Raw genomic sequence first — 243,793 nt, 5'->3', positions numbered from 1 at the left:
GTTATTCGACGGGATTGTCTTGATTCTGTTCTATGATGATGTATTTTTGGAACAAGTCAGTCCTCCAACCAAACAAGGTTTGTAATAACTAACAGTCAAATGAAAATAAATACTGTATTGCATCATGCCTATGATAATTACATTACTAATTACCATACATATTTCAGTGCTTATTTGTGACCTCAATATGGAGTCACATTAGTCATGGACCAGCGGTCACAGCTCATCGAGTTGTCTCCACCTGCAACCCAGCTCACTGCTTCATGCCATTAGTTCAGCTTGGCAGCCACAGCCCTAGCTCACCTCACCAGTCTCCATCTTGGCTCTCTGTGCCTCTGCGTTGTCTCTGTTCACCCATAGAATGTCTTGCTGTAATAGTATTTGTGTGTTTTCCTGCCTTATATGTACCATGATTTTGATATTGATAATGATGACAATATTAGTATTACAAAAGGCAACTACTTTACTACTACTACAAAAGCCAGCTACTTTGATAAACTTGTATTTATATTGGGATTTTCATTATCCAGTCTATGTATTCATTTGATAAATGAATCTTCCATCTCTGTTAAAAATTAACCATTATAATTGGTATCAAAATTATTTTTCATTAATTTAACATGGTGCAATTAATTAAAGCCTCCCTAGTTAAATTAATTGGTAGTGTGCAACTCTGTCCAAATCCCTGGAAATTCTCCTGAAGCTATGAAAGAGACTACATTCAGGATGGTTAAACAGTTGCAGAAATGCTCCAGGATGTTTTCAAGATGTACCCGCCATAGGAAAACGCAAGTCATTCTTCTTGTCATTATTTTTCTCACAGAATGTTTCAGTCTCCCTGCTTTGGTTATCTACTAATTGGAAAGTGACATTCCTGTGGACAATAACAGTGTCTGGAAAAGTTGTGCTTTTTCACTCAGCCCCACGCTCCACTGGGATTACTGATGGTTGCATTCCCATGACAACCAGCACTCAGTCAAACGCTATTATCTCCAACACTTCAACAGGGTGTCCAACAGATCTCTGGCTAGCTGAGGGTGTGAGGAATGTGTCAGGGTTTGTGTGTGTGTGTTTACAGTATGTGTGTATGTGTGTGTGTGCTTGCCTGCGCCCAGAAGTGCATGCAATGATTTCCCAGTTTCCCACATAAACACTTAAAAATAACAGCCAAGCTGTAACCAAGCTGATGAACAACCAATTAAACAGTTCTCCAAGATAGAGGAGAAGAGAAAGACAGAACCCTGTCAGCAATCGTTCAGTTTGAGACAAGGGGCCATGTCTTACCGAGCTGCCTTGTACAATGCCATATAAATCAGATGTACAATCCTCTGTCTGGGTCTATACTACCCAAGTTAAACAATAGTATAGTAGTATAGTATTCAACAGTATGAGTTATTAAGTAAGTACTGTAGTGTTTTATAGTATACTGTAGTATGTTTTCATGTGGGTGTATATGAAAACATACAACCTCTAGTTCAAAAGGGATGAAAATATATTTCACAAGGAAATAGTGAGTTTGATGTTGGATTGCTGGATTGCGTAGGCATTTCTGTCTTGGTGTTTTTCCACTATTGCACATAAGGCAAGGACTCATACAGATGTAGGATCTTAATTTGATCACCCTGTTGCAAGAGAACTTTCCTGCAATGTCTGGCCTTCCTGTGTGTCTCAGGTCGACTTTGTGTCCTCCTGTTGGACGTGGCTAACAGGCTTCTCCATCTTCTTGTTAAGCCTCTACAGAGGCCCCAGACTTTACAAAGCCTATACAGATGTAGGATCTTAATTTGATCACCCTGTTGCAGGAGAACTTTCTAAACATCAAAGTGTATTTGAGGTTTAAAAAGGCTTGATTTTCCCTTACGAAAAATGTATCAACCTCTACAAAAATGTTAATTAAATATAATCCACATAATTCACATTTCCTGTTGGTGCAGAATAATTTTTCTGCTGTAGCAAACTGGCTCAAATTAAGATCCTACATATGTATTTCCCCCTGTGCCAGACATAACCGGTAGATCATGTATTATCCTCTCAGTACAGTGCCAGCGGGAGCTGATGGAAGCATGCAAACCTTGCAGAGTAAAAACAAGGTTGATTCTTAAGCAGTGCATTAGGAGACGGTAAGCTATTTTTTGTGCCTTACTTTACAAATGTAGGATCTTAATTTGAGGATCTTAATTAAGATACCGCATTTGTAGATTGATTTGGATTCTTTCAGCTATCTTGCTTCTCCTTTGTCCTTTCATGAGTGTGTCAAATGAATAACTGGAAGGATGTTATTGATGCAACCTGCTCTCCAACAGACCATCACAAGCCCTCTAGCAAGTATGTGAATGTTCAGTATAGATGTATCAATAGTGTGTATCAAAACGCTTATAATCTCTATACAATTTTAGCATTATTTTGCCTGTCAGTCTAAGGTTATTGGCTGTGTGTCTGTCCCATCTGACTCTCAGTCCCTCTCTGCTCCAGAGACAGGGATGTGGCCTGGAATGCCCGTTAGGATCCAGCTGCTTCCAACTCATTGGTATTTGGGAGACAGAGCGTTCCCGAGCGTCTGTTGCACGTGCAAATGAGGGGCTTGGCTGGGCTAGAGATGCTCTTCTCTCTCTCTCTCTCTCTCGCTCTCTCTCTCTCTCTCTCTCTCTCTCTCTCTCTCTCTCTCTCTCTCTCTCTCTCTCTCTCTCTCTCTTATGTTATCAGGACCTAAAAATAGAAGCCATCCCCCCTCTCCCTCCACTCCCAAATGCATCTGTGTTTTCCTTCACAACCTCCCTCCTTCTCCTTCCTTGTCTTTTTTGTCCACAGATGAGACTCTTCACATGTTGAGGACTTGGGACTATAAGGTTCTATCTGCATTCATGTAAAAAATGAGTTATTGACCAAGCCTTGTTCTGTTCAATGTTCTCTACCGATATACCCCAATTCATGTTGTTAAGTTCAAAAGAATACAAGATAAAAATTGCTGACACCATTCAAATCAATGAGGGTTCAGAACGTTAAAGCCAATTATCTCAGAATCATCTTTTTGCAGATAGAACCTTATAGTCCCAAGCTCTAGATGTGTACCCAGACTATTTACACTGTAGTTACGTACAGTACTTGCCCCAATTTGGGTGGAGCCATACTTATTAAAACTTACTGCTGTGGTACATTTCCTTGTTTCACATGATCAGTAACTGTTAAAATGCATCCATCTCTGAATCTTTAAACTGGGTTGACTCCCCCCGCTGTGTCATAGCTAATCAGCAGATGCTAACCCCCAGGATGCACTGTGGTTGGTGTATATGGACGCTGCTACATCACATCATTATAAAACTGGATTTGATTAATAGATTGCGCGCTCATAGAATACAAGATAGATGAAAGCATACAGTAGTAACAATAATAGAAAATACATTTACAGACCAGGGTTAACTGTATGTATTTGTTTTGTGAATACCCTCATAAACATGGTCATGGTCATGTCATGTAGTTTTAGTCTCTGATTTCTTTATCATCAGTATCTCCTGTGGCTGAATTGTCAACAGTGCAGCTCAGCCAGCTCAGTTAGACACTGCAGAAAATGATTATGCATCTTTTATTTTTTACTTTATTTATTAATTTTCAGCAGGCTGTTTGAGTGATGAAACCACAGTAGGTGGGCAGCGTTATACGCTCTCAGTGGAATTTGTTCCAGCACACGACCAACCTTGGCTTAGTCATTTCGCCCACCGTCCGCCCACTGAGAGACACAGCGAGAGAGAGAGGCCTTGCCCCAGGATCTCTATCCCACTATCAGCCAGAGAGACAGCCGTCCAAACAGCAGAAACAACAACAGAGAGCCTAGACTCAGCATTAGAAACCATAGACCCATCAACAGACACCTTAGAGACAGCAAAGGAATAGAAACAGAAAGAACAACCGGGAACATACAGATACAACAGAGACAGCATTGGACATACCGGCAGTGGTTGTAAAGGCAGACTTAGCAATAGAAACAGTTACAATGGATCAATGGCTGCAAAGCCAGCATTATAAACATCAAAATGGATTATTGGGAGAGTAACTGAAACAGCAGTATCAGGGTCGTTCCACCAAATGAGGGCCTTTTGTGTCCCTTTGATATTTTAAGTAGAAATTAAGAGTTTATTTCCAAAACGCTATATATCCATTTTCAGAAATGTTGGTAAATTAGCTTTTATTGTTTAAAGAATGTATGAAAGAGATTGGTGTGTTTTTTCAGTATCTAACAATGGCAGCGGGTGGTTCAGTGACAGACATGTATTTGTTTGAAATCTATCACTTGATGGTTTAATTTCAGAGACAAATAATCATAATTGTTTGCAAAATGCTATATATCCGCTAAATAACTACATTTTTCATAAAGAACTGTTCAAATTATAAATTTGTGACATTAATATTTAAAAACATGTTTTAAAAAAATGAATCAATAGAGTAATATGAGATCTGTACTGTATGTAAAACATTTACATTTGACATTTTAGTAATTTGCAGTTAGTGCATTGATCTTAAGATAGCTAGGACAGACAACCACATATCACAGTCAAATATACAGGATACGAACATTTCATTCCAGCTAAACAATGGATATATCTCCTGAGTGGTGCAGTGGTCTAATGCACTGCTTCGCAGTGCTAGCTGTGCCACTAGTGAACCTGGTTCGAGTCCAGACTCTGTCGCAGCCGGCCGCGACCGGGAGACCCATGGGGCGGCGCACAATTGGCCCAGCGTCGTCCGAGTTAGGGCAGGTTTTGGCCGGCAGGGACGTTCCTGTCCCATCGCGCACTAGCGACTCCTGTGGCAAGCCGGGCGCGATGCACGCTGACTCTATCGCCAGGTGTATGGTGCTTCCTCCGACACATTGGTGCAGCTGGCTTCCGGGTTAAGCGGGCGTTGTGTCAAGAAGCAGTGCTGGGTTGGGTTTCAGTGGACGCACGGCTCTCGACCTTCGCCTCTCCCGAGTCCATACGGGAGTTGCAGCGATGGGACAGGACTGTAACACATCAAATACATTTTTATTGGTCACATACACATGATTAGCAATGTTAATGTGAGTGTAGCGAAATGCTTGTGCTTCCAGTCCAGCAATGCAGTAATATCTAACAAGTAATCTTAAAATTCACAACGACTAACGTATACACACAATGTAAGGGGATGGAATAAGAATATGTACATATAAATATATGGATGCGCGATGGCCGTGCGGCATAGGCAAGATGCAATAGATGGTATAAAATACAGTATATACATATGAGATGAGTAATGTAGGATATGTAAACATTATTAAAGTGGCATTATTTATAGTGACTAGTGATACCATTATTTAATTCATTTATTAAAGTGGCCAGTGATTTGAGTCTGTATGTTGGCAGCAGCCTCTCTATGTTAGTGATGGCTGTATAACAGTCTGATGGCCTTGAGATAGAAGCTGTTTTTAAGTCTCTCGGTCCCAGCTTTGATGCACCTGTACTGACCTCGCCTTCTGGATGATAGTGGGGTGAATAGGCAGTGGCTCAGGTGGTTGTTGTCCTTGATGATCTTTTTGGCCTTCCTGTGGCATCGGGTGCTGTAGGTGTCCTGGAGGGCAGGTAGTTTGCCCCCAATGATGCGTTGTGCAGACCGCACCACCCTCTAGAGAGCCTTGCAGTTGAGGGCGGTGCAGTTGCCGTACCAGGCGGTGATACAGCCCGACAAGATACTCTTGATTTTGCATCTGTAGAAGTTTTTGAGGACCTTCTTCCCCACGCTGTCTGTGTGGGTGGACCATTTCAGTTTGTCCTTGATGTGTACGCTGAGGAACTTAGAACTTTCCATCTTCTCCACTACTGTCCCGTCGATGTGGATAGGGGGGTGTTCCCTCTGCTGTTTCCTGAAGTCCACGATTATCTCCTTTGTTTTGCTGACGTTGAGTGAGAGGTTATTTTCCTGACACCACACTCCGAGGGCCCTCACCTCCTCCCTGTAGGCCGTCTCGTCGTTGTTAGTAATCAAGCCTACCACTGTAGTGTCGTCTGCAAACTTGATGATTGAGTTGGAGGCGTGCATGGCCACGCAGTCGTGGGTGAACAGGGAGTACAGGAGAGGGCTGAGAATGCATCCTCAGTGTTGAGGATCAGCAAATTGAGGATACCACGAAATTGGGGAGAAAAAGGGGTATAATCAAAAAAAAAATATATATATACAAAACAAATTAAGTAAAAACAATAAATAAAAATGACAAATAATTAAAAAAATCTATGGAAATATAGTTTTGTAAAAAAAAACACCTTTTTATACACAACTAAAATAGATTAATAAAAAATCTGAAAACAGTAATATTCTACACACACACATGAAGGTACCCACCCATAAGCAATCATTTCTGGTGAAAAAACACAAATATGAAAAATTGGTGGATGTAGCGTTTTGGAAATTAACTCTTCAAATTATGCACCAATTAGCCTGTTATATTCAATGAAGTGCCCTTTAATGGAAATATTCACCCATTTTGAATGTTGTATTGTATTTGTGCATCTCTGAGCGATGTTCTGTCGAATCCCGGGGTCATTTCATGTTTTCATGTCTATCTGAGATAGAAATACAGGGAGGTGTATTATAATGGTGGGGGGTAAAGAAACCAGCAAAGAAATGAGAAAGCGACCTGGCATAAAACTCCTGCCAGGAATATCTCGCCTGTTAATCAGACAAAATGTCAAACGAGGATAAATGCTGCCGTTTTTCCAGGCAGCAGGCCTACCTCACATCCATGATTCACAGCTCAGCTTCCAATACAGGGATAGGGAATGGCAGGATTCTCCCTGGGGAGGGGTGAGGGGGGAGAGAGAATTCAACATTCCCCTGTAGGTATCCTGACATTTGGCTTATTCCCTCTGGACTCCAGCTTCGATCAACCACATCCTGTGAGCCTGGTACAGTAGCCCCAGGGAGTCACAATCCTCTCTCTCTCTCTCTCTCTCTCTCTCTCTCTCTCTCTCTCTCTCTCTCTCTCTCTCTCTCCCTGAAAACTCACACGTAGGAGAAATGGGGGCAGCATGTTCCAAACGCTTGCCTTTGATGAAAATTCACTGGTTTGAAAATTCAAAGCGATGGGTGATTGACTGTAGAAGAGTACAGGCCTTGGTATATTTTTTTATTTGTATTTATTAGGATCCCTATTAGCTGCTGCCAAGGCACTCTTCCTGGGGTACAAACAGGATTAAAACAATTATATCACAACAAAAACACAATAGCCCACATCATCAATAAAACAATACATCATACACTACTTCATTACATTATTACTCTCTTATTACAAACGTACGATATCAAATGCATAATACTACAATACAACAACATTACAATGTGTGCGTGTGCAAAATCTGATTTTACTGCTCGCTTGAGTTCCATGTAGTCATGGCTCTATGTAGTACTGTGCAATTCCCAGAGTCTGTTCTAGACTTGGGGACTGTGAAGAAACCCATGGTGGCATGGCTTGTGGGGTATGTATGAGCATCTGAGCTGTGTGTAAAGCTGCCAAAATAATTCTTCGAAGCAGAATAGGAACGTTGGTGTCTCCGTCGGCAACCATCTGGAACACAATCTAAATTGAATACAGAGTGAGAACGCTATCGTCAAAACCCTCTTAGAAATCACACCTGTATATTATTAACTGTGAACTGGGGTAGAACGTTCAGACATGTCGCTCTTTCGCTCATTTTCTGTCCACTTCAGGATGTTGTGTAAGTTCATGTTGTCAATTCAAATAGCACTTTTTAGGGGCCAGAGGGGAAACGCTGTGTCGAATGAGGGAGAGTTACAAAAAGAGACAAAAGAAGAAAAGAAGATTTGAATTGCTGTGCCCACTGGGTTAGATGAATTGCTGTGCCCACTGGGTTAGATGAATTGCTGTGCCCACTGGGTTAGAATGTACTATTCATTTTATGGTCCATTACAGTGTCTTCAAAGGGAAAATACAATGACAATGACGTTATGATAATGATATCGTTTACTGATGTGGGCGAATGTTGCTTGTTCTTCCTCATGTCTGTTGTGGCATAACTCTTCTACAAATGGATAGTTCCCTGAATTGGTGTGACAAAACAGAAGCCTCTGGAAGTGAGCCTCTCATTTGCATGGCTGAGCGTCTCTTATCCGGGCACCATTTGTACTCAGGCATCTGCTCTTCATGTTCTCTAGCCCCGTCATGCTGTGAGCCAGAATGCAGCCTCTTCAGCATGACTGTGCTCCAGGTTTACTAGTACCTACGAAAGGGAGGAAGAGAGAGAACCAAATACTGCCAGTCATGTGTTTACAGTTCCAGTTACAAAACCAAACTCCCTTCTCCTCACAGTTTTCCTGGTACAGGGGCTCTCCTTCACAGGACCTAAGTATCCTCCCACTCCCTCCGTCTCCTGTTAACAACTGGCAAACTGTGATGTCGTTGCAGTACTACGTCTTCCGATGTTGCCTTAGTAACAAAGAGACATAGACAGAGAGTGGTACTTAAAATTCACGTCATTCTTGCACTAACCTTGGCTCTAGGAGGTCAATAACTTCTCCCTCCTGTCCTGAAGGTAATGGCCATTTGAATGTCTGTCTGCCATGTGTTAATATTCCACTGTGCCAGTTTATGGGGGAGGGGGATTGGGGGGTGGGTGGGGGAGGTTTTCTTGGAGAGGCAGTAGTGTATTTTTGAAACTTGGCATCATTGCTTTTTTATCTTTATTAGCTGCAGAGGCAGAGCAATATCAATATCTGTGTAACCAGATACTTCACTCAGAATACCCAGGTTAGATGATGAAACAGTAGGCTATGGGCCATGCAGAGTGAATATAACGGACATTTTATGATGACAGCTTCATGTGTAAAATGTAATTGATATTAAATCTGAAGATGTCCGTTATAGCATTGGGACGTTATGACATGTCATATATTTCTATTCACTTCATATTTTGAAAAATTGGACACTGAGTGGCATTATGGAATATGCTGAAAGAAGCTCATCGGTCGATTGATAGACATACAGAATATTATTGTGACACATGCAGGGTATGCAAATATGATGATCAAAGTAGTTGATTGGTTTTCTATTTTTCAATAATTTATCATTTGGGGTTTTTGATGATGCTTCTCTCTCAAACAGTAAGCTCATATCACTATGTTTGACGCTTCTCTGTGAGAAGGATGAGTTTTAAGCCTGATATGTTTGCAAGTTAATTATCCTGTTGAAATGAGATGAAAATGGTTACTAAAACGTGGGGAATTGAATCTAGAAAGGTATCTTATGAATAAAGACCATTTTAATATCTTAGGTCAGCACACATTGGCTAGTAAATTAATAATTTATTTTGCCATATAATTTACACTATATGAGCTTGAATGGAAATTTTTTTATTAACAAGGGACCAGTCTTGGATGGATTTAGCTGATAAAGCCACCAAGTCAGAGATTTGATCTATTCATATTTGACTCTATTCTCTAGATCTGTTCATATATGGCATGTACATTTGAATGAGGATCTCAAACAAGCCTATGTTCCGTTTTTGCCTAAGGCACGATGAGAACATTGTGTTTTTGGAATGAGTCCATATTATGCAAACGCATCACACTGTTCAACACTGTGTTTCTTATTTGCTTGTCGACATAACTGTGTTTTAACTCAAAACGTCACAAATCATGCCCGAGGACTGTGAGCAATTCTCTGTTTCTAAGTGTAGTGGATGATTTCAAAATGGAATGGAAAGAGGAAGTGTCCATGACCAACTCTCAGTCAAATCTGCATTAAATCTGCCTGTATGCTCCATAATGTGTGGTGTATTTATTGTACTATATGTGTGACATGCAACAGTGTTGCCTTTCTAGAACACTGTGATAGAAGTGTGTAGGGTAACTATAACTGTGTAAAAATCTACACTTGTGTCCTCCTCAGATAACACTAGCTGGATAATTCCATTCCCCTCAGGATAAGCAGTTCTTAAAGCCCCATAATACACAGAATCCTAATGCACAGCTTTCATTCAAAATCTGCAATCATGGTGCTACAGTATAAAACGCAAATGTTTACTAGATAACACAAACCTGCCACAATAGGCAATTGTCGTTAAACGGGCAATTCATGAAGCTTCTGTAAAGCCCTACAGGAGCAGCAGGCCCACAGTAAGGAAATGAAAAGCTCCTCCATTATTCTCCTCCGTGATGGATGATTGTCCCACTTCCATGCTGGTGATGCTGTAAAAGAAACCTACTCTTTCCTTTTTCTCTCTTTTCCTGGTAGCGAGCAGTTCAAGTGAGTAGATGTATGAAGCAGAGTAAAAAGTCTAGTGCTTCATTAAAAAGTGAATGTTTGTTCTTTTGTCTCAAATGCTCATTGGCGCTCCCTGAAAATTCTGAGACACATTATACACTACAGATGTAGGATCTTCATTTGAGCCAGTTTGCTACAACAGGGAAATGATACTGTAACAACAGGAAATGTAAATTATTATGTGGATTATAACTAAGGGGCATTTTTGTAGGGGTTGATATATTTTTCATTAGGGCAAATCAAGTCTGAAATTTCAAAGTGGAAATTACAAACTTTAGAAGCCTTTTTAAAACTCAAATACAACAAGTTTTCATTTCTAAGCAACAAAAGAGTGATCAAATTAATATTTTACATCTGTAGTTGGAATAGCAAAATGGTAGCCTTTATTATATTTGAAGCTTTTGTTAGTCATTTCATATTTACATACTTGTGTTCAGAAAACAGGCAATTCGCTGTAGAAAGGCAGCAAGATGTAGTTCTAGGCATTCAGTACAAGAGAGAAACACTCTTCTTCTTCATGATATGTACTCAGGAAAACATTTTCAGTGGGAGGGAGAGACAGTGTGAAGTATCGATCATCACTCTGTTATACTGCCGATTAGCTCAGTGAATCATGTAACTAAGTTCTAAAAAGGTGTCAGGAAGTTTCATTTCTCAATGTGCCTGCTGTCATTTAGCTACTGTATGGATAATCTATTGGCATTGCGAATACTGGTAGCAGCTGTCTTTTACCTAAGGATCTCTGTTGTCATAGTGACAGTGCTTTGTTAGAGACTTGCTCAGAATGATCTGATGAGAGCTGTTCAGCACGGCGTTCGATCCTCTGTCTGTCTGGCAGCAGTTGCATCCGTTGAGGAGGGAGGACATACACGGTAGATAGGCATCTCTGTAACCCCATACTCTTTATACTCTATACCTGTGTTCTTTCAGTCTATTACAAGCCAATTACTCAATAGGTTTTGGCTTCAGGGTACTTGAAATAAGGCAAGCTATTTTTGTAAGATTCTCCATTTTCTCAAAATAGTTGTGACGTGCATGTCTTGGTTGCCCTGGTGAATTGATTTTAATAAGGCCTTGTGTGTTTACACATCTATATTTGATGCAGTTGTATTTGCTATTATTGATTACAGAGGAGTCTGCTCTACTCTGTTCCATATTCTATTTCAGTTGAGACGTTGGTACATCCTAGGTTGCTGTGCTACTGTGTCCAGCAATTGCAATTATGTGTTATTGTCATCAAATACTTAGGACAACAAAACAGTCCATTGTGACTTAAAATGAAATCATCGCCTTCAGTGGAGGCTCCTCAGAGGAGGAAGGGTAGGACAATCTTCCTCAGTGAATTTCATACAAATTAAAATGGTAAAACATTTAAAAAGTGCAGCTAGCTAGTTTATCCTACTGTAACACCCTGCTCAAACAGAGGGGATGCTGTTAGCTAGCTGGCTATGACTATCCAACACAACACTGGAACTCTTCCAAGTCAAGGTAAGCTTTTGGTTTGACTAATTTATTGCCACCGGGGCCCGCTGGTGTAACTGCTTACTGACTGTACACTAACGCTACTGTATGATTGTAGCGGTTTTACTAACGCGTTAGTTCTATTAGCTCTGCTGACTATGACGTTACTTTAGCTAATATGGTGACAACAATGTAGGCTGTGTAGAGGTTTGGCTTGTACAGGTTTTTTCACCTGATCACATACAGCTGAGGTGTTGTGCATTGAAGTCCACAAGCGAAGGGAAGAGAAGGAATACAACGTGGCTGTTATGAGAGTGAACTCTGTCTATGTATGAGCAGGGGTGTATTCATTCCGCCGATTCTGTTGATAAATGTATCTAAACGGAAGCAAATGGAACAAAACGGGTATACATTTGTCCAGTAGAAACTCTTGTTTGCAACTGTTGGACTCATGATTACACCCTATATCAGCTAGATGCAGGCAAAAGTGTGCAAGGCGGTATTGAATGTCACTGTCTGTCACCTCAAATTTGTCTCTCGACCTGTGTGCACCTGCGTTGTAAACTTTCATTCATAGGCTAGGTTGTAGCAACCTCATGATGGGTATAGGGAAAATTAAAGTATCATGTAGTAGTCTAAACCTATCGCTGTTACATTGAACTGGGTGAATGGAATATGAATGAGAGTCATCCAATAAGCTGTAATAGAAATAAGGCCGTCCTCCCTCATCTTAAACTGCACTGACCGCCATTGGACATATCTGATGATTGAACACCATTTCTCAGTAAGTACCTCTATTTTAGACTATTGTACAAAGATCCAATGCTTAGGTAATGGTAACTGAGACATGGCAGTTTCAGGTACTCAGCCACAGCATTTTTGCAAATGACCACTGTAAGAATAACATTATGGTAATGTTGCTGTGAAGGGAGGCCTTCAGGGGGTGCCTGCCATCTATATCTAGAAGGGGGGCTGAATATGACAGAGTGGAGGTATGAATATTTATTGTTATGTATTTACCCTTTATTCTATTGGTCAGTAGATAAATCAGTATCATAATCCATATTTCATAAATGTACAGTTATATGTATCAGGAATCAAGGTAAGACCCAGGTGCAGACCGTGTTGAAGTAACAATGTTTATTATAGCAACAGGGTCAAAGGTACAGGAAGGCAGGTAGACTCAGGGTCAGGTCAGGCAGAGGTCAGTAATCCAGAGTTGGGGCAAAGGTACAGGACGGCAGGCAGGCAGGCTCAGGGGCAGGGGCAGGCAGAGTGGTCAGGCGGGCGGGTACAGGGTCAGGACAGGCAGGGGTCAAAAACCAGGAGGACGAGAAAAGAGAGACTGGGGAAAAGCAGGAGCTGAATACAAAAACGCTGGTTGACTTCACAAACAAGACGAACTGGCAACAGACAAACAGAGAACACAGGTATAAATACACAGGGGATAATGGGGAAGATGGGCGACACCTGGAGGGGGGTGGAGACAATCACAAAGACAGGTGAAACAGATCAGGTTGTGACATATATGCATACTTTCATCATTACACCTTGATCCATTATTCTTCAGTATGTGAATGAATAGGAGATGTCATGTTATTATGTTGTGCTATCATTTGTTCTGTCTTTGTTCCCTCTCTCTCCTCCCTCTATCCCTCATCACAGGTGACGAGCTGTACCTGTGACCAGTGGGAATGGTTTATAGTAGAGTGCTATAGAGTGGGGCTGCAGGTCTCCTGGGTTCTGGGCCTGGGAGAACATGAGTGAAGGTGTCTCCGCAAGGAGGCCTTCTTATTGTGTTTGTTATTTTCAGTCTGAGGCCCATGTATTTGTAAGAAATATCCCTCAACTTTTGCATCAGACAATGTGGTCCTGCGGTTCCTTTCACAGATACAGTCTATGAAAATCCCTTCCAGAGGACAGCTGCCAGAAGAAAATATTTACGGAGTGTAGTTGTCAAGATACTGTACAGACTGAGGGGGAGAGTTGATGAGGCACAGGGCAGCCAGTCAAATTAACTAAATGCAATCAACGAGGCTTGAAAATTTGCTTTTGTAACCAACACTAACCAACAAACCTTAATGGTTACCAATTATTTATCCAATATGATACAGTATATGGGACGTACATTGAAGTCTATAGAGTAGAAATAGAACAGCAGGCATTGCATTGTGTCTGTGTGTATGTGTGTTTATGTGTGTGTATATGTGTGTGTGTGTGTGTCACATTCTTACATTGTATTTATTTATGCCAGAGGGCTACTTTGGGATATCTTTTGGCATCCATCCGTGAAGGCTGACGAATCCGGGCCACGCTTCACTTCACTCTGTCCTGTCTGTTTCTGGAAATAGGGCCTTCCGCCAGGGCAGCTGAGCCATAGCGCAGAGCAATGCTCCAATCCTGGAGAGTTGCGATGCAGATCTGCCTTTCTGTGGCATGTCTGTTTTTACCCAGGTTGTCATGTCACATTTCTTTTAGTTTTTAGCTTGAAGGTGTGATTCAGTCATCACAATGTCCTTTTATATTTCTCTGATGTCTTTTTTGTGACATCTTGTTTTGTCCAGTTTTTTTAAGACGCATAGGATGGGGAAATATTAGGCAGACACTTAGCTATTAGGGTTGATAAACTAAGTTATCACTAATCCAATAACATGAACTGACATTGATATGAGAAGTGTCTTCCCACTGGGCACACACGGGTTGAATCAACGTTGTTTCCATGTCATTTCAACGAAGTGACGTTTAACCAACGTGGAATAGACCTTGAATTGCCGTCTGTGCCCAGTGGGTCTGCTGCAAATATACGTCCCAGAGCTGTGTCACAGAGGCCATTCACAACAGCAGCCTTTTCCGGACACTTTCCCCAGTCTCCTGACTATATTTCCACTGATCATTTCTAACATTATGTCTTCTCTCTTTTCTTCCAGATGGAGGACGTAATAGCCCGCATGCAGGATGAGAAGAATGGAATTCCTATCCGCACTGTGAAAAGTTTTTTATCCAAGATTCCAAGTGTTTTTTCAGGTAAACATCTTACCTAAAGCTTGTGTTGTAATATATTGGAAACGGTGAAATGGTAATGATAGCTAATAAAGTCTTCTGGCTTCTGACTGACTTGGAGAGCTGTCCGTGGTTGTGAAACCCGTACACCTAAACCAGAGATGAAACAGAATACCAAAATGAATCATAATGTTGCAGGGAGCTGTGCAGAGTTCTGAAAAGAGAACCTAAGGTTGAGAAACAACACTCAAAACTGAACACAATGGAAACTTGAAGGCAAGATAGCAATGTAAATGTGTTTTGTTCTCTTTAATACCTTATGCAAAAGTGAAGCATGCGTATTCCTTTTGCAGGATAACAACAGATATGGGTTGTCATTATTCGTCTGAGTTGCCATTATTCAGGAAGTCACTATCGACCTTCCCTAGAATACGTATACAAGCAGAACAGTTGATGTAATGTGAGTGGTGATCCTGGAACAGTAAAGTACTCTGGGGCCAAGATGAAGTCCATAGAAAGACTAAATGAACAGCACAGCCACAGGATGAATGGAGGAGCTGTTCTGTTCAGTCTTATTCAGTGCTGCTCAGCATTCAGTAAAAATTAAATGCCCCCTGTTTAGTAGTAGCTGCAGTATAATAGTGTGTTAATTGAGACACGTATACACTCCCCTCCATATTTATTTGGACAGTGAAGCTATAGCTCTACACTCAAGCGTTCGGGATGTAAGATAAAATGTTAGTATGAAGCGACAATACAGAATGTCACCTTTTATTTAGGGTATTTTCATACATACATACATACATACATACATACATACATACATACATACATACATACATACATACATACATACATACATACATACATACATACATACATACATACACATCATACATACATACATACATACATACATACATACATACATATGCATCATACATACAGTGCATTCGGAAAGTATTCAGACCCCTTGACTTTTCCCACATTTTGTTACGCTACAGCCTTATTCTAAAATTGATCAATATGTATATTTTCTCATCAATCTACATGTAACAGTATAAACAGTATAACTTTAAACCGTCCCCTCGCCCCGACACGGGCGCGAACCAGGGACCCTCTGCACACATCAACAACTGACACCCACGAAGCGTCGTTACCCATCGCTCCACAAAAGCCGCGGCCCTTGCAGAGCAAGGGGCAACATTACTTCTAGGTTTCAGAGCAAGTGACGTAACTGATTGAAACGCTAGTAGCGCGTACCCGCTAACTAGCTAGCCATTTCACATCCGTTACACTCACCCCCCTTTCAACCTCCTCCTTTTCCGCAGCAACCAGTGATCCGGGTCAACAGCATCAATGTAACAGTATAACTTTAAACCGTCCCCTCGCCCCGACACGGGCGCGAACCAGGGACCCTCTGCACACATCAACAACTGACACCCACGAAACGTCGTTACCCATCGCTCCACAAAAGCCGCGGCCCTTGCAGAGCAAGGGGCAACACTACTTCTAGGTTTCAGAGCAAGTGACTTAACTGATTGAAACGCTACTAGCGCGTACCCGCTAACTAGCTAGCCATTTCACATCCGTTACATACACACAACACCCCATAATGACAAAGCGAAAACAAGTTTTTAGAAATTTGGGCAAATATATTAAAAACAGAAAACAGAAATACCTTATTTACATAAGTATTCAGACCCTTTGCTATAAGACTTGCAATTGAGCTAAGGTGCATCCTGTTTCCATTGATCATCCTTGAGATGCTTCTAAAACTTGATTGGAGTCCACTTGTGGTGAATTCAATTGAATGGACATGATTTGGAAAGGCACCCACCTGTCTATATAAGGTCCCAGTGTTGACAGTGCATGTCAGAGCAAAAACCAAGCCATGAGGTCGAAGAAATTGCCCGTAGAGCTCTGAGACAGGATTGTGTCGAGGCACAGATCTGGGGAAGGGTACCCAAAAATGTCTGCAGCATTGAAGGTCCCAAAGAACACAGTGGCCTGCATCATTCTTAAATGGAAGAAGTTTGGAACCACCAGTACTCTTCCTAGAGCTTGGAAGCTGAGCAATTGGGGGAGAAGGGCTTTGGTCAGGTAGGTGACCAATGGGGATGGTTACTCTGAAAGAGCTCCTCTGTGGAGATGGGAGAAACTTCCAGAAGGACAACCATCTCTGCAGCACTCCACCAATCAGGCCTTTATGGTAGTGGCCAGACGGAAGCTACTCCACAGAAAAAGCAAATGCCAGCCCGCTTGGAGTTTGCCAAAAGGCCCATAAAGTCTCTCAGACCATGAGAAACAAGATTCTCTGACTGATAACACCAAGATTGAACTCTTTGGCCTGAATGCCAAGCGTCACGTCTGGAGGAAACCTGGCACCATCCCTACGGTGAAGCATGGTGGTGGCAGCAGCATGCTGTGGGGATGTTTTTCAGCCGCAGGGACTGGGAGACTAGTCAGGATCAATGGAAAGATGAACAGAGCAAAGTACAGAGACATCCTTTATGAAAACCTGCTCCAGAGCGCTCAGGACCTCAGACTAGGGCCAAGGTTCACCTTCCAACAGAATAACGACCCTAAGCACACAGCCAAGACAACGCAGGAATGACTTCGGGAAAAGTCTCTGAATGTCTTTGGCCCAGCCAGAGCCCGGACATGAACCAGATTGAACATTTCTGGAGAGACCTGAAAAAAGCTGTGCAGTGACATTCCCCATCCAACCTGACAGAGCTTGAGAGGATCTGCAGAGAAGAATGGGAAACCCCCCCCCCCCCAAATACAGGTGTGCCAAGCTTGTAGCACCAAGAAGACTCAAGGCTGTAATCGCTGCCAAAGGTGCTTCAACAAAGTACTGAGTAAAGGGTCTGAATACTTATGTAAATGTGATATTTATTTTATGATTACATTTTTTTTTTTGCAAAAATGTATAAAAACCTGTTTTTGTTTTGTCATTATGGGTCATTGTGTGTATATTGACGAGGATAAAAAACTATTTAATCAATTTTAGAATAAGGCTGTAACCTAACAAAATGTGGTAAAAGTCAATGGGTCTAAATACTTTCCCGATGGCATACATGCTGTCATAATATTACACTATTTTCAGAATAGCCTTGCAGTGGATTACCTCACACATCTCACTATTTTAACCTCCTAGAAAGTGAGTCATTGCTGAAGGTGTGAATCTTACTGGGTGTATTAATGATGGTAATCCATGATCAATCTTATCTGGATATGCTAATGCTAATTGGCTGTTATCTTACAGTTTTTCTCAATAGGGTACACACATTTTTTTTTAAATGCCATCAATTTTCAAAACAGTGTACTCAAGACACCGAACTTTGTGGCCTTTTGCAAAACAGTAAATGCATTTGATAAACACATTCATCAAAAGAACACAACAGATGCTCTTTTGATGAAAAAAAGATTAACACAAACATTTCTCTTGAGTCTAACCTGACAAAACAGAAAGTAACCCTGTCTTAAAATAAATCCCAGTTGATCAATACATTTTATTTGCAGTCGATGATCACAATTGGACATACAACAATTAAAATGTGCAGAATTATGGGCAAATACTCTAATTTTATGCATAATTCACCAAACAATTTCATACACATCAAATCAAATATCATTCATGTTCAAAAAAGAAAATGGAAAGTAAGCACATAGTGTACAGGATCCAATTCTCATCACAATACATGTTCATGTATTCAATACATAGGCTGGTCTACTCATAGGTTTTTTGACTTTCCATCAGCAAGCAGAAACACAGCGTTAATTCAAACAGTGCTTCCCAAACTGTGGGTCGTGACAGGGTTAGGTGGCAGGGTTAAACGTTTTGTGCATAACAACACAAAAAATGTACATATACACACTTTCAATGTAAACATAAACAACAAAAAAACAAATATAAAGTATGTAGAAAAGATACTGGAGCTATATATCTTTAAATAATAAGAGAATTGCTGAAATAGTAGTGGGCCGGAGTCAAACCCATGCTGCAGCATTATATGTGGTCTAGTGGCAGCAGCTAAGACTACAAGACCAACATAGGTCACAATATTTTCTCTTCTGATGAAAACAACGTGTTGATATTCTTTGAACAAACACTTTACAGGGAATTCTGTATTCATTGATGACAATTGTATTTCAAGTTTTGCAAAAGTGGTTCTAAGAAATGCAATCCAGGTACAACGCCAAGAAAAGGATCAGACTTTCTGAAGATGTATTTAAGCGTTTGATCATTACTGTTCTGCTTTGCGTTAGTTTAACCACAGTTTTAAAACAAATGCTTGTACGTGATTGAGACTGCAATCCACCTATTTTTCTGAAGTTGTGGTAAGACGTGGCGAGTCCTCAGGAGCTCATCTCAGAGACAGTGGAAGAAAGAGACAGGTGTGGAGAGTCACTCCATCTCTTGGTGACCCCGCTGATCCATTTTCTTCACATAACACCTTCTGTCCATCTCTTACACCACACCTAGAGAGGAGAGATGGAGAGAGAGACACAGTGATAATAACTTTCCTATCTAAGCCATGTGAAAACCAGTGGTTGAGCTGGGGTGTGAAGATGGCTTGAGGCCAGATGTTGCACTCAATATTGTGGGCTGTTGAGATTATTTACTTGTAAGATAATTTTTATTTACGTGCACTAATGATGGCTTTAAATCCATTCTAAATATATGGCTCTGATATGTTGTCCTTAGCATTAGTTAGACAGGTTCTGCCATGACTGTTCCAGCCACTATCAGTCGTGTAATTTGTATGAATGAGAACAGAGGTAGGTGGTTTCTAATGGTAATAAAAGCATAGTGTGTTGGACTGCCAATTACCCACCCACATGCTAGGAATTTGCATGTAATTAATGGGCCGACTCTGGTGTATTAAAGGGGCAATCTGGAGTTCAAACAGTAACAAAACAAACATAACACCAATGTTTTGCAAACAAATGAGGGAAGGGGCTGGAGAAATGTAACCACTCTTAAATCCATAGATACAGCTTCGGATGCAAGGACTGACCGTCAATACTATCCAAATTATAGTTTTAACTATGTGGTGAGAGTATGCAATGTTTATTTAAAATAACATTGTTTACAAACAATGGAGCAAAACAAGCTTATATTTTGGGTTGTGATGGGGTATGACAGTTGAACTAAGCTTATGAGGCATTTATACGTTGTATTCTTCAAGAATTAGTGGGTGCATATCATTGATCTATAAGTCCACAAATGGATGTAGCAATCCCATTTTGCTTCTTTAATAATGTCTATAGTTTACATCACTGGGCTAAAAGGTGCTTTAATAATGTCTATAGTTTACATCACTGGGCTAAAAGGTGCTTTAATAATGTCTATAGTTTACATCACTGGGCTAAAAGGTGCTGTACAGTATGCTTTTGGTGTATTTATGTATGTGGTTTTCCATTCCAGGTTCTGACATTGTACAGTGGATGATCAAAAACCTGAATATTGAAGATCAAGGTAATGCATGCTTATTAGTGTCCTATTATGTCTCCTGTTATGTGACACTAGATATGTGAAACAGTGAATCATTCACAGTTACACTACCGTTCAAAAGTTTGGGGTCACTTAGAAATGTCCTTGTTTTTGAAAGAAAAGCAAATTTTTTTGTCTGTCAAATTGATCAGAAATACAGTGTAGACATTGTTAATGTTGTAAATGACTATTGTAGCTGTAAACGGCAGATTTTTAATAGAATATCTACATAAGAGTACAGAGGCCCATTATCAGCAACCATCACTCCTGTGTTCCAATGGCAACGTTGTGTTAGCTAATCCAAGTTGATCATTTTAAAAGGCTAATTGATCATTAGAAAATCCTTTTGAAATTATGTTAGCACAGCTTTAAAACTGTTGTCCTGATTAAAGAAGCAATAAAACTGTCATTCTTTAGACTAGTTGAGTATTTTGAGCATCAGCATTTGTGGGTTCGATTACAGGCTCGAAATGGCCAAGAGGACAAGCAAGAGCAAGAGGACAAGTAGATTAGAGAGTCTAGTTTGAGAAACAGACGCCTCACAAGTCCTCAACTGGCAGCTTCATTAAATAGTACCCGCAAAACACCAGTCTCCACGTCAACAGGGAAGAGGCGACTCCGGGATGCTGGCCTTCTAGGCAGAGTTGCAAAGAAAAAGCCGTATCTCAGACTGGCCAATATATATTTTTTATTAAGATGGGCAAAATAACACAGACACTGGACAGAGGAACTCTGCCTAGAAGGCCAGCATCCCGGAGTCGCCTCTTCACTGTTGACGTTGAGACTGGTGTTTTGCGGGTACTATTTAATGAAGCTGCCAGTTGAAGACTTGTGAGGCATCTGTTTCTCAAACTAGACTCTCTAATCTACTTGTCCTCTTGCTCGGTTGTGCACCGGGGCATCCCACTCCTCTTTCTATTCTGGCTAGAGCCAGCTTGCGCTGTTCTGTGAAGGGAGTAGTACACAGTGTTGTACGAGATCTTCAGTTTCTTGGCAATTTCTCGCATGGACTAGCTTTCATTTCTCAGAACAAGAATAGACTGACGAGTTTCAGAAGAAAGTACTTTGTTTCTGGCCATTTTGAGTCTGTAATCGAACCCACAAATATGCTCCAGATACTCAACTAGTCTAAAGAAGGCCAGTTTTATTGCTTCTTTAATCAGAATAACAGTTTTCAGCTGTGCTAACATAATTTCAAAAGGGTTTTCTAATGATAAATTAGCCTTTTAAAATGATAAACTTGGATTAGCTAACACAACATTGCCATTGGAACACAGGAGTGATGGTTGTTGATAATGGGCCTCTGTAGGCCTATGTAGATATTCCATAAATAAACAGCCGTTTCCAGCTACAATAGTCATTTACAACATTAACAATGTCTACACTGTATTTCTGATCAATTTGATATTATTTTAATGGACAGAAAATGTGCTTTTCTTTCAAAAACAAGGACATTTCTAAGTGACCCCAAACTTTTGAACTGTAGTGTATGTGACATATCGAAGACCTTGGGACTATAAGGTTCTATATGTTTAAATCATAGTCCTGAGATACTGAAAATCAAAGTTTTCACATCCCAGATCTCAGAATTGTTCTGTAGGGAATTCTTCTCTCATAACCCATTAAAGTCCTCAAATTGAAGATTTCTGACAGTGTTGTTTTTTTGCTTAAGTGCCGTTATTGCTGGCTAGACTAGCCTACACCATACTTAGAGGGAGATGGCAAAGACGTGTTCTGATTGGTCCGTCTATATTTGTTCAGGCTTGTGATTGGATTGCAGATAGATAGAACCTTATAGCACCAAGTTAAAAATAAAATCACTTCAAATGTACTTCATAGACATATGAAGAACCATTGAAAGATCAATTATATGTGACTAACATATTTTTGACAAAACATTATAGTCCCAAGGTCTCTATACCACCCTTATTCTGGAGAAGTTCCTTTCATGTTGTATTAATTTAACAGGTCAATGACTAATTAGAATCATTGTAACATAGTGGAGAACTTTGTTTCTCTAAAACCTCAGTGTACAGTAGCAGGCTTTTCTAAAGCAATAGATTTTTAAGACATGTATATACTGTAGACAAGTAGACGCCGCCACTTTAGGTCAGGTCACTCAGAGGGAAGCTTTTCAATGGCGGACAAAGGGAGGCAATAGGCATAACCCCTATCACTGATTTAGAGGAGAGCTCGTGTGTGTGTACATTCTGGTGCATGCGTTGGTATGGATGGGTCGATTCCCCCGCATTAGTGACACATTTATCACTTTCTAACACAAAGCTGACTCAATAGTACTTCATAAACCACGCATGGACTCTGGAGCACTGGAGAACTCTCAAAAGGACTGTAGCCAGGGTGAAATACCTGCTCCTATGCCTCAGCAGGAAACAGGTTCAGACTGAAAAGGGTAGAGCTCTGAGTGAAACCTTTTGATTGCTTGACTTCAAGGGGTTTGATTGAGGAATCTCACTTTACTGTGTCGTCACTGACAAGGTCTCACAAGAGCAGGAAATTGCACTGAAACACAGTTTCAGCTTGAGAGAATCTTGTTGGAGGCCCCAATGGTCCTGTGAGAAAAGTTTACATTTGGTTACAAATGTTATAGAACACAAATGGACGGTACCAATACACCCATAGCCACATACTAGTACAGAAATGACCTCAAATTAATTATAATCTCCAGTCTGCAGGGTATTTAGGAGGAAGTGTACATTTTAATGTCTCAGCCATTTTAAAGACGATTACAGGGCATACGAGTAGAGTCGGGGGTCATAAAGTCAGACAGCTGTACTTTAGCTAGGGAATAACAATTTGAGGATACTCTTCCCAAGCCAGACACTAATTTCTATTCCAGTTTAAGAAATAATATTTTTTATTTTCCTGTTTCATCCTTTTCCCTCTTGAGTTTAGGATATGAATCCGATTAGCCTACGGAGCAGCTGTATACTTCTGGGTATACCACAATTTGTGGTAATAAATGCATGATTTAGGGCTATGTGCTAACACTCCATAAAGTTGTTAAAAGTAAAGAAATATTAACATTGAGTAGACTAAAGTTATTTTGGGTGGGTGAGTGGATTGGTCTTTAAGCCTGTTTGATATCCACTGTGTGTGAAGCTCTAACCAGACATTCATTTAGATGAATGTGCAAATCCACTCTCAGAATGCTTGAATATATGCAATCTGTGTGTAGCTTCCCTACAGAAGACTATCTGGCTCTTTCTGTAATTACTATATCTCTACAGTGTGTTGCTGTTTCGCTTCAAAACATTGCATCTAACATGCAGACTAACAATCTCACACAAGCACAACATGCAAAAACACACACATCCACATGCAAATACACTTGAAGGGCACTCACATTTATCAGTAAACATGTCTTTAAACATGAATGAGTGATAATTTATTGATGCATAGCTGAGTCTTACATACGTTCTAGATACAGAGAAATAGTGATAAAAATAGAATGTGTTTAATTTTACATTAGGAGAGGTGACAAGTGTATGGCATATGAGGTAAACATCCCCATCGGTACTATACTGACCTCATTTACCATACCCCGGTGAAGGGGGGAAGTGAGGTGTGTCAAAGGGGACAGTGGGAATATTAGGTGTGTTGTGGTGGGAAATTATAGGATTTTATTTGTGTTGTCCAGTGGAGGCCCTTCACCTGGGGACCCTGATGGCTGCCCACGGCTACTTCTTCCCCATATCAGACCATGTACTCACACTGAAAGACGATGGCACTTTCTACAGGTTTCAGGTACAGTGAATTCATAGGCTGCATAGCTCTTATGTGTACTATAATGTACTCCTACTGTCTACCATATCTGATCCAATCCATATCAGACCACACATGGAGGACTAGGATTCATATGTCTTTATTGAGCGCTTATCCACAGGGACTTATGGGCTTTATATTTTACACCTAATCCAGTTATATTGCTGGATGTTTTACTGAGGCAACTAAAGTGCCTCGCTCTAGAGAAATAACAGGGATTTTAAGTCAGGTGTCTCTGTTCTTAGATCAGTTATTAGATCAAGGTGTCTCAGTTCTTAGATCAATTAGATCAAGGTGCCTCAGTTCTTAGATCAGTTATTAGATCCAGGTGTCTCAGTTATTTGATCAGTTCTTAGCTCAAGGTGTCTCAGTTCTCATATCAGTTCTTAGATCAAGGTGTATCAGTTCTTAGATCAGTTCTTAGATCAAGGTGTCTCAGTTCTTAGATCAGTTATTAGATCAAGGTGTCTCAGTTCTTAGGTCAATTAGATCAAGGTGTCTCAGTTCTTAGATCAGTTATTAGATCCAGTTTTCTCAGTTCTTAGATCAGTTATTAGTTCCAGGTGTCTCAGTTCTTAGATCAGTTATTAGATCACGGTGTCTCAGTTCTTAGATCAGTTATTAGATCAAGGTGTCTCAGTTCTTAGATCAGTTATTAGATCAAGGTGTCTCAGTTCTTAGATCAGTTATTAGATCCAGGTGTCTCAGTTCTTAGATCAGTTATTAGATCAAGGTGTCTCAGTTCTTAGATCAGTTATTAGATCAAGGTGTCTCAGTTCTTAGATCAGTTATTAGATCCAGGTGTCTCAGTTCTTAGATCAGTTATTAGATCAAGGTGTCTCAGTTCTTAGTTCAGTTCTTAGATCAAGGTGTCTCAGTTCTTAGATCAGTTCTTAGATCAAGGTGTCTCAGTTCTTTAGCTGCCTTGTCCCTCACTATTTCCTCCTCACAATCGTTGTCCCCAGACCCCCTACTTCTGGCCATCAAACTGCTGGGAACCAGAGAATACAGACTATGGTAAGTGTGTCTTAGCAGTAGTGAATAGTTTTACACGATGGAAGGCTGTACAGAGCATTGAATGTAACCATCAACATGATAATATCAAAATGTATTTTATTTGTGTAGCATCTGACATGCAGTACATTGTGGCCCAAATGGCTTTGCAGAAGCAATTGTTCAATTCAATGTGTGAATATATGTATTTGTTTGTAAGTTGCGACAACCCCTCCAGCCATATAGATAGCCGTTTGCATCCTCAAAGCAGCGATGGATGTTGTTAAGACCATTTTACATGCCACATGGTACTCTGGTTATGGAATGACATCAATGTTGTGGCCTAGACTGCAGCTGATGCAGAAAGGGTTTGGCAAAGTAAAAATATTATCTGTAAAACAGCATCTGGTCAACAGTAGTTTTCTCTGTTTTCTGATTGATTTGTTCTTCCTCTGTGTTCTGTGCCCCAGCCGTTTACCTCTGCAAAAGAACAATGCAAAACAAAGCTCGTCTGGAGCTGGCAGACTACGAGGCGGTAGGTCTTCTCTCTTCATTGTCATTGTCTCTGTAGTGTGTTAGCACTAGCATCCTTAACATTGATATCAGCCTGTATATTCATCTCTTTAGTGTGTTAGCACTAGCATCTTTAACATTGATATCAGCCTGTATCTTCATCTCTTTAGTATGTTAGCACTAGCATCTTTAACTTGCCTAGTTTAGTGTTAAGGATGCTAGTGCTATTAGACTAAAGAGATGAAGATACAGGATGATATCAATATTTAGTATTTTTTTATTTAACTTTTATTTAACTAGGCAAGTAAATATGTTAGCACTAGCATCCTTAGCATTGATATCAGCCTGTATCTTCATATCTTTAGTATGTTAGCACTAGCATCCTTAACACTGATATCAGCCTGTATCTTCAAAGTGAAAACCTTTTGTTCTGTTGCTATTATTGTGATATTATATCATGTCATGAGATAAGACAAATCATTATTTGGCTGGATTTACTGTTTGGATTATTTTTGGTTATTGTTGTTTCAGGAGAGCTTAGCGAGGCTACAGAGAGCATTTGCCAGAAAATGGGAGTTCATATTTATGCAAGCAGAAGCACAAGCAAAGTAAGTTTCCAAATGAAACAAATCTACTATGTGTTGATGAGTGTTAAGTTGATCACCACACTCCTACTCATTATAGCGGATGTGCCATCATCTCTTAACTACCATTTCTCAGCAGTTTCCTAATAACACCATATTTTAGGCAGGGGAAGTGTCAAAGAAAAAACATGAATATTACACCAAATATGGTTTTGTGAAAAGACCTAAAAAGTAATTGCTTGTACTGTGTATCCTTTGTCCTCAGAGTTGACAAGAAAAGAGATAAGATTGAGAGGAAAATTCTCGATAGTCAAGAAAGAGCGTTTTGGGATGTGCACAGACCAGTGGTGAGTTTATTGAGCTTTTAAAATCTCATGCTACAAGAGTTACACTATCTCCATAACATAAAACCTAGCTACAAGGTTTGGCCAAATTTTCCTCTGGAGAATACAGCTAACTGGAGCCTAACATGCTGACCAAACCGGACGCGTGCGTGCGTCCGTGTCACGGATCCCTCCGGAACTTTCATTAGGCACACCTGTCCCCTGTTCCCACTGATTATGTCACGCCCTGACCTTAGAGAGCCTTTTTATTTCTCTATTTGGTCAGGTCAGGGTGTGATTAGGGTGGGCATTCTAGTTTTTCGTTTTCTATGTTGGCCTGGTATGGTTCCCAATCAGAGGCAGCTGTCTATCGTTGTCTCTGATTGGGGATCACATTTAGGCAGCCTTTTACCACCTGTTGTTTGTGGGATCTTGTTTTGTGTAGTGCCTGTTAGCCCTGCATTTGCTTCACGTTTCGTTTCTATCTGTATTTTGTTTTGGTGATTTTCATTTATTAAAATATTATGTGGAACTCTACGCACGCTGCGCCTTGGTCCAATCATTCAAACGATCGTGGCAGATTAGTACTTGTATAAGTGTGCCCTTTGGATTCCATTGGGCTGTTGATTATTGTTACAATGTCCGTTGGTGCATGTGAGTACCTGTGCTGTGTATTTTGGCTTTCGTGCCATTGTGGATTGTGCAGATGATTACGGGTCTCGTCCCGTGTGTTAATCATTGTGCGCATGTGTTATTTATTCGAGGTACTCCTCGCTCTTTTATTTTGGGTTTCTACCCTGTGTTTTGTGTTTGTTTGGTCTTCGTCCCTGTACCTTTACACGGCACGTGTAATTTGGGGCTTAATAAAAACCCATATTACGCATTCCTGCGTCTGTCTCCCGATCCTTCATGCCAACGTGACAGTCTGCCATCGCGTGCACGTTGATTTTGTTCACCCACACCAGAAGCGATCAGGACATCAAAACAAACTCGAAACCAATTATATTAATTTGGGGACAGGTCAAAAAGCATGAACCATTTATGGCAATTTAGCTAGCTAGCTTGCCGTTGCTAGCTAATTTGTCCTGGGATATAAACATTGGGTATTTTAACTGAAATGCACAAGTTCCACTACTCCCGACAATTAATCCACACATAAAACAGTAAACCGAATTCATTTCTCCTCATCTCTCCTCCTTCCTTCAGGCTTCTTTTTCTTCTTTGGACTTTATATGACGGTTGGCAACCAATTTTATGGTGCATTACTACAACCGACTGGAGTGTGGACCTCAGTTAATCTTTCAATCACCCACGTGGGTATATGCTCCTAAAAACCAATGAGGAGATTGGAGAGGCCGAACTTGCAGCGCGTTGATCGTCACAAATAGAACCAATTTCTATTTTAGCACCTGGCCATGCAGACGCTCGCTGACGCGACGTGAGCGGTGTGGTCAGCATGTAAGGGATTGATTCAATCTGTATCACTTAACTGCAACGCAATAGCGCGATTGAAATGTTAAGTTCATTTCCGATTGAGTGGAGATATGTAGCATTTACCGTGATTGCAGTCTCCACCATCGCAGAACATTGCCTTTAAATTTCAATCGCTCTATAGCGCTTAACTTCCGCAATACGGATTGAATCGAGCCCCTAACTTAGTATTTCTGTTTGTGGATATTGTTGTGTATTGTCATGCATACCATGCTCAGAAATATCCATTGTCAAAAACCTACGTTGATCTTAACTTAGAAATTCAAAATACATGGCATGGATTTTTTTTTATTAGATGATTTTTGTAAATGTTAAAGAACTTAACCTGTGCTTTCTTCAGACTACAAAGCAATTTATTTCTCTATTCAATGTGAATAATGTTCAATGTGAATAATGTTTAATATGAATAACGTGAGGGGTTTGGATAATCGTACAACTTTTTGCTTGGTAAAGGCAGAGCTTTTTGTCTTTCTTCTTTGCCTGCCGTATTATCAAAATGTTATTATTGTACCGTCAATTCCTAAAAAATTATGTATTCACCTGCAGCTCTCCAGTGGTCTTTATGACCTCATCATCCATTCAGACACACTTCCTTCTTAGTAATATCTTCCACTAGGGAATGGAGCCGCTTCCCTGGAAAAATCCAGCTCCATGAGCTTAATTGGAAAATAATAGGATCAATTCATGCATGCTTGGAACATTATAATCAGGTTCCTTTCTGATTTCACAGCAGCCTCGTCAAACCAATTAGCCACCGTGGTCCTGGAGGATACCTTAATTGTGCCCCTTGTTTGATCATGCAGGACGCACAGACAATATGTTTTACATTAATATTTTACTAGATCATGTTTGACTGAGTGTGTAGCAAAGTGCAATAGAAGAAGCTGGTTTTCTGGGTTCCCTAAACAGTCCTACCCGAGTTGCTCGGGAATCAATAGGAAGAAGCAGAGAATGCTCCCTGAAGGGCTTGTTTTTCTTCTGTTCATTTCTGTTGCTCTCCAGCCCGGATGTGTAAACACAACAGAAGTTGACATAAAGAAGTCCTCCAGAATGAAAAATCCCCAAAAGACAAGAAAGGTGACTTTTTCTATAAATCCATGAATTCTGAATAACAGGTCAACTGAAACACTGAGTTTGGGTGGGTTCTGATTGTCTCTCTGTCTCAGTCAGTATATGGGCCTCAGAATGATGTGCGAACCCACAGCCCCACCCACACCCCTGCCCCAGAGGCCAAGCCAGCCACAGAGGAGCAGCTACAGGACCAGGTAATGTAGAAGCTGCTGGACTTCCAGGGTAGTTTCTCTTGCATTGCAAAATGTATGTTTGGAAGGAAACTGTTCTTTCCAAATGTACATTTAAGATGGCAACACTGTTACTGTCTTGTCAGTTCGACCAGTTTCCAGAAATTCACAAAATATTGTTTCCCCATGTTGTTCCAGATCAATTATTGGGGAGGGCAATTAGACAGACATCGACTGAAAATGTCCAAAGTGGCTGAGAGGTGAGCGAAGTTCTCCGTCTCTTCATTCTTCCCCCCATTAATCCCTTCATGAACTCTCTAAAACTTAATGTAGCCAGCAATTAAGAGCTTAGACAACCTTGAAAAGTGTTTAGCCCAAACAATACCTGCTGTGTATCATCAGCACTAAGGCTAATTGTCATTTCTTGTGCTGTTATGTAACACTGAACAGAGATTCCCATTCTCAGCTGCCTGGGTTACTCACTATTGTGTTAAAGCAACGATACTGCATCACTTCCTGCTATCTTCGAAGATCAAATACTGTGTAGCATTGATGTTAGTCATATCCTGAGTTCCCCAGGCCGCACGATACATTGTCACGTTTTCTGTAGACTCTACCTGCCTAAACTGAAGAGTAAGGTGTCTTTCTTCACAGTTTGTTGGCCTATACAGAGCAGTATGTGGAATATGACCCCTTCATCACGTCGACCGACCCCTCCAACCCCTGGATCTCAGATGACACCGCAGTATGGGAGCTGGAGGCTAGGTGTGTCTTTTTCAAGTTTATTATTAAATCTCTGTGGTTATTCTGTGTTGATTTACACTGGTACAAGTAGTAAGTGGTACCAGTAAATGATTTGTGAGTTGCTCTGGATCAGACCATCTCCTGAGGGATGTCAGGTAGTAATAAAAGTATTTGTAGCTGTGTAATGTGGACTGTGTACTGTTAACTGTTCACTGAGGTTTTCCCTCTGTACACTGTGATGTCTGACTGCGTGTGTCTCTCCCTAGTAAGGAGCCAGGTCAGCAGAGGGTGAAGAGGTGGGCGTTCGGCATCAACGAGGTTCTCAAGGATCAGGTGGGGAGGGAGCAGTTCCTCAAGTTCCTGGAGTCTGAGTTCAGCTCAGAGAACCTGAGGTAGGGGATACAGTGCATACACACACACACACACACACACACACACACACACACACACACACACACACACACACACACACACACACACACACACACACACACACACACACACACACACACACACACACATTTAACGCACGTACACCCCCACATGCACACACTCTCACTTCTTTTCTCTCACACACAATCATAACCTATCCTTGCACTTCATTCACGCTTCCTGTACTTCCTCTTCTGGTACTTGTCTGAACTGTTTTGCCCAGAGCTAATCTTCAGGTCAATCTGGTAATGTAACTAAGTGAGTGTTGTTATTATCTAACAAAGTCAGAGGTGGAATTTAACACCCAATTGGTCACATTAATTACCCTAAAATTAGATGTGATGTTATCACCATTAGAGGACATAACTGAGCACTGAATTTATATTTCAGACAAATATTTTCAGACAAAACCTTTGCAGTACATATCCAGAAATTCCTATAAGAAACCATGTTGGGAAATGGCTTATCCTGGACAAGACATGCACAAGCATTCACACGTACAATATGTTGCTTGTCCTATATTAGCCTAAAGAGTGATAGAGAAAGACAAACATAGAGGGGTTCAAGTGATCATGTTTATAGTTAAAGAGAAAATCCACTCAAAATTATATTTTGGTATTTTTTAATTAGTTCACTGTTGATACAGTCCCAAAATGTTTTGCATGTCTATCAAGGCACAAGGCGAGACCCAGATACAGACACAGGAGGCAGATGGTTGGAGTCTTACAATGCTTATTAATCCAAAAAGGGGTAGGCAAGAGAATGGTTGTGGACAGGCAAAAGGTCAAAACCAGTTCAGAGTCCAATAGGTACTGAAGGGCAGGCAGATTCAAGGTCAGGGCAGGCAGGATGATCAGGCAGGCGGGAAAGTAGTCCAGAGTCAGGCAGTGGTCAAAACCAGGAAGACTAGCAAAAGAGAATAGAAAAGGAGTACGGGGAAAAACACGCTGGTTGACTTGACTAAACATACAAGACGAACTGGCACAGAGAGACAGGAAACACAGGGATAAATACACTGGGGAAAATAAGCGACACCTGGAGGGGGTGGAGACAATCACAGAACAGGTGAAACAGATCAGTGCGTGACAATGTCAGCAGTCAAGTTTTCAAGATACTGGACTTTCAAGAAGCAAAGTGTCACCGGCCACATGATGATGATGATGATGATGATGCCAAATACAACTGTGTTATTCCCTGCCCCCATATTGTGTCCTGCAGGTTCTGGCTAGCGGTCCAGGAGGTAAAGAAGAGGCCCATCCGGGAGGTCCCGACCCGGGTTCAGGAGATCTGGCAGGAGTTCCTGGCCTCTGGAGCTCCCAGTGCCATCAACGTTGACTCAAAGAGCTATGACAAGACCACCCAGAACGTCAAGGACCCTGGACGCTATGCCTTTGAGGACGCACAGGTAACACTGTCGTAATATGTTAGTGAACTGTAGGGTAATTATAGGCAGGTTACTGACTTATGCCTGTAGTGTGTTTGGGATATCAGCTGGATAAGCTACTGTACTGTTGAGTACATTTGTGTCCACAGACAGTTACAACGTGACCATCACTGTGGTTGAACCATTTCCTTGTGGTTGACAGGATCACATCTTCAAGCTGATGAAGAGTGACTCCTACAGCCGCTTCATCCGTTCCAGTGCCTACCAGGAGCTGCTACAGGCCAAGAAAAAGGTAAGGTCTTCAAAGAATAAACATGGCTGTGTACACTGCTGTTCTCTGACCTGCCCTGCCTAGGACCTGGAACAATGACATTGGTGCCTCCAGCAGTGAAGGAATAACTACTGTAGCAGCATTTTCACATGCAAAGAAAATGCCTCATAAGGTGTCTGAACTGTAACGATGGTTGTGATAATGGGGTAATTAAGCAATAAGGCCTGAGGGAGTGTGGTATATGGCCAATATACCACGGCTAAGGGCTGTTCTTAAGCACGATACAAAGCGGAGTGCCTGGATACACTCCTTTGTTGTGGTATATTGGCCATATACCACAAACCCTCGAGGTGCCTTATTGCTATTATAAACTGGTTCCCAACGTAATTAGAGCAGTTAAAGTAAATGTTTTGTCTTACCCTTGGTATACGGTCTGATATACCAGGGCTATCAGCCAATCAGCATTCAGGGCTCGAACCAGCCAGTTTATAATTAACATGATAGTTCATTCATGATTTTCTATGATTTGGCTTATGTTTTGTGTTATGTCACGTATCACTGTATAATTCTCATCATAATCACATCAGCATATCCTTATCTTCGCTATTATTTTTCAAAGGGCCTCTCCTCACAGTTTAGTTTGTTTCCCATTAGTTCACTTTTTGGTTTCAGCTCTGTCCTTCTTTTCTGGCTTTCCCTTTCTTTTTCGTCTTTTTTTTGTTAAGTATGGAGGCATTCAGGACCGCAGAACTTCATTTGAGAAATTCACTCGAAATGTGGTAAGAGGACATGGGTTTTTCTGGTCGACCAACGGGCCTGTTCAGATAAAGCGTATCCACTGCTTTATCACTCTCTCCTTCCCTCCCTCACCTCCCCTGGACACGGGCATGGTGACGTTTCATGACCATCTTTTTCAGGGCCTTGTCAACATGTACTGTGCCTCACCTTTCCTTCCCTTTTGACTTTTATGTTGCAGTTATAGCACCAAGTAAGCTTTTCTAAGACTTTGTTAAAGGAATTATTGTGTTTCATTTGAGAAATTAGCCTATACAGTGTCTTCAGAAAGTATTCATACCCCTTGATTTATTCCACATTTCGTTGTGTTACAGCCTGAATTGTTGCAAACAGGATGCATGTTTTGGAATATTTTTATTCTGTTCTGTCAATTAGGTAAGTATTGTAGATAACTACAATATTGTTGATCCATCCTCAGTTTTCTCCTATCGCAGCCATTAAACTCTAACTGTTTTAACGTCACCATTGGTGAAATCCCTGAGTGGTTTCCTTTCTCTCCGGCAACTGAGTTAGGAAGGACGCCTGTATCTTTACAGTGACTGGGTGTCTTGAGACACCATTAATAACTTCACCACGCTCAAAGGGATATTCAATGTCTGCTTTTTTTTTTTTTTTTTACCCATCTACCAATAGGTGCCCTTTTCCGAGAGGCATTGAAAAACCTCCCTGGTCTTTGTGGTTGAATCTGTGTTTGAATTTCACTGCTCGACTGAGGGAGCTTACAGATAATTGTATGTGTGGGGAACAGAGATGAGGTAGTCATTCAAAAAATCATGTTAAACTCTATTATTGCACACAGAGTGAGTCAATGCAACTTATTATGTGACTTGTTAAGGACATTTTTACTCCAGAATTTATTTAGGCTTGCCATAGCAAAGGGGTTGACTACTTATTGACTCAAGACATTTCAGTTTTTTGTTTAATTCATTTGTAAACATTTCTAAAAACATAATTCCACTTTGACATTATGGGGTATTGTGTAGTCCAGTGACAAAAAATCTCAATCTAATCCATTTTAAATGCAGGCTGTAACACAACAAAATGTGGAAAGAAATCAATGGGTGTGAATACTTTCTGAAAGGCACTGTATATTTCATGATTAACTGATTAATCAGATGTTAATTAATAAACAAATATTTATTCAACAATGGTAGTTAGACATTCATCATTCCATTTCAAGACTTAGATGCAATAGGAGCACAAGTATATCTGGATATAACCTACACATATTGGTTTATTATTCTTGTGAAATCATGTTTTTGTGTAGTTTGATACACAATGTTGCATTTGTTAACTCCTCTGAAATTTAAGGCTGGATTTAATCCGTATCGCAGAAGATCCGCGTTAAAATGTAAAGGTAATTTCCTTGAGCCCACATACAGTTGAAGTCGGAAGTTTACATACACCTCAGCCAAATACAGTTAAACTCAGTTTTTCACAATTCCTGACATTTAATCCTAGTACAAATTCCCTGTTTTAGGTCAGTTAGGCTCACTACTTTATTTTAAGAATGTGAAATGTCAGAATAATAGCAGAGAGAATTATTTATTTCAGCTTTTATTTCTTTCATCACATTCCCTGTGGGTCAGAAGTTTACATCCACTTGGTAGCATTGCCTTAAAATTGTTTAACTTGGGTCAAACGTTTTGGGTAGCCTTCCACAAGCTTCGCACAATAAGTTGGGTGAACTGAGTCAGGTTTGTAGGCCTCTTTGCTCATTCTGCCCACACATTTTCTATAGGATTGAGGTCAGGGCTTTGTGATGGCCACTCTAATACCTTGACTTTGTTGTCCTTAAGCCATTTTGCCACAACTTTGGAAGTATGCTTGGGGTTATTGTCCATTTGGAAGACCCATTTGCGACCAAGATTTAACTTCCTGACTGAGGTCTTGAGATGTTGCTTCAATATATCCACATACTTTTCCCGTCCTCACGAAGCCATCTATTTTGTGATGTGCACCAGTCCGTCCTGCAGCAAAGCACCCCCACAACATAATGCTGCCACCCCCGTGCTTCACGGTTGGGATAGTGTTCCTCGGCTTGCAAGCCTCCCCCTTTTTCCTGCAAACATAACGATGGTCATTATGGCCAAACAGTTCTATTTTGTTTCATCAGACCAGAGGACATTTCTCCAAAAAGTAAGATCTTTGTCCCCATGTGCAGTTGCAAACCTGGCTTTGGCTTTTTTATGGCGGTTTTGGAGCAGTGGCTTCTTCCTTGCTGAGCGGCCTTACATGTTATGTCAATATAGGACTCGTTTTACTGTGAATATAGATACTTTTGTACCTGTTTCCTCCACATCTTCACAAGGTCCTTTGTTGTTATTCGGGGATTGATTTGCACTTTTCGCACCAAAGTACGCTCATCTCTAGGAGACAGAACGCATCTCCTTCCTAAGCGGTATGACGGCTGCATGGGCTCATGGTGTTTATACTTGCCTACTATTGTTTGTACAGATGAACGTGGTACCTTCAGGCATTTGGAAATTGTTCCCAAGGATGAACCAGACTTGTGGAGGTCTGCAATTTTTTTTCTGAAGTCTTGGCTGATTTCTTTTGATTTTCCATGATGTCAAGCAAAGAGGCACTGAGTTTGAAGGTAGGCCTTGAAATACATCCACAGGTACAGGTCTCCAATTGACTCAAATGATGTCAATTAGCCTAACAGAAGCTTCTAAAGCCATAACATAATTTTCTAGAATTTTCCAAGCTGTTTAAAGGCACAGTCAACTTAGTATGTAAACTTCTGACCCACTGGAATTGTGATACAGTGAATTATAAGTGAAATAATCTGTCTGTAAATAATTGTTGGAAAAATTACTTGTGTCATGTACAAAGTAGATGTCCTAACCGATTTGCCAAAACTATAGTTTGTTAACAAGACATTTGTGGAGTGGTTGAAAAACGAGTTTTAATGACTCCAACCTAAGTGTATGTTAACTTCCGACTTCATCTGTATGCAGCGTTTACTGTGAATGCAGTCTCCGCGAACGTGGGAACATTGCCTTTAAATTTCAATTAAGTTCTAAAGTGGATCTTCCGTGATGCTTCTGCAATGCAGATTGAATCCAGCTTTTAGAGGAGTCAGCTGAGCTGTTAGAGGACAGAGGCATGTGACCTCTCCTGCATGTCTCACACTTTGGTCCCTGAAACCAACCTGCCAAAATGTCCTCCCTCATTCTGTGTTCTCTCCTTGTCCCCACAGAAAAGTAAGAACTTGTTTTGAAGGATTTTACATCCAGGTAATAATTTCAAAACTCAGTGCAGAGTGTTACAGTATATTGCATGTGGTTGCTCATCTCACTGACTTTCATCCTCTCTGTGTTCTCCCTCACATTTTTGCATGGAGAGAGCTCTTTTGACAGCTCTTGATGTAAACTGTATTCAATGAGTGAACTTTACTCAGATGAAGGAACCTACAGCATGTCTGACATACAGTATAACACAATAACACAGTATGATGCAAAATCATGTTGTACACTTGATGCCCATAGGATGTCAGTATAATCCAGACATTACGCACTTTCATATTCCGACCAGGTAGAACTCTCACTCTGCACAGACATTTCCACACGCTAGATTACAGGAAGATATTAGAGTGGATCTTAGATTACAGTAGACAATTGATCTTATTCTCCTTCTTTCTCTTTCTCCATCCCTCTTCTTCTCCCAGGGGAAATCCCTTACATCAAAGAGGCTGACCAACCTTGTGCCATCATGCTAAAATACAGCCACTCTGCAATATAGAGGAGGACCATTTCTACGTCATTTCTACGTCATTTCTACGTCATCGCCATCTGCTTTCCACTCAGACGATGAGCTGGGCAGTACATCAGATGTTGCATGTCCAAGGAGAAGGCTTGTTATTTCTTTTACCTGATCTATATCTACTATTGGCGAGGACATTCATTTTGGGACAGGTAGGCATTTTAGGACAGACATTGAGACTGGATAATGCCTTTACAGAAAGTCAGTGTCCAGTTACTTCCACCATATCTGATGGACACGCGTGTTCCTCTCCAGCTGAGCTAATGATGTCAGAAAGAAACGACAGCTTAACAGTAAAATCGAATCACAATATTATTATTATACATACAGTTCACGATCTGTAATCACACCTACTTTTGTCACGCTAAGGGAAGTGTTGTGCAGTATGCATATATATAAATTATTATGTTTATTTTGCATTGCTTTTATTGCACTACAGTAATTAGCACAGTTTTCATTACATGTGTAAAGTCTCATTCAAGCTGCTGTCTTTTGTCTTCTGTAGAACGCACTTCTTTGTTACTCTCTCCTGCATTTATTTTTATACCATATTTAAAGACACTTAAAAATGTATTAAAGTTGTCCCTTTATCTGTTTTTACTGTCCTGGTAATGAATCAATACATGTTGTAATGACTAGCAAGGAGTAGATGAACATACTGATCTGGAGTCATTGTTATAGCTCATGATTATTCTCACTGATCTGTCTGCTCAGGGCACAGACTGTCATCTGCAGTTTAGGTGTTGCCACTAGATGGTGGTAGATTTAACAGAGCATAACATACTGTAGTTTTGGGTATCCGTTAGATAAGAACTGGTCTTCGCTTATTTTACTATAATTTAAGGGAATAAGTTGTACATTTGCGAAAAATAATGCTTTGTTTGTTGATTTTGTTCAAATGTGTTATTTGTTAGCAATTTAGACATTTATTATACTGTACAAAATATGCTACCACAAAAAGTAAGGGCTCTATTCAATCCGTATCGAGGAAGTTCAGCGTTAGTGTGATTAAAATTTAAAGGCAATTTCCCCGTTTTAGCGGAGACTGCATTCCCGGTAAACGCTGCGTATGTCTGCTCAATCAGAAATTACCTTTACATTTCTAGAGCGCTAAGGGCTCGATTCAATCAGTAGCGCTGAAGATCTGCTTTATAGCGCGATTGAAATTGAAAGGTCATTTCCGATTGAGCCGACATATGCAGCATTTACCGTGAATGCAATTTCCACGAAAGGCAGGAACATTGCCTATGTCGCACTATATCGCATCAGAGCGTGGGTGTTCTGCCCTACGAAGTGAATTGAGCCCTAAGGCTTAATGGCGAATATCACTAACAGAGTTTTACAAAACATAACCTTGTCAGTTCAGGCCAGTCAGTATATTTAAGCCATGAGAAACCATGACTTAAGATATTAGTCATAGTATGGACAAAGACTGAGGCTTGAATTCAGCTGCTATAGTTTCCTGCTATTCTCTACTGGTAGGATCAAATGGTAATTGTTTAGACAGTGAAGTTTTTTTTGCGGATGTTTCAGATCTTTGACGGTGAATGACAGCCAGTGTTTGTTGTCTCAGTTCCAGTTCCCAGAACATCATTGTCTTTCTTCTTTATACCTAAACCAAAATAATGGGAATGGCAATTTCAAAGGGTCCTGTTGACATGTGAGTAGGCAGGAGTAAGAATGATTTATGGATTATGTGATTTCACACACCCATGTTTGGGAAAAAGGAACAATGTGTTGTGGTCTTATGAGAGTCTCAGAGAGAGCTGAGATGGATGTGTCAGATAAAAGTTTCCTTGAACTGGTCTTTGTTTCTTTGGTGGTGTGTGTTGAAGGCTTTCAGTGGTACTGGAACACCTAATCATTGAACCCACCTCGTGGCCAAGGGAGAAGAAAGGTGGATAGGTGGAGAGAGAGAGAGAGAGAGAGATTAGTATGAAAGTGAGGGAGAGGCAGGGAAAGTGAGGGAGGAAATTGCGTGAAGGGGGCGATAGTGGGAGAGCAAGAGGGATTTGGGGTTTCAGAGTACGAGAGGGAGTGATAGAGTGAAGAAGGGAAGAGGGAGTGAGCAAGACTGACAGGGGATTCCAAGAGTGGAGAGTCAGCAGTGAGTATGTTTGTGGAAAGAGGAGGGAGGATAAGTATGCAGAGAAACAGAGAGGGTATGGGTGAGAGGTGAGGCTTGGTTTGATTCATGTTGTGATCAGAGCCAATAGAAAGCCCCCATCTATGTCTAGGGGGAAGCAGAAGTGAGACTCCAAACCCAGCTGGAAACACACAGAGACACCGAACTAGAATACTGAGACACAGAAACCCAATGGCATAGAAAGACAGATTACAAAGAGAGGAGAAAGAGATATGTACATATTTTGAGATAAATATGGATTATTAATAAACTCAAAGATACAGACTCAGTGGAGAGAAACAGGACCACAGACCTTGGGACACTCAGCTGAAAGTCCACCTCAGGAACCCCTGCTGTTCCAATGGAAACCAACACCAGGATTCCCTCTACAGGACCAGTAAGGGTGGACAGCTACCCCTAACTGAGACAGGGTCACCCCACTGTCCTGGGACACGGTGGCAAGAGGTACAGTCACTGTCTTCCTCCTTCTGTTCATACAGTAGTCTTGGTGGCTGGTCAGTTATTCAGGCTGGAGAGCAACAGGTATAGAGGGTGAGATTCAATCACAGGAAGCATTTTCCTGAATGTTTATGGAAGTGAGTGCTTTCAGTGAGTTAATGGATGTGTGGGTGATTGTTGATTTGGCTAATGAATGAAAGACTGTATTAGTGATAAATGATTTGGCGTGTGTAGATGTGGGGGAAGCTATAGCATTAAGGTAAGAATGTAACTTTGTGTCACAGTGTAAATCCATCAGTGTGTAAGAGAGACTGTAGCCTTGTTTATACCTGGTGCTAACATGGGTCCTTGGCCTGATCTTGTCTAAATTCTGATTGTGCCCACATTTCCAGAAATGTGTCTACAAATGGTATTAAAATGTGTCTGTTATCCATCCACTGTGTCTGCATTGTGACCAGATTTCCTGGTCCCTTCCTTTACGCACATTTCACAGATATTCTTTCAAAATAATATGTATTTATTCATTGTAAGATACATAGTGATGTAGTCAGTCAATAGTGCCACCTGTCAATGCTTTCAGAGAGCGGAATAATAATGATTTAAATGGTTTCTCTGTCCAGATCTGTCTACACTTGTAAGATATCCAGACACCATGCATGTCTGACTTCCTCTAGAGGTGGACAGGATGATCTGATCACAATCAGATCACGATGTGTCTTTTGATTGTCTACACCTGTCTAAAAATGTGGGCACAATCAGAATGTGGAAAATATCAGGAATAATTATGCAAGTTAGAAGCAGGTATTAACGGGACTTGTGAATATGTGAGAGACAGATTAATTACATGTGTGGGTGAGAGTTTACGTGTGTAAGCGTTGTGTGAGTAGTGAGCTTGGCTTCTGATCCGAATCACCGCTCTGGTGACGGCTCCACCTTGGACTGATAGCTCTGATTCCAAAGAGGATTTAGGCAGGACACATCTTTGTCCTAATATAAACCCTTTGATATAAACGCTTCCCCACACTCTATTTCCAGTTTAATCCAAAGAGCTCTTTGTTAATTAATATTAGATTTAAATTTCCGAACACTGTGTGTTTGTAATATTGGAACAATGCATTTAGCATGCTATTCACCTGCTATTCGTTCAGGGTGGAAATCTAAGAAATGAAGGTGTGTCTACAGATGAACCATATTTTGATATAATTCCTTCATAATTCCACCGCCTTTACAAGCAAATGAAACCATGAATAACGTCGAGCGAACCTGCCGGTTCCAAGTGGAAAAAGCCTTTACTTTGCGATTGAAATAACATTCTCGTTGCACTGCAATTTATACGTGTTTAAGAGCTATTGTTAAGAGCTAAATGAGTATGAGTACACCCAAGCTGTAGGTTTCTTTTAGACCTGAATCTGCCGAGTTGATTTTTTGAATTTCTCATTTTTATTTTACAATTTGTATCATACTAAATATTAGCCATTATTGGGAGCCACCATCAGTAATACCCACATACATTTATAACTGTCACTTTAGTGTTCGTTTTCTTCAATTTGTAGTTTACATTTTGCATCATTCCATTCCGTTGACCTTTCTTTTCTCTGTCATGTCCAAGTTGTTCCTGAGGGTCGCTATTAGTGCATCATATTAGGATGACGTTGTGCAGTAATTTGGAACATGTAGCCTATTTGAATCATTATGGAACTCAGACCACACCTACTGTAGCAGGTTCAACCTGGAGCCTGACGCACAGTTCACAACGACTGGACGGTTGATATACAGTTCCATGATTAGTGAGGATTAGGGTAGATTTATAGGATGATTATTATTGTTCAACCCCTACTGGGGGGTCAGGTGCTTTCGGAAGATGGGCAGGGATTCTGCTGTCCTAGCTTAACCGGGAAGCTAGTTCCACCATTGAGGTACCAGGACAGAGAAGAGCTTGGACTGGGCTGAGCGGGAGCTGCCATCCCGTAGGGTTGGGAGGGCCAAGAGGCCAGAGGTGGCAGAAATACTGTGTACCTAATTAAAGATACACAGTATTTAAAGGGACGGCTTACGATAAATGTACTGAAAACCCTATTGAATGAAAACTCCTAGAGAAAATGTGTTGGCAAACGATTGGGAGTGTTTTCAGCAGTTGAATTACATTTATCCAGCGTGCGCAAGGGAACAACGCCTGCAAAGCCCGTTACTCAACTTCATAAGGTAATACCAACTGGTGAGAAGTGGGTAGGAAAGGCGTGCGTGAGAAAGGCGTAATTTCCTAAATTAGAATCGGGCCCTATATGAGCCACGTTACAATTCCCACCATGTGGGTTAACCCTATTGGTGCGATGTGTAGGGTGTTAGACTTTCAGGCCAGCAAGCCGGGTTTACTTCCCTGCCCGGTCATTCTCTACAATATGTTGCTCTCACTCTGTGTGTGTACTGTTAAGTGCGTGGTAAATATCTCTACTAATAACGAGGGGGATGGAGAGCAAAGTGCCTCTCCTAACTGCTGGAGACTTGGAGACCAGTAGAGCATCTCTCAGCTGGCAGTAATTATGAAAATGGATTGTGGTGACAAATGGCTGTCCAAACAGCTCAGGGGCATGTTGGCGTTGGACACATTCAACCCAAGCTCCTCAAAATGGACATTTTCACAGTTAATGAGCCAGAGGAGGACAGTTTGGGGAAATGCAAGCCACAAATGGAGATAATGACTTCTAATATAATTGCCTTCATGTAAAAACACAGCGTTTTGTTTTCTGTGTGTGAGCTTTTGCCTGTTGAATTGAATACAATAATTGACGTCAGTTATCCTGTTCTTGTCATTGCTAACACTTTATCTCAGGGCCCATGTGGAAGGTACGGCTTTGAGCTTATTGACTGAATAATTAGCAGATTGCATTATTGAAGAACCCTTGGCCTAACATGGTTGATCTGCTACGATAGAGACGCTGGTACTTTGGTGCAGACGGAAAGTTCATCCAAGTGTAGCCGCCCACTGCGGTCAGTAAAGCTCAAGTTGCCATTGGCAATTCTTACTCTGGGAGATGGCTATCCCAGTTTTGTTTTTGGAGTCCATTATTTGTAGACCTGAGGTCTGAGACGGTTCATTCAAGCGTATAGAGCCTGGTATTTGTGGTTGTGATACAACATGCAGTGGCCCTGTAAGTGGACAGATAGCATGGTCCAGTTCAGCTCTGTCTCACCGATAATACAAAAACCACAGTCTCCCTCCGGCTCAGACTCTATGATGATTGGTGAGAGAGAGAGTCAGGGGGGTGGATGAGGGGGGCCGCAAGCAGTAAAGTCAGGGCTAAAGAGTTTGTTTTGTTTTCTAACAGTCTCTCTGTACACTATCATTATCCCCCCACTTCCCCCCCAACCTCCAAACCGCAATTTGTCTTGCTGGGAGATTGATGACGATAGCTGGCAGGGTCGTCTGTATCATACTTAGGCAAAGTTTGGAAGTGGAGAAGGACTGAAGCACTGACTGTATAACATATCTGTCATCTGCTGTGTACACAGTCAGGATATCCCTCCAACCCCTAGGGCCTTTAAACTCACCAGACCTGGGCTAGTCTTCTTAACTAATGAAGGGGAAATAGAGAGGGAAAACTTTGCAGGAAGCCCACTGTGTTGGATTGAGTTCATCCATTCTGATCAGTAGTCACTGGACGTTTTTAGGGACAAATGCATTTGTTTAACTGGTGAGTAGATCATTGAATGATGGAGGAGGGTCATGACATTGAGATGCAGTGGGGACAGAAGGAAACATCATCATTACGTTTGACACTGTGTGGTCAAGTGTGTGTGTGTGTAAGAGATGTGTCCTTATGATAGAGTTGAGCCAGACTTAGTCGTGCGTAACTTGAACTTTCACAGAAATCTCCTACTGACATCAATGCATGAATTATGTAAACATTCTTATCACACATCAGTTGCTCTGGAAGACACTGAAGAGGTGAAGTTTAAATCCCCCTTGTCCTTCTCATGACCACCATCATCCATCATCCATTCAGTCCTCTTCTCTAAACCCTTCACCATCCTCATAGTTCCTGGGTATACCAGTACCTAGCCCCCCACCATCCTCATGGTTCCTCAGTACCTAGCCCTCCACCATCCTCATGGTTCCTGGCTCGGCTGTTCTATAATTCATTACTTTCTGATCATAGACACAGCTGCCCAATAGATTACTGTGAACATTGGGACAGTTTCATTGAGACAGAGAGGTTAACAGGGCAGAGCGCCATGACCCAGGGTCAAGAGCAGAAACTAAACAGAGACAGAAATCCAAAGTGGATCATGATAAAGTCATTGTCCTACGTCCAATTGTGTTGTCCCACTTCCAGGAAATGGAGAAGGGATGCACAATTTGCACAGCAAAGAAGTCTTTCAGGGAATTGGAGCAGCCAATGGCTTTGGAGGGCTTTTGGTCCGCATTCAGAATTCTTACTTTATACTGTATATGCAATTCAAGAACAACATCTGTTGCAAAGATTTGAGTGATTGACAAATTGTACTGGCATTAATACATATACATACCAGTAATTTTCTTTCCCAACAAAGGTATTCAACTTAAAGCATACTTCCTTTTCCCAGTAGAAATCAGAAAGACAAATTCTAAAAAACTTTTTTTTGGATTACATTGTGAATTGTATGTGTGTGTGAGCGTTTATGCATGTGTTTATGTGTGTGTTTATGGAGAGTTTCATCTCGGTCTCACATCTGCCAGTCGGCAGTGTGGAGAGAGACACAGACAGAGCAGTTTATAGTGCTCATAGGGTTTAGGGCTTAGGGCTTGGTCACAGAGTGGGAATGGAGACCCACAGGGTACTCTTCTCCTCCCCTAATAACATTCAGATGGGCCTGCTAATGCATGTTTACATATCTGCGGCATAGTTCATGACTAGAGTAAGCAAAGCCCTAATTATTTTACCCGGCGACGAGACCAATAAAATCAACTTCCTTTTCTCGTTATGGGTGTTTAAGGGTTTCCTTTGATGGCAAGACATGTTTATTTTTGGAAGAGTTCTGTAGCTGAGAAGAAAGCAAATATAAGTATTGACACAGACGTTGACAAGATGATCGATTGATTAACTCAATGATGCCTTAAAGGGCAGAGTGAAGAAGAGGGGGAAGTTCAATATGACATGTGAACATTCACACACATACATAGGCTAAACACCAAAGCATACACACACAGACGGAGTGCTGTTACACTGGAATAGCTTCAGGATTGAGACATACCCAGTAGACTCAACCTCGCTACATTCTTAAACCAATACATTCTAGTCACAGTATAGTCACTGTTTATGTACAAGGCTCAATCTTAGTTTTGAAACTAACCTTTCTGTCTAATTTTTCCCAGAATGTTTTGGAGAATCACTCTGCCGGTCCTACTGGCAGTGGTGCTCTGCGTTGCCACAGACACCAGGAAGCCCCGCCCCCAGGGCTCCATCCCCTCACTTTTCAAGACCAAAGGCAACCTGTCGGAGCGTCAGCGCCTGTTGCCGCGGAAACCCGAAGTCCTTTCGTCAAGTCGGGAGGCCCTGGTGGTCACGGAGCGCCGGTACCTCCGACGTGACTGGTGCAAGACACAACCCCTCCGCCAGACGGTGAGCGAGGAGGGCTGTCGGAGTCGTACGGTGGTCAACCGCTTCTGCTATGGCCAGTGTAACTCCTTCTACATCCCCCGCCACATGAGCCCTAGCTCAAATCAAGGCCCGGGGTCCGGCCGGAAGAACCACAACAAGGCCCAAGAGCCCTTCCAGTCCTGTTCCTTCTGCAGGCCGCACCGCATCACCCAGCTCACTGTGCAGCTGGACTGTCCGGGGCTGCAACCAGCCTTTCGCCATCGCAAGGTGCAGCGTGTCAAACAGTGTCGCTGTATGTCGGTGGATGTGAGTGGTAACGGAAAACTGTGAGGAATTCTTTGGAACCAGACCATGACAGTCACCATGGACACTAATGTGACTGTGAAAGTGAACGTTAACATGAACATGAATAGCGCAGACATGACAGGGGACAAGCTAGTAGTACCTCTCCCCTATATTGGACTATTCTGCATTATCACTTTGTACACAGGTCTACTGGTCACACAAAATGAACCCTACAGGTACTGGTAGTACAGAGTGGACGATCTATTAGCCCTTTGACTATATGGACAGCTATGGTGAAAACTACAAATTGCAGACATAAATGGATGCATTGCACAACACCAACTGAAGCACAGACATGTTTCAGTTCAACACAGTCAGTCATATAAAACAACTGGGTCCTTTGACTCTATACAAACTTGTAATATTACCTTACCTATGGCCATGGACTGATGGCCCCTTCCAGCTGGCCTTTGGGACAGTTGGGACATATAAAACCATAAACACAGCACCAAGTTCTAGACTGAAAGTGGAGCTCTTAAGCTGTCTATGGCATGCTGTGGACTGGGCTTACCTGGGGGAACTGTCCAGCCAATAGGGCTTCAGACTGAGAAAAAATAACCTAGTCTGTCTAAGTATCTGCCTGTGGATTTAAGAGCCACCTGTGAAATAATTCACACAAATATCAAGCTAGCCAGTAAAGAAATTATATTATTATTTTCATGTATAACTGTTGTACTATAAATATATATGTATATGTCAATGGATAAGTATATATATAAAATCTATTTCATGTGAAACATCTGTGTGGTCTGAATGCAAACAATGTCGTGGCATTAAAGGATATGGTTGACTAATGATGGTTGAGAAGAATAGGCTCAACAACTATTCAGAAAAAGACTTTCAGGATGATTCATCTTCAATAAATAGTATTTTATCAGGAACAAAGGCGTTATTGCAAATGGGTACACAGTCACCAAAAGCTCTACAAGGCTCATACAGAACATAGAACAGGAAAACAATTCAAACATACAAATCATACAGGATATGTCACATACAGATTGCATATCATTTTACATGTAATGTGGATAAGGTTATTTTTTAAAGTTGTATTTTACATCAGTATTACTCACTGAATAATATTATTTCAATATGTAGCTATGGTTCCATAATAAAAAACAATAGAGGATGATGTGAAACCCTCATGACCTACTAAATACCTTGGTACTAAATACCTTGGTACTAAATACCTTAGTAAGCTAAACTCAAGTCATGGTTAAGTTCATGATTTATTGCATAAACTACAACTGTACATCACGTATCATCCTTCTATGAAACTACAGTGTATGATAAACTGATGATTGTCACAATGCAAGTTTTCACTAAGCAGGTATGGTTTCCATACAGGTTGTATTGTAATGTAGATTAATTGAATTGGCTCATTTGTCATTAACTAGCTCAGTGTGCTATAAAGGCACTTGACTTGCTGTCTGGTAAGCAAATATATATACAAGCTCACTCTTGTACTCCTTTTTATACTGGAAGGCAGTGCAGGGATGGATAGAAATGGCTTATTGAAACATGATTGTATTAACTGGTGTCTTCTATCAAATGCTACAGGGGATAGGCTGGATACCACAACATGTGTGTCGCACTGTAAAACGATGCATTTCTCATTAAAATGGCATCTGTCCAAAAATAATTAACTGTTTGATTAATTCTACAATACTTACTTTGGACAGCACAATACTTTCTTTGGACTTGGGAGAAATCTCTCATTGACAGATTGCGCCAAAGCATGGTACCGTGTTTATATCAAACTTTCCAACAAGGTAACAACCTGTTGGGCATACTTACATGTATAACCAGTTGGATGACAGAAATAAACTATTAAAAAAAGAAAAGAACATAACATATTTTTAAATACAATAGCTAAAAAGACATATCAGATTGTGTTGATCTCACTTGTGCAAACTTTTCCTGGGTAAGACTTCTCCAGTCCATTGGCTCAGATCTTCTGACCGAGTTTGGCTTTCTGTGGAATAAAAACAGATGGAAGTGAGTTTCAGACATTACAATGGGGCACATAAATGAATTCACCCCCGCATTTTGACACTAAAATAAAGTGGTGACGGGGGTGGAGGGGGGATTTCTACAGAGATTTTAAAAACGAGGAGTGAGAAGGGGGAAAATACAGATGTAGGATCTTAATTTGATCACTCCTTTGTTGTTGAGAATTTCCCATGCAGATGAGCTTCGTGATTTACATAAATTGACTATTCATTAAAATCCTATTGCTGCAGGATTATTTTCTATGACAGTAAAGGTCAAATTAAGTTCCTACATCTGTATTTTATGAGGAATAAGGAGTCAGAAGATATACAGAAAGCGGTTAGGAGAAAAGGGTTTAGGAAAGAGGAAAAAGAGACTTAAAGAGAACTCACTATTCCAGAGGACTGTTTGGGTTTGACGCTGTACGAGACCTTCTCTCTGGCTTGTTTGAAAACCTCCTCTGCCGTTTTCAGTCTGAAAAGACACCACTAGTTTCAGCCATGCATTTGTAATATACACACGCTTGCATTTGAAATGTACCTTCTCCTAGAAATGGAGATAAGGTATGTTTGCAGTAGTAAAAGGTCAGGCAACTCAGCAGTGAGGTTTTCCAGGCATGGTTTGGGTCTCTGCTGTTTATACAGGAGAAAGTTATGGGTGACCAGTTCCAATGTTTTAAGAAGCCCCTTTCTGATCCACTGTGATGATAGCGACAGGTTTAAACCATTCAGTGGCCTGACTCTCAACACTGCACACTGTAAAAAAATACATTCTAGACCAGTAAATTCACGTGTGTGCGTGTTTGTCCAAATTTGGTATGCCTTTGTAGTAAGTCAGGTTGGGGGGGCTCTACATTTCCCAATTGTCTAGATGGTGGTAGGCCAAATAGGTAATGTTTACAACTTTGTTTTAATCATTTCCCGCAAATTAACAAAACACAAGACATTACTTTTTATTTTTACAAATACATATCACAATGTAATCTACATCCAGCAGAACGAAACAATTAGCATTTGTTGACTTTTCAAATGTTATCTCCAAAACCATCAAACCACTGGAAGCTAACAGAATCGCTCATGTGTTCTTTTCATTATTGGGGTTATGAAACCGATCTGGGTCGTTTCAACCCTTCTCTTTCTTATCTTGTCTATGAATTTGAATGACTCTGATAGGATCTAATAGTGAACATGTGATGCATGCTATTGAAAACTCATGTTTGGGGATCATTCATTCCAACACTGAAGATTCAACACTCATCTATGGCAACTCCTGACTTTCTGCTTGATATTGACCTCACAGGGTAGGTTCAATAGAAATATGAGTATATCTATATGAATCAAAATGTAAGTTTGTCTGATCCATTTCCCTTCTACGAGATTATTACATAAAACATGTACTGCATTCTGGGATTAATGGTGATCGGTTGCTTCAGCATCCTTGGTTGTTACAACACACAGCATTCTCTATTGTTTCAAGGGGAGTCGAAGAGCTCAAGGTGCACTACATTTGACCTCAGTCAAGGTGCTTTATTCTTCACATTAAGCTGACAGATGACTTCACATGGCTTGTCAAGGTAATGTGCTTGGTGTGCTTGAAGGTGAATGTGAAACAGTAGGTTCATTGTGTTCCAGGGAGATATACAGTGCCTTCGGGAAAAGTATTCAGACCTTATTCTAAAATTGATTAAATCGTTTTTTGTCATTAATCTACACACAATACCCCATAATGTCAAAGCAAAAATAGGTTTTTAGAAATGTTTGCTAATTTATTAAAAGTGAAAAAGTGAAATATGACATTTACATAAGTTTTCAGACCCTTTACTCAGTACTTTGTTGAAGCACCTTTGGCAGCGATTACAGAATCGAGTCTTCTTGGGTATGATGCTACAAGCTTGGCACACCTGTATTTGGGGAGTTTCTCCAATTATTCTCTGCAGATCCTCTCAAGCTCTGTCAGGCGTTGCTTCAAAGCTATTGTCAGGTATCTCCACAGATGTTCGATCGGGTTCAAGCCCATGCTCTGGTTGGGCCACTCAAGGACATTCAGAAATTGTCGAGAAGTCACTCCTGCATTGTCTTGTCTGTGTGCTTAGGGTCATTGTCCTTTTGGAATGTGAACCTTCGCCCCAGTCTGATGTCCTGAGAGCTCTGGAGCAGGTTTTCATCAAGGATCCCTCTGTACTTTTCTCCGTTCATATTTCTCTCGTTCTTGACTAGTCTCCCTGTCCCTGCCGCTGAAAAACATCCCCACAGCATTATGCTGCCACCACCACGCTTCACCGTAGGGATGGTGCCAGGTTTCCTCGAGATGTGATGCTTGGCATTCAGGCCAAAGAGTTCAATCTTGGTTTCATCAGACCAGAGAATCTTGTCATCTCATGGTCTGAGAGTCTTTAGGGCTGTTATGTGCCTTTTACTGAGGAGTGGCTTCCATCTGGCCACTCTACCATAAAGGCCTGATTGGTGGAGTGCTGCAGAGATGGTTGTCCTTCTGGAAGGTTCTCCCATCTCCACAGAGGAACTCTAGAGCTCTGTCAGAGTGTCCTTTGGGTTCTTGATCATCTCCCTGACCAAGGCCCTTCTCCCCGATTTATGAGTTTGACCGGGCGGCCAGCTCTAGGAAGAGCCTTGGTGGTTCCAAACTTCTTACATTTAAGAATGATGGAGGCCGCTGTGTTCTTGGTGACCTTCAATGCTGCAGACATGCCCCCATCCAACCTGACAGAGCTTGAGAGGATCTGCAGAGAATAATGGAAGAAACTCCTGAAATATAGATGTGCCAAGCTTGTAGCATCCATAATAAATACAATACAAACACACAATCCTGTCTCGGACCTCTACGGACAATTCCTTTGACCTCATGGCTTGGTTTTTGCTCTGACATACACTGTCAACTGTGGGACCTTATATAGACAGGTCGGTCTCTTTCCAAATCATGTCCAATCAGTTGAATTTACCACAGATGGACTCCAATCAAGTTGTAGAAACATCTCAAGGATGATCAATGGAAACAGGATGCACCTGAGCTCAATTTCGAGTCTAATAGCAAAGGGTTTATTTTTAATAAATGTGCAAACATTTCTAAAAACCTGTTTTTGCTTTGTCATGATGGTGTATTGTGTGTAGATTGCTCTTTTTTTCTAATCCATTTTAGAATAAGGCTGTAACGTAATAAAATGTGGAAAAAGTCAAAGCTCTGAATACTTTCCGAAGGCACTATAGTAGTAAAAGTAGACATGTAGATTTGACATGTACCGTACAGTCGATCTGTGGTAGGTCTGTAGAAGTTCAGAACATATATTGTACAACCCTCCCCAAAGTAAGACCCAGCAAAGAGTGGCTTTCATTGAATAGGATGGACTCAACACACATAAAATAACTGCAAAACACCGCTTGCACCAATCCTTACCGCTCCTGTAACCTCAGTTTGTTTTCCTTCTTCCAAAGATCTTTGAAATCAGTGGAGAACTCATGCCACACAGAAAACAGCGTGTTGGGAGAGACTTCCTTCTCGCCCGCCTTGGCCTTGACTGAAAAGAACACGCTCAGCTCCAAAAAACTGAGGATAGAGAGAACAAAAACATTACATCAAACCCAAAATACCCAAATTACAATAGTAGATTACAGAAACACTAAGTTATTGTGAAACCTGTAGGCTTATAATAAATATGTGAAATGTGAAAGTTAATCTTAGAAAAATAAGAGCATTTCAGAAAAACACTTGATATGGAAGTATGCTAAGTAAAGTTGACTGGGCATTTCAGAACACAAAGAAATACTAGAATGTATTAGCTGGCACAATCACATTCCTTCCTAACTCAATAACATAAAGTGATATTCTCCCTCCACACATAACATTCCAGATGAAAAGGTTATAAACCCTTTAAAGGGAATGAATCTCACTGTGCTCAAGTCTCAGAGACAAACACATAAAGGGAGAGAGAGACAAACACATAAATAAAAGGAGAGCGAGAGAGAGAGACAAACACATAAAGAAAGGAAGAGAGAGAGCAAGAGAGAGAGACAAACACATAACGTGAGAGAGTGAGAGACAAACACAAAGAAAAGGAGAGAGACAGAGAGACAACACATAAAGAAAGGGAGAGAGAGAGACAAACACATAAAGGGAGAGAGAGAGCGAGAGAGAGAGACAAACACATAACGTGAGAGAGAGAGAGACAAACACAAAGAAAAGGAGAGAGACAGAGAGACAACACATAAAGAAAGGGAGAGAGAGAGACAAACACATAAAGAAAGGGAGAGAGAGGGACAAACACATAAAGAAAGGGAGAGAGAGAGAGCGAGAGAGAGAGACAAACACATAACGTGAGAGAGAGAGAGAGACAAACACAAAGAAAAGGAGAGAGACAGAGAGACAACGCATAAAGAAAGGGAGAGAGAGAGACAAACACATAAAGAAAGGGAGAGAGAGAGACAAACACATAAAGAAAGGGAGAGAGAGAGCGAGAGAGAGAGACAAATACATAAAGAATTTGAGAGTGAGAGAGAGACAAACAGGAGAGAAAGATACATAGAGGAAGAGAGAGCACACGTGAAAGTGACAAATGCCCTGGTTTTGTGCTTGATCAATACCCGGGTGTTTGGAGGGAACACATTCCTGCCTAGTGTTAACAGAAGCTTGGAGCCAACGCTGTCTACTCTGTCTCTGCTTGGATAAACAATCCAGACACTGGACTCCTTCAATCTATCACAGGACCCGCAGTAAAGGCCATCTATAGGTAGAGGTACATGTTCCATGTAGCCTGGGGATCTAAACATTGATGAAGCGCAGTAAAGAGAGACCTTAGCTGATCATTTTGTAAGCTGTTCTTACAAAATGATCATTGTCACAATGTTATCATACTGAAGCTCTAACAGCTGAAAAAATATAATCAGGTGTATTCTTACATCTTATGAGTGTTCTCTAGTTGTGTTTCTTGTGCCTCCAGATCAGTTTTTGCTGTGAGAGAAAAAATTGTCAGAATATAGGCATAACAAGCCACTCAACAGGACAACATCATACAGTAGGCAAAGTTCAGCAGTAATGGATCATTATAGATACATGTGGCACTCCATCCCATGAGCTACTGTAGTTACCAGTTCAGTTACTATGGATAACATGAAGATACAATGCGGTGTTGATAACAATGTGGCCGGTTACACATAAGCCATAAACAAGGTTTAATTATTTGTATTGATAAATACGCTACAAAAGAATGTGGACACCCCTTTAAATTAGTGGATTCTGCTATTTCAGTCACACCCATTGCTGACAGGTGTATAAAATTGAGCACACAGCCATGCAATCTCCATAGACAAACATTGGCAGTAGAATGACCTGTACTGAAGAGCTCAGTGACTTTCAACGTGGCAACGTCATAGGATGCCACCTTTCCAATAAGTCAGATTGTCAAATTTCTGCCCTACTAGAACTGCCGGTCAACTGTAAGTGCTGTTATTGTGAAGTGGAAATGTCTAGGAGCAACAACGGCTCAGCCGCGAAGTGGTAGGCCACACAAGCTCACAGAACGGAATCGCCAAATGCTGAACCGTGTAGTGCATAAACATCGTCTGTCCTCAGTTGCAACACTCACTACCGAGTTCTAAACTGCATCACCACAAGAACCGTTCATTGGAAGCTTCATGAAATGGGTTTCCATGGCCAAGCAGCCGCACACAAGCCTAAGATCACCATGCGCAACGCAAAGCGTCGGCTGGAGTGGTGTAAAGCTCGCCGCCATTGGACTCTGGAGCAGTGGAAGCAGTTCTCTGGAGTGATGAATTACGCTTCACCATCTGGCAGTCCGATGGATGAATCTGAGTTTGGCGGAAGCCAGGAGAACGCTACCTACCCCAATGGATAGTACCAACTGTAAAATTTGGTGAAGGAATAATGGTCTGGGGCTGTTTTTCATGGTTTGGGCTAGGCCCCTTAGTTCCAGTGAAGGGAAGTCTTAACGCTACAACATACAATGACTTTCTAGATGATTCTGTGCTTCCAACTTTGTGGCAACAGTTTGGGATAAGCCCTTTCCTGTTTCAGCAGGAAAGAAGCTTCCCACCATTAGCTCTGACAAATTGAAAACCCTAGTCATTGGCGACTCCATTACCCGCAGTATTAGACTTAAAACGAATCATCCAGCGATCATACACTGTTTACCAGGGGGCAGGGCTACCGACGTTAAGGCTAATCTGAAGATGGTGCTAGCTAAAGCTAAAACTGGCGAGTGTAGAGAGTATAGAGATATTGTTATCCATGTCGGCACCAACGATGTTAGGATGAAACAGTCAGAGGTCACCAAGCGCAACATAGCTTCAGCGTGTAAATCAGCTAGAAAGATGTGTCGGCATCGAGTATTTGTCTCTGGCCCCCTCCCAGTTAGGGGGAGTGATGAGCTCTACAGCAGAGTCTCACAACTCAATCGCTGGTTGAAGACTGTTTTCTGCCCCTCCCAAAAGATAGAATTTGTAGATAATTGGCCCTCTTTCTGGGACTCACCCACAAACAGGACCAAGCCTGGCCTGCTGAGGAGTGACGGACTCCATCCTAGCTGGAGGGGTGCTCTCATCTTATCTACCAACATAGACAGGGCTCTAACTCCTCTAGCTCCACAATGAAATAGGGTGCAGGCCAGGCAGCAGGCTGTTAGCCAGCCTGCCAGCTTAGTGGAGTCTGCCACTAGAATAGTCAGTGTAGTCAGCTCAGCTATCCCCATTGAGACTGTGTCTGTGCCTCGACCTAGGTTGGGCAAAACTAAACATGGCGGTGTTCGCCTTAGCAATCTCAGTAGGATAAAGACCTCCTCCATTCCTGCCATTATTGAAAGAGATCGTGATACCTCACATCTCAAAATAGGGCTACTTAATGTTAGATCCCTCACTTCAAAGGCAGTTATAGTCAATGAACTAATCACTGATCATAATCTTGATGTGATTGGCCTGACTGAAACATGGCTTAAGCCTGATGAATTTACTGTTATAAATGAGGCCTCACCTCCTGGTTACACTAGTGACCATATCCCCCGTGCATCCCGCTAAGGCGGAGGTGTTGCTAACATTTACAATAGCAAATTTCAATTTACAAAAAAAAAAATGACGTTTTCGTCTTTTGAGCTTCTAGTCATGAAATCTATGCAGCCTACTCAATCCCTTTTTATAGCTACTGTTTACAGGCCTCCTGGGCCATATACAGCGTTCCTCAATGAGTTCCCTGAATTCCTATCGGACCTTGTAGTCATAGCAGATAATATTCTAATTTTTGGTGATTTTAATATTCACAACATGTCTCTGGACCTACTCACTGCCACAGTCATACTCTGGACCTAGTTTTGTCCCATGGAATAAATGTTGTAGATCTTAATGTTTTTCCTCATAATCCTGGACTATCGGACCACCATTTTATTACGTTTGCAATCGCAACAAATAATCTGCTCAGACCCCAACCAAGGAGCATCAAAAGTTGTGCTATAAATTCTCAGACAACACAAAGATTCCTTGATGCCCTTCCAGACTCCTTCTGCCTACCCAAGGACGTCAGAGGACAAAAATCAGTCAAAAATCAGTTAACCACCTAACTGAGGAACTCAATTTAACCTTGCGCAATACCCTAGATGCAGTTGCACCCCTAAAAACTAAAAACATTTGTCATAAGAAACTAGCTCCCTGGTATACAGAAAATACCCGAGCTCTGAAGCAAGCTTCCAGAAAACTGGAACGGAAATGGCGCCACACCAAACTGGAAGTCTTCCGACTAGCTTGGAAAGACAGTACCGTGCAGTATCGAAGAGCCCTCACTGCTGCTCGATCATCCTATTTTTCCAACTTAATTGAGGAAAATAAGAACAATCCAAAATTTATTTTTGATACTGTCGCAAAGCTAACTAAAAAGCAGCATTCCCCAAGTGAGGATGGCTTTCACTTCAGCAGTAATAAATTCATGAACTTCTTTGAGGAAAAGATCATGATCATTAGAAAGCAAATTACGGACTCCTCTTTAAATCTGCGTATTCCTCCAAAGCTCAGCTGTCCTGAGTCTGCACAACTCTGCCAGGACCTAGGATCAAGAGAGACACTTAAGTGTTATAGTACTATATCTCTTGACACAATGATGAAAATAATCATGGCCTCTAAACCTTCAAGCTGCATACTGGACCCTATTCCATCTAAACTACTTAAAGAGCTGCTTCATGTGCTTGGCCTTCCTATGTTGAACATAATAAACGGCTCTCTATCCACTGGATGTGTACCAAACTCACTAAAAGTGGCAGTAATAAAGCCTCTCTTGAAAAAGCCAAATTTTGACCCAGAAAATATAAAAAACTATCGGCCTATATCGAATCTTCCATTCCTCTCAAAGATTTTAGAAAAAGCTGTTGCGCAGCAACTCACTGCCTTCCTGAAGACAAACAATGTATACGACATGCTTCAGTCTGGTTTTAGACCCCATCATAGCACTGAGACTGCACTTGTGAAGGTGGTAACTTACCTTTTAATGGCGTCAGACCGAGGCTCTGCATCTGTCCTCGTGCTACTAGACCTTAGTGCTGCCTTTGATACCATCGATCACCACATTCTTTTGGAGAGATTGGAAACCCAAATTGGTCTACACGGACAAGTTCTCGCCTGGTTAAGATCTTATCTGTCGGAAAGATATCAGTTTGTCTCTGTGAATGATTTGTCCTGTGACAAATCAACTGTACATTTCGGTGTTCCTCAAGGTTCCGTTTTAGGACCACTATTGTTTTCACTATATATTTTACCTCTTGGGGATGTCATTCAAAAACATAATGTTAACTTTCACTGCTATGTGGATGACACACAGCTGTACATTTCAATGAAACATGGTGAAGCCCCAAAATTGCCCTCGCTAGAAGCCTGTGTTTCAGACGTAAGGAAGTGGATGGCTGAAAGCGTTCTACTTTTAAACTCGGACAAAACAGAGATGCTTGTTCTAGGTCCCAAGAAACAAAGAGATCTTCTGTTAAATCTGACAATTAATCTTGATGGTTGTAAAGTCGTCTCAAATAAAACTGTGAAGGACCTCGGCGTTACTCTGGACCCTGATCTCTCTTTTGACGAACATATCAAGACTGTTTCAAGGACAGCTTTTTTCCATCTACGTAACATTGCAAAAATCAGAAATTTTCTGTCCAAAAATGATGCAGAAAAATGTATCCATGCTTTTGTTACTTCTAGGTTAGACTACTGCAATGCTATACTTTCCGGCTACCCGGATAAAGCACTAAATAAACTTCAGTTAGTGCTAAATACGGCTGCTAGAATCCTGACTAGAACCCAAAAATTTGATCATATTACTCCAGTGCTAGCCTCCCTACACTGGCTTCCTGTTAAGGCAAGGGCTGATTTCAAGGTTTTACTGTTAACCTACAAAGCGTTACTTGGGCTTGCTCCTACCTATCTTTCCGAGTTGGTCCTGCCGTACGTACCTACACGTAAGCTACGGTCACAAGACGCAGGCCTCCTAATTGTCCCTAGAATTTCTAAGCAAACAGCTGGAGGCAGGGCTTTCTCCTATAGATCTCCATTTTTATGGAATGGTCTGCCTACCCATGTGAGAGACGCAGACTCGGTCTCAACCTTTAAGTCTTTATTGAAGACTCATCTCTTCAGTAGGTCCTATGATTGAGTGTAGTCTGGCCCAGGAGTGTGAAGGTGAACGGAAAGGCTCTGGAGCAACGAACCACCCTTGCTGTCTCTGCCTGTCCGGTCCCCCTCTCTCCACTGGGATTCTCTGCCTCTAACCCTATTACAGGGGCTGAGTGGTGCTCTTTCATAATCTTCCTGTCTGGGTTGGCGCCCCCCCTTGGGTTGTGCTGTGGCGGAGATCTTTGTGGGCTATACTCGGCCTTGTCTCAGGATGGTAAGTTGGTGGTTGAAGATATCCCTCTAGTGGTGTGGGGGCTGTGCCTTGGCAAAGAGGGTGTGGTTATATCCTTCCTGTTTGGCCCTGTTCGGGGGTATCATCGGATGGGGCCACAGTGTCTCCTGACCCCTCCTGTCTCAGCCTCCAGTATTTATGCTGCATTAGTTTATGTGTCGGGGGGCTAGGGTCAGTTTGTTATATCTGGAGTACTTCTGTCTTATCCGGTGTCCTGTGTGAATTTAAGTATGCTCTCTCTAATTCTCTCTTTCTCTCTTTCTTTCTCTCTCTCGGAGGACCTGAGCCCTAGGACCATGCCTCAGGACGACCTGACACGATGACTCCTTGCTGTCCCCAGTCCACCTGGCCGTGCTGCTGCTCCAGTTTCAACTGTTCTGCCTGCGGCTATGGAACCCTGACCTGTTCACCGGACGTGCTACCTGTCCCAGACCTGCTGTTTTCAACTCTCTAGAGACCGCAGGAGCGGTAGTGATAGTCTTAATGATCGGCTATGAAAAGCCAACTGACATTTACTCCTGAGGTGCTGCACCCTCGACAACTACTGTGATTATTATTATTTGACCATGCTGGTCATTTATGAACATTTGAACATCTTGGCCATGTTCTGTTATAATCTCCACCCGGCACAGCCAGAAGAGGACTGGCCACCCCTCATAGCCTGGTTCCTCTCTAGGTTTCTTCCTAGGTTTTGGCCTTTCTAGGGAGTTTTTCCTAGCCACCGTGCTTCTACACCTGCATTGCTTGCTGTTTGGGGTTTTAGGCTGGGTTTCTGTACAGCACTTTGAGATATCAGCTGATGTACGAAGGGCTATATAAATACATTTGATTTGATTTGATTTGAATGCCCCCGTGCACGAAGCGAGGTCCATACAGAAATGTTTTGTCGGTGTAGAAGAACTTGACTGGCCTGCACAGAGCTCTGACCTCAACCCCATCGAACACCTTGGGGATGAATTGGAACACCAACTGCGAGCTAGGCCTAATTTCCCAACTTCAGTGCCCGACCTCACTAATGCTCTTGTGGCTGAATGGAAGCAATGTTCCAGCATCTAGTGGAAATCCTTCCCAGAAGAGTGGAGGTTGTTATAGCAGTTATAGCAACTCCATATTAATGCCCATGATTTTGGAAAGAGATGTTCGACGTCCACATACTTTTGTCTATGTAGTGTAGCTTATACAATTTCTCATATAGGCAGAATGACTGGGTTTCCCCTGTATAGACAGTTTACACAGGATTTCACACATCAACATTAATAACACTTGCTGTCATTTTCAGGGTTAGTTCATGTAATTGAGTGTTGAACTGACTGCGGTGGCACCACTGACAAATGAACACCATGGTTTTCAAGGCAAGTGTTCTTTGTGTACATTTAGTATTAATGAGTTCAGGGAATTATTGTGAAATATCCTCAAACTCAGAGGAATTCCAGAAGATATCCTTAGCCTTAGGAGGATTTTTTCATAATTCTCTCTCCTTCCACCCTGTATAAACAAAGATGTTGATTCGACGTACAATTGTAAGGCAACCAGCTGCAATAGGATAGTGAGTTGCAAAAAAATTATGTGTTGAGCAAACTCACAACAAAAAGTTTGTGTATGAAGACTCACAATCCTATTGCAGCTGGTTGCCTTACAAATGTACAATGAATCAACATCTTATAATTTTTTTTTGATGTACAGTGCAGCTCATTTTCATTGAGATATTGAGGAAGTCTGTGATACTGTAACCAAGGTGTTCTGGTGAACCAGTCTTTGTCTGAGACCTGACTTGCATTAGCTCCCTGAGAAAATGCCTATAGGCCAACGTTTTAGTTGAGTGGGCTAACACAGTCTTGTAGTATGCAGACGAGGATGTCAAAGCGAAGGTGAACTGTACCTTAGGTGGTTTGGTGAACCACGCTTGCTCTTGGACTGACAACAGTCGTGTGGCATGCATGCGACCCAGGTTCAAACCCAGCCAATCTCATCTGCGTGTTTCACCAGCTATATTGCTTTCACACACAATCCTATACGGTAGATAGATACCATATAAGACATGTTGTTAGTAGCCTTCAAGGGCAGCTTCCAAATCCATAGCAACCTAAAACCTATAGCCTCTTCATAGCCTTCCAAGACATCCACTAAAGTAGACGGGTAGGAATCTTTCTTGGCATGGATCTTCGGCCTGTCTTTATCCAGGGAACATCAAATCGCTGCGTGTAATTGAAGCCAGAGCGACATCTAAGAAACCTTGACATGTCCAATGGGACGATCACTTTTGTCCACGGCTCCCTGTACTAAATCATTCTAATACTGATCCTCTCTTCTACATCTGCTTCCTATTGCTCATCAATAACCAATCAGAAATCTGAACAGGATGGACATCATCAGATTAATGCAACAGCATAACAATCAGCAAAGAAGTATGGAATCCATTTTGAATCCATCCAAAATGTCATACAACATGGACTGTATGTGGTGAGTTAATACCGGCCTTCTATAAGCTGCCAGTTGAGGACTTGTGAGGTGTCTGTTTCTCAAACTAGACTCTCTAATCTACTTGTCCTCTTGCTCAGTTGTGCACCGGGGCATCCCTCTCCTCTTTCTATTCTGGTTAGAGCCAGTTTGCGCTGTTCTGAGAAAGGAGTAGTACACAGCGTTGAACGAGATCTTCAGTTTCTTGGCAATTTCTCGCATGGAATAGCTTTCATTTCTCAGAACAAGAATAGACTGACGACTTTCAGAAGAAAGTTATTTGTTTCTGGACATTTTGAGCCTGTAATCGAACCCACAAATATGCTCCAGATTTTTTTTTACCTTCATTTTACCAGGCAAGTCAGTTAAGAACAAATACTTATTTTCAATGATGGCCTAGGAACAGTGGGTTAACTGCCTTGTTCAGGGGCAGAACAACAGATTCGATCTTGCAACCTTTCGGTTACTAGTCCAACGCTCTAACCACTAGGCTACCCTGCCGCCCCCGGCTCCAGATACTCAACTAGTCTAAAGAAGGCCAGTTTTATTGTTTCTTTAATCAGGACAACAGTGTCAGGACAAATGTTAGCTGTGCTAACATAATTTCAAAAGGGTTTTCTAATGATAAATTAGCCTTTTAAAATGATAAACTTGGATTCGCTAACACAACGTGCCATTGGAACACAAGAGTGATGTTTGCTGATAATGGGCCTCTGTACGCCTATGTAGATATTCCATTAAAAATCTGCCGTTTCCAGCTACAATAGTCATTTACAACATTAACAACGTTTACACTGTATTTCTGATCAATTTGATGTTATTTTAATGGACAAAAAATGAGCTTTTCTTTCAAAAACAAGGACATTTCTAAGTAACCCGAAACTTTTGATCGGTAGTGTATGTACAATACCTGTCTAGAGGTTTAAAAATAAATTCTGGAAAACACCGAATACATCTTATCTGACATGGTATGAGTAGGCAACCCTTGTAGCCAAGGCAGTAGTCAGTCCCCTAAAGAGAGCATGCAGACAATATTACTAATCTTAATATTTCCATCAGAAACAGATAATCACATGGCCAATGTTCTGTTCGGAGGCACAGAGACTCCATCAAAGGCATCGCATGCATGAGAATCTGTGAAACAAGCGGGGAAAATCGAGCTAGACCAAACAGTGCCGTTCCTACGAGTCCCCTTTCACTGTTATTCTGTGGTTAGTTTCATGGTCAGAAAATAAACAAGAGTGGTGGAAACTGTGGAGCCAGAAACTGTTTAACTCCAGGGTCAGAAATTATAGAAATAACACAAATAAGACATTGCTGTTGTTGCTTTTTTTTGCCGCAGTGGAGGCACCCAGCGAATTTAGTCTGGAGCCTTCCAAGTCACATGTCAGTGTTACGCCGAACATTCCTCTCTCTCTGAGGACAACCTCGTCATTTGCATCAAAGGGAAAACCCAATATTTATTTCAGAGAGACGCTTTCATCCAGGCTTCCTTTAAAGTTGGACTCAAGGACAGTGAGCAACATAGCAGAAGAGCATGTGTTATAGATTACCAACTCTCATTTGAATACAACATCACTTGAGAAGGGGCCAGTGAGCTCAGAATTACAAGAAGAATGGGAACAGTTAGCTAGAAATAGCCTGCTATGTAAAACTGCCTAGAATGATATCCTACATGTTTTAATAGACATGAAAACCAAACCTTATTTTGTCTGTTATGATGAGCATAGTTCCATTCTTTTAAACAGATTTTCTATGCTTTACCTCAGCGTTAAGTAAGTTAAAAGGACTGAGATGCAGGGGTGAAGGTACTCTTTTACAGGATGATGTTGAAAGGGTCTGGGAGGGAGGGTGATAACAAACACACCGTGGTCAAATGAAAACAAACATGGTCGATCACAAAGGGAAGGCGCTAGGTGGATTCATCATCAGCACTCGTTCCACTGCTAACTCATCATCCCTGTTTTAACTGTTCCCAGGGTAAACAGCTTCCTCCAAGTGTTTATTTGATTTCCTGATATGACAGAGGGAGGAATGGAGAGAATGAGAGAGTAAACGAGTGAGGTTGAGAGAGGAGGCTCTCCCAGAGGCCATAAAGTAAAAAGAGAAAGAAAAGAGGTGAAGAATGAACAGGAGGAGGAAGACAAGGACAAACCAGATTGCTATTACAGTTACACTATCTACCCTGTCAGGGTCCAATCCTGCCTATAGCCCTCATTATGTGTTCATGTTTGGCCTGGATGTACATCTGCTCTTGAAATGTCTTTCAGACAGAGGTCAAAGGCTCAGCTAACAGGTGCTGCTGCAGCTCATCATAACAGGGACAAAGCTGAAACAATAGCCTTGAGTTATTCAATGCAGTCTGGTGTAAGTAGAGGTCTCCATGGAAACTGCATTGATTCAAATAAAAATCTAATCAAACTGTATTCGTCACGTACACAGTTTATAGCAGGTGTAACATGTGCAGTGAAATGCTAGCTCCCTCAACATTGCAGTACAATAATAAAATAAGTTATAAGAAGAAGGTAATATGCATTGCAATAACCTGATATGTATACAATATACAGCATAGATTATGAGTGTGCTATGTCAATTATGACTGTATTTACAATATAAAGTGGGTAGTGACTTGGTTGTTCAGTTGAATAAATAGTATATAATAGAACAGCAGCATTGACTGTGTGTGCGTGTGTGTGTGTGTGTGTGTGTGTGTGTGCGTGTGCTTGTGTGTGTCTGTGTGTGTGTGCTTGTGTGTGTGTCTGTGTGTGTGTGCATGTGTGTGGGTCTATGTCTATGTCTATGTGCTTGTGTGTGTCTGTGTGTGTGTGCATGTGCTTGTGTGTGTGTGCGTGCTTGTGTGCTTGTGTGTAAGGGTTTGATGTGCGGAGAGTCAGTGCAAATAGTCACAAGGTGCAGGTCTGAGCAGGTAGAATGATGGTCTCTGCACATCTTTCTTCTAAACACTGTACATTAACCAGAAGAGCAACTGAGACATCAGTCTTGGCAGGACAGATGCAGTGCAGTCTAACCAAAGGTTAGCATGATGATCAACTGCCCATCTCTACACTCTATTCTCTAACACAGATCCAAGATGGCTTCCTCATGTCAGGTATTCTGACACTGAACATAACCCAGTGGGATATCTGAGGCATTAGTCATTGGCCTTCATCTTTGGGGCAGTTACACTTTAGTTGCACCAAGGATAAGGGGTATCAATGACCCGTCTCGAAGCTTGACTCTCACTACTTGAAGAACCAAAATGGCTTCCTTTGTCATTGATCAATGGTCCATTTGTCTCAGCCACAACCCAAAATGGCCTCAGTGATGGTTGAGTAATTTGTCAAGTAACCACAACTGGGGCACCTTCACCTCTTGCCTGTCTGTAGTCTGTGTTCGCAAACTCACCTTGGCTCAGAAACCCCTCCATCTTCTCTTTAAAGGGTTGCAGGTGCTCTTCAGAAGAGACCTGACAGACCTTCTCTGTCTCGGCCAGGCAAGCTGGAGTGGAGGAGGACAAAGAAGGAAGAAAAAGAATGAGACAGCTTGTAAAGACTATTTTTGACATTGCAGTATTACACTCTACCTTTTTGTGTAATTGGGGCTAATTACTGAACATAATGTGTATAACTGATGTGGATTGGGAAAAGGCAAACTAACCAGTAATGATGCATTCCCATTCACCCTAATACTTTTCTCCAAACAATGAGTGATACCCTTGGAACCTGCAGACCCCTTAAGCGTCCCTTGGCGCACCCCAGAGTCACGGTCCATCAGCGCCCATGATGAATCCAAAACTTGCCTGCCAGAGTTCTCAGAGTTAATTGGTTGACCATATGGCCCCCTCTGTGGAGCTAGCTGTTGTCCTGAGGGCCATCCAAGCCCACTGCTGTGGGATGCCTACTAATTAACCTAATCCCCAGGCAACTGTCATCGAAGCCCACATCTGTTACAACACTCAGCTGTTCCCTCTAAAGTAAAGAGAACCTACAGTATGTGATGAAGCATTTATGTACACCATCATGGTACTCTGCCATTGGGAATGAGTACGTGAGTCAGTCTCCCAGTGGACCTTGGAAACCTGATAATCGGAAGCTTCACAAGATTGATTGCAGTTCAGTAAAAAAAAATAGGAGCCTTGGTTTAACAGTAAGATACATAAAACATGATAGAGAAGAGAGGAGATTTGGGTGATTATTCTTGATTGACACATAAAATAGATGCACTCTGTTAGCGTTAATGTTTCCCCACCTGTAGACCCCTATAACGTGCTGTAAGTGTTGAATGAGTCAGGACTGACTAATGAATATAATAAGTATTTCCCCATTCAGTCATTCATTCGGTCGCACAGGGATTTTGTTTTCAACCAATGAGCTTGGCTTTAAGTGTGTAATCTGATTTCCACACTTCATCAGGGCTTTTTGTTGGGAAAAGACTTGACAGACTTCAGCCTTAGTCAGTAATTCCCTGTAAACCTCTAAAACATTTTTGTAAGTGCTACCTGGACTTGTATTTTATGTGAAGTGACCTAGTATTTAGGTTGAACTATTATGAAAAGGATACACAGACTATATTCTGTTCTTGCTCAACTGGATGGCTGTCAAACAGTATTGCTACCAACCCAGTACACTGATAGTTTTGAAGGTTTTAATTATGGGACCTTCAGATCTTATGGTTTGTAATGTGAGTATGCAGGGGGTAGCATAAATAAGGCGGCCTCTCCAGGTCCTTGACCCACTCTGAGGGGCCTGAGCTGGGGCACACAGGTAGGAGAAGCCCCTTGAACCTGGCTTGTTTGGCTCTCTGTGTTGTGATTCTACAGGAGTCTGGTCCTGACTCTCCATCTGGTTTGGTGGTCTGTACGACAAACAGATGCTATCTGTTGGCCCTGTTCTGTGATCAAAACATCACTATGGCTGGGCACACTTGGAAGAATTTCCCATGATCGAGATACAGGGATGCATTTCACCTGAGTTATACTTTCATAAATCCTACACAATGGGTCATAAATATGATGTGACACCTGTCATAATCAACATTGATTCAGATTTACTACCTGGTGTTGGTGACAAGGTTTGTCAGTGGAGCTCCAAATGGAGCTAATATACACTGCTCAAAAAAATAAAGGGAACACTAAAATAACACATCCTAGATCTGAATGAATGAAATATTCTTATTAAATACTTTTTTCTTTACATAGTTGAATGTGCTGACAACAAAATCACACAACAATTATCAATGGAAATCAAATTTATCAACCCATGGAGGTCTGGATTTGGAGTCACACTCAAAATTAAAGTGGAAAACCACACTACAGGCTGATCCGACTTTGATGTAATGTCCTTAAAACAAGTCAAAATGAGGCTCAGTAGTGTGTGTGGCCTCCACGTGCCTGTATGACCTCCCTACAACGCCTGGGCATGCTCCTGATGAGGTGGCGGATGGTCTCCTGAGGGATCTCCTCCCAGACCTGGACTAAAGCATCTGCCAACTCCTGGACAGTCTGTGGTGCAACGTGGCATTGGTGGATGGAGCGAGACATGATGTCCCAGATGTGCTCAATTGGATTCAGGTCTGGGGAACGGGCGGGCCAGTCCATAGCATCAATGCCTTCTTCTTGCAGGAACTGCTGACACACTCCAGCCACATGAGGTCTAGCATTGTCTTGCATTAGGAGGAACCCAGGGCCAACCGCACCAGCATATGGTCTCACAAGGGGTCTGAGGATCTCATCTCGGTACCTAATGGCAGTCAGGCTACCTCTGGCGAGCACATGGAGGGCTGTGCGGCCCCCCAAAGAAATGCCACCCCACACCATGACTGACCCACCGCCAAACCGGTCATGCTGGAGGATGTTGCAGGCAGCAGAACGTTCTCCACGGCGTCTCCAGACTCTGTCACGTCTGTCACGTGCTCAGTGTGAACCTGCTTTCATCTGTGAAGAGCACAGGGCGCCAGTGGCGAATTTGCCAATCTTGGTGTTCTCTGGCAAATGCCAAACGTCCTGCACGGTGTTGGGCTGTAAGCACAACCCCCACCTGTGGATGTCGGGCCATCATACCACCCTCATGGAGTCTGTTTCTGACCGTTTGAGCAGACACATGCACATTTGTGGCCTGCTGGAGGTCATTTTGCAGGGCTCTGGCAGTGCTCCTCCTGCTCCTCCTTGCACAAAGGCGGAGGTAGCGGTCCTGCTGCTGGGTTGTTGCCCTCCTACGGCCTCCTCCACGTCTCCTGATGTACTGGCCTGTCTCCTGGTAGCGCCTCCATGCTCTGGACACTACGTTGACAGACACAGCAAACCTTCTTGCCACAGCTCGCATTGATGTGCCATCCTGGATGAGCTGCACTACCTGAGCCACTTGTGTGTGTTGTAGACTCCGTCTCATGCTACCACTAGAGTGAAAGCACCGCCAGCATTCAAAAGTGACCAAAACATCAGCCAGGAAGCATAGGAACTGAGAAGTGGTCTGTGGTCACCACCTGCAGAACCACTCCTTTATTGGGGGTGTCTTGCTAATTGCCTATAATTTCCACCTGTTGTCTATTCCATTTGCACAACAGCATGTGACATTTATTTTCAATCAGTGTTGCTTCCTAAGTGGACAGTTTGATTTCACAGAAGTGTGATTGACTTGGAGTTACATTGTGTTGTTTAAGTGTTCCCTTTATTTTTTTGAGCAGTGTATTTGTGGGAGCCAGTCTCACCTTTGAGGTCTTTCCTTAGCTTGCGTAGATCTCTCTGAAAGTCCTCAAACTTCATCTGAGAGGCCTGGAAGAGATCCTGGGGTTCGGGGAGAGGGTAGACACAGGTCTCTCTACCTGCGTCCTGACAACATACAGACACACAGTCAAAGTCAATCATCATCAACCCTCTCCAGCATACATCTCAGTTAACATTGGGCTGGATGTCTCGACCATTCTTATCAGTAGTCCAAACATTCCCAGTAAGATAAGGTTGCATGGTGGTAGTGGTTATAGTCGTCAGCTAGAGAGGAGCCATTGTAATCAAAGAATACGTTTATCCTGTCAATCAGTGTTACCAGGGAGCCATTAGGAGCCCAGAACAGTGTCGTGTAGGTTGATTTTGGCAACATACTCTCGGCTGAGTTCATCTCATCTGGCTAACCTAATTATTTACAATAGGCCCCCTTTGGATCCTGTGCCAGCTAACGTGCTACAGGTCGAGCTGAACTGAGAAAAGGAAAGGAAAATAAATAATTTGATTAAAAAAATAAGCCACGCTATCCTCTGGCGAGAGAGAAGATGAAAAGGGTTCTGGAAAGATATCCCAGCAAATCAGAGTAAATCAGAAAGTGATTCAAATAAACAGGAACTAGAACATACCTCATCAAAGTGCCTTAGATAGTAAGCAACGATGAATGACAAAAGACTCTGAGAGTTATCCTGAAAGAGAGACAGTTGAAAAGATCCAAATAAATAAACCGTAAATCCTTTTTGTCATTAATCTAATCATTTTAGAGCAGAATGTTCTAATTTGTATGGAGAAAACATCTAAAGAGGACTTAGAAGCAATGCATCAAACACAAGTGAAACATCTGCTGGGGAGAGTGTCATAACTTAATGCTGGTAACTTGTCTTATATTCTTTATGGGCACCTCTCTGGGATTCCAATACTGAAAACACTGACCACTATGTTCTTACAGGACAACACTGGTGGTACACCAAAAATCTAACAAGCAGTCAGTCACTCACTCATTTGGGGACAAAGACATTCCCTAAGCACCGTAATAAGGCAGTTATGGTCAGAGCTCAACATACACTCACACTGCTCTTGACGTCCTTGAGTTTGGGCAGGATGTCCAGAGTGAAGCCGTCAGCCTGCCCGCGCGATCGGTTCCCTCCGTTCATGAAGTTCCCAAAAGCTAAGACGAGACCTAGCACCTGCATCACACACTGACCTCTCTGCAGAGTCTGATACACAGCATGGGGAAAGACAGAGACAAGGAGTTGAGGAAGGGGTGGAATGACGGAGAGAGGGACGAGAAGGAGAAAGGGAAATATATAAGAGAGAGGTAGAGAAGCCGGAAGCAAAGTGACAAGAAGAATAACAAAGAAAAGAGGATAGAGAAAGAGAAGATCGAGGGGGGAAATAGACAAACTGAAGAAGAGCAAGAGATAGTTCAGTTCGGTGCATCTGGTATCTAGGAGGCATACTGTATATTGTCCCTCGCCAGAGATCCTGGCTTTCATTCCTTATGTACTGAACACTCTCGATGCATGGCTGTACATTACATTGTCCGCTAACAGTACAGGCTGTTTTCAGACAGATGTAGAGGAGACTCACCGTACACACTCTCTGAAGGATTTCAACTTTCCGGAGGATGGAGGAGATACATTCATCAAAGGTTGATTGGAAGAGGATGCAAAACACCCTTCCTGAGAAATTTGGGATTTGGGACAGCTGGAAGAGAAACCTTAGGGAAGAGGAAAGTACAAGAACAAGATAATAGTGATAAAAGGCAGACACCATTTTGAAATTGTGATTTTCTTGGCCTACATTTGCTCTCACTGTTCAGGCTTGTCCAATGGCTTCGAGTCGTCTTTATCTTTGGATGACTTGATGTGCTTCTCAATCTTCTCCATCTCATCTTGCTGGGCTCTCTGAAATAGGTAAAGAGTGTGATATTGGGTAACAGTAAGTGAAACAAAGATATACCGTACATGCACACATACCCTGTTCTTGCACATAGAAGGGACCTGAATGTGGTCAAATACAGCCTTTGTAGATACTTTATAAACACTATAGTATGGTTTCGATTTATAAGATATTTTCACATTCCCTGACACAAAACCACAGTTTAGTACAAGGTGATCGAAGAAAAATAAACCAGGCCAGAGATGGCGTATCATTTAACAAAAGCAAGAAGACAATAGAGGTTGACAGGCCTGATGCAGAATGGCAAAACCATAAAACGGCCGACACAGAGAAATGTAAACTCTTTAAGTCTCATGACTTCAGGCTTGTCTGAGGAAGCAGGTTAGGGGAGCTGACGTTGACTCCAGAGTCTGGCCCAGGAATAACTCAGCAGCAGCAGATCAAACACAGTTCAAATTAGTATTCAACACACTCTGCTTTGGGTCTGCTTTCGGTAAGCTCTGGTTCTGGTTAACGATATGTTTTAAAGTGTAAATACATTTAACATGAAACAGGTCCTTTTTTAACTTCTGGGTGTACCAACGTGAGGAGTAATTTGTGGACAAGACGATATGATGGTGAGATCTATGAATTGGTACATTTCTCTTTGGCTGTGATAGTATGAGAGAAAGTTTCATGCAACATTCCAGAGAAAGGCCACTGCTATGTGACCAATCCTTTATTTCTGGTCAACTGTGTTTTTCTAAACCTCCCATGTATGGCACTAAACTTCAAGTCAAGATTGTTTTCTGATGACCGAGAACGTAGCCTGAGGTGCTATTATTGTATTGACCCATGTCACTGTCACCAATCCTTTGTTTTTCATACAAGGTGACAGTGTTGTTATAATGTTCCTCAACCCTGGCAGTCTCAGCCTCTGAGTAGATATCATGAGCGCAAGTGTTGGGGTTTGTCATGCTGATGCTTATCACGTGCACAGTAATGTGGTGTTGGGAGGGGTTCCCTGAACTTCTAAGAGTCGTGTCAGATGATTATGACTCCTGATATTTGTGGGGAGGGGTACCTCACAGTGACCTCTTCCTTCCTGTGGGTTCGTGTTGTGAGAGCAGTAATGGTTATATTTTCAGAGCCCACAGACAGGGTGACTCCACGTCTTACTGTGAAGTGAGGAGTGACCTTCTCCATGGCTCTGTGTTTGTGAGTGTGTTCTAGAACTGTGAGGGTGTAACCATTAGAACCCCTTATTCCGAAGTTAGGGAGGCTACACTGCCAACTGTGGTTAGGGGTTGGAGACTGGGAGACAGGAGGGAGTCGCAATACAAAAGAGAAACAATTTGGCTCCTCAACTCAATAACACAGCCTCAGGCAAGACAGAAGAGGGAGAGAGATGAGGGTGGGTTGAGCAGACCCTCTGTTATTAAGGTCGATGTCCACGCCCCCGTGGAAATCTAATTAGCGTAATAAAAAAATACCCATAAAAATCAGCCAGTTTAAGCTACAGATATTGAGACACATCCAATATTGCATTGGATGTGTCTCAATCCACCACATCTGCCGATGTAACACTTCCGCATCTGCGGTAAGAGGTGACAGAGCTAGAGCGGTGTTTGTCAGACCATGAGACATCCCGAAAATCGGTCTTCTCACAGAATCGTATGTAGCGTCTGAACGGTTTGGCCTACAAACTATTAAGACCCCTCTGTGGAAAGATGAGACTCTCAAGAACACAATGGTGTTCTCCAACCCCCACAAGCGTCTTGGGACTCGTCTGAAATCGGTACAGCTGATCTGTCAACTTCTGTCTGTAGCATCTGAACAGTTTGGGCTACACACTAATAAGATCAGTCTGTGTAAAGGTGAGACTCTCACGAACAAGTACATGTTGGTTGTTTCGCCCACACTAAATGCGTTTGTATGGGCTAATAGCAAAAAGGCCAATTAAAAATGTTCATCAAATCATTTTAGAATATATTTTTTTGATTCTTCAAGGGGTCTTAAAATTCAAAATCAAATAGCAAAATGATCCTTGGTATGACCTTCTTAAAACAATTCCATATAGCTTAGTAGTACTTCCCCCCCAACTCCGGTTTAGACAGAACCTAGACTCTTATGGGTTATGACACATTTCCTCAAAACTACACCATGTCTGAAGCCACAGTCATTTTCAATATTATTAATGTGGCTCTAGAAGTCAAAGGACGGGCCTCTTGTGTTGCCCAGCCAAAAGCTTCTCAGGAATGTCATAGTATCTTAAACCTGTATCAAGGTTGAAATTGAAAAAACATGTTCCTTTTCATGCTCCTCTCTTTGTTGACATAACGATCCAAATGTTCAGCTAAAAGAGACAGGTTAAACCACAGGAGGTTGGTGGAACTTTAATTGGGGAGGACGAGCTCATGGTAATCAGTGGAACGGTATCAAATACATCAAATACATGGTTTCCATGTGTTTGATGCCATTCCATTGGCTCCGTTCCGGCCATTATTATGAGCAGTCCTCCCTTCAGCAGCCTCCACTGGCCGGTTAACGTCTTGCAGGGCCAATGATGTAGTTGTAATTAAATATTGTATTCTATTGTAATTAAATAACAACACACTTTATTACATTATCCCATTGTACTTTAATAAAACAGTGCCTATTATACCAGTGTAGAGAAATACATTCAAATCCAATAGAGATAATATGTATGATTGTATGATAATGCATGTCTTACAAGAGAGGATCCAACTTCTTTAAACGACAATAGATGTTTACTAGAGAAAAGTCTATCCCCTTCCAGCATACATACAGTACACAGGGCTGACTCTGTGGCCAAACACCACACATACCAATAGGGATTGTGGCTTCCATGTTTGTTTTGGTATTTAAAGTACATTTCCTTTAGTTTGCCTTTCAAGTGGACCAGATGGAACATGAACTCTAGATACAGAGGCATGTTCAGAGCAGACGCTGTGGAACTGACATCCACAACAAAATCATTCAACTATTCTGGAAACACTATAAAGACTTAGGTAATGACTAAAGATTCAAAGACTGTTTATGAAAAGCCCGCCTTCCCACATGTTCCAAGGAAGGTGCACTTAATTGATGGGAATTGTACTTTTAGTTTAGTAGTCCAAATAAAACAAAATTAATAACTGTTGACTGATTTACAACTAGTCGCTAATACTGTGGCTTGACTACATTATATAATATAATCAAATGATAGCTTTCTGTAACTATATGACATGAAAATTAAACAATGATGGTTTCGTTGTAAACCACTACATTTGGAGTCCAAAAGCTCCAAATCTAGTTGATATTGTTGAGCAATAACCTTTACATGGAACTGGTGTGAGTTGGTGTATCTTACATGACTTGTGGTAATGTAGACACGTTTGCCTGTCCATTGATGAACCTTTCATATTCCACATGCGCTCTGTTTCTCAACATTTTTGATACCAGGGACCGGCAAGCCATGGTCCCTCCTCTGTCAGGGACCGGCAAGTTACGTTTTTTCACTGTAGTGCTGACTAAATTAGTGTCAGTTAACCAGCTCAGGGACCAGCGGACCGCCACAGGTCCACGGACCGGAGGTTGAGAAACACTGCCCAAAACATGGCTTTTTTTTCATCAGTGACAGTTCGTGTCATCAAACGTTTACCAATGAAAAAGCGTAGTGTATAATCATTAATATATTTCAAACAACTTACATTGTCATACAGGGATTGCAAGGTCTCAAGGTCCACCACAGTGTTGTCCATGTTCAGAATGGCTTGAAAGGAAGGGAAAGAATAGGTAGCGTTTAATGCTAATATCTATTTTGGTCCCATCTTACAAAGAAATCTTAACCAGTCATGACACGAATAACAACAGCATGTGTTCAGCCTTGGCAGATCTGCCAATACACTCATACAGTACATTTAGCCCCCTGACTGAGTTATCATTCATTTTGGACTAAAAGATAACTAATGTCAAGATATCTAGACTGATTACAGTCCCATTTCCCTACTAAATTATTTTGATCCATGACAAATATGAGAAACAGATTTTGGCCTGTTGCTGGTAAGCGCACAGTGACTTCAATACATGAATAATCTACAGTACAAAACACATATCTACATTACACTTGCTTTCTAGGTTGTTGGTACAAGGGCTGTTCTTGCTGGCCATCTGATGAGCTGGTGACACATCTCACACACTGCAGTACAGACTGCTTTCTCACACCACAGGTACTATTGGAATTGAGTATCACACTGGAAGTCATAAACTAAAACATAAATGTGGGTTCTTGAAAAATCTGTCTAGGTAAATAGCGCTGTGTTTGAATTTCAGTGTATGATGTCACCTTTTTGTCTCAACGCAAGGACCTCGCACCTGTGAGTGTAGTCCTTTGAAAGTAAATGTTAAAGATAAACAGAGCCTGGGGGTCTAGCTTGTTTAACCTGACGTGTTGAGGTATGCATTGAGCACAGAGAGACCACATACGTATATCATCTCATCTATGTTGAAGTACTGTCACAAAGCTCATCTAAAAAGGAACAGGATATAATAAACATGACATATTCAGGCTCTCCTGCAGTACTTCTGATTACGAAAGGTTAATGAACTTGCATGACACATGCATTCCTAGCTGAAACTTTTGCACACAATCTCCTATGTAATAGAAGCAGAATGTAACACTCCCTGGAATATATGTGTAGATAAATCAGTTGAATGAGTGTTCTATGAAAGCCTTTGTAGTTACTGTTCACCACCTAACCACTGACCTAACACATACATCTATGTGTAAACAATTGGTATTTTTGCCGACCTGTCTATCAGTGAACTAGTGTTTCGTAACTTTTTTGTTGTTGTTGTACTTTTTACCCCTTTTTCTCCACAATTTCATGACATCCAATTGATAGTTGCGGTCTTGTCCCATCGCTGTAACATCCGTATGGACTCGGTAAAGGCGAAAGTCGAGAGCCATGCGTCCTCCGAAACACGACCCCGCCAAGCCGCACTGCTTCTTGACACACTGGTCGCTTAACCCGGAAGCCAGCTGCACCAATGTGTCAGAGGAAACACAGTACAGCTGGCGACCAAAAGTCAGCGTGCATGCGCCCAGCCCGCCACAAGGAGTCGCAAGAGCTCGATGGGACAAGGACATCCCAGTCGGCCAAAACCTCCCCTAACGACGCTGGGCCAATTGTGCGCCGCCTCATGGGTCTCCCGGTCGCGTCCGGCTGCGACACAGCCTGGGATCGCACCAGGTTCTGTAGTGACGCCTCTAGCACTGCGATGCAGTGACCACTGCGCCACTCGGGAGGCCCAGTGTTTCATTACTTGTCATGTTTTGTGTTTTTTGTGGACCCCAGAAAGAATAGCTGCTGCCTTTGCAATAGCTAATGGGGATCTGAAAACAAGTAAACACAGCATCAACCCAGTTGTGATCCTCTTCCAATCATTCATATGGCTGGCCTTGAGCTGTAGGAAATCACTGGGGATTTGGAAATTGCTTTGTAAAGGCCTTTTGGTGTTTCTGTACTGTGGTCAATCTGGCCAAACAGGCAAAACTGTCAGATCTTTATTTTATTTCGTTTTTCCATGTCTGTCAACAGGAAATTGCTGTGAGAGAAAATTAACAATCCTCAAACAACTTTCTTCTTCTATAAATATGAATCCCTCTATCTCTTCTTCAACCCCCAAATGACTCCATCACATACTCCATTTCGATCTCTCTCACACCCTACCCTCTGTCTGCCAGTTTCTCTCTCTCTCTCTTTATTTAGCTTTCACCCTAAACCCTTTCACACTCTCTTTCCCTCCACAGTCACCACAGGGCCAGCCTCTCCCTTCCTCTCCGCGCCTGCTCTCTCTCTCTCTCTCTGCCTGCTCTCCCTCTCTCTGCCTGCTCTCTCACTCTAACTCATTTGGTTTTAGTTACTGACTCAAACAGGGTTGAGAATCTGACAGAGAGGAAAAGCCTGTATCATCTCTCCCATTCATGACCAAACCCTGCAGCAACTTCCAGCATCCTCCATACCGCACTGAGCCAGGTTCCAACCCTGGCACCTAGCACGATGACCAGCCCTCTAAAAGCCTACAGGAAGCCCACATCGCAAAGAGGTGTCTTATGAAAGTGTCAGCCAAATAGAAGACTAATTATAAACTGGGTGGTTCGAGCCCTTAATGCTGATTGGCTGACAGCCGTTGTATATCAGATCGTATACCCCAGGTATAACAAAACATGTATTTTTACTGCTCTAATTATGTTGGTAACTAGTTTATAATAGCAATAAGGCACCTGGGGGGTTTGTGGTATACGGCCAATACACCATGGCTAAGGGCTGTATCCAGGCACTCCGCGATGCTTCGTGGCTAAGAACAGCCCTTAGCCGTGGTATATTGGCCATATACCACACCCACTCGTGCCTTATTGCTTAAATAACCACCAATGGAGAGCTAACATGACTCTCTATAGAACAATACCACAGTCATAAAAAAGAAGAGCAAAACTATGATTCATAAAATGTCTCTTTCTCCCTTGTCTCTTTAGATGTGGGGTTTAGAGAACATATTACAATCCCAAACAGTGTAACATTATGTGGATGGTTCCCAGATCATTCTGAACATGTGAAGCACTGTATTTCTCTTTCCCTATCTCATCACCCCATGATATACTGTACCCTCTAATCAACACTAATGCTGTATGCTGAAAGAAAGTCCTAACACTGGCGACTGATGAGTATGGCCCACCTCCTCCCGTTGAGATAAGCCTATGAAGAGAACTTATAGGATAGACAGACCCTCCCCAGCGTACATCTTATAAGGAGTGTTTAGACACACGGATGAGGGATGAATGGCGAGGCAATCAGAGGACTATAACAGGAGGAGATTCCATTCTCAGTTAAGTCTGGAGTAGTTCCCTTTAAAAAGGCAATTTAGACTAGGACACAGACTGACAATAGATCAGAGAAAGAGAGAAAGCAGAATAAAATAGAATATAGTAAACCAAATGAAAGATGGAAACACACAGAGAGAAAGAGAATACCACATCCTTCATACTTGAAAGTCTAGTGATAACTCAATAATGAGGCCTCTCACTTGAGACAATAACACACATGAATTATGACTAGATCCATCAGAAGTCTAGCGAGGTCAATGCTTTGTCCAACGAACTTGAATTTAGGTAACTACAGAGCGGGCGTAACTGGTTGCAATGAACTCATTATGCTGTGTTGATGTGGAACATCACCACTCACCATTCTGAATGTCCTTCATGTCCAAGTGGATGCTGGACATGAGGATCCCCACATTCTGAGATCGCTTGGTGTTCAAAAGCTTCACCACCTGAGAGAGAGAGAGCGAGAGTGAGACAGAGAGAGAGAGAGAGAGAGAGAGAGAGAGAGAGAGAGAGAGAGAGAGAGAGAGAGAGAGAGAGAGAGAAAACAGAGAACTTTTGAATTTAGTTTTTAGTATTTAGTATTTATTACTCATCCTGGGGTCCAAACAGAAATACATTAATACATCATAGTAAAACAACAGACTACATCATAAATACAACAATACATCAAGACATTGTGCATTAAAAGTAACAATGCTCAGATATTACACATTTACAATATAAAATGTACAATATTACAATGTGTGGGTGTGTGTAGTGTGTGTGTTAGAGTGTGTGTTGTTCCATGAGGTATTGTTTTATCTGGTTGTTTTTTAATCTGATTTTACTGCTAGCTTCAGTTGCGGTGGAAGAGAGTTCCCTGTAGTTGTGGGTCTATATAAAATAAGTCCAAAACAGGCCAGAACTGAGCCTCAATGTACCGTTATCATTTCCTTTTATGGGAAGAGCACTGTTGCCAATTCACCCACAAACATTATGCAAATAATAAACCTGTTCAGTCGGATTAAAGTGATTGAACATTTCCCCTTTGTCACGTTCCTGACCTGTTTTCTGTTGTTTTTGTATGTGTTTAGTTGGTCAGGGCGTGAGTTGGGGTGGGCATTCTATGTTATGTGTTTCTATGTTTAGGTTCATTGGTAATTAGCCTTATATGGTTCTCAATCAGGGACAGGTGTTTGACGTTTCCTCTGATTGAGAACCATATAAAGGTAGGCTGTTCACACTGTTTGTTTGTGGGTGATTGTCTTCCATGTCTGTATGTATGTTCGTACCACACGGGACTGTAGCGGTTGTTTGTAGTCTGTACCTGGTCGTGCGTTCTTCGTGTATTTGTAAGTTCTCATGTTTTAGGTCAGTCTACGTCGTTTTGTTGTTTTGAGTTTATTCAAGTGTTCATCGTGTTTCGTCTTGTTATAATAAATCATTATGGATTCAACCTACGCTGCATTTTGGTCCGACCCTTACTCCTCCTCCTCGTCCGAGGAGGAGGCATTAGACGAGCGTTACAGAATCACCCACCAAACAAGGACCAAGCAGCGTGAAAAGCAACAACAGCGATCGCAGGATTTCTGGACATGGGAGGAAATACTGGACGGTAAAGGTCCATGGGCTCAACCTGGAGAATATCGCCGCCCTCGTGAAGAGCTGGAGACAGCTAAAGCCGAGAGGCGGCGGTATGAGGGGGCAGCACGGAAGCAGGAGAAGGATCTGGGCTACACTACGTGGGAGGAGATCGACAGGTGGGCGATCGACCCAAGGAGAGTGCCGGAGCCCGCCTGGGATTCTCTGGCACAGTGTGAGGAGGGATACCGGCGAATGGAGGCAGCACGACGACGCGGTAGGAAGCCTGTTAGTCAAGCCCAAAAATTTCTTGGGGAGGGGGCTAAAGGGTAGTGTGGCGAAGTCAGGTAGGAGACCTGCGCCAACTTCCCGATCTTACCGTGGAGAGCGAGAGTACGGGCAGACACCGTGTTATGCGGTAGAGCGCAAGGTGTCTCCTGTACGTGTGCTTAGCCCGGTGCGGGTTATTCCACCTCCCCGCACTGGCAGGGCTAGATTGAGTATTGAGCCGGATGTCATGAAGCCGGCCCAACGCATCTGGCCACCAGTGCGTCTCCTCGGGCCGGCATACATGGCACCAGCCTTACGCATGGTGTCCCCGGTTCGCCTACATAGCCCAGTGCGGGTTATTCCACCTCCCCGCACTGGTCGGGCTACGGGGAGCATACAACCAGGTAAGGTTGGGCAGGCTCAGTGCTCAAGGGAGCCAGTACGCCTGCATGGTCCGGTATATCCGGCGCCACCTCCCCGCCCCAGCCCAGTACCACCAGTGCCTACACCACGCACCAGGCTTCCAGTGCGTCTCCAGAGCCCTGTTCCTCCTCCACGCACTAGCCCTGTGGTGCGTGTCTCCAGCCCATTACCACCAGTACCGGCACCACGCACCAAGCCTCCTGTGCGTCTCCAGAGCCCTGTTCCTCTTCCACGCACTAGCCCTATGGTGCGTGTCTCCAGTCCATTACCACCAGTGCCTACACCACGCACCAAGCCTCCTGTGCGCCTCCAGAGTCCTGTGCGTCCTGTTGCTGCTCCCCGCACTAGCCTGAAGGTGCGTGTCCTTAGCGCGGTACCTCCAGTTCCGGCACCACGCACCAGGCCTACAGTGCGTCTCAGCCGGCCAGAGTCTGCCGTCTGCCCAGCGGCGCCTGAACTGCCCGTCTGCCCAGCGGCGCCTGAACTGCCCGTCTGCCCAACGGCGCCTGAACTGCCCGTCTGCCCAACGCCGTCTGAACTATCCGTCTGCCAAGCGCCGCATGAACTGCCCGTCTGTACTGAGCCTTCAAAGCCGCCCGTCTGTACTGAGCCTTCAAAGCCGCCCGTCTGTACTGAGCCTGCAAAGCCGCCCGTCTGCCATGAGCCTTCAGAGCCGTCCGCCAGACAGGAGCCGCTAGAGCCTTCCGCCAGACAGGAGCCGCTAGAGCCTTCCGCCAGACAGGAGCCGCTAGAGCCTTCCGCCAGAAAGGAGCAGCTAGAGCCTTCCGCCAGAAAGGAGCAGCCAGAGCCTTCCGCCAGAGAGGAGCAGCCAGAGCCTTCCGCCAGAGAGGAGCAGCCAGAGCCTTCCGCCAGACAGGAGCAGCCAGAGCCTTCCGCCAGACAGGAGCAGCCAGAGCCTTCCGCCAGACAGGAGCAGCCAGAGCCTTCCGCCAGACAGGAGCAGCCAGAGCCTTCCGCCAGACAGGATCAGCCAGAGCCGTCCGCCAGCCATGACCAGCCAGAGCCGTCCGCCAGCCATGACCAGCCAGAGCCGTCCGCCAGCCATGACCAGCCAGAGCCGTCCGCCAGCCATGACCAGCCAGAGCCGTCCGCCAGCCATGACCAGCCAGAGCCGTCCGCCAGCCATGACCAGCCAGAGCCGTCAGCCCACCATGACCAGCCAGAGCCGTCAGCCAGCCATGACCAGCCAGAGCCGTCAGCCAGCCATGACCAGCCAGAGCTGCCCCTCAGTCCGGAGCTGCCCCTCAGTCCGGAGCTGCCCCTCAGTCCGGAGCTGCCCCTCAGTCCGGAGCTGCCCCTCAGTCCGGTGTTGCCCCTCATTCCGGTGTTGCCCCTTAATCCAGTGGGGTTAATTTGGAGGGTGGTCATTAGGAGGAGGTTACGAAAGCGGGGATTGACTATGGTGGGGTGGAGACCACGTCCTGAGCCAGAGCCGCCACCGTGGACAGATGCCCACCCAGACCCTCCCCTAGACTTTAGGTGGTGCGCCCGGAGTTCGCACCTTGAGGGGGGGGGGGGGGGGGGTTCTGTCACGTTCCTGACCTGTTTTCTGTTGTTTTTGTATGTGTTTAGTTGGTCAGGGTGTGAGTTGGGGTGGGCATTCTATGTTATGTGTTTCTATGTTTAGGTTCATTGGTAATTAGCCTTATATGGTTCTCAATCAGGGACAGGTGTTTGACGTTTCCTCTGATTGAGAACCATATAAAGGTAGGCTGTTCACACTGTTTGTTTGTGGGTGATTGTCTTCCGTGTCTGTATGTATGTTCGTACCACACGGGACTGTAGCGGTTGTTTGTAGTCTGTACCTGGTCGTGCGTTCTTCGTGTATTTGTAAGTTCTCATGTTTTAGGTCAGTCTACGTCGTTTTGTTGTTTTGAGTTTATTCAAGTGTTCATCGTGCTTCGTCTTGTTATAATAAATCATTATGGATTCAACCTACGCTGCATTTTGGTCCGACCCTTACTCCTCCTCCTCGTCCGAGGAGGAGGCATTAGACGAGCGTTACACCCTTCTACTTCAGTTCTCCACATCCATCATATTTTCAATGGGAGGATCCAGAATGTGTAGATCTTAGATACATCTCGACTTATCACTTCAACCCGTTACAGTGATAATGCAGTTCATATGGAGATCAGTAGGGAAGGCCCACTAAGTGTACAGTAGTGTACGTCCACTGTGTTCTTTTCTCTGTTTGTTTATCAAATGAAGTTTTTCACAAACCACAAAATGCATTAAAGGCCTGTGCTTATCAATGGCGAGACTTCACTATTTAAAAGTAAAATGTCACAACAACAATGTGAGAATAGATTGGCACATCACAAATACAGTACCAGTCAAAGGTTTGGACACACCTACTCATTCAAGGGTTTTTCTTTATTTTTTACTATTTTCTACATTGTAGAATAATAGTGAAGACATCAAAACTATGAAATAACACATAGGGAATAACGTAGTAACCAAAAAAGTGTTAAACAAATCAAAATATAATTTAGATTTGAGATTCTTTAAATAGCCACCATTTGATGTATTCACAATTATTATACATTGTAGAAAATAGTAAAAATAAAGAGAAACCCTTGAATGGGTACTGTAGGTGTGTCTAAACTTTTGACTGGTACTGAATATTAAAGATTTTTTATGTCAATATCAAATCATTTCTGGGTAACAATTAAGGGTCACACTTTATTTGGATAGTCCGGAAAGTTGGTCTGTAGATGGTCTAAAGATGGTCATACTATCAACAACTATTGATCTTTATATAAGCAACTGCATGCTAAGGTTACAGTTAGGGTTAGAATAAGGGTTAGGGTAAGGGTTACGTTTATGGTTAGGATAAGGGTTAAGGTTAGGGCTAGGGTTAGTAGATAGTTCGTTTAAATATTACTGATAGTCTGTACAGAGTCTGTAGAGCATCTACAGATGGACTATCCAATTAAAGTGTTACCCAATGAAGTACCTTACTGTGATTGTTTACAGTTAAAATGGTCAAAAATGAACAAAAATAGCTTCTTATCAAAGAACAATTTCTCAAGGAAGAATTTTGCTGGGACTGTCTGTGAGTGGTCTGAGTGGGGAGGGAAAAACGGAAAACTAGCTGTAATCGGCAGAGAGGTTTGGACCTCTCTTTCTTATTCAGGCAGTCTTTTCAAACAGCTTATCACCCATTTCTAAATTTCACACTAGGCTGTTATGGAAATATATTTATATATAACACAGGAAATCCCCCTGCACTGGGCCTTTAAATTAGCTGCTTTAGATTGTGGAGTCTCTCTATTGTTTCTTGGACAGATGAAACATCGTAATTTGAGCAAGTTTGCTAAAGCAGGAAAATAATCCTGCAGCAACAGGACATTTTAATTATTATGTCGATTATAATTAATGGAAATGTCTCTAGGGGTTGATATCAAGTGTGAAATTTCAAAGTGTAAATGACAAATTCAGAAGCCTTTTTAAACCTCAAATACACTACAGGTTTCACATTTTCTGCATTGGAAGAAAGTTCTCCTGCAACAAGGCCATCAAATTAAGATCCTACATTTGTACAAGAAATATCCATCATCATCACTATCTTTTACTATATGCCACTATATTGCACTATATAAGTAAATCATACCTACATTTACAACTGCTGATCAAGTTGAAATAAAGTGCCTTGCAAAAGTATTCACCCCCTTGGTGTTTTTCCTATTTCGTTGCATTACAACCTGTAATTTAAATGGATTTTTATTTGGATATCATGTAATGGACATACACAACTTAGTCCAAATTGGTGAAGTGAAATTTAAAAAAGAACTTGTTTCAACATTTATTTATTTTTTAACTCAGGAAAAGTGGTGCGTACATATGTATTCACCCCATTTGCTATCAAGCCCCAAAATAAGATCTGGGGCAACCAATTACCGTCAGAAGTCACATAATTAGTTAAATAAAGTCCACCTGTGTGCAATCTATGTGTCACATGATCTGTCACATGATCTCAGTATATATACACCTGTTCTGAAAGACCCCAGCATCTGCAACACCACTAAGCAAGGGGCACCACCAAGCAAGCGGCACTATGAAGACCAAGGAGCTCTCCAAACAGGTCAGGGACAAAGTTGTGGAGAAATACAGCTCAGGGTTGGGTGATAAAAAAATATCCCATGGAGCACCATTAAATCCATTATTAAAACATGGAAAGAATATGGCACCACAACAAACCTGCCAAGACAGGGCCGCCCACCAAAACTCACGGACCAGGCAAGGAGGGCATTAATCAGAGGGGCAACAAAGAGACAAAAGATAACCCTGAAGGAGCTGCAAAGCTCCATAGCGGAGATTGGAGTATCTGTCCATAGTACCACTTTAATCCGTACACTCCACAGAGCTGGGCTTTAAGGAAGAGTGGCCAGAAAAAAAGCCATTGCTTAAAGAAAAAAACAAGTAAGCACATTTGGTGTTCGCCAAAAGGCATGTGGTAGACTCCCCAAACATATGGAAGAAGGTACTCTGGTCAGATGAGACTAAAATTGAGCTTTTTGGCCATCAAGGAAAACGCTATGTCTGGCACAAACACAACACCTCTCATCACCCCGAGAACACCATCACCACAGTGAAGCATGGTGGTGGCAACATCATGCTGTGGGGATGTTTTTAATAAGCAAGGACTGGGAAACTGGTCAGAATTGAAGGAATGATGGATGGCGCTAAATACAGGGAAATTCTTGAGGGAAACCTGTTTCAGTCTTTCAGAGATTTGAGACTGGGATGGAGGTTCACCTTCCAGCAGGACAATGACCCTAAGCAAAACATTTAAATGTCTTGGCCCAGTCAAACCCCAGACCTCAATCCAATTGAGAATCTGTGGTATGACTTAAAGATTGCTGTACACCAGCGGAACCCATCCAACTTGAAGAACCTGGAGCAGTTTTGCCTTGAAGAATGGGCAAGAATCCCAGTGGCTAGATGTGCCAAGCTTATAGAGACATACCCCAAGAGACTTGCAGCTGTAAGTGCTGCAAAAGGTGGCTCTACAAAGTATTGACTTTGGGGGTTGAATAGTTATTCACGTTCAAGTTTTCAGTTTTTTTCTCTTATTTCCTGTTTGTTTCACAATAAAACATATTTTGCATCTTCAAAGTGGTAGGCATGTTGTGTAAATCAAATGATACAAACCCCCCAAAAATCTATTTTAATTCCAGGTTGTAAGGCAACAAAATAGGAAATATGCCAAGGGGGGTGAATACTTTCGCAAGCCACTGTATATGGATAAACCAACAGCCAACAGCCTTGGTGAAACCATGGACAGCATCATGTACGGTTCACAGTAGAGTAGACCAGTGGAGGCTGCTGAAGGGAGGACGGCTCATAATAATGGCCAGAACGGAGAAAATGGAATGGCATCAAATCATGTGTTTGATGTATTTGATACCATTCCACTGATTCTGCTCCAGCCATTACCACAAGCCTGTCCTTCCCAATTAAGGTGCCACTAACCTCCTGTGGAGTAGCCACTCCAGTTGACCACAGTCAGACTGAGAAAGCAGAGTGGCTGCTGGGTAATAAAGTGGTGTGGGGAGGGTAGCTAGTAAACCCCAGACTCAAACAGACCAATTTCATGTGCTCCAGATCAAACAAACCACAACAACATAGAACATGGACACAGTTACATCACTGCCCTCCTGCCTCCAACACACTGTAGACGTCATAGAATGTCATTTTCAATGATAAAAAAGCGTTTCAAGAGTAATATATCAGTTGGCCAAGCTCCTATTGCAGGTGCATAATGGTGGTATTACACTGCAGTATAATATTGTCTGATGTGTTCATAGTGAAGATCATTCTACCACATTGGATATCCTTTTGACAGGATCTACAGAATAACTATTCTCCTGCAGTATATCATAACTAGTTCATCATAAACTGTTTATTAATGTACAGTTCATTATCCATTCAAAAACTTTTTCCTGATGGGAATATGGTTTCAATGAAAATATTACATACAAACCATGTGCAGAAATTGAATCCTAGGTTTTAAAAGATCTTTAATTCCCGTCAATCACCGTTTGATGTTTTATTTGTGTCTCCTCCCTGTCATGAGTCAATCATTCCAGTAATACTGTGTTTTCAATGTTGGCCTACACATATTTCTACGAAACCCACAAAGCCCTGCATCACATGCCAGAAATAAACCCTGAGGGAAAATTTGTTCTTCATTAGACCATAAAAGAGAATAAATTATCACAAAACAACATTTGTTGATGTGGAAAAAGTACTCAGAGGCAGAAGAGAAACGGAGACGTCTGTTAATGTAACTAAAACTAAAGGCCTGAGTACAGTATTCTTTCTCTACAGTTTCACATTTAACATTGAACATAACAAAGTGGGCTAGTATAGTGTGAAGTCGCCAGTCCACTCTGATATGAAGACACATATCCAGTCACACCAAAGACAGAAGGTGTGAGAGGGAAGAAAGATGATAACAAGGTATATCCAAATATCTAACACTTTCAACATAATGCATAAAAAATGCTTTGCAAACGCTATTCCATTATTACTTTAAAAAAGGTAAATTTCATATCCAAGTGATGAATGAATGTATGGTCGGTTGGTTGATTGAATCCAGACATAATGAGGTCTGACTGAGAGTGAGTATAAAAAGTGACTCAGCCTAGCTTTCTGCTCTTCATCAATCATCAAGTCTGTCTGTACTGAATACACAGAGGAAGTCCCTCTCACACAAGAGAGAAGAGCACACGAAGTCTCTGTCCCAATACTCTACTAAACCCTATTTTTTATCCTAATTTCCCCTGTGAACACTTAGAGCGGAAGTGCTTGGCTAGCTAGTTCTCCACCATGGTACTTACATCTATCAAATGCTGTTAGATCAGTGGCTGTGACAGAAAAGTACAGCAAAAAGTTTGAAAGGGAAGCTATGCTAGACTATTGGATCTGAGCCACAGAGCAGCGGTCTCAGGGGAGGAATCACAGGACAGACGAGGCTGCCACAGTGTCTCCCAGTCATCAGTGTGGGTTTGCTAACCACACGCCACACACTGGCTCCGAGATTCGCTGGGCCTGGGATCCAGGGGCAGCCAGACCTCACACCACATAATCAGTCTCTGGCTACATCACTTCCTCATGTCATTTACAGGCAGGGGATTAATGTGACGGAGAGAAGTGCAGGAAGAGACAGAAATGGAACCAAAGAGAGTCAAGGGCAGGAAGAGACAGCGACGGGACCAAAGAGGGTCAAGGGGAGGAAGAGACAGGGATGGGACCAAAGAGCGTCAAGGGGAGGAAGAGACAGGGACGGGACCAAAGAGCGTCAAGGGGAGGAAGAGACAGGGATGGGACCAAAGAGCGTCAAGGGGAGGAAGAGACAGGGATGGCACCAAAGAGAGTCAAGGGCAGACAGGCAGACACACGCTCATACAATGTACAGTACCTGTTTGGCCTTGGACTTGGTGATGGTGTCTGATATTGGCTTTTTTTTCTCCTTCACAGCACTTTTGGAAAACAACTTGACAAACTCATCAAAATCCACTGACGGTTCCTCGATCTTCTCCCAAACCAGAGAACCACTCGCATCCCTCAGGTAGAAGAGAGAAAGATCTGCATTACATCGCTTTCATTTAATCTTTATCCTGGTGATGTATACATCAAACTTACAACTGAAAATGTATGGCATGTTATGCTTTACCGAGCCCCAGAATGCAGGGAGACCAGCACTATAGCACCTCTTCAGACAACAACTGTACAGTACATTACATTTCCAATAACTATAAATAAAAACACCACTATGTATCATGCCCACTGATTATCATAAGATGGACTTATTTACACTTCACAGTACAATTAGAAGGCTATTATAAGACAAATTTATGTGTGTGGAGTCGGACCAAGTGCATCAGTACCAAACCGCCAGTGTTAGGGAGTAGTGAACATACATGTCATTTAACTAGAAATGTATCTTCATTTTGCAGTAGCTTGGTGGTAGTTGAACTATATTCAAATCTAGGTAGTGTTTTCAGTAGTTAATAACGTTTTGGCCATGTAGGGGTGTAGTTAACTACTGAAACTACACACTACTTTTATTGCAAAATTAAAATAAAATATTTGTGAAGTAGGGAAGAATTTCCTTTGTTTTTCGGTATCAGACCTGCGTAAATCATAGTTGAAACATAGTTTTTGTGTTTAATAGGCTAAATGACACATTCTGTTAACACCTGACCCCAGAGTGATCTGTTCTTGCAATTTGTAGTTTATGACATTTCAGATTTAGATTTGATAATTTTTCCCGAAGTAGCTTGGATTTAATGAACTTTTTTTTCAAATTAGCTTTAGTTCAGTAAACTGTATTTTTCTTAAGGTAGCTTTAGTGTAGCTTAACTTCTTCCAGTGTTGGTAGTTTGGGAAACTATGATTTCAGAGAAGCTTCCCCAACACTGCAAAGCACATCTCAACATCTGTTTCAACTCAAACAACATCTCACCAGACTCTTTCCCCACATCTTTCTCAGATTTTAGACTGGGTTACCATCTGTGTAGCATTGGTTTACAAGGCTGATCTTTATCTTCAGTAGAAAACCCATTCTATAGACTCCATGAATGTCAATGATCTATCTCTATCTTTTGCATACGTTCTCATTCATGCGTTATGTTTATGGATATCTCATATACTGTAGTTAAACAGGAAGCTTTGGATAAACATACTGTATATGTATGAACAGTCATTGGACTAAAGTGGACTAGTAATTACTTTTTAGCATGCAGCTGGATCCTGGTCCAGTAGAGAGGCTTCATGGGCTTGGGGGGCTCAATGGGTGCCTTCTGAGGGCCAGCCTCCTGGGCCATGGTGGCCATGAATCCACCAGGAGGGGGAGGAGGGCCAAAGCCTGGGGGAGGTGGAGGTCCACCGCCGGGGGGTGGGGGCGGAGGAGGGGGGCCAATACCTGGTGGTGGGGGTGGAGGTGGAGGTCCAAAGCCTGGCAGGGGAGGGGGTGGAGGTGGAGGTCCAAAGCCTGGCAGGGGAGGGGGTGGAGGTGGAGGTCCAAAGCCTGGCAGGGGAGGGGGTGGAGGTGGGGGACAGGATCCGCCCATACCTGGTAAAGGAGGAGGAGGGGGTGGAGGAGGAGGACCAGCCACACCAGGGAGAAGGGGTGGGGGTGGAGGTGGTGGGGGCCCTCCAGAGAGCTGAGGTAGAGGAGGAGGGGGAGGAGGAGGAGGGGGTATACCTGGGGTGGGAGGAGGTGGGGGCTGGGTACCACTCTGCTGCTGCTGTTGGCAGGTACAGACAAACTCAGGTTTGGGGAGGGAGGAGGAGGAGATCGCTGGGACAGAGGCTGAGGAGGGGATTGACCCTCCCCTGAAAGGCACTTCAAATCTAAAGGCCTCCTCCAAAGGGGATGTCTGTACGGAAACCTCGATCCTCTTCTTTCCTGTGAGGCTGATACCCCCCAAGGCCACAGTATTGTCCCCATCCCCATTCTTCTTAGAGTCGATCTCCATCTCCAGAGATGCATGCTGGATTTCCAGTGCTGCAATCTTTATCCTCAAGTCATTAATGGTCTGCTCCAGCCCTGTAATATCACTGCCATTGTCCTCTTGTGACAGATTCCCGGACTTTGACGAAATCTGTCACGAAAAAAGGATTTCAGACCACTTTTCAAGCAGAAGCAATAAAATACAGAACGTTGTACATTTTAATATTACATAAAGGGATGTTTGAAGCCCTTTTTGATGGATGTAAACAGTCAAGCCATTAACACTTTTCAAGGAATGTGCTTTTTAAGTTTACTATTTATTATACCTTTATTTTATCAGGGAGTCATACTGAGACCATTACCCACATCCAAATTCAAATACAACATGCAAGCAGAAAGAAAAAAAATGTCATAGAAAACTAACACATTCATCAACTATCTGATTTGCCATAGAGGTACCAGAACATCACATTTTAGAACATTTTGAAGACTGTTGCACAAATAAAGTGCAACAAAACTAAAAGCTGATTTACCTAACGCAGTAGAGACCAAAGGAATTTCCAGAGTTAGCCGTCCCTGAGACCACGTGTGGTAAAGTTCAGTAATGATGTTACGGATAGTGGGACTTTTTGTAAAAGTGCTTAATAAATGAAAATATAGCAATGTATCAACCTACAGTATGCGACATCAAAGAGGACCAACCAACTCTCTGGTAGGTAATGCAGTGATGAGTACTAAAACTGTCGCCCTTAATAAAGCACAGTGCGCTATGATAAACTGCATCTAACTGCTTTAATAAAGTGGCAACTGCGCTCATATAGATGATGTCATCATAGTCTAGGACCGATAGGAACGTCGACTGAATAATCTGCTTTCTACTATTTAGTGAGATGCAGGACCTATTTCTATAGAAGAAGACCATTTGACCAAAAAATACATGCTTACAAAAAAGCAATATTTTGAACAATTCCTCAGACTTCAAACCTAGTAGATGCCACAACCTGAGTGAATAAGGGTAAACAAACACTGTTTGGTTTCAGGGCTATAGGTCAGGGTAAAGTGAGGGTCAGGGTCATGGTCAGGGTCAGGTCAGGGAAGACCACATGTCTAGACTCCAGGCTTCCAGCACCTGGGTAGTTAGAACATTGATGGGGAGACTTCAAAGACTTGACCCACGAGATGATCAAAGTCTCCATGATCTTCAAAGAGGCCATGCGTAGAGTGCAGAGCACAGAGTTAGATGCACATCACAACACCCATGTCTATGCATACTACAGTTCGTGTTGACTTTACAGTCCGAGTCTTTCTGAGTGACGTCCAGGAGACCATTACAAGGTTAGGAGCTTGACAGGATATGAAGTTAACCTGCTTCTGACAATGACCTATGAAAGTTATCGTAGGACTTCAAGCCAAGCCTGACCTCTGTTGGAAGAACAGGAGTAATATCCTCATGCGCTGTCATTATACAAAATATACAAAATATAACCACAAGAGGACAGTATTGTAACAAAACATGTCTGGGCATTCATTCACTTCCAGTTGTAATAGCAAACAGAAGAGTACAAAGATCTGTTGTCCTCCTGAGGCACACGGTAATTTTCCATTCGGTTGAAGTTGACGCAACATTTTCAATGTCACACTACTTGAATAAATGTTCTCCTCTGGAGCTCATCTGCTTGGTGTGGTACACTACATAAAACACACTGAAAACATACCTGAGCTGGTTGTGGAGGGGGCCACAGTGCCTGGATGCGGCCTGGGGTACGACCTTCATGGGGTTCCCAGAGGTGGGAGGGCAGGCCGAAGGTGGCCCACGTATACAGCTGGTCCTCCTGGGGGAGGGAAAACAAACAATGATCATGTTAGTATGTATTTTTACAGAATTTTATTCACATGATATATTACCACCATATAATAACCAGGCGAATATAACTGGGACATTAGACCTACATCATTTTCAGTTTATTTTTTATTTTTTGCACTGTCCTGTTTTGGCATTTACTTACACACACAAATAAAGGCAAAAACAGGGCAGTGCAAAAAAAAGGCAGACAGCTATTTAACGTACAGACAGAGAAAAAGGAACTCCCTTCATATTTAATCACATTTTACTCCAAGGAATAAATCAATAAAGCAACCTATGTAAAGCCCTCTGTTGATTCAGAGGACATCAACCAACAACGGCTAAACCACCGAGAGGGCTTTCACTGTACTAATCCAACCAATAAAAACATCCACTTTTCCTAAGTGAGCTAAGGTACAGTGTTTGCTTAGCACAAGACTCCCTACTGTACAGTGGAACATGTAGAACATTGCGAGAAGCTAAAAGAAAGCCAATCTCATTAATCTGAGATATGAAAACTCAGCTTGTTACTGTGTATATTCCATTAGTTCAGCTTAATGCATGAGAGCTTATTACTTATCAACTGAGCACATTTTTTTCCTGGGAAATGGCTGTGAATGATTCCATTGCAGCAAGCAGTTTCAGCACGGCATGGCACGGTAATATGATATTAAATACATGCAATTGGGCAATTCTAAGGGCCCAATTTAGTCTGAATCTAAATATATTGTAAATCAATCGGATAATTTACAGACCTCTACATAATAGCTATCCATTTATGTAAGAATATCAAGCCATTCCAACACTGTGCATGTCAAGTGTGTGTGTTTGTGTGTACTGTATGCGTGTGTATGAGTGGGTGTCTACACTTTACATAGCACATATTCATTCTGTTCCAGTCTGTGAGCTCGCCTGAGGCGTTGTTTTCTCTGTGAAGTCAATGCCAGAACAAAACCTTAACCAGAACTCCAGTTTGAACTGGAGACAGAATCACAACTACAGTACAGACAGAGACAAAAACATGGTCAGAACCTGTCATAGCACCCTACTCTATCACATCAACAATATTCTCCCCATAGAGACAATGCTGATTCATTATAGTGGCACTATAGCGAGTGATTAGATCTCAGGGAGTCAAAAAAGAGGACAGAGAAAGAGAGGGAGGGAGGAAGGAAGAGAGAGAGACAGGAATGAGAGAGAGAGTGAAGATGAAAGAGAGAAAGAGAGAGAGAGGAAGTAGAGAGAGAGAGAAAGAGAGAAAGAGAGATAGGAAGTAGAGAGATAGAGAAAGAGAGAAAGAGAGAGAGAGATAGGAATGAGAGCGAAGATGAAAAGAGAGAAAGAGTGAAAGAGAGAGATAGGAATGAGAGTGGATATGAGAGAGAGAGAGAGAGGAAGTAGAGAGAGAGAGAAAGAGAGAGATAGGAAGTAGAGAGAGAGAGATAGGAATGAGAGTGAAGATGAAAGAGAGAAAGAGAGAGAGAGGAAGTAGAGAGAGAGAGAAAGAGAGAAAGAGAGAAAGAGAGATAGGAATGAGAATGAAGATGAAAGAGAGAGACAGAGAGAGAGAGAGCGATAGGAATGAGAGTGAAGATGAAAGAGTGAAAGAGAGAGATAGGAATGAGAGTGAAGATGAAATAGAGAGACAGAGTGAGAGAGAGAGATAGGAATAAGAGTGAAAATGAAAGAGAGAGAGAGAGAGAGAGATAGGAATGAGAGTGAAGATGAGAGAGAGAGAGAGAGAGAGAGAGAGAGAGAGAGAGAGAGAGAGAGAGAGAGAGAGAGAGAGAGAGAGAGAGAGAGAGAGAGAGAGAGAGAGAGAGAGAGATAGATAGATAGATAGATAGATAGATAGATAGATAGATAGATAGATAGATAGATAGATAGATAGATAGATAGATAGATAGATAGATAGATAGATAGATAGATAGATAGATAGATAGATAGGAATGAGAATGAAGATGAAAGAGTAGCATTACGAAAATGGAAGAGAGGAAAATAAAACAGGGCAAGAGATTGAGTGAGTGAGAGAAAGAAGGGTGAGGGAGGACAGCAGGTGAGGGAGGACAGCGGGTGAGGGAGGAGAGCAGGTGAGGGAGGAGAGCAGCGTTGTCAATCGACACGGTTAGAAGTTGACTCTGGTCAAGCTGAATAATGCAGGGTTGCGGGTCCAACCCCAGGTAGAGACAGTGAAAGGAGATGACATGCGCGAACCCACCCAGCCACAGTGAGGCTTTTCAAGAGCAGCCTGAGCCCTGGGCACGTGGGGCTCTTATGCAATGCAGTCAGCAGATGGTCTACGCAAGCAGATGTGTGTGTCACAGAGTGACTGTTTGTAAGGCATGCGTGTGTGTGTGTGTGTGTGTGTGCATACTGTATTTCTATGTGATTTTGTGTGCATGTTATGACTGAGTGTTTGTGACTGAGTGTTTGTGTGTGTGAGTGTATCTAAGGGGGGAGGTGCACAGTGTAGCCAGAGACAAACGCTCATCTGTTCAGACACAAATCTGCTTTGGTGGCTGAGCAAAAGAAAAGCAGCTCTGATCACATGGCACATCCAGAAAGGAAACATGACAACCCATTGCCTCACGACACAATGTTCAGTCCCTATGGAGATACAGCAACAGGAAGCCCCCCCCCCCCCCCCCCCCCCCCACAAACACACACACACACACACACACACACACACACACACATACACACGATTGCATGTACACACGCAATATTATTATTTTCTAGTTATGAAAAATGACTAAGCCGTGAAATCTATATTTAAATCCTCAGACTAAGAACCTTACAGCCGAGTGGATTCAGCTGCAAGGGGCATGTGATAAAAATGGCACTGACAGCGCGCTCAACGAACTTTGGAAAATTATAACCACACAAACATGAGATTACGTCCGAGTGAAGCGTTACTGGGAAGAGGATTTAAACATTTATGAAATCAGTTTCGTATGGTTAGGCTGACCGTGAGAACTGTTGTCAACATGAGGAAACGCTCAAATATAAAAACATCCAGATATGGAGATGGAGTATCAGGAGGGAGATGGTGGATATTTGATACAAATCCAGAATACATTTGTTTGAATACATTTGTTCATAATAAACTATCATCCAGTGCGTGATACTAGCCAGTTCAGACGATCAGCCTTTGATCAGTGGGATATTTGTTGAAACGGCAGCAGTGAAACAATGTAAGTAAGTAAAGGGTTGGTTCTCACATTAAAGGTGACTGTGGCTGGAGTGACAATGTCTTCATGCTGCTCTCTGAAACAGTCACTGAGGGGCTGCAGGAGCCCCAGGCCCAACATACGACAACACAACCTCTCCGCCTCCTCCTCTGTCACTCCCTTCCCCTGCTGCTGCAGACATAGACGCTCCAAAAGGGTGTGTCCTAAGGAAGAGAAAGAGAGAGAGAGAGAGACAGAGAGGAAGAGGGAGAGAGAGCGAGAGAGAGAGAGAGAGACAGCAACAGAGACAGAGAAACAAAGTGACAGAGAGAGAAAGAAAGAAAGAAAGAAAAAAGAAAGAAAGAAAGAAAGAGAGAGACAGAAAGAAAGAAAGAAAGAAAGAAAGAAAGAAAGAAAAAAGAGAGAGAGAGAAAGAAAGAAAGAAAGAAAGAAAGAAAGAAAGAAAGAAAGAAAGAAAGAAAGAAAGAAAGAAAGAAAGAAAGAAAGAAAGAAAGAAAGAAAGAAAGAAAGAAAGAAAGAAAGAGAGAGACATTCATAAAATAGATCTTGGGAAGACACACCGTTATGAAGAAACAGATTCTGCAGAGGATATTGATGAGACAGCAGAGGGATTTTTGGAATTGATTGAGATACACATAGATGTAAAATGAAGAGAGAAACATTTACCGTTCAAAGATCTACAGATAGAGAGTGAGATGGTAGATCACAGATTCAGACAAGATAATTAACACCTACATCTACATGTGCAAGCAGCTTCAATAATTGGCACCTACTTGTGCAAGCAGTTTCGAACTTCTAATCTACATCATTATAGAAAATGTTGGCGCAAAAATGTATATGGCTAGTATTAGCTATCACTAAGTAGCTAACGTATCACTGTATAATGTTTGTTTTTATAAACTGGGTGGTTCGAGCCCTAAATGCATCTTGGGGGCTTGTTGTATATGGCCAACACACCACGGCTATGGGCTGTATCCAGGCATTCTGCGCTGCGTTGTGGCTAAGAATAGCCCTTAACCATGGTATATTGGCCATATATCCCACCCACTTATTTTGCAAACATAATTAGAACAGTAAAAATACATGTTTTGTCATACCCGTGGTATATGGTCTCATATGCCACAGCTTTCAGCCAATCAGCATTCAGGGCTCGAACCACCCAGTTTTAAAAAACAAACATTATACATTGATACGTTAGCTAGATGTAGTACTGCATAACAGTATTGTGTTACTACTATTATTTTATAAATACTGTGTTTTCAACTTCTCTGTGCAACATCTATTGGTCCTGAGGTGGCCAAAAGAGGGCACCTTCTTAGAAATCACATGATGGAAGGTGCTTTCTGCAAATGCCATGGCTTAACCTTCACATTAACAGCTGGCATTTAAACAGTACTCTAGGCTACCATCAAAAGAACAATATTTATCAGAACCATCCTGGTCATTGAGTCATAGGAGGCGGGGAGGAATAATCCTACCACATTGCTCAGCTGTGTATGTTACGAAAGGGATGGTCTAGACAGAGCAAGGGAAGGCCTGGTTTTCTAATCCAGAGATGTCACAAGTCATGGCAATGTGACCAGAGGAGCTTTGGTGGGGAGACGTAGGCCTACTCCTCTACTGATCCATGTTCTACTGGCAGGATATTCAATTAAAACAGTCAAACTAATCATCTATAATGCTATTATATGCGTGTTATGACTTGAATTAGCTAGAACACGTGAGCCAACTGCAAATAACGCCAAAGCTCAATTACTGAAGAAATCTAAATTAACGCTGCACGACGCTGCAAAGTAGGTTTTTTCAACGTTGTGTTTACGATTGTCTCTTGTTTGCGAGGTAGCAAAAGAACATTTAGCGATACAAAACTTCTTCTTGTCCTTGCAATGGATGTTTTTTAGATTATGATCAGGTAAGGATAGTTCAAAGCTATTTTAAGCTTATCTAAGCAGTCTGATTAAAGAACATGAAGAAATCAAAATGATTGTTAAAATGCGACGTTGCTCTCTGTTCAATAGCCAACACTCTTTTAGATACACATACAGTATGATGATGAACAACCTTATCCAAAGAAACTGTATTTTTGTTGCCTTTAAAGTGTGACAAGGATGAACACAAACAACAACAGCACCAGCAAAGAATCTCCTTCCCCTCAGTGTATAGGCTAGTGACCCCTGTCCCTATTGATATTCTCTAAAACAGATCCATGTCACATGACTGAGTGCGCCAATAGCTGAGGCAAACCAGGGCCAGACTGGATAACAAGATAGTCTGGTTGATAAAATGATAAACTGATAATCAAGTTTGACAGCTCAATCCTGGGCAAGACAGCAACATACCACTGTATCAAGGAATGATCTGAATATCTAGCTACAGTTCAGCTGTGCAAATGTGAAGAGGTTCAATCAAATTTGATTTATCACAGACTTTACTGTGAAATGCTTACTTATGAGCCCTTTCCCAACAATGCAGAGATAAAAAGTGTGGGTGTGTGTAGCCCTCTCAGACAGTTGGGCAAAGAACGGCATTGCCATGGGTGAGTGATCAATTTCACAATCAGCACTGCTGCAGGAGCAGAGAGCTGAAACAGCTGAGCCCCAGACCATCAGCCTTCTGTAGTCTACTAATACTGAGGAGGATATCCATGTCAACATATTGTTCGATAAGGTACAGCACAGTATGTTCTTACAGGGGTTGATATTCAAATTCAGTATACGGTATCATTACATTACATAATGTGATGTTTAATAGAAATAAATTTATATCTATTGGTCCTATATTTATAAATACACAATGGTTATTGTAATTTTACATGATGATAATTATCATTACACACTCACATTACACACATTATCATTACACACTCACATAATCCCTGTTTGGCAAAAAGGCTCAAAGCCCCATTTATGCCAATGTTACCCTGTAACTCATTTAGCACCTCTATGCTCAGTCACTTACCAGAGAAGACATCTTGATATGGCCCTGTGGTGGTGTTCTGGACACCTGAGAGGCGTCGTCTGGTGCCAAGAGTCAGAGTAGCCCCTGAGATGCCTCTCTCTGACCCCCCATGCTCCTGGAGGTCAGCGGCATCCTCATGCCTAGCTCTGAGGCCTTCCAGATCCTTGGTCCAGTCTGCAGAATGACTGAGAGGCCCGGCGATACTGCAGGACCTTTGCCTGGTGGTCCTCCACACCTGGGCCTTGTGGCCCCCATACCCTGCCCCAGAGCCTGGCCCCATCCTACGGGGGATAAGGGGGCTCTGGCTGGGGGAGCCTATGGGGGATGTCAACTGCCTGGTGGTGGTCTTCACGTAGGAAGGGTGGATGGGAGGATAGGGCTTGACAGTGGAGGTAGTGGAGGACGTCCTTCTGGAAAGGGCTCTTTTGGAACTGTCAGCCGTCAGCAGAGAGACAGAATAGCTACTCTTCCTCCTGCTCATAGACCAGAAGTCTTTCCCCCTGTCCCCCTCCTCCCTCTCCACAGTCAGGTCCATGTTACTGACACTTCTGGGTGACCCTGAGGTCGTTCCCAACCTGATGCACTTGACCCCCTCGATGGTGCTACCCCCCTCATCAAAGCTCTGGCTCTGAGTCAGCTGGGAGGTCACCACCGGACTCTCCAGGTCGTCCTGGGGCTCCTCGGCGCTCTCATAGGATGTGGTGGTGGCGGTGGTGTCTGGGAAGCTGTAGGTGCTGGTGGTTTTGGGCAGGGGGCTTCCACTGCTCCTCTCGGTGTCGAAGGCAGCCGAGGAGGGGCCACTGTCACTTGGTGAACCTAAATCTGACTCATCCCCAGATGCCACACCTCCCTCTGCCTCTGACTGTCCAAGCTCAGCACTTTGGTCTGGTCCTACAGTATCAGTAACAACAGGTGTCTCATCCACCTGTCCCTTGTCCAGGTCTGGCCCATGAGTGGAGCCTACCTCCTGTGGGTCAGTGGGGTCAGCGGCTAGGGGTTTAACATCACCACCGGAGGTGGGGGAGGTGACCCTCTCAGCCAAAGGGACAGTGACTCTATCCAGGACCCCGTCAGAGGTCCCATGCTGCTCCCTAATAGCCTGCTGGATGTCCGACAGCAGGTCTTCATGATCAGCCGCAGCAGAGTGGAAGCTGTAGAGGTCCCCGTCTGATCCTGAACTAATCCTCTGGCCCTCGTCCTCAGGCCCCGATGTTGTCAAGTGGCCTTGCTCTGGCTCACCATCCGACATCATTCCCAGCTCGTCTGCTGAGAGGCTGCTGTTGACCCCACCAGTCTCCTCCAGCTGGGACCCCTTGCTGTCCAGGATATCCTCCTTGGACAACCCCTTTGCCTTCGACAGACTCTTCCTGAGCCGCATACTGGAAAACACAGAGCTTTTGGATTCCGATTTGGATTTCTTCTTGCCGGCATCTCCCTCTTTGGATTTCTTGCCTTTATTGGAGCACTCCAGTTCCCTGTCCTCGGCTCCCCCATCACAGGGGGCGTCTCCCCCTACCACCTTCCTCTGCTTGGCCTCCTGGTTCCCCATGTTCCTAAACAGGCGGACCCCCTTGGCGATCAGGCCATGCTGCTGGGGCTGTTTCTCATGGGTTGCTGAACTGGTTCTCCGGGAGCTCAGCACTAATCCCTGCCTGCTCGTCGGTGTCAGGAGCAGCTGTGAGGATGCTGCTGCTGAGAGGAGGCTGACAGACTCACTGTCTCCCTCCCCCTCCCTGCTCCTATCTGCTTGCTCTGCTTTGTTGCATAACGGGCTGCTGGATGAGCGACCCAGTCGCGCATGCTCAATGCGAGGCTCCTCCCCGTCCAGAGAAGGCGGAAGCGGCTGGTGAGTATGATGTTGTTGTTGTTGCTGTCTGCGGAGCAGGTTAGTCACACTACTCTTCCTCCTGTCTTTAAACGCTGTGATGAAGAAGCTCTCCTTCAGGAAAGGAACCTGGGTCTCTACAGTCTGAATGGTCTGCATCCTGACTGCAGGAGGGTACAAGCTGGACAGTCTAAATTAACAACAGAGAGAGTGGAAGCATTCATTTATTCAGTTTATATTGAAACATAATTATTTACAGTAAGATCAGAGGCACTTTGTTTTCAATGGAGCCTATAGGGAAGACTGAAAAGAAAATCCAGGCAAAATTCCTATTCAAATCACGTTTTGTCATGTAATATAGTTAGACCTTAATCTATGCTTTCAAAGTGTCTGCTAATGCCATTATCATTAATCCATCATCTGGAGGAAAAATATAATATAATAATAGCTCTCTGGTTTGTGCTACAACAGCATTATAAACATTTCATATCCATTGTGGTGTTTACCCGTTAAAAACCTAGTATTTAACACTGCCTTGTTTTTTCCCATGTTTTATTCTCCTGGGTATTCCCTGTACTGTTACAAATATGTCAGCAGTTGTTTGCGTCATGTCTATAGTCCCAGTGGGAATATGATTCAAGTAATCAGTTCCAATCTCTACAGCCTACATATCTATGAATAGCTGTGTGTTTAGTCTGTGTTTTAGTACACTGAACAAAAATATAAACACAATATGTAAAGTGTTGGTCCCATGTTTCATGAGCTGAAAAGAAAAATCCCAGAAATGTTCCATAGGCACAAAAAGCTTATTTCCTTCAAAGTTTGTAAACAAATTTCCCTGTTAGTGAGTATTTCTCCTTTGCCAAGATAATCCATCTACCTGACAGGTGTGGTATATCAAGAAGTGATTAAACAGCATGATCATTACACAGGTGTACCTTGTGCTGGGGATAAAAGGCCACTCTAAAATGTGCAGTTTTGTCACACAACACAATGCCACAAATGTCTCTCATGTTTTGAGGGCCGTGCAGGAATGTCGTTGACTGCAGGAATGTCTACCAGAGCTGTAGCCAGATAATTGAATGCTAATTTCTCGACCATAAGCTGCCTCCAACGCAGTTTTAGAGAATTTGGCAGAATGTCCAACTGGCCTCACAACTGCAGACCACGTGTAACCACACCAGCCCAAGATCTTCACATCCGGCTTCTTCACCTGTGGGATCGTCTGGGGGGGGGGGGGGGGGTAAAAAATAATAAAGCCTTTTTGTGGGGGGAAACTCATTCTGATTGGCTGGGCCTGGCTCCCCAGCAGGTGGGCCTGGCTGCAAAGTGGCTGCGCTTCTGCCCAGTCATGTGAAATCCATAGATCAGGGCCTAATGAATTCATTTCAATTGACAGCTTTTCTTATATGAACTATAATTCAGTATAATCTTTGAAATTGTTGCATGTTGCATTTATACCCTGAACTAACACATCTTCCACAGTGACATCTCCAGTACTGTACAGTAGGTCTATGTAGCTAAATATTTATTCCAGGGTATTCTGTTGATTCTTATCATTTAGACACTGTAATCAATACATCTAATTCAAACAGTGATTACTAGTTGAACATTGGGTGTGGCTCATTGGTAGATCATTTCTGGAGAATGCTTGGCAAGAAAATGGCCACCACGGTACATCTATCAATGATCAGCATTTGACCTCAGATGTTCAATGCGTATATGTTTACCTGAGAATAATACTTCTCAACTTTAATTATTTAAAAAAATGTATGCAACTTCACTACTTTAAGATTCACATTCTTGATTATTAATATTAATTATTCTCTGCATAGTAATAGAACAGAACGACTAGATTAGGCCTACCGTACACTGTGATACAGTACAGTCCAACCAATGAAATACTTGCCCAGTAAACTGTTTAAGCAATTTATCACCAACAACTGTCTGCACAAAGACGGAAGGCTACTGTTTATCTTCCAACATAGAACAAAATACATTATCACATTGGGCCAAAAGGAAAATCTGCGGAAAGGAAAAAACAGTTTACATGAATAAGATACAAGTTATACATACCTTCAGTTCAATATATATAATAGCAGTCACTCTACACCCACAGGAGAGAAGAGAAAGTCCTTTCCTGAGCGTTTTTTCTCCAGTATTGAGTGGAACACAATCAAGTGTTTGTAATCTCCACTGGGCTGCTCCTCTTCCTCGGTCACATGAAGAAGTGGTACTTATCATCACATGTCCTGATCCTGGTCATACTCACCCTCGCTCTGCTCCTCCTTCACAACACACAACAACATCCTGCTGTTACTAGGAACACAGCCTGCTGACAGGCAAACTATTTCATTATGATATGATTAGCACTAATGCTAATGCCTAACACATTTTCCAATACAAACCATGTGGTCGTACTACAGATATGCACTGTATGTATACATATAATTGTACTATAAAGGGCCCCCCCTTTAAAAATGAAATGCAGCGGACATACAGTCAGTCAGCCGGTATCATATGTTGGTATAGTTTAGATGACTCTGTATCCAATATCTCTTGAGGTTTTAATTGGGGTGAAACGTGTAATATACATGTACTTATGTGTCATATAATTGCAAGGTGAGGTCAGAAAGCTGGAGCCTTTTAATCTGTACATTGCAAGTATTTCAGAGTGTTTTCTCTCTGGAACGTAATAAATAAAAACTTTTAACTTGTACAGAGAATATGTTCTTTAACATAATATAGATAATAATAACATATGCCATTTAGCAGCTGCTTTTATCCAAAGCGACTTACAGTCATGCATTTCATGTATGGGTCGTCCTGGGAATCGAAACCACTCTTCTGGCATTACAAGCAGCATGCTCTACTAACTAAGCTACAGAGGACCACTTTCATGAGTGATGAGATCTCTTGTTTATAATTATACAATTACTAATTGATGGATAATTTGCAATCTTCATTGTTCAGGTCATTTTGGATGTTTTGCTCAACCCTATATAGTTCAACTCCAGTATACTCAGTTAGTTGAGAGGTGTGATTTAGTTTCAAGCTCTGGGTATTGTACTGTGTCATGGTGTAATAAATCCACAGAGTCACCAAGGAGACTAGTGTGGCCACACATGTTTAATGTTGGCTCTGAATATCCCCATGAAAAAAACATCTTCTTTTTATTAAACAAACAAAATGAGATTGTCTTGTTTATTCAGCTCCAGCTGCTATAGCCTGTGACAAGAGAAAATAAGGGATCAACATCATCCTTTTCATCCATCATCCACACATGAACACTTGAAAGAATACAATGGATGTGATAAGGTACTCCTTTGTAAGCCTCTGTGCTCAGCTTTGCTTTAGATTTTGTTTATAAATTTAGTAGGAGTTGTCTTATATTCTTTAACATTAGAAACTGCATCAATATTCTCTAAGTATAGGTTTCTCAGAGACCTCTAAGTCATTATGCTCCAATAAAGTTATTAGGTCAATATCGACCTGTATACACTGAACCATCAAGTGGTGAGGATGATGAGATATTTGGACATGTGTGTTGGGTCTGCGTCTGAAATAGCACCGCATGCTTTATGGGTCCTGGTCAAAGGGAGTGCACTATACAGGGTATAGGGTGCCATTTCCGATGCAGCCTAGGTGTAACAGCAGATCTGTAATTTGTTTGTGTCCGGCATAGCGGCCCTTGGCCATGAGCTTGTTGACCTGGGTCTCATTAATGTCACAACGCTCCTCTGCCTCATCCAGCTTATGCTGCACCTTCCTGAACTTAGACATGTGGGAGTTGGATGGTTCCTCCTTGGAGGGGGAGAAAGTGAGAGGGAGAGAGGAAGAGGATACAAGAAGAGGTAAGGAGGGAGAAAACCAGATAATAACAATGTAATGATTCTCCTTATACAGTGATTATTTGACTGCAAGTCTACTGTGACTCACTGCTTCCTCAGCCTGCCTACTGTAGGTCTTAACTTTCAACTGCAGCTTGTCCACCAGGTCCTGCAGTCTGCTGACGATTTTCTTATCTTTCTCAGTCTGCGTGAGAGAATAGTCAAAGCCCACAAGTCATGTGTGTGTGTGTGTTTGTGTGAGTGTGTATGTGAGTGAGAGTGTGTGCAGGTGTTTCTCTTACCTTGTAGGTGAGCTCCTTGACTCTGCGCTCATACTTGCGGACGCTCTTGACAGCATCCACACCTCCTCTCTGCTCGGTCTCCACCTCAGTCTCAAGCTCACCCACCTGTAGCACAGGGGACATGGACACAATGTTTGAGAAGATGTAATCTATACTCAATCAAATTATATGTACTGGCTTTTATACTTGGCATCATAACCATCATAATCACCAATATATTATTTGGTATCTGTACCGGCCAGAGAAATGCTATATTCTTCGATATAATGTGCTACAATTGAACATAAAACTCTGAATGCCAGAATCACTGCTAAATCCCCCTGCTCTCCAGTTTCTGGGGCTGCTTCTTGCTACCCTTCCCGGCCAGGTTCTCAGCCTTATCCAGACAGTGCTGCAGGTCCTTGACTGTGACCTCCAGGTTCTTCATTCTCTCCAGGTGAGAGCTGATGTCATGCTCCTTCTTAAGCTCCTCAGCCATCATAGCCGCCTGGAACAATAGATAGCATGCAGGTCAGAATAAAAAATATGAATTTCTAATGCAAATTGGACAATCAGATTGTATTGTGTATCATCATACATACATTCTCTAGAAGGGAGTCCTCTCAGATGTTTGCCTGGGGTTGTAGACTACCATACAAGCCACGTTATGAGGATTCACATCAGTGATATGCTTCTTGATCTTCTCCTCTGCGTTTCTGGCCTCCTGGATGATGTCGTCCACCTCTCCTTGCACTGTCACCAGGTCAGTCTCCAATTTCTTCTTGGTGTTCAGAAGTCTGGTGTACTGGAGGAGGAATACTTTATTAATGATGAGTTGAACCTCAAGAGAATCTCAAGAGAACATAATGTACAAGTCACATGATGGGAACTGGAAATGGCTTTTGACTCTTGTTAGCTGGGAGTGCAGAGGTCCCACACGCTTGTTGGCGTCTACCAGCTTGTGCTCGCCCACTTTGCGGCCTCTCTCTGTCTGCTCCAGAACAACTGTTAGCTCCTCAATGTCAGCCACCATCAGAGAGTTCCTGCGGTCAACCATGGCGGCCTGCTCCTTCATGTCTTCAGCGGCATGCTGGGACAACGACATATATTCATGCATTCTAGAAAACTCACAGAACTCAAGGAAGACCCTCGAGCAACTGGCCAAACCATAATTTGTGGACTTACACTGTATGCTACTCGCAGAATAAAATTATTTAAGTCAAGAAAGTCATTATTTGCTACTGATCAAGACAATTCCCTCACTATTTTTTTTTTTTTTTTAACCTGATGTCATGGCTTTTGTACCTTGAGCTGTCAATAGATGTTCTTTAGCTGTTTCTGGGCCTTGGTGGTCTTCCTGTTGGAGTGGCTCAGCTGGATATCTATCTTGTTCAGGTCTCCCTCCATCTTCTTCTTCACTCTCATGGCGTCATTTCTGCTGTGGACCTCAGAGCCCAGAGTGCTCTGCATGGACTCTGCCAACCTCTGGCTATTTCGCTTTATCTGCTCCATCTCCTCGTCCTTCTCCGCCAGCTTCCTGTGCACCTCTCTTTTGATGTGGTTCAGCTCCAGCTGCAGGATATTGGACTCCTCATACACTAGTTTACCCTGAATGGACAAAGCAAAGTAGTCGTTTAAATGTGTTCATACAGCATTTTCAACCTGTAACAGTTTAATGTTTTATACTTATGGAACAGCAGTGTGCTCTACCTCAGCCTCTTCCAGAGCGGTCTGGATCTCAGACTTCTCAGTCTCCACAGTCTTCTTGGGCTTCTCCTCTGCGTTCCTGGCCTCCTCGATGATGCCGTCCACCTCTCCCTGCACTGCCACCAGGTCAGTCTGGAGTCCTGAAGGACTTATGGAACAGCAGTGGGCTCTACCTCAGCCTCCTCCAGAGCGGTCTGGATCTCACTTCTCTGTCTACACAGTCTTCTTTGCTTTCTCCGGCTCATGGATGCTCTTGCCAGTCTCTCCGATCTGTTCAGTCAAGTCAGCGATCTCCTCTGCACACACAAACACAACATTGGTTTATAATAAGGAGATTTTCAGGGGACATACATGGTTGATACACAGTATTGTTGTAGTTTGCTCATGTTGCAGATTGTTTTTGTTCTCCCTTTTCAGGGTCTCCAGCTGATCCTCCTCATAGGAGTTCTTCATCTTGAAGAGCTCAGTGTTGAGAGAGCAATAATCCTTCTGAGCTCATTCCAGCTCAGCTTGGCACTCCTCAAACTTTTGCTTTCACTCTGCCAGGATCTTATCAAAGTTCCTCTGCTTCTTGTCGAGGTTGGCGGCCTAGGCGTTGGCCGTCTGCACATCAATCATGAGGTTCTCCACCTCTCCCTGCAGCCTCTGCTTGGTCTTCCCCAGAGAGGCCCACTTTGAGTTCACTGCCTCAACGGTCTCCTCAGCCTCCTGCAGACGATTATGGTGGTTGAGTGCGCCGCGGAGGAAGCGTTCACGAAAGATTTGCGCTACGGAGGAGCATGCATGGTTCCCATGAAGACCAATGAAGAATTTCAACATAACAAAATGCAATGCAAGGATGTTCAGAAGAAAATCACATTATGCATACTTATTAAACTACATCTAAGTGTTTGTTGAGTGTTAGGCCTACGGAAAGTGTTACATTTTGACAACGTGGAAAGTGTTCCTGTCTGAAAGTGAATATGTTAGGTAGCTGCTTCTCCCACTAACTTGTGCTGATGCATATTGTTACTGGAGATACTATTGATGACAATCTACAGTGTATCAACTGGTATGCTCCTACTAATCTGCTAAGACATTATCATCTGTTCAAAGTGGTCCTTATACTGTAAATTGTACAGTAGGCCTACGGTACTGCACTGCATCGGCGTCTTCTTCATCATTGTGTGATTGCAAATATCACTTAGACACTGGAGGAATACAATGACTTCATAAACATTTAAATTAAAATGTTTTTGAGCTGTAAATATGATACAGACCATATCTGTCAATAAAAATATTTTTTGTTTATTCACTTAAAACATGGGTACGATTAGCATACTTGAAATGTAACAAAAAACAATAAAAGTTATAGTTTGCTATTAATTTGATCTTACTTCAGGTACTGTAGTTCACATCCCAAACAAACACCTCACTTTATCAGGAGTATAGTAACACTGTATCACATGGCATTGAAAGTAGAAGAGAAATTCGTTGGCAGTTCAGACACTGAACCATTTCTCTCATTTTTCATCTTTATCTGGCTTACATACCCCACTGGGTAACACTTTATAATAATGTTCCTGTCTGAACATTATTATAAAGTGTTACCCCACACGGTAGCATTCTGCCATTCTTCTCAATATCACATAGTCATCACTCAACATGCCTGTGGTACATGTATGTTATTTGCTTTTACTATCCATTTACAAACCTAAGTGTAATACATACACTTAAACAGCAAAATCCATACACAAAAAAAGCCGGGTTGTTCATATTTTCTTTTTAGAACGGTATTCATCCGGTTCAGGCCTGAAGCATGGTGCATCACATATTTTGACAATACATTTTAAAATGGAGCTATTCCATTGTTTTAGCACTGGGTATTATTAAAAACATGTAGACAAATCACCTTAAATCACACTGTTTGCACGGTCAAATAACTTGTTGTACAATTGACGGAAATGTTCAATTTTGGAAATCACTGGCTTTGTGACGTAAGATGAAAAGAGCACCACTTTTCAGCTCCATATGCCATATGTAGCAGGGCTAAGCTAGTCTAACCATCCATATGCCATTTGTAGCAGGCCTAAGCTAGTCTGACCATCCATATGCTATATGTAGCAGGGCTAAGCTAGTCTAACCATCCATATGCCATTTGTAGCAGGCCTAAGCTAGTCTAACCATCCATATGCTATATGTAGCAGGGCTAAGCTAGTCTAACCATCCATATGCCATATGTAGCAGGGCTAAGCTAGTCTAACCATCCATATGCCATTTGTAGCAGGCCTAAGCTAGTCTGACCATCCATATGCTATATGTAGCAGGGCTAAGCTAGTCTAACCATCCATATGCCATATGTAGCAGGGCTAAGCTAGTCTAACCATCCATATGCCATTTGTAGCAGGCCTAAGCTAGTCTGACCATCCATATGCTATATGTAGCAGGGCTAAGCTAGTCTAAACATTTTCTTTTAAGTTTCATAACTATTCTCAGCTTTGGGATTCTATGGGAGAATCTCCGTTGGATTTCCTAGATTCCTCTCTTCCGTCCTCTCCTCACTTCCTTTAGAAAAAGCTCATAGAGAATTGAGGCGAGGAGGCAAGAAGAGAATGTGGAAACATGACACTTATATGAAATGAGACTATCCTCTCTCTAACGCATCATCATGCAAATTATGTTTACAGCGGTGGAATCCCAAAATACCAGTGTAAAGTGTTAAACATGTAGCGAGTTGAACTAGACATTTTATAGATAAAAGGATAAGTAACACATCCTTTTTTAAATGTGTGCATGCTTTTCTCCTCTGAGAAAACAACTGCTGTTTCAAAGGGGGTGTGGCAGATTTCAAAACTCTTCCATGTAAGGATGCAGCTGAGCATCCTCTGAATTGAAACTCTTTTCGGTTTCCGTGTCACCGAGGAGAGGAGGACGGAGGAGTGGAGGACAGACTTTGATCCAAAACTGAATCTCCCACTGTCTTATGGACCCACAACAGCATTTCCCTTATGGAAGTAAGCTGGAAGTTACTAGAGTGTAGAATTCTATTCATCCAGCAGATGCTGCTGTGGCACTGCCAAATCCTCTAGGAGCTAGAGACTTCATCTAGAGACCACAGACCAATCTTTTACTTAGGGAATTACATTTGGACAGCCAGTGAGAAGAAATGGAGAAACCTTTTCAAATATTATCCAATAATCAAAACCTTACAATTCATAATGACCGATCTCTTTAGCGTACAATTAATCATTAGGTATCAAGTTAGAAATATCATATTACCATTATTCAAAAACCTCTGGTACATTAACAACAATTGAATGAATTGATGCACTTACTGTCTCCAGCATGTAAACCACAACACACATTGAACACAATACCAGCTCACTGAGGTACTCAGAAACATTTTCAGACTGGCTCACAATCTATAGACGAAAATCTATAGACCAAATTATTACACAAAAATAACCATCAACTTTGAAACACCGGTTGTCACAAATTGGACACCGTTTTGTTTTAAATTCTCTTTTATAAGACACAAGAAAGCTATAACCAAGTTGAAGGCAATGTACAGAAGTCAGAGTAAAAAATAACAAAAAAATCTAGCTCAGTTAGCCAAAAGGGAGCTCAAAATCAATATGATGCAGTCTATTGACGCACAATGTTTTGGCCTTGGCTTTCAATGCGATATAACAGATGTACAGTTTACTTAGAAAACCCCAACTGCTCTGTACGATACAGCTCTACCACTGAGAAGGAAATGGTAAGAAATGGAAAACCCCAAATCCATAACACATATTATATCATATTATCTCCCTAGGTATCAATTGCACTTTGAATTGTCCCCTCATTGCATTTTAAGCCCTTGTTCTATTTGTTTTCACTGTCAGTCCTTTCAGCTGCACTTCTCTGAAATACTGAGAACTGGAACAATCTAGAGGAAGCTTTCACCACGGGAGCTCTCTTGAAGAAACAGAGGAATATGTCACTGTGGAGGTCGTGGCTCCACAGAGAACATCAGACACCATGCCTGGCCGCCTCCCTGGGAATCTCTGTGCAGTTAAAAACCACAGACAGAACCTTTAGGATGCCTCATCCATCCACTGTCCTGTCAGATCCCAGACTCATCATCATTAACATCATCATCATCATCACCAGATTCCCACTGGGTCTATATCCCGCTACGTTGAGTCTTTAGGAATTCTCCTGTGGAACACTACGGACTGCCGTTCCTGGAACTGCTGCTTCCTCCGCCGCTTGCGCTGGTCCCAGCGACAGAGCAGTATCATCTTGAAGGTGGTGCGGAAGGTCTTGTTGCACAGAGCGTAGCACATGGGGTTGACGGTGCTGTTGACGTAGCACAGCCAGTAGCCCAGCGCCCACAGAGCCTCGGGGATGCAGCCATTACAGAAGGTGTTGACTAGCACCATGATGTTGTAGGGTGTCCATGTGATGATGAAGGCAAACAGGATGGCGCTGAGGGTCTGTGCCGCCTTCTTCTCCTTCACCAGAGACATGCGCTTGCGCTTGGTGATCTGCGTCCGTGCCCTGGAGGCGAATCTCTTGGCTAGAGCTGCGTCTTTGAAGGAGATGGGCGCCGAGGTGCTGGTGGCAGAGGAGCCAGAGAGCGGCCCCACTCTGGTGGCCTGGAGGGCAGGCATGGACTGGACTTTGGATATCCGGGAGGGGAAGCGTTGGTGGTAGCTGCTGTTGTCTGTGTTGGCCCCATCAGGGGTGGTAGTAGTGGTGGTGGTAGAGAGGCCGTCCCGGCTGTCCTCCTCCCCCTTCAGGGGGTCCTCTTCTGAGGCTAGGTCCAGGTCCTCGCAGGAGGTGAGGTGAGAGTTGACGGCTGCCTTCATCCCCGGCAGGTTGAGGACTATGGAGAAGATAGCGTGGTCCTGAGGCATCATCCCTCTACTGTTTCCCTCCTCGTCCTCAGACGAGCCTGAGTGGTCCACTGACAGCCTGGCATTGTTGTTGTTCCAGCTGTCGCTGCTGCTGTGGTCAGCGTCCCCTTCCCCGGGCCGGGTGCTGCCAGGCCTCCAGGAGCGCATCATGGGCCAGCAGTGGAAGCGTGCGGCCAGCGCCCGGCCGGGGCTCTTTCTCTGGGAGGACTGGGTCAGCTCGTAGCTGCTGCAGCTCCTGGCACTACCAGCCTGGTGGTGGACGAAGTGAGCCCTCTCCCCTCCCCTGCCTCGGCTCCCTGAGCCCTGCAGGCCAGCCAGCTCCTGCGCGCGGTTCTGTGTCTCCCTATAGATACGCCAGTAGAGCACACTCATAATAGTGACAGGCAGGTAGAAGGCAGCCATGGCCGTGCAGAATGTAATGATGGGCTCTGAGAGGAACTGGATGTAGCACTTATCAGGGGGCACTGTGCGCTCCCCCACAAAGTACTGCCAGAACAGGATGGCTGGGGCCCAAAGGACCAGGGACACGAACCAGGCCAGGCCAATCATCAGGACAGCCCGCCGTGTGGTCCGCTTGGCACGGTAGGTGAGGGGCCGGGTGATGGAGAAGTAACGGTCAAAGCTGATGACCAGCAGGTTCATGACGGATGCATTACTGGCCACATAGTCAATAGCCAGCCACAGGTCACAGGCCCAGTTGCCCAGGGCCCACTGGCCCATGATGATGTAGGTGGTGTAAAGGTTCATGGAGATGACCCCGATGATGAGGTCAGCCACGGCCAAGCTGAGCAGGAAGTAGTTGTTGACAGTCTTGAGCTGGCGGTTGACCTTGAAGGATACCACCACCAGGATGTTGCCAATGATGGTGACCAGGGACAGGAGGCCAGTGAGGAAGACAATAAGGACCACCTGCCACACTGTGTGACCCCCCAGAGGGTCGTAGGTCAGAGAGGTCACCGTCTCATTGAGCGAGCCTGTGAGGTTGAAGAGGCCACTGAGGAAGGAGTCCTTGTAATCCGGGCTGGTTAGCTCTGGCCAGGGGTCCCTGTGGAGAGTGTTGGTGTCTGGGTAGATGATGCCCATTCCTGGGGAGCTGATGGTCAGGTAGAGGCCAGGGTCTGTGCTGTTGGAGCTCATCATGAAGTCCTGGCATATTCTGGGGAGAACACAGAGAGAGATAGATTACTACAATATACTGAGAACAGTACAATATACAGCAGGTGAGGCTAACAGAACAGTTTTTCACATTTACTGTAGGTGGACTGGCTGTTAAAGAGATTACTCACTTTTCTAGTCAAACGATATTGTTTGTAAACAATTTCTAGTCATACGTTTTGTGTTTAACCTTTGCAATTTTTTACCCAGTCAACGCTACACAAGCAATTTAGCTTTTGAAGATTAAAGTCACCGTGAAGGTTTTGTAGGAGTGTCCATTACAAAAACATAGTCCTCTGATCTTGCAAATTGCCAGATTGCCAAATTGCGCAGCACAACATGCCATCGTGTGATACATCCACAGCCTCAATCTGATTGCAAGCAGCATCTTTAAAAGCAACAATTACAGTAACGCTGTAAACAACACCAAGGCTTGGACACATCTCCTGTCAGACTGCTGGTGTGACTTAGCATACAGGTGGTAGCCTTTATTTCAATTCAGCTCCTGTGTCTCAGTAAAATACAGTACATCACAGTCCTTTCCGACCACCATTCATGGCCTGTCTGTTAACCTCACTGATAGGATAGAGAACAGAACATTACAGGCTCTCTCGCCCAAGGACAGCCATGGCCAGTGAGTGTTAGAAGAGATACCTCCCCTGCCCAGACAGAATAACACAAACATGTGCACACACATACACACACCAACGCGAACGCATAATACAGATAAACACTACAGAATTATAGAGGGAAATATTGAAACTCTATTTCAAGAGATATGAAAAGATGATTCTAATTTGACCTTTACAGGGATAATGAAAAAAACAACATAATTTTAAGTCAACTCAAATTTTATTTGTCACATGCAGCGAACACAACAGGTGTAGACATTACAGTGAAATGCTTACTTACAAGCCCTTAACAAACAATGCAGTTTTAAGAAAAATACCTAAAAAAATAAGAAATAAAGTAACAAATAATTAAAGAGCAGCAGGAAAATAACAATTGCAAGGCTATATACAGGGGGTACCTGTACAGAGTCAATGTGCTGGGGCACCATTTAGTCGAGGTAATTGAGGTAATATATACATGTAGGAAGAGTTATTAAAGTGACTTATGCGTAGATAATAACAGAGAGTAGCAGCAGGGTAAAAGAGGGCAATGCAAGTAGTCTGGGTAGCCATTTGATTAGATGTTCAGTAGTCTTATGGATTGGGGGTAGAAGCTGTTTAGAAGCCTCTTGGACTTAGACTTGGCGCTCCGGTACCACTTGCCGTGCGGTAGCAGAGAGAACAGTCTATGACTAGGGTGGCTGGAGTCTTTGACCATTTTTAGGGCCTTCCTCTGACACCGCCTGGTATAGAGGTCCTGGATAGCAGGAAGCTTGGCCCCAGTGACGTACTGGGTCGTTCGCACTACCCGCTGTAGTGCCTTACGGTCGGAGGCCGAGCAGTTGCCATACCAGGCAGTGATGCAACCAGTCAGGATGTTCTCGATGGTGCAGCTATAGAACCTTTTGAGGATCTGAGGACAAAATCTTGAAACAAATCTTTTCACTCTCCTGAGGGGGAATAGGTTTAGTCGTGACCTCTTCACGACTGTCTTGGTGTGCTTGGACCATGTTAGTTTGTTGGTGATGTGGACACCAAGGAACTTGAGGCTCTCAACCTGCTCCACTACAGCCTCGTCAATGAGAATGGAGGCATGATCGGTCCTCCTTTTCCTGTAGTCCACAATCATATCCTTAGTCTTGATCACGTTGAGGGAGAGGTTGTTGTCCTGGCACCACACGGCCAGGTCTCTGACCTCCTCCCTATAGGCTGTCTCGTCGTTGTTGGTGATCAGGCCTACCACTGCTGTGTCATCGGCAAACTTAATAATGGTGTTGGAGTCGTGCCTGGCTGTGCAGTCATGAGTGAACAGGGAGTACAGTAGGGGACTGAGCACACACCACTAAGGAGCCTCCGTGTTGAGGATCAGCGTTGCGGATGTATTGTTACCTACCCTAACCACCTGAGGGCGGCCCGTCAGGAAGTCCAGGATCCAGATGCAGAGGGAAATGTTGAGTCCCAGGATCCTTAGCTTATTGATGAGCTTTGAGTGCACTATGGTGTTAAACGCTGAGCTGTAGTCAATGAATAGCGTTCTCACATAGGTGTTGCTTTTGTCCAGGTGTGAAAGGGCAGTGTGATGTGCAATAGAGATTGCATCATCTGTGGATCTGTTGGGGCGGTATGCAAATTGGAGTGGGTCTTGGGTTTCTGGGATAATGGTGTTGATGTGAGCCATGACCAGCCTTTCAAAGCACTTCATGTCTACAGATGTGAGTGCTACGGGTCAGTAGTAATTTAGGCAGGTTACCTTAGTGTTCTTGGGCACAGGGTCTATGGTGGTATGCTTGAAACATGTTGGCATTACAGACTCAGACAGGGAGAGGTTGAAAATGTCCGTGAAGACACTTGCCAGTTGGTCAGCGCATGCTCAGAGTACACGCAGTATACGTCCTGGTAATCCATCTGGCCTAGTGGCCTTGTGAATGTTGACCTGTTTAAAGGTCTTACTCACATCGGCTGCGGAGAGCATGATCACACAGTCTTCCGGAACAGCTGGTGCTCTCATGCATGTTTCAATGTTATTTGCCTCGAAGCGAGCATAGAAGTAAATGAGTTCGTCTGGTAGGCTCGTGTCACTGGGCAGCTCTCGGCTGTGCTTCCCTTTGTAGTCTTTAATAGTTTGCAAGCCCTGCCACATCTGACGAGCGTCAGAGCTAGTGTAGTACATTTCGATCTTAGTCCTGTATTGACGCTTTGCATGTTTGATGGTTCGTCGGAGGGCATAGCGGGATTTCTTCTAAGCTTGCGGGTTAGAGTCCCACTCCCTGAAAGTGGCAGCTCTACCCTTTAGCTCCGTGAGGATGTTGCCTGTAATCCATGGCTTCTGGTTGGGGTATGTACGTACAGTCACTGTGGGGACAACATCATCGATGCACGTATTGATAAAGCCAGTGACTGATGTGGTTTTCTTCTCAATGCCATCGGAAGAATCCCGGAACATATTCCAGTCTGTGCTAGCAAAATAGTCCTGCAGTTTAGCATCTGCTTCATCTGACCACTTTTTTATTGACCGAGTCACTGGTGCTTCATGCTTTAATTGTTGCTTGTAAGCAGGAATCAGGAGGATAGACTTATGGTCAGATTTACCATATGGAGGGCGAGGGAGAGCTCTGTGTGTGGAGTGAAGGTGGTCTAGAGTTCCCCCCCCCTTTTTTCCCATTTAACATGCTGATAGAGATGATGTAAAACGGATTTAAGTTTCCCTGCATTAAAGTTCCCGGCCACTAGGAGCACCGCCTGGATGAGCGTTTGCTTATGGCCATATACAGCTAATTAGTGTAGTCTTAGTGCCAGCATCGGTCTGTGGTGGTATGTACGCAGCTACGAAAAATACAGATGAAAACTCTCTAGGTAGATAGTGTGGTCTATAGCTTATCATGAGATACTCTACCTCAGGCGAGCAAAACCTTGAGACTTCCTTAGATATCGTGCACCAGCTGTTGTTTACAAATATACATAGATCGCCACCCCTTGTTTTACCAGAGGCTTCTGTTCTATCCTGCCGATACAGTGTGTAACCCGCCAGCTGTATGTTATTCATGTCGTCGTTCAGCCACAACTCTATGAAATATTACAGTTTTTAATGTCCCGTTGGTAGGATATACATGCTTTTAGCTCGTCCAATTCATTTTCCAGTGATTGTACGTTGGCCAGTAGTTTGGATGGCAAGGGCAGATTAACCACTCAACGGATCCTCACAAGGCACCCCGATCTCTTTCCACGATATCTTTTCCGTCTCTTTCTCCTGCGAACGATAGAGATGAGGGCATGTTCGGGTGTCTGGAGTAAATCCCTCTCGTCCGACTCATTAAAGAGAAATTCTTCGTCCAGTTCAAGGTGAGTAATCACTGTTCTGATTTCCAGAAGCTCTTTTCGGTCATTGGAGACGGTAGCAGCAACATTATTTACAAAATATGTTACAAAAAATGCAAAAAAACGAACAGAACAGCATGGTAGGTTAAGAGCCCATGAAACGGCAGCCATTCTCTCCGGCGCCATCTTACTGTATTTAGAGTCAAAGAAAGCCTCCAGCCTCCAAACTGAAGTTGACTACAACAAACGTTTTGCCTGCTGTAATTTTTGGAAAGAAAGTGAGCTGAGACAAGGGGGCTAGAGGGGAGGGAGGAGAGCAGAGAAGAGGCTAACAACGTCACAGAACACAATGCCAAGGACTGAATCCAAAGTGAGAATGAAGTTATAAGCTAGCTAGAGCACTCTGCACTCCATCACATTATGTGCTCACACTCACACAACAATGTCTACATCTGGATCTCTTGGGCAAACCAAGTACGGGCTTGAAGAGGGGAAAACGGATGGATGGAGCATTCCCACTCCCAGTTCTTTGGCTCTGAATCTCCCCGTCTCGCTGTCTGAAAGCTCAGAGAGCGGTTTATTTTCCCCAGGATGTTTGCTAATTAGTTATTGGATTCTGCTGCTGTGATGGCCCACTGGATATGAAACCATTGAGGAGAGTTCTTCCTTTGGCAGGCAGACAACCTGATGAATGCAATTTCATTAAGAAATCGTCCAATTATATTTTCTGGGAGAGTGATGGAAATAGTTCACATGTTTAAATATTAACTATTTTCATGCCATACTAAAATGGTACCCATTACATTTCTAAATCTCAGTTTGAGTTTGTTGAATTCTGTATATAACTTTATCTATGTCTCTGTTGAAGGCTTTGTATGTTGGCCTCAGCTGCTACCCTGGGCCAGACTAGGTGAGGAACACCAGAGTAGACCTGGCACCAGTGGGCACACCTGGCACCCTCAGCCACATCCCCCTAGAGCACCTCCTTTGATGCCTCACACCTGTGCCCTGACAGTACCCCCACCGTCCCACAATGCACTGCTGCTTTACCCCATGTGCCCCAAGCTGCACTCAGCCATCTGTGGCAAGGGAAAGAAGAGTGACACGCTCAGAAACACACACACACACAAATGTAGGCACCCACTGGGCTCACACTGGTTGAATCAACATTGTTTCTACGTCATTTCAAAAAAATGACGTTGAACCAACGTAGAATAGATGTTTGTGCCCAGTGGGCCTACATTGAAACAGGTTTTAAAAGAAACCATACCTGCCCACTCACTTTAACACCCACACACTCACATCACATACACTCTCTCATTCACACACACACCAAGTTCCTCCGCTTTATGATAAAAAACAAAGAAAGTCTTCACAACGCAAATAATTATTTACGAATTAAATTCCACTGAATGTAAAGGTGTCACTAATGAGGGCTAAACATCTTTAAATTCCACTGAATGTAAAGGTGTCACTAATGATGGCTAAACATCTTTAAATTCCACTGAATGTAAAGGTGTCACTAATGATGGCTAAACATCTTTAAATTCCACTGAATGTAAAGGTGTCACTAATGATGGCTAAACATCTTTAAATTCCACTGAATGTAAAGGTGTCACTAATGATGGCTAAACATCTTTAAATTCCACTGAATGTAAAGGTGTCACTAATGATGGCTAAACATCTTTAAATTCCACTGAATGTAAAGGTGTCACTAATGAGGGCTAAACATCTTTAAATTCCACTGAATGTAAAGGTGTCACTAATGAGGGCTAAACATCTTTAAATTCCACTGAATGTAAAGGTGTCACTAATGAGGGCTAAACATCTTTAAATTCCACTGAATGTAAAGGTGTCACTAATGATGGCTAAACATCTTTAAATTCCACTGAATGTAAAGGTGTCACTAATGAGGGCTAAACATCTTTAAATTCCACTGAATGTAAAGGTGTCACTAATGAGGGCTAAACATCTTTAAATTGGCAAAATACCTGAGAGAGGAAATGCGTCTCTGTAAGGATTACTGATTGAACATAAGGACAAGTTCATCTTCAACTTCTCATTAAAGAGAGAGAGAGAGAGAGGATTATGACTCCCTGGGGCTACTGTACCAGGCCCACAGGATGTGGTTGATCTAAGTCCAGAGGGAATAAGCCAAAATGCCAGAATACCAGGTTACTCCTACTTTAACCTGACACGTGACAACCACCACACCAAAGAATTACCCCATGGGGTCAGAGATACAGGACCTCAAATTCCAAAATTTGAATAAAGTGCGATTCGACACAGGGACACTGTAACGGTCGTCGTAATCCTCCTCCTCGGATGAGGAGGAGAGGCGAGAAGGATCAGACCAATATGCAGAGTGGTTAGTGTCCATGATTATTTAATGAATACAGACTGAACACTTAACATACAAAAACAACAAACGTGACAAACCGCAAACAGTCCCGTGTGGTGCTAACACAGACACGCGATACAACCACCCACAACCACACACGTGAACCCCGGCTGCCTAAGTATGATTCTCAATCAGGGACAACGATCTACAGCTGCCTCTGATTGAGAATCATACCAGGCCGAACACAAAACAACCCGACATAGAAAAACACACATAGACAACCCACCCCAACTCACGCCCTGACCAACTAAATAAATAAAAGAAAAAGGAACAATAGGTCAGGAACGTGACAGACACTCAATAACAGTGATGAGAAACACTGTTGTCTTTCTGTCACACAACAAATCTTTACTCAACTAAATGGCTGGGAAGAGGAGAATACAGTATTTTCCACTGAAATGTACTTTATCAAGCATTTGGCAGACAAGCACTAGAGGCAAACGATTACCTTGTTTTCTGTCATGGTCAGTTAGAATTCTGCTCAGCTTTGGTGAAGTGCTCAAGAAGGATGGCTATTTTTACTCCTTAAAGACTCATTAAAGGGCCAATATGCAGTTCTGGACACCCCACCACTGTTTTTGGTGAATAGCTGAGGGATAGGACTGGAGAAATGTAACCACTGTCCAATTCATAGACAGAGCTATGGATACAAGATCTGACCATCCATGAGATCAAAATGATAGTTTTACAATTTTTTGACGGAATACAGTGTGGAGTAAAACAAGCTTATGTTTTGGGGTTCTGTTGTAGAACAACAGTTGAACTAAGCTCATGAGGCATTTGTAAGTTATATTTAAGCAATAAGGCCCGAGGAGGTGTGGTATATGGCCAATATACTACGGCTAAGGGCTGTTCTTAGGTACGACGTAACGCTGAGTGCCTGGACACAGCCCTTAGCCGTGGTATATTGGCCATATACCAGAAACCCCCGAGGTGCCTTATTGCTATTATAAACTGGTTACCAACGTAATTAGAGCAGTTCAAATAAATGTTTTGTCATATCCGTGGTATACGGTCTGATATACCATGGCTGTCAACCAATCAGCAATCAGGGCTCAAACCACCCAGTTTATAACCTCCAATAATCAATGGGTATTATTTAAAAGCCCAAAATTGATGTACCAATTGGAGATTGCCCCTTTAAATACATAGGCCTAGCTTCGGCTATCGAGCTGCTTTATAAAAACTGTCTCCAGGTATTTTTGGAGACATAGGTGATCAATACTCGTTTTCCCCATCCTTACACGATCTGTTCTTTGACATTTTGAAGCATTTGTCACTGCATGGTGAGACACATCAATCCCATATGTCAAAAGCCAGGAATCCATTTTGACGGCCGAAATGGACAAATCTGGACCATTTCATCAACACAGTAAAAGAAACACGCAGAAATATGAAAAAAATAAAAGAGATATGGTAATGACTAAAGCACTTTGGGGGAATTCACCTTGCACCACCAATGCATAACACCTGCGTGTATGGGTGATTAACAGCAGCCCTTTTGCTAGCTGTTCCCATACTTCCAGTCAGTGGCCAACGACTATCCATTTAAAAGCGCATCTCGGCAGAAATGCAAATATATAATAAAAATTCATCATATTTTTTGCTAAATGAAGATAGGGGAAACACTGTTACAGTGTGCTGCAGAGAGAAATTATGGCACCATTTCAAACCATGAACCGGACACGACATACAATTACACTAAAGTACATAGCAGTTTATTTAATAAACCTTGATTGAAATTGCCTTGAATTTCAACCATGACTATACCATGCCCATATATGCACATACAATACCAAATACTGGATGGTCTAGACAGTGTGAGCCGTGATAATGCAAAGCTGAGTGGGCAGTGTGGGCAGAGTGAATCCTGCCAGTGTGAATAAGCACTGATGGTGATCTGGGAAAATGTGCACTGTATTATGCTTATAAAATCCCTTCAGTCCCAATGAATGAACTACCAATGAATTCTGGAGCACGTAATAGATATTTACCAGCATGGCAGTGATTATGGGAGCTTGGCTTTACACAGAACCAATGGCCAGACTGATACACACCCAAACTGGAGCATGTAGAATTACAAGACAAACGTAATTGTTTTGTCCTGCCAAAATGAATAGTAAATTCAGTCAGTGGGATATATTCGAGGGTGAAACGAGATCTTGTGAGCAGATTGTGGTCACTGTGTCTGTCTGCTGTGGAGTCATCGAACCTGTTTTATTGAACAATAAGTCTGATCCTGTCTAACAAACACAATACCAGGGAATGACCCACATTTCTTATAAATTGGATGTTTCAATCCTTCTGAGGCAATGCTTTGACTTCAATGACTGAATAGACAGTATTTATCTTTATATACAATACTGTCTAGTATACTGAAGTTGTGATTTGTGCAAAGAACATATTCGTTCTTGGAACAGTCAACACATTCACTGAGATTAGCTGTTAAATTTGCTGATTAACAATATATTCAAAACATACTGTATACAAAGGTATTTGAGTTCGTAAGGCTAAACACACTTTTTCCCAAAATACGATAGGATGACTTTATCTGTGCTGTTTCTTGTGATAAACCCAAGCAGAATAGGTTTATTTTAGGAGAATCCAGAAGTCTACAGTTCCAGTTTAGCATCAGGGCAGGTCTTATAGGAAACACCAACATAAAGTGTTTTAATAGGGCGTTGAGCCACAACGAGAAGACAGAACAGCTTCAATGCACCTTGGCATAGATTCTACAAATGTCTGTAACTGGAGAAATTCCATAATTGGGTGTTATGTTCATGATGGTGGAAAACGCTGTCTCAGGCCCCGCCTCGGAATCTCCCATAAGTGTTCAGTTGGGTTGAGATCTGGTGACTGAGACACACACACACACACACACACACACACACACACACACACACACACACACACACACACACACCCACACACACACACACACACACACACACACACACACACACACACACACACACACACACACACACACACACACACACACACACACACACACACCTTTTAAACTCCCTATGCTCATTTGAGACCCCTCTTTCAAAGTCACTGAGATCTCTTCTTCTAGCCATAGGAGCCAACATTTCATACATGACCCTAAACATGGGATGCTAATTGCTTAAATAGCTCAGGAACCACACCTGTGTGGAAGTACCTGCTTTCAATATACTTTGTATCCCTCATTCACTTAAATGTTCCCATTATTTTGGCAGTTACCTGTACCCTTGCAGGTCCTTGATACCAAGAAACAGTCCACTATAAAGTCTGGCTAACTTTGTTTGTGCTCTTTTATTATGATAGGCAGTAAGGAAAGTACTTTTTATTGTGGCATCTTTAGTAGAGACTCAAAGTACTACAACAATGTCTCCCTCTGGAATGCTTACATTGGAATCATTACTTATAAACAGGAACATTTGAGTCGACTAGAGCTCAATGAGATGAAAAAACGAAAAGGATGTTGTCCCATTTCTAGCAGCTGCCAAAGGATCATGGGATTTTCACAGTTCCTGACAGCCTCCCTAAAGAGTCTGGTGGAATCCACAAAGCCTCCCGCGCCAGGCTCAGTCAGGGATCTATCAAACACAAGGCTAGGACCTTCACTCTGACAGTACAGCACACACAGTCTTCTAGACCAGACCTTAAAGGGATGATCATTTATCTACTACTACAGAGTCAGATGAACTAGTGGATACCATTTTTATGTCCCTGTGTCCAAAATGAAGGAAGTTAGAGGTAGTTTTGCGAGCCATAGGTCTATGGGTATCTGATAGGTCTATGGGTCTGTAGCATGTTAGCAGATACCCATATACTTCCAGTCATTGCGCTAAAGATAGTTAGCAATTGCGCTAGTGCTAGTTAGCAACTTCCTTCAAACTGCACACAGAGACAAAAATTGTAACCACGAGTTATTCTGACTTGGGGAAGATAAAGGTCCTCATTGTCAAAATCCCGAAGTATCCCTTTAAGCTTGCTATCTACGTATGGAGGGGAGGAAAAAACAACTATTAATTATATCAATCAATATTATGTCCCTATAAGAAAACCCTTTGAAGAACCCTTGATGGTTCCAGGTAGAACCTTTTGGTTCCAAGTTGAACCATTTTGGGTTCCATGTAGAACCCTTTCCACAGGAGGTTCTACATGGAACCCAAACATGTTCTATCTGGAACCAAAAAGGGTTTTACCTGGAACCAAAAAGGGTTCTCCTACGGGGACAACCGAATAACCCTTTTGAGTGTAGAGTAAAGTATAGTATGGTCTAGCTAGATTATAGCCTACCTCTTGATGCGTGTTCTAACTCATTTCTGAAATGCTCTCTGTGCACTATCAATTACTAAAGATAATCATTTGTTAAGATATTATCTCAAAGTGTACAGTCATACCCCTCTCACAATAAAGCATGAGATTCTATACACGTTTTCATTCCAACGATACACTATCACGATCCATCCTTAAAAGGCAGTGTGGCCAGTCGTCTATTGAAGAGGGACTCGAAGGAGGGAAAAAACACACTCCCTCCAATGTAAACACCCCTTAGCACAGGGAAAGGTTTCTTTAAATGTGAGCTTGGAATTTGCTCGAGAAACTCACGAGTGATCACCTCCTTGTACAGAGAGTGTAACTCATCTCAACAACACCTTGTTGTGTTTATGTGCAAAGAGAGGTACGGATCCCTCTTTAGGGGCTAGGACAGCCACCCCTTTTCTCTGTGACGGGATGGACACCATGTCTACAAGTGCTTTACTGTATACTTTATCTCTCTCCCCCATCTCTCCCTCTACACGCACCATTGTTCACCCTCGCTCAAACACAGCAGAGGACACAGAGAGAGTCCTGGCAAAAATAATCCATCTATCATAGCTCGATTGACCAGAGGGAGTTGTCCATGGCAACTTGGCTGGAATACAATACAACTATTTCTAAAGGTTTTAAGTAAGGCTCATACAGAATGTTAAGAGATGGCTATTGGACTACACTAGTTGTTGTTTTTAGGACTTACTGTATGGGGATCTATTTTAGGCTGACGCTAAAGGTAGACTCAGCGAGATGACGTTGCAACAAACATCACGTAGATATTTAGATGAGTGCGACGCAACACTTTTCCCTCACACAGTCACACGGAGTATCTGCGCTTCACGCTGCCACAATGTGGTAGATAAGGGATCAAAACAGCAGAGAAGTTTGCCTCGTCTTCAAGGTGGGTGGGAAGGCAGTTGGTTATGACATACATTTTGCCGGAGGAGGTGCACAGTAGCCTAAGTAATCAGTATCCTATCACCAATGTTTTATAAAAAAAATATATCACCTTTGGGAGCAGCAAAACTCTTTACATATATTTTCTCCAGATTCTGTGAAAAGTTTGGACTCATTATGTGCGATTCCCATGAAAATAAAGATGCCAGTGACCGTAGGAAGCCAGTTTAGAAACATCATGTTGTTATATAAGACTGATTATTGTTTTTAGTTGACCACTTTCCTCTGTCGGCCGTGGAGCTAAATCCGCCTGTTTGTTTGTTTACGTTTACAATTATTCACAAAATAGGACAAATATAGCAACCCCCAAATATTAATAAATATGATTATTATTATTAATACTATTATATGTGGCAAAGTCCCCATACAGGCCATATCAGCAGCTAAACGGTAGGCTAATCTTATTTGGTAGACAATGTCCATGGCTTGGACATGCAATGCAATTTGAAATGCGAATTCAATGTGTAGGATAATATTTCCATGTTGAAGCCAATTTTTATTTTTTGACATAAAAAAAATGGATAAAGGTTTTTTATAACTTGGGCTATTATAGGGTTACTGTATAGTATTTAATAAACTATCTTCAACGGAATGGACAAACCAGATTTTGTGGGTTTTGACACTCTTATGTAGGTGTCATACCGAGGCAATAAAATATCACAATATGTCACAACGTGTCTAAATAAGTGCCATAACAGTGTTATGACAATGTTATGACAGGTTATGATGAGTTATGTCAGCTGTTATGACAGGGTTATGCTTAAAATAAAGTGTTAACCTAAACTTTAAAGTTGTAAAATGTAACTAAGATACATTTTCTCATCTACACACACACGGCTGCAGTTGGCCAGGGTGTGTCATGTTGTATCATCTCCATCACTGCTTCCTCCTGAACAGCCAAATATAGCCCTATATGATTACCTTCTGTAAAGGTGCCTGCTGGTCACATCTGTCTACCCATGAATCAATCTCTTATTTTCAGTTGACCTTTTCATAATGAGCATGGCCCCAATTTTGTCACCATGCCACACAAAAAGTATGCTTCTAGTAGTGATGGGGGAAAAAAAATCTATATCGTATTGTATCGTTTTGACAATATCGCAATATTATTTTTGCGCTAGTTGGCTGTACCTGCACCAAAACTCCAGTATTTTTCCTTCATAGCTTGTTCTCCATCTTCTTTTTAAATAGGGAGCAAATTTGTTTCGACACTTTTATTTCCATGACTGATCAAAACTAATTTTCTCATGGCTCTCTCTTGTCCCTCTGCAGCAGAAATATGGTGAGCAATATGTTTGGAACATCGAATCACAATAAAATCACAGTATCGAATCGAAATACATATAGAATTGTGATAATCGCAATTCATATCGCATCGGCCTCTAAGTATCGTGATAGTATCGTATCGTGAGGTCCCTGGCAATTCCCAGCTTATAATAGCTTATACCCTCCCTCCCCCTGCACACACACAAGCACGCATGCAGTGTACCAGACGGTCTGTCGCATTCCAATCCTATTCACACATGCCAAGTATCCAAAGGAACCACTTGGGACCACTTGGGAAGAGTACTGAGGTACAATTCTGTCCAGACTATGTATTGGACACTCAGTAAGGCCTCATAGTAGAAAAAAACAGGTGAAAGTCATCTCTGTATTGGCAGAGACTTGGCTTGCAGGATCCCTGCAGTTTACTGTGAATCACAGAGCGAGACAGCTTAGTGTCCTTGAATTACTTGTTTCTCTCTTACTTTGAGTACATAGTCAACACTGCTGCTTTCACTTTTGTTTGTTTGTTTGTTTACCTCTTACAATATTAATATGTGCTCTTTAGATGTTTTGAAACGGGTGTGATCTTATTTATAGTAGCTGTTCTTTAATTTAATGTTCAAAACAAATAAAGTATGAATGCATGCAGTGATAACATGAACTCACACAGAAGTCACAGATTGAAGGAAACAGCATAAGAGGCTATACATTACAAAATCACTAAAAGCAAAGGATTAAGAGCCAAATAGAAAGGTTTGTGGGTGAGAGAGAACATTTCTTATAGATAGACCACCCAGAGTAAAGACTTATTTCAAAATTCAATTTCATGCCTTTCTCCAAACCTACAGTTGAAACCCGAACAAAAGCGTTAACATTTATACACATCCAATTGCCTAGCAGTCCTGCAGCACAGCAAGTTGTTTTATCACTTACAACTGTATGTTTCATTGGGTGCTCACAAGTTAATGGGCCTTGAATGCCATTGGGGACAGGCGAGTGATAGATTAACCATGCTTACCGATTGCTACCCTGCCAGAACTGCCAGACACAGTGTTGCGTGTTCTGTCTGTCACTGTTCCCGACAGCGATAGGGGAATAGCCAGTAGAGAGTCTCTTGTTAGTTAGCATCAGGAACAAGGCCTGAGCTCATTTTCCATTTAGCAACTCTCATTACTAGCGTACAGAACAATAAGGGTTGGTTGGTGCCTTGGCGTGCTGGGAGTATAAGTGGAGGAATAGAGACCGTACGGTCCTGCTATGAAGACATTACGCTTGGCGTGCTGGGAGTATAAGTGGAGGAATAGAGACCGTAAGGTCCTGCTATGAAGACATTACGAGGATGGCGCCATGATGAGAGGGAAAGGTCTTCATCTCTACTGGGTCAGTGGTACTGCTAATATACAATATGAGCAGTAGCCTAATACATAGCCACATAGTGTGAGGAGAACCACACAGCAGACCAAAACCCAGAGACATGTTCTGTAAGAGTAAAATCTATGTATTTTCATCTCAGTGCTTATAGTAACGTAGTGTCTGGTCAGAGGTAATGTACGTAAAATGAGGCGGCTCTCACACCGTCTATAAAAACATACAGTTTAGCCAGGAAGCCCGCAGGTTGAGCTTGTAGTCATAACTTTTTAACACCCTTTATTTATTTAACACTGTCATATACGTTACACTCACCTCTGTGACAATTTTCTAATGGTTAAATACCATTTCAGAATTGCTGTAGGCTACAACACCACAACCACATAGTCAGTGGCCCGCCAGACCCCTCATACTGTACCCAATGTGTTTTTTTCCCTTCACGGTAGTTGATCCAAAAGCGTAAACGTTGGTCTCCAACCCTAGTAAAATAAATGACTTGTATGCCCCCAGCAGTCTGGCACAGGTTGAAGGTTCTCTGGAAGTCTGCCCTAAACCGCTTCCCTCTTTATCAACAGCACCGTTTTCTCCTTAAGAGCCCCTCTTGAGTCAATGTTTTCAGACGTCACAACCGATCAAGGTGGCCCTTAAACTTATTTAAACAGCCTTCAGAGTGAGTGTATTACTCAATGACGAGATCAGTAGGTAGACATGGTAGACTGTAAATGCTCAGGCTGTTTGGCAATCCCTGCAGCACCAAAGAGTCGAGAGCAGTAGCCATTTTGTACCGCCTCCCAAAATCAAAATAAAAGTCTGATTATGACTTATCTTTTACTTCTCCATGTTTTATCTCTGTCTCATGCATTATGTACTGATGAGTGTCTGGAGAGTGTGGGAGAAACGCTAAATCCCCTGGCGGGAAGACCAAAGCCATTATACGGTTATTCTCTGCTTCCCCACCCATGTCCCAGAGTGACCTCCGCCTGGAATGAAAGTTCCTTGCACCAATTCGTCATCCATGACCACACTGATATGATCTCCCAGTGAACACGCAAACTGTGAAATATGAGTGTTTAAGATGAGCTCTACTCCACAGTATTTGTAGTGGGTTCATTTATTCCAAATGCTTGTTTTGTGAAGTGTTTGTACAGATATTGGATACGCCCAAGAACCAACACTATGATGTACTGAGAGCAACAACAGTCCTTTGTATATCTTCTAATCTAGCTCCAATGTCAACAGGGGCGTGGAAAGCTCCAAGATTTTAGTGAATCAAGTGTGACAAATAATTTCTCACACAAACAGGAGGACATGAAGCATGATGATGGCATATCAAGTCTTGCATGGAGGTCGTAATTGGTATAAACACAGCAACTTAAAATAAGCAACAAACAATAACATTTTGGTAATGAGGCCGACAATTACTCAACAGAGTCCCTATAATTAGACTTTAGCTTTGATGAAAATCGGCATACCAAATCAAAGACAGAAGTGTTTCAACACAACAATCGTCAAGATAAGAGTTCAATTGGTGTTGTGGCAAATTGATTCAACCTCCAGCCTCCAACCTTTGATCAGATGACCAAGGCAGCAGATTGCTTCCAGTTATTTGGGATATCTTCAGAGAAAATAAGGTTACCTAGGAAAATAACACTATTATGCTGCTTGAATAACATCAATCAATAAACATAAGATTTAATTGTGATCATTTTGTAGACACATTTTTTTATTTTTAAATTGCACACTTCATATGTTTTGGATTTTCTTTATCTATCATAATTCCTCTAATTCATCACTACCCACACACACTGTTTCTTTAAGTCCTTTCTAAAGTCACTGATAATAAGTTATACTTCTCTCCTCAGGTCTATCCTAAAGGCACATGAAAACATCTGAGTCAAAACAAGTCAATTCGTTTCCCCTGCTTTGGACCAAACTGCTGGGGTGGGCAAACCCTTTTTGCAGAGAGAATCAATACCACCAAGAAATGCTAGTAACCAATCTGAATCAAGGAGCACAAAGCAAGGGCGAGCGGTCTCTCAGAGAAACCAAATACACAGGAAAACGTCATTCCTTTCTTCCTGAACTCTTGAGTACGCAGCTCACTTCAAAGTTCCTTCTAGGTATTTGTTTAAATGGGCAAACTTTTTCATGAGATTGCTTTAGTAATCAGGTCCTACATTTTCTACAATTCAGCAATTATTGCAGTTTAAAAAAAATAACAATGATGCCTTTTTACCTGAGGGCATTTAAATTACTAGAAAATACTGGAATTTCTATGTAGCACATTATCATAACTAGGTTAAATGACATCAGTGCTTTCAAATAATGTCCCCATTCACCTTCATGAATACTGCCCTTGTACCTTCTGTTTCTTACCCAACTGACATCAAAGTGCTAAAGCTAAACATCCGGGCGGACAGAGGTAGAAGTCACATTTAATCCAGCATCACCAACGAGTCCGGGAAACACACTTGACAAATAAAATCTGTATTACCATGGAACTGACATATATCAATGAGCAGCCAGCATATGTTTTTCTTGATGTGTGCACAGCGGCGACAGTGCTAGCGCGATTACATAATTCTAAACAGAGCTCAAGGTATTTAGTTAATCAGTAACCCCTTTACAGTGGCCATTGAAACACTCAGCTGATCGAAGAAGAGACATGGCTATTCACTTGACCTTAGGTGTTTTATGTACTTAGAATTGATTTTAAACCCACATCCGGGATCTGTCAGAAACGTACATAAATGTCCCCTCCCCTGTTTGCATAGTTTATGTGATATATTTCAATGATTTGTTGTGACTGCCACTCTGAATGAGGTAAATGTTAATTAGCTGTGAGTTGTTTAGCTAGAAATATGACCAGGCCAATGGTGACAATGGTGTGGTAGCAAGTTCCACAATGCATATCACAATCATCATCTAGCTGAGTTTAGAAAAGGAACATTTATGAAAAACCTCGTCAACTCGTCACAACAATCTCTCTTCAATTTTGAGCATTATAGTAAAAAAAGCAGGGGAGATGCTTGTTTTTGTCCTCTCTTCTCTGGAGTTAAAATTAGACAAGAGATGTCTGACTTTTCAGACTTAAGAGCTTGCAGAGCTTTCTGAGTTTTGAAGTTCTGAGTTTTGAAGTTCCTTCACCTTATGTCAAATCAACCTTTACATTTCAGAGAGAATCTGATGCACTTCCATTGCACCTGTCCCAGAACTAACTGGGAGGAACCTGTGTTTCCTCTCAAGTCCGTTGTGGATGAGGAGCAGGTTCATCGGAAAGGTCCTGTCAATCATGACAGGGTCCTCTGTAAAAACCACCAATCTGTATCGATCTGTCAAGTAAACAATCCAGTGCTGAAACTAGTGAGTGAACACCGAGCAAACATCGGACATTACTTCCCTGAGTTTTTTCTCCGTCTTTCTCTTTTCATTTCCTGGGAGGGACTAGATGCAATACCCAATGAAACCCAGGAGAGATAAAACTATAAATACTTCAGTCATTGTGTTTTTTATGTAATGTCCACAATGTACTGTAATCGACACCATTTCCAAGGGTCCGCAAGGGCCACCGTAATGGCTCATGGAAGGAAATGTTACATTCAAGTGGTTTCCATTTCAAAGTTACCAGTCATATTCCACACGTTTCAGATTCCCATCTCCAATACCCAACTGCCCTATTCTATCAGGGCTGTCCAATAACCACTCTAAATGATGGAAATGACTATGTAAAACAAGCTGTTTTAGATTCATGGCATCATGAGCATTCTTGATCTTTGTCCCCTTGAGAAATATGATTCTCGTTTGGACTGCTCGGAGACATCACTTCCTGCTGACACAGGATCTGCTAGGTGATCATGAAAAATGTCTAAGGTCATAACTAGGACTGCATAATTTGCACCTCCCGTTTTTGAAATACTGAAAGCACAACATAGATGTATCAAGCTTCACACAATTCACTACAACAGCTGCTCAAAATCAACAGCATAGGGTAAATCAAGTCAAATTAAGAATGCATATATTTTATCACCATATCTCCTAGCTAGGCAGATCATTACTGGTGTGTCTGCTGAGGCCAGCGTTATGAAGGTGACCTTACCCTCCATGTTCTTTACACCTAATAGCTTTCAGACTCATTGCTCATCCCTCAGACGGAACCTGATATTTATAACGGCCAGACAGTCAGGAAGAGTGACAGCGTGACACCAAGGTTGTCCTCTGTACTATAAAAAGCCCAGACAAACAGCAGTTGGGGAATGTAAACTAAACACCCTCCCCAAATGATAAACCCTGCTACGTCCAGATACATTGTATATACAAAGCTGTGAGAGAACACTACTATCCCTCTTTATCGGTCTTGTCCTGACGGGTTGTTTAAGGAGCGAGGTAAGGAGGACAGTCATAATATTGGAGTACTGAGGAGCCAATGGACAACGAATAAAGAATGTAGTACAGTGAGGGGACAGATTGAACTGGGCATAACCTACAGCTGTGGTACAGTGAGGGGACAGATTGAACTGGGCATAACCTACAGCTGTGGTACAGTGAGGGGACAGATTGAACTGGGCATAACCTACAGCTGTGGTACAGAGAGGGGACAGATTGAACTGGGCATAACCTACAGCTGTGGTACAGTGAGGGGACAGATTGAACTGGGCATAACCTACAGCTGTGGTACAGTGAGGGGACAGATTGAACTGGGCATAACCTACAGCTGTGGTACAGTGAGGGGACAGATTGAACTGGGCATAACCTACAGCTGTGGTACAGAGAGGGGACAGATTGAACTGGGCATAACCTACAGCTGTGGTACAGAGAGGGGACAGATTGAACTGGGCATAACCTACAGCTGTGGTACAGTGAGGGGACAGATTGAACTGGGCATAACCTACAGCTGTGGTACAGTGAGGGGACAGATTGAACTGGGCATAACCTACAGCTGTGGTACAGAGAGGAGACAGATTGAACTGGGCATAACCTACAGCTGTGGTACAGTGAGGGGACAGATTGAACTGGGCATAACCTACAGCTGTGGTACAGTGAGGGGACAGATTGAACTGGGCATAACCTACAGCTGTGGTACAGTGAGGGGACAGATTGAACTGGGCATAACCTACAGCTGTGGTACAGTGAGGGGACAGATTGAACTGGGCATAACCTACAGCTGTGGTACAGTGAGGGGACAGATTGAACCGGGCATAACCTACAGCTGGATCAGAGGCCTGATTAAAGCAATCACTGGTCAGTCACATCTAATCAATGCTACTTTACACAGCCAGCCCTTCTTTCCTCCAACAGACAGCATGCGACCCGAATCAATCTCCACAGTAATATCAGAGAGGTTTGAAACCTATATTCAGTCTCTTTGTTTAATATCAAAGGAAAAGGGAAACTTATAAAGAGAGAAACAGAGAGAGATTCTAAGGGAGCAAGGGACAGAATGAGACAGTGAGAGAGGGTGAGACAGAGAGAGATAGCGAGAAGACCACTTAGGAAGTTAAGATAGTTTGCTGCTGTCTTTTTCAATGGCAGTGTTCTTGTCTATTCATAGCATCAAATGAATAATTCAGCCTTAACTTCCTTTATAAATGTACCCTAAGCAGCGACAACTAGAATAGGATGGGGAAGAAACTCATGAGGAAAAATAGGGCAAAAATGTCTTTAGAAAGGTTGCTCACGCCCTTGACATGGCTTCCCTGCTACTGTACACTGTAATCATTGGGGGTTACAGTGAGTCATTTGAAAGGAATTAAAACCTTTCAAATTATAATTCCATCCTAAAACAAGATTGCATAGAGTACAGCACTATTCCATCCTGCTTTTTGATGGTCAGTAAACACAACTTTCATCTCGGCTCATCAACTCACTGAATTTTTACTGCAACACTCACTGTGCCAGACAACATACTGATCAGCTGAGTTTTTGCAATGGCAGCAAAAATAAATATACACCATGGGAAAACAACCCAAAACAGAAAGTTAGCATTAAATGAATCCCACTGGGAAAATCAACCCTCACTCAGTCCAAAACATTACATTCCACTAGAGGAATGCAATATAGATGCAGCGAGTGCTGCGCTTGATACATTCTAATTGAAGTTAATCAGCATCATCCTCGTCCAGCTCAGTAAAGCACAGCAGATAAATCAGATGCTCATTCATTCTTCTTCTATTCTTCTACAGCTTCCAATACCTATTGATGAGTCAGGCTCACCTATGGGCTATAAGTTACTATACTTTAAAAAAACGTTTTATTCATTTAACTTCTAGGCAAGTCAGTTAAGAACAAATTCTTATTGACAATGACGGCATACCTCGGCCAAACCTGGACGATGCCGGAGCCAATTGTGTGCCGCCCTACGGGACTCCCAATCACAGCCAGATGTGATGCAGCCTGGATTTGAACCAGGGACTACAGTGACGCCTCTTGCACTGAGATGCAGTGCCTTAGACTGCTGCGCCACTCGGGAGCACAAAATGTCTTAAATGGCCTCTGTGTATCATAAACTGTAATCATCAAGAGGTTCTGGCCGTGTTGGGGGTCTTCCCCCCTTGTGAGGTCACAGTTATCTCTCAGGTGTAAATCTTAAGGCCAAGGTAACGGTAATGTGAAATGCCCCTGCTATGCTTGGCACAGCACTGCACACACAGATTGGGCTTCAGTGAACACTACTTGATGGACGAGCCTTCAGGCTTTGGGGACTTGCGGGATCATTTTGTTACCCCACACTATTTTGCGCCAATCACAGCATAAGCTATATGAAAAATGTACACAGTCAACTCTTCATGCAGCCAGGACCTGGCTAACATAGGAGATGATAACATGCAGAGATGCAGTTTGTCTGAAAATAAAAATACAATGTCAGGGTCTACTTATAGGTTCCCCACTACTTGCTTTGTATTGTTTTTAATAGGTGAATGTGGCTTAAACAGCCCAAGGGAGAATCTCTTGAGTCACTGACAACTGTACCTGTATCACTTAGACACACATACAACTGGAATCTAACGTTAGATTACTCATCAAACAAAATCTAATGTCACTCATCAAGCATTCAGCAGTGTCAATAATCACTTCAATAGGTCCAAGTGTTGTAATTGTGTTACTTGGGCTTGTTCAAAAACATATTGTTCCTTGTTTCTCACAAATGGTACTGTGAAGTGCCAGAGTGGCATTTTGTCCTGCTTTCAAAAAGACTCATAACTCTGTAATAATAGATGCAATTTGTCCTTTTATCCATTCAAAATCGTTTCAGAAAAAGAGAGAGCATGAAGCACCAGTTAAAAGAGATTTTCTCTTTCATTGATCTTACTTAACTGTCCTCCTGTGAACTGTCCTTCACTTGCAATAAAAGCTATTTACTGAGCTGACAAGTTTTCTTATAATTTACCCTTTCACCTTTATTGTCATTCATGCAATTACAGCCTTGGACATTCTAAAACACCCATTAGTCTGTCTATGTTCACTTGCAATCAATTTCAAATTATGACCCTGTCAGAGAAGCAATATTGTGACATGAAGTTTATATGTTATGCTCCAATCATGTTAGTATCCAGAGAGAAAGAGAGGAGAGGAAACTCAACCACCAGGCAGTCCATTAAAATGACTTTTATAAAACAATCAATATCAACAAGTCAGTATGGTTGAACACTTGGTTGAAATAATGCAGAACAATCCACACCAGCTTCATATCTAAAGCTCCAGCGCAATCTGAAATTGAACCATAAACATCCCGAAGGAGTTGGATCTCAATTCTACTCAATTCTGGATCCAATGTATAGCTGCCCTCTCAATGCTCACTCGAAATGACCTCATTATATTGTGAAATTTACTTCTTCTATTTGCAATCCAATAAGTCACCCTCCTGCATGTCTCTCGTTGGTGAGGTTCTGACTGCTTTTAGGTCTGTGAAAAATAGTGCTCATGCTGTTTGCTTAGATTTCACATGGACTTTGAACTTGGCTGGGGCCCACATATCTGGACATTTCTGCATGACCTTCTGTTTTTTAATTATCATGATGACTGGTCAAAAGATTCTCTAAACTGATCAGAAGCAAAATTATGCTTTCATAAGGGGAAGGGGGATACGTAGTCTATTGTACAACTGAATGCATTCAACTGAAATGTGTCTTCCGAATTTAACACAACCCATCTGAATCAGAGAGGTGCAGAAGGCTGCCTTAATCAACATCCACGGCACCCGGAGGAACAGTGGGTTAACTGCCTTGCTCGGGGGCAGAATAACAGATTTTTACCTTGTCAGCTCAGTGATTGGATCCAGCAACCTTTCGGTTTCTGGCCCAACGCTCCTACCCGCCAAGCTACCTGCATATGATACAACATTGATGCAATATCCTGAAGAGGGCACATTAGACCAAAAATAACAACTGGGAAAAAGATTAAATTAGCCAAATTGCATGTTACACAGGCCTCATTACAGTTAACCACTGGGCACAGACATCAGATCAATGTCTACTTTTGATATACATTTGGTTGAGTTGTCAACTAACCTGAATTCAACATGAAATCTACAAAACACGTCACCATGTCATTGGATTTAGGTAAAGAAGAAATGCCTATATGTTGATTACTTTTCCAAAATCCATTGAGTTTTCCACGTTGATTCATCATCACATAGATTTTTTGTTGTTGAAATGACGTGGAAACAATATAACAATGGAGCCAGAGAAGAAGGCTGACGTTTTACGTGTCCCCAACCGATTGTGTTTTTTTGATTGTTTATTTGCGTTGTTTGAACTTATTTTTTAACTTCTTTTGTACATAATGTTGCCGCTACCATGTCTTATGACCGGAAATAACTTCTAGATATCAGGACTGCGATTACTCACCACGGACTGGCAGAATCCATTTTTTCCTTTAATGAGTTTGACGAGCGCGAAGCGAATGATATACTGCTTTCTCGGGAACAGGCCCAGATCCCCGTGATTTGCATGAAGAGGAGGTGGAGAAAAAGGGGCCAGAGGGTCGGGCTGCCTTCTGAGAATTCATAAGCGATCGAATAAACCCCCACTTCCCTCCATTCTGCTAGCAAACACGCAATCTTTGGAGAATGAAATTGATGAACGACGCGGAAGATTAAACTACCAATGGGACATTCAAAACTGTAATATCGTATGTTTCACGGAGTCGTGCCTGAACGACGACACTATCAACATACAGCTGGTTGGTTATATGCTGCACCGGCAGGTTACCTCAGCGGCGTCTGGTAAGACAAGGTGCGGCGGACTATGTATTTTTGTAAATAACAGCTGGTGCACTATATCTAAGGAAGTCTCAAGCTATTACTCGCCTGAGGTAGAGTATCTCATGATAAGCTGTAGACCACACTATCTACCTAAAGTTTTCATCTGTATTTTTCGTAGCTGTTTACATACCACCACAGACTGGAACTAACATTGCATTGAATGAGCTCTATTCCGCCATTAGCAAACAAGAAAACGCTCAACCAGAGGCGGCGCTCCTAGTAGCCGGGGACATTAATGCAGGGAAACTTAAATCCGTTTTACCAAATTTGTATCAGCATGTTAAATGTTCAACCAGAGGGAAAACAAATCTGGACCACCTTTACTCCACACACAGAGACGCATACAAAGCTCTCCCTCGCACTCCATTTGGCAAATCTGACCATAATTCTATCCTCCTGATTCCAGCTTACAAGCAAAAATGTAAGCAGGAAGCAGCAGTGACTCGGTCAATAAAAAAAGTGGTCAGATGAAGCAGATTGTCACGCTGGTATAAAGGATTTGGAGACAGGCGCAGGAATACATCATCTGGGTTTTTAATACACCCAAAACAAACACGTATACAAAACATTGGGATGTGCTCAAACAGAAAAGCGAGGGTAAACCTTGTTGAACGACACGGGACGAGACCGTAATAGACAATGCAAAAAACACGCAGCACAGGCTGAGACAACGCATAGGTACTCACACGACCAATGGACATGGGAACATTAATCGACAGCCCAATGGGGCGGCAGGTAGCCTAGCGGTTAGAGCATTGGACTAGCAACCAAAACGGTTGCATGATCAAATCCCTGAGATGACAAGGTAAAAATCTGGCATTCTGCCCCTGAACAAGGCAGTTAACCTACTGTTCATAGGCCATCATTGAAAATAAGAATTTGTTCTTAACTTGCCTAGTTAAATAAAGGTAAATATTTTTTTATAATAATGGGGAAACAAAGGGCACATTTATACAAACACAATCAGTGAGGAATTGGAACCAGGTGCGCGTAACGACATCGTTCAGTGCAGCCTAGAGTGCCGGTGACGTTGACCTTCAGAACTGGTGAACAGAATGAGCAGCAGTACGTGACACAGATGCCGTGACACAATTGCTAAGCTACAGAACTGTTTTGCTAGCACAGACTGGAATATGTTCCCGGACTCCTCCGATGGCATTGAGGAGTACACCACATCAGTCATTGGCTTCATCACATGCAATAAAAGCAATTTACTGAGCTGACAAGTTTTCTTATAATTTACCCTTTAACCTTTATTGTCATTCATGCTATTACAGCCTTGGACATTCTAAAACACCCATTAGTCTGTCTATGTTCACTTGCAATCAATTTCAAATTATGACCCTGTCAGAGAAGCAATATTGTGACATGACATTTATATGTTATGCTCCAATCATGTAAGTATGGCACTGAGGAGTACACCACATCAGTCATTGGCTTCATCAATAAGTGCATCGATGACGTCGTACCCACAGTGACTGTACGTACATACCCAAACCAGAAGCCATGGATTACAGGCAACATCCGCACTGAGCTAAAGGCTAGTGCTGCCGCTTTCAAGGAGCGGGACTCTAACCCGCAAGCTTAGAAGAAATCCCGCTATGCCCTCCGACGAACCATCAAACAGGCAAAGCGTCAATACAGTACTAAGATCAAATCGTACTACACCGGCTCTGATACTCGTCGGATGTTGGGGGATTGCAAACCATTACAGATTACAAAGTGAAGCACAGCCGAGAGCTGCCCAGTGACACGAGCATACCGGATGAGCTAAACTACTTCTATGCTCGCTTCGAGGCAAATAACACTGAAATATGCATGTGAGCATCTGTTCCGGAAGACTGTGTGATCACGCTCTCTGCAACCGATGTGAGTAAGACCTTTAAACAGGTCAACATTCACAAGGCCACTAGGCCAGATGGATTACCAGGACGTATACTGCGAGAATGCACTGACCAACTGGCAAGTGTCTTCACTGACATTTTCAACCTCTCCCTGACCGAGTCTGTAATACCAACATGTTTTAAACAGACCACCATAGTGCCTGTGCCCAAGAACACTAAGGTAACCTGCCTAAATTACTACTGACCTGTAGCACTCACGTCTGTAGCCATGAAGTACTTTGAAAGGCTGGTCATGGCTCACATCACACCATTATCCCAGTAACCCTAGACCCACTCCAATTTGCATACCACCCCAACAGATCCACAGATGATGCAATCTCTATTGCACTCCACACTGCCCGTTCCCACCTGGACAAAAGGAACACCTATGTGAGAATGCTATTCATTGACTACAGCTCAGCGTTCAACACAATAGTGTCCTCAAAGCTCATCAATAAGCTAAGGACCCTGGGACTCAACATTTCCCTCTGCATCTGGATCCTGGACTTCCTGACGGGCCGCTCCCAGGTGGTAAGGGTAGGTAACAACACATCTGCCACGCTGATCCTCAACCTAGGGGACCCTCAGGGGTGTGTGCTCAGTCCCCTCCTGTACTCCCTGTTCACTCATGACTGCACAGCCAGGCACGACTCCAACGCCATTATTAAGTTTGCCGATGACACAACAGTGGTAGTCCTGATCACCTACAATGATGAGACAGCCTATAGGGAGGAGGTCAGAGACCTGGCCATGTGGTGCCAGGACAACAACCTCTCCCTCAACGTGATCAAGACAAAGGATATGATTGTGGACTACGGGAAAAGGAGGACCGAGCACACCCCCATTCTCATTGACGGGGCTGCAGTGGAGCAGGTTGAGAGCTTCAAGTTCCTTGGTGTCCACATCACCAACAAACTAACATTGTCATGTTTTGTCTTTTGATTATCATGTCTTGTCCCTGTGCTTCCCTTCCATTTGTCTCCCTCTGCTGGTCTTAGTAGGTTCTTTCCCTCTCTCTTCCCCTCCCTCTCTTCCTCTCTCGCTCTCTCTCTATCGTTCCGTTCCTGCTCCCAGCTGTTCCTCATTCTCCTAACTACCTCATTTAATCTTTCACACCTGTCCCCTATTTTGCCCTCTGATTAGAGTTCCTATTTCTCCCTCTGTTTTCCGCTTCTGTCCTTGTCGGATCTTTGTTTGATGTTTGCTGTTCCGTGTCCTGGTTCCGCCCTGTCGTGTTTTTGCCTTCATCAGATGCTGCGTGTGAGCAGGTGTCATCTAAGATATATCCAGGAGTACCGTTTTGTTTAAGTTTGGAATAAAGACTCTGTTTTTGTTAAGTCGCTTTTGGGTCCTCATTCATCTGCATAACAGAAAGATCCGACCAGTATGGACCCAGCGACTACGGATTCTCGCAACACTGCCATCGAAATCCAGGGAGCAATGCTCGGCAGACACGAGCAGGAATTGTCTGCTGCTCGTCATGCCGTTGAGACCCTGGCCGCTCAGGTTTCCAACCTCTCAGGACAGTTTCAGAGTCTTCGTCTCGTGCCACCTGTTACTTCCTGGTCTTCCGAGTCTTCGGAACCTAGGGTTAATAACCCACCATGTTACTCTGGGCAACCCACTGAGTGCCGCTCCTTTCTGACCCAGTGTGATATTGTGTTTTCTCTCCAGCCCAACACATACTCACGAGAGAGAGCTCGGATCGCCTACGTCATATCACTCCTTACTGGTCGGGCTCGGGAGTGGGGCACAGCTATCTGGGAGGCAAGGGCTGAGTGTACTAACGATTATCAGAGCTTTAAAGAGGAGATGATACGGGTTTTTGATCGTTCAGTTTTTGGGAAGGAGGCTTCCAGGGTCCTGGCTTCCCTATGTCAAGGTGATCGATCCATAACGGATTACTCTATAGAGTTTCGCACTCTTGCTGCATCCAGTGACTGGAACGAGCCGGCGTTGCTCGCTCGTTTTCTGGAGGGACTTCACGCTGAGGTTAAGGATGAGATTCTCTCCCGGGAGGTTCCTTCCAGCGTGGACTCTTTGATTGCACTCGCCATCCGCATAGAACGACGGGTAGATCTTCGTCACCGAGCTCGTGGAAGAGAGCTCGCGTTAACGGTGTTTCCCCTCTCCGCATCTCAACCATCTTCTCCCATCAGCTCAGAGACTGAGCCCATGCAGCTGGGAGGTATTCGCATCTCGACTAAGGAGAGGGAACGGAGAATCACCAACCGCCTTTGTCTCTATTGCGGTTCTGCTGGACATTTTGTCATGTCATGTCCAGTAAAAGGCCAGAGCTCATCAGTAAGCGGAGGGCTACTGGTGAGCGCTACTACTCAGGTCTCTCCATCAAGATCCTGTACTACCTTGTCGGTCCATCTACGCTGGACCGGTTCGGCTGCTTCCTGCAGTGCCTTGATAGACTCTGGGGCTGAGGGTTGTTTTATGGACGAAGCATGGGCTCGGAAACATGACATTCCTCTCAGACAGTTAGGGAAGCCCACGCCCATGTTCGCCTTAGATGGTAGTCTTCTCCCCAGTATCAGATGTGAGACACTACCTTTAACCCTCACAGTATCTGGTAACCACAGTGAGACCATTTCCTTTTTGATTTTTCGTTCACCTTTTACACCTGTTGTTTTGGGTCATCCCTGGCTAGTATGTCATAATCCTTCTATTAATTGGTCTAGTAATTCTATCCTATCCTGGAACGTTTCTTGTCATGTGAAGTGTTTAATGTCTGCTATCCCTCCTGTGTCTTCTGTCCCCTCTACTCAGGAGGAACCTGGTGACTTGACAGGAGTGCCGGAGGAATATCATGATCTGCGCACGGTCTTCAGTCGGTCCAGAGCCAGCTCCCTTCCTCCTCACCGGTCGTATGATTGTTGTATTGATCTCCTTCCGGGGACCACTCCCCCTCGGGGTAGACTTTACTCTCTGTCGGCTCCCGAACGTAAGGCTCTCGAGGATTATCTGTCTGTTTCTCTCAACGCCGGTACCGTGGTGCCTTCTTCCTCTCCCGCCGGAGCGGGGTTTTTCTTTGTTAAGAAGAAGGACGGTACTCTGCGCCCCTGTGTGGATTATCGAGGGCTGAATGACATAACGGTTAAGAATCGTTATCCGCTTCCCCTTATGTCGTCAGCCTTCGAGATGCTGCAGGGAGCCAGGTTCTTTACTAAGTTGGACCTTCGTAACGCTTACCATCTCGTACGCATCAGAGAGGGGGACGAGTGGAAAACGGCGTTTAACACTCCGTTAGGGCATTTTGAATACCGGGTTCTGCCGTTCGGTCTCTCTAATGCTCCAGCGGTCTTTCAGGCATTAGTCAATGATGTACTGAGAGACATGCTGAACATCTTTGTTTTCGTTTACCTTGACGATATCCTGATTTTTTCACCGTCACTCGAGATTCATGTTCAGCACGTTCGACGTGTACTCCAGCGCCTTTTAGAGAATTGTCTCTACGTGAAGGCTGAGAAGTGCGCCTTTCATGTCTCCTCTGTCACTTTTCTTGGTTCTGTTATTTCCGCTGAAGGCATTCAGATGGATCCCGCTAAGGTCCAGGCTGTCAGCGATTGGCCCGTCCCTAAGTCACGTGTCGAGTTGCAGCGCTTTCTCGGTTTCGCTAATTTCTATCGGCGTTTCATTCGTAATTTCGGTCAAGTGGCTGCCCCTCTCACAGCTCTGACTTCTGTCAAGACTTGCTTTAAGTGGTCCGGTTCCGCCCAGGGAGCTTTTGATCTCCTCAAGAAGCGTTTTACATCCGCTCCTATCCTTGTTACTCCTGACGTCACTAAACAATTTATTGTCGAGGTTGACGCTTCAGAGGTGGGCGTGGGAGCCATTCTGTCCCAGCGCTTCCAGTCTGACGATAAGGTTCATCCTTGCGCTTACTTTTCTCATCGCCTGTCGCCATCGGAACGCAACTATGATGTGGGTAACCGCGAACTGCTCGCTATCCGCTTAGCCATAGGCGAATGGCGACAGTGGTTGGAGGGGGCGACCGTTCCTTTTGTCGTTTGGACTGACCATAAGAACCTTGAGTACATCCGTTCTGCCAAACGACTTAATGCACGTCAAGCTCGTTGGGCGTTGTTTTTCGCTCGTTTCGAGTTCGTGATTTCCTATCGCCCGGGGAATAAGAACACCAAGCCTGATGCCTTATCCCGTCTCTTTAGTTCTTCTGTGGTTTCTACCGACCCCGAGGGGATTCTCCCTGAAGGGCGTGTTGTCGGGTTGACTGTCTGGGGTATTGAGAGACAGGTAAAGCAAGCGCTCACTCACACTGCGTCGCCGCGCGCTTGTCCTAGTAACCTTCTGTTTGTTCCTGTCCCTACTCGTCTGGCTGTTCTTCAGTGGGCTCATTCTGCCAAGTTAGCTGGCCACCCCGGTGTTCGGGGTACGCTTGCTTCTATTCGCCAGCGGTTTTGGTGGCCTACTCAGGAGCGGGACACGCGCCGTTTCGTGGCTGCTTGTTCGGACTGCGCGCAGACTAAGTCAGGTAACTCTCCTCCTGCCGGTCGTCTCAGACCGCTTCCCATTCCTTCTCGACCATGGTCTCACATCGCCTTAGACTTTATTACCGGTCTGCCTTCGTCTGCGGGGAAGACTGTGATTCTTACGGTTATCGATAGGTTCTCTAAGGCGGCACATTTCATTCCCCTCGCTAAGCTTCCTTCCGCTAAGGAGACGGCACAAATCATCATTGAGAATGTGTTCAGAATTCATGGCCTCCCGTTAGACGCCGTTTCAGACAGAGGTCCGCAATTCACGTCACAGTTTTGGAGGGAGTTCTGTCGTTTGATCGGTGCTTCCGTCAGTCTCTCTTCCGGGTTTCATCCCCAGTCTAACGGTCAAGCAGAAAGGGCCAATCAGTCGATTGGTCGCATTTTACGCAGCCTTTCGTTTCGAAACCCTGCGTCTTGGGCAGAACAGCTCCCCTGGGCTGAGTACGCTCACAACTCGCTTCCTTCGTCTGCTACAGGGCTATCTCCGTTTCAGAGTAGTCTTGGTTACCAGCCTCCTCTGTTCTCGTCCCAGCTCGCCGAGTCCAGCGTTCCCTCCGCTCAGGCTTTTGTCCAACGTTGTGAGCGCACTTGGAGGAGGGTCAGGTCTGCACTTTGCCGTTACAGGGCGCAGACTGTGAGAGCCGCCAATAAACGTAGGATTAAGAGTCCTAGGTATTGTCGCGGTCAGAGAGTGTGGCTTTCCACTCGTAACCTTCCCCTTACGACAGCTTCTCGCAAGTTGACTCCGCGGTTCATTGGTCCGTTCCGTGTCTCTCAGGTCGTCAATCCTGTCGCTGTGCGACTGCTTCTTCCGCGACATCTTCGTCGCGTCCACCCTGTCTTCCATGTCTCTTGTGTCAAGCCTTTTCTTCGCGCTCCCGTTCGTCTTCCCTCCCCCCCTCCCGTCCTTGTCGAGGGCGCACCTATTTACAAGGTACGGAAGATCATGGACATGCGTTCTCGGGGACGTGGTCACCAGTACTTAGTGGATTGGGAGGGTTACGGTCCTGAGGAGAGGAGTTGGGTTCCATCTCGGGACGTGCTGGACCGTTCGTTGATTAATGATTTCCTCCGTTGCCGCCAGGGTTCCTCCTCGAGTGCGCCAGGAGGCGCTCGGTGAGTGGGGGGGTACTGTCATGTTTTGTCTTTTGATTATCATGTCTTGTCCCTGTGCTTCCCTTCCATTTGTCTCCCTCTGCTGGTCTTAGTAGGTTCTTTCCCTCTCTCTTCCCCTCCCTCTCTTCCTCTCTCGCTCTCTCTCTATCGTTCCGTTCCTGCTCCCAGCTGTTCCTCATTCTCCTAACTACCTCATTTAATCTTTCACACCTGTCCCCTATTTTGCCCTCTGATTAGAGTTCCTATTTCTCCCTCTGTTTTCCGCTTCTGTCCTTGTCGGATCTTTGTTTGATGTTTGCTGTTCCGTGTCCTGGTTCCGCCCTGTCGTGTTTTTGCCTTCATCAGATGCTGCGTGTGAGCAGGTGTCATCTAAGATATATCCAGGAGTACCGTTTTGTTTAAGTTTGGAATAAAGACTCTGTTTTTGTTAAGTCGCTTTTGGGTCCTCATTCATCTGCATAACAAACATGGTCCAAGCACACCAAGACAGTCATGAAGAGGGCACGGCAAAACCTGTTCCCCCTCAGGAGACTGAAAAGATTTGGCATGGGTCCTCAAATCCTCAAAAGGTTCTATAGCTGCACCATCGGGAACATCCTGACTGGTTGCATCACTGCTAGGTATGGCAACTGCTCGGCCTCCGACCGTAAGGCACTACAGCGGGTAGTGCGAACGACCCAGTACGTCACTGGGGCCAAGCTTCCTGCTATCCAGGACCTCTATACCAGGCGGTGTCAGAGGAAGGCCCTAAAAATTGTCAAAGACTCCAGCCACCCTAGCCATTGACTGTTCTCTCTGCTACCGCACGGCAAGCGGTACCGGAGCGCTAAGTCTAGGTCCAAGAGGCTTCTAAACAGCTTCTACCCCCAAGCCATAAGACTCCTGAACATCTAATCAAATGGCTACCCAGACTATTTACTATACTAAACAATACTACTTTGCATTGTTTGGAGCTGTGCTTTGGGTCATTGTCCTGTTGTAGGAGGAAATTGGCTCCAATTAAGCACCATCCACAGGGTATGGCATGGTGTTGCAAAATTGAGTGATAGCCTTCCTTCTTCAAGATCCCTTTAACCCTGTACAAATCTCTCACTTTACCACCACCAAAGCACCCCCATCACATTGCCTCCACCATTTTTGACAGATGGCGTCAAGCACTCCTCCAGCATATTTTAATTTTTTCTGTGTCTCACGAATGTTCTTTTTTTTGTGATACGAACACCTAAAACTTAGATTTGTCTGCCCATAACACTTTTTTCCAATCTTCCTTTGTCCAGTGTCTGTTCTTTTGCCCATCTTAATCTTTTATTTTTATTGGCCAGTCTGAGATATGGCTTTTTCTTTGCAACTCTGCCTAGAAGGCCAGCATCCCGGAGTCGCATCTTCACTGTTGACGTTGAAACTGGTGTTTTGCGGGTACTATTTAGTGAAGCTGCCAGTTGAGGACTTGTGAGGCGTCTGTTTCTCAAACTAGACTCTCTAATCTACTTGTCCTCTTGCTCAGTTGTGCACTGGGGCCTCCCACTCCTCGTTCTATTCTGGTTAGAGCCAGTTTGCGCTGTTCTGAGAAAGGAGTAGTACACAGCGTTGAACGAGATCTTCAGTTTCTTGGCAATTTCTCGCATGGAATAGCCTTCATTTCTCAAAACAAGAATAGACTGACGACTTTCAGAAGAAAGTTATTTGTTTCTGGCCATTTTGAGCCTGTAATCGAACCCACAAATGCTGATACTCCAGATACTCAATTAGTCTAAAGAAGGCCAGTAGTATTGCTCCTTTAATCAGCACAACAGTTTTCAGCAGTGCTAAGATAAATGCAAAACGGTTTTCTGATGATCAATTAGCCTTTTAGAATTATAAACTTGGATTAGCTAACACAACGTGCCATTGGAACAGTGATGGTTGCTGATAATGGGTCACTGTTCGCCTATGTAGATATTCCATTAAAAATCAACCGTTTCCAGCTACAATAGTCATTTACAACATTAACACTGTCTACCCTGTATTTCTGATCAATTTGATGTTATTTTAATGGACAAAAAATGTGCTTTTCTTTAAAAAACAAGGACATTTCTAAGTGACCCCAAACTGTTGAACGGTAGTGTACATGTATGTGCCCAAAAGAGTGGAGGCTGTTATAGCAGGCTGTTATAGCAGCAAAGGGGGGCCCAACTCCATATTAATGGCCATTATTTTGTAATGAGATGTTCGACGAGCAGATGTCCACATACTTTTGATCATGTAGTGTAAATTCTAGAGTGATAATAAATACATTTTTTTTTTTTATTATTATTTTTTTTTTATTAAAAATTTTACCCCCTTTTCTCCCCAATTTTCGTGGTATCCAATCGCTAGTAATTACTATCTTGTCTCATCGCTACAACTCCCGTACGGGCTCGGGAGAGACGAAGGTCGAAAGTCATGCGTCCTCCGAAGCACAACCCAACCAAGCCGCACTGCTTCTTAACACAGCGCGCCTCCAACCCGGAAGCCAGCCGCACCAATGTGTCGGAGGAAACACCGTGCACCCGCCCCCCTTGGTTAGCGCGCACTGCGCCCGGCCCGCCACAGGAGTCGCTGGAGCGCGATGAGACAAGGATATCCCTACCGGCCAAACCCTCCCTAACCCGGACGACGCTAGGCCAATTGTGCGTCGCCCCACGGACCCCCCGGTCGCGGCCGGCTGCGACAGAGCCTGGGCGCGAACCCAGAGACTCTGGTGGCACAACTGGCGCTGCGATGCAGTGCCCTAGACCAAATAAATCATTTCTACCTTGGAGCTTGTGTGATGGATAGCGAGACTGTTTCTGGAGAAATGCAATACTGTACTGCAGTTAAATGCTTAAGGCCTCTTTGCACTTAAGGAGCTAAAGTTGATCATCATGCATCACATAAATGATGACATAGATGGAACATTACTGTGACACAAAACCATAGAAGAAATGTCCTAGGATATCTTCAACAGCTTGGCATTGCACTTTTGTTGTGCTGCTACTTAGAATGGTCCTACACACAGCCAACCTACATTAGTGATGAGTCCGTGCTGTGAATCTCAATGGGTTAAACAGAAGTGTCTGTCATTGAAAAGATGTGGAAGCATAACAAACTCATGCCATACGACAGTTACACAGCCCAGAGCATCACTTTCACTCAGTCATGTGTTCTCTAAACCTCCCAGAGGACGAAAGTTACATTTTCCCCGAACAAACTTTTCAAAAGGAATTTGAAGGCACAGGGCAACATTGTACTGAAGTCTGATACTAATTTAGCAATAGGCATACAGTAGAAAAAAGGCTAGATAGAACGTGACTTGCCTTGTGTTATATAAGTCGATAGGTGAGGTTGGTAATAGGGAATGAGTCCTAACACAGATCAAGTAAAGCATGTGAGAGAGAGAGAGAGAGAGAGAGAGAGAGAGAGAGAGAGAGAGAGAGAGAGAGAGAGAGAGAGAGAGAGAGAGAGAGAGAGAGAGAGATAGAGAGAGAGAGAGAGAGAGAGAGAGAGAGAGCGAGAAAGACAGAGCGAGAGAGAAAAAGAGAGAGAGAGCGAGAGAGAGAAAGAAAGACAGAGCGAGAGAGAAAATGAGAGAGAGAGAGAGCGAGAGAAAGAAAGACAGAGCGAGAGAGAAAAAGAGAGAGAGAGCGAGAGAGAGAAAGAAAGACAGAGCGAGAGAGAAAATGAGAGAGAGAGAGAGCGAGAATGAGAGTGAGTAGAAAATAGAGTCAATAGTTTGAGGCAAGTCGTGTTAGAAAAAGAGAGAGATAAGAGGTAAAAGGGGAATAACACTACACAGTCAAAGTGTAGAAATGAAAAGTACAGAATAGAGAGCAGGTGAGTGGTGTAGGATAGAGAGGGGGAGAAACCCGGGGAATGCAGCCTGGGTGCTGGTTAAATCCTGGTTAAATTGGCTGTGACTGCCTGGCATCCTGCTGTGCTTTACCATCATTTCTCTCAATTATCTCATTACAGGTAGTTCCAGCTGACTGAATGCACTGTCCTCCTCAGTCGAAAATGATGCTAACATATGACTCCAGTGAGCAATATAAATGATAAGCCCATTCGACTTAGAGGTGCTATTTCCTTTCTCCATTGTAAGTGACTTTACAGTAAGGAATGACTGGTATGTTTTAAGGGCAGTGTACTGTATGAGGTGGTGTGTATAAAGATGTGGACTGTACTGCCTCTGCGACTTCTAGAGTTCATGGGAAGTTTGCAAAGGAAGTAACCGGTGTGTGTGTTTGTGTGAGAGAGATTGTGCATGTGTGTGCGTGTGCGTGTGGGGGTAGGATGATGTGGGGGTCATTTGCTGGAGACACTGTCAGTGATTTATTTTGAATTTGAATTCAAGGCACACTTAACCAGCATGGCTACCACAGCATTCTGCAGAAATACGCCATCCCATCTGGTTTGCGCTTAGTGGGACTATCATTTGTTATTCAACAGGACAAAAACCCAACACACATTCAGGCTGTGCAAGGGCTATTTAACCAAAAGGAGAGCGATGGAGTGCTGCATCAAGTGACCTGGCTTCCACAATCACCCGACCTCAACCCAATTGAGATGGTTTGGGATGACTTGGACCGCAGAGTGAAGGAAAAGCAGCCAACAAGTGCTCAGCATATGCGGGAACTCCTTCAAGACTGTTGGAAAAGCATTCCAGGTGAAGCTGGTTGAGAGAATGCCAAGAGCATGCAAAGCTGTCATCAAGGTAAAGGGTGGCTACTTTGAAGAATCTCAAATATAAAATATATTTTGATTTGCTTAACACTTTTTTGGTTACTACATGGTTACTACATGTGTTATTTCATAGTTTTGATGTCTTCACTATAAAATAGTAAAAATAAAGAAAGACCTTTGAATGAGTAGGTGTGTCCAAACTTTTAACTGGTAGACATAGGTAGAGATAGGTAGACATATGAGACATAGGTAGACATAGGTAGAAATACGTAGACATAGGTAGGCATAAGTAGACATAAGCAGACATAGGTAAACATAGGTAGACATAAGTAGACATAAGCAGACATAGGTAAACATAGGTAGGTAGACCTTCACTGTTCTTTGACATTCCTCAAAACAAGAGGACACAGTCCAGCACTCATCGGTGTAAATAATAGCCAAACATTGTGTAAAAGTTATCCATTTAGCTCATTGTTTTGGACTTTTATCCAAATAATGCAAGAAAGCAAAAGACAAAAACAGCCAGCCAAACTAAGAGTGTGTTCTTAATACCATGATATTAATCATCAGATTATTATCAGAGGTTACAAATAAGATAAATAAAGACCTACTTAAAAGAAAATCTGTTGGGGCAGGTAATAGGATATAAATGCAGGGTGACATCAGCGGGACCGAAGCCTTTCAGTTGTAATAACTACAGCAATCTACCAGAAGATTCACGCCAATAACAATGACAACAACACTACTGTTCTAGTCATGCTGGGGTTGCACAGGGCTTCCATATGATTAAGCAGTGTGACTGTCTTAGAATAACTAAGGAACAACCATTGCGAGCAGCAGTCACACCTCCTTGACACTGTGACACTATTAATCTCTCTGGACAGACGTACGTAACATAAATGGTCGTAGCATCTGTCAACGGACTGTGGAATGTGATGACTAACAAGGAACTTAGCTCTGGTATGCAGATTTTCTTTTCATTGATCATTTGGACAAATCACAATTTCACAGGTGCTCGAATCTTTTGAATTTTGGAAGGAGAGGGGACATTTGGCGCATAGACTTTCCTGTAACTTGCAGAAAGTTTCAGTTTAGGAGGTGGCGGTCAGGGTGTTTAAGATGAGGGAGGATAATGTTTTTTTCATGAGCATGGCCTTATTTCTATTACAGTATATTGGATGAATCTCATTCATATTCCATGCACCCAGTTCAATATAACATTGATAGGTTTAGGCTACTACATGATACAAACATTTACCATATAACCATCATGAGGTTGCTACAACCTAGCCTATGAATGAAAGTTTACAAAGTTGTTGTACACAGGCCAAGAGACATTTGAGTAATCAAGGTGACAGACATTGAAACATTCAATCTTTTCTAACAACATGAGTAAAGCCAGTATGCAGATGACTCAACACAATACATGTCAGCTACTACAGCGACTGAAATGACTGCAACACTTTTTATTTTACTAGGCAAGTCAGTTAAGAACCAATTGTTATTTACAATGACGGCCCACCGGGGAACAGTGGGTTAACTGCCTTGTTCAGGAGCAGAACAGACCTTATCAGCTCGTTGATTCGAGCCAGCAACCTTTCGGTTACTGGCCCAATGCTCTAACCACTAGGCTACCTGCCACTTAACAAAGAGATGCAGTTAGTTTCATAGTGGGTGGCAAGGAATAAGTTAGTCCTAAATATTTATAAAACTAAAAGCATAGCATTTGGGACAAATCACTCACTAAACCCTGAACCTCAACTAAATCTTGTAATAAATAATGAGGAAATTGAGCAAGTTGAGGTGACTAAACTGCTTGGAGTAACCCTGGATTATAAACTGTCATGGTCAAAACATATTGACACAAGAGTAGCTAGATGGGGAGAAGTATGTCCATAATATAGTGCTGAGCTAACAAAGCATCCCTCTCTGTTTGAGCCGGGTGTTTGAGTAGGCTAAACTAGCTAGATACATTCACTCTCTCTCTCTCTCTCTCTCTCTCTCTCTCTCTCTCTCTCTCTCTCTCTCTCTCTCTTGCTTTTACTTAATTTTTGAAGATAACTATTTGTTCAAAACTGTTAAACTATTGTCTTTCTCTGTCTTTGAGTCAACTACTCACCACAAAAAGCTTATTTCTCTCAAATTTTGTGCACAAATTTCATTACAGCCCTGTCAGTGAGCATGTATCCTTTGCCAAGACAATCCATCTACCTGACAGGTGTGGCATATCAAGAAGCTGATTAAACAGCATGATCATTACACCTTTTGCTGGGGAGAATTAAAGGCCACTGTAAAATGTGCAGTTTTGTCACACAACACAATGCCACAGATGTCTCAAGTTTTGAGGGAGCGTGCAATTGGAATGCTGAATGCAGGAATGTCCTCCAGAGCTGTTGCCAGAGAATATAATGTTAATTTCTCTACCATAAGCCACCTCCAACATAGTTTAAGAGAATTTGGCAGTACGTCCAACCGGCCTCACAACCGCAGACCACATGTAACCATGCCAGCCTAGGACCTCCACATCTTGCTTCTTCACCTGCAGGATCGTCTGAGACCTGCCACCCGGACAACTGATGGAACTCAGAAGTATTTCTGTCAGTAATAAAGCCCCTTTGTGGGTAAAAACACATTCTGATTGGTAGATCCTGGCTCCCAGTGGGTGGGCCTATGCCCTCCCAGGCCCCTGCCCAGTCATGTGAAATCCATAGATTAGGGCCTATTGAATTTATTTAAATTGACTGATTTTAACTTTGACAGTATAGATTCATTCTCTGATCCTTTGATTGGGTGGACATGTAAGTTCATGCTGCAAGAGTTTTGATAGGTAGGAGGATGTCCTCTTGAAGTTGTCATAATTACTGTGTACATTTATGGAGGGGGGTAAGAACCACAAGCCTCCTAGGTTTAGTTTAGAAGTCTATGTACTCAGAGGAGTACGGAAAATAGCTGTCCTCCAGCTACACCATGGTGCTACCCTGTAGAGTGCTGTTGAGCCTACTGTCGACCTTCATTGCAAAATAATGTGTTTTAATCAATTATTTAGAGACGTCATTATATTTAGTATGGTTTTTTCAAAAAATTATAACTTTTTAAATGTTTCACTATTTGTATTTTTTTTTTATTCACTGAGGAGGATCGTCCTCCCCTTCCTCCTCTGAGGAGCCTCCACTGGTGGAGACTTTGCAAGTCGCGTTAGTATCTTTCTCTTTACATCTTGCCTGTGAACTTAATCTAGCATCTAATGCAATTACGCATCATTTTTGTTCTGGGTTTCCGAGAAACTACGTTTCTCTGAAACATTGTGAATGATCCCAAGTTCAGTGGCTATCATTGTGACTCTGTGACAGTTTCAACACACATAATATTCTAAAAATGTGAGACCATTACAAAGAATGTAGATAAAATAGACTCAATAGTCTCATTTAAATTACAGACAACACACCATTTCTGGGGACCAGACTTAAAAAATTATATTACCTTTGAAAGACATTTTATTAAAGCGAAAATCTATAAAGGTAGCTAATACTCTCAAAAGAGATCATCCTAATCTCTAAAACAGCAAATGAGAAATGTATGAAAAAAACTGTGATATCACAGTGCCAAATACGTCTGATTTTCTCCATTGTTCAGAGATGGAAACAACAACAATGGATTTACTGTGATATCACAGTGCCAAATACGTCTGATTTTCTCCATTGTTCAGAGATGGAAACAACAACAATGGATTTACTGTGTTATTGGTTACCATGGCCCTTCTCCATGTTGTTTCATGAATAAATCAGGGTGAACTGAACATGGATTTAAGCTGTTGATGAGAGCCTCAGATAGTGTTTCATGTAAGGGTGAAATACGTCTCAAACTGTGGGAGGTGAGGCAACAGTAAGCAATTTATCACCGCTCTCCTCGCCTATTGAAATAGGGCCGTGTTCGACATTTACTGTTGTGGACCTTAAATTACCCATGCATCCCTAGGGAAGTCAGATTCCTGACCTGGAGATGCTTTCTAAGGACACATTTTACAGCTGTTCAGCTGCTCCACTTTTCCACATCCTCAACGTGAATTTAATGATTAGGCCTATTGCACGTGACACGTGTGGTTTGGGAACGAACAAATGATTGGCTATTTTTGGCCCAGGCTGGTATTATGGCTTTGTTAGCACGTCATGTACTATATGGGATCAAATTCTGTACAAGCAGCACCTATAACTAATATGGGGTGTAGGCCTGGCTACCCGCTGTGCTACAGGACCCTACAACTATGCATATTGATCAGTCTGCTTCCAAACCAGGAAGTCTGACAAACAGCATCTACGCTTCCTTTGCCTCTCTGCTCCATCCTGCATGGCGTAAAAAAACAGCACGTTGTTGTTTGTTCTTCAGAGATGCTGACACAGGAGTTTTTCAGTCTCCTCATTCACCCAGAGAGAGAGCGCGAGAGAGAGGTTCTGTCCTTGAGCTGTTCTTGTCTATTAAGGTTCTGTATTATGTCATGTTTCATGTTGTGTGCGTACCCCAGGAAGAGTAGCTACTGCTATCGCAACAGCTAATAGGGATCCTAATAAAATACCAAATACCAACGAGAAAGAGAGAGAGCGAGGGTGAGAGGAGAGAGAGTGGCAGGGATACTGGGTAAGTATTTAATTTAAAGGGTTGTTTTATTCATTATGATTAGCAAACCAGTTACACTATCAGTGTAGCGGCCACATCTCTTCACTTGGCACTGTCTAACTTTATCAACACCAACACGCTCTTTTGGTGTAGCCAGTAGTGTGTTGGGGTTCAGCATGTGCAAAGCCCCTGCATGATTTGACTGTTCCCCATGACTAACCCCATGATTTGCTACAGTAATGTACTAGGTATTGCATATGGTAATGCACATGTTAATTTCACACTTACAGCAACATGATTTTGCATTTAGTAATAATTTACTGCATGGGCTGAGTCTGGTTGGAGGAAAAACATTTCAGAAGTTGTTCCAACCATTAGATTGAGGACCAACTGTGAATATTGGATTTCTCTCATGCTGAGCATTTGATTAGGTCAGCTGGAGACTAATGTGTATAACGACTATGTTCATATGCATCGATTTAATGTGATAAATGTATCATTCATATCACCTTTTGTATCTTCACAGGGACAAGCACACCACCATGTGCTGTAGATCAACTTGGGTACAATGTTAGGCAATTGAACTCATTAACATCACAACAGTGTTCATTCCTTTCAACATGCAATGCTGTAATCAGATCAAAGTACAGTGCCTTCGGAAAGTAATCAGACCCCTTAATTTTCCCCTCATTTTGTTACGTTACAGCCTTATAAAAAAGAAAATCCTGATCAATCTACACACAATATCCCATAATGACGAAGCAAAAACAGAAATATCATATTTACATAAGTATTCAGACCTTTGCTGTGAGACTTGAAATTGAGCTCAGGTGCATCCTGTTTCCGTTGATCATCCTTGAGATGTTTCTACAACTTGATTGGAGTCCACCTGTGGTATATTTAATTGATTGGACATGAGTTGGAAAGGCACACACCTGTCTATATAAGGTCCCACAGTTGACAGTGAATGTCAAAGCAAAAACCAAGCCATGAGGTCGAGGGAATTGTCCGTAGAGCTCCGAGACAGGATTGTGACCGGGAGTCCCATAAGGTGGTGCACAATTGACCCAGCGTAGTCCCGGTTAGGGGAGGGCTTGGCCGGGGTTGGCTTTACTTGGCTCATCGTGCTCTAGCGACTCCTTGTGGTGGGCCAGGCGCCTGCAGGCTGACTTCGATTGTCAGTTGAACAGTGTTTCCTCCGACACATTGGTGCAGCTGGCTTCCGGATTAAGCGGGCGGGTGTTAAGAAGCGCGCCTTGGAGGGTCATGTTTCGGAGGACGCATGACTTGACCTTTGCCTCTCCCAAGCCTGTTGGGGAGTTGCAGTGAAGAGACAAGATCATAATCACGAAATTGGGGAAAAAAGGGAGTGTAAAAAAAATTACAAATAAACAGATATATTATATGTTATGATGAACTTCACAAGGTGGTGGAAGTGCATGGTGATGAGCTTGATGCTCCTTTCCGATAAATATCAAGGGTCTTATTCTGGTGACATAATCATCGATGCTTGGCTGCCAAATAAAATCTCGCTTTTTTGTCCATAATAATCTCATCATGTAGACTATACCCACACTGTATCTGTGAGCTGTTGGCTAGAGCGCATGTGCCAATACCAAACTGGGCACACTCGCTATATAACGCTTTTATTGTGCCGGAAACCATCAGTAGAGTTGAAAATGCTACAGAAACCCATATAACTTGTATTTTTTATTTGGTACGAATTTAACTGTAAAAGGTAATTTCATGTGCACTACCTCATCACGCACAGCCTTTCATCCCCAACAAGTCAATTTGATGGAAACACATCTCTGGTGGGAAAATGCTCAGATTTTTTTTATGTAGATTTTAGAGTATTCACATGAAAGTCTGTTGCCAATTGGATGGAAACGTAGCTAGTGAAGGAAATATTTTGAAGATAAAAAATAAACAGACCAATACTAGAAGTCTGGAGAAGATCAATTATTTTTAGCCGCGGGGTCGTTTCATTGACGGGAAGTTGGGATAATGACTATGTGCACGGAGCAGCATTTGCTGTTGTGTGTGATTAAGTTAATTCATTATTTTCTATTATTCATACAGAAACACATTTCCAAGTGGAATCTTGCTTTCATGTGAAAATAATTCAAGAAATAACGAGTTCAAATTAGTGGTTTGCAGGGATGATACAGTACAATGTCATAGGCCTAGATACCAATAATACACAGTCTCACATTCCAATTGTAAAAGCATTTCCCCAGGATAACTAAGGAAAAGGTGACCAAGGTCTATTTTGAATTTCAGGGATACATTTCTCTCCTTACATTACAGTAACCTTGTCCCCATAGCCAACCTGCATAAGTCACAAACCACCATCTCTAACCTCTCTTATTACACATTCCCAATACACATGATTGCCTTTACACACCCATAGCCTTGACCAATGACATACAGTGGGACACTAGACTCAACCGGATTTTATGCTGACCAACAGCAAATACACCTCCACCATAATGCTGATGGTACGCTGCCAACTGTGTGTAGGGGTTATTCTTGCCCCTATAAAACATACCATGACAGAGGACACAGAGAGAGAGAGACTGGAGAGAGAGAGAGAGAGAGAAAGAGGGAGAGGGTGAAGGACAGGGATAGGTGTGTGATAATGATCCTTCCTTTTTTTAACGGCCCTGTCATTCCTCAAGGTAATGGAGAGAAGAGAAAAAGCACAACTCGCCATAGATGCACCATAAAAGATAACTGAAAGACAGGGTTTTTAGCCACTCTCATGAAATCCAATGTGACAAGAAATAATCCCAACAATCTGAGTAGCATTTTCTAAATATGTGCATTCATTGACTCTGTGTGAACTGAAATTCAAGGGTAAAAAGGATGGTTATCTTTAGTCCCAATGACATTACTTAGGATGGATAAATATTCAGGTCTGCCTGTATAATCTCTTCTATCTATCATTGAGATAGCTTTGTCTGTAGTTAGTATAAAAATAAATGTTAAATAGATGCAAAATAGGAGCCATGTTTGATGATGCACATAATCCCTGTTTAGCACATCATTGACTGCAGCAAGAGGGCCAGCACAGGCATCAGTCTGCAGAATATATCTAAAGAAATTGTGTTTTCACTGGGGAGCTGGTCTTGACTACTGTCTGGGTCTGGGAGATGTAGCTGGGTCTTTGCATTTTGCTAAGTGCTCAGAGACAAAAGTGAAAGTAAAAAGTGTGCAGTAGAAAGGATCCCATGGGGAATAAAACATATTTCTGAATACCTCGTTTTATCCAAATAAAAAAGAGCCAAATCAATGGACTGTCATGAATTGCAGAACAGGGAAGTTCTTGGCTTCAATAATTCACAGAGAAAATGGATGTTAGTGTTATTGCACCTCACAAATCACGCCAATAGTTACCTGACGGACACGAGGCAACAAAGTCTGAATTTGCTGAGAAATGAACAGGAAAACACCCTGTAATGTTAGGACTCATTCAAATCAGATTGGTCTACTTGGCTGGATATTCTGCTCCAAGAATGTACTCCTGCACGCACGCACTCACACACGTACACACACGCACAAGCGCGCGTGCACACACACGTGCACACACACACACACACACACACACACACACACACACACACACACACACACACACACACACACACACACACACACACACACACACACACACACACACACACACGAAAACCAATGGCGTGAGATATTGAACCTCACCTGCCTGGTTAGAGGCATCGTTACAGTATCCTCCAGCAAAAAAATGCAACAGAAATAACTTCAAAAGACAAGTATTTTCCAACAGCGTTTAACAGCAAAGCATACAAGACTTGCATTACAATTACACACATAGCGTACGCAGTAAGGGTTAAACAAAAATTCTGTCTTTAGTAACTGATATTCTGCGTTTATTTTTCTTGACACGCTAACAAATGAGTGAGACTCCAAATGAGCTCTCATGGCCTGTGGTCAGTCTTGAATTCGTCCAAATGAAATGCGAAAACCTACATTCGTTCGTTTATTTATTCTGCTTCTGGCAATGATGCAAAACAGGGAAATTCAAACCCTGTGCTTATCAGTGCATGGTGAGAGAGAGCTACACACCTCCTTATAAAGCATGACCACACAGCAGAGCAGCCATATCACTTTCCCCATACTGTAATCAGTAATTGAGCTAAATGAGAGAAGTCTGGTGCTCTGGGATATAACAATGTGATAAGGTGACCTTAGGACGCCTTGCTTGACTCAGCTCCCTCCGCCATAGCTATGAGATTTGTTATGTTGGTTAGCAACATGCATCCGAGTGCACTTTCCTCAAGGTTAAATTAGGTCACAAAGGTTGGCGGAATTTGGATAGGGCACAGATACAGTATTACAAAGTGCCAAACATAAAAAGACTTGCCGAAGTAAGAAAGAATACTTACAATGGCATGTCATAAACACATGCAGAGGTAACATAAACAATGGACAGCAGGAGGAAAAAGTTAACATAATTTGATTTCAGTTCCTACTCCCCAAGACAAGCTAATGTAATTAACTGACATAATTGGACATAAAATTCATTGACGGGGTGATTGAGTAGAGACAAGATCAAGACAGAGCAAAGCCTCAGTGGAGAGAGATAATTGAGAGGGTTAACTTTATTAGGACAAAGCTGATGTACGGGGAGCGCAGTAATGGAATCAATAGCCTTCTGTAGAGCAAAGCTCCCCCTCTAACAGACCGTATTAAGCATTTGAACACAGTTGAAGAAGATGAATGTCATATTATACAGGCAAGTTAATTATGGTCAGCTGCAAAGGCAGAAACATTCATCAACAAATAATACTAAACTCAGCAAAAAAAGAAATGTCCCTTTTTCAGAACCCTGTCTTTCAAAGATAATTCGTAAAATCCAAATAACTTCACAGATCTTCATTGTAAAGGGTTTAAACACTGTTTCCCATGCTTGTTCAATGAACCATAAACAATTAATGAACATGCACCTGTGGAATGGTCATTAAGACACTAACAGCTTACAGACGGTAGGCAATTAAGGTCACAGTTATGAAAACTTAGGACACTAAAGAGGCCTTTCTACGGACTCTGAAAAACACCAAAAGAAAGATGCCTAGGGTCCCTGCTCATCTGCATGAACGTGCCTTAGGCATGCTGCAAGGAGGCATGAGGACTGCAGATCTGGCCAGGGCAATACATTTCAATGTCCGTACTGTGAGACGCCTAAGACAGCGCTACAGGGAGACAGGACGGACAGCTGATTGTCCTCGCAGTGGCAGACCATGTGTAACAACACCTGCACAGGATCGGTACATCCGAACATCACACCTGCGGGACAGGTACAGGATGACAAGGGCTTGTAGGCCTGTTGTAAGGCAGGTCCTTACCAGACATCACCGGCAACAACGTCGCGCCTATGGGCACAAACCCACCGTCGCTGGACCAGACAGGACTGGCAAAAAGTGCTCTTCACTGACGAGTCGCGGTTTTGTCTCCCCAGGGGTTGTGATCGGATTCGCGTTCATTGTCGAAGGAATGAGAGTTACACCGAGGCCTGTACTCTGGAGCGGGATCGATTTGGAGGTGGAGGGTCCGTCATGGTCTGGGGCGGTGTGTCAAAGCATCATCGGACTGAGCTTGTTGTCATTGCAGGCAATCTCAACGCTGTGCGTTACAGGGAAGACATCCTCCTCCCTCATGTGGTACCCTTCCTGCAGGCTCATCCTGACATGACCCTCCAGCATGACAATGCCACCAGCCATACTGCTCGTTCTGTGCGTGATTTCCTGCAAGGCAGGAATGTCAGTGTTCTGCCATGGCCAGCAAAGAGCCCGGATCTCAATCCCATTGAGCACGTCTGGGACCTGTTGGATCGGAGGCTGAGGGCTAGGGCCATTCCCCCCAGAAATTTCTGGGAACTTGCAGGTGCCTTGGTGGAAGAGTGGGGTACCATCTCACAGCAAGAACTGGCAAATCTGGTGCAGTCCATGAAGAGGAGATGCACTGCAGTACTTAATGCAGCTGGCGGCCACACCAGATACTGACTGTTACTTTTGATTTAGACCCCCAAATTGTTCAGGGACACATTATTCAATTTCTGTTAGTCACATGTCTGTGGAACTTGTTCAGTTTCTGTCTCAGTTGTTAAATATTGTTATGTTCATACAAATATTTACACATGTTAAGTTTGCTGAAAATAAACGCAGTTGACAGTGAGAGGACGTTTCTTTTTTTGCTGAGTTTATAAACGCTATATCAAAGTTGTGTGTATTATCACACTGATATTTCCCTCTATATACTACACTAGATTAGAATAGAAAAACACCAGAACTAATAACCTCAAAGGTAATGAATGTGCACTATCATTATATTATTTCACTAGCAGTAGCGATTATGTAACTATCTCCCTTCCCTTCTGCATGGGATAAACATACAGCCTAAGGCACCATACAGGTCCTTTGATATCCCTTGCCTACGCCAGAGAGATAAGAGGGTGGGAGGAGGTTGAGAGGTTCGAGCCAAACGCCTGCAGAGTCAGACACCTCTGCTGTTTACTCCCCTGCCACTTAAGGGCCAAGCCAGAGAGCCAGTCCCCGGGTGACTGAATACACTGTGCCTCATGAATACAGCTGAGAGGCTCCAGTCTGCAACACTACAGGAGCTTTAAAGGTTGAAGTTCAGGATTATCAGAGAACCCGCATTGCATGGACAGTATCATGCATGGATATACTGTAGCAACAGCAACACAGACTGACCAAAACAAAACTTGGCTAGAGTTTAAAAAAGGATACTGTCAAAGAGTTCAACAAACAGTATGCATCAATATCAACACATCATTGACATGATGAAGGGAATCGCCATTAGCACGAGCTGATACAGTACAAATGGCGTTGTCTTGCAGATAATATTATAAGACAACAGGGAACACAGGATCCTGTACAGCAATATATCTCCAAACACAGCACATGAGAAACTGCTGTGAATACCTCTAGAATAGAATGTAGCATGTTGATCACACCATGTTCTGTGCTCAGCACCCTGAATGGTTTTAATTATACACCGTAAGGAAAACACTATATCATGAGTTGTGCTCACTATTTCACCCCTCAAGGTCAGAGGACTTTAAAGGAGATAACGACTTTGTTAAAGGGGATGCATACTGTTAAATTACCTGTCCAAAGGATCCACACCGCTCTGTGACCTCTGGGTTAATCGAGAATGCACTATAGTGGGGAGCAGAGTAGGCTGGTGGGTGCAGCTATCGGAGGACGGCTCATTGTAATGGCTGGAATAGAATTAATGGAACGGTATCAAACACATCAAACATATGGAAAACACATGTTTGACTCCCTCCCATTTACAACATTCCAGCCATTACTGTATCTCTACTTGCACATTCATCTTCTGCACATCAATCACTCTAGTGTCTAATTGATATATTGCAATTACTTTGCCACCATGGCCTATTTATTTCCTTACCTCCCTTTTCTTACCTCATTTGCACACACTGTATATAGATTTTCTTCAACTGTATTATTGACTGTATGTTTTGTTTATTCCATGTGTAACTCTGTGTTGTTGTATGTGTCGAACTGCTTTGCTTTATTCTTGGCCAGGTCGCAGTTGTAAATGAGAACTTGTTCTCAACTTGCCTACCTGGCTAAATAAAGGTGAAATATATATATTTTTTAATGAGCTCATCCTCCTATAGCTCCTCCCACCAGCCTCCACTAGTGGGGAGTCTAGATTTAGTCATCAATACTTTTAATTGTCGCCCTCACAGAGACAGAAGCGGATCGAGAAAGCTAGGGGAGAAAATTAGTCCTGCCATAACTGGTAACGGGTAGATAGTGATGAGGATACCGAAATTTACACTGACCATGTAGTTGATGCCAAAGCAGCCCCCCACAGTAGCCACATGTTTGTCCTGAATGACACACTGATAGTTGCACACATAACATGGTGCTATCTGTAACAAATCAATAACGATACAATCAGTGGTGTAGTGGATAGGAGTTTACCCACCTATCAGTGATGTAATGGATAGGCGTTTACCCACCTATCAGTGGTGTAGTGGATAGGCGTTTACCCACCTATCAGTGGTGTAGTGGATAGGAGTTTACCCACCTATCAGTGGTGTAATGGATAGGCGTTTACCCACCTATCAGTGGTGTAGTGGATAGGCGTTTACCCACCTATCAGTGGTGTAGTGGATAGGAGTTTACCCACCTATCAGTGGTGTAATGGATAGGCGTTTACCCACCTATCAGTGGTGTAGTGGATAGGCGTTTACCCACCTATCAGTGGTGTAGTGGATAGGCGTTTACCCACCTATCAGTGGTGTAGTGGATAGGCGTTTACCCACCTATCAGTGGTGTAGTGGATAGGCGTTTACCCACCTATCAGTGATGTAATGGATAGGCGTTTACCCACCTATCAGTGGTGTAGTGGATAGGCGTTTACCCACCTATCAGTGGTGTAGTGGATAGGAGTTTACCCACCTATCAGTGGTGTAATGGATAGGCGTTTACCCACCTATCAGTGGTGTAGTGGATAGGCGTTTACCCACCTATCAGTGGTGTAGTGGATAGGCGTTTACCCACCTATCAGTGGTGTAGTGGATAGGCGTTTACCCACCTATCAGTGGTGTAGTGGATAGGCGTTTACCCACCTATCAGTGGTGTAGTGGATAGGCGTTTACCCACCTATCAGTGATGTAATGGATAGGCGTTTACCCACCTATCACAGAAAAAATGTATAGAAAATATAGGCAGTTTACCCACCGATTTTTAAGTGATATCTTTACCTTACAAAACCAAAAGCAGAGGTTAGCAGGTGGACTTTATCTATCTAGTCATTCGTATTTGAGCATTTAGCCATAAAAAAAACAGAATTTACTAAATGAAAACATTGCAGGCACATCGTAAAGAGTCTGGTGAATTTGTCCATCCCAAAGCATTGCTGGTTCTGGCCCAGATTAGCATAGCCTGTAAAGAATTATTGAGATCACTAAAACAGGCTATACTAATTAAAGCCAGAATCATCAATTCAAGATCTTCAGATTTCAGCCCCCAAATGGAAAAACATCCACTTGGACAGAGACACTGCAAAATGAGAAATGTTGTGTCAGTTAGCATCATAGGATGGTTGGATGGCAATGGATGACAGATGTTAACCTCTCCTCTGATCTTGTAGTTTATATGCTGATAGTCTAGTAAGTCTACAAATGTATCTACAGTATGATATAGTTGGAAAGAATAACATTCATATTCACCACGGAACGTGTTACTTCCTGTGTCTTGCTTTAGTATCTTTATCATTATTTTCTCTGTAGCAATTACTGAGACATACCGTTCAGCTGAGTACAGAACAGTACAAACTCAGTAGTCAGGATGAGAAATGTCCTGTTCTGTTTCTGTCCTCTCCTCAAACAATCTTTATCTCACCGCCACGCGTCAATTCAGTGAATTATACCACACACATACCAGCTGCAACCTATGTCTTCTAAATGACATACCACACAAAATTAATGAGAGAGAGGGAGAGGGAATGCGAAAGAGAGAGTGAGTGAGAGAGACACAGAGAGAGAGAGAGACAGAGAGAGAGAGATGACCAAAGAGATGAACGGTGTCAGGAGAGGAGATGTACAATTTACCAGAATGCTGCCCATCTGAAGCCAAGAGTAGAAACATGAAGTTCCCTGTATTAATCACACTGCCAAACACTCAACAGGACCAGAACCAGACAGTATTAATTACCAAAGAGTTAGGACTCAACATTTGCAAAGTGCTTCAAAGTATTTGGGCATCTCTGTCTGGGTGGCTTTTGGAATAAAACATGCTTTAACGGAATCAAGCGCTACAAAGTTTATGGCACTCAAGAAAACCCTTTTGATTTGATAAAAATCCCTTTACAGTCAATTGGCTTGTACATGTAATGTATCATCATTCATCACTTTAAGATCCAGCATTTATTGGCAGGTTTTCCCATGGATACTCTATTGGGATGAAGAAAATGACCCTCTAAAATGACTCAGTCAAGAGATGACACAGAGAAGATGGTATCGGAAGCCAATCTTCTGAAATAGATTCAACCCTTTCAAACAACTCTTTAAAGAACACTGGGGATTATTTATGTTTGAGGGCCAAACAAGATTTCCATTGTGTGTGTAAACTATGACAGCTCTTTTGTTTCCTTTGAGACAGTAAATTGATGGCCTGTCACAGACACTGAAGCCCTCTCTCAATGTTCCAATTGTCATTTTCTTCAAAGTAAAAGACAACGAGCAAGTAGGCCTACATTTGTGACAGGTGATAATAGATACACCCCATTTTTAGGTCAAAGTGACGTCTGTTAATCCTCTGGTAATGACCTTGCCATGTCATTCATGGTATTGTCTCAGATCAGCCACCTTACATTTACATTTTAGTCATTTAGCAGACGCTCTTATCCAGAGCGACTTACAGTAGAGTGCATACACTTGATTACATTTTTTTTTTACATACTGAGACAAGGATATCCCTACCGGCCAAACCCTCCCTAACCACGCTATGCCAATTGTGCGTCGCCCCACGGACCTCCCGGTTGCGGCCGGCTGCGACAGAGCCTGGGCGCGAACCCAGCCCAGCCTGGGCGCGAACCCAGAGACTCTGGCGGCGCAGCTAGCACTACGATGCAGTGCCCTAGACCACTGCGCCACCCGGGAGGCCAACCTTGAAGTTGCATAATGCATGTACTATGAATAGTAGATCACAGGAGACTTTACGATAAACCTCATGAGCGTACGCATACGTACATGTAAATTGGGAAAATATAAGATTACATATTTTAACATTCTGGTCAATAAATGCCTCCCGGGTGGCGCAGTGGTGGAGGGCACTGCATCGCAGTGCTAGCTGCGCCACCAGAGTCTCTGGGTTCGCGCCCAGGCTGGGCTGGGTTCGCGCCCAGGCTCTGTCGCAGCCGGCCGCAACCGGGAGGTCCGTGGGGCGACGCACAATTGGCATAGCGTCGTCCGGGTTAGGGAGGGTTTGGCCGGTAGGGATATCCTTGTCTCAGTATGTAAAATGTAATGAAAAAATTTAAAAAATATATAAAAAAATGTAATAAAATGTATGCACTCTACTGTAAGTCGCTCTGGATAAGAGCGTCTGCTAAATGACGTAAATGTAAATGTAAATGTAAATAAAAGCGTGATGTCAGAAAAGGTGAATGTAGGCTACATATTAACATTCTAAGAACATTTAGAAAAGCTTTCATATTTCAGTAATGAAGTGGTTTCACAGGGAGGAATTTCTTGGTGCTACTTTTGCTGGAAGGTTAAAGGGATTTATGAATTTAAAGAAACCCCCCCCAAAAATCCACTACTAGAGACACAGATTACTTGGACACGGTCTTAAGCAGGAAGGGAACTGTGCGTTCTTGCATATGCAGTATAAGAAAATAAAAAAGATAATGGAACTACTGAAATAGAGCACAGGAAACAAAACCTGGTTGCCCTGAAATAAAAAAAGTTCAAATTCAATCTTGTACTGAAGACTGGGTAGAACAAATAGGTGGAGAGAGGGGTAAGTTGAGCCAAAGGGGTAAATTGAGCTACCCTTGTTTCTATATAACTATACACAAAACAAATAATTTGACCAAATATTTAGGACGAGATCATCATTTCAGGGAGTCTGTGAAAGATGAAACCACATGGAAAAAGTGTTAAGCAAGTTAGGTCCAAAAAACAGACTTTCACCAGTGGTTTCATGATGCTTGTAACTAAACCAAAGTAGATTGTGAGCTAATATAGTCAAAATGTTTGCTTTGGGGTAAGTTGAGCCAATGGCCATGGGGTAAATCAAGCCAATGGCAAGTTGAGCAAATTTAAGTGTTTTCTTTCCAGGCGTAATGCAAGGCGTTATTGCTGGGATATGAGGTAACAACAGGGCCTATGTTGAAAGTGTTTTTCAAAAATACAATGTTTGTTAGGTGTTAAGCCTGTGTTAAAATATGCTTAGAATTATTAAAAGACAAATAAGAGATTGGGTTTGTGTTGAATTGTGTTTGGGAAATGAAGATTGACATGGTTTTAAAAAGGTAGTGGAAATATTTCATTCAACTGTCGTGTCTTTGGCTATGCCGGATAAGTGATATGACATGCTATTCTATAAGATTCTTTCTCTGTAATTAATATTACCTGATTGAGCTAATCATGTAAATGTAATTAACTAGAAATTCGGGGCACCATGAAAGAGTGTTTATAGAGCTGTTATCTTCCGAATAAACTCTGAAAGACCTAGTAATATTTTACATCAATAGCAGTCAATATTAATCGTCACCTTTTTTCAGTCTCATCTGAAAGTTGTAAATTCTTGGTTATCTTCACGAACCCTGGCTAACAATTTGAATCAGCAATACAAAATTGGGTTTAATTATTTATTTACTATATATCTAACTAATCACACAGAATTACATATACACAGAATTAATCATACCTTGATTACAAATTATGTCATAAAGGAAAACGTCCCTAGCGGACGGAACAGATATGACAGCTGGTTACACAAAGAAAAGGGGGCTGGGTTTGAGTGAAAGAGCGGGAAGACTGAAGAACAAAGGGAGAAGCGATGTCTCTATCGGGCCGTAGGCAGCTACTCTCGTAAATACAGAATCTTATGCATTCTAAATTACCGCCCATTTGGAAAAGGAAAATGCAATAAATATTTACTCTGAGCTGCGCTTCAATAGGTTGGTGGTAGATGGAAGGCCGTGTTTCCCAACAGAGTACTTTGTCCTTTGAAGAGTGTCTCTGGTGGTGAACGGGATACGCTGTAGTGTCGTCGTTGTGTGGTATATGGGATACTTTGTCCGTCCTTTCCTAGCCCACGTTTACAGCGGCCGCTGCTAACTCAACGGCTAGGAGGTATCACTTCTGTAGCGAATAAGAGTTCAAAGTTCATACCATTCGCAACCAAAGCTCACGCTGAGGTTGGCTTCGTTCTGTAGTTATTATCTGAATCCTTCTGACATCGGACCGTCATCCTAATGTACCCGGAACAGAAGGTTACATTTTCGCCAAGGGCTATATATAGTGGAGGGAGAGAAGGGTGTGTTTCATAGTTTATAACCCATGTCTCTTCACAGGGGCGGGCCACTGATTGAGCAGAGCTCTAATCTTATGAAAACCCAATTCTCTCATTTGGAAGCTAAAATTACATTTAATCTTTTCACAAATAGTTTCATTTAAATTGCACAACAATTCCATGTGAATCTGATAACTATAATGTGTAGACTTTCCCAGATACAGTTTATGTCGTCCTGTCATCAGTCATAATGTCTCAGATGACAACCGAACTGACATCATATTCATTAAGTACCAACGCATATTTTCAACTGGTTCTATTACCGAAATATGGTTCCTTTCCCTCCACTTGTTTGATGTTCCTAGACTCTCTATGTTTAGCAAAGGCTATTCAAGAGTCCCTCAGTAGAGTCAGAGAGAGAGGGAAGGGAGAAAGGTATTTATGGGGGGGTCATAAACCTTACCCACAGGCCAATGTCATGACATAACATAGACATTTGTAGACGGCTGTCACGTTCCTGACCTGTTTTCTGTTGTTTTGTATGTGTTTAGTTGGTCAGGGCATGAGTTGGGGTGGGTAGTCTATGCTATGTGTTTTCTATGTTGGGTTAATGTGTTGCCTGGTATGGTTCTCAATTAGAGGCAGGTGTTTGACGTTTCCTCTGATTGAGAACCATATTAAGGTAGGTTGTTCTCACTGTTTGTTGGTGGGTGATTCTGTTAAGTTCGTCTTGTGGTGAATGAACGGACCAAGGCGCAGCGGGTGATGAATACATACTGATTTATTAAATGAAAGACGAAAACACTAATGAACACTAGAACAAACTACAAAACAATAAACGAAGGCAACAGACCTGAAACAAACGAACTTACATATAGACAAAAAACGCACGAACAGGAACAGACTACCTAAACGAACGAACAAACGAAACAGTCCCATGTGGTATACACAGACACAGGAACAATCACCCACAAACAAACAGTGAGAACAACCTACCTTGGTATGGTTCTCAATTGGAGGCAGGTGTTTGACGTTTAGGTAGGTTGTTCTCACTGTTTGTTTGTGGGTGATTGTTCCTGTGTCTGTGTATACCACATGGGACTGTTTCGTTTGTTCGTTCGTTTAGGTAGTCTGTTCCTGTTCGTGCGTTTTTTGTCTATATGTAAGTTCGTTTGTTTCAGGTCTGTTGCCTTCGTTTATTGTTTTGTAGTTTGTTCTAGTGTTCATTAGTGTTTTCGTCTTTCATTTAATAAATCAGTATGTATTCATCACCCGCTGCGCCTTGGTCCGTTCATTCACCACAAGACGAACGTTACAGAATCACCCACCCACAAAGGATCAAGCAGCGGTGTAACGGGAGAGAGCAACAGCGCACGAAGGAGGAATGGACATGGGAGGATGTTTTGGACGGCAAGGGTTGCTACACATGGGAGGAGATCCTGGCTGGAAAGGATCGCCTCCCATGGGAACAGCTGGAGGGAGCTCGGAGAGCAGAGGCAACCGGAGAGAGGAACCGGCGTTATGAGGGGACGCGACTAGCACGGAAGCCTGTGAGTCAAGCCCAAAAATTTCTTGGGGGGGAGGCTAAAGGGGAGTGTGGCGAAGTCAGGTAGGAGACCTGCGCCAACTTCCCGGGCTTACCGTGGAGAGCGAGAGTACGGGCAGACACCGTGTTACGCAGTAGAGCGCATGGTGTCTCCTGTACGTGTTCATAGCCCGGTGCGGGTTATTCCACCTCCCCGCACTAGCCGGGCTAGATTGAGCATTGAGCCAAGTGCCATGAAGCCGGCTCTACATATCTGGCCTCCAGTACGTCTCCTCGGGCCGGTGTACATGGCACCAGCCTTACGCATGGTGTCCCCGGTTCGCCAACACAGCCCAGTGCGGGTTATTCCACCTCCCCGCACTGGACGGGCTCGGGGAGCATTCAACCAGGTAAGGTTGGGCAGGCTCAGTGCTCAAGGGAGCCAGTACGCCTGCACGGTCCGGTATATCCGGCGCCACCTTCCCGCCCCAGCCCAGTACCTCCAGTTCCGGCACCACGCACCAAGCTTCCTGTGCGTCTCCAGAGCCCTGTTCCTCCTCCACGCACTAGCCCTATGGTGCGTGTCTCCAGCCCGGTACCACCAGTTCCGGCACCACGCATCAAGCCTCCTGTGCGTCTCCAGAGCCCTGTACGCACTGTTCCTTCTCCCCGTACTCGCCCTAAGGTGCGTGCCCTCAGCCCGGTACCACCAGTGCCGGTACCACGCACCAGGCCTATAGTGCGCATCGAGAGTCCAGTGTGCCCTGTTCCTGCTCCCCGCACTAGCCTTGAGGTGCGTGTCTCCAGTCCGGTACCACCTGTTCCGGCACCACGCACCAGGCCTACTGTGCGCCTCAGCAGGTCAGAGTCGGCCGTCTGTCCAACGCCGCCTGCACTGCTCGTCTGCCCAGCGCCGTCTGAGCCATCCGTCTGCCCAGCGCCGTCTGAGTCATCCGTCTGTCCAGCGCCGTCTGAGTCATCCGTCTGTCCAGCGCCGTCTGAGCCATCCGTCTGTCCAGCGCCGTCTGAGCCATCCGTCTGCCCAGCGCCGTCTGAGCCATCCGTCTGCCCAGCGCCGTCTGAGCCATCCGTCTGCCCAGCGCCTTCTGAGCCATCCGTCTGCCACGAGCCATTAGAGCCGCCCGTCTGTCCCGAGCCATTAGAGCCGTCCGTCAGTCAGGAGCCGCTAGAGCCGTCCGTCAGTCAGGAGCTGCCAGAGCCGCCAGCCAGTCAGGAGCTGCCAGAGCCGCCAGCCAGTCAGGAGCTGCCAGAGCCGCCAGCCAGTCAGGAGCTGCCAGAGCCGCCTTCCAGTCATGAGCTGCCCTCCAGTCATGAGCTGCCTTCCAGTCATGAGCTGCCCTACAGTCATGAGCTGCCCTACAGTCATGAGCTGCCCTACAGTCATGAGCTGCCCCACAGTCATGAGCTGTCCTCCAGTCATGAGCTGCCCTCCAGTCATGAGCTGCCCTCCAGTCATGAGCTGCCCTCCAGTCATGAGCTGCCCTCCAGTCATGAGCTGCCCTTCAGTCATGAGCTGCCCTCCAGTCATGAGCTGCCCTCCAGTCATGAGCTGCCCTCCAGTCATGAGCTGCCCTCCAGTCATGAGCTGCCTTCCAGTCATGAGCTGCCCTCCAGTCATGAGCTGCCTTCCAGTCATGAGCTGCCTTCCAGTCATGAGCTGCCTTCCAGTCATGAGCTGCCCTACAGTCCGGAGCTGCCCTACAGTCCGGAGCTGCCCTACAGTCCGGAGCTGCCACTCAGTCCGGAGCTGCCACTCAGTCCGGAGCTGCCCTACAGTCCGGAGCTGCCCTACAGTCCGGAGCTGCCACTCAGTCCGGAGCTGCCAGTAGTCCAGAGTTGTCCCTCTGTCCTAAGCTACCTCTCTGTCCTAAGCTACCTCTCTGTCCTGAGCTACCTCTCTGTCCTGAGCTACCTCTCTGTCCTGAGCTACCTCTCTGTCCTGAGCTACCTCTTTGTCCTGAGCTACCTCTTTGTCCTGAGCTACCTCTTTGTCCTGAGCTACCTCTTTGTCCTGAGCTACCTCTCTGTCCTGAGTTGTCTCCTCTATTTAGGAGGGGCGTTGGTGAAGGTTCCTGGACCATGGTCGGGGGCGAGGGTCGCCACTCAAGGGACGCTAAGGAGGGGGACAAAGACAGTGGTGGAGTGGTGTCCTCGTCCACCGCCGGAGCCGCCACCGCGGACAGATGCCCACCCAGACCCTCCCCTTGAGTTTTAGGGGTGCGCCCGGAGTTCGCACCTTGAGGGGGGGGGTTCTGTCACGTTCCTGACCTGTTTTCTGTTGTTTTGTATGTGTTTAGTTGGTCAGGGCGTGAGTTGGGGTGATTGTTCCTGTGTCTGTGTATACCACATGGGACTGTTTCGTATTGTTCGTTCGTTTAGGTAGTCTGTTCCTGTTCGTGCGTTTTTCGTCTATATGTAAGTTCGTTTGTTTCAGGTCTGTTGCCTTCGTTTATTGTTTTGTAATTTGTTCTAGTGTTCATTAGTGTTTTCGTCTTTCATTTAATAAATCAGTATGTATTCATCACCCGCTGCGCCTTGGTCCGTTCATTCACCACAAGACGAACGTAACAACGGCTTTACATACCCTGTCCCGCGGCTCAACTTAACCCAACTTATGCCAAGAGACCACTATTTTTTGGAAAAGCTATGTTTTCAAAACTGTCATGTTTACATGAATTCTGATTATTTCCAGAGATACATCCTGAAAAATATGTATATACAATGCCTTCAGAAAGTATTAACACCCCTTGACTTTTTCCACATTTTGTTGTGTTACAGCCTGAATTTAAAATGGATTAAATTGAGATGTTGTGTCATTGGCCTACACAATACCCCATAATGTCAAAGTTGAATTATGTTTTTAGAAATGTTTAGAAATGTAATTAAAAATGAAAAGCTAAAATGTCTTTTGTCAATAAGTAGTTAACCCTTTTGTTATGGCAAGCCTAAATAAGTTCAGGAGTAAAAATGTGCTGAACAAATCACATAGTAAGTAACATCAATTCACTCTGTGTGAAATAATAGTGTTTAACATGATTTTTGAATGACTACCTCATCTCTGTACCTCACATAAATTATTATCTGTAGGTCCCTCACTCGAGCAGTGAATTTCAAACACAGATTCAATCACGAAACCTGGGAGGTTTTCCAGTGCCTTGCAAAGAAGGGCAGCTATTGGTAGATGGGTAAACGTTTTTAAAAAGCAGACAATTTGAGTATGGTGAAGTTATAAATTACACTTTGGATGGTGTATGAATACACCCAGTCATTACAAAGATACAGGCGTCCTTTCTAACTCAGTTGCCATAGAGGAAGGAAACCCTTCAGGGATTTCACCAGGAGGCCAATGGTGACTTTAAAACAGTTAGAGAGTTTAATGGCTGTGATAGGAGAAAACTGAGGATGGATCAACAACATCATAGTTACTCTACAATACTAAATTAAATTACAGAGTGAAAAGAAGAAAGCCCGTACAGAATAAAAATATTCCAAAACATGCATTATGTTGCAATAAGAAACTAAAGTAAAACTGCAAAAAATGTGGCAAAGCTATTCACTTTTTATCCTGAATACAAAGTGTTATGTTTGGGGCAAATAGAACACAACACATCACTGAGTACCACTCTCCATATTTTCAAGGATGGTGGTGGCTGCATCATGTAATGGGTATGCTTGTCAACTGCAAGGACTTGGACGTTTTGTAAGATAAAAAGAAACGGAATAGAGTTAAGCACAGGCAAAATCCTAGAAGAAAACCTGGTTCAGTCTGCTTTCCAACAGACACTGGGAGAAAATCATCTTTCAGCAGGATAATAACCTAAAACCCAATGCCAAATATACACTGGAGTTACTTACCAAGACGACATTGAATGTTCCTGAGTGGCCTAGTTACACTTTTGACTCAAATCGGCTTGAAAATCTTGAAAATGGCAATCTAGCAATGATTAACTACCAACTTGACAGAGCTTCAAGAATTTAAAAAAGAATAGCTTGCAAATATTGTACAATCCAGGTGTGCAAAGCTCTTAGAGACTTACCCAGAAAACGTATTCACAGTTGTAATCGCTGCCAAAGGTGATTCAAAGGTGATTAAAAGGTGTATTGACTCAGGGGGTTGAATACTTATGTAAGGAAGATATATTTGTGTTTTCTTTTTTATATATATATTTTTTTTTACAAATGTTAGAATTTTTCTTCCACTTCCACAAACAAAGTATTTTGTCTGGATAATTGACAAAAAAAATGACAATGAAATACATTTTAATCCCAAACAAAAGGTGGAAAAAGTGAAGGGGTGTAAATACTTTCTGAAGGCACCGTATCTTTGTTAACAATAATACCATATTTCGCTTGATGGAGTGATGCTGAATGTATAAAATAGCTAGTTGAGCTAGTTGAGTATCTGGAGCATCAGCATTTGTGGGTTCGATTACAGGCTCAAAATGGCCAGAAACAAATAACTTTCTTCTGAAACTTATCAGTCTATTCTTGTTCTCAGAAATGAAGGCTATTCCATGCAAGAACTTGCCAAGAAACTGAAGATCTCGTTCAACACTGTGTACTACTCCCTTCACAGAACAGCGCAAACTGTCTCTAATCAGAATAGAAAGGGGAGTGGGAGGCCCCGGTGCACAACTGAGGAAGAGGACAAGTACATTAGAGAGTCTAGATACTCAACTAGTCTAAAGAAGGCCAGTTTTATTGCTCCTTTAATCAGCACAACAGTTTTCAGCTCTGCTAACATAATTGCAAAAGGGTTTTCTTATTATCAATTAGCCTTTTAAAATGATAAACTTCGATTAGCTAACACAACATGCCATTGGAACACAGGAGCGATGGTTGCTGATAATGGGCCTCTATACGCCTATGTAGATATTTCAATAAAAATAAGCTGTTTCCAGCTACAATAGTCAATTACAACATGAACAATGTCTACACTGTATTTTTGATCAATTTGATGTTATTTTAATGGACAAAAAATGTGATTTTCATTCAAAAACAAGGACATTTCTAAGTGTCCCCAAACTTTTGAACGGTAGTGTAGATAAGTATTCAGACCCTTTGCCATGAGACTCGAAATTGAGCTCAGGTGCACGCTGTTTCCATTGAGCACCGTTGAGATGTTTCTAGAACTTGATTGGAGTCCACCTGTGGTAAATTCAATTGATTGGACATGATTTGGAAAGGCACACACCTGTCTATTCAAGGTCCCACAGTTGACAGTGCATGTCAGAGAAAAAACCAAGCCATGAGGTCTAAGGAATTGTCCGTAGAGGTCCGAGACAGGATTGTGTCGAGGAACAGATCTGGGGAAGGATACCAAAAAATGTCTGAACACAGTGACGTCCTTCATTCTTAAATGGAAGAAGTTTGGAACCTCCAAGACTCTTCCTACAGCAGGCCAACCGGCCAAACTGAGCAATGGGGGAAGAAGGGCCTTGGTCAGGGAGGTGACCAAGAACCCGACAGTCACTCTGACATAGCTCCAGAGTTCCTCTGTGGAGGTGGGAGAACCTTCCAGAAGGACAACCATCTCTGCACCACTCCACCAATCAGGCCTTTATGGTAGAGTGGCCAGTCGGAAGCAACTCCTCACTATAAGGTACATGACAGCCTGCTTGGAGTTGCCAAAAGGCACCTAAAGGACTCTCAGACCATGAGAAACAAGATCCTCTGGTCTGATGAAACCAAGATTGAACTCTTCGGCCTGACTGCCAAGAGTCACATCTGGAGGAAACCTGGCATCATCCCTACAGTGAAGCATGGTGGTGGCAGCATCATGCTGTGGGGATGTTTTTCAGCAGCAGGGACTGGGACACTAGTCAGGATCGAAGGACAGATGAACAGAGCAAAGTACAGAGAGATCCTTGATGAAAACCTGCTCCAGAGCGCTCAGGACCTCGACCCTAAGCACACAGCCAAGACAACTACCCTAAGCACACAGCCAAGACAACGCAGGAGTGGCTTCGGGACAAGTCTCTGAATGTCCTTGAGTGGCCCAGCCAAAGCCCGGACTTGAACCCAATCAAACATCGCTGGAGAGGCCTGAAAATAGCTGTGCAGCGACGCTCCCCATGCAACCTGAGAGAGCTTGAGAGAATCTGCAGAGAAGAATTGGAGAAACTCTCCAAATACATGTGCCAAGCTTGTAGCGTCATACCCAAGAAGACTCAAGGCTGTAAATGCTGCCAATTGTTTTTCAACAAAGTACTGAGCAAAGGGTCTGAATACTTAAATGTGATATTTCCCTTTTTTTATTTTTAATACATTTGCAAAAATGTAAAAAAATAAGTTATTTGTTTTGCCATTATAGGGTATGGTGTGTAGATTGATGAGGGAAAAAACTATTTAATCTATTTTAGAATAAAGCTGTAACGTAACAAAATGTGGAAAAAGTCAAGGGGTCTAAGTACTTTCCGAATGCACTGTAGTACGGCGATAAGTTTTCATTTGTGAGGAACATAATAAATCATGGCTGTAGGGCTAATATTGTCACGCCCTGGCCTTAGTTATCTTTGTTTTCTTTATTATTTTAGTTAGGTCAGGGTGTGACATGGGGAATGTATGTGTTTTTGTAGTGTCTAGGGGTGTTGTATGTGTATGGGGCAGTGTCTAGTGTAGTTGTTTAGGTAAGTCAATGGTTGCCTGAAGGGTTCTCAATCAGAGACAGCTGTCATTCATTGTCTCTGATTGGGAGCCATATTTAAGGCAGCCATAGGCATTAGGTTAATGTGGGTAATTGTCTATGTTGTACGTTTGATGCTTGTGTATGCACTTACGTCATTAGCTTCACGGTTGTTTTGTTTAGTTTGTAAGTGTTTAGTTCGTGGTTCATCTTCGTCTAATAAAAGAAGATGTATTTTTCTCACGCTGCGCCTTGGTCCACTCTCTCACCTCAAGACGACCGTGACAAATATAGTATTTTTGAAATCCCCATTTGATTGGGCAGATGCACTGAATAACTGAAGGGAAATGATAGCGCCACTATCTGTCTTTTTAAAAGGTCCCAGATTGAGTTATTCAGAACATAGCAGCTCCACTGACTAGGGGATTGACAGAATGTGTCTTCACCCACTTCTGTATACCTGCCCGTTCCCTTATCCACGCCTCAAGACTGACATGGAATTCAGATCACTTTGCCTTGCCAGCTACTTTGTCTGGTGACAACAGCCCTGGGGCCTTTACAAGTAGCCAATTAAAAAGTAATCAAGGGTAGAGTCACACTGTGGGCTTCTGGCTCCCTTACTCCTCTATACCCTTCATCTCTCATTGTCATGTTCTGCCCACCTCTACCCATTGTTGTTAATTAATGGCAGTCATGCTATGCAGATGTAGGATCTTAATTTGATCACCCTGGAGAACTTTCATGCAATGCAGGACATTTAGAACGTTATAGTGTATTTGAGGTTTAAAAAGTTTTCTGAAGTTTGTAATTTCCACATTAAAATTTCAGACTTGATTTTCCCATATGAAAAATGTATCAACCCTTACAAAAATGTCCATTAATTATAGTCCACATAATAATTCACATGTCTAGTTGCTGCAGGAAAATGTTTCCTGATGTAGCAAACTGGCTCAAATTCTACACCTATAGATCATGACAGAGTCCATAGATGCCCTGAAGGGAAGAGAGACAGGGACGCTTGGAATACAACAGTATGGCTAAGTTGTAATTTGTGCCTCCATAAGAACTAATGCCACCTTTAGATTTTACCAAAAGGATGGCAACATTCCTTGAGGTGAGTACTTTTGCAGTCTTGTCATGCATGAAAAAATACCCCTCCTGGGCTGCAAGGACGGATCATAATAAGTGTTCCTTTAAGGAGGAGGGGATGTTTTTTAGGATATAAACAGACAATGCCTGCAATTTTAACAGTAACTCATAATGCAGTACACAGCAAAGCACTGAGTCCATAACAATCATTAAAAAATAGGTTTACAAAAATCTGTGTTCTGATCGACAGACATGTCTGCAGCCTTGTGGCTTTGTTGTTCCCCAATAATCTGCCCTGTCACTCTTCATTGCATACTTAATTGGTGTATAAAAAATAATCACATTGGAAAACATCATTGAACCTAAATCTACTGTAGGCAGCATAGTCAATATTTAAGAGTTGCAAATGAACGCGGTTCAAGACTGCATCTGAATACCAAAAGCACACACGTACAGACCCGTGACCAACAACTCAGCAAAGAACACAACAGTTATAAAATAATCATGACTAGTTTATTCTGTTTGTATGAAAAACGACGGTATAAAACAGCTTTAACAGATTCCAGAACCAGATCAAAACAAAGTCACCTAACCTAACCTTCATCATTTATAATATGCAAGACCCATTTTAATGATGTCTCAGCGGTTCCAATTATCTCAACACTGAGTCCTCATATTAACCTTTCATACAGCCCCTGTTTGTCCCCAACCTTATTATCGGGTATGAGACCCAGTTTCTACTGTTTACTACAGACTTAAATTAAGAATATAACATGGGTTGACATGAGATACTATATCCATACATGAATACCAAGGCGCTGAGTTACTGTATAAGTAACTTTCCCCAAGAGCTGTTAGTAACTGTCCAGTGAAAATCTAACGGTTAAATGTTAATATTCTGTTAACTCATACCCAAATAATATTGTTGGCTCGTCCTATACTCGTATTTGTGGCCAGAGCATAAATTGGCGAAAAACACTTCAAAACCCCCACCCAAAACTTGTATCTCAAACAGACCGTTTCAAAAATGCTTGCTATATCCTCATAGAATATGTTGTCATGTTGGCTCATTGGCTGAGCTGGCCAATCAGTGGTCAAAATGCATGAATATTTTTATTGACCAGTATATGTCCACACCTGTCAGGACTTCTAGGAGTAGTGGGTTTGGAGTCAGGCGCAGAGAGCAGAGGGTTAGGACAATCGTATTTATTCCGGTACAGAAACGGTCACGCCAAAAACACCAGGCGCATACAAACTGACCGGCCCAAAAACAGGACCCAAACAGTCCGGAGAAAATAAGATACAAATGCACATCCACAAACTAACAGAGGAACAAGCCCGCACAAAAGCAGGCGGGCATAACCGGCTTAAATAGCCCTAACCAAAACCCAAACAAGAAACAGGTGTAACCAATAAGACAAAACCAACAGAAAAGGAAAAGGGGATCGGTGGCAGCTAGTAGACCGGTGACGATGACCGCCGAGTGCCGCCCGAATAGGAAGAGGAGCCACCTTCAGTTCGAGTCGTGACAACACCATTCTGTTGTTGGGATATGCCCACACCATTCTAACACAGAAAAGCTGCTTTTTAAAATACTTGAAATACCATTTTTTGGAAGGAAAACTATTTCACTCATATTGTAATTAATTGTAGGTCATATTTCATAGAAATATGGAAAAAGTTACTTTAATAGGAGACACTGCTGAGATCCAAACAATGAGTGGACCCCAGGCATTATTCTGGACAAGTAATTATATTCACAAAAATGAAATGACAAAAACTGTTTAATTACATCACTTGGTGAATATTGCTACCTCAGTTTCACAAACGGATGTTGACACAGTTCTATCGGATTTATAACCAGGCAGATTTGAGAGCCCATGTATACCCCAGCAGAGCTTGAAACAATTATTTTGGCCTGACGTAAGGCCTGTTCTATCGATCATGAAGTCAATCTTGTTTAGCGTACAGAACATTGCCTCGAATAGTCAATCTGGCCCTGCAGGCCTCTGTTGAAATACAATTGAAACTCATCTCTGCCAATATGGATGGAAAAGTGTTCATATAAAACTGAATGGCCCTCCTCTTTTTCTTTTCATTGAACTGACAGAAGTCCATCATTAATTTAGGCCACCATTTGAGTGGTTAGGTAGACACAAAATATTTGGGAGTAGATTGCCAATGCCAATCAAGTCCGAATGATATTGTGTGGTAGGGAATTGCACTTATATCAACCCATAGGTCAGTATATTAACTACACAAATCTGAGCCAATGCATAATCATAAATAAACTAAATCCAGAGGCTATTTTGAAGGACACCAGTTGATTGAACAATGTTGAACATGAGTCACGTAACTAGCCTTTCTACGTAGGTCGCAATCCTTAAAAATGGTCACATGGTCTGGAATCTCTCCATTCTTCATTAATTGATTTCTGAGTGGAGCAAGTGAAAAGTACAATCACACTTACAGACATGTACAGCCCCTCCCCCCCCACACACGCACACCCACAAGCATGAACACACATACACAAATGTTCACACACATGCACATTCACGCACAATCCCACATTGACCCAGTGTGAGAAACAATAAACAGTCCACATTAATGCATCTGATCACCGATCAATATCCATCACCACATGCCCCTTGTCTGACACACAGTAGGGGTGTGTATCCCCTTCGTCTGACACACTCACACACAACAGGGGGGTCTGTATGTCATAAAGGCATATTCTCCAGATGGAGGCAATCTCAAATTGATGATGATGTGTACTTTTAGTCATTCTACAAAAGGGAATGAAACGGTGGCCCCATCATTGAGACTGCCTCTTAATTAAGAAATAAAGATTTTGCCCAGGCATGTTTCTCACCCAGATGAAAACACAATTTCTACTGGGTCCAGCCAATCAATACTGCAAGTTTAAAGCAAGAGAAGTTTAGGCCCAGTCAGCTGACTGCCATTTCAGAGGGGGCCGGCAGAAAACAACGACAAAAACATTAAAACGATTCTTGATTCAGCTGAAGACAGCTCTCCTCAGTTGGGGCATAAAGACTTTCTACGATTACCATTATATACAGTTAGGTCTTTATGAGAAAGCAAGTAGACAGTGACAGGCAGGGGGAAGGAGCATGTGTCTCTTATCTGTCCACAGAACTGTGAAGGATTCAGTTTACTCACCAAAAAGTTTGGGAAGGTGAAGTGGCTGGAAGTCACCTTTCAGTGGAGTGCATTTCAGCGTCTATGACGTCCATTTCAGTATCTGTGCCGTCCACTTGTGAGTGCTTATCCTCCGACTGGGTCATGGTGTCTGGAGGAGAGGGAGAGGGAGGGGGGGGGGGGGGGGGGGCAGGAGGGAGAGGGGAGGAAAGCAGAAAGAGAGCAAGAGAGAGAGAGAGGGAGCGAGAGAGAGAGACGAAATTGAAGCCTGGATCAGTCCTTGTTGTAACTACTGTACACTCTTAGAAAAAAAGAGGCTATATAGAACCTAAAAGGGTTATTTATCCCATTAACAATACACCTCATGAACTGAACAGAGAACCTTGGAATACTGTGTTGAAATACAATAACAAAAGTCCCTAATAAAGGACTGGACCTACAGAAAAATGTCTCTCTGTCACCTTTAGAAGGCAAAAAAGTTCACACTCATCTTTGATGCCTTTCAGATATGTGCTGGAATTGATTTGCCGTTAAAGCTGAGATACAGGCTCAGTATTCTCTGGGTCACTACGTAAATCAGCTCTCAGAAGACTCAATTCATCTGATTACATCACGCCTATCTGTATTTGTATTTATTATGAATTCCCATAAGCTGCTGCCAAGGAAGCAAAATTAAGGTAGTTATACAATTAAAAACATTACAATACATTCACAACAGATTTCACAACACATTAAGTGTGTGCCCTCAGGCCACAACTCTACTACCACATATCTACAACACAAAATCCATGTGTACATGTGTGTATAGTGCGTATGTTATTATGTGTGTATATGTATCGTGTGTCTGTGCCTGGGTTTGTGTCTCTGTTCCATAAGTTATATTTGTATCCGTTTTTTAAATCTAATATTACTGCTTGCATGAGTTACTCGATGTGGAATAGAGTTCCATGTAGTCATGGCTCTATGTAGTAATGTGTGCCAAAGTCTGTTCTGGACTTGGGGACTGTGAAGAGACCTCTGGTGGCATGTCTTGTGGGGTATGAATGGGTGTCCAAGCTGTGTGCTAGTAGTTCAAAAAGACAGCTTGGTACATTCAACATGTCAACACTTCTCGCAAATACAAGTAGTGATGAAGTCAATCTCTCCTCCACTTTGAGACGGCAGAGATTGACATGCAAATTATTAATGTTAGCTCTCTGAGTATATCCAAGGGCCCGCCGTGCTGCCCTGTTCTGAGCCAATTGCAATTTTCCTAAGTCCCTCTTTGTGGCATCTGACCACACAACTGAATAGTAGTCCAGGCGTGACAAAACTAGGGCCTGTAGGACCTGCCTTGTTGATACTGGTGATAAGGCAGAGAAGCGCTATATTATGGACAGACTTCTCCCCATCTTAGCTACTGTTGTATCAATATGTTTTGACCATGACAGTTTACAATCCAGGATTACTCCAAGCAATAATTTCCACATTATTCATTACAAGAGTTAGTTGAGGTTTAGGGTTTAGTGAATGATTTGTCCCAAATACAATGCTTTTAGCTTTAGAAATATTTAGGACTAACTTATTCCTTGCCACCCATTCTGAAACTAACTGCAGCTCTTTGATGAGTCATTTCAGTCACTGTAGTAGCTGACGTGTATAATGTTGAGTCATCTGCATACATAGACACACTGGCTTTACTCAAAGCGTGTCGTTAGTAAAGATTGAAAAAAGTATGGGGCCTAGACAGCTGCCCTGGGAAATTCCTGATTCTACCCGGATTATGTTGGAGAGGCTTCCATTCCATTTATGTTCTGTTAGACAGGTCACTCTTTATCCACAATATAGCAGGGGGTGTATAGCACATATACGTTTTTCCAGCAGCAGTCTATGATCGATAATGTCAAAAGCCGCACTGAAGTCTAACAAAACAGCCCCCACAATCTTTTTATCATCAATTTCTCTCAGCTAATAATCAGTAATCAGTAAAGTGCTTGTTGATTGTACTTCACTATAAGCGTGCTGAAAGTCTGTTGTCAATTTGTTTACTGTAAAATAGAATTGTATCTGGTCAAAAACAATTTTTTCCAAAAGTTTACTAAGGGTTAGTAACAGGCTGATTGGTTTGCTATTTGAGCCCCTAAAGGGGGCTTTACTATTCTTCGATAGCGGAATGACTTTCGCTTCCCTCAAGGCCTGAGGGCACACACTTTCTAGTAGGCTTAAATTGAAGATATGGCAAATAGGAGTGGCAATATTGTCCGCTATTATCCTCAGTAATTTTCCATCCATGTTGGCTTGTCGTTGTTGACAGACAACAATAATTTTTTCATGTCTCCTACATTACGGAATTCAAAATTACAATGATTGTTTTTCATAATTTGGTCAGATATACTTCGATGTGTAGTGTCAGCGTTTGTTGCTGGCATGTCATGCCTAAGTTTGCTAATCTTGCCAATTAAAAATAATTAAAGTAGTTGGCAATATCAGTGGGTTTTGAGATAAATGAGCCATCTGATTCAATGAATGATGGAGCTGAGTTTGCCTTTTTGCCCTTAAATTTCATTTAAGGTGCTCCAAAGCCTTTTACTATCATTCTTTATATCATTTATCTTTGTTTCATAGTATAGTTTCTTCTTCTTTTTGTTATTAGATTTAGTCACATGATTTCTCAATCTACGTTTGCCAATCGATTGTGCTGCCAGACATGTTGCCATACCTTTTTTCCTCATCCCTCTCAACCATATAATTTTTCAATTCCTCATCAATCCAATGGAATCTAACAGTTTTTACAGTAATTTTCTTAATGGGTGCATGCTTATTAGTAACTGGAATAAGCAATTTCATAAATTTGTCAAGTGCAGCGTCTGGTTGCTCCTCATTACACACCACAGACCTGCAAACATGATTTAGATCATCAACATAAGAATCAATACAAAAAAACGTTTGTATGACCTCATACACTATATTAGGCCCAGCCTTTGGAACTTTGGTTTTCCTAGATATGGCTACTATATTGTGATCACTACATCCAATGGATTTGGATACTGCTTTAAAGCAAATTCCTGCCACATTAGTAAAGATGTGATCAATACATGTTGATGATTTAATTCCTGTGCTGTTTGTAACTACCCTGGTAGGTTGACTGATTACCTGAACCAGGCTGCAGGCACTGGTTACAGAAAATATACCTCTCTGTTAATATCAATATCAAGCATTTCACACATATTATCCAGATACAGACTGTTAGCACTTGGTGGTTTATAGCAGCTTCCCACAAGAATGGATTTAGGTGAGGCAGATGAACCTAGCCATATTACTTTAACAGTATTTAACAGTATTTAACATGAGATTTAACATGAGATTCTCTCTAACATTTGCAGAAATGTGGTTTTTAATACACCACCCCATTGGCATTTCTGTCTTTTCTGTAGATGTTATTACCATGTATTGCTACCACTGTATCAGAGATAGTCAGACTATGAATATCATCTCTTACTAGCAAGTTATTGACTCATGAACCTTGTTTCTTAGGCTACAAATGTCAACTTGGGCTATTTTTAGCACTTTTCTGGGATGCTTGATTGTTGTCATTGCTTTACTGGGAAGCTTAGCAGAAGTAGACACGCTCATGTTATTTATGTTAGTGCAGGGTGAGCTTCACACAGTGGACTTCCTACTAGGACACACCGCCTGACTGCTAACAGTATAACTCTGGTTTATAGGCACATGATTACTGTATACAATAGCAGTGGGGTCAGCAGAGACATTCAGGGCATTTAGAGGGACATAAATTAGGTTACTTACATTGTGTCTTCCAATGCCGCTGGGATAATGTACATTTGCTGAAGCATTATGACAACTGATCGACACAATGGTAGGGATTAACTGAGCTGGGCTTAAGGCCATTATATAAGTCATTGTCTCAACGCAGGCTTATAACGCTGTGAAAGGATCCAGGAACCTAAATGATTTGGGTGGATACCATCATAATTATAAAACAAGCTTTGTCTCCAGAAGGTAGCAAAATTGTCAATACATGTTATACCCACAGAGCTGCAGTAGTCTCGTAGCCAGTTATGGAGGGCTAAAAGTCTGCTGAAATGTTCAATGCCACGATTTAGGGAGGGTAGAGGGCCAGATATTATGGGGCGTTTGTTGGTGTCAAACAGTGACCCAATCAGTTCTTTAAAATCCATTTTGAGCTGTTCTGAGCTGCCCTTCATAATGTAATTGAATCCCACATGATAGACTCAATTTCCTGATGCTGGTTTAAAATGTTTGGGAGCAGCTTATTGATGTCCTGTACTTGTGATCATGGATAGCACAACGTTTTTGCACCAGGGACTGAGACATTTCTCGTCATTGAACTGCCTCACATAACGGCCGGAGAAGAGAACGGAGAAATCCGCACATTTCTACCCCTCACACAATTTGTTGAACCTTTCACGGCTCCACGAGAAGCTCACTTCAAATGGCTTCCATTGCCCACTGGGTTGCATATGTCAAACAGACAGACTCTTTCAGTCTCTACATAGACCTACTGTCACTGACCCCCGTGCACCAGTTCCGGAGGTCTACGTCACCGGACCCTAGGCATCCCTGAACTCTCATTATACACACCTGATTCCAATTCCCCTGATTAGTAATTGTTTATATGTGACCTCTGTTCACCATTGTCTTGTTGGTTATTGTACCCATGTCAGCTGGTCTGTGAGTACCTGTGCTTTGTGTTTTCGGCTTTCATCCTGCGTGTATTGTGCCCTTGTTATTACGGGTCTCGTCCTGTGTATTGTTGTGCATTTTTTATTACGGATCTCGCACCGTGTAGTGTATTGCGGGTCTCGTCCTGTGTATTTATTAGAGGTTTCATCTCGCTCATTCTGTTTGGGTTACATCCCTGTGTTTTGTATACGTGTTTGTTTTGTGCTTCGTCCCTGTGCCTTTGGGCTTCGTCCTCCCCTATTACGAATTCCTGCGCCTGTCTTCAATCATTTATACAACGTGACACCTACTGATACTTGCTCTGCATTGCTTGTTATGCAAACAAAGGAGAATTTATGACATCTGATTAAATAATACGTCTTCTAGTTAAGAGAAAATATGAACCCCCTATCAACCCATAAAAAAATAGCACTGGTCATGAATGGGTTCCAAGACTAAAACATCTTTGCTAAAGAAAGGGTCTGTTGCAGGAGACACTCAATGAGAATGGGCCAATGACAAGATGGATGGGACCTTATTAGAAGCACAGATAGGATTTCTATACAGGTAGCTGACTACATTATTATAGTAACAGTACTACAGCAGATGTAAAATAATTAATTTCCTGTGCTGATTAAATTGGAAGGTCCTTTCATCGCATGTTGCACTTGAACGGTGGGCTAGATCAATAGATCAATATTGCTGCATATTGGCCTCCCGGGTGGCGCAGTGGTCTAGGGCACTGCATCGCAGTGCTAGCTGCACCACCAGAGTCTCTGGGTTCGCGCCCAGGCTCTGTCACAGCCGGCCGCGACTGGGGGGTCCATGGGGCGACGCACTATTGGCCTAGCGTCGCCTGGGTTAGGGAGGGTTTGGCCGGTAGGGATATCCTTGTCTCATCGCGCTCCAGCGACTCCTGTGGCGGGCCGGGCGCAGTGCGCGCTAACCAAGGGGGCCAGGTGCACGGTGTTTCCTCCGACACATTGGTGCGGCTGGCTTCCGGGTTGGAGGCGCGCTGTGTTAAGAAGCAGTGCGGCTTGGTTGGGTTGTGCTTCGGAGGACACCTTTCGACCTTCGTCTCTCCCGAGCCCATACGGGAGTTGTAGCGATGAGACAAGATTGTAATTACTAGCGATTGGATACCACGAAAATTGGGGAGTAAAGGGGATAACATTTATTTAAAAAAAATAAAAAATAAAAAAATAAAAAAATATTGCTGCATATTAGTGATAATAAAACGTAATAGCTTCTGTATTGACAAACATCATCATCAACACAAATTCTGTATGTAGCTAAATATTTTCCACTTACTTTGTAACCATTAATTGGTTGTCTATTGACATACTGTATGACCAATTCTCATTCTCCCCAAAAACAGTGCTTTTACAGTTAGTGCATTCCATCAAGACATGGTATTTCATTTTAAGATCAGTGACCTCACTTAGCTAATTATAGGGAGCTTTTGGCTGAGTATTCAAAGACATTCATATGATTGCCATAAAAAGGATATGGAGTTAAAATGAGACAATGAACATGTTCCCAGCTTCCTTCCTTAATCTGAAGAGAAAGGCTAATGTGACTCTTAATATGCGTGAAGCATGAATAGGATGACTTTTCCTCCATAATGAGAAATGGAAATCATCTGACATGAGACTTGCTAACACAATAGGCCATTGCTAATCTAAGTGTGCGTTTGCGTGTGCGTGTGCATGTGTGTGTGTGTGCGTGTGTGTGCGCATGCGCGTGTGTGTGGGTGAATTCACGTCATAATAAGGTCATAATAAAGTTATAAGAATAACTTATTTAAGTTTAAGTATTTATAATTGGTCAGAATTGTCATCGAAAGGGTTCTCAGGGAGTATTGGTCATTAACATGAAATGAACTAAATGGGACATGTCCATAGTCCTCTTGACATTATCTCATTAGTTTCATTCATTATTTTCATAACATATGTAACACACAGCTACCCTTGCTCAAAATCTAAGCTACAGTGGCTGTATGTCTGTGCCCTAGCCAAACGGCCTGTCGAAATCAGTTGACAGTTCGGGGGAGCGTAACATCTACAGGACACAACCTTGGTTTTAATTAAGCTTCAGCGAGCCCATATTCCTCTCTCTCTCAGCACACAGCTAGAAGAGAATTCACAAGCTGGGTCGTATTTATGTAAGCTCAGGCATTCCTTTTTTAAAGAGTAGTCTTATCTTTCCCAACTAGGGTATAACTTCAATCTGCTCTGCACATAAACTGGCTGATACCACGTTGATAACCCATTTCACTGACTGTTTGTCTTCATCTTACCCTGGAGGGAGAAAAACTGTTTTGGGACCTTCCATTTTCAGTGTGAAACAATGGGCTCACAGTGATTTAAAGTGGAACTGACAGCATTTTAGCAACATTAAATCTTATAAAAAATATTTTCATATACAAGCGAGTACAAGCGAGCACCTACATATGTTAATTTTCAAATTTTCAGAAATTCATAGAATGTTTGGGAATGACGTATAGCAAGGCATTTGTGAAAACTCAATAGCAATATAGAGTGGGAAACGGCCGTGCGTTTGGACAATTAATAGACATTGCAGTAAACTGGTGTCTACGCAGACCGGTGCGCCATAGACAATCAGAGCTACAGTAGGCCTATATGCAAATAAGCCATTTCCCACATGGGCCTGCAATAATTAACTTTGAGCTGCACTGTGTGTTTTAACATGCAGTAGAAAAATTCCACAAAATTCACCCGAATGGATTTCTGCAAATATGCAAATACCACAGGAGTCCTCTGACATTTTGGAACTTCACAATCCAATTGATCAAACAACCATAAAAAGGTAATCTCTCTCTCCCTCAGTTGCCTATGCACATCAACAACAACAAGATCAACAACTAACGCTAGCCAGAGTGAGATGAGCTAAAATCTAATGATGGAAAATTAGATAAAACCTCTAACTTTTTCAGCGAGTTGACCTTCAAATTTGCACTGACGATGGGGAATAGTAGCCTGCTCGTCCTTCTGCAGTTTGCCTGCAAAATTGTGCCAATGCATGCTCGTCCCAAACCAAGTTTTTTGACAACTGAATGGGAACTTGCCTGCCTGCCCATTTGATCGATGCATTTGATACATTTGATTGACAACTAAGATATATGTTACCTGTGGATAACAATAACTCAAGTTCAGCATAGCTAGCTTACTAGCAAAGCGATTCACATTTATTACTAGCTAACTAAGTGACACCTGCAGCATCTCTAGCTGGAGCCAAAGAAAAACGATATGAGGTGAAAAAGTCGGTCAGCAGCTAGTTAGCTAACGTTAGGCTCCGTGTTGTTAGCTTACTAAATAAATAGCTAGTTACATCAATAGATACGCTAGCCCAGGGGTGTCAAACTCAATCAGTGCACGGGCCAAACTGAAAAAACAATGAATTCACCGGGCCAGACATAGCTTATTTATTTTATTTTATTTACATGCAACTGCTACCCAAACGTGCCATTTTTTTTATAATTTTTTTTAAACATGACTCTTTATAATGTCCACTTACAGTATGTACATATATAGCATTTTAACGTATTAAAACAAAAAAGAGCTAAATAATACCTGTCCAGCCTTTGCAGCTCTGCGTGAGATGTGCATAATATTCTGTAACCCTAATCACAAAGTATTTAATAACTCCAAATAACTAAAACTTGGCTACAGGGAATCAGGCTGCAATTTCATAAAGTAGATGACTCAACTGTTGACTCCTTTATACTCGCTTGTGTTTCCTATTCGACCTGCGGGTCTTGTGTTTGACACGTGCGCTAGCCTATTAGCCCCATTATGACTGACTTGGGATCATTGCCCTTGCTAATTTGATTGTATTGACATTTCCAGCCTTAGTTACAGTTGTCCGTTTTTGTTCAAAATATTGAGTCATTGAAACTGAAACAGTGCATCCTGAATGGGTGCAGGAAGCAAACAATGTACCAGGCCAGCTGTGATTTACAACCTGATAGCAATATTTTTTGGGACTACCAAGAAATGTATTGGTAAATTATATGAATCATGCATTGAACTGCATCCATCTATTGCCTTACTGTATATCATGGAATTTTGCGTCAAATATAACCTATTTTTAAAACCTCTTATAAAGTTGGTTTTGAAGCATAAACTGAGAATTTGATATTTTTGACTGATATTATGATTGTCTGTTTGTTCATATCTGCAAAGTAGTTAAAACGCTGACTGTTCCACTTTAAGAGGTCTGAGGTCCAATGTGACATCATAAAAAAGGGCCTCAAACCTGAAACCTTGCATCATGACAACAACAAGGGCACACATGGTATTGGATATCTCCTAACTAAAAGCTTTTAAGACAAGATAACACCCACATTCTACATATGTGTTAAACCACCTACAATGATGCTTACTTGATTCGTTGATAGGTAATAACCAGGGTAAGTCAGGGCTTAGTGCATGTCTAATAAATACCTCAGTATGATGAAGTGATGGCGTACTGAGGTGTATATTCTGTCCAGCTGTGCTACCGCATAGAGGAATGTGTGAGAGGGGGTGAGTCGGGGATGAGAGTGTTGCTGATGGTGGGGAATGAAGACCCCTGTTTCCAGAGAAACCCATGGTCATCTCTATAGTCATGACACGGACTGCCTGGAACTCAGTGGGATAAAACCCATCTGTTTGCACAGATAAGACCTACTTAGCATGCCACAGACCCTTCTGTGTCCTGTAAGGGAATTTAGAATCAGTTACAATCCAATTATGTTTGATCACTCATCTTGAATGATTGTGTGAATTGAATCACTTTCTCTAATCCAAATTACATAACTGTCAGTCTCACTGACCAAAAGCTATTCTACTCTATAATAGGGTTCCCCAACTGGCGGCCCACAAGCAATTGTATTATTATTATTAAAAGATATAAAGACTGTAAAACCAAGAGCCAATCAGCTCCAAGGGATTTTAATTTTGGAAATCTGTTCCAAAGTATTCCCAAGCATAATAGAGAGATATTGTATATGTGATCGTATACAATGTAAGCAAGGTTTGAAATGATTGTTTTAGTCAAATATTATCTTTGTTTTGGGCTTATTGCAGTCAATTTGCAGACTACAAATTATCCGCTCAAGAAAAAATCAGCCCGCGGCTGAATCTATTTGACGATCCCTGCTCTATCAGGAGTGAGGAAAGTCGCGAGGTTAGGTGGACAATTGGAAGATGAGTTAAGTCACATCTGTCGTGTCTTTGGCTATGCCGGATTAAGTGATATGACATGCTATTCTATAAAATCCTTTCTCCGTAATAACTATTACCTGATTGAGCTAATCATGTAAATGTAATTAACTAGAAAGTCGGGGCACCACGAAATAATATTTATAGAGCTGTTATCTTCCGAATAAACTCTTAAAGACCTAGTAATATTTGACATCAATAGCAGTCAATATTAATCGTCACCTTAATTCAGTCTCATCTGAAAGTTGTAAATTCTTGGTTATCTTCACAAACCCTGGCTAACAAGCAGCAATACAAAATTGGGTTTAATTATTTATTTACTATATACCTAACTAATCACACAGAATTACATATACACAGAATGAATCATACCTTGATTACAAATTACGTCATAAAGGAAAACGTCCCTAGCGGGCGGAACAGATATGACAGCTGGTTACACAAAGAAAAGGGGGCTGGGTTTGAGTGAAAGAGCGGGAAGACTGAGGAACAAAAGGGAGAAGCTGTGCTATCGTAAATACAGTATCTTATGCATTCTAAATTACCGCCCATTTGGAAAAGGAAAATGCAATAAATATTTACTCTGAGCTGCGCTTCGGTAGGTTGGTGGTAGATGGGAGGCCGTGTTGCCCAACCGAGTCCTTTGTCCTTTGAAGAATGTCTCTGGTGGTCAATTGGATACGTTGTAGTAACGTCGTTGTGTGGTAGACGGGATACTCTGTTCTTTCCTAATTTACGTTTGCAGCTGCTGTTGCTAATTCAATGTCTAGGCGATATCACTTCTGTAGTGAATAAAAGTTCAAAGTTCATACCATTCGCAACCAAAGCTCACGCTGATGTTGGCTTAGTTCTGTAGTTGACATGTTAGTCCTTTTCAACGTATGGACCGTCGTCCTCACATCCTTGGAACAGGAGGTGAAATTTTCGTCAAGGGCTTATATAGTGGAGGGAGAAAAGGGGTGTGTTTCATAGTTTACAACCTATGTCTCTTCACGTGGGCGGGCGGGCCACTGAGTCGGGCCTAATTCACTCATGAAAACCCAATTCTCACATTTTAGTAGCTAAAATCACATTTCATCCCATCATGAATAATTTCATATTCAAACATTTAAATTGAACAACAATTCCATGTGAATCCGATAACTGTGATGTGTAGACTTTCCACTATAGAGTTTATGTCACCCTATCATTGATGGGAATGTCCCAGATGACAACCGAACTGACATCATATTCATTAAGTACCACCGCATATGTTCAATTGGTCGGATTACCAGAATATAGTTCATTTCCCCCCACCTTCTGATGTTCCCAGAATATCTATGTTAACCAAGGGGTTTTCAAATTTCACATCAGTAGGGTAGAGAGAGGAAAAAGGGGGGAAGAGGTATTTATGACTGTCATAAACCTACCCCCAGGCCAACGTCATGACACATCTCTGAAAATAACATGTTATAATGTAGGCTATAGTACATCCTATGAGTTAATGTTTTCATCACTTAGATGTTTATTCCATGAGTAATGTTCCCCACACAAGGATACAACAGCCATACGGAAAACCCATATACAACACTCGGCCATTTGTAGCATCCCACATCAGTCTCCTCTTCTGTTTACTTCAAGGAGCGACTATATAAACCTCATGACAGAGAAAGTGGTGCCAGCGGTCTTAAAGTCACAGCCATGTTTCATAATGTAACATAAACACAACAGACATGAATTTAAAACTATCCATCCACTTATAAGCCTGTCTCTGCATTGTGTGGGCTAGAGTCAGAGAGCTTTTATCAATGGCTTTGTGACAGCAAATAAGCACTATGATATTGACCAGGCCACCCTTACTGTTTGGCATGCAGTTTAATTAGACTGCTTTTAACTGAGAAGGGAATATCAATGTGGGACATTTGAACCTGTGTCAGTCAAGTCCCACCCTCTGCTGAAATTGTACTGGGCTTCCATTGAAATGCAGGTGCAATGGTTCTCCAGCTGACATGAGACATGTCAGAGTCATTTTCCAAGGCAGATAGGCTCCTTCTTTCCTTAGCCACAGAGCCATACTGAGTCCTGGCATATTCATGAATGGTGTTACTGAAATATAACATTTGTAGTGAAAATCCAGTAATTGATGTTGCTGTCAGTCCGTGTTAATAAGCTTAATTTACTCTCTGATGTCCTCATGATGAACTTCATAAACAACATGAATAATTAGAACTCTAACAAAATCCTATTTACCCCTTAATTGAGAGCATGCTAATATCTGAGTGAATACCTTTATAGTCTAATATCAATATAATCATTGAAAGTGTTACTTTACATAATCCTTCCAAGAGAGCTAAGGAGATAGATACTTTGAGTGTTAGCCAAAGTGAGGCATACATCTTTATTCTGTTTTTTAAAGCTCTTTATCCTGAGGAAGGTCAAACAAACCCACTATCTCCACTGTCACAGTCAATTTAGGGCCAAGTGTTGAATGGCAGTGCAGGTTCCACAGATGGACAGGGATATAATATATGTTCTCAAAGCCTAGCACTATACATAAACATTTACAATACAAAATGCAATCAGTTAGGAGCACTGCTCGGTTGATCCACTGAAGGATCTGAAAGTGCTTGGTTAGAGGGCACGAGGGAGAGCTCCTACACTTACAACTTCCCAATGAGCACAGACATCAATTCAATGTCTATTCCACTTTAGTTCAACAAAATGTTATTTAAATGATGTGGAAACAACATTGATTCAACCAGTGTGTGCCAAGTGGGTTGTTCCTCATGGATTGGATGTCAAATGTTAACTGCATTTACAAATCTTTACAGAGGATTTATTTACAGATGAGTTCTACTGGGTGTTCCAAAGGTGAAATCCTCCCTTCTGGCTAAGGCAGTAACCGTGGATTGGGCTTAAAGCATGTTCGTAGGTGTGTTTACTGACCTTGCCCTGTATGAAACTGACACTGAAGGAATAATTGACTGTGTATAAAAGTCAAGTATCATAGTGGTATAAACTGCCAGGAGGCGGATATGACAGCCAGTAATAGTCACCAGCCACTGAGATAAAAATGCAACCATCACATCAGACTTCACGACTTCAACCTTCACATCATCTGAGGGAAGAGGTTGCCTAACGACTCACTCTGAACTTCATACCGCTGCTCTTTCGGTCGCTACATACATTTGGTCTGAAACTGAAAGACTAAAAGTATTTTGTGTGACTTCAAAATGAGTGGCATTGTTTGTACAAAAACAAATTCATCAGTGATTGGATCATCTTCAACAAATATAAACAATCAGAGTATCAAAGTTGATAGCGTCATCGTGTAGGCCGGCTCTAGCCCAACCCATCGGTTTCAGGGATCAATCAGAACATTTAGAATGTGTTCGCATTCTAGAAATTGTAGTGGAATGAGGCAAATCCAGCATCATGGTGGAGAAGGAACGTCAGTTGGCCGGAGAGATGTGGATGGGTAGCCAGGCAAGGGAAGAATGGGAAATAACTCATAAGCATAATGCTGAAGTTACACACGCTCCTAATGTTTATCTGGCTGGCCTCACTCAGCTCAGGTCAATAGATTATAATTTATCTCCTTGGCAGGGAATGAAAGCTAAGTATAAATCTTGATATTGGTCCTGCAGTCCCAAAATACTCCACTTTAATTCAGAAAATGGAGAAAGAGACAGAGTGAGACAGATTGCGGGGGATATGATTTTTCAATTCAAAAACCAACCGGAACCTTTTCTCATTACACTTTTAATATAGAACTGTGGGACTGGGCTGTAAAATGAAGAACTTGAATGTGGTTGCTGCCTAGCCAACATCCTTAGTATGACAGTGCTGACCATTGGAGGATAGACTTAGCATCCCATAACAAGACAACTAGGCATTATTCCTTTACAATAATAAATGACCTACACAATCCCTTATAGTGATATGACTGTTGTGTTGTTTATGGTGAAAATTCCATTAAAATCATTCTGATACAGATTATTTTGTGTTTCTTTCCCTTACAATCAAAACATAGTATGCCTATAACTCAATGCACTGCTTTTGAGATTTTTTTATATTTAGGGCCAAATGTGAGCAAATTCTGAAATTGTGATTAATCACAATGAACTCATGCCATTAACTCGATTAATTATTTTATTTGTTTGACAGGCCTAATTTCAACCACTATATGAATTCTAATGAGGAAGGTCCATAGGCAGAACGTTTGTAAAGAATTAGCCTGGCTGGCACGATCCACGTGACTAGTGACTACACAGTGAGGAAGAGCTGTGACTCACTGGTCTGGACAGGAGGCTGTGTAAAATTAGATATTCAATCAGAATTTGACCAAATGTTTTGATTGGTCTTCTTATGCACGCAATGTGCATGCGCAATGCCCCTCACGCTTCCTTGTCAATTTCCTACGCCCCCCACCAGGGATAAGTAAACAAGCCGGTAGCTAAAGTTAGGCTAGCCGACCATTTTTTTTTTTTTTACCATTTTGATCATTTGTGCGAGGGGAGGATGTAATGGCAGTCTTGCCAACAGGCTTTGGGAAAAGACTAATTTTCCAACTAGCTAGTTCTAGTCTTCAAGAAGCTAGGAAAAGAGACTCAATTCTGACTGTCGTATCACCGCTAAAGGCTGTGCTGGACGAAGGGACCAAATCCACAAGGCAACAGCCACAGGTTTTAGAGCAGTGGTTGTGGAGGAAGACAAGAATTCTGTATGGGAGGGTGCATGTGACCTTGTCTTCCACAGTCTGGAGAGCTGGTTGGCCATGACTGGGAGAGAAGTGATGGCCTCAGTCCTATACAGCTCCAAAATCATAGTGATGACACACCAGTGAATGATTGATTGAAAGTTGTGTATTTGTACAAACGTAATGAGTAGGAAGTGCATAGTAATCAAATGTGCTTTTATCTCTTTATGTCACCAATTATACATTTATTCTGAATGAGGATGGGAATTAAGAATCTATAGCCTACTTTTTATCACAGCACTCGAACAACAGCATCTTTCTGTAGGCGTCAGGGCTCAAAATGAAAACCTTCAAATCAAATCAAATTTTATTGGTCACATACACATGGTTAGCAGATGTTAATGCGAGTATAGCGAAATGCTTGTGCTTCTAGTTCTGACCGTACAGTAATATCTAACAAGTAATCTAACAATTTCACAACTATCTTATACACACAAGTGTAAAGGAATGAATAAGAATATGTACATATAAATACACTGCTCAAAAAAATAAAGGGAACACTAAAATAACACATCCTAGATCTGAATGAATGAAATATTCTTATTAAATACTTTTTTCTTTACATAGTTGAATGTGCTGACAACAAAATCACACAAATATTATCAATGGAAATCAAATTTATCAACCCATGGAGGTCTGGGATTTGGAGTCACACTCAAAATTAAAGTGGAAAACCACACTACAGGCTGATCCAACTTTGATGTAATGTCCTTAAAACAAGTCAAAATGAGGCTCAGTAGTGTGTGTGGCCTCCACGTGCCTGTATGACCTCCCTACAACGCCTGGGCATGCTCCTGATGAGGTTGCGGATGGTCTCCTGAGGGATCTCCTCCCAGACCTGGACTAAAGCATCCGCCAACTCCTGGACAGTCTGTGGTGCAACGTGGCGTTGGTGGATGGAGCGAGACATGATGTCCCAGATGTGCTCAATTGGATTCAGGTCTGGGGAACGGGCGGGCCAGTCCATAGCATCAATGCCTTCCTCTTGCAGGAACTGCTGACACACTCCAGCCACATGAGGTCTAGCATTGTCTTGCATTAGGAGGAACCCAGGGCCAACCGCACCAGCATATGGTCTCACAAGGGGTCTGAGGATCTCATCTCGGTACCTAATGGCAGTCAGGCTACCTCTGGCGAGCACATGGAGGGCTGTGCGGCCCCCCAAAGAAATGCCACCCCACACCATGACTGACCCACCGCCAAACCGGTCATGCTGGAGGATGTTGCAGGCAGCGGAACGTTCTCCACGGCGTCTCCAGACTCTGTCACGTCTGTCACATGTGCTCAGTGTGAACCTGCTTTCATCTGTGAAGAGCACAGGGCGCCAGTGGCGAATTTGCCAATCTTGGTGTTCTCTGGCAAATGCCAAACGTCCTGCACGGTGTTGGGCTGTAAGCACAACCCCCACCTGCGGATGTCGGGTCCTCATACCACCCTCATGGAGTCTGTTTCTGACCGTTTGAGCAGACACATGCACATTTGTGGCCTGCTGGAGGTCATTTTGCAGGGCTCTGGCAGTGCTCCTCCTGCTCCTCCTTGCACAAAGGCGGAGGTAACGGTCCTGCTGCTGGGTTGTTGCCCTCCTACGGCCTCCTCCACGTCTCCTGATGTACTGGCCTGTCTCCTGGTAGCGCCTCCATGCTCTGGACACTACGCTGACAGACACAGCAAACCTTCTTGCCACAGCTCGCATTGATGTGCCATCCTGGATGAGCTGCACTACCTGAGCCACTTGTGTGGGTTGTAGACTCCGTCTCATGCTACCACTAGAGTGAAAGCACCGCCAGCATTCAAAAGTGACCAAAACATCAGCCAGGAAGCATAGGAACTGAGAAGTGGTCTGTGGTCACCACCTGCAGAACCACTCCTTTATTGGGGGTGTCTTGCTAATTGCCTATAATTTCCACCTGTTGTCTATTCCATTTGCACAACAGCATGTGAAATGTATTGTCAATCAGTGTTGCTTCCTAAGTGGACAGTTTGATTTCACAGAAGTGTGATTGACTTGGAGTTACATTGTGTTGTTTAAGTGTTCCCTTTATTTTTTTGAGCAGTGTATATGGATGAGCGATAGCCGTGCAGCAATGGCAAGATGCAGTAGATGTTATAGAGTACAGTATATACATATGAGATGAGTAATGTAGGGTATGTAAACATTATATATAGTGACATTGTTTAAAGTGACGAGTGATACATTTATTACATCCAATTTTTTATTATTAAAGTGACTAGAGATTTGAGTCAGTATGTTGTCAGCAGCCACTCAATGTTAGTGATGGCTGTTTAACAGTCTGATGGCCTTGAGATAGAAGCTGTTTTTCAGTCTCTCGGTCCCAGCTTTGATGCACCTGTAGTGACCTCGCCTTCTGGATGATAGCGGGGTGAACAGGCAGTAGCTCAGGTGGTTGTTGTCCTTGATTTTCTTTTTGGCCTTCCTGTGACATCGGGTGATGTAGGTGTCCTGGAGGGCAGGTAGTTTGCCCCCGGACCGCACTACCCTCTGGAGAGCCTTACGGTTGTGGGTGGTGATACAGGCGGTGATACAGCCCGACAGGATGCTCTCGATTGTGCATCTGTAAAAGTTTGTGAGTGTTTTCGGTGACAAGCCAAATTTATTCAGCCTCCTGAGGTTGAAGAGGCGCTGTTGCGCCTTCTTCACCACGCTGTCTGTGGTGAAGATTTAATTTTGTCCGTGATGTGTACGCAGAGGAACTTAAAACTTTTCACCTTTTCCACTACTGTCCCGTCGATGTGGCTGGGGGTGCTCCCTCTGCTGTTTCCTGAAGTCCACAATCATCTCCTTTGTTTTGTTGACGTTGAGTGTGAGGTTATTTTCCTGACACCACACTCCGAGGGCCCTCACCTCCTCCCTGTAGGCCGTCTCATCGTTGTTGGTAATCAAGCCTACCACTGTAGTGTTGTCTGCAAACTTGATGATTGAGTTGGAGGCGTGCATGGCCACGCAGTCATGGGTGAACAGGGAGTACAGGAGAGGGCTGAGAATGCACCCTTGTGGGGCCCCATTGTTGAGGATCAGCGGGGTGGAGATGTGGTTTCCTACCCTCACCACCTGGGGGCGACCCGTCAGAAAGTTCAGGACCCAGTTGCACAGGGCGGTGTCGAGACCCAGGGTCTCGGGCTTAATGACGAGTTTGGAGGGTAGTATGGTGTTAAATGGTGAGCTGTAATCAATGAACAGCATTCTTACATAGGTATTCCTCTTGTCCAGATGGGTTAGGGCAGTGTGCAGTGTGATTGCGATTGCGTCGTCTGTGGACCTATTGGGGCGGTAAGCAAATTGGAGTGGGTCTAGGGTGTCAGGTAGGGTGGAGGTGATATGATCCTTGACTAGTCTCGCAAAGCACTTCATGGTCCCGTGTGGCTCAGTTGGTAGAGCATGGCGCTTGCAACGCCAGGGTTGTGGGTTCATTCCCCACGGGGGGACCAGGATGAATATGTATGAACTTTCCAATTTGTAAGTCGCTCTGGATAAGAGCGTCTGCTAAATGACTTAAATGTAAATGTAATGATGACAGAAGTGAGTGCTATGGGGCGATAGTCATTTAGCTCAGTTACCTTAGCTTTCTTGGGAACAGGAACAAGAACTCCTCTTGGAGTATGTGTGCACAGCAGACTGGGATAGGGATTGATTGAATATGTCCGTAAACACACCAGGCAGCCGGTCTGCGCATGCTCTGAGGACTCGGCTAGGGATGCCGTCTGGGCCGGCAGCCTTGCGAGGGTTAACACGTTTAAATGTTTTACTCACGTTGACCATGGTGATGGAGAGTCCACAGGTTTTGGTAGCGGCCGTGGCAGTGACACTGTATTGTCCTCAAAGCGAGCAAAGAAGCTGTTTAATTTTCTGGGAGCAAGACGTCGGTGTCCGCGACAGGGCTGGCTTCCTCTTTGTAATCCGTGATTGACTGTAGACCCTGCCACATACGTCTTGTGTCTGAGCCGTTGAATTGCGACTCTACTTTGTCTCTGTACTGACGCTTAGCTTGTTTGCCTTGCGGTGGGAATAGCTACACTGTTTGTATTCGGTCATGTTTCCGGTAGCCTTGCCATGATTAAAAGCAGTGGTTCGCACTTTCAGTTTTGCGCAAATGCTGCCATCAATCCATGGTTTCTGGTTGGGGAAGGTTTTATTAGTCACCGTGGGTACAACATCACCGATGCACTTGCTAATAAACTCACTCACTGAGTCAGCATATACATCAATGTTGTTGTCTGAGGCTATCCGGAACATATCCCAGTCCACGTGATCGAAGCAATCGTGAAGCATGGAATCTGATTGGTCAGACCAGCGTTGAACAGACCTGAGCACGGGCTTTCCTGTTTTAGTTTCTGTCTATAAGCTGGGAGAAAAAAAATGGAGTCGTGGTCAGATTTGCCGAAAGGAGGGCGGCGGAGGGCTTTGTATGCGTTGCGGAAGTTAGAGTAGCAATAATCCAGAATGCTGCCAGCTCGAGTCGCGCATTCGATATGCTGTTAAAATTTAGGGAGCCTTGTTTTCAGATTAGCTTTGTTAAAATCCCCAGCTACAATAAATGCAGCCTCAGGATATATAGTTTCCAGTTTACAGAGAGTCCAGTGAAGTTCTTTCAGGGCCGTCAAGGTGTCTGCTTGGGGGGAGATATACAGTACACGGCTGTGATTATAATCGAAGACAATTCTCTTGGTAGATAATGTGGTCGGAATTTGATCGTAAGGAATTCTAGGTCGGTTGAACAAAAGGACTTGATACCTCTATGTTGTTGTGATTACACCATGAGTCGTTAATCATAAGGCATACACCCCCGCCCTTCTTCTTACCAGAGAGATGTTTGTTTCTGTCGGCGCGATGTGTGAAGAAACCGGTTGGCTGTACCGACTCTGATAACATATCCCGAGTGAGCCATGTTTCTGTGAAACAGAGAATGTTACAATCTCTGATGTCTCTCTGGAAGGCAACCCTTGTTCGAATTTCATCTACCTTGTTGTCAAGAGACTGGACATTGGCGAGTTGTATACTCGGGAGCTTATGAGCGATGTGATAACCCTGAAGGAGCTGCAAAGCTCCACAGCAGAGATTGAAGAATCTGTCCATAGGACCACTTTAAGCTGTACACGCCACAGAGCTGGGCTTTATGGAAGAGTGGCCAGAAAAAAGCCATTGCTTAAAGAAAAAAATAAGCAAACACGTTTGGTGTTCGCCAAAAGGCATGTGGGAGACTCCCCAAACATATGGAAGAACGTGCTCTGGTCAGATAAGACTAAAATTTAGCTTTTGGCCATCAAGGAAAACGCAATGTCTGGCGACATCCCAACGCCTCGCAAAACTCCGTGAACACCATCCCCACAGTGAAGTGTGGTGGCAGCATCATGCTGTGAGGATGTTTTTTTATTGGTGGGAACTGGGAAACTGGTCAGAATTAAATTAATGACGGATGGTGCTAAATACAGGGAAATTCTTGAGGGAAACCTGTTTCAGTCTTCCAGAGATTTGAGACTGGGACGGAGGTTCACCTTCCAGCAGGACAATGACCCTAAGCATACTGCTAAAGCAACACTCGAGTGGTTTAAGGGGAAACATTTAAATGTATTGGAATGGCCTAGTCAAAGACTAGTCAATTCTGGCCTAGTCAATTCTCAATCCAATTGAGAATCTGTGGTATGACTTAAATATTGCTGTACACCAGCGGAACCCATCCAACTTGAAGGAGCTGGAGCAGTTTTGCCTTGAAGAATGGGCAAAAATCCCAGTGGCTAGATGTGCCAAGTTTATAGAGACATACCCCAAGTGACTTGCAGTTCTAATTGCAACGGGGGGGGGTGAATTGTTATGCACGCTCAAGTTTTCTGTTTTTTTGTCTTATTTCTTGTTTATTTCACAAAATAAAATATTTATCATCTTCAAAGTGGTAGGCATGTTGTGTAAATCAAATGATACAAACCCCCAACAAATTAGGAAAAATTCCAAGGGGGATGATGTCACGACTTCCACCGAAGGTGGCTCCTCTCCCTGTTCGGGCGGCGCTCGGCGGTCGTCGTCGCCGGTCTACTAGCTGCCACCGATCCTTTTTCCTTTTCTTTTGGTTATGTCTGTTTTGTGTTTCACCTGGTTTCATTTTGGTTAATTAGGGGGGGGTATTTATATCGACATTTTCTTTGGGGTTTTGTGCGGGATTGTTTTCGTTTGACTGTCAGTGAGTTTGGGTTTCGTTCATTAGTTCATGTTTAACAGGTGGTTTTTCCCTGGACTGTGTCTGAGTGGGGTTTCGTGGCTACTGCTGTAGTCCGGTGTCCTGTTATTTTCTGAGCTGGTTGAATAAAACGCCCTTTTCTTCGGAAACTTGTTTCTCCTGCGACTGACTCCACAACCACATCTCCTTGGGGAGATCTGACAGGTGAATACTTTCGCAAGCCACTGTATATTTATGTTTATTTATTTTCCCTTTTATACTTCACCTATTTGCACATCATTACAACACTGTATATAGACATAATATGACATTTGAAATGTCTGGATTATTTTGGAACTTTTGTAAGTGTAATGTTTACTGTTCATTTTTTATTGTTTATTTCACTTTTGTTTATTATCTATTTCACTTGAGTTGGCAATGTAAACATATGTTTCCCATGCCAATAAAGCCCTTAAATTGAATTGAATTTAGAGAGAGTGAGTGCGAGAGAACGAGAGCGAGAGAGAGACTCAAGACTATACATGTATAGTCTGGTTTAGGAAGTTTATGTCTATGGAATGGTAAATGGAAACTTATGTATTGCAAGAAGTAGTGGCAGAGGTGGTTTAACTTAACAACAGAAGCCCATTTGGGTCTCTGTGGCGATGCCTGCCCACTTGCCTTTCAGCGCATACATCATGACCCCTAGCACGACAGGTACCTCTTTTTTCCCTCTCTCTCTTCTCTCCACTTCTCCTGCTGTAGGATGCAGAGAAGATGAAGAAGATAGTACATGCAAGAGGGTTATGTGGATGACAATAGACAACAGAACAGCTCAGAGAGACCCAAGCCAGCCGTCCACCACTGACATACGAGGCGTGTCACATATGCACTGGCTGGCAAGGCTACCTACAGTAGACCTTTTCATTTCAAATCATTACCTGAAATGAACATATCAACATAGCGATGACATACTGTGTGAATAACATTTTAATTAAGGGACACCCTAGTTCGACAGGTCATCCACCCTCCCTAGAGTCTCAAGTTGTGAAAACTCATAGCCCACTGTGAGTGTTTTACAATGTTATGATGACCATGGGTTTCTCTGGAAACAGGGGTCTTCATTCCCCACCATAAGCAAAACTCTCATCCCCGACTCACCCCCTCTCACACATTCCTCTATGTGGTCCTTTCCCTATTTACAGGAGCTGATCTATCCAGAATCAGAACCAGAATCATGCTTCTCTGAGGCTGAACAGGAATTGTTCCCCTGCACCAGAGTACAGAGAGAGATAAAAGACAACTTCACTTTAGATCTTCACTGAGTCTACACCTCTATGTTTGCTTCATGCCTTATATCATGCTGAAAAAAAGTTACTTTTGTACATGCCCTCTCTTTTCTTTATCTTTACATTAGTAAATGTTGCATTAGATAGAAATTGTAGGTTGACTTGATGAAAGAGGATTCATATCTTTTTTGGTTTTGTTGGTCATACTTGCTGATCTTTTTTGGCCAGCCTATGATCTATTAATGTTTAGGGAACTTCGTGCTAGGGGGCAGAGGAAACTTTCCAGAATAAACATGGGCAGTGCAGCAGTAGTAGCTAGACTGCATGGGTGTCAGGTAGAATAGCAGTTAAGAGCATTGGGCCAGTTGCCGGTTCGAATCCCCAAGCTGTCTAGCTGACAAATCGGTCAATGTGCCCTTGTGCAAGGCACTTCACCCAAATTGTAAGTCACTCTGGATAAGTGTCTACTAAGACATTTTGAAAATGTGTGTGATGATTTATGTTCCATATTTATGATGTTAGTGGCAAACGATGTCCCAAGTGTTGTGCTAGCTAGCTAGCTAGCTACTGTGTTTCTTAACCCGGAAGGGCTGGCTGGCTGGAAGAAGCGGAAAGGCTGGGGCGGGCCTATGTAAAACAATATATTATGATTCGTTCAATTCGAAACAGGGTTATCCTGTCTATACAGAAATAAAAAAATGATTAAAAATAGGCTACTACACCAGAAAGCATGATTTGGCCACAGTCGGAAGGGCCCACAATTTGGGCAGAGAACGTGGCAAATACCAAACAGATGATGGTTAAGTTGCGACTGCCTGTGATAATCAGAGTGTTTCGTCCTATATTTTTATTTAATTTTTAATTTTTAATCCCAGCCCCCATCCCTACAGGAGGCCTTTAGCCTTTTTGTAGGCCGTCATTGTAAATACGAATTTGTTCTTAACTGACTTGCCTAGTTAAATAAAGGTTAAATAAATAATTAAGAGACCCAGCCAGGCATATCGCAACATTTAAAAAAACAATTGCTGAAAACAGTTTGGAAAACAAATGGCTATTGCTGTAAGGAGTAGACAATGAAAAGACTCCAATCTGTCTTTTAGTTATCAAAATTCTCAACTTCAGCAAAAAGTATTATTAGCACTAGTGGAGAACATCGGCCATATTGTGCATATTCACTGTCTTTATCATTGGGTCAGTGCCACTTTCTTTTGTATTTCAAAAATAATTTCCTTCTCCAGGTTAGATGGACGTCATATTGTATTTGTGTCTCCCATTTTTGTAGGCCTAATAAACAGATCAGACAATGTTTGTGCACTCTTATATAGGTGTCATAACCAGACATAAAATAACACAATAACAATATATGCCACAACAGGTGTAAATATATGAGTCATGACAGTGTTATGACCATATTATGACAGTTATGTCAGCTTTTAGTGTTGGCTTTTATATTATGACATAGCTTTGACTGTGTCATAAAGTGATATGACACCGGGTGTCAAGTATATTGTTACTGTATCCATGAATAACTAAGCAGAACATGTAGTCTACAGTATCTCATTAACCTTGCCGTGCTACATTGACCTACTGGTCATTATTACATCATACCATGAAAGGAGGGGGGATAAACACGGCACAGGACCGAGACTCTTTGAGGTACTGTTGCGTTTTAGCCTTTAAAAAAAATCTTACACAAGCCATTTGTGAGGCTAAGTTTAAAAAGAAACAGACTATATCCTGTTGTGTGAGCCGGGAGATCAGGGAAATATAGGTGAATGATCAAGTTGGCAATAAAAAGAGATAAAAGCAATAACTATTTAAGCTTTTGGGATTTTGACTGAACAACCACACTTTCTTTGCTCCAATGAAATCCAAGCACTGGCTAGGGTGCATAAAATTATTCAAGTTGTCACGTTCCTGACCTGTTTTCTGTTGTTTGGTATGTGTTTATTGGTCAGGGCGTGAGTTTTGGGTGGGCAGTCTATGTTTTCTGTTTCTATGTTGGTTTTGGGTTGCCTGGTATGGCTCTCAATTAGAGGCAGGTGTTTGACGTTTCCTCTGATTGAGAGTCATATTAAGGTAGGTTGTTCTCACTGTTTGTTTGTGGGTGATTGTCGTCCGTGTCTGTGTCTGCGCACCACACGGGACTGTAGCGTTTGTTCGTTCGTTTGTTATAGTCTGTACCTGTTCCTACGTGCTTCGTGTTATATGTAAGTTCTCATGGTTTAGGTCAGTCTACATTAGTTTTTGTTATTTTGTAATCCTTCCAAGTGTTTGTTTTCGTGTTTCGTCGTTTGCTTTAATAAATCATTATGTATTCACAACCCGCTGCATTTTGGTCGAATCACTACTCCTCCTCTTCGTATGAAGAGGAGGAGGAATGCCGTTACAGAATCACCCACCAAACCCAGATCAAGCAGCGGGTTAACGGACAGCAACGACAGCAGCAGTGGGTCAAGGAGGATTGGACATGGGAAGAGATTCTGGACGGAGAGGGACCCTGGGCAGAGCCAGAGGAGTGTCGCCGTCCCAAGGCGGAGCTGGAGGCATCTAAAGCGGAGAGGCGACGATATGAGGAGGCAGCACGGAAGAAAGGCTGGAAGCCCGCAAGTACAACCCAAAAATTTCTTGGGGGGGGGGCTAAAGGGTAGTGTGGCGAAGTCAGGTAGGAGACCTGCGCCAACTTCCCGGGCTTACCGTGGAGAGCGAGAGTACGGGCAGACACCGTGTTACGCAGTAGAGCGCATGGTGTCTCCTGTACGTGTTCATAGCCCGTTGCGGGTTATTCCACCTCCCCGCACTAGCCGGGCTAGAGTGAGCATTGAGCCAAGTGCCATGAAGCCGGCTCAACATATCTGGCCTCCAGTACGTCTCCTCGGGCCGGTGTACATGGCACCAGCCTTACGCATGGTGTCCCCGGTTCGCCAACACAGCCCAGTGCGGGTTATTCCACCTGGACGGGCTACGGGGAGCATGCAACCAGGTAAGGTTGGGCAGGCTCAGTGCTCAAGGGAGCCAGTACGCCTGCACGGTCCGGTATATCCGGCGCCACCTTCCCGCCCCAGCTCAGTACCACCAGTGCCTACACCACGCACCAGGCTTCCAGTGCGTCTCCAGAGCCCTGGTCCTCCTCCACGCACTCTCCCTGTGGTGCGTGTCTCAAGCTCAGTGCCTCCAGTTTCGGCACCACGCACCAGGCCTACTGTGCGCCTCAGCAGGTCAGAGTCAGCTGTCTGCCCAACGCCGCCTGCACTGTTAGTCTGCCCAGCACCGTCTGAGCCATCTGTCTGCCCAGCACCGTCTGAGCCATCTGTCTGCCCAGCACCGTCTGAGCCATCTGTCTGCCCAGCGCCGTCTGAGCCATCCGTCTGTCCAGCGCCGTCTGAGCCATCTGTCTGCCCAGCGCCGTCTGAGCCATCCGTCTGCCCAACGCCGTCTGAGCCATCCGTCTGCCCAACGCCGTCTGAGCCATCCGTCTGCCCAGCGCCTTCTGAGCCATCCGTCTGCCCCTCAGCCCAGAGCTGCCATTAATCCTGAACTGCCCTACAGTCATGAGCTGCCCTTCAGTCATGAGCTGCCCTTCAGTCATGAGCTGCCCTTCAGTCATGAGCTGCCCTCCAGTCATGAGCTGCCCTCCAGTCATGAGCTGCCCTCCAGTCATGAGCTGCCCTACAGTCATGAGCTGCCCTCCAGTCATGAGCTGCCCTCCAGTCATGAGCTGCCCTCCAGTCATGAGCTGCCCTCCAGTCATGAGCTGCCCTACAGTCATGAGCTGCCCTACAGTCATGAGCTGCCTTCCAGTCATGAGCTGCCCTACAGTCATGAGCTGCCCTCCAGTCATGAGCTGCCACTCAGTCATGAGCTGCCACTCAGTCATGAACTGCCACTCAGTCCGGAGCTGCCACTCAGTCCGGAGCTGCCACTCAGTCCGGAGCTGCCACTCAGTCCGGAGCTGCCACTCAGTCCGGAGCTGCCACCCAGTCCGGAGCTGCCACTCAGTCCGGAGCTGCCATTAGTACAGAGTTGTCCCTCTGTCCTAAGCTACCTCTCTGTCCGGAGCTACCTCTCTGTCCGGAGCTACCTCTCTGTCCTGAGCTACCTCTCTGTCCTGAGCTACCTCTCTGTCCTGAGCTGTCTCCTCTATGTAGGAGGGGCCTTAGTGAAGGTTCCTGGACCATGGTCGGGGGCGAGGGTCGCCACTCAAAGGACGCTAAGGAGGGGGACAAAGACAGTGGTGGAGTGGTGTCCTCGTCCACCGCCGGAGCCGCCACCGCGGACAGATGCCCACCCAGACCCTCCCCTTGAGTTGTAGGGGTGCGCCCGGAGTTCGCACCTTGAGGGGGGGGTTCTGTCACGTTCCTGACCTGTTTTCTGTTGTTTGGTATGTGTTTATTGGTCAGGGCGTGAGTTTTGGGTGGGCAGTCTATGTTTTCTGTTTCTATGTTGGTTTTGGGTTGCCTGGTATGGCTCTCAATTAGAGGCAGGTGTTTGACGTTTCCTCTGATTGAGAGTCATATTAAGGTAGGTTGTTCTCACTGTTTGTTTGTGGGTGATTGTCGTCCGTGTCTGTGTCTGCGCACCACACGGGACTGTAGCGTTTGTTCGTTCGTTTGTTATAGTCTGTACCTGTTCCTACGTGCTTCGTGTTATATGTAAGTTCTCATGGTTTAGGTCAGTCTACATTCGTTTTTGTTATTTTGTAATCCTTCCAAGTGTTTGTTTTCGTGTTTCGTCGTTTGCTTTAATAAATCATTATGTATTCACAACCCGCTGCATTTTGGTCGAATCACTACTCCTCCTCTTCGTATGAAGAGGAGGAGGAATGCCGTTACACAAGTAAAATAGACCAGACAGATCATTGATTTTGCTCTGGTATTTGGAGTTAACTTTCAAACTACCTCACACTTATACCAACACTTCCTACAAAGGGATGGATAAAATGAAAAGTAATATGTGATAACTGATGTAGCTTATAATATGATATCTGTGGTGGGTAATTGAACACAGCTCAGTCGAGTTCCTTTGACACTTAATTAATAATCCTGACGGCATGCTCCATTGAGCCAACTGTCATCAAGGCGTTCATCATCACTGCTTCACAGCACCCAACATTCCAACAGAGTTCCTAGCTGAATCACTGTGTGTGTGTGTGTGTGTGTGTGTGTGTGTGTGTGTGTGTGTGTGTGTGTGTGTGTGTGTGTGTGTGTGTGTGTGTGTGTGTGTGTGTGTGGTGTGTGTGTGTGTGTGCGCGCGCAGAGATCCATGCTCACTCATCCATATGTGACTGTCTGAGGGGAAGCTACAGCAGAGGTGATATAGGGTGGGGTGCAGGGGAGGGCAGGGGTGAGGGGAGGGGTGATATTGCTTTTTTTACATCACTCCTTTCATCTCAGCACCATGCAGCAAATAAAAGGAATAATATTGAATATCAGAGCATGGGTCATTTCTACTCCAAATTCAGTAATTTCAAGGGTTGAATAGAACACAAATTTCATATTCATGTCCCAAATGCCAATATCCATGACCCAACGGAGATAGAACCTGTTCTAAATTCTCAAAGATAATTAAGCAATTGTTGCTGTGCCAATGCCAACAGAGTAAGTGTTTAAAGACCAACTACCCCTAAAATGCAACTTCTTGTATTGAAAATAGCCTATGTACAGTGCATTCGGAAAGTATTCAGACCCCTTTACTTTTTTGACATTTTGTTACATTACAGCCTTATTCTAAAATGTATTAAATAGTTTTTTCCCCCCTCATCAGTCTACACACAATACTTCATAATGAGAAAGCAAAAAACGTATTTTGGGGAAAATCTGCAAATTTATAAAAAATAAAAACTGAAATATCAGTATTCAGACCCTTTACTCAGTACTTTGTTGAAGCACATTTGGCAGCAATTACAGCCTTGAGTCTTCTTGGGTATGACACCATGAGCTTGGCACACCAGAATTTGGGGAGTTTCTCAGTCTTCCTTGCAGATCCTCTCAAGCTCTCTCGGGTTGGATGGGGAGCGTTGGTGCAGAGCTATTTTCAATTCTCTCCAGAGATGTTCGATCAGGTTCAAGTGCCGGCTCTGGCTCGGCCACTCAAGGACATTCAGAGACTTGTCCCGAAGCCAGTCCTGCGTTGTCTTGGCTGTGTGCTTAGGGTCATTGTCTTGTTGGAAGGTGAACCTTCGCCCCAGTCTGAGGTCCTGAGCAAGGATCTCTCTGAACTTTGCTCCGTTCATCTTTCCTTCAATTCTGACTAGTCTCCCAGTCCCTGCCGCTGAAAAACATCCCCACAGCATGATGCTGCCACCACCATGCTTCACCATAGGGATGGTGCCAGGTTTCCTCCAGACGTGACGCTTGGCATTCAGGCCAAAGAATTCAATCTTGTTTTCATCAGACCAGAGAATCTTGTTTCTCATGGTCTGAGAGTCTTTATGTGCCTTTTGGCAAACTCCAAGCGGCCTGTCATGTGCCTTTTACTGAGGAGTGGCTTCCGTCTGGCCACTCTACCATAAACGTCTGATCGGTGGAGTGCTGCAGAGATGGTTGTCCTTCTGCAAGGTACTCCCATCTCCACAGAGGAACTCTGGAGCTCTGTCAGAGTGACCATTGGGTTCTTGGTCACTTCCCTGACCAAGGCCCTTCTCCCCCGATTGCTCAGTTTGGACGGGCGGCTAGCTCTAGAAAGAGTCTTGGTGGTTCCAAACTTCTTCCATTTAAGAATGATGGAGGCCACTGTGATGGAATGATGGAATGATGGAGGCCATTGAAGGGGACCTTCAATGCTGCAAACATTTTTTGGTACCCTTCCCCAGATCTGTGCCTCGACACAATCCTGTCTCGGAGCTCTACAGACAACTCCTTCAACCTCATGGCTTGGTTTTTGTTCTGACATGCACTGTCAACGGTGGGACCTCATATAGACAGGTGTGTGCCTTTCCACATCATGTCCAATCAATTGAATTTACCACAGGTGGACTCCAATCAAGTTGAAGAAGCATCTCAAGATGATAAATAGAAACAGGCTGCACCTGAGCTCAATTTCAAGTCTCATAGCAAGAGGTCTGAATACTTACGTAAATACCTAGTTTTTATATATATATTTGCAAACATTTCTAAAAACCTGATTTCGCTTTGTTATTATGGGGTATTGTGTGTAGATTAATGAGAATTTTAGAAAAAGGCTGTAACAACAAAATGTGGAAAAAGGAGTCTGAATACTTTCTGAAAGCACTGTATATCCATAAGAAATATTTATTCAGGTGTAAAAATTGACTACCAAGTGTAAATAGGATAACTTTGATCATAAAGTCAGTCTCGTCCAAAACGGAGGTTTGTGAGATGTAGTTTGAAAATGGTATGTCACGGAATGAAGGATATCCTAACAGTTTTCTGTGGTTTGGGTTTATTTCAATCCTGCCCACATGCCCACAGCTGGCAGCACCAAAGTAACCATCAATTCGGGGCGCAGCTGCACACAACCCGATCGTAATGCCCGTGGTCAATTTGGGGCTAGTTAGGGACCATCAGCAAATTACACAATGTACATGGGACAATATTTTAAAAGGTCAATAGCTCCAATTTCAATGACTTAAAAACCGAAAACCAAAAAAGAAAATAGAAATTCATATGCAAATATTGAAAGCATTTAATGAGACAACTGAAAGATGTGCAACATTAAAATATTGTTCCATTTACATTGTGTAATTTATTGATGGTCTTTAACTATCCCCAGAGATAGGCTATCCAAAGTCAATTAAATGTTGCTACGGTCGCACACCAGCCGGCTGAAGCTAATTGGCTAAATAATCTGACTAACTCTTCCCACCTGTGAACACACACAAGAGACACCCACATCAAACCACACCCCGAAACCAACTCCTGTTTGAATTCAGTAATGGCCGCTGGCTTTTCTTAATGAACCAAATCTAAAATGAGGCCAAATCAGGCAGTGCAGTTGCCCTTTAAATATTTTAGCAGAGTCAATCAAAAGAGACATACTATTTCTACTGCAGATCTTTAAAGGCTGTGTAAGATGCTGTGAAGGTTTTCCTGTGGAATGGAAAACTGGGGGAAAAAGGTCAGAGGTTGAGAGAGGAATCAAACAGGAATCAAACAGTCTAAGGATGACATTTGGGGCCCTTCAAATAGTGTGTCACTAAAACAAACACTTCACTACCAAACCATCCTCAAGCAATATTTTCTCACGGCATCCGAAGGACTTATTAGTTAACTCCTTCCCATATACGTTTTCCATAGTAAGGCACACTCACTAGTGGGAAGTGTTTGTGTTTTCAAATCATCTCTGCTGAGACTTTCGCATGTATCGTTATTTCCATGTAGGATTCAAAGTCAATATTCTGATATCATGGGAACAGCATATTTAGGCTTTTTATTTTGCTTTTAAAAGTTAAAAAAAATATATATTTAGCCATCCAGTGTTGACAAGAACAAAAAGTTGATGTTCCAATGCAATATCTTTCTTATGCTCCCAGACCTTTAACATCAAACAACACAAATTGTATAAACTGAGAGAAGATGAAAAGACAACAGAAATATTGAAAGTTTTGTTGGTTGTCTTTACAAAGACTTCGTCAAAGAATATGTCAAAGACTGTTAGATCCTAAAAAACATTATTGAAGACCTGTGGCAACAGTGGCTATGTAAAAGCTTACTAAGTAAAAAGTACAGAAGGATATACTGTACTGTACAAGCGATTAGCAGCAAGTGGTACCGCCTTCAATCAAGAACGGCATCTATTTTTACATTTCAAACTGATCTGACTGAGAAAGATAAGAATGATTCCTTTACAACACTCCTAACTAAAACCCTTTAGAAGTCTTATTTATTTCAATAACTTGTCACAATGTCACATTCAGTGACACGCAAGTATATAGATACTCACAGATCCTTAAACCAACACCTTAAACCAACAGCATTGACTCTCAGATGTGACAGATAGTTGAGGCCCTTCTAATACTAATTATGCAGGCTGTTTTCACTGGGTCGACTGAGGGGGAAAGAACAGCTGAACCCTGTCCACTGGAGATGGGAGAGTCAGCAGTGATGAGGACTTAATAGAGAGAATTCACAGAGGGAACAGAGACAGACTGGGCCCTACAGGGAGAGGGGGCTTTAAGACTAGCTCTAATATTGTGTTGTTCTGGTCAGGGGCAAGCTCTTTCAAACTGGTTGGAATGGGCCCCCTCACTTTCATCCACTTCTATAACCAACATAGTATAACACAGTGAGAACGACACCAAATATGGCAATCACTACTAAGGTGTATGACGCTCTCGGGCTAGGCCTACTGGTTAGGGTCTGCAAATAATGCAGACCATTAAGACAAATGCCCATCTTAACTAAAATGACCAGTGTCTTGTGGCACAGGGTATATGGAAACTCTTATATGCCTTGACTCTTAATTTTTCTGTATCTGCCCTGTCTCTCCAAGAGCTAATTCTTCTCAAAATGACTGCGGTCTGCAGGCGACAGCAGTGAATTAATGGTTCATTATGCCCAATGTAAGCAAACAGAGAGCCTGTGATGGAGGGAAATTAATTTTGTCCCATCCATGCCAGACATAACATCAGTCCGAAAAATAGAAAAGCCCCCAGCTATGCATGCAAGTGTTGACTTGTATAACCATAAGGTGCATTAAAAAAAGAAAATATTGAATGTGTTGACTGTAGGAATCCACCAAAATGTATTGAACAAATTTTGCTTTCCAGAAAAAACGGGAACTTAAAGTTTACCAAGAGCTTAAAAATCTAAGTTTGGTCATTGCTCATGAATATGATCTCTGTTGCTTGCTAAGCCGACTCTAAATTAACTTTCCATTTTGTTGCATTGAAGTTACATTGACCCAGACCAGGGCTCTTTAGCACTTGAGTTGATAGGACTGTAAAAGGTTACGCTACAGTTCTCTGGCTTTTCAAGAGCCATAATGATGATGATGATGGTTGTAAACTGAAAATCAACCTTTCATGATGAAGATTATTATCGAGTTTGAGGACAACTTATAACCTTTAATGCTGATGAAGAAAACTGGCTAAAGAAGTGTATGCTTGCTTGTTTTATTCAGCTTGTGTTCTGACAAGACTTATGAACAGGCTAAAGGAAGAGTACCGATGTCAGACCCAGTATGCTAGGATCATTTGCATATGTCTCCATGATGGATGTGTTTGGTGCAGCAATCGACCGAGCCCGCTGTTCAGACAAGGCCTGTGTCATGTTTACGTTTTGCATGTCACATCCACTGACTGATGGACTCATTGAGTGTGAACACAAAGACTTAACCACCACTTAAACACAATGACAGGGTCCAATAACAGACATGAACGAGTTGGCTATTTTCAGAAAAGCAATCAATACAAACCATGTTTATATTTGTTCTACAGTGGCAGGAAAAAGTATGTGAACCCTTTGGAAATACCTGGATTTCTGCATAAATTGGTCATAAAATTTGATCTGATCTTCATCTAGGTCACAACAACAGACAAACACAGTTTACTTAAACTAATAACACACAAACAATTATACGTTTCATGTCTTTATTGAACACACCGTGTAAACATTCACAATGCAGGGTGAAAAAAGTATATGAACCCTTGGATTTAATAACTGGTTGACCTTCCTTTAGCAGCAATAACCTCAACCAAATGCTTTCTGTAGTTGCGGATCAGACCTGCACAATGGTCAGGAGGAATTTTGGACCATTCCTCTTTACAAAACTGTTTCAGATCAGCAATATTCTTGGGATGTCTGGTGTGAGTTCATCTCTTGAGGTCATGCCACAGCATCTCAATCGGGTTGAGGTCAGGACTCTGACTGGGCCACTCCAGAAGGTGTATTTTATTCTGTTGAAGCCATTCTGTTGTTGATTTACTTCTGTGTTTTGGGTCGTTATCCTGTTGCATCACCCAACTTCTGTTGAGCTTCAATTCGCGGACAGATAGCCTAACATTCTTCCGCAAAATGTCTTGACAAACTTGGGAATTCATTTTTTCTGTCGATGATAGCAAGCTAAATGGGCCCTGAGGCAGCAAAGCAGCTCTAAACCATTATGCTCCCTCCACCATACTTTACAGTTGGGATGAGGTTTTGATGTTGGTGTGCTGTGCCTTTTTTTCTCCTCACATAGTGTTTTGTGTTCCTTCCAAACAACTCAACTGTAGTTTCATCTGTCCACAGAATATTTTGCCAGTAGCGCTGTAGAACATCCAGGTGCACTTTTGCAAACTTCAGTCATGCAGCAATGTTTTTTTTGGACAACAGTGGCTTTTTCCGTGGTGTCCTCCGATGAACACCATTCTTGCTTAGTGTTTAATTAACGTATTGTAGACTCGCCAACAGAGATGTTAGCATGTTCCAGAGATTTCCATAAGTCTTTAGCTGACACTCATGGCGCATTCTGCGCTGTGCTCTTGCAGTCATCTTTGCAGGACGGCTACTCCTAGGCAGAGTAGCAACAGTGCTGAACTTTCTCCATTTATAGACAATTTGTTTCACCGTGGACTAATGAACAACAAGGCTTTTAGAGATACTTTTGTAACCCTTTCCAGCATTATGCAAGTCAACAATTCCTAATCTTAGGTCTTCTGAGATCTCTTTTGTTCGAGGCATGGTTCACATCAGGGAATGATGCTTGTGAATAGCAAACTAACATTTTGTGAGTGTTTTTTATAGGGCAAGGCAGCTGTAACCAACATCCCCAATTTCATCTCATTGATTGGACTCCAGGTTAACTGACTCCAATTAGCTTTTGGAGAAGTCATTAGCCTAGAGGTTCACATACCTTTTCCAACATACACTGTGAATGTTTAATGTATGTATTCAATATAGACAAGAAAAATACAATAATGTGTGTGTTATTAGTTTAATTACACTATGTTTGTCTATTGTTGTGACTTAGATGAAGATCAGATCAAATGTAATGACCAATTTATGCAGAAATCCAGGTAATTCCAAAGGGTTCACATAATTTTTCTTGCCACTGTATATTAATCAAAGGAAACAAAAAAGAAGGTTCATTGCGGCTACCTGGCCAGTGTACCAAGACACAAACAACATTTTGAAGTGACTGCTTTTTCAGAGGACAGTATTTTGGTTATGCACTACTCAGAATGCTACCAGAAACACACTGCCATGTGTTGGGCATTGTGAAAGATTTCTCTTTTCATTACATGCTTTTTGACACAGGGAAATGGATTGGCTTCATCAGCTAGATGACCAAACACAATATGTGTGAAGGCGAGGGTTAATCGAGGAATTTGGTTAATGGCTGGCTCTTGAAAGCCAACTGTAGTTCTGTCTTCTTGGCAATGATGAAGTGTACCGTTTAATAGTTAAGGATTTTCCATCCGAGGCATCCACCGAGCAGGCAATTAAACACCTGACTGAACCCTACCCACATGCATCTGGGCCTTTTCTTTTTCACATTAACAATACTAAAGCCATGAAACACACCCAAAAAAAGGTGGTCCCAACACTTGATTAGGAACTATGTAAATAAAGCCAGACATCTCCTGATTATGATGTAAGGCTGGAGTTCTCGGTTATTAGAAACAGACCTGCCTGGGCTGAATGAGTCTTTACGGAGAAGACAGGGAAATGACTCAGACTCGTAGCTGCTCCCTCAAGCTCTAAATAGGCTTTCGTTATTTATTAATGACATCACATAATATCATGATATCTTTATAAGTAAATAATAAACGTCAGAGGAGCAGCAACAGGGTCACAAAGACGTCCGACTCCCCTGACACTTTGCAGCAGTTAACGGATTGACTGATGTACTGTAAGTACTTACATACGCCAGATGATTGCATCCTGGAAGGCAGACATTGAAGCACTGAAGATGGAGCCTGTGAGGAGCAGTTTTTAGATGATAGGGCAATGCAGATCTGGGCCAAATTATCAAGAGCTAGTTCTCTCAACCACAATCTTTTCTTGGAAGACAAACTAATCCTATAAACAACATTGGACATAAGAAATTAAGCAATTATATTTTTGTAGATTCTAATACTGTCAGCTGTTATGTAGGTTGGTGACATAGGGACACAAGGAGTAACCATCACAGTGTCTATAACTCTTATCCCTGAATGGTATAGACTGTGGAGGCTCTGTCAAGACAAACTGTGCAGCCGTTGAGAGGAATAGTAATGATCAAATGCTCTGTATGGACAATTCCAATTCCCTTTCCTTCTGGGGACATGTATTTTCTTCCTCCACAAAATAACATGAACAAGAAATGAGAATGTGTGGTGCAGAAGGTGCATAAATTAATTAGTGTCGATCAACAAAACACTTCACCCTAAAACAACGTCTGAAGTTGAAAACTTGTGAAGGAAATGTAATTCAGGTATGCATTCTAGCAGTGTCTGAAATGATGTTTGACATGCTGAAGATGTGGTTGATGAGGTGTGTCATCAAAGAACCAGGGATGTGAAGTGAAACAAACAAAGCTAGGCAACGACTTAGCGAGGGAAACCGCAACGGATTCTTCTGGGTTCTTTTGACAAAAACTCTGAAGTATAAGCTTGCTGTAAACAAGCTCTTTACAATTAACTTGACCTACATGGCAAACTACTGTAGGTCAGCTACAGGTCATATTCAAAACTGTGTTTCTATGTTACCTTAATGACACAAGAAACTAAACAATGATATTTTTGTAGATTCTAATACTGTCAGTTTTTATGTAGGGTGGTGAAAGTTGCTTCAAATTAAATGTCATATTTATGTGTATGCTCTGTTTTGGCTGAATGATAGTAATTTGCATTTACTCCATTCAGTGTGTGTATAAAGAAATGCAGTGAGCTCAGATTATGATTACTTTTAAAAAACAAGAGAGCATCAAAGCAATAAACAATTTACTTCTGTCTGCCAGTGAATGTCTGCCATGAATACATTGGTTGGAGCCTTGCCAAACCATTTAATTCCTTCTTGTTCAGGGACTGTGTCCAATCCAAAGATTCCACTTCAGCCACTTCAGATCCTAATTATTGCTCAGAATTTTTGCTCAGAATTTCCTTCAGCATCGTAGGATCTCAATATTTCCCAAGTTCACAATTTGATATAGTTACCACTAATAGGAAAATAACTATTTGTTTCACTAAATTACAGACTGTTTATGTAATAAGATTTTACGCTTTTTGCCTTGAGGACATTTTCTATAACAGCGATAATACAGTGAACTAAAACAGATTAGCCATATGGAAAATTTACGTCAAAATCAATGTCTTCACACTTCCATCAGAGCACTGTCATGTCACGCCAAATGTCGACATTCCAGGAATGACCATGAGCTCCAGATTATTATCACTTGTGGAGCGCTGACAATTCCCTGGGTGTGTTAAATGTTATTATGATCTGGCAGTCAAGAGGTGAAAGAATAATGAAAAGGAAATGTGATTGTGCACAAGGAGGGTTGCAAAGGGAGGGTGTATTACTGGAAACGTTCAAAATGTACCAGTAAATACCAGAATTTTTGTATCTTTCAAGGTTTTTATGTAATCTATCTCAGGACATCTAGTGGCCCTTCTGGGTTTTTCAGATTATCACAGGTGTCTAATTATCTCTGGCCCTCTCTCTGACCTTATCACATGTAAAATATAAGAAATAATTAAATAATGATTTTCTAATAAAAAATAGAATGACAAAGCTGTAAAACATTATCCTAAATATAAACCAATCAATTTAGTGAATACCATTGGTGATGAATATGAGGGTTTCAGCATGAAATATATTTTATATTTATTTTATACAGTTTTATTTATTTGACTATGTCTATGTATTTGTTGTCAATGTTTTGGCATCAAAATGGTGGCAGTTGTAAAAAAAAGTCAATAGTTGGACAAGTTGCAGATGCTTTTTTCATTAATTAGGCTATTTTCTCTTGAACCATATGATCTATATACTAGAAACTCATGGAAAATATGGACACAGATTTAAACATGAATACTCTATATATATATTTATTTTTGTATTAAGTTATTCAAGTATGAGTTACCAAAATGATGATAGATTTTCTGTTAATTATCAAAATAATTGCTTTGCAACCCTATGCACAAAACAGACTGATACCAAGGGATTCTCCCAAATCAGGATAATTTTGCATTTGTAACATCTGATGGGGGTTGTAAAAAGAACATCTAATCTTGCAGTAATTCAGGGAAAGCCAATTGATTTATCATTGGCCACTCATCGACCGGCTTGTATTGGAATAACCAGGGGCAACCGTGGGAATGTACACAGAGACTGAGCTCCACTGTTTGTCTCCCAATACAAGTGGATAATAAATCTGGATTCTCCTAATCCTGTTCTATTGATTTGTAGCTGTAAAATGTCATAGAAATCATAGGTGGCCGTCTGCTGTACAATGTGTCATCATATATCCTGGATACATACATTCCGTCTTTACATAGTAGGCTGTCTATCTAACAATAGAACATTTGACCCCAGTGGTTTCTTTATAGCTAGCTACAATGACGAGAAGGAAACTAGTTCCATATCTCATGTGCAATGCTCCCATTACTGCTGTTTCTTTGTGAAAAGTGAATGTATCTCCCAAGCCCCCAGGCTAGTTGGTACAGTTCTCCCTGTTTAATGTACTTCCCAGGAGTTGGCCAGAGGGCTCTCTCTCTCTCCTGGTAGCACTGATAGACATGCATGTATCAATCACACATAGCCATGGTGACGTTTCTAAGCAGGTGTTGGTTTGTGCTCCCAGAGAGAACAGTACGGGAGAACAATACAAACTGCTGTGTTCAAAACAAATGGGAATTCAAAAAATAAATAAACGCCCTCTGACTGGGAAAATCGTTTTGAACAGTCATCCAACTCAGAATTCCAAGTCGAAAACTCGCGCATCTTTCTAGAACTACAACTTTCCAACCTGAAAATCACTGGCGTCATGACATAAGGAGTGACAGCATATTACAGACTGTCTATATCTCTTATCTCTTACTGGTAGGTACTATGGAGGCTCTGACAAGACAAACTGTGCAGCCTTTGAGAGGAATGGTAATGATTAGGGTTGCAAAGCTACTGGTAATTTACCAAAGTTACCAGAATCTTCAGTAATTTTGGTAATTAACAGAAAATATACGGCCATCTATCGTAATTTTGCTTATTTATACTTGAATAACTTGTAAAAAAAAAAATGGATTCATATATAGTATTCATGTTTTTATATCTGTGTTCATATTGTCCATGAGTTTCTAATAGATAGACAATACGGTTCAAGAGAAAACAGCCTAATTAATGAAAAAAGCATCTAATTAACAAGCATTATTTTCAGTTACCTCTGCAACTCGTCCAACTACTGATTTGTACACAACTGCCACAAGTTTGACAACAAATACATATTGATATAGTAAAATAAATAAAAGTGTATAAAATTAATATAAAATATATTTCATGCTTAAAACCTCATATTAAACACCAATGGTATTCACTAAGTTGATGGTTTATATTTAGGATAATGTTTTACAGCTTTTTCATTCTATTTTTTGTCTATTTTATGTAGATGTGACAAGGCCAGAGAGAGGGCCAGAGATAATTACATACACCTGTGATAATCTGAAATACGCAAAAGGGCCACTAGATGTCTTGAGATAAATTACTTAAAATCCCGGAAAGATATCCAAATTCTGGTAGTTCACTGGTAAACTTAGAAAGTTTCCAGTAATATACCCTCCCTTTGCAACCCTAGTAATGATCAAATGCTCTGTGGACTAATCCAATATTGTGCACCTTTCCTTCTCTGGACATTTACTTTCTTCCTCCACAAAAAAACATGACAAGACAGAAATTAGGAAACGTGTGGTGCAGAAGGTGCATAAATGAATCAGTGTCTATCAACAAAACACTTCACCTCACTAGACAATAAAAAAACAATTAATGCGAAAACTTGTGAAGAAAATGTATTTCAGGTATGCATTCTAGCAGAGTGTCTGAAATGATGTTTGACATGCTGAAGATGTGGTTGATGAGTTGTGTCATCAAAGAACCAGAGAGGCGAAGAGAAACAAACACAGCTAGGCAACGAGGAAAACAAGCAGGAGACATGTTTCAAATTGAATATGCCACAGCTTTATTGAAAGAAACTCTGCTACAGATTCTCCTGGGTTCGTTTGACAAAAACCTAATGATTTTACATTTAATGTAGCCTTGTGGAATAATTCAACATCTAATAAACTGAAAACTCTGAATTATAAGCTACAATTATTATTTTATTTTTTTAATGTTACTCGAAACGGAGACAGATCCACAGTCCTTTCCCCGATTTCATTGTGGGGAACAATTCAATACATTTAAAGCTCATTATCTTAGAATTCAATTTGTCACTGGTTTCCTTTGTAGCTTGACTCCCTCTAAGCTGATGACTCACAAAGAAGTAGATGTGTGTTCTAGATGGTTCTATTGTGTGAGACACGAGGGTGTGTGGGCAGCCTGATTAACACTGGGTGTTTATTTAATCAAGGAGAAAAGACAACCCAAATGGGAAACCCATGGATTGACACACAACATGGTTTTTCACCATTTTATCTTCTGCACATTTTGATCAAATTAGTTGCTTAGCTACAGTACATCTCACAAAGGAAATATTGAAGAGACGTTCAGAAAATAAACTTTGCTATTCCTACTTGGAAATATACCCAGAGAAAAGAATTGTATGCAACAATTGTTTGGAGTAAAAAAAGCCAAAACAACATGACTGACTAGTATGCCACAAAGAAGTAAAAGAAACAACCTATTGAAGTTTCATTTAGAAAGTAATATTTTATCATATCAGTATTGTGAGCCATTACATTAGCTCGGAATTATAAACAAACCATCTAACACAGTCAGCAGCTTGTTTGAAGAAAACACAGTAGCAAATCACTGTAATTGAGAGTTTGTCAGTGTTTTTGCTTTGTTCCTCTGCTGCTCTCACCACCTCGCGCTCCTTCTCCTTCTCCTTCTGTCTGTTCCACTAACTCTATCCCTTTAATTTCCACCCTCTCTCTGTACCCTATCCCTCCACACACAGCTGCCTGGCCCTGGACTCGCCTTGCCTGGAGTGGAGCTGCCTGGCCATAGACTCGCCTTGACTGGAGTAGAGGCTGCCTTGGATAAACAGGCTGTCATATAAGGCCAGGGTACAGCAGGTCTGTCTGTCTATCCCTCCCTCCCTCTCACTTATTTTTACTCCCTATCTCTGTCCCTCACTCACCCTCTTTCCCTTTCTATCTCTTTCCTTCTACACCTCTCATGCGCCCTTCCTCACAAAATGATGGACAGCTAGGCCTTATTGATTTATGTACATAGAAGAGACAGAGCAGGCACAAAAAAGGGCTCCATACAGTATATTAACCATGAATCAACATTCCCTCGACTCGCACTATCAGAGAAAGAGAAAGGCATCAGCACAGAAGAGCTGCCTGAAGGGGACCAGTCCTCAACACTTACATTTGATAAGTATAGAAATATGAATACCAGCACTGTGGAGTGTCTCCATTACAGTCAAAACAGCACATCCAATGTGCTGTTTTAGATGTGCTGTTCTCAAAGAAATGTGGGGATTTCAACTGAAGGAAAACATTGGCTATAAAATGTCCTGATTGATGATGTCCACTCTCCTACCATAATGCATTTTCCCATTTTACCCAAAATCTGCCCATTGCACACTTTTCATTATCTGACTTTGGTCGGGGATCTCTAAGTAGCCAACTGTAGATACAGTACAATATGCCAATACAAACAATAAGCTCCTTTAACAGCACTCATAAGAGCACCTAACTATACGCCCAGGGTGCACTTCACACCAAGCCACATCCTGGAGGTAAAGGTCAATGAATGAAGAGCACTTTGCAACTACTAAAACAATTTAATTAACTAATCAATAGTCCAATCAACTATTGCCTACACTGAATGCCCCTGACTATAGGAGGCCTTTCATTGTCTGAAGTTGTTACTGATGCAGTAAAACTGTGCATTAAACTCCATTGTAATCATTGCTCTTTTTAAATGCAGCCCATACATCGGCTGCATACGTAGCTAGGCTGTGTGTTTTGAAATGTGTTTGGGATATAGGAGGGGCACGACATGCTACTGGATGCAATGTCTATTTTCCCAGTTTCTGTGAAGCTAAGCAGGCCTTGTGAGAGCAGCAGCAGAGACAGCACAGACAGCAGCCAGTCACCTCACAAGGCCTTGCTACAATCAGGCCCTTGGGGTCTAAGTACACTACTGAGACTCTGTAAAGAGAAGGCTATACTGTACACCAGATTGATCATTGTTTTACAACAGGCAATATACCTTAGACCAGAGTTTCAAAAAAACAGGGGTATTTGCTAGTCAGTCAGTTAATACTGATTTCATCCACTATGCCAACAGGGATTTTTTTTATAGACTTTCATGGAATAATAATTAGGTGGGTGATTATATTTTACATTTATTTTTTGCATATCCCAACTCCCCGAGAGTGGGGTCACAGCCAGGGTCAGCCATTATCAACGGCAACCATAGCACAATTTGGGTTAAGTGTCTTGTTCAAGGAACATCAAAAGCTGTTTCACCTTGTCAGCTCTGGGATTCAAACTAGCGACCATTCCGTTAAAAGCCCAACACTCTAACTGCTAGGCTACCTGCCACCATACTATGCTATCTGCCGGATCTTTCATATGGATTGCATGGGTGGATCCTTGAGCATTTTGCTACTACGTTGATGAACCACCAACCATGTTGTCACACCCTGATCTGTTTCACCTGTCATTGTGATTGTATCCACCCCCCTCCAGGTGTCGCCCATCTTCCCCATTATCCCCTGTGTATTTATACCTGTGTTCTCTGTTGGTCTGTTGCCAGTTCGTCTTGTTTGTCAAGTCAACCAGCGTTTTTGTGTCTCAGCTCCTGCTTTTCCCAGTCTCTCTTTTTCTCGCCCTCCTGGTTTTGACCCTTGTCTGTCCTGACTCTGAGTCCACCTGCCTGAACACTCTGCCTGCCCCTGACCCTGAGCCTGCATGTCGACCTGTACCTTTGCCCCACCTCTGGATTATTGACCTCTGCCTACCCTGAGCCTGCCTGCCGTCCGGTACCGTTGCCCCACCTCTGGTTTATTGATCCCCTGCCTGCCTTGACCTGTCTATTGCCTGCCCCTGTTGGATTATTAAACCATTGTTAATTCGACGTTGTCTGCATCTGGGTCTTACCTTCATACCTGATAGTACGAACTGTCCATGACTGACCCAGCAGACCCAGGCCAGCTGTGCAACACCATCTCTTCCCAAGGAGCATCCATTGGTTGGCATGAGGAATTGCTTTGTTGTCTTATGGAGGGTGTCCAAACATTGGCTGAGCGCCATGACCGGGCGTTGGACATGCTGCTGTCTGGGGGCAGCCTGCCACAGTGGTACCCCCAGCGCCCCTCAGTAACTCGGCGGTTAGCAGCGCCGCCCCACCGGCCACTCCACCTTCCCGGGAGCCCCGTTTCCCTCCCCCGGAACGCTTTAATGGAGAGCCGAGCACCTGTCAGGTGTTTCTAGCTCAGTGTGCCCTCATTTTCGAGCTTCAGCCCTCCTCCTTCCCCTCGGATCGCTCCAAGATGGCCTACCACATCACGCTGATGTCTGGGAGGACTCTCACCTGGGCTACCACCATATGGGATCAACAGCCGGCCATGTGCGTGAGTCTGGAGGGGTTCATGAGAGAGGTGAGGAAGATTTTTGATGCCCCGTTCTCCGGGGGAGAAGCTGCCCGGAAGCTAATCCAGCTCCGGTAGGACACCTGCAGAGTGGCCGACTCTGCGGTGGATTCCGTACTTTGGCAGCGGAGAGTGCGTGGAACCAGGAAGCACGGTTCGACATGTTCCTGCACGGCGTCTCGAAGGAGGTTAAGGACGAGCTTGCTGCTCGGGAGTTACCCACGGATCTCGACTCCCTCATCGCTCTGACCATCTGCATCGATGGACGATTGCGCGAACGATGGATGGAGAGGAAATTCAATTTTGCTTGCACATCCAGGGATTCCACCTCGCCTCCGAGTCATCCCGGAAGTCCCCGATGGTCCCGTTGCCAAGAGCACCCGAGGTTTCCCGTCCTTCCTCGAGAGTCACCGAAGACGGACGAGGCACTGTGTCCCGAACCTATGCAACTAGGCAGAGCTGGGCTCTCGCCCATGGAACGGCAACACAGGATCAACACAAGGAGCTGTCTGTATTGCGGGACATTTGGTAATTTTGTGTCCTCTTGCCCGGTAAAAGACCAGGCTTACCGGTAGGAGTGAGAACTCTGGTGGGCCATATGGAGACCTTTTCTGCTTCCCTTACTCGCACACCTTTTCATGTCATTCTGCTGTGGGGAAACCAGTCAAAATCTCTCTGGGTCCTCATTGACTCTGGGCCCGATGAGAGCTTTTTGGATGCCACACTGGCTTCCGAGCTGAACATCCCCACTCAGCCCCTCTCCATTCCCATGGATGTTAGAGTGCTGGTCGCGCGCTCTATAGGTCGGGTCACCCATATCACCACTCCCATCAACCTACGTGTGTCAGGGAATCACAGCGAGACCATTCAATTCCTGCTCATCAAGTCCCCCGCAGATTCTCGTGGTCTTGGGATTCTCCTGGCTCCAGCGACACAATCCCCTCATCAACTGGTCTACGGGTGCTATCAAGGTTATGGCCCGGAGGAGAGGTGCTGGATCCCTGCTAGAGACATCCTGGACCCAGCCCTCATCGCCAACTTCCACCGCCAGCACCCCGGTCAACCAGGTATGCGCCCAGGTAGGACGCCAGGTGGCGCCCCTTGAGGAGGGGAGGGGTGTACTGTCACACCCTGATCTGTTTCACCTGTCTTTGTGATTGTCTCCACCCCCCTTCAGGTGTCGCCCATCTTCCCCATTATCCCCTGTGTATTTATACCTGTGTTCTCTGTTGGTCTGTTGCCTGTTCATCTTGTTTGTCAAGTCAACTAGTGTTTTTGTCTCAGCTCCTGCTTTTCCCAGTCTCTCTTTTTCTCGCCCTCCTGGTTTTGACCCTTGCATGTCCTGACTTTGAGCCCGCCTGCCTGACCATTCTGCCTGACACTGAGCCTGCCTGCCGTCCGGTACCGTTGCCCCACCTCTGGTTTACTGACCTCTGCCTGACTTGACCTATCTATTGCCTGCCCCTGTTGGATTATTAAACCATTGTTAACTTCTTTGGGGCAGGGGGCAGTATTCGGAAGTTTGGATGACTGAGGTGCCCAAAGTAAACTGCCTGTTACTCAGGCCCAGAAGCTAGGATATGCATATAGTTGGTAGTATTGGATAGAAAACACTCTAAAGTTTCCAAAACTGTTAAAAGAATCTCTGAGTATAACAGAACTAATATAGCAGGCGAAAAGCCGAGGAGAATCCATCCGGGAATTTTTTGTTGTTGAGCTCACCACTCATTATAATGGCTGTCTATGGGAATATCAAAGGAATACCTCCAAGATTGCTGTTCCTAGGGCTTCCAGTACATGTCAACAGTCTTTAGAAAGAGTTTCAGGCTTGATTTTTGAAAAATGAGCTCGAATTTGTAGTTTTTCTAGGTGTCTCCTATTTTGGCTGTAGTATTGTGGCGTGCGTCGGTGAGGGCGAGCACTTCGTTATTTATTTCCAGTAATGAACATACTATTCTCCATCTTAAATTTGATCGTTTATTTACATATTAGGGTACCTGAGGATTGATTAGAAACGTTGTTTGACTTGTTTGGAAGAAGTTTATTGGTAACTTTCGGGATTCATTTGTATGCATTCTGAACAAGGGAAACCGGTGGATTACTGAGTCAAGCGCGCCAACTAAACTGACTTTTTGGGGATATAAAGAAGGACTTTATCGAACAAAACAACCATTTGTGATGTAGCTGGGACCCTTTGGATTGCAAACAGAGGAAGATCTTCAAAGGTAAGTGATTTATTTTAGCGCTATTTCTGACTTTCGTGACGCCTCTGCTTGTTTGGAAAATGTTTGTAATGCTTTTGTATGCGGGGCGCTGTCTTCAGATAATCGCATGGTATGCTTTTGCCGTAAAGCCTTTTTGAAATCTGACAAAGCGGCTGGATTAACAAGAAGTTGAGCTTTTAACTGATGTATAACACTTGTATTTTCATGAATGTTTAATATTACGGATTTTGTATTTTGAATTTCGTGCTCTGCAATTTCACTGGATGTTGGCCAGGTGGCCCCAAAGAGGTTAATTCGACGTTGTCTGCATCTGGGTCTTACCTTCATACCTGATACATGTGTTTACAATAAAGGAATGATCTGCAGAGACTTTCAACACCTTCTCCAATACTTCACAGGTATTTCAAACTAACCGCCTCTTTGCAGAGTTATCTTCCCATTGAACCATTCCATCTAAATTTCCCAGAATGCTTTTGCCCTTACCTGGAAATTGTAACAAAGTGCTCAAAAGCAATATCCCCAATAGCTGAGGAGTTTTCCAACAAAGCAAGATTGCCCTTAGATAGGTTTTCTATCTGAAAAGAGATGTCACAAACAAAAGCAGTGGCATGGAATGAGTGGTGGCCTGTCTAAATATAGCCACTCTGTCCTGGTCTGTTCTGAAGTCCTGGGAAAGTGGATTACAGTGGATTTAACATAAAGATGAAGACTAATGAAGCTCAATGAGTGACATAGATGATGCGTCTGGCCATCTGACTGCAGTAAGCCCATAACTGCTGCTCTAAAAGTAGACACAGCTTCCTACTGCAATGTACCATAAAATAATTGGAACACGAAATACCTTTCTTCAAGATACGCCTGTGTTGTTTAGGAGTTGTAACAAAAATGCAATCGTGAAGGAAAGTAGTTTGAGACCTTAACACTCCCTCATATTTCCTCAGGAAAACACAAATAAATGCAACAATTGTGCCAATATACAGTACAATGGACCTGTATGGTTACAATGATGTAGGTCAAGGACTGAAATATTTTCACTATAATACATTGAAAAGTTCACCTTTACAGCAAGAACAGCAATGCAGTTTTGTCTGAGCAACAATTGTCTAACCAGCCCCACTAAGGCCAACCAAGGGTGTATTATTTAAGTGATAATGACCAAAACGTGCCAATATATCCTCCAAACACTGGCTTCGAGGGCATTATCCTGCTTGTCCTCGAGGGCCCTCATAGTGTTCTACAGAAGCACCACCGAGAGCATACTGTCGGGCTGTATCACAACCTGGTTGCTGACCGCAAGGCTCTACAGAGGGTGGTACGCTCAGCCGGACGCACCATTGGGTGCACACTGCCTGCCCTACAGAACACCCAAACACCAGGTGTCGCTGGACGGCCAAGAAGATCAAGGACCTCAGCCACCCGAGCCACGGCCTGTTCTCCCCACTTCCATCAATGAGACAAAGGCAGTATAGAAGCATCATAGCAAAAGCTTTCAGACTGGCTAATAGCTTCTACCCCCAGACCATCAGGCTGCTGAATAGCCAGCACTAGCCCCCCTCCCAGTTTGCTGGAAAAACAGCAAACTATCTGCATTTTGTTTCATTTGATCTGTATTTCTATTGACATATCCATAAAAATGAAGCTGATTCATGATTTCGACTGGCTGAGAGAAGTTGCCTGTCTGTCTCATCCCGACTCCCAACATGTTTATTACTATGGGCCAGCTGGAGATTTCAATATTGAAACAATGTTGCAAATGTTGGAGAGACAGATAGCAAGGTTTATACAAATCTCTGCTGTTGAAAACCAAAAGAAAGAAGAGAATGTCTATATGCTTTCTTACAGTGGAGATCAAGTTTATAAATTGCCTGGTTGGGATGATGAGACCGTGGATTACGCAATGAGATGGAACAGTAAATAAGCATTTCAACCTCATTGCCTTAGCCGGTGCTATCTTGTGGAATAGACACTGGCTGGAACACGGTTTTAACCAATCAGCATCCAGGATTAAACCCACCCGTTGTATATCCTTCAGTACCACACCATGAAAACACGTCAAAAATTAGCTACACATTGTACACCAGATAATGTAATACACTAAAAATGAGGGGTTCAACAAGGGTTCTTCTAAATTGTTTTGAAAAACCTTAGGGTTCTTGGCAATGAAAATGGTACCCAAAAGGTTCTTCCAAGAACCCCATAGGAGGTGGGGTTTATCGAGGAAACTCCTTAGTTGGTGGGGTTCTTGCAGGAACCTAACTGCCCAACTGAAATATTTCAATTTGAATTTGAAAGGACAGCAGGTGAAGGCACTTAACTGAAAAATGTAAAGATCTCCTCAATTTAAGGTAAGGTTTGTTAGTCCCTTGTATGATCTAAATTGATATTGTTTTATGATGATACCATCTATCTTTTTATATTTATGCAAAACTTTCCAAAACATAGAATGGACACAATTCAATGGATATCAATTAACATAGAGGTAAGAATATGTAGGCTATAAGAATATGTTGAAGGCTTGCTGGTTACTGGCCCAACGCTCTAACCGCTAGGCTACCTGCCGCCCCGAAATAAATACCTTATAAATATATGTCTGTGTCCAGTTGCAGGCGGTTAATTTGAATTTTTGAAAATGCTCCATGAAGTAATCCAACAATGTATACTCCACCATCTTACCTATTTCAAATCTTCTCTTATTGATGGAGATAGGTGGGTGTTTAAATTCAAACGAACCACCTGCAACTGGACATGGACATTTATAAGATACCACTTTGGCCAAATCGAGAACAAAAAATGTTGGGCTTTCCTGTAACGCCCAGTAATGGACACCAAAAATCTTTGGTTATATCACATTATCTGGGGTACAATCTGTAGCTAGTCAACAATGATCATCTCAGGCTGTCACAACATTCCCATGGAACCTTCCATCTATAGGCCAAAGCCACTTTACCTACAGTATAGCAACTGTAACAAATACCAAACCACAAAACCTGTATCTCTAATGTTCAGTCAACTGGCTCAGTCTCCGCATGTAAATACATATTTTATCAAACACATTCCAGGTATAGCTGACAGTTTGTATATCATGCAACAATTCCCAAAAAATGGCAAGCATATATGATTTAAGCCTCTACACATATGAGTGAAACATCTGGCTTGGAATAATGTAAAAATATATTTTAAAAACCTATATAAAGCTTGAATAAGACAGTTATACCACTGGGGTGGCTGTAGATTACATAGTTTGTTACCAATGCTATAAAGCTTGACATTATCTGACACTACGTCAAAGTACCCTCAAGTACCCTTTGCCTTTCAATTTTTGGACATTGTAAATAAACATTAACCACAATACATGAAAGCTGCCACATGCCATGTAAGGGCACAATTCAATTCCCTTTCTCTAACAATGCACATAACTATCATGCACGAATACAAGGAAATTAAATGATGAAGAGAGGCAGCAAAATTTTTTCATTTATTTTCAGGGACCAGTTTGCAGTAGAGGATGCTGGGGTGTAACGTCAGCACATTAAAATAAAAGCTATAGCTATATGCGCTAGCACTTGCTTCCTCAAACTTAGAAAATAGCGATATTAGAATGTAGACAATATAAAAAGGTGTGTAACAGTAAATGACACAACTAAACAATTTCCAAATATTATAATTATCACATTTTCTGTAATTTCAGAGAATATGACAATGGTACACTGCAACATTAATCAGCAACATGATGGTGAAACTGCGTACAACTATGCATATAACGTTACTAGAAAGAAATTCAAGAAACCGTGACCAAGAAAAAAAAGTATATAACCTAATAAAATATAATATTTTTACAAAACACACATTGTAATATTACTCACACATTTGTACTTACCTCTTACAAACAACTGTATTAATTGACGGATAAAGCCAAGGACGATACATTTGGCTTAAGGACGCAGTCCACAGTTCCGCACAGTTTCATAGGTCAGTCCAAATAAAATCGTTGAAGCCCTCTGACAGTGTGCGCAGCCTTGCCGCTCGCGCCTTGCTTAACTGTAGTCTGTTCGCCGGTCAGCGTATCCGCCAAGGACCGGGCACTAATTACGGAAGGCTGTGGAATCTCCAGGAGCGCACGGGAAGTGTCTCTCCGGGTACATTAGTGTGATTGGCCAGGAGGACAATGACGTACCAGCAGGTGGCACAACCGTCGTTTTATCGAGGATTTATTGATCATTCCAGGAGCTCTGTGTGGAATGCAAGGATTTCTAGTGGATGAAACATTTGATACAGTGATCAAATTATGCGAGGAATGACACGTATTGTGCGTTGAATTACTATCCTGTAATTACCATCTTGTCATATCTTCAAATGTTTTTTGTTGTTGTTGCTGAACATAATAACAAAGCTGCAGTGTCCAAGGCACTCACATGTTTAAAAAACACAACCTTGTTTCCAATAATTTAGTGTTTAGTACATGAATCCGTTGAAATAAAACTATATATTTACAGTAGATATGATTAAGTGTGGTTTGACACGAGCATGTGCAAGACAGGACGCCAAACCAAATGTTTTAATTGATTGATTAAAACACAAATAAGAAGTGAATGTTAATCCGCGGTGGAATGTGTAAACCAATTATAAATACTGTCAGAGACTTGGGGAATGGGCTCTCTCGCCCTACTTATTTATCCAGCATAGACTGCTGCCCAGCCCCACCGTCATATTTAAATTCAGAACTTCTATATTCCTTTGACAATCAGACAAATGTATAGCCCTGGTTAAATGATATAATCTAAATAGCATTTCTGATAAACACCGTATCATCATCATCGTCATGCGTGTGCGTGTGTGTCATGTTGAGACAGTGCAGTGCTGTATGTGGGTTGACTCTTCAGGTCATTGAGTGATGTATATTTAAAGGCTCGCACACATTGCAACGAATGCGGTCTAACCTTCAGCCAATAGTTCAGCCGCTGTATTTTAGGGACCAGCCGCTGTAGACGTCTGACTGCGGACATTTTTTCATGCCATTCAACATGTAAAATCGGTGCACACTCGGTTCACAAATTACTTTCAGAGGTGCTAAGTAGCCAGAAAACGCTGTTGGTGTGTCTGAGGCCTTTGGAGTGAGCACTTCACCATGTGATCAGATAGTCCCTAGATTTTAGGTAAATCCTGTGGGTGTGCTTGTAGAGATTTAAGAAAGCGATACCAGAAAGAAACAAACACACAAACAAAGAAAGAAAGTACAATAGAACAAGGACAAATATTGACCTTAAAACCAATTTATAAAAAACTACACCCAAGAAAACCAAGCAAACAGGATATTGATTGCTGCAGCTGCAGTTGTAATAAATAATAGGTTTATCATAATAATCATTAGTTATTCTCAATCAGATTACATGGTGGAAAGTATTTAGTCTTTAAATTGAGGTTCCCGTTGCCTTAAGAAAGATAATTGACCATCCCCCCTTCCCACTCTAGAGCTGAAAATTAGATTGTGAGCCCATCATCTTTCAATTTCACACTTTTCCAATTTTACACCCATGCCCACCATTGTTGCTATGGCAGGTCAATTGGTCAGAGGCAAAAGTTTTGGACCAGTGGCCTTCCACACACTCTTGCCATTGTGCAACGGAGTCCAGGCTTTCTTTCGGGGTTGTGGAGTATTGTGTTTTTGTATGGACACATATGACCCACTGTCTGTAACCTCACAACAAAAGTCAGGAGCTTACCCTCCTTCAATACTCTTTTATAGTGTCATCTGGGGTGGCTTTCATGATACTCATTCATCTGTAAAATAATAGACACAGGGTAATACGGCCTTGCCACTGTAATGGTAAACATAATTTCCTCTAACACCATACCCTAACCGGACGAGCGCGTGCACAAATTGATTTTGTCCCCCCACACCAAACGCGATCACGACACACAGGTTGAATTATCAAAACAAACTCTGAACCAATTATATTCATTTGGGGACAGATCGAAAAGCATTAAACATGTATGGCAATTTAGCTAGCTAGCTTGCAGTTGCTAGCTAATGTGTCCTATTTAGATAGCTTGCTGTTGTTAGCTAATTTGTCCTGGGATATAAACGCTGAGTTGTTATTTTACCTGAAATGCACAAGGTCCACTACGCCGGTAATTAATCCACACATAAAACGGTCAACCGAATCGTTTCTAGTCATCTCTCCTCCTTCCAGGCTTTTTTCTTCTTTATATGGCGACTGACATCTAACTTTCATAGGTGTATTACCACGATTGACCGACCTCAGTTCATATTTTAATCACCCACGTGGGTACAACCAATGAGGAGATGGCACGTGGGTATCTGCTTCTATAAACCAATGAGGAGATGGGAGAGGCAGGACTTGCACTGCGTTCAGCATCACAAATAGAGCTGACATCTATTTTAGCGCCTGGCAATGCAGACGTTCGTTGGCGCACGCCAACGAACGTCTGATTGAATAACATGTATGTGTACATTTATTTTGCAATGCTCGCGCACACGATGCAAGTAGTGTGGTCAGCATGTTAGCCATGTTTGAACTTTGGTTGTGACAAGAATATGCTCAGCACTACTCACATCTCGGCACAAGAACCCATCTTCTTATAATTATTTTTAATTTTATTATATTTATTTTACCTTTATTTAACCAGGTAGGCTAGTTGAGAACAAGTTCTCATTTGCAACTGTGACCTGGCCAAGATAAAGCAAAGCAGTTCGACACATACAACAACACAGAGTTACACATGGAATAAACTAACATACAATCAATACAGTAGGAAAATCTATATACAACATGTACAAATGAGGTAGGATAAGAGAGGTAAGGCAATAAATAGGCCATGGTGGCAAAGTAATTACAATATAGCAATTAAATACTGGAATGGTAGAATGTGCAGAGGATGAATGTGCAAGTTGAGATACTGGGGTGCAAAGGAGCAAGATAAATAAATAAATAGTATGGGGAAGAGGTAGATTGGATGGGCTATTTACAGATGAGCTATGTACAGGTGCAGTGATCTGTGAGCTGCTCTGACAGCTGGTGCTTAAAGCTAGTGAGGGAGGTAAGAGTCTCCAGCTTCAGAGATTTTTGCAGTTCGTTCCAGTCATTGGCAGCAGAGAACTGGAAGGAGAGGCAGCCAAAGGAAGAATTGGCTTTGGGGGTGACCAGTGAGATATACCTGCTGGAGCGCGTGCTACGGGTGGGTGATGATATGGTGACCAGTGAGCTGAGAAAAGGCGGGGCTTTACCTAGCAGAGACTTGTAGATGACCTGGAGCCAGTGGGTTTGGCGAAGAGTATGAAGCGAGGGCCAGCCAACGAGAGCATACATGTCGCAGTGGTGGGTAGTATATGGGGCTTTGGTGACAAAGCAGAAGGCACTGTGATAGACTACATACAATTTGTTGAGTAGAGTGTTAGAGGCTATTTTGTAAATGACATCGCCGAAGTCGGGGATCGGTAGGATGGTCAGTTTTACGAGGGTATGTTTGGCAGCATGAGTGAAGGATGCTTTGTTGCGAAATAGGAAGCCGATTCTAGATTTAATTTTGGATTGGAGACGTTTAATGTGAGTCTGGAAGGAGAGTTTACAGTCTAACCAGACACCTAGGTATTTGTAGTTGTCCACATATTCTAAATCAGAACCGTCCAGAGTAGTGATGCTGGACGGGCGGGCAGGTACGGGCAGCCATCGGTTGAAGAGCATGCATTTAGTTTTACTTGCATTTAAGAGCAGTTGGAGGCCACGGAAGGAGAGTTGTATGGCATTGAAGCTCATCTGGAGGTTAGTTAACACAGTGTCCAACGAAGGGCCAGAGGTATACAGAATGGTGTCGTCTGCGTAGAGGTGGATCAAAGAATCACCAGCAGCGAGAGCGACATCATTGATGTATACAGAAAAGAGAGTCGGCCCGAGAATTGAACCCTGTGGCACCCCCATAGAGACTGCCAGAGGTCCGGACAACAGGCCCTCCGATTTGACATACTGAACTCTATTGGAGAAGTAGTTGCTGAACCAAGCGAGGCAATCATTTGAGAAACCAAGGCTGTTGAGTCTGCCAATAAGAATGTTGTGATTGACAGAGTCGAAAGTCTTAGCCAGGTCGATGAAGACGGCTGCACAGTTATGTCTCTTATAGATGGCAGTTATGATATCGTTTAGGACCTTGAGCGTGGCTGAGGTGCACCCATGACCAGCTCTGAAACCAGATTGCATAGCGGAGAAGGTACGGTGAGATTCGAAATGGTCGGTAATCTGTTTATTAACTTGGCTTTCAAAGACCTTAGAAAGGCAGGGTAGAATAGATATAGGTCTGTAGCAGTTTGGGTCTAGAGTGTCTCCCCCTTTGAAGAGGGGGATGACCGCGGCAGCTTTACAATCTATGGGAATCTCAGACGATACGAAAGAGAGTTTGAACAGGCTAGTAAAAGGGGTTGCAATTTTTTCATTTTAGAAAGAGAGGGTCCAGATTGTCTAGCCCGGCTGGTTTGTAGGGGTCCAGATTTTCCAGCTCTTTCAGAACATCAGCTATCTGGATTTGGGTGAAGGAGAAGTGGGGGAGGTTTGGGCGAGTTGCTGTGGGGAGCGCAGGGCTGTTGACCGGGGTAGGGGTAGCCAGGTGGAAAGCATGGCCAGCCGTAGAAAAATGCTTATTGAAATTCTCAATTATTGTGGATTTAATCGGTAGTGACAGTGTTTCCTAGCCTCAATGCAGTGGACAGCTGGGAGGAGGTGTTCTTATTCTCCATGGGCTTTACAGTGTCCCAGAACTTTTTTGAGTTTGTACTACAGGATGCAAATTTCTGTTTGAAAAAGCTAGCCTTAGCTTTCCTAACTGCCTGTGTATATTGGTTCCTAACTTCCCTGAAAAGTTGCATATCACGGGGGCTATTCGATGCTAATGCAGAACGCCACAGGATGTTTTTGAGCTGGTCAAGGGCAGACAGGTCTGGAGTGAACCAAGGGCTATATCTATTCCTGGTTCTACATTTTTTGAATGGAGCATGCTTGTTTAAGATGGTGAGGAAGGCACTTTTAAAGAATAACCAGGCATCCTCTACTGACGGGATGAGGTCAATGTCATTCCAGGATACCCCGGCCATGTCGAATAGAAAGGCCTGTTCGCTGAAGTGTTTTAGGAAGCGTATGACAGTGATGAGGGTGGTCATATGGATGCAGGCAATGAGGCAGTGATCGCTGAGATCTTGGTTGAAAACAGGTGTATTTGGAGGGCGAGTTAGTTAGGATGATATCTATGAGGGTGCCAGTATTTACGGATTTGGGATTGTACCTGGTAGGTTCATAGATAATTTGTGTGAGATTGAGAGCATCAAGCTGAGTTGTAGGATGGCCGGGGTGTTAAGCATGTCCCAGTTTAGGTCACCTAGCAGCACGAGCTCAGAAGATAGATGGGGGGCAATCAATTCACATATGGTGTCCAGGGCACAGCTTGGGGCAGAGGGTGGTCTATAGCAAGCGGCAACGGTGAGACTTGTTTCTGGAAAGGTGAATCTTTAGAAGTAGAAGCTCGAATTGTTTTGGTACAGACCTGGATAGTAAGATAGAAATCTGCAGGCTATCTCTGCAGTAGATTGCAACCCCGCTCCCTTTGGCAGTTCTATCTTGGTGGAAAATGTTATAGTTAGGGATGGAAATTTCAGGGTTTTTGGTGGTTTTCCTAAGCCAGGATTCAGACACGGCTAAGACATCCGGGTTAGCAGAATGTGCTAAAGCAGTGAATAAAGCAAACTTAGGGAGTAGGCTTCTAATGTTAACATGCATGAAACCAAGGCTTTTACGGTTACAGAAGTCAACAAATGAGAGAACCTGGGGAGTAGGAGTGGAGCTGGGCACTGCAGGTCCTGGATTAACCTCTACATCACCAAAGGTACAGAGGAGAAGTAGGATAAGGGTACGGCTAAAGGCTATAAGAACTGGCCGTCTAGCACGTTCGGAACAGAGAGTAACGGGAGCAGGTTTCTGGGCACGATAGCATAGATTCAAGGCATAATGTACAGACAAAGGTATGGTAGGAAGATAGTACATTGGAGTTAAACCTAGGCATTGAGTAATGATGAGAGAGATATAGTCTCTAGAGACGTTTAAACCAGGTGATGTCATCGCGTATGTGGGAGGTGGAACAACATGGCTGGTTAAGGCATATTGAGCGGGGCTAAAGGCTCTACAGTGAAATAAGACAGTAATCACTAACCAAGACAGTAATGGACAAGGCATATTGATATTAGGGAGAGGCATGCGTAGCCAAGTGATCGTATGGGTCCAGTGAGTGGTTGGGCTTGCTGGGGACACGGCGATTCAGACAGTTAGCAGGCCGGGGCTAGCAAGCTAACAGTTAGTAGTCCCGGGCTAGCAAGCTATCATAAGTGCCTTAGATGAACGTCGCGATGGGGGAAAGTCTGTTTTTGCCTCCTTGTGCGGTGACGTCGATAGACCAGTCGTGGAATTAGTAAGGTTCCAAGTAGCAGAGGGGTCCATGTCCAATTGGCAAAATGGGTATAGTGGTCCAAGAAACTCGCCGATGGATGAGCTGACAGTCCAATATGTTCTAGATAGCTAGCAGGCCGCGGTTACCAGAATGGGCCTTCAGGGGACGTCGCGCCTGAGGGGCCTGTTGGGATCCTTGGACAGATTATGTCGGTATTCCAGTCGTGAAGGATCGGCGGGGTTCCGTGCCCTGTACCGGCAGTAGAAGTGGTCCCGATATTGTAGCCGAGGAGTGGGCTTCAGGAGTAGCCTAGGAGCCCTATCCGGGAGATGGGTCTAGCATGGGTTAGCTCCAGGCTAGTTGGTGCTAGCTCCGGGACGGAAACATTATCCAGGAGTAGTCAACCCGGGTTGCGGTTAGCTAGCTGTGATGATCCAGATGAAAAGGTTCAGAGTTTGCGATAGGAATCCGGGGATATGGAGAGAAAAATAGGTCCGGTATGCTCTGGTTTGAAACGCGTTGTACAAACTGGCGAGAGCTTTGCGAGCTAAAGGTTAGCTGATGACCGCTAGCAGTGGTTAGCTGACTGATAGCTGTTAGCTAGTTAGCAAGCTAGCTTCAGTTGAGGTATTCCAGTTCGGACGTAAATAGAAATACTTTAGAGAAAAAAACAGATCCACACCACATTGGGTGAAGCGGGTTGCAGGAGAGTATTTTGAAGTTGAGGTTTAGAAAATATATTAAAAAGAATGCGACGAAAAAGATAGAAAAAGATATATACATGGGACGAGACAAGACAAAGACAAAGACGTCTGACTGCTACGCCATCTTGGACTTGTGAAGCAAAGCAGTATATGTTCATTGTCAATCAGTGCATACAATCACAGAATTAGCATACATTATATTTATGAGGTAAAATCACTATCAAATGTCATCTTGTTTTACGATGGTATACAATCATAAAAGTTGTGTGCCACTAAATATTTCCGTCTGTGGCTGAGAGAGAATATGTATGCCAGTTGCATCCTTGTGTATAGTTGAAGTCGGAAGTTTACATACACCTTAGCCAAATACATTTAAACTCCGTTTTTCACAATTCCTGACATTTAATCCTAGCAAAAATTCTCTGTCTTAGGTCAGTTAGGATCACCACTTTATTTTAAGAATGTGAAATGTTAGAATAATAGTAGGGAGAATGATTTATTTCAGCTTTTATTTCTTTCATCACATTCCCAGTGAGTCAGAAGTTTACATACACTCAATTAGTATTTGGTAGCATTGCCTTTAAATTGCTTAACTTGGGTCAAATGTTTTGGGTAGCCTTCCACAAGCTTCCCACAATAAGTTGGGTGAGTTTTGGCCCATTTCTCCTGACAGAGCTGATGTAGCTGAGTCAGGTTTGTACGCCTCCTTGCTCGCACACGGTTTTTCAGTTCTGCCCACAAATTTTCTATAGGTTGAGGTCAGGGCTTTGTGATGGCCACTCCTTAAGCCATTTTGCCATAACTTTGGAAGTATGCTTGGGGTCATTGTCCATTTGGAAGACCCATTTGCGAACCAGCTTTAACTTCCTGACTGATGTCTTGAGATGTTGCTTCAATAGATCGACATCATTTCCCGTCCTCATGATGCCATCTATTTTGTGAAGTGCACCAGTCCCTCCTGCAGCAAAACACCCCCACAACATAATGATGCCACCCCCGTGCTTCACGGTTGGGATGGTGTTCTTCGGCTTGCAAGCATTCCCCTTTTTCCTCAAAACATATCGATGGTCATTATGGCCAAACAGTTCTATTTTTGTTCCATCAGACCAGAGGACATTTCTCCAAAAAGTACGATCCTTGTCCCCATGTGCAGTTGCAAACCGTAGTCTGGCTTTTTTATGGCGGGTTTGGAGCAGTAGCATCTTCCTTGCTGAGCAACCTTTCAGGTTATGTCGATATAGGACTTGTTTTATTGTGGATAAAAAATACTTTTGCACCTGTTTCCTCCAGCATCTTCACAAGGTCCTTTGCTGTTGTTCTGGGATTGATTTGCACTTTTCACACCAAAGTACATTCATCTCTAGGAGACAAAATGCGTCTCCTTCCTGAGTGGTATGACGGCTGCGTGGTCCCATGGTGTTTATACTTGTGTATTATTGTTTGTACAGATGAACATGGTACCTTCAGGTATTTTGCTCCCAAGGATGAACCAGACTTGTGGAGGTCTACACATTTTTTTCTGAGGTCTTGGCTGATTTCTTTTGATTTTCCCATGATGTCAAGTAAAGAGGCACAGAGTTTGAAGGTAGGCCTTGAAATACATCCACAGGTACACCTCCAATTGACTCAAATGATGTCATAAGCTATCATAAGCTTCTAAAGCCATGACATCATTTTCTGGAATTTTCAAACCTGTTTAAAGGCAGTCAACTTAGTGTATGTAAACTTCTGACCCACTGGAATTGTGATACAGTGAATTATAAGTGAAATAGTCTGTCTGTAAACAATTGTTGGAAAAATGTCCTAACCGACTTGCCAAAACTATAGTTTGTTAACAATAAATGTGTGGAGTCGTTGAAAAACGAGTTTTAATGACTCCAACCTAGGTGTATGTAAACTTTCGACTTCAACTGTATGTTACTGTAGATAAAAAAGAGCATGTATCTCACTATTTCTAAGGTATACAAGCAATACAAAATGTTAATAACATCACCTTATTGTGACAATGAAAGTCCCTTTCAGAATGCTCGCTGAGCAGTGCATTAATTTTGTGGAGGGCAACCAATTTGGTAGGCATGTATAATTATTCCTTCATAGGCAAGGGATAGCTGCTGTATGTCCTTGGCATAATATGTAAATATGAGATATGAGTTATTGAATTTCACTGTTGGACCAGAATACTAAACCAAAGCTGCTCTGATCCATCTCTGTGTCTGTCTTTGTTTCTCTCTCCAACCTCTCTCCGTACATATCCTTTCCTCTCCTTTCTGTCTGAGCTCTCCCGCTTTCCATCATAGCGACATTGCCCTCTCGCTTTCCATCATAGCGACAGTGCCCTACTGACTCACTCTCTCTCCGACACTTCTCCTCCTCTCTATCTCTGCTTACCATACTTTCTCTTTCACTCACTCGTTCACTCCCTACTGTCTTCCCCCTCTACTTCTCATCTCTCTCTCTCTCTCTCTCACTCTCTCTCACTCTCGCTCTGATCCTTTTCCATGTCATCCCCGTTAGCATACAAGCAGCTTTCGTCAGCTTCAGAGAGTTCCCTTTCTGCAGGACCTCTATGTTCTCTATGGGGGCTCTGATTGTAAGGGCCTTCTATAGGACAGCAGCCCCAGCTATCAAATGCCTGCCCGGGGGTTAATAATAATGTGTGACATGAAGCAGAGCTGGGAACACACCCAGACATACAGTGCAGGGTACTATTAGAGCGCTACTATGGGATGGGAGTCCCATTCAAACACTGATCACAAGTCGGTATGATTCATGTCTGAATACTGACTGACTCTCAGGCACACTTTCTCAATGGGTGCATTATACATTGTGCTCACAAAAACTTTAAAGGGGGAATTAGCTGTTGAAACAATAACAAAGCAAACTCCCCGCCACTGTTTTGGTAGAAAGCTGAGGAACCGGGCTGGAGAAATCTAAACACTCTCAAATTAAAAAACCTAGCTATGGATGGACTGATCATTCACAATATAAAAATGATAGTTTTAACCATGTTTTGAGGCTATATAGCGTTTGATCTTTGTTCGGTGCTTGATGGAATAATCGTATGAATTGACTTGATTTTCAGTCCACTCATTCTGCTTGTCACGTACTAGCAGACACTTTAGTCTGCATGTGCCTAATCACAGAGCATTGTTCCCCTTTTCAGGAGCCCGATCCGTCATAAATGGTATTCAGCACATTTTCTTGATTCACAATTCACATCTTTTTGATCTGTAAACATGTAATCAAGTTCCTACATTTTCATTCAGCAAGCTGTAAACCATGCACTGATTTGAAAAGTGGAAGAAGCAAAACCTCACAATATAACATAATGGAATCAACATGAAGCCAAATTGGTAAATCACTAAGAATTGACTCAACGATTTTCATTTGTTGGAAAGGTGTAGTGGGAATTACAATCCACAGTGCTACTTAGCTTGTTCAGGAACCCTATAGCCTGTGACCCTTACAATGTCGGAAATGGATACAATCACCATCACTCACAGTGTCAAGAAAGTCTATAAAACCTATGGCCATTCAGCATTCTGAATCTTTCAATGACTATAGAGAGCGAGTGGGTTCACCTGAATCATACTTATTTTTGTCACGTTCTCTCCCCTTTAATCGTAATAGAAAGTGGATTACTTTACCTTCTCTCAAATGGGTGCCACAAAACATTTGTGTATGGTTTGAAAGCACATTTGAAGGCATATTTTCACTGTGAAAATCAAGGTGAGGCCATAGAATGTCATATGAAATCCCTAAGCCTAATCCATCAATGCAAGTTAGTGGACAAATAAAGAAAGAAATGAGGACAATTGGAGGAAGCAACCTCAACCTTGGACAGAGTGTCACCCTACACTATAGCACAGACCAAAGCAAAACATATTTATATAAGATTTAATACTGTAGGTTCATTCCAACTGTAGCTTGGTAGTGCTAAATGCATCTTTAAAATAATACAAACAGTAGCGGTACTCAATTCTGTGTCCCACCATGCCATGTTGAGCTCAACATGAAGCTCTCAGAACAGGCTATTGCAGCCCAGTTCCACACTGTTGCCTCTTGTCATCTAAAACCCAGCTGTAACTGTCACCGTCATAACACCAACCACTTACCACAGGGGCGTCATACACCCCAAATATCTGAGGGGGCACAAAGTACGTGAGAGTGGCTGGGGGTTGGTCTGGAGGGGGGCTAGTTGGAGAATTGTGAATTTTTCAAACACCTGCAATAGTCCCAGTCGGTATTAGATAGAACGTTGAAGGCCTTACCCACCTGTGGGGTTAACAACCTGTGTTTACCTTCAGTAGGTTACCCCATTGCCTCACAGCAAAAACGTGACCTTTTTCAAATGCAATTTTCTAGTTGTCTGCTTGTTTTAGTCATTAAATAACATTTAAAAAAGTACATGTCTAAAGATGACTTTCAACATTGCCTTCTCCCAAGCGTTCTCACTACTTAGGAAACATTATATTGTAGGGCTTCCCTCATGCCCCTTTTCATGATGGTGATAGCAGTCACGTGAGTGAGTGCTAGCTAGTTACCGACCAGAACATTAAGCTAGCCAACACCAACAACACAAACACATGGACTATCCAGCTACAAGTAGTGAATGGAGTTACAAACTGACTATACTAAACAAGTTAAATGTATCACCTGTGATTAAAGAATTTCCACACACATAGTTACGTGTAGTATGCTTGGACACCGGGTCCCCACATTTTCCATTTTCCATTCGCCGAATAGCCTGAAGCCACAGGGCTCTTTCGCAGTCTCTATGTCGCTACGTGGGAGCATTGCAAACCGTAGGTCAGGATGTTTTACCTGGTAACATGTACATTGAACAACACAGCAGCTTTTCGGTATGTGTTGTAATTTCTATATAACTAAAAATGGACGATGAAGTTGGCTCTTTTACAATGGAGGTCAATGGGAAAGAATGTTTGTTTTCCCCAATATGTGGACGTGATCGAGGGTAATTCCTTCTTATGACGTGAATATCGACTGGGAGTATCTAGAGCTATAAATATTATGCTTAATTCTATGTAAATAATATTAATATTTTTCTGAATATCTCAGCATTCCTCTTGAGATGTCTGTATCCTCCTGACTGATGGTTATTTTTTTAAAGAAACTAAATATGCTTCTCTGCATTTCCACTAAAATCTGGGTAAAGGATGAAAAGGAATGTGAGTCTTATTCAGTAAATGTAGAAATTGCTTGCTTTTCTAAAGTCTACCAACCTTGCCAGCAACCTACTATAACTCGATTGATAGCCTGAAATTGGGTAGGGAGATTGGGAACCTATCTGCGCTAGCTAAAGACAACTTCAGAAAAGTGTTAGGTGGCTAGTAGTATTACCCCCTATTACCCTTTTTTTTTTTTTTTAACAGGACAAATCTGAAGGTGCACGTGCCCCCTATGGCTTAACATTTCTGCACTGACTCAATGTACAAATCACAGAGCATTTTAATTACACTAATACAAATAGCTAATTAATTAGCACCATCAGTGGTATAGAACATATCTAAAGATAACAGTACTGAATTAAATGATTCTCTCTCTCAAATTCAAATTCAAATTCAATTCAAATTCAAGCTGCTTTATTGGCATGAAAAACATTGTGTCAATATTGCCAAAGCAACAATGTATACAATATACATTGTAATAAAATTATAAACAATGACAAATAATAATATAGAATGGCAGTAAATAATAATCCAAAATTAAATATAAAAATAGTAACAATAAAATGGTAGTCAATAATCGAATGTAAAGTAATAAAAAAATGAAACTATAACTAACTTAGAACTAAATAACGGTCATCTTCACCATTACATCGGTACTACAACTACTATCATCATTGCCACTACTACCACCACCACCATCATTAAACTGCTATCATTACCATTACCACCCATACCGTTACTACTTGGAATGATAAACAACAATAATAATAGTAATAACAATAACAGTAATAACAATAATAGTAATAATAAGTAAGTTACTGCTTACTATGCAGATGTTATTATTCAGTCTCTCTCTCTCTCTCTCTCTCTCTCTCTCTCTCTCTCTCTCTCTCTCTCTCTCTCTCTCTCTCTCTCTCTCTCTCTCTCTCTCTCTCTCTCTCTCTCTCTCTCTCTCTCTCTCTCTCTCTCTCTCTCTCTCTCTCTCTCTCTCTCTCTCTCTCTCTCTCTCTCTCTCTCTCTCTCTCTCTCTCTCTCTCTCAGTTCTTCAACCCCTCTTCCATTGGGACATTCATCAATAGGAAATTCAGAGAAAAAATGTCTGTTGAATCAAGGTTGAATATCACATGCATCAAAATTCTAATTGTGATGTACTGAAACGTGGACCAAACATTAAGCTTTTTTCCGAAGATGTAAACATTCAAGCATCTAACCTTGACAATAAATTATATGAGGGAGGTGGTTCGAACTGATTTGAAGAAAATGGGGCAAATGTATGATAAGAAGCAACTGCTTATCAGTTAACTGACCTCAACTGAATTTCAAGTTTGTGCACTTTCTGAAGATGCACAATAACAAAATAATTTGGGTGGTGCTGAAGAAGACTTGCGATTAAATTGATTTTAGAAAACAATAACAACTTTCTCACAACCGTCTGGTTGAGCATCTGGACAGATCCTCTTGGTATCATTGTTTCTAAGACTAATACAAGTTCCCTATGTGAAGCCACAGTAAAGTAGAGAGAGAGAGTAGAGAGAGTCGAAAAACAGCAGGTCCTGGACAAGGTAGCATGTCTGGTGAACAGGTCAGGGTTCCGTAGCCACAGGCAGAACAGTTGAAACTGGAGCAGCAGCACTACCAGGTGGACTGGGGACAGCAAGGAGTCATCAGGCCAGGTAATCCTGAGGCATGGTCCTAGGGCTCAGGTCCTCCGAGAGAAGAGAAAGAGAGAAAGAGAGAGAATTAGAGGGAGCATACTTAAATTCACACAGGACACCAAATAAGACGGGAGAAATACTCCCGATATAACAGACTGACCCTAGCCCTCTGACACAAATACTATTGCAGCATAATTACTGGAGGCTGAGACAGGAGGGGTCGGGAGACACTGTGGCCCCGTCTGACTATACCCCCGGACAGGGCCAACCAGGCAGGATATAACCCCACCCACTTTGCCAAAGCACAGCCCCCACACCACTAGAAGGATATCTTCAACCACCAACTTACTACCCTGAGAGAAGGCAGAGTATAGCCCACGAAGATCTCCCCCACGGAACGAATACGAGGGGGCGCCAACCCGAACAGGAAGATCTATCTCTGTTTCTCTGTCTCACACACACTTTACCCCTTCTGAACACTTGTCTTTTGAAGTGCGCTGCCTTATGTGACTCAGTGTGTCTTACCGTAACACCTGTTCACCAGATGTTCATTGGCTCGCTCCTACCTTCTCCAAAATCCCAGAATCCCTCACATACACTATTCCCCTTCCTGATTATACACACAGCTTCCGCTGATTAGCAACTAGTAAAGGGAGAAAGTCAGAGGCTCTTCATTGGGCGCACTTCAAAAGACAAGTGTTCAGAAGGGGTAAAGTGTGTGTGAGACAGAGAAACAGAGATAGATTAGAAAGAAGTGTAGGCCTAATAAAGACAATTTCTTATTTATTTTTCTTTGCTGTATCTGAAAGATGGTTACCTTCAAAGGCCAAAACTATGGATTCTCATCCGTACTGTCTCCAGAACAGATTCTTGGATTCTTGATTAATTCGGAATTGGACATCCAGACAGGAAGATGAGGAGTGGGCAGATGTTGTTGATACCCCCACATAAAAAATACTACAGTTTACTGTAGAATACTTACTATAAAATTCTATAGTAAACTACTGTAGAATACTATACTACACACTGTACTATCCCTTGATCATGTGTAGTACTTACTACAGAATGTTGCAGTATACTGTAGAAACTATAGTAAACAAAAAACACTGTAGTAAATACCATCACAAGAACGGTGAGCAAAAATCCCAGAACCACACGGGGGGACCTAGTGAATGACCTGCAGAGAGCTGGGACCAAAGTAACAAAGCCTACCATCAGTAACACACTACGCCGCCAGGGACTCAAATCCTGCAGTGCCAGACATGTCCCCCTGCTTAAGCCAGTACATGTCCAGGCCCGTCTGAAGTTTGCTAGAGAGCATTTGGATGATCCAGAAGAAGATTGGGAGAATGTCATATGGTCAGATGAAACCAAAATAGAACTTTTTGGTAAAAACTCAACTCGTCGTGTTTGGAGGACAAAGAATGCTGAGTTGCATCCAAAGAACACCATAACTACTGTGAAGCATGGGGGTGGAAACATCATGCTTTGGGGCTGTTTTTCTGCAAAGGGACCAGGACGACTGATCCGTGTAAAGGAAAGAATGAATGGGGCCATGTATCGTGAGATTTTGAGTGAAAACCTCCTTCCATCAGCAAGGGCATTGAAGATGAAACGTGGCTGGGTCTTTCAGCATGACAATGATCCCAAACACACCGCCCGGGCAACGAAGGAGTGGCTTCGTAAGAAGCATTTCAAGGTCCTGGAGTGGCCTAGCCAGTCTTCAGATCTCAACCCCATAGAAAATCTTTGGAGGGAGTTGAAAGTCCGTGTTGCCCAGCAACAGCCCCAAAACATCACTGCTCTAGAGGAGATCTGCATGGAGGAATGGGCCAAAATACCAGCAACAGTATGTGAAAACCTTGTGAAGACTTACAGAAAACGTTTGACCTCTGTCATTGCCAACAAAGGGTATATAACAAAGTATTGAGATAAACTTTTGTTATTGACCAAATACTTATTTTCCACCATAATTTGCAAATAAATTCATAAAAAATCCTACAATGTGATTTTCTGGATTTTTTTTCTCATTTTGTCTGTCATAGTTGAAGTCTACCTATGATGAAAATTACAGGCCTCTCTCATCTTTTTAAGTGGGAGAACTTGCACAATTGGTGGCTGACTAAATACTTTTTTGCCCCACTGTATTGTAGGGAGAGAAATGATAATGGGGAAGGGGATACACAGTAGCTAACTGCCAGTAGCCAGTCTAACCCTCCATTATACTTCTAGAGGATATGATACACATCTGGAGCTGGTATTTAAATTTATATTACTAGTCCATGCAGGTATAATCACACAATCATTTCAGCCAAGCACAGAGCTTAATGCTGGATAAAACATATTTAATGGACACAGAGAAGGCCGCTGGCAATAACACATAAGATAGCATTACCTCTAAGTGGGATCCTGCCTGTTTAATGTCTGCCGTTTCTGTTGAGCCTCAGGAGTTGTACAAAATACAATATTATGAATGAGATTACTACAATTACAACAAACAGATGAAGAACAAAAATAGTATACAGTAAATACATATGGAAGTATAGTCCTAAAGGACTTAACTGGAGTAAAATAACTCCCAACTTTGATGTTTCATTTTAAATGGGAGTGAATAAAAAATCTAATAAAAAAAATCTAATTTAACTCTATACAGTTCATGGTAAGGTTGGAATTCATGTTTCTCTGTATACATGATGCCACTGCATGAATGCTTCTATAGTAGGCCAACTTTCATATAACATGGCCTGAGTCCAGATCATATCCAAGGGCATCAATCTGTGAGATAAAAGTCATGTACGTAACAGCAGCATAAAAGAAGTCCTTGATTATGGTGTGATTGCAGTAGATGACAGCTGGCTAATACCCGAGTAGGAACCAGAGAGAGGCTCTCTGCCTTTGACCATTTAGCCTCTCTGTGACAATGATAACCTCCGTAGGGAACATTCTGTTACTCACTCCACTCCACAGAGCCAAAGTCAATGAGACGGGCGTGAATGACGCTGGTACAGTAAGTGAGAGTGCTACACTGTAAAAAGATGGGACACGTTGTGAAACTAATTTCTCCACCTTAAATATTTGCTTTTCTCAAGTGGATAACTAGCAAGCACAGCACAGCCATACAGCTGCCATTGGCTTGACATTGGATGAGAACAATACCTGAGGTGAGGTGGATAAACATTGCGGCTTCACCACCTGGTTTTATCCCTCTCCATAAAGCATTCACTTCCCAGATATGCAGTAGGACTCCATAAGAGGGAATGCCACTGTGTCAAATCCCTACATGTGTTAATACCTTGGAAGAGGAAACATTTTTATTGAGGTCATGCTCTTTGTGAAGCACAATGAGGAATAATTGAATTGTTAGCCTGAACAATGCATGAAGTAAAAGAAGGCAAGCTCATTTGAAAATAAAAAAGCTTTCGCTAAGCTTAATTAAGAAAGTAAATGGGATTCCAAATCTGATGATTGGTTACAGTGTGGCAGCCTAAAACACAGCAGCAAAACATTTTTCCGCATGTTGGGAGTAGCTGGGCTTTCCTCAAAATAAGTTTGTTATTTGTATGCTGTGTTTTAGCCCACAGTGTTTTTTGGGAAAGCCTCAGGTGGAATAGAGCTCTGACCAAACGATTTAAGAAAAACCAATATGTTACCTGTTTGTACAGATAGCTGTAGGGAAAAATCCATTTTCAGAGTAGTGAGTCTTAACTTAAACACCACCCTATGTCTCTCTCTCTCTCTCTCTCTCTCTCTCTCTTTCAATTCAATTCAAGGCGCTTTATTGGCATAGGAATGTTAGCATATGTTAACATTGCCAAAACAAGTGAAGTAGATAATATACAAAAGTGAAATAAACAATAAAAATGAACAGTAAACATTACACTCACAGAAGTTCCAAAAGAATAAAGACATTTCAAATGTCATATTATGTCTATATACAGTGTTGTAATGATGTGCAAATAGTTAAAGTACAAAAGGGAAAATAAATAAACATAAATATGGGTTGTATTTACAATGGTGAGTGTTCTTCACTGGTTGCCCTTTTCTTGTGGCAACAGGTCACAAATCTTGCTGCTGTGATGCACACTGTGGTATTTCACCCAGTAGATATGGGAGTTTATCAAAACCGGGTTTGTTTTCAAATTCTTTTTGGGTCTGTGTAATCTGAGGGAAATAGGTGTCTCTAATATGGTCATACATTTGGCAGGAAGTTAGTATGTGCATCTCAGTTTCCACCTCATTTGTGGGCAGTGTGCACATAGCCTGTCTTCTCTTGAGAGCCAGGCCTGCCTTCGGCAGCCTTTCTCAATAGCAAGGCTATGCTCACTGAGTCTGTACATAGTCAAAGCTTTATTTAAGTTTGGGTCAGTCACAGTGGTCAGGTATTCTGCCACTGTGTACTCTCTGTTTAGAGCCAAATAGCATTCTAGTTTGCTCTTTTTGTAAATTCTTTCCAATGTGTCTAGTAATTATCTTTTTGTTTTCTCATGATTTGGTTGGGTCTAATTGTGTTGCTGTCCTGGGGCTTTCTGGGGTCTGTTTGTGTTTGTCAACAGAGCCCCAGGACCAGCTTGCTTAGAGGACTCTTCTCCAGGTTAATCTCTCTGTAGGTGATGGCTTTTTTATGGAAGGTTGGAAATCGCTTCCTTTTAGGTGGTTGTAGAATTTAGCAGCTCTTTTCTGGATTTTGATAATTAGTGCGTATCGGCCTAATTCTGCTCTGCGTGCATTATTTGGTGATTTACGTTATACACAGAGGATATTTTTGCAAAATTCTGCATGCAGTCTCAATTTGGTGTTTGTCCCATTTTGTGAATTCTTGGTTAGTGAGCGGACCCCAGACCTCACAACCATAAAGGGCAATGGGTTCTATAACTGATTCAAGTATTTTTAGCCAGATCCTAATTGGTATGTCACATTTTTTGTTCCTTTTGATGGCATTGAAGGCCCTTCTTGCCTTGTCTCTCAGATTGTTCACAGCTTTGTAGAAGTTACCTGTGGCGCTGATGTTTAGGCCAAGGTATGTATCGTTTTTTGTGTCCTCTAGGGCAACGGTGTCTAGATGGAATTTGTATTTTTGGTCCTGGCAACTGGACCTTTTTTGGAATACCCTTATTTTGTTCTTACTGAGATTTACTGTCAGGGCCCAGGTCTGGCATAATCTATGCAGAAGATCTAGGTGCTGCTGTGGGCCCTTGGTTGGTGACAGAAGTACCAGCTCATCAGCAAACAGTAGATATTTGACTTCAGATTCTAGTAGGGTGAGGCTGGGTGCTGCAGACTGTTCTAGTGCCCTCACCAACTTGTTGATATATATGTTGAAGAGGGTGGGGCTTAAGCTGCATCCCTGTCTCACCCCACGGCCCTGTGGGAAGAAATGTGTGTGTTTTTTGCCAATTTTAACCACACACTTGTTGTTTGTGTACATGGATTTTATAATGTCGTATATTTTTCCCCCAACACCACTTTCCATCAACTTGTATAGCAGACCCGCATGCCAAATTGAGTCAAAGGCTTTCTTGAAATCAACAAAGCATGAGAAGACTTTGCCTTTGTTTTGGTTTGTTTGTTTGTTTGTTTGTGTCAATTAGGGTGTGCAGGGCAAATGCGTGGTCTGTCGTATGATCATTTGGTAAAAAGTCAATTTGACATTTGCTCAGTACATTGTTTTCACTGAGAAAATGTACAAGTCTGCTGTTAATGATAATGCAGAGGATTTTCCCAAGGTTGCTGTTGACGCATATCCTACGGTAGTTATTGGGGTCAAATTTGTCTCCACTTTTTTGGATTGGGGTGATCAGTCCTTGATTCCAAATATTGGGAAAGATGCCAGAGCTAAGGATGATGTTAAAGAGTTTAAGCATAGCCAATTGGAATTTGTTATCTGTATATTTTATCATTTCATTGAGCATACCATCAACAGGCCTTTTTGGGTTGGAGGGTTTTTATTTTGTCCTGTAGTTCCTTCAAGGTAATTGGATAATCCAGTGGGTCTTTAATAGTTGATTCTAAGATTTGTATTTGATCATGTATATGTGTTTGCTGTTTGTTCTTTGTTATAGAGCCAAAAAGATTGGAGAAGTTTTTTATCCATTTTGGATAGATTTTTATTTATTTATCTAAATTTTATTTATTTCACATTTATAAGTCTCCAACTTCAGTGATTTTTGCAATTCCTTCCAGGCATTGGCAGCAGAGAACTGGAAGGAAAGGCGGCCAAAGGATGTGTTGGCTTTGGGGATGACCAGTGAAATATACCTGCTGGAGCCCGTGCTACGGGTGGGTGTTGCTATGGTGACCAGTGAGCTGAGATAAGGCGGATCTTTACCTACCAAAGACTTATAGATGACCTGGAGCCAGTGGGTTTGGCGACGAATATGTAGCAAGGACGAGCCAACGAGAGCGTACAGGTCGCAGGGGTGGGTGGTATAAGGGGCTCCGGTGACAAAAAGGATGGCACTGTGATAGACTGCATCCAGTTTGCTGAGTAGAGTCTTGGAGGCTATTTTGTAAATGACACCGCCGAAGTCAAGGATCGGTAGGATAGTCAGTTTTACGAGGGTATATTTGGCAGCATGAGTGAAGGAGGCTTTGTTGCGAAATAGGAAGCCGATTCTAGATTTAACTTTGGATTGGAGATGCTTAATGTGAGTCTGGAAGGAGAGCTTACAGTCTAGCCAGACACGTAGGTATTTGTAGTTGTCCACATATTCTAAATC

The 243,793-nt window shown here is 42.8% G+C and overlaps 4 protein-coding genes and 1 pseudogene across 4 annotated transcripts; 2 read left to right on the top strand and 3 right to left on the bottom strand.

Annotated features, from left to right (window-relative positions):
- The first annotated feature begins 2,050 nt into the window (after window positions 1–2,050).
- LOC120017945 (regulator of G-protein signaling 7-like) lies at window positions 2,051–37,161 on the top strand. The gene is made up of 17 exons (XM_038960904.1): window positions 2,051–2,120; window positions 14,674–14,770; window positions 20,184–20,234; window positions 23,908–24,014; window positions 24,998–25,049; window positions 25,496–25,560; window positions 26,070–26,146; window positions 26,388–26,469; window positions 28,939–29,013; window positions 29,103–29,201; window positions 29,376–29,437; window positions 29,832–29,942; window positions 30,188–30,313; window positions 31,572–31,758; window positions 31,940–32,029; window positions 36,009–36,045; window positions 36,477–37,161. The coding sequence occupies exons 2-16, from the start codon at window positions 14,674–14,676 to the stop codon at window positions 36,027–36,029; spliced, it is 1,302 nt and encodes a 433-aa protein (XP_038816832.1). The 5' UTR covers window positions 2,051–2,120; the 3' UTR covers window positions 36,030–36,045; window positions 36,477–37,161.
- A 7,348-nt stretch (window positions 37,162–44,509) lies between these two features.
- Window positions 44,510–45,064, top strand: LOC120017803 (gremlin-2-like). The gene has a single exon (XM_038960774.1). The coding sequence runs from the start codon at window positions 44,510–44,512 to the stop codon at window positions 45,062–45,064; it is 555 nt and encodes a 184-aa protein (XP_038816702.1).
- An 870-nt stretch (window positions 45,065–45,934) lies between these two features.
- Window positions 45,935–96,281, bottom strand: LOC120017802 (formin-2-like). The gene is made up of 17 exons (XM_038960773.1): window positions 94,637–96,281; window positions 91,709–91,881; window positions 88,360–88,476; window positions 85,921–86,795; window positions 84,608–84,752; window positions 75,266–75,353; window positions 71,732–71,793; window positions 67,953–68,044; window positions 67,728–67,857; window positions 67,208–67,354; window positions 66,767–66,826; window positions 66,128–66,248; window positions 62,828–62,920; window positions 51,976–52,027; window positions 50,477–50,626; window positions 47,461–47,542; window positions 45,935–47,051 (listed from the first exon to the last, which is right to left on the bottom strand). The coding sequence occupies exons 1-17, from the start codon at window positions 96,183–96,185 to the stop codon at window positions 47,025–47,027; spliced, it is 3,963 nt and encodes a 1,320-aa protein (XP_038816701.1). The 5' UTR covers window positions 96,186–96,281; the 3' UTR covers window positions 45,935–47,024.
- Window positions 96,282–99,572: 3,291 nt separating this feature from the next.
- LOC120017801 lies at window positions 99,573–103,098 on the bottom strand (annotated as a pseudogene).
- Window positions 103,099–105,759: 2,661 nt separating this feature from the next.
- On the bottom strand, window positions 105,760–125,095 carry LOC120017682 (muscarinic acetylcholine receptor M3-like). Its single transcript, XM_038960607.1, has 2 exons — window positions 124,920–125,095; window positions 105,760–108,318 (listed from the first exon to the last, which is right to left on the bottom strand). Exons 1-2 carry the CDS (start codon window positions 124,949–124,951, stop codon window positions 106,437–106,439), a joined length of 1,914 nt encoding a protein of 637 aa, XP_038816535.1. The 5' UTR covers window positions 124,952–125,095; the 3' UTR covers window positions 105,760–106,436.
- Between the last annotated feature and the right edge of the window lie 118,698 nt (window positions 125,096–243,793).

The sequence above is a fragment of the Salvelinus namaycush genome, chromosome 22 (assembly GCF_016432855.1).
Source record: "Salvelinus namaycush isolate Seneca chromosome 22, SaNama_1.0, whole genome shotgun sequence".
Taxonomy (NCBI): Eukaryota; Metazoa; Chordata; class Actinopteri; order Salmoniformes; family Salmonidae; genus Salvelinus; species Salvelinus namaycush.
Note: the sequence above shows the minus strand (reverse complement) of the source record. Positions and strands in the feature narration are given on the sequence as shown.

Excerpts from the sequence above, each read along its gene's own strand:
- LOC120017945 (XM_038960904.1), top strand. The coding sequence starts at position 14,674 with ATGGAGGACGTAATAGCCCGCATGCAGGATGAGAAGAATGGAATTCCT. Across the intron at positions 14,771-20,183 it reads GATTCCAAGTGTTTTTTCAG|GTTCTGACATTGTACAGTGG; the intron begins GTAAACATCTTA and ends TTTCCATTCCAG. Across the intron at positions 29,438-29,831 it reads ATGTCCAAAGTGGCTGAGAG|TTTGTTGGCCTATACAGAGC; the intron begins GTGAGCGAAGTT and ends CTTTCTTCACAG.
- LOC120017803 (XM_038960774.1), top strand. The coding sequence starts at position 44,510 with ATGTTTTGGAGAATCACTCTGCCGGTCCTACTGGCAGTGGTGCTCTGC.
- LOC120017802 (XM_038960773.1), bottom strand. The coding sequence starts at position 96,185 with ATGGGGAACCAGGAGGCCAAGCAGAGGAAGGTGGTAGGGGGAGACGCC. Across the intron at positions 84,753-85,920 it reads ATCCAGCTGCATGCTAAAAA|GGATGCGAGTGGTTCTCTGG; the intron begins GTAATTACTAGT and ends CTTCTACCTGAG. Across the intron at positions 71,794-75,265 it reads CATGAAGGACATTCAGAATG|CCATTCTGAACATGGACAAC; the intron begins GTGAGTGGTGAT and ends CTTCCTTTCAAG.
- LOC120017682 (XM_038960607.1), bottom strand. The coding sequence starts at position 124,951 with ATGTTTAGCTTTAGCACTTTGATGTCAGTTGG. Across the intron at positions 108,319-124,919 it reads AGCACTTTGATGTCAGTTGG|AATATGCCAGGACTTCATGA; the intron begins GTAAGAAACAGA and ends TGTTCTCCCCAG.